General features: G+C 38.4%; 1 protein-coding gene across 1 annotated transcript; it reads left to right on the top strand.

Moving 5' to 3' along the window:
• Window positions 1-4,852: 4,852 nt before the first annotated feature.
• Window positions 4,853-199,537, top strand: LOC136843979 (stalled ribosome sensor GCN1). Its single transcript, XM_067112996.1, has 44 exons — window positions 4,853-5,136; window positions 5,236-5,338; window positions 41,678-41,873; window positions 42,571-42,805; window positions 45,154-45,309; window positions 48,832-49,033; window positions 52,440-52,618; window positions 56,468-56,665; window positions 61,479-61,634; window positions 67,342-67,507; window positions 68,026-68,264; window positions 69,557-69,722; window positions 92,387-92,523; window positions 99,096-99,262; window positions 104,676-104,873; window positions 105,694-105,902; window positions 106,024-106,159; window positions 106,290-106,534; window positions 106,752-106,918; window positions 131,549-131,701; window positions 132,521-132,685; window positions 132,980-133,213; window positions 134,613-134,807; window positions 134,938-135,156; window positions 141,852-142,116; window positions 142,422-142,601; window positions 143,441-143,604; window positions 150,420-150,545; window positions 152,122-152,271; window positions 152,489-152,674; window positions 153,014-153,162; window positions 153,581-153,692; window positions 153,838-154,053; window positions 155,336-155,538; window positions 155,925-156,144; window positions 156,439-156,671; window positions 167,315-167,392; window positions 167,677-167,711; window positions 167,866-168,095; window positions 180,211-180,404; window positions 181,038-181,249; window positions 188,982-189,235; window positions 189,569-189,799; window positions 197,573-199,537. Exons 1-44 carry the CDS (start codon window positions 5,122-5,124, stop codon window positions 197,696-197,698), a joined length of 7,800 nt encoding a protein of 2,599 aa, XP_066969097.1. The 5' UTR covers window positions 4,853-5,121; the 3' UTR covers window positions 197,699-199,537.
• The last annotated feature ends 26,795 nt before the right edge of the window (window positions 199,538-226,332 follow it).

Raw genomic sequence — 226,332 nt, 5'->3', positions numbered from 1 at the left:
GATTCTACTTAAATTTCAGCTTGTACCTTTTTTCTTTTCGTTCTTGTGACATTTTACTGAATAATGTGCATGCCGTGTGTTCAGAGTAACTTTCCCTAATAAACTTATTTTTCTCGACTCCATTGATCTATATTTTCCATAGTCCGACGTCTATTTATGACCTCGGGAGCTTTTATGTAGGAAGCCTTTCAAAACTCTCGATGCTTTATATTCCTCATCGTGACGTACTTCGGAACTTATTTTTAAGGTTAATTCTTGTTTTAATAGGTATCCTATGAAGCTCGGTAAGGTGGACCCTTTCCTATGGGGATTTATTTACTGTTAATTTGGATACCTTGTTTATTAAACCTTTTGACACTGTTTGGTGCTTTGGGAACCGTATTTCTAGCGCCCGTTTTCTTTCCATTTAATTTCTTTTGTGCAATATATATTGTTCTGCTTTCCTGTCAGCCTCTACTCTTTCTTGAAAAAGGATGTTCATCGGATTGTCTTTTTCTATCACAAAAGGTTCTTTTATTTCCCTGAATTTCCCCTTTGTATCAATCAGTCTATCTGGAGGAGACAAGCACCTTCCCCCCAACAGTAGGAAGGATGCACAAGAAAAAGTGCAGAGGCACGAAAGTACGACTGACATAGTAGGCAATATGGTAATAAACAGCAAGAGAAGGAAAATCAACCTCAGTGTGGCATGGAAAGACGTGATACTGTAAGGACAGATACACACAAGGGTCTAGAGACAACTAATTTTATTCATGTTGTTGTTTGAGATTAAGCTGTCTTTATGCTAGCACGGGCTCTTGCTCATAGAACACCCCGTAATTTTATTCCGTGGATTTGACCAGTTTTAATACGACATGTGGACGGAAATGTGGTTTTAAGGGACGACTGGTCATGCGGTTGGCATGACCTTGGGGTAACTCTATGACTGGCTGCAGAACACCACCAGCTTCTTTAGGAATAATAAGCTCAAATGGAAAACAATACTTACAAGTTCTGGAATAAGGCTACTAGAGGCCAGCATCACGAGAAGAATATTCTAAAGGACTCCCTATCTCCACTACTCTTCGTAGTAGCTATGATTCCCAAAACGAGGGTACTATAGAAGATGGAGGTTTAGTACCAGTTTAAGTTCAGGGGCAGCAGAATTAACATCTGATGTTCATGGATGACATCAAGCTGTTCAGAAGAGGAACCAAAGAAATAGACACATTAATGTAGGCTGTAAGGACTGAATCAGGCGACATCAAGTTGGAGTCTGGAATAGAAAAGTGTGTCCTAGCCAACATACAAAGGCAAAGAAGTAACAAGGACGAAGAGGATACAACAACAGAATGTAAACTTCATCAAGGACACAGATGAAACTAGATACAAGTACTTGGGGATACTAGAAAGAGAAGCAATAAAACACAAAGAAACAAAGGTAAAGATCAGGAAAGAATATATGCATAGAACAAAGGCAATGCTCAAGTTAAAACTCATCTCTGGAATCATGGCCACAACAATTAACACCTGGGCAGTACCAGTAACCACGTATAAAAGCTGAAATAATGGAGTGGAGTAAGTCAAGACTCCGCAACATAGACTGAAAGACTAAAGAAAAATAGCGAAAGTGTACCAAGCTCTACACCCAAGGGCAAATATAATAGAAATTTGATAAAAAAAACAGTGCCAAAAAGGATATGCTTTTGTCCTTGGAATATACAAAGCGGTATAGAGCAAATTTCACCTGAAATGCTACTGTAAGCAGAGACAATTGATTTTGAAGAAAATAGAGAAGAAATGTGAGCAAAAACAGTACAAATATCAGGAAGTGCCTAAGACGTGAAACGCCCACCATAAAAAATAGTCTCTTGTCATAATGCTGACGTAAATATTGCCGTCAGACCCACAATCAAGCCCAGTTATAAGATACATAAGATACATAATGTAATCGTGACAGAATAACATCATGCGCAATAACTTTAACGATGACCAGTCGTCATCATCGCCTTTACCATCGACACAGGAGATTAGAAAACGTACCTCATTCCGAAAAGAAGAAACACTACAGCATCCAACGCATTAGGAAGAACTTAATGACATGCATTAATATACAGATGCGAAAGCAGTTCCATGACGAACCTTGGCGTTAAACTATAGAAGCAGCCAAAAGGAAAATACTACTATTGAAATACTAATTTTATATAACTTAGGTTAAGTGGCAGCACAGACACGAAAACTGCGTACTCACATTATCCATCCAATCCATTACAAATAAAATAGGTATACAGTGTGTGTGTGTGTATAACAATCAAGAAACTCTGAATGAAAAAACGTTTCAGGTCCCAAAAGAACCCGACCGACACAAAGATGTAAAGTCTACACGTCTAGTAATCATAAACTAAACCGTAAAATTTCAAGCTTTTTAAACCAATAAATGCGACAACTTCACTTTGTTTTACTTTGTTTGGATTTATGTACAGACCTCCACAAGGATAATTCTCTCTATGGCGGGCCCTTGTACGTTTTCAAAATAAGGTGCTTCTTATATCTTATAATTGTCTTTCAGTGTTTTCTCGCAAGTATCATAGCTCCTGCAGGATAGGAGAGTCTTTAGGATAATGAAAATATCAAGAATAAGTGTTCTTGTTGACGATCGTGCGTGCGTTCCCTTACTGATGCACTATCAGTCTTTAGTTCTTTTTTTATCATTTTGCTCTCTTCTTATTAAATTGCATAGAAGGTTATTAGTCAAAGCCATGATCCATATTTTTTTTCACCTTTGACACATATTCTTTATATATTGCGCACTTATTGCCATCATATGTCTTATGTTTAGTATCACTATGACCTTTCTTTACACAATTTTTACGCTTGAAGATGTAGCTAGCACATTCATTTGATTTGTGATTTTCACCACATCTAGAGCAAGCTTGGTCATTTCTACAATTTGCTGAGCTGTGACCAAATTCCTGACATTTATAGCATTGAATAGGGCATGTAACAGTCGAATACTTTGCAACGGCTATACAGTGTACACATTTTGTCACCTCTATCATAGATAGCCTTTCGTAGTTGTGGTGTACATTTGATGATGCAGTGTTTATATTTGTCATCTTTGGCTATCATTTCCTTTACAATTTTCAGGTCGTCATTTTCAGAAATGAGGCTACCTATCCATGGATTTTTCTTTACAATGTTATCGACAATGTTCATCTTCAATGAGTTTTTTTGTGTTCTTTGTTCAGACCTCTTGCAATTATTACAGATGTACAATATGTTATCACTACGAAGTATGGGTGTGTATCTGGCCTCGATACTTGAATATTCATAATGAAACCATGCGTCACACATTTCACAGCAAGTTCCTTCCTCATCAACTTCCCTAGATTCTCGATTTGGGTTGACTCATCCTTCTCTAGTATTTTATTTAGTGTTCCATCTTTACGTGCTGCGTCGATAATTATGAGATAATCTTCGTTTGATAGTTTGGTCATCCCTTTCTACAGTATTTATTTTCTCTTTTTCCTTCCTCTTCCTCACATTCACTTTGAACATCGCGCAAGTCAGGCACTTTTCACAGAGCACTTCACAGACACGTCTCACCCGCACGAAAGCCACAACTGTGGCAAGAATATTAATAAATTTTTGTCCATTTTACCAGCTGTAACCAAATCATTAATTTTTATCGAATCAGTTAATTAGCAAGAAAAACTGTCTTTGAAGAGCCTATGAAAACTATAGAAACTCACCAACTTTCGCAACAATCGTCCGTCATATACAAGACTTGAACAACTTGGGCTGCGGGCCTTAACCAACAAGTTTTGCCCACGTTTCCCGGGATCCGTGGACACGAACCGAGACCAGAACAAACTTTACAACTGAATATGTGGAGAAAAACAACATGGTATATAATTACATTAGTTCAGTAATGAAAACTGCATGTACATCTCACAGTGAGTTAGAGGGACATAGCTTTTACGGACCAGCTGCTTAACAAACGATAAATCACATTCTTCGCTATATCATTCATAAGCATGACTGAAAATTACATTTATTACAAAACAAATTCCGTCTTTCGAACAGACGAGACAAGACAAATTAAACTGGAATATCAAATTTATACTGCACAGCTAATCTCTCAAAGGATCTGTCCTCCTCTCTCAGATATAACTCGAAGAATATGTTTCTAGGGTGATCTGCATTTCTGTCAATTTAGTGGAACGAAATCATTTACAGTACTCATGTAAAGAGATAATCTTAACAAAAGATGCATCAGTTAAAACCATGAAAAACGCACTTTCTACGTTATCGCATAACCTTGTATTGCAACAGATGATGCATTCATTCCACAAATTATATGAAAATGAATCAGTAATGAAATATGACGTTAGAGCCCTGATCGTTTAGGCATTAAAGGAGATGCTGATAAGGCTGTAAAAGAAACATCTGCTCAATCAAAATCACGCGTCAATCCCACAAGTGATTAGACAACAACGACACGCTTTTTAAAAAAGTGACAGACTTACTAAAAGCATGAATCTGCCATTACTAGCAACATATGTAGCAGTCATAATTCCATCCAACGACGAGCTCTAGTAAAAATCGTCAACATGTTCATTCCACCCGGTACTCATATATTCAAAGTTGTTAATTGTTGAATGAGAAATCACGTTCTCTCATTTCTGGCAACTCCCAAGTTTCACTGTTTTTAGAACAGAGAAACATGTAAATTGCACGTTAACACAAACAAACCATTTAAATGGAGCAAATCGGTAATCAAATTATCTTTTATTTAATGATCTTTCGTAGTGAGGGCATACGTACCGTTATTCAACATTCTCAGCATAAAAAGCAAGAAGTGGTTGTCCATGGTTATTACAATATGCCATTCTTCAAAATAAGGCTCATAACCAGAAAGGTACCATTTTGTATAATTTTTTATCATGCACATGAGGAAAAAAGCAATGAATCGTATAAAATATGATCAGAATAATACGAAAGAAATATAATATTAAGTAAGGGGAACTTCCTAACAGAATCACTATGAACTAAAAGTGATTACCCTGAATGTTTCACGAAACAAAAGTTGAGAGCTAATACTAATAGAAGCTGTCTCCTCCTGTCTCTCCAGTTGACAACATGGGCGATACTGAGGTATATCGTACTAGTGTTACAGTCTTGATATTTAATGTTATAATCGGTTGTCAGGACTTTGACTTTGATTACTCAACCTAATCCTGATTTTTGCTCCAGGTAATTGAGAAGCTGAAAGGCCTTCCACAACTGTTGGGCTCCACGCATCGAGCAAGTAGGACTGCCGGTATCAACACTGTGCTTGAGGTTGTCAACAGAGATGGTGAGTTCAACTTTGTATTTAGTCCTCTCTTCCCGTTATTTTCGCGGTCACTTGACGCATTTAAATGGTATCTAATGTTCCATGCGTGCGAGATGTAATTACCGTGAGCTGTAAAGCTTTGGGCCTATTTATCTGTACTTTTAGATGAAGCTGTTGACGGCCAAGGCAAGGTGAAACCAGGACTTTGCGGGAGCCAAGTTGTGCATTAGCCTAGTACCTTTTAGTGCTAGATTTGAAAGCAGCATTCGGCTCTTCTGTAAAGCATTAAAAAGTTCATTGTTATTTAAAGTAATTTTATGGAAAGGCCCTTAAACGATATCCTTATAGGCCTAGCTTAATCGAGCCTATTCCGTGTTAGCCTAGTTGCATGGCATTCACCTTTGCTGTAAGGTTGCATCCTTTTGCAGTGGGAGACTGGTAGTTGGACAAATGCCCTATGAAACAGCATACCTGTGCCTACTCTTTGACCACAGTAATGTAATCTAAAATGCACTGTTAGGTAAAACAAATTATGACACTTTTAATATAATTATTATAAGGTGAATGTTTGTAATGTGATTAAAAGGTTTATTGTTCCCACACGAATACAAACCATTGGTCTTTACATAGGAATTATGGTATTTCTAAGTGTTAACTCTGCGCATATTTTTGCTTTGGAAATGAGTTTTTCCTGTAGTTATGAAGGAGATGCAGTTTTTTGTTGTCGGTCAACTGTTATTCACCTCTTGTCTCTGTCCAACAATTGAGGGGGACTTTGGAAATTCAAGGTTTTGGATGGGGGAGAACACACAAACAAAGAGGACATGTTTCCGTTATGGAAACGTTCTACAGATGTGTAAATTGGCAGGGAGCCATTCGTTGTGGGAAGGGAGCGGCTGAGGGAAGGGGATGAACATTGGGGAAGGAAGGTAGAGGGCTCCTCACATCCACCAGACGAGGGGGAAGGTGAGATACAGAAGCGGGGGTGGGCAGAGGGTTTGGCGCAGAGCAACAGGGAGGTACTCATTCTAACAGGCACATAGTGAGGGAAGCGACGAAACAGTGGGGGCTAGGGGTTAGGTAGGAATATATTAGGAACAGAGGAATGACTATCAGGCTACAAGCAGAGGCATAGAGAATAACAGGCCAGCAATAAATAAACTTCATCTCCTTTACCAGCAGCCCTAAAAGTATAGGAAAAACCGATTTCCAAGATGCCAATCAGTCCACAGCAGTTTTGCATTGATAAAATAAATGTATAAAAAAAACCACACACTTTGCTCAAAGACTGTAAAGCACAAGCAGACTTAATAAGGAATCGGAGGGTATACATCAGCCGCCGCCTTAAAAAAAAGTGTAATACCTGGTTTGTTTAGACACGATATACAAACCATCGGTCCTTTACATTAGGAATTACATATAGCGAAGTTGGTCACTGCCTTTAAACTCTTGAACAAGGTGGTTAGGCAGCAACTACCATCAGGTATGCAGGAATACTTGCCTGCCAGGATATAAACATTCCAGTTTGCTTTCAGCCGTTGTGCATTGCAGACGTGTTCTTGGGTCTCTTTGCCTGACTGTCGTTAAGCTCTTTATTATCCTGGTGGGATCTTTCTGCATTTTTATGCATATATTATGTGTGTTTGGTATTTATTAATACAAACCCACAATTTGTGATAGCCTTGCATAAGCTGTCGTTCCCCTGCATCTGTGTCTTGGGTTTGATGCCCAAGGGCGTATTTAGAGGGGCGTAACCAAGTGGTAATGCTTCTCTTCCAGTAGCCCTTTATTTAGATACTGAAGGCGTTCCCTTGTACGTTTGGAGATATTAGATTGGGATGGAATATGTTTGCTCCCATACATTGATCGGGTCGTAAGAGTTCGCTCCCCTTCTTGGGCACCTGCTCCCTGTGTACAAGGGCATGACTACTTCCTTTCTACTTGTGCCGAGTGTTGCTCTCACCGCTTGCGCTAGAGAGAGTTGTGGGGGGAGGTCGCAGGTGTCGTTGGTAAGTTTCGCTTCCATGGTGCCCTTGGTGGCCTCCCCTCCTCCCTTCTCACTCCCTGTAGGTTCTTTCTTATCTCTCTCCTTCGCCCTCTTCGCTTGCTGTCGAGTGGGGGCCGGTGAGACACAGGTGGTCGGGCAACCATATCTAAGGGGCCTCCTCCCGCTGCAAAGGGCAGTTCCCCTTGGAGTGAGAGGAGTCTGACTCTAGTAATCATCTTTGCTTTTTCTTTCAGGTTGACAGTGTGCATTGCAGGCACAGCAGTATTTGGCTGGATATCTCAGTTGGGATATCTTTGCATGAAGGAGTCCCGACGTTCATTCAGTGTTGCTTTGGGATCGACCACAGTACATTGAACCCCACGTATTCGCGGGGGATGCATCCCACACACCCCCGCGAATAGGTCAAATCCGCGAATGCTTAAAACCCCTCTAAAAACACTTAGAACTGACCATTTTGATAGCTTAAACCAAGAAAACCCTGTAAAAATGCTTTTACTTGAGTATTTTAATAGTTTTATCACAAAAAGTGCATTTATTCATGAAAATTATATGAAAATACAGTAATTAGTGAATATTTCTCAGTGAAAAATACCGCGAATGGGTGAATTTTCCGCGAATGATGGCTAGATATGTTCCACAGAGAAACCCGCGAATCTGTGAGTCCGCGAACCGTGAAAACGCGAATACGGGGGCTTACTTTACCTGGTTGGAATGGCATAGTTCCACATCGGGATCGTTCTGACTGTTCCCGCTGATGTGGATCGATCACTGTTAGTGCTGGCCTTCATGTATGCTCTGGCACTGCCTCTGGCATATCTGTGGTCCATCTGCTCCTGTTGGCTCAAGGACAGTCTCTAGGCGGTCTTCCTGGTCTCCTGCCGCAGCCACCCTAATCGTTCCTGTTGCTGCTGGTGACTTTCATGTGATGTTCCTGGCTGTTGGTGTAGCTCCTGCCTTCCGAACCGCTTCTGTAGCTCCTGCATCGGCTGTCCTGATCGTGCCTGCTGCATCTCGTGGTGGTGGTGTCCTGGGCCGCTTCTGTTGTGATCCTGCCTAGCTGCCCTGGAGGTTATGATGTTTCATGTCCACAATTCTGTAGGTGATGTCGGAGTGAAGGTGAAGGAAGTCACCCTGTAGAAGTAGCCGCCGCTGTCTTCATCTTGTCTTTGATTTCGTCTTCTGCTGCCTCTTCCCTTTGGATATATACTCGATATTACGTGGAATATCGAGTATCCCGATTTGGTCTGGAGAGTACTCTCCCCGCCCCAGTTCGTGAGCAGTGCGAGAGAAAGGACCGAGGCACCTGGGTGTCTCAGCTCTTCCTGCCAGTACTACAAGCGCTACCCTAGTGCTATCAGTGCTCGGCCGGGTTCCCAGCCTGGTGTCTCAATCCTATCGGTTCGAACACCAGAAGAAACAGAGAAGAGATTCCCTTCAGGAGTCCTGGGTGACTTCTAAAGGACTGACTGTCTTCCAGGAGACAAGTTTCTCTTGGTGGTTCTTTCCGTCCTCAGGCGGGAACCGATTCGCATTCTCCCATGGGGTCTTGCGTTTCTGGGGCCGGGAGAGCGCAGCCTCAAGAGGCTGCGCCCTCGTTGCCAGTCTTAGAAGTTTGCATCTAAGACTGGTTCTGTGCCTGGCTCTTTTCGATTTCTTAGGAAACTGAAAGCAGCCGCTCCTGATTTTTTTGAGTCTTGTAGGTTGAGACGCCAGGTGTCTCGATACTGCCTGCCAGCTGCTTCGGTTGCTTGGCCAGGTTTCATCCTTGTGTCTTGATCCTTAGGGTTCGAGCATGCAGGATAGCAGACACAGAATTCCCCTGTAAACCTTCTTCTCGTGTCTAAAGTTCGGGAAACTAACGCTAGTTCATGGCAGACGCCCTGTCCAGTTCCGATTGTGTTCGTGTGATCTACTCGGCTTGGCTCGGCTCACTCGGCTTGCCTGCCCGCCCAGCCATGGGTTGCATTTGCGAGACTGGCTCAACTCGGCTCGCCCCGCCTGCCTCCCAGTCCACTGCATACCACCCAGTGGATCGCGTTCGCGTGATTGGGTCAGTTCAGTCCCGCTCGGTTTTTCTGAATCGAGTTCTCGGCTCTGTTCAAACGAACTTCTGCTGATTATCGAGCACGGTACATGTCTCCTGCTGTTCTTACTGGCAGGACAGGTAGGGGTACTCTTTCTCCTCACCTGTTCTCTTTTCTTCTCGGTTGTTCCGAGAGGCGTGAGACGGACAGTGAGCTCCGACAAATTTGTCTTTGGAGTTCGGCTGCCTGGCATGCTCTGGAGTTCGGCTGCCTGGCATGTCGGTCCCCTGATTGTCTCGTAGTACAACCAGGTAGCCGAGGAGGGTTTCTTGGGATCTGTCTAGGTCTCCTTCCAAGGAGAGAGGTACAGGAGTTTCATGCTTCAGAAGCCTTCCTCTTCAAGTTGCGATCGCCCTTGTTTTTTTGAGCTTCGCGCTGATTTGTCAGCGTGAGGATCCCCGGGTCAGGACTGCGGCGCCCCCAATGAATAATTTGTCACTCACAACCCTTGTAGTTCCCGAGGGGCCGAGAGTTTAGGGGCCACCGCGGTCTTGGCTTGCGAGAGCGTTCTCAACCAGATGAATACTTTTCTTTGGACAAGGAGTTCATTCAGGCCGAGACACCAAGCTTCTCCCTTGCCTTGACAGAGTACGAGTTCTTCTTGCCTTGGAGGGTCTTGCCGACTGCAGGTTGTTTTGACTCTGCCTCACCTGGACTGGGTTCTCTCTCTGCTTCTCCTTGCCATGAAGGGTATTCTCTTCCGCAACGAGAGACAGCGAACGTGGAGGGGACCTGCTGGTTTCCTCCAGACAGTCTCTTGATGGATCCACAATCCTTCACTTTTAGGCTTTCTCTCCTCGGATACAACCATTCCTGGAAAGAAAACTGCCTTCTGGAGACTAGTCCTGTCCGGGGGTGGGTCTTCCTATACTAGACAGCAATCTGTGGGCAATTGTGGTGCTAAGAAGAAGGACTTTGTCCTAATTCGGATGTCCGGTTTCGTAAGTCCTGAGTTGCCTCGACCCTTAGGAACGAACCTTTACTTGGTTCTGCCTTTCTCTTTCAGAGATTTGCCAGATACTGTGGTAATCAAGGTTTGTACCAGGCCACTGCCTTGTCCTTTGGACAGTGGCCAAGACCTTTGGGTCTTAGTCATCTCGGCTCGACCTCGAGTTCCAGCCAGCCCCCCTCAACTCCTAAGAAGTTCCAGGCTTCAGAAGAAGATCACGGAGCAAATAGCCCCCTTCTTTCCTTCTGGAAAGTGTGCATAACTGTGTGTCTTTCCACCCTCGTTTCCATAAGGGAGGAGGGCAGAAGGGAAGAGAGAAAGAAGTACCGACCGGGAAGAAGTTCTCCTACTGCAGATGCCTGGATGAAATGATACTTATCGAGTCTATGGTACTGGCAGTGACATTGGTGAGACCTGGGAATGGATTCCTTCAGGACAAGTATCTATTTCCCTTGGGTCTCAGCAATTCTTTTCATCAAACTTCCATCCCACTTCCTCTCCCGTGCTCCCGATTCAGGAAATGCCAGCCCGGATGGAGCTAATCGTCTTGGTATCCTGTCATCTTGCAGAAGCTTCCCCATGGTGGAGAATGGAGGTCTGCTTCCATTCCTCCATCCCTCTTACCTCTTCGAAATATAAGGAAACAGTTAGGCTAAAGCTTGATTGAAGGAACCTTCATATAAGGCTAATGCTTGATTGAAGGAACCTCCATATAAGGCTAATGCTTGATTGAAGGAACCTTCAAATATGCTTGCATATTCCCCTCACATCATGTATGTACTTCCGGATTCACCGATCAAGGAATAGGCGCACACCTGGAAGATTTTGTCTTGAAGGTTAGTGACCGAGACAATTAATACCTTCTCATCAACATCCTGAACTCAAGGCAGCCTTTTGGCCTTCCGAGAATTCAGGTTGAGTTTTGCGACACTCATTGGTTTCGTTGAACAACGAAACAACAGTACAGTAAACCCCTGTATTCACGGTCTCACTATTCTGTTCTTTCCTCTAGCATGGGGAGGAAGGAGAGACTGGCAATAAGGGAAACCCTATCTTGGGTTATCCTACAGCCTCCAATTCTAAGATTCTTCCCAGCCTATTTCATATGAGTTACATTTCCTCACTCAAGTGAAAAGGTCCAGTATCTGACATTTGATCTTGCAGTTCCTACACTCCAATCAGTATGTCAGAGGCAAGGTACTCCTCCTCTCTCTTTTGACCAGGAGTAGCAGCCCAGGTGTGCAGAACTCCAGTCGGTTCAAGAGACTCACTCAGATTCCTCCCTCCAACCAGTGAGTCTTCCTTCTTCCTAATGTAAAGGACCGATGGTTTGTATATCTTGTCGGAACAAATCACAACATTTGAAAGTAAATTGTATTTTTCCTAACTGTACAATCCTGAGGCCCTTTACACTACATTGTATGCCCGCCTCATGCCACCCCTCAATCTGAACCTGAACCGAAGGCAAACTGGAATGTTTACATCCGTGCAGGCTGGTATTCCTGCCTACTTGATGGTAGTTATTACCTGACCACCTTGTTCAAGAGTTTAACAGCTGTGTCCAGCTTCGCCATAAGTAATTCCTAATGTAAAGGACCTCAGGTTTGTATAGTATAGTAGGGAAAAATACAATTTACTTTAAAAAATTGTGATGTTTCTAAGGAGACACAGGTACCTCGGTCTGGTATCGAAGCGACCTCTCTCCATGCCGACTCGGGCACAGGACGGGAGAAAGAGTCAGGGCAAGCAGGTGCTCTGACTCTTTCTGCTAGCACCTCTTTGAGTGTCAAGCAAGGTTCCCGGGAAGGTGTGCCGGTCTCACGAGAGGTTTCGGCCTCGAAGAAGTCTGGGGCACTTCTAGAGGACAGTGCAAGTTCTTACCAGCCAGCTGCGTGCTCGACTTCGCCCAGTCCCAGCCCATGTTCATGCAGCCATCCTGGCTCGACGAAGCCAAGGGTCTTGCTCGACTCGCATGAACCGCTTTGCTCTCCTCGGGACAACGCTTTGCCGAGGCGAAAGCGTTTTCCTCGACCCCGGGTTGCTGTCATCATCGCGGGTTGGTGAATTCTCCTGGCCTGCTGCTCCTGCTGGTTCCACCAGCAAGACCAGTGGGAGTGCCTGATCCTTCTCACCTGTCCCCTCAACCTCCTCGGCTCCCCCTAGGAGGTGCGAGTCGGACAGGAGGAACTCTGGTGAGTTGTCTCCCCAGAGTTCGAAAAGTTAAATATACCTAAGTTTTACCAGACCACTGAGCTGATTAACAGCTCTCCCAGGGCTGGCCCGAAGGATTAGACTTATTTTACGTGGCTAAGAACCAATTGGTTACTTAGCAACGGTACCTACAGCTTATTGTGGAACCTGAACTACATTATATCGAGAAATGAATTTCTGTCACCAGAAATAAATTCCTCTAACTCTTCATCAGCCGGCCGGGGAATTGAACTCCGGCCCATCGAGTGACAGTCCGCAGCTCTACCGACTCACCCAACAAAGAGCTTCCCTAGAGTTCAACCTCGGGGGCTTACGTTTCTGGCTTGGTTCTCGGATTGACTAGATTGTATGCCCGCGCAGTGCAGGAAGGGTCACAGGGGTCTGCCGAGGTTCTCCCTCCTGCTGGGAGAGTAGATCAGTTGGAGTGCACCCTGGAAGGACTCGAGGGTCCTCTTCCCCAGGACGCGGACACCTCCGAGATACAGAGGACTTTTGCTGAGGTTACTGCGCTGATTCGTCCGCACAGTGACCTCGGGGAAGGGACATGGCCTCATCTGTGGATCGTCCTTTGTGCCTCGAATCTTTTTGGGGACCAAAAAAGGAACCCAAGGTTTCGGGGGGCGCTGCCATGGTCCATGCTTGCCGAGGGGGTCCTCGATCAAATGAATGGTCTTGTGTCTGGGCAAGACAATTCCATGCGATTGAACCGCTCAGGCAGGCTGCTTCCCCCTCCTTTGACTCGACGGAAGTGTTTCGACATGCTCAGAAGGGTCATTGCTGCCTGAACAGGTTGACCCAGATCTCGTTGCAGCAACTTACTGCAGAGAGTATTTCTCTCTCGCAGCAAGAGGCAGCAACCCAGGAAGCCACCGCTATGGCAGCTTTCCAGGTGGTGTCCTGGTTGGATCTGTGGTCTTTCACAGTATCCAAAGTGGCTGCTTCCTCGGGTGCTGTCATACCTGGGGAGGACTCCACTTTCGGGAGACTGTGCCAGTCCGGAGGCAGAGCCATCTCCTACCTCGCCCACCAGATGGCAAACCTGTGGGCCAACCTGGTCCTTAAGTGGAGAGACGCTGTTCTTTCTTGCTTCGCCAGGTCTGTGGGGCCTGAGTTGGCAATGACCCTGCGGAACGGACCATTGCTGAGTTTTACCTCTCTCTTCCCTAGAGAGTTGGCAGAGGCTGCAGTGGACAAGCGTCAGGCCGATGACAGCGATTGCCTTGTCCACCAGGCAGTGGCCAAGACCTCCGGGTCTTTGCATTCCACTGTGGCCAGGCCTTCGGGTCAGGCTAGCTCTTCCTCGGCCCCTAAGAAGTCCCAGTCTTCAAAGGGATTCCATGGGAATAGCCAGCCTTCTTCTTCCTCTGGAAAGGGTGGGTCTTCGTGCCCCCTTCAGCCCACTTTCCAATCTGGTAAATGGGGCAAGGGGAGGAAGAAGAAGGGGAAACGCTAGGGGGGTGTTCCCCCCCAACTGCTGCCAAAGGAGGGGGGGTGGTGCCTGTGGTTCCATTGGGCAACATGTCAGCGATATGAAGCTGAGACCTGGATAGTGGATGTCCTTTAGGAGAGATATCTACTATTCTTCGAGTCTCAGCCACCCCTCACCATCTCTCTGGTCCGTCTCTGCACCTACGTTCAGGGATCTCCAAAAGATGTTGGACTAATGCAAGAAGTGCAAACCATGCCGAGCAAGGGTGCTGTGGAAAACATGTTGGATCGGTCCCCAGGCTTTTACAGCTGAATCTTTCTCAAAGAAAAAGCCACGGGGGTTTGTAGACAAGTCATAGACCTCTCTCCCCTGAACCATTTCATTTGCCAGACTTGGTTCACGATGGAGACGGCGCGATCCGTGCTTGCCTCTCCATCAGGGAGAACAACTTCATGCTTACGATGGACTTGAAGGATGCGTGTTTCCAAATCCTCATTCATCTGTCCTCTCGCAAGTACCTCCGCTTTATCCTCGGGGAGTCCATCTTCCAACTCAGGGCACTCTGTTTCGGGCTCTCGACCACTCCCCAGGTGTTTACGAGAGTGTTTTCTCTTGTGTCAGCTTGGGTCCATTCGCACGGGATACAGCTACTGAGGTATCTCGATGACTGGCTGGTCCTGGTGAGTTCTCACTCGCAGTTACTACAGGACAGGGATCGGCTCCTCAAGTTTTGCTGTGACCTTGGGACCATAGTAAACCTAGAGAAGTCAGATCTCATCCCCAAGCAGAGGATAAAGTACCTGGGCATGATGATAGATACGGTAACAGTGAAAGTCTTTCCCTCGGACTCTTGTATCAGCAAGTTCAAGAAGGTGGCACAACTGTTTCTGTCTCGACAGGAACAGCCAGCTCGGCAGTGACAAGTCGTCATCGGTCACCTGTCGCCGTTTGAGAAGCTGGTCCCTCATGGGCATCTTCACCTTCGGTCTCCACAATGGAGACTAAAGGAGTATTGGTCCCAGTCCTTTCTCATCCCTGTTTCAAAGGAGTATTGGTCCCAGTCCTTTCTGATCCCTCTTTCCGAGGAGGTGAAAGAGGACCTAGACTGGTGGATGGACGACAGGAACCTCTTAATAGGAGTATGCCTACATACTCCCCCTCCGGGCATGCTTCTGTTCTTGGACGCATCGACCGAGGGATGGGGCGCACACCTGGAGTTGCTGACTTCGGGAGTGTGGCACCGAGACGACAAGCACCTTCACATCAACATCCTGGAGCTCAAGGCAGCCTTCCTGGCTCTCCAAGAGTTCCAGGATTGAGTGATGGGACACCCCGTGGTACTGATGAGCGACAATACCAAGGTAGTGGCATACGTCAACAAGCAGGGGGTCTAGTATCCCTCCTGCTCCACCAGTTGGCGATGCAGGTGCACAAGTTGGCTCTGGCTCACTCGGTAGAGCTGTCAGCCAGGTACATTCCAGGCAAGAGGAATGTTGTGGCAGATAAGCTCAGCTGCCAGAATCAGGTGATCGGAACAGAATGGTCCCTTCACCCGGAAATCATGGGAAGGTTGTTGAATCAAGCTGTGGGGCCGTCCAGTCATCGGTCTGTTTGCCACACGGCACAACAGAAAACTTCAGGTCTTCTGCTCAGTCGTGCCGGACCCATGGGCTGCTGCGGAGAATGCGTTCCAGCACCCATGGGAGAGTCTCGACGTCTACACCTTTTCCTTCATTCTGTCTGATTTGCAGAGTGATCAACCAAGTGATGATCACTCCAAATCTCAGAATGATTCTGATGGCACCCTGGTATCCTGACCTGCTAGCTCTCCTTTCCGAGGCGCCAAGAGAGATCCCCCCCCTGACCCAACTTTCTGGGCAACCCCACATCGAGCGGTATCACCTGCCAGTGCAGTCCCTGTCTTCACGGCTGGAGGTTATCCACCATCTGCAAGCGAGACACTTTTCGCGTCACACAGCAACGGAGATGGCCGGGTACCTCAGACGATCCTCCGCACCGGTATACCAGGGAAAGTGGTCCATCTTCAGGTCGTGAACTTCCTCGTCTTTCTTCGCTGAGAGAAGCTTCTCTCCGTTTCAGCTGTAAAAGGCTATCGGACCACACTTGGCCTAGTCTTGCAGCTGAAAGGTGGAGATATCTCCTCGTCCTTTGAGATATCCGTACTGATGAGAGGCTTCGAGAGGTCTTGCCCACCCAGGGGTCTCAGGCTACCTGCATAGGATGTGACTCTTGTTCTAAGGAGCCCAATTCGTGCACTGTACGACCCTTTACGAGTCATCAGACAGGAATCTGGCCCTCAAGACCGTCTTCTTGCTTGCCCTGGCATCAACGAAGGGAGTTGGCGAACTTCACAGACTTTCCTTTGATGTTAAACACCTGAGGGGATGGGGATCAGTTACTCTCGATTTCTTCCTGGATTTTGTAGTGAAGACTCGGAATCCTTCAGTGCCTGATTCTCGGTTCGAGTCTTTCACAATCTCCTCCCTAGAGGACTTTGTTGGTAATGATCCAGAGGAGATGCTACTGTGTCCTGTTAAGAGCGCTGTGGTGCTATCTGGAGAGGACTTGCCACCTCCGGCGCCCGAGTGTCAACGACTTCGTTAGTGCTGGCTCGACCAAGAAAGAAGTGTCCAAGAACACAATCTCTCTCTGGCTTTGTGAGACGATAAGGAGAGCATATTCTGCTGCTGGAGAAGATGACACTGGTACACTTCATGTGAGAGCTCACGAAGTCCGCAGCATTGGTCCGTCCCTTGTATTCCGGAAGAACCTGTCGGTACCACAGTTTTTGAAAGCAGGCGTATGGTCCCAACAGACCACCTTCACTTCCTCCTACCTTTGGGATATTGCCCACAAGTCCATGGACACTTTTTCCTTGGGTCTTGTGGTGGTTGCTCAACAAGTTGTGTCGTTTACCTGGCTCCTCTAACAGGACAGGTTGCATCTCACCTAAGATGTACGGTTGTGATTGGGAGAATGATTGTGGAGTGACTAGCCTCTCTTCCTTCTCATCTCGACTCTCTTCCTACATGTAGGGAGTGGACGTGCCGTTACATGCTGGATCTGGCGGTCAATGCTTCCGTTCTATTTCCCTTCAGGATTATCTAAGCAACCCCACTCCTTCCTCTTGCAAGGGGAGGAGGGAGACCATGACAACCAGACAAACCCAATGCTTTTATTTGCCTTAATGTCACCGACTTTAAAGTTCTTCCTAGCCTATTTTGCCTGAACTGACATTTCCTCATTCAGGCAAAGGGACCCAAAAGTCTGACAATTGATCTCGCATTTCTTACAACCCGATCATTTTGTCAGAGCCACTTTTCCCTTCCTTGCTCTATCGATCAGGAAGGGAACACAAGGTGTGGTGAACTCCAGTCAGTTCATAGAGACTCACTCAGATTCCTCCCACCAACCAGTGAGTCTTCCTAATATAAAGGACCGACGGATTGTATATTGTGTCGGAACAAATCACAATTTTTTAAAGTAAATTGTATTTTTCCTAACTATACAAACCAGAGGCCCTTTACAGTACATTTCATGGCCACCTCATGCACCCCTCAATCTGACACCTGGGCCGAAAGGCAAATTGGAATGTTTACATCGGGGCAGGTGGTACGCCTGCCTCCCAGACGGTAGTTAACAGCCTAACCACCTTGTTCGAAAGTTCAACGGCTGTTTCCAGCTTTACTGAAAGTAATTCCTAATGTAAAGGACTGCAGGCTTGTATAGTTAGGAAAAATACAATTTACTTTTAAAAATTATGATTTTAAAGTAGGATACCGATAGGTAGCCTACAAAATTATATTTCCTTCTACCGTATGTAGTGTTACAATCCCTTAGTTCCCACCACCACCTATGAGCTCCAGTGTCTACAAAGTTCAGTGAATGATTAACTTTTAAGTGGCTGTACCCTTCGTTTCCCAGGCAATCGTAGGCCTTCAAAGAGTCTGAAATATTAATCTTATTAAAGTTTGAGTGGTTCTGTCTTCTACCGGCCCACCAAAAAAATGTCACAACTCTACAAATACCCCCAAATATCCATTGGCCCTCTATTACCCTCCCTACATTATATTTTCTCTTGCCAAACTTTGTTTCATCAATTTCCACTGATGTGCCAGGGCTGCCAAGTTTTTTTTTTTCTTGGCCTTTACACACCAATCACTTCTCTCACAAAACTCGACTAGTTGTTAATTACTACGTCACTCAACCTCAGTTCCGACCAAACAGTGCTTTAACTAAACCAGTTAGACACGTATATGAAACAAAATAACTAAACCAGTTAGACACGTATATGAAACAAAAATTCAACACCGTCTGAACGTCTAGATGGGATCCAGAAAATCAGGTTTTACGTAACAGCAGCAGCTCTTTCGTCCCTTTTTCTGGGGAGTAGGGTACGTCTTGTCGCACCTGAATGCTCTTTTCTGTAAATCTAGTCTGCATTCACTACCGCACTGGGGGGAAAAAACAGTTTTTTTTAACAGGCTGTGATCTTGACATAGCTGAATTAACCTATCGTAATTGCTGTAATAATAATATATGTTAAAATCCCAATAAGTAATGTAACAGTTCTCATAAGTGACGGGCAAAGTGTGGTGGCTATAGGCTTAGAGGAGCATGACTCAGCCATTGTACTGAAATGAAATATGCATTTAGTGCAATGCATAGGGCTGTGACAAAGATTAGGCTTGTGACATATCGAGAGCAGTGGGGTGGGGGGAAAATGACATCACTGAGAAAAGGAGGCAAAGAGGTATATATAACAACGTGCGTAAGAAAGTATGAAACTTTCAACACAACATCAGAACTTTACCAAGTGGCAACTTGTAAAAGCGTGCTAACCCATAGGTGACAGAAGCATTGTTACAGATACAGACAGTTACAACAACCTAAAGAAAACATGTAAAGGTTATCATAAAAACCTAACCAACCTGTCCTAACCTAACTTAGTAGGCACTGTTACTTGGCTGGGGCTAGACCTCCCTTTAAAAATGTCTATAATACAGGTTATTAAAATAACGAAACCTACCTAACCTAACCTAGCAGGCCACGTTACCTGGCCGGGTGGCTTCACCCCCCTGGACCCCCCCTTTGAAGGACATCTAAAGTAAAGGTTATTATAGTAACCTAAACTACCAAACCTAACCTAGTAGGCAGTGTTACCTGGCCAGGGGGCTGCACCTCCTTGGAACCCCCTTTATAGAAAAACAAATTAAGGTTATTATACTAACCTAACCTGACCTAGTAGGCCACATTACCTGGCTGGGCTGGACCCCCCCTTTGTAGAAAAGCTAAAATACAAGTTATCATAGCAACTTGACCTACCTAACCTAATCTAGTAGGCTGTGTTACCTGGCTGGGGGTGTCACAGGATCCTCCCCTTTAAAGAAAACCTGAATTAATTAAAAAGGAAAAAGTTAAAGTAGGTTAACAGAAACTGTTATACATGACGAACGGGTTATGAACATTTCAGATACAAACAGATGGATGTAATTGTTGGAAAGACAAAGGTCTAACCTGTGAAGAACATATATGAATCCCCCCACAGCCCCTCAACCAGTCACCACTGAGAGAAACTTCTCAGTGCCTCCCAAAACCCCCGTTTTCCTCAAAGTTCCTGTAGGGTGCAGCCCCATTCTTCTGAGGGCTGTCCTCAGTTGTAATATCATATTGTAACGTTTATAGGGTAAGCGTCTCCTAGTGGGAACACGCAAATGTACAGGAACAGTAATAATATGAATAAGGAACTCGAAATAAAAGTAAGCAGAAAGAAATGTCAGTTTAAAAAATGAAAACAGAAAGGAATAATGTATAAGTAACTCGGTGTATGAATCCCAAAGTTTTTCACTAATTCCTAACACTACGTTTGGGCTAAAATACGAAGGATTAGGGTTTTCCTCAGTGTAGAGTTAATGGTGTAATGTGATTGGTTGGATAAGTATTTATAGGTCTCTGCCCCCACCCCCTTTTTCCTCAGTAAGCAGTTGGGCTCTGTACCGAAAGCTCCCCTATAATAGTGCGCGTGCGCAGTAGCATCCGAAGTAGCTGTAGTAGTAGGAAAGATTTGCCTTTGAAATGGCTACCCAGAACCCCACTTTCCCTAGGGGTCCCCTAACTTGTAGGACAATAACACAACAGGGGAGCAAATCACCCATAACCCTGCTTTCCCAACGGGACCCCTACCTTGTTGGATGAAGTTCTGTGGTTAATTACAGTCATGTGACAAAAAATCAAGGTAAAACCTTAATAAACAACCAAAATACTGTAGGAAAAGTTAATTTCCAAGGAAATCTCTGACACGGAGTTAATACTGAGTTCTACCGGAATAACCTTCAGCACAAGCTGGAGCAGGCTATTCTACACAAGATTGTTTGGTAGTTGCGCTACCGGTAGGAGAGGTGAGGCGTACCCTCTCCACCTCCCTTCACTGTGTCGCATAACCACTTGCCTTATACCCTTCCTCCCCCTGAACGTTTCCTGGCTGTTCTACCGGCACTTCATCTTGATTTTTTCCTTCCTTTTTGTTTTGCTTGAAGTATAATTTGTGATATATCTTTTCTTATTCTTGGGTATCATGCAAACCCAAGAATTGTTTACTAAGCCTAAATCTCGCTTTTGCCCGGGTGTGGGAGAGCGACGTTGTAGTTGCTCTGTCACCCTTTGAAGTAGAACCGCACGCCGTTTGCACCAAATTCCACAAGTGTGTGTGTTCGATGGCTAATATTTGTTCCAAGTGTTGTGACTGGTCCCCAGAGCAGTGGATGAGGTTCGCTGGAAAGAGGAAACCCTAGAAGGCTGCTCGTCTGTCTTCAGAGGGGTATTCTCCAACTAGGACACCAGGTAGCTCCTTGTCTCTTCCCATGCGATTCAGTTTGGCTGCTTCTTCATCTAGGGGAGAAATCACCCCTCCACATTCCCCTGGTGCTTGGACAATGGGGGGATGGTTTGCATGGAGGAGTGGGGGCCTGTCACAATCTCTCGAGGGCTTCCTGCGTTTACTCCAGGCGGTGGAGCATTCTTCCCCTAGGCAAAGGGAGGTAGCCTCTGATATTCCATCTTTTTCAGGTCTGGGGGAGATTGGGAAGACCTTTCAAGATCTTAGGAACCTCTGGCCACCCCTAGGTCTTCCAGGGGAATCATCAGTGAGGGGCTTGATTGCACATCTTAGTGCCTCCAACCAGGCCCCCGTCCCTATAGCATCAGTAACTGGGACCACGGTTTCAGTTACGGGATCTCAGCCGCTATGACAACTGTCACGGCTCCATCCGTTAGTCATTCGGTCCCATCTGCATCAACGCGCCCTCCAATGTCTCCTGACATTAAGGATCTTCCCCTGGCCGAATTAATGAAGAGGTTACACTCGTGAGGGGATGACGAGGAAGAGACCCTGTTCCCCTTTGACATCAGCAATATCTTCTCCACCTGCTTTCGCTTCCTCCCCTTCTTTTTCTGAGGGTCCCATTGGGCGGACAGACCCAAAGAGGAAGAGGGCTGTGGCTCTAGATCACAAGAAGACCCCTTCTCCTTCTGAGGGTCCTGTTAGGCGGACAGACCTGAAGAGGGGAAGGGTGGCAGCTCTAGACTGTGAAAAGGCCCATGGGCCCTCTTATGGCATGTCTTCTTCTATGGAAGAAGCATGAAGATCTTGACAACTCTACCCCATCCCAGGACGGGGAACCCATGTCTCGGGTGTTCTCAGACATCTGAGGCATGGAATGTGCCATCGAGGCGCAGCAGTGGGCCCTGGGATCAGCCACGACAGCTGACACCCAGGTCACTAATACCAGACAACTCTAATGCCAAGTAAAGATCCTTCCATATAGAGCTCCAGGGTTCTGACCTGGAGGCTCATTCCCATCACGGTAGCAACGCCGACTGGGGCACACTCCCGTGCCCTGGTTGATCCACGCACACGGGTCTCCTCGACCTGTGCCCCTGAAGGTTCTTACCCCTGGGCTCCAATGGACCCGCTCTGCTACGATAAGTGTTCACGGTCCCCGGAACGAGACACAGCCTACAGAGAGAGAGAGAGAGAGAGAGAGTGCAACGTGCAGATGTCGCCCCTAACCCCGAGTCCCTGACCCAGGATGCGGCTTCCACAAGCCGTCCCTTGGATGTTGAGAGGATCGGATCTCGAGTCAGCGACACAGACCATGGGTTCGCATGCCAGACAGAGAGATAGAAGCCTTGAAGAAAAGTCCTGCACGTCATTGGGACAGACCATGTTCTCTCCCAACGGGGCGCGATCATTCTCCCAGGGGCAGTTCCAGATCTACCCTCCTTGGAATAGCTCCTGCATGTGTTTGTGAGAGTGAGCTTGCTCTCCCAGGGACAACCCTCATTCATCTTCGCGTGATGGGAGTTCTCCTAGACCCATACATCGATCGTCGCAAGGGGTTGACAATCATTCACTACCTTCCTCTCCTGCCGAGGCTTGTCCAGCAGGTCAACAAAGGATGCTAGGCCCCTCTCACCTGTTCCTTCAACCTCCTGGGGCCATACCGGGAGCCATGGAACACACAGGACTCAGGTTGCCGATCACGATTTGGCCTCCCATCGCAGCCCTTTGTACGCCTCTGATGGGGGTCTCTCACTTGCAGAGAGAACAACTCCTGAGGACTGCGACTTGGAAGGGCTGGAAGGTCTTCTCCCCAAGGAAGCGGATACCCCTGAGTTAAACTGATCTGTCAATACAACAATCTTGGGGACGAGACCTTGGCTGACAAGGGAGTTGTTCCTTTGGGCCTTGAAGCCCTGGTCGGCCCCAGCAGGGAATTTTTACCATCAATAGAGCTGCCATGGTCGAAGCTTGCAGAATCAGTCCTGGGTCAGGTGAATTCTCTTGTCTTTGGAAGGGAGAACTCACTTCGAGCCAGCTGCTCGTTTAAGCTGCTTCCTCCACCACTCCCTCATCAGAAGGAATTTTACAAACCATCAGAGAGGTCAATCCCGACTGCACAGATTGACCTGGACTTAGTTCATCTTGGTCCAGGTCTGTCGTCAGAGCAACTCTGAGCAGAAAACATCTCCCTCTCACATCAGGAATCAACGACCTTGGAAATGACTGCCATGGCAGCGTTTCAAGCAGTCTCTTGGATTGACCATTGGGCTAAAACAGTAGCCAAGGTTATCACTTCCTCTTCTTCACTCCCCAACGAGGAAATGGATAACCTTAAAAGACTGTTCCTGTCTGGAGGTAAAACCATTACTTACCTGGCCCACCAGACAGCTAACCTACTTGATACTTAAGAGGCGAGATGCAGCTGTCTGCCGAGTTCTGAAGTTTGTAAGTCCCAAATTGATTTTAACCTTAAGGAACGAACCTTTGCTGCGTTCCACTTCTCTCTTTGGCATAGAGCAGTGAACGCTGCTGTGGATCGGTTGTCGAAGGGCGGACGACAATGACCGCCTTGTCCACCGTGCAGTGGCAAAGACCTCAGGGCCTTCACGCACCACTGCAACCTGACCATCGAGTCAGGCTGGCCCTTCCTCTGCAGGTCCTAGGAAAGCCCAAAATCCTAAGGCACCTAGCAAGGATACCCAGTTTTCTTTGGCCCCCTGTCAGGAAGGGTGCAAGACAGCACCCCTTTTGTTCCTCTACCCAGCCAGGAAGAGGAGGTAGGAGGAAGATGCTAGGGGCGGCATTCCCCTCCTCATGCTGCCAATGCGCGGGGGGTTGCCTGTCGAGCCATTGGGTAACATGGCAGTGACACGGAGTTGAGTCCTGGGCAGTGAATGTCCTTCGGGTGGGCTATTTACTTCCCATCGAGTCTCCCCCACCCCTCACCGATCTTTCAGTCCATCTACAAACATATGTTCTTGGCTTGTCGAAGGACCTCGTCCTACAGAACGAGGTGAAGGCAGTGCTGAAGGAGGGTGCTGTGGAAGTCGTAACAGACAAAGTCTTCAGGCTTTCACAGCAGAATCTTTCTTGTGGAGAAAGCATCAGGGAGATGGAGACTGGTCATAGACCTGTCAGCCTTGAATCGATTCGTTCGACAGACTCGATTCAAAATGGAAATGGTTCAGTCAGCACTGGCAGCTACCAGGGAGTCTGACTTCATGCTTACGGTGGATCTGCAAGATGCATATATCCAGATACCCATCCATTAGTCCTCTCGCAAGTACTTCCGCTTTATCCTCAATGGGACGGTGTATCAGTTCAGGGCACTTTGCATCAGGCTATCAGCTGCTCCACCGGTGTTCACAAGAGTGTTCACTCTTGTTTCAACTTGGGCCCATTCGCATGGGATATGTCTTCTGAAGTATCTCAATGATTGGCTAGTCCTGGCAAACTGTCATTTGAAGTTGCTCCGGGACAGAGATCGTCTCCTGAATTTTTGTCGCAGCCTAGGCATTGCGATAAATCTCGAGAAGTCAGACCTCATACCCAAGCAGAGGATAAAGTACCTGGGCATGCTGATAGATGCAGCAGTGAGAGTCTTTCTCTCAGACTCTCGCATCAGCATGTAGCACCTGGGAGTGTCACAGGCTAGACCGGATGGGAACCATATGTGATTCTACCTATGTGACATAAGCAACACCAAAATTCATCGAGTTTTGCCCACCCATTAAATTAGAAGATGGCATTGAACTTTAGTGTGTTTCAAGTCTTGTGGCAAATTGCATAATCATACCCACCCTGAGGAATACCGTGCTTGTACCTTGATGGTAAGAACTGTTCTTGAGGTGTCTGCATTATGTTGCAGTTGCTTTGTCAGTTGTTTGTTGAAATTTCCTTGTTGAAAAATATGAGAAACATGACTTTCAGTCCCCCACCCCTATTCTGAGAGGCAGAGAGAGAGAGATAAAGGAACATAAGCGGCGCCACAAGGGGATAGCGAGGCGCCCTTTCTTAGTCCCAGTAGCACATATAACAACGCAAAATTATGCCGTAATGTACGGTAAGATAATGACAGTTTGTTTAATGGAGGTTGAAACAATTAAAAAGGAAGCTGTAATAACCTGATAATGTAATTTTTGAACTATTAATCGTTTTCCTGCCTCTTGTCATTGTTATAAAAGTCATACCCTATTGTAGGCCCCTTGTGTTGGCCTAGCTGAATTTATTTATAGAACTGAGTTTTCTTTTCCCTCTCAGGCAACAAGTTCCGGGGTGAAAAACAAGTTTGGGGTGAAATAACGAGTTCCAGGGTGAAAAACAAGTTCCAGGGTGAAATAATGTGTTCCAGGGTAAAATAAGTTCTGGGGTGAAATATGAGTTCCGAGGGTGATGTTCCCAATTAAGCCTAAGGGTGAAATCAAGTCTAGTCCCTTGTTTAGAAGAAAATGCAAGACTCGTAATATTTTTGTCTGGGGAGAACAACCAGTCTACAGCAAGACTACCATAAGACATGAAAGCATCTCTCTGAGTACAGTAGCTCTTCGGTACATGAATCTAATTTGTTCCAAATTCCAATTTGTATATTGAAATGTTCGTATGTTGATCCAAATATTCCCATAAGGAATAATGGGAATTCAATTAATTTGTCCCACACTGAAGAATTTCCCCCATATCAACCCTTTATACCCACTTTAATACAGTTATTTTAAGCACATGCGCAATATATCGTTTATGATAAAGTAAATAAAAGAATAAAAGCATTTCCCAATAAAATTTAACATAAAAGATGAACAAAATTATGTCACCGTGGTGATGCACAGAGATAAGGGAGGGAGCGTTTAGTCAAGGAGGGAAGGATAAGACAGTAAACATTACTGTACTGTATGTACGTAAAAGCAGTAACAATTCACGTAAAAAAATAAAAGAATAAGTTTAACAATGATACAATATAAAAACAATCAAATGCAATACAGTAACAATAACAAATCGAAAGAGAATCTTACCTCGAGTGAGTTTTCGGGACAGCGCCAGTGAGGCAGTAGAGAGGTGAGGGAGGGGATGATGATTAGTTATCAGGTGGGAGATGTGGGTTCACTTCCCATTGACTTCCCAGATGTGCCACTGGGACCTGGCTCAGTTGATTTTTCTTTTTTCACCAGCAGGTTGAGAAGGCCCGGAAACCACTCCTTTGTTGACCGAAATGGAGATACTAACATCATTGATGTATTCTGATGAGTCTGAAATTTGTTTATTACTTGCCTCACCATACTGAGAGGCGGAAAGGCATAGAGGTCCTTGTTCGACCAGTCCTGAAGCATTGCATCTGTTGCCCATGCTAACAGATCCGGGATTGGCTAACAAAACAGCAAAAGGCGATGGTTTCTGGAAGTAGCGAACAGATCTAGAATTGGTGTCCCCCACAACTTCCATAGATCCAAGCATACCTGAGGATCCATTGTCCACCCCATGGGTAAAACCTGCTTCTGGCGGCTCACCTCGTCCGCCAGAATGTTTAGCTTCCCCTGGATAAAGCACATCAAAAGTGTGGTGCAATTTAGGTTTGCCCAAAGAAGAAGTTCTCTTGCTGTTTTGTAAAGGGCGAATGAGTGCGTTCCCCCTTGATTCTTGATGTAAGACAAGGGGTCATGCTGTCCGAGTGGACTGCCACTGTCTTTTTGCACACTTCTGACTTGAAAAACTGCAGCCCTAGATGAACTGCTTTCAGCTCTCTGACATTTATATGCCAGTTTCTTTGCTCTTGGGGACCATGTCCCGGAGACTTTCTTGCTCCCTAGAAGAGCTCCCCAACCTAGATCCGAGGCGTCAGAGTAGAAGCCCAGCTTGGGGCTCAGAGGAAGAAGAGACTTCCCTTCTGACAGTCTTTCTTCTAAGCTCCACCAGAGCAGGCCTTTCTTGTTTCAGGAGTCACACGGAACACGAACGTGCCTGGGTAAATCTTCCTGTCCCATCTGATCCCTAAGAGAAACTGCAGTGGTCTCATATGAAGTCTGCCTAGGAGAACAAACTGCTCTATGGAGGATAACGTCCCCAGAAGGCTCCCATTCACTGGCAGAACAGTATTTGAGAGCAAGAAACTTATTTGCTGTCCTCAGACAAGACTCATACTCTTTTCAGGGATGGAGAAACCCGAAAACTCAGAGAGTCTAACATCATCCCTAAATAGTGAATCTGTTGAGAAGGGGTCATCTGGGATTTCTGCTTGTTAATCATCAAGCCCAGATCCTGGGCCTTGAGAAGGATCCTTCGAAGGTCTTCCAAACACCTCCCTCGATTGAGCCTGAAGGAGCCAATCATCTAGATAGAGGGAAATCTTGATTTCCATCAGATGGAGTCATTTTGCAAGGGGGTTTGAGAACTCTGGTAAAAACTTGTGGAGCCATCAAGAGATTGACATACAGAGCACAGAACTGGAACACACTGTTCCCTTATACAAACCTTAGATATTTCATCGAGTCCAGATGTATAGGGATGTGGAAATATGCATCCTGCATACCTATGGATGTTATCCAATCTCTCTGGCGAATGGATAACAGGATGGTTTGGTTCGTCTCCATCTTGAACTTTATCTTCTGGATGAAGACGAGGGTGCTGACATCCAGGACGGGCCTCCAGCCTCCTGATGCCTTGGGCACCGCAAATAGACGGTTGTACAATCCTGGGGAGTTCACGTTCTCGACTAATTTCATTGCCCCCTTCCTGAGGAGGGACGAAACTTTCTCTGAGAGGGCTGAAGACCTCTTTGAGCCCATGGAGTGGGCTGTCAATATTACTGGCGCACTGACCAAAGGAGGCTTTTCTTTGAAAGAAATGGTGTAACCCTCCCTCAGGACATTCACAATCCAAGGTTCTGCCCCTTTCTCTCTCCATCTCTCCCAGAAGAGAAGTCTGGCTCCTACTGGAGTTCGGAGGACATAGTTCTCACTTTTGGGAGGAAGCTGTAGTTGAGGATTTCTAGATGGCTCATGAGACGAACCTGCTGCTAGATCGGGATCTAGAATAAGATCACTGCCTGCTGCCACGAAAAGGACACATCTGCAGAGGAAAGACTGACGTGGTGGACTTTCCAAGATTGCGACCTCAAAAATCTCATCTAATCAAACACCCCACTTCAGGAGGTTTCATCAAGGGTTGTCTACTCTGGCCCTGACAGGCTACAAACTATCAGGAAACTCCTTAGAAAGAAGGGGTTTTTAAGATCAGCTTCGCAGGCTATAGCCTAATGTAGACAGCAGTCTTATAACTGAGTATATCATGCTAAGTGGGCAGTATTTTGAGCCTGGTGCAAAAGGCACAGAATTTCATCTTCTTAGACATCTGTAGCGGAAATAGCGGATTTTCTGCTATACAGGCAGTCCCAGGTTAACTGCAGGCTCGGTTAATGGCGATCCGGTTTTTGGTGCTTGTCTAGCGACGAAAATGGGCAATTTTCGGCGCCGAAAATCACCGGTTTCCACTTATCGGCACCGATAATTGGGTATTGGCGCCAATACATACCTAACAGAGGCGCAGATAACCGAAAATCGGCACTTTTTGGTGGCGATAAGCCGAAAAAACGCTGGAAAATCACCGATTTTCGGTTAGTGGCGATTTTTGGTTATCATCACACCCCCAGAACAGAACCCCTGCCAATAACCGAGGACTGCCTGTATTTGAAAACCGCTAGGAGCCTGACTACTTCGACCATCAAGGGTTATAAGGCCATGTTAAGTTCTGTCTTCTAACACAGGGGAGTGGACCTTTCCTCTAATCTGTACTAGTCAGATCTCAGATCATTTGACACCACGAAACAGGAGTAGGTAGCAGCAGTTCCATGGAACCTAGATGTGGTTGTTAAATGGTTGTCAGGCCCTCGATTTGAGCCTATGCGCTCAATTTCAGTAAGGGACTTGACTGGGAGAGTGGTCTTCTCCCAAGGGAATGCTGTTTGCTCCTTTTCCTTGGGGTTTCTAGCCAAAAATGAGTCACTCTCTAAGTCTTGGCCTTGTTCTTTAATCATTGAAAGTTTGTCAGAAATTTTAGGTCCAGGTGAAGAAGAGAGAGCTTTGTGTCCTTTGAGGGTTCTGAAGTATTACCTTCACAGAACAGAGGGAATGCATGGACCTTCTAGTGCCTTATGGCCTTCGGTGAAGAGCCCCTTATGTCCAGTGTCGAAGAATGCCCTGCCATTCTCCAGGGCACTCTTCCTCAGAGACCTCATCTTGGAAGCTCATTCCATGATTGGAGATGATGCCTTTCCCTTGTGTAAAGTGAAAGCTTTTGAGATAAGAGATGTAGCCACTTTGTTGGCATTCTTCCATATTACAAGCGACTTTTTTGGAAGTGCAAGTCAGTGTTTTGCATCCCATTATTTAAAGGGGATTGAGACAATATATGATAATTGCAGTACATTGGGTCCATTTTCAGTGGCTGGCTTGGTGCTTGGGGAGGAAGTGTAGGAAGCATTCCTTCCTTTCGTTTTTTCACATTGAAACTAGGGGTTGAATTTTTAGGGGACCTGAGGGCACTGTGTACCTGGAGTACCCTCCAGTTCTTTTATGGTTTGGTGGTGGTTTTTAATCTTTGTGTGGTTTAGGTGACAATGTCTTCTCTGGTTATATATTCTGTACTGCACCCAGGGCAGGGGCAACATGTTATTCCTTGATAGCAATTGGAATTGACCTCTGCTGCAAAGTACCCACTGAAATAGGCGACCGACGGCTATACTGCCACGCCACTATGTGATAAGATGAGTGCCAACCAGAGGCAGGATCTTCCTGCAGCAGCTCTCTTATCAAATAAGGAAACAACAGGCATTACTGTATATTAATGCTAGCAATTTTTTTCTGTTCTCAAATTCATTACCATTCCTAATGTTTTGGGGTAGGTATGTACATGCATCCCACCTCCTGTCAATGTTGGAATCAGCAGTGTAATTACTTGGTAAGTTATTTACATAAAAATTATATTTTTATGATAAAGATTGCAATACACTCCCTGAACATCTGAATTCGCCTTTAATCCCACTAGCCCAAACAACTCTCAATTACCAATCCCACTATTGGGATTTTAACAACCAGCATTACCAACACTGCAGGTAAAAGGTTGTCACTTGAGCTACCATAACAAATGGTTGGCAATGCTGACACAGGTGTGCGTCGACACTCCCACTTTCGTCAATTGCTTTTTGTTCGTGCTGCTGGAAGGTTGTTTCCTTCTGCAGTGCAAGGTTTTAATCCTATTTCCCAAATTCTCTTTGTATTTTGGACTTCTGGTGAAGACCTGGATTGTATTTACTGGTTTTTCTCCTGGATTTTCTGGATATCTTTGATGTGGAACGTCTTTTGGAATTGGACTCGCTGGTTCCCGGTCTCAGTTGGTCATCATGGGCTCTTTTCACCTTCTACTACCGCGCCTTCGGCTTCGACGTTGACCTCGACTGCCCCTACGACTGTGGATGCTGGCGCTCATTGCTTCTTCTTCCTGCAAGAGACAAATGAGTACTTGAGACACGATAGACATTCTGTCAGGTATGTAGGAAGGTTAAGTGTGATGTGCAGACTCATTGCGATGAATGTTCCGATTAGAAGGCACAAGAGATGGAGGATTACATTCGTCATCGCAAGTCTTTGGCTAGTAAGGGCAGCAAACGTCGTCAGATTCTCGTTGCCTCAAGTGTATCAGGCTTCTGCTACAGATCATTTGATGGATTTAGCAAGTTCAGAAGTAGTCAAACAGATAGAGGATACGATTGCAAGTAGTATGGAAAATTTAATAGCTAGTGTTCTTCAACATTTCTCAGATATGGATAGTAGTAGTGTTAGGATGTCTAATTCTTCTTCCTTTTCAGCTCGCCTGCCTGTTCCAGAACCAGTCCTAACAGGTGCTAAGGGTAATGGCAGAACCGCAAGCCTCCGAGTGGGTAGGGCCTGCAGGCCCCCTTGGCACGGAGCAGGCAGTGAAGGATCCTCCCCCCAACCCCCTTGTAGTATTGATAAATTTAATGTTGATAATGTTAGTCAGGATCAAGATCTAGGTGTGATAAAGGACGATAGGTCGGGGTTAGGTAGTGAGGAGAAGGTATTAAGGGTGCAGAGTCGTTCTCCTGGACAAATTCCGGTTTCGGGTTCGAGTGGTTTTTTTGCTCTGGCAGGAGTTTTGCCTTCATCGCTTCTTTTCGGTCTGGCTCAGTCTCAAGTTAGTGTTTAAGTTCTGGTGGTGCAGAATCCTTCTGCTTTAGCTCCTAACTCACTTCTGACTGTTTCTGAATCTCCTATTGTAGTTTCCCTCTTTGTGTTTTTTACTCCTCCATCTAGTAAGGCCGATTCTGGTGTGTCCTTTCAACTTCTAAAAGTAGTTTGTGGGACCTGCAATTGGATGTGGTGTAATATAAGGCGGATTTGCTGGGTCTTTTGAAGGGTACAGACCTATGGTGAGAGGCAATTTTTCGAATGGTTTCTCTAACATTAGAGAGTATGTGACAGTAGTGTCCAGAATTCATGTCGCATATGTTTCAGGATTATTGAGGGGGGCCGGATTCGGTGTATCTTCTGTCATAGTTTTCTTCTGGGTTATCTGTTGCTTCACTTCCTGCTCCCACATTCTCTGTTGCTCCTTTTTCAGTCTCCTCTTCGGCCTCTTCTTCTTCTGCTCCGGTCTTTCCTGCAGCTTCTGCATCTTCCTTTTTCCCTCCTTCAACTTTGGCTTTCCTCCTCTCAGGTAACTTTTTTTTATGTGTCTGCTATCCCTCTGCTTCCCATCTTTCCTTCCTTAGTACAGTCTTCTCCGGTAGGAGGAGCTTCCTGATAGGTGAAAATGCACTTCAGCAGAATTTGGCCACAGGCGTTCATGTTGCATCCCTTCGGGTATGCGCAACCCCTTGCTTCCGCTTTAAGCGGCTGTTCTGGTAGCATCAGGTATTTCACAGGGTTTGCCTGTCGCTTCCAGTTCGGGTTTGTGCTCTGCGGTTTTGGCAGGGCTTGCGGTACCTTCTTCAAGTGGTCAGTGGGTTTCATCGCCTGCATTTTCCGCAGCGGTAACTCTGAGGGTAGCTTCTACCTCTTTCATTCTCCCTCCTTCTTCATCTTCTTCCGTCCCTCCACTAGCGGTTTCATTTCCACATCCTCCCCCAGGGTTTAGCAATATGGGTTTGGCTACTCTCCCTTGTCTTCCCATTGGTAATAATGGGGAATTGGCTCCGAGTTTTTCTCGGTTCAGCCTTCTCTTCTTCCTGGCAGGTTCAACTATGCGGATTCAGCTACGGGTACCCAATTAGGTGTGGGTGCTCAGCATTCTGGTTAGGGTGGTCCGCTTGCGGACTCTTCATCGTTGTGTGGACTTCGTTCAGTGCTTCTTCCTTCATCGGTCTTAGACCGTTTGGACATTGCAGAACAGGATTCTTATCTGGAGGTGCAGGAGATTCTTGCGGACTTAGAATGCCCTCTTGCCAGCAGTAACAATTACGGACGCATGTTTGAGTGTGTTACTTCTTCGTACGCTCAAGCAAGAGCTCCGGACCTCCCAATTTAGTCAATTCAGTCTTTTTTTTTTTTTTTTAGGCCTTTTTATGCCACTAAGCCAGCTCCTGCCTCTTTTTCGTGTTGGCTGGTTTGGTTTGATCGGGTTAGACAGGCTTTGGAGGAGGTGGACAGTCATTTAGCGTCGGTAGTGGCTTCTAACAGACTGGACTCTTCTCTTTTCTCTCTACATAAGACGATTTACGCAGTTCGAGGTAACCCTTCGGCAGGTGTCAGGTTGCCACTCAACGGAACGGTTGAGGCAATCCTGTCTAAGTCTTTGGCGTCGTCTCGGCTCGTAGGGACTTCTCTTAGGGAAGCAGGTGCTTGGAGGTTATGTTACGCAATCAGACTGAGGCTCTTGCGCACTCTCTCTGGATGCTGTCAGGTTTACTGTAATGGGGTTCTAAAAGAGTGATGGCTATGTTCCTTCGGATACGTGGCTATTTGCAGCCTAGTAAATTTATCTTGAGGGGTCTGGCTCACCAGGCGAATGCTCTGGCTTCATCTATGACGTTTGGAGCGGAAAAGTTGAAATTTCTATCTTGGTCGTCTTCCCCCTCAGTATCTGGACGTTCATAAGAGTGATTGCTTTGAACACCTTAGCCTTAGCTAATTCTTGTTCAAGGATGATGACGTAGCCAGTGTGACGAATGTGGTTGCTTCTAACTCATGTCTCCGGTGTCGGCAATTATGCATCATTGAGGGTACAGTGTTTTGAGGTATCTAGACAATTGGTTGATCCTTGCCTCTTCTCTAGAGGAGCTAGTAAGAGTAAGGGAATTCTTATGAAATTTTTAACCTATTCAGGTGGGAGGATTCTCTCCCTTCTTTTGAGGGTCATCCCAACCCTGGAGAGGATCCAGTCAGTCCTTCAGCAGGTAGAAGGGTTCCTGTCCAGTAGGGAACAGCCGGTACCAGTTTGGAGACGCCTCTTAGGGAGAATTCTCTCTCTTTTGATTCCAGGGTCTCATCTCCGGATGCGCTCTCTTCAGGTATGTCTCGGGAATCACTGGGACTTCCGCAGTGAGAACGCAGTTATAGTCGGGAACGATTCTTGCATGTTGGATCGTCTGTGGTGGTCAGAAGAAGTGCATCTGACACCTGGAAGGTCTATCGACTCCCCTCTTCCCGAAGTTCATCTATACACAGATGCCTCAGATCAAGGTTGGGGAACAACCTTAGAGGAAACCCAGGCCTCGGGCCTATAGGAGGGTTCGGGAACAAGAGGAGTCAATAAATCTTTGGGAAATCAAGGCTGTAAAGGAAGCCCTCCGTTGTTTTCAGTCCTAGTGCGCAACAGAGTAGTGGCTATGTTTAGCGACACCATAGTAGTGCAGCAGATTGCTGTAAAAATCGTTCAGATAGTGAAACAAGCATGAAATTTGGCACAAACATTCCTAAGACTACGCTCTCTTAGAAAAGGGCGCTGGCCACCTGAAAATCCAAGATGGCGGCTATTTTTCAAAATGGCCTCCATCTATGTTGAGATTCACTGGTTTGGGAGCATCTATTGGATGGAATATGCCAGTTTTTTTTTTTTAAACCTCGACTTTTAGGTTATAAAAATGTTCCATACCACACATTTTATTGAAAACCCTTACTAAATGAATTGTAACCAAGATGGCGTACAAAATGGTTGCCATAAAAGTTTTTTTTCTATCCACAGCGCTAGCAGACATAGAGACCAACTGTTTTTATTTAATGGTATATTCATGTGATCAGACAGTTTAACTAATATGCTATTTTCAACTGAAATAGTAATGGTATGGTCACATACAACATTGTGTCTAAGACTGTAACCATAAAAAGAAAAGAAGAGAAATACGGACTAAACGCGAGCCAATCTATGTATAGGTCTCTCAACCTACACCTTTGAAAAATTCGAGGATAAGAAGGTAGGCATAGCATGACACGTTGGATGCTCAAGCTAGATTATCTACTGAAGAGAGGGCAATATTTATCTAGACTTCACATTTGCAAGTGCACAGAGCTGTGCAGGAAGACCCAGCTTGTAGCACTTGCACCTTTCCCGACAGCCTGCTTTGCATCCACATTTGGTAAGCTGTTGGCAACTCTTGGCTAAGGGCGAGTTGGTTGTCCAGAGGACTTGCCATGCTTCACCAGACTTTTGCCATCCCCACTCAGCAGGGTTCTCTGGCTGTGGCTGACACTGGGTGGCCTGCCCCCACACACACAACCAGCCTGGTACGCAGCACGCTTGGTGTGTTGGAGGAGAGCTCCCCTGGTTGGTGGAATGGCCTCATATGCCCCTTTGTTTTCTGGCAAACATATCAAGTCTAGCCTCATCCACAGTGCCAGCAGTGCTGGATCTTTCATACATAAGTATGACAAACCTCTCCAGGACCTTCAGGTCACTCTCTTCCACTCTGAGAGGGTAGTGACTCAGTTTGGAGAACACAGTGGAGGCCTCTGGAAAGATGTTCCATGTCTGCCAGGCGGTCTTCTTGCCCTTGCTCCGGAAGGCTGACACTGTATCACAGCCTGTGAACGCATGGAAGAAGAGCATGCCATTCACCTTCTCCTGGCCCAGAGAGTTGCACAGGTCATGCACAGCAATCCAGCGCAGGCTCTGGCCTTGGCCAAATGCCACCCATAGCTTCTCTAGCCCTAGATTGTGGAGAGTGGAGAAAGCACTGACTGCAAATCGACAAGAACATCTGTGTCATTTGCTTTAACCGTGATGGTCTTGGCTCCATGTTCTGTGGCATATTTGGCATGGAGAAAGATGCGGTGTCAAAGCTTCCTCATGAGAGCACTTTTCCAGTCCCTGAAGACTAGCCTCATGAGTGCTGAGGACAGCAGACCCTTTCGTGGCAATGACAACATTTGTGGCAGACATCTGGGCAACTTTGTCTGCCAGGAACTGGAACAACTCTGTCTTGTCTATGAGTTGTTGCTCCCTCTTTGTATCGGGAGTAGCAGTTGAACTGCATGAGCTGTGCAATGGCCTGGTCTGACTTTGATGCTCCAAATCGTAACTGTGACTTGATGTCAGCCCCATGCTCAACCATCCCTACAAACTGGAGCAGGAGAGGAGGCACAGAATTTCGTACACAAGCCTCAGAAAATGTGCCATCAAACCGTGACTGATGATCAAGTATAGACTTTCTGAGAATATTTGCTGCTTTAGCAATGATAACTGCCTCTGAAAGATCAGATGATTGAGCAAGTGCTTTTCCCACATCCTTTTGAAATGCAAGTAATACATCTCTGCCAGATTTATGAGCCTCAAGTTCTGGAATTTCTGCCAGAAGTTTGTCTTTGAGTCTCGTGGAATTTACACTTGGTGACTCTACACCTAATTGTTCCAGACGTTGTTGGTAGAGGTGGCAAATATCTGCCAGCCAAATGTGACTGGATCATCTGAACAAAGGTTGTTTTCAACAATGTATGTCATCAGTTCTGACAGAACTAGTGGATACACATCTGATTCTGACTCAGTGCTACCTTGGTCTTTCTCAAGGCTCCTCAGGTAGGACCTTTTTCTGTTGTAGAGGGCACAAAGACAGGCATGGTGATACTTAAACTCCTGTGCAATGACATCCCCACCAGTCAACTTAGCAAGGAGCTTGCCATCACTAAGTATCTCTGCACATTCACGCAATTTCAAGTCAAGGCCCTTAGTACTAGCCTGTCTGAGATCAGATGCAGGTGCCACTTTCTCACAGAAAATGCAAACTTCATTGTCATGACTGGTTCGGCGCAGTTTTGCACGACTAGTCTCAGTGTTGCTGGTCTGGTCATTGGATTGTCGCTTTCTTGCACGGTCCAGTTTAGTGTTGTTAAACAACAAGCGACAGTTCACATGGTATTTTGCTGCATTTTTTTTGAGAGTGGCCTCTATGCCATCACCTTCATCCAGCCTTGCTGGATCCATTATCAGTGGCATTTCATTAATTTCACTGAAGATGGGAATGTTCCTTGCCAGCATTGTGTACCCATCATGGTCTAGGACATGATGACTTGGAGGTGATGTCAAGTGCTCACCTCTTTTGTCCTTCTGACAAAGACAATACAAACTCCAGTTTGTTTTTCTACTGCTCAATATTGGATTGGCATCACATTCTGCCATGATTTCACTTTTGATTAAGGCCGAGGGGTTATCCTTTTACCACCTTAAACAAAGCACACATTCCTGTATGGGATTCAACTAGGTTCGGTCTCCCTACACCTAGCCCGATCATTCATCCAGTGCCATTTAAGTCCCGTGTGATCTGTACACCATCCGGGTAAGTACATGAACCATCATGTACAGCCCCATACCCTTGGCTCGGCTCTCCCGGCTGGCACATCCTGTCTATTCAGGTGCGGCTATCTAACTATAGCTGGTCTGGGGCTGTTAGAAAGCATTTGGGACACTAAACTAAACTATACTACAACTACTAGTCTAAGACTACAGGATTAGTAAAGCTGGATTAGCTGGCACTGAACCCCATGCTGAGTTACACAGCAGTGATGTCACCAGTGTGCCCTGGTTGTGTGCAGACATACACTCTTTTACATTTATTAATTTTCCTTCAAAATTGATGAGTTATTCGAAAGAGATGGCCTCATTAGGATCTAAAACCACAGAAACCAAGATCCATGCTTAAAACGATAATTGTTGAACGGGCATTATTTCTCATTATAATTATTGTTTCTACCTTTTCTTGGCAGCCATATAGCCCCATATTTAAAGGTAAACTGTACTGGGAAGCTACAGAAACATAATATTCACAAGAAATAGTATGGAAGAGCTTTACCATATTGCTAGAAGCAAATACATGCCATTCTAGTGAAAAATTAGCCAAAATCTGTCGATACTGGCATCATCTTGGAATTTGGCAGCCATATTAAATTTTTTATTGGCCAGCGCCCTTTTCTGATAGAGGGAACTTTAAAGAGCACTTGTGCAAAATTTCATGCTTGTTTCACTATCTGAACGATTCTTATGAAATATGCAATTATCTGCTGCACTATAGTTGCCGTGTTGTATCTGAAGAGCTTGGGGGGGGGGACAGGCTCAACAGAACTCAATACTATAGCACAGGGAGTCCTGAGAGGGTGGGAAGAAAGAAAAGTATCTCTTCATCCCCAATTTATATCAGGGAGCCTCAACATACTGGCCGATTCGCTAAGTTGCTCCCGTCAGTTATTGGGGAAAGAGTGGACTTTGGCTCTGGAAGTAATATGTCAGGTTCTCCGGAAGTGGCCAGCAACTGTGGACTTTATTCACAACGTGATTAAACCATCGTCTTCTGGTTTATTTCTCACCAATGGTGGTCCCCATGTCAATAGGCACTGATGTGACGTTACAAATTGGAATCACATGCAGGTGTATGCCTTTCCTCCATCCGGTCTCATTCATCAGGTATTAAGAAAATTGCGGGAGAGTGTCAAGACGTCTATGGCTTGGTTTCCGGAACTCCTAGAGCTCCCTACAGAAGTTCTGATATCCCTACCCATGTGAAAGTTCTTCTTAGACGACCGCATTCTCACCATTATTGTCCAAACCCTCGCACGCTGTACCTAGTTGCAGGGCGGCTGTAGAGAGAGTCGCTAGACAGTCCGGACTCCCTAAAGCTGTTGAGACAGCTTTCTTTTAGCTTGAGAAAGTCAACCCGTAAGCCTTACCAGGTTCAGCTGGACAAGGTATAGAAGTTAGTGGCATAAGGAAGGTCATTCCATCTCTAGACCTTCCATAGCCAAAATAGCTGATTTTCTTTTATTCCTTCGGAAAGTCAAGGGTCTTTCGTATTGCTGACTACCGCTCAACGATTAGCAGTACAATTAGTTTCCACCTTCCTGAAATCTCTAGTAGTAAGATAATCGATGATTTATTACGTTCTTTTAAGATTGAACGTCCTATCTTGCCGACTCGGGCCCCTCCGTGGGACTTGTCAGAAGTACTTCAATATTTGTCTTGCATTCCCTTGCCTTTGAACCCATTGAAGCTATAACATTAAGACACTGACTAAGAAGTTGCTTTTTCATATGGCTTTAGCTTCAGCTAGAGGGTTGGATGAGTTTCAGGCAGTTTCTAGGTTGGGTTCCTATATGAGAAATTTTATGTATTTGTCCGTCTTCCGGAATTTGTGGGGAAGACAGAGTCGGAGGTTAAAACTCTGCCTCGTTCGTTTAAAGTTCTTTATCTGCAAGTGTTCGTCACCAGCGATCCAGTGGAGATATCTTTATGTCCGGTGCCAGCATTAAAGTCTATTTATCAAAGGTTGAGAAACTCCCTCCGCTTCTGCATACACTTCTTCTCTCTGCGGAATCCTTCCTGTCCGCTGTCAAACAATGCGATTAGTTACTTTCGGAGGGAGGTGATTTCCCAGGCCTCTTCTTCGTCGTCTTCAGCTCTGTACAGGCAGTCCCCAGTTATCGGCGGGGATTCCTTTCTGAGGGTGTGATGGTAACCGAAAATCGGCAGTTTTCGACATTTTTTGGCAATTTTCAGGGCTTATTGGCTAAAAAGCGCAGATTTTCAGTTATTGGCGTGTCTGTTAGGTATTTATTGGCGTCAGTACCCAATTATTGGCGCCGATAAGCTGAAAGCAGCGATTTTCAGTGCCAAAAATTGCCAATTTTTGTCACTAGACAAGCGTCGTAAAACCGGATCGCCGTTAACTGGGGACTGCCTGTATTTCCCTGACCGCACAGTATTTGGAGTACAGTATGCCCACTTCATCTTCCTTTCTAAGGAATTATTCAGTGCCTTCTATTCTGGAGACAGCTACTTGGAAGTCCGTCTCAGTGTTTACTTCCTTTACTTAAGAGACGTTCGATTCGCCTCATAGCGTGTAGCGGAAAGTCTACTATCTAGGGTGCGTTCATTTAGCTGAGGTGGTATTCGCTTAGTGTGGAGGTTCAGAGAGTTATTCTCCTAGTCCACGTGTAGCGGCGAAGTCTATTATCTAGGGTGCGCTCATTTAGCTGAGGTGGTATTCACTTAGTGAGGAGATTCTTAGGTTAACCAGATAGAGGAATTCCTTTTAGTCTTTACAATTCTTAGGCAACAGTGATAGTATAATCACATGAACTTAGGTTTAGTACGTTTTAAGTATCTTAATCTTTGATGGTTTCCCTACGAGAGTCCAAGGGGGTGCTCTAGTAGGCTAGGCTATTTCGTCGGCACCGAGATACTTCTTCGCTTGTTGATCGTCAGGCCTTATCTGGAGGATCAGCTGCTTGGCACACTGCTTCATTCCCCTTCATACATGAGAGGCTCTGAATAGCCACATAGGAGGTCCATCGTACTCCTCCATACATGAGAGGTTCTGAAGAACCACATGGGAGGTCGACGGACCGAGACAGTACGGACCTGGTGGGCGATCAAAGTACTCTCCAGCATGTCTCGTCACCAAAAGCGTCGATTGATAAGGTGAATGTATAACTAAATAGATATACTATGCAGAGCAGATCAGTGAGCTGCCATCTCTGCAGTTGGAAAAGGGGGTGTGCTGCAAACTTAGATGGTTCTCCTGGAGGGACAGTGGCTCTGCACTCTGCCTCATTCTCTTCCATACATAAGAGGTACTGAAGAGCCACATGGGAGGTCGACGGACCAATAATACTGAACTGACTGTCGATCAAAGTACTCTCCAACATGTTTCGTCACTGAAAGCATTGATTGATATGGTGAGTGTATGACTGAACGGATATCTTATGCAGAGCAGATTGGTGAGCTACAATCTCTGCAGTTGTCAAAGGGGAGTGCAATAGAATTGATCCCTCCTCCTCTAAATGTTGTTAATCGGGCGAATTCAGGTGTTCAGGGAGTGTATTGCAATATGAAGTTTTCATAATAAAACTAATATTGTAATACTTACCTGAACACCTGAATGATTCCCACCCTCCTTTCCCCACATCAATTTTGACCTCGAATAAAGCAATTGATGAAAGTGGGAGTGTCAGCGCACACCTGTGTCAGCGTTGCCAACTGTTTGTTATGGTAGCTCAAGTGACAGGATTTTACTTGCAACGTTGGTAACGCTGGCTGTTAAAATTCCCAATAGTGGGATTGGTAATTGAGAGTTGTTCGGGCTAGTGGGATTAAGGGCAAATTCAGGTGTTCAGGTAAGTATTACAATATTAGTTTTATTATGAAAACTTCATTTTTATATATACTTACCCAGTAATTACATGATTGGAGCCCGCCCTCCTCCCCTCGCAAGAACATAAGGGCATTAAACAAATTAAAGCTCTTTTGCTAGTTGTTCCCTTCTTACCCCAAAAGTGGGCAAGGCTATTCACCTACCCAAAACAAAATAGCACAACCCACGAATTTCAAAATTTTAGCTACCAGGTGAGTGAAACTAATAGCTATGTAATTACTTGGTAAGCATATATAAAACTTTATTTTATCATAATGTAATTTTTCTGTTGCTGGTGTTAACAAAGACATTAATCTAGCATAGCCGTTGTTCAGTCAGTAGAAGACTATATGTGATTTTACTGTTATGTTTTTGTTCAAATTATGTTTGCAGAAACCTGAGTTTTGTTGCTAGCTCAGTGGTTATAACTTATTTCCATTTTAGTCTTTTTATATTTTTCTTTTCATTTCTTTTGAAACATGTTTTATGGTAGCTTTATTAGGAGTCACTTAAACATATGTGAAATACAATCCATAAGCTTGAGGTTGCTTGTGCTTGTAATGGTGATGCCATGGAATATTTTTTAATGTCGTGGGTACAGGCAGTCCCTGGTTAATGGCAAGGGTTCCGTTCCTGGCTGAGCAACGCTAGCCAAAAATCGCCTATAATTATGGTAATAAATAGTGTTTACGACATCTTAAGCGCCAATAAACTGCTTATAACCACTACTGACGCTGAAAATCACTTACCATCGCCAAAAATCTGGTTAACGATGTCATTAGCCAAGCGCCATTAACCGACGCTGCCAATAAGGAAGGACTGCCTGTGTTATTTGTGACTGAAGATGTCATAATATTAGCCTTGAGATGAGTTAAAAGCACTTGAGACCTCTTACCCTGGGAATTGTAGTTCTCAATCTGTGCTAGTGCTTCTTTACTTAGATGGATTTCTTGTGGTAGCGTAGGGTAGATAAGGATAGTAGGAGATTGGATTGATGGCAATAGAGACAGAGCCTTTTTACTGATACAAACAGGCCTAGCCACCTTAGAAGGATTTTATCTGCCATTAATGGCATCTGTACTCTTAACAACTTGTATCTAGTGTGAATACTTGAATTCCATGTTACGGATGCTTAAGTTATTGAATGCTTGTATTTTTTATGTATTTAGTTGATTGGTTGCTCCATGGTTTTTGCATTTCAGAATTACCAGAGTTGGTTGTGAAAGGCGTATCCAGACTGGTGGTTCAGGTTGTGCAAAGTTATACTGATAACTCTTCAAAGAGCAAGTTACGAGAAGTTATTGTTAAATTGGCCAAGAAGCATCCAGCTTCCATCTCTGCACTTGCTGCTGCTTTTGCATTTCATGCCCAGCCTCATGCAAATGCTCCACATTCCTCGTAAGTATTTCGCAAAGATATTTTGCTAAAACTTTTGTTTTTGAGACTAAACTGGAATTAATTTTTTTGTGTGTTTGCCCACTCACAGGCAAGCCTACAAGTCTCAAATTTTGACAAGGTTCTTGTTTAGCTACTGCATTTTGTAATAAATAAATTGACCCCTAACTCCCCTTGTGAGGTACTGCTTATAGTGCACCTTGCTTGATGCACTTTGACCCCAATAAGTAGTATTAGTTTTTAACTTTCCAGTTCCTTTTGTGTTTGGATAAGCATCTGTAAATGTCAACACTTAAAACTCCCTTGTGAATATACTGTATAAGGAAGAAAGATTTAGTGGATAACTTGTTGAGGGAAACTAAATATTGATGTTACGGTAGAGGTTCATCATTCTGTGGCTTTGAAGGTCAGCATCTTGTATTTTAATTTGTTGATAGATGTTCTGCGGGTCATGCTGATACAAAGAGAGTCAGAGATTTTACAATTTAGATATGTACCCGGTAGAAGGGGATTCATTATTTGTTGTAACTATTCCTTGGTGCTGTTACTGTATATAATTCAAGGCATGTTGTCTTTGTCTTGACTGATAAAATAGAAGTTTGTAGAGTATTGGGTCTCTATCTTTGTATGAAAAATTAATGAAGTTTTCTCTTGTTTATGTGCTCAGAAGTGTGCTGATTTTCATACATTGATATTTCAGCCGTGCGCTTGCTCGGATTCATTGCTATCCAGCAGAATTGGCAGCCAGAATCTGGTGCATAGCTGTAACATCACAGTATCCTATAGGCTCTAAAGAAGCAACGGCTTTGACTGAAGCAATGGCCATCCATTTCACTTTGACTGTAGCAGCAAAGGATGCCATATTAACCAGGAGAATGGATAATGCATTGAAATCATTATTGAAAGATGAGAAGATCCTTAAGGAAGTATGTCAGGTAAGCAGTGACTTAAAAAAGTTTTGTATTTCATGCTACTGATTTTTATAAAAGTCTATGGAGGAATGCCATGCTTAAATGGACCCACATTAGCATTAAATAGTTTACTGGTGTATTTTGATTTATAAGATCCCAAGTCAAGTTACTACAGACTTTAATTAAGTTTAAAAGTTTATTTGAATTATTATTTACTTGAATGTCAGTGTTTAAAATGTCAGAAGTAAGGATAGAAAAAAAATAAAAGTTTTTATAGTTAACTTTTTAGTGCTTGTAACAAAGTCAAGCATAATCGGTCAGCTAGAGTACAATTTCAGATGTTCAAAATTATTTAGGATTTTGTAAGTGAAAAAATATTTATATAGATCTGTAACTTTCTAGAAACAGTTTATAATCTGCATATTGGTATTCCTTAGAAAAAAGTATGAATTCTAACCCTCTGTGGAGTTTCAAATCTCCTAAATTTATTTCGAACTCTGATAAAGTTACCAATAAAAAAATTACTGGGTTTCTATTACATAGTGAAATTAATTGATACAATATTTTTCTGGTGCAGGTACATTCAGATTTGATTTCTACTTAATCATGTTACATATGTAAATTGAGAATCTTTGTTTAGAGTTAACAGAAACAGTAATATTAAATAGAGATTCAGATGAAAATTGAGTATGACCTGCAGAATGTTATATTGTAATAAGAATCAACAACTTTTGTAACCAAGGTTCATTAATAAATTACTTCCTAATATCAGCAAGGTCATCTGTGCAAACATAAGAGATTTTACTAGAGTCAATTCCTGAAATTAAAATCTGAGCATGATTCTTTGTACAAAAAAATTCCACAACCACTGTAGGTTTTATATCATAATATAAAAATGATTCTGCATCTCGCTTGACTATATTACAAAGACCACATAGGTTAATAGTACAATAAAATTTCCTATATACAAACACATTTACTTTTCTACTTACATAGAAACAATGTGTTTAAGAGAAAAAGTTTGAGATAAACTAATGTAAGAAGCCAAACTTGAACTATCTCTCTAGTATAGCTTTGTTACTGCATTTCAAGGTAAAGATTTTCAATATTGCTTAAACATAATAGATTGTAATGCCTGTTCAGAGAAAATGTGAAAGGATGAGCAAAGAAATTACAAAAACTGTATTAGGGAAACTCTCTCTCTCTCTCTCTCTCTCTCTCTCTCTCTCTCTCTCTCTCTCTCTCTCTCTCTCTCTCTCTCTCTCTCTGATCTTGATCTTGATCTTGATCTTGATCTTGATCTTGTACAAAAATTTGTACAAAAATCTACATTTTTTTTTTAATTTTATGCGAATATTTGGATCCTCCAAAGACCCCCACTCCATCAAAATCTGAATCTTTGAAGCTTTACTGTATCAAGGAAGGTATATTGAGTGAAGGTTATCATCTCAAATTTAGCCACCTGCTGAGCCAGTGTGAATATTGAAAGATATGTATAGATAGCAAGACTTGCCATATGTGTTTGTTTCACAACAAAACTGGTTTTTATAGTTAGCCCAATTTTGCAGTCTCTAATTATCAGGACACTACAGTGACATTGAAGTAAGAAAGTAATGGATTAACTTTTGATTATCCTCTGGTCTGATATAATATGTGTGAATTTTCATTAATATTTCTTATTAAAAAGAAATTTGTTTTTCAACTAACTTGAAGTTTTGACCACTTGCATCTCTGCTTGTTGCTTGATTTTTATGAACATACAGTATAAAGATAAAGTATAACTTTTATGCTTGAAAGACTGTATTAGTATTTAATCATGAAGATTTACAAAGAGGTTGTAGAACTGACTGTAATGCTCAACAGACTAGTTGGTTTGAGGCCCAGGAATCTGAGTGTTGAATGGGCTATGTATTTTCTTTTGAGCGCTTAGAAAATCAGCAAAGAATTTTTGTTATGCAAATTAGCAATGGGTTATTTTAATATAAAATGCTGGGTATTTCATGCTTTTAATTAGAAATATGATTCCGTGTACAGAACCTTAGGGAGAAAGGATTAAGCTTTCTAGGTTTAACTAGAAACTGCATAATTTTATAGTACAAAGGTTTGCTTTAAACTACATATGTAAAAACATTCTTTAATGTGCAAGTGCAAGGTTTTGATAATATTAAAGCAGCTAAAGCCACCTCAAGCTAGGTAAAGTTTGTGGGTTCTGTATTAGCAAATAAAGTGTGTGGTAGAATCTTAACGATTAAAAATTTTCAAGGTCTGTCTAGGTCAAAGTTATTGCAAAATCCATATCCATTGCTGTTACACAACAGGATTAGTTTTAAGAGATTAATACATGTGGCATAATCTTCTCTCAATATTTTCAGTCAGTTGTCACTGGAGAAATAAGCCTTCATTGTATGATTCTTGGTGGCCATTTGCTGCAGAAGATGACAGAAGGTAAATGTTCCCCACCAGTGGAAAACTTCAAGCAGGCTTTAACAGAAGCTTATGTGAAGCATATTCTGCAGTCTAAAATAAAGGTAACTTTATTTAGGATTGAGTTTCTCGGGTTATATTTCTTAATAAAAATAAGTTTTGTGATGGAAGGGTAATTGTATGCACCCTTTCCCATCTCTCTTGGTAGTCCATCATAAGCCTTGGCTTCACTTTCCTCCTCCTGTCTTATTTGCATATAAAAAGTCAGAAGATTTGTTTGAATAAGGGTCATGGTGAAGAGTGTACAATATACCTAACTTACGCCTTTAGTTCATTTCAAGATGCATGACTTAAATTGATTAAACCCTTTAAAAACAAAAGCCACCCTGTAAACCCATGTAAAGCAACCCTGTAATGTCAGTGACACAATCTAACAGTAGTACAACATTTCTGTTTTTTAAATAAATTTGTACTATGCATTTTAATTAACCCTTAAACACCGACTGGATGTATTGTAAGTCGACTAAAATTGTCTGTCGGGTGGTGAGTGGACGTACCGTACGTCGACTACCAAAAATTTCAACCTTCGGTCAACTTTGACTCGACCCAAATGGTCGAAAAACGCAATTGTAAGCTAAAACTCTTACATTCTAGTAATATTCAATCATTTACCTTCATTTTGCAACAAATTGGAAGTCTCCAGCACAATATTTCGATTTATGGTGAATTTTTGAAAAAAAAACTTTTTCCTTACGTCCATGTGGCAACTCGGCCGAAAATGTCAGAAATTCTTTCGTCATTTTGTCGTAATTTTTGCACCGTTTTATATTAGCCGTTACATAAAGTTTTATATATGAAAATGTGCGCAATTTCATGTAAAATACAACAAAAAACAACCCATGGTTGTAGCTTTTATCAGTTTTGAAATATTTTCATATAAATCACGATAAGTGCCAAAATTTCAACCTTTGGTCAACTTTGACTCAACCGAAATGGTAAAAAAACGCAATTGTAAGCTAAAACTCTTACATTTTAGTAATATTCAATCATGTATCTTCATTTTGAAAATAAAAATTGGAAGTCTCTAGCACAGTATTTCGATTTATGGTGAATTTTTGAAAAATCTTTTCCCTTACGTCCACGCGCTGTAACTCGGCCGAACATCTCGGAAATTCTTTCATCACTTTGTCGTAATGTTTGCATCGTTTTGCATTAGTCGTTACATAAAGTTTTATATATGAAAATGTGTGCAATTTCGTGTAGAATACAACAAAAAATAACTCATGGTTGTAACTTTTATCAGTTTTGAAATATTTTCATATAAATCACGATAAGTGCCAAAATTTCAACCTTCGGTCAATTTTAACTCGACCGAAATGGTAGAAAAACGCAATTGTAAGCTAAAACTCTTACATTCGAGTAATATTCAATCATTTTCCTTAATTTTGCAACAAATTGGAGGTCTCTAGCACAATATTTCGATTTGTGGTGAATTTAAAAAAAAAAAAAAAATTTCCTTATGTCCGCGCGCGGTAATTCGGCCAAACATCTCGGAAATTCTTTAGTCACTTTGTTGTAATGTTTGCACCGTTTTATATTAGTCGTTACATAAAGTTTTATATATGAAAATGTGCGCAATTTCATGTAGAATACAACGAAAAATAATTCATGGTTGTAGCCTTTATCAATTTTGAAATATTTTCATATAAATCACGATAAATAGAAAAAATTCTACCTTCGGTCAACTTTAACTTAACCGAAATAGTCGAAAACTGCAATTGTAAGCTAAAACACTTTCAGTCTAGTAATATTCAATCAATTACCTTCATTTTGCAACAAACGGGAAGTCTCTAGCACAATATTTCGATTTATGGTGAATTTTTGAAAAAAAACTTTTTTACGTCCGCATGTTACGCATACGAATTTATGCATCATTTTGTGATAATATTTTCTCTGTGTTGCTTTGATCGTTTTACAATTTGTTATATACCAAAATCATCGCAATTTAGTGTACAATACAAAGAAAAAAAATAACTCGTTAGCTTCAACCGCTTTGCTCACAGCGCGATTTGTATACAATTATATATGAAAATTTTTTTTGCGGTCATGTATTTCAATGTTTATATATGATAATTATATTTTTTTTTCATTTCTGATGGTTGCATACTAAACTTCAGGCAATGACAAAAAAAAAAGGAGCCAAAAATGAACTCTTAATCTTAAAAACAGCGTGCTGTGATTTTTTGAAAAAAACTTTTTTTCCGCTTCGGCGCTAACTCCCGAACGCTCCCGGCATACGACAGACACTTTTGTAAATAGAGGCTCGGCGTTTAAGGGTTAATGCTATACTGTACAGATAAACCAAAAATATTTTGGAAATGGCAGAAGTAGCAATCATGCATTATTAGATATTGATTTAGGTGAATTTTTTATTTCACAGGTTTTTAATATTTTCTTTCGGCAGTAGGCTCAATGAGCTAGTTCTGAGAATGTAAACATTACAAATGTCAGGACGATCTTTTTTTTTTTAATACATATTATAGTGATAATAGATCAATATAATAATACAGTATAAATGGATTATATATGTGAAATAACTTTTTATTGATAATTTGCTGTTTTCATTCATATTAATATTTGAAAATTAGTAAATCATTGTAACATACATATGCATGCATGCACCCATTTATGTGTTGTGAACATCGTGGAGTTTTAGTTTCGTATTTTTATGTTAATGATACAGTAATTCATATTTCATTAAAGGCTATGTACAGTCTGAGAGAGAGAGAGAGAGAGAGAGGGGGGGGTGGCGCGGGAGTGAACTGACATATGTTTACATATTTAAAACAAATCAGGAAACAGCTGTTTTGTGATTTTGAGGGATTTTACTTTAACGTCAAGTACGTCTTACCCTTATGTAGCCATTTTACTTTTATGTACAAAATTAAAAGTAATTCCATTAATTCATTTGTTTCTTTTAGCTACTAAAAAAATTATTTTCCTAATTCTTTTGGTAGTAGGGTCAATCAGCTTATTCTGAGAATATAAACTTTAAAAATGGCTGGATGATTTTTTTTTATACATATTACTATGACAATAGATCAGTATAATAATACTGTATGGTATAAATGGATTCTGCAAAAACCAGAGAAGTTTGAAGTGCCAAAATAACAATGAAGGGTGTGAGAAGATCAGAATTCGACAATGCGCTTATAAAAAGGTTGAAGCTCCGACATTGCGAAGTTGTAAGCATTTCTAGAGAGATGCTTATGGAGCAGGCCAGAATTTTTCTAAGGAACTGAAACTAGTGAATGACAGTGATTATTCATAAGCTTGTTTTACTTTTGATAACACAGCAGTGTATATATGGAATGAGCTGGCAAGACTGTTTACATAGGTTTTTTTAGGGGTGATTTCTATCATCCAGGATTTTCTTTGATCCAGCAGTGGCCTGGTTCCAATGGTGCCAGTTTTAAGAGGCTGGACTCTACCATATTTCTCTATTTATTAGCAATTTAATCACCAGTGTGCAAAATTTCTGGTCTCATGGCTGTGGTTTGATTTTCAAGAAATATTTAGATTATGCATAACTGATTTTGCTTTAAATAAGTTTTCTTCCTTTTCAGCCCAGACCTTTTGCACTGGAACAGACACGCCCACTTCTTCGTCAGCTGTCTCATGAAGATTTCTCAGAGATACTACTACCAGCAGCCAAAAAATTCTTGTTAAGAAATCCAGAGGTCATCCTGTGTGCTGTATCCCATTTGTGTTCTGGACTTAATCTTGACCTTAGTAAATATGTAACTGAAATTATCAAGACTCTTGCAAGTAAGTATTAACACTTTTTAACCTCACAAATAAGTATTGGTTAGTAGCTCTTGCGAAAAAAGGCGCTAAAAGAGTTAATTTTAGGTAAATAAGATTAAAGATAATTTTATGCTTGAATTAAGCTACCAATTTTTGTACCATCAAGTTTACAAAATTTTTACTTATGTATCATTTTGAATATTTTGTGATTTTCTGGAGGTCTGATGTGGAAATCTTTTGCAAATTAAAAAGTAGATAAGATTTATAAGCCTTAAGAATTTTTAAAGGACATTGTTTGGGGTCTTTAGAGAGAACATTGAGGTCATTACTGCTTACATCATTGTAGGGCCAACTGGTATCCTCCTTTCATAAGCAAGTTCTCTTTCATATGTTATGACTTTTGTTTCTGATTAGTCAGAAGTAGCCTAACTGACTATGGTTAGGTTCTATTATGGGCTGCTGGCTGTGGATGTAGGTAGTACATGGTGTGACTGTTGATATTTCTTTCATGTGGATTGATTAAGCCATTAGCCCATGGGAGATTGTTTCTAACTATATCTATTTCTTTCACCTTTGACATTCATAATTTTGTTGGGTTCATGTTGGAACTGATGCAAAATCATTGTACAAGGGTAGAAAGCAGCAAGACTTCATCAATGGTAGAGTAGGTTTTTGTTGTTTTATATACAAGGTCTAAAATTTTTTAACCTTGACAGATCTTCCAAGATTTTAAGTTCTTCAATTATTTGCTATCTGGTAGATATGGCACTGTTGTTATATGGATTGAAGATGAATATCCCCTTTTTTGAAGGGGCATGGGACACTCCAATAGGTACACAAAGTACTCCTACCTGTATAGAAATGAGGAAATTGTCAAAGTTGATTACTAAATGGTAATTCACATGATTCTATTGAAAACTGTCATTCACAGAGTTGCTTCTTCACAATGAGGTCCATTGTCTTATTAGATTACCATAGGCATGACATTTCCATGAATAATGATATGAAAGTCCTTCTCTATTCTCACATGTGGAAGGACATAGTGGCCTGGTAGAATAGGTGGTGTTGATGCCCTTCTCCCTTTTCTTAAGTCTGGTGTTCTTAGTGTATATACCACCCTTCCAGGGACTTTCTAATATGACAATTGATATCCTTATAAGAAGAACCATTGTTGACCTACACCTGCACTGCCTTTTTAATTGTAAGTGAATGCATGCCAGGTGGTGGGGTGGAAGAGAGCACTACTGATTTAAAACTAAATCATACTAGCAAAGTACTTTTCAAGATTCAGATCTTTTAGATACAGGCTGGCATTGGTTTCTTTTGAAAAGAATTGTATTGAATTTGTAGCAGAAGTCAAGTTTACATCTAGGAAAAATAGAGAATCCTCAACACATCTCTCATAGGTGAAGTACTTGATGGAGGATCCTTTGAAGGATTCTAAGGTGGGTTAGAGTTCTGCTTCATCCTTCTTTGAAAATGTGGCAATCTTACACCATCAAATTGTATGTACATAATGCCAATGGTCCTTGGAAGGGGCCCTTCATTTTACAAATTTCAGCAGTTTGCTCAGGGTGTGCGCAGGGCCCCATCATTTTTCATATTTCCAGCAGTTTGTTTAGGGCTCGTCTCTGTATACCCTGTTGAGGATCATCTGCATGATTTCATGGTCAGGGTCCTTGGCTTCAATATCCTTAGAAGCAATGAGATTATTTTAGGGAATTTCCTTAACCTTCTGTAGGAACTGGGCTGATGACTGGAGTCAGAAGTGATCTGGGACATACACTGAGGATCCTGTTAAGGGTCTTGGCAGAGCAATTGGTAGGGATAGGGATGTGGCTAATTGTGGAACATAAATGGTTACTTTGCTTGCTTGTGGGTCTGTAGCACAGTGCCAAGATTCAAATAGTCTTAAAAGTATTGGAGAAGTATATATTACAATATAAATCTACCCTTAATTCCACTAATGAAGTCTTGCTGCTTCATAGCCTTATACAGAAATTTGACATTGACGCCATGAGGTTGGAGGTTTCCATTTTCATTTTTTCAATTTCTTATACGTTTTTATCATTTACAGTACTGTATATTTTAAAGCACGAACTTTATTTTTACTGTCACTTAATCCTGTGCCCTGAATATTCTGCAGTTGAAGTATGAAGAGTTGCCTGGCAATTGTTTCCTTGGTTACATTTCTTCTCTTGAGAGAAAGTCTCATCTCAGTAGTGTTTGTCGAGGACGACTTTCCTCCACGAACTAGCTTGCTTTTCTTGCTGCCTGTTTTTTGGACTGCTTATGTAGTAGCACTGTACCTACAAGGGATATTCAGAAGCAGCAGAGGAATTTTTGGCAGGTGTTCAGCTTCTGTCTCTTGACCTTGATAGAACCAGCCTGCTCCAGTACTACTCAAGGAGCTTCCGTTGTCTGATATTGTTTTTACTAAGTAACCAACATTGTGTCGTGTACTGCCAGGTACCTTTTCTTTCCTCCACCAATAGATTCCATCAATACTCTGATAAGGAAGAGGATCACACAAGCCATATGAAACTTCTTAGTTAGCAGCCAGATTTTCAATGTTTCCATTGTAATCTGGAGATGTTACAACATCACATATGGAGATTATTTATCCTGCAAGGCCTCAGAAGTAGAGGATTTTTTTAGCAGAAGCATCCAGAGTTATAGCTCTTTCTAAGCCTTGCAGAATTTAAGTGCACAACTTCTACCTAGCAAAGAGCCATCAGTTTTGTGGGTGGTGTGGTGAAAGGTTTGTTAATCAAGTTGGTGCTTCTATTCACTTTGTAGTCCATTTTCTTTTCACTCCTGAGGCATCAGTCTTTGCAATTAAGGGATATGTCTGATCTTTCATATCTTGAGCTTTGTGGACTAGGACTGCATATGAGCCTTGTAGTGGATCTAAGAAGACTCAACACTTTGTTGGGGAGTTACCGTATTAAATGTCTAAGCCTTCTAACTGGGTCTTATTGCTGGTATTGAAAAGCCTCACTAAGCCCCATTGATTTCTCATTGCTAACAGTCAGTACTACAGAAAATGAGACATTTTGTTTGCTGGGAACCTGTGGATCCATGAGGCACATTTGTGCAATTGCCACTACTCTTCTGTTTATTAAACATAAGTGTGTAGTGTTTGAGGGCATTCCAAGATTGTTAATGCAGGCTTTATGGAAGTGAGGGCATTGTTTGAAAGATAAGTTTTGTTGGAATAAAGTAAAATTTGGGTGATTTTTAAATGTTAATGATTAGTTTTTGATGCAATGGACAATGTGCTATGTAATCAGAATTCATTCCCTTGCATTTACTTTTTTGTATTTGATTTAGATTGATTTTTGTTTTCTGAATGTAACAAAATTCTCTTCATTTGGTCTTTCATGTCTCTGATTTCGATTGTTGAGGAAAGAATGTTCTTTTACAGGTCCACTACATGCAAAGGAGGACCAAGTGCGTGATGATACTGTTGAGGTGTGTCGCCAGCTTGCCAAACAGTGTAGTGATGCCTCTGCAATAGACACATTTATTAAACTTCTCTTTGACGTATTTTTTGGGTCTGATGGAAAGCTCACTGTAACTACACATAAGATGTCTGTTTTGCAGGTAATAGAGTATTTTGATTCATTTTTATTTTACAGTATGAATCATAGGGGGAGATGGTGAAAATGTCTAAAAGGTGAAAGAATGGAATGGAGAGAAGAGCAGCTGAAACAGAACAAAGCTTATTCTTACGATCTTACTACCTTGAGATCAACAGGTTCGATATACAAACAAGCTGTAATGACTGATGAAAGGTGGCAAACAAAGGAGGAAGGAGCAAAACAAAACCAAAAAAGTGACCTTAATATTAATTTATTTACAAAATTTACAAGTGAGCACAGGTTCTGGGTGGCGAAAACACATAAAATAATCGTTAACATAACTTAAAACAAGCAAATGAATCAAAACTTTTAAACAAGTCAATAGACAAATCAATAAACAATTTAACCCTTTCCTATCTGTTTAGTTATCACATCACTGAGGGTACATGAGTCCCAATGTGTCTGGGAGCGCTCGATAGTGCGAAAAAATAATTATTTCGAAAATTCAGCAAAAATAGAAATTTTATGCCAACAACGTTCATTTTGCTGTCCTTTTTTTCTAAATGTTTATATTTTATGGTGGAATAGTCAGAATAAGAGTCCCAGCCCTCTAAATACAAAAAAATGTGAGTTATTTAATGAAAAAAAAAAAAATTTTTTTTACTTATTTTTATATTTTCGTTCGTAACCCAAAAACTATGAAAGTCAGACGAATTAATTATTTTTTATGAGAAAGCTAACAAAATTCCCTAAATATTGACATATAAAATAGTGGAAAACGAGCAAGTCCAGTTGGTGAAAAAATTGATAGAAAAGAGGGTGAGAAACAGAGCGCTCTGCCCGGCCTATGGTGAGAATTATCGCTACAAAAAAATCTTTTTTGAAGAGCCCTATCTCGGTTATTTTTCATAGAAATTACTTTGTAAATATACGAAAATGTAGAGGAAAAGTTGAAGAATAAAGGGAGAGTTAAGAAATATGGCTTTGGTAATGGCAACAGTATCATTTTGACGTTATAAGCTGATCAACGAAAAAAAAAGTTACCGTTGTCAGCATTATTGTTCGTAGCTCAAAAACTATAACAGTTAGGCGAATGAATTATTTTTTATGAGAAAGCCAACAAAATTCTCTAAATATCGACATATAAAATAATGAAAAACGAATAAGTCCAGTTGGTGAAAAATTGATAGAAAATAGGGTAAGAAACAGAGCGCACTGCCCTGCATACGGTGAGAATTATCGCTAGACATTTTTTTTTTGAAGAGCCCTAGCTCGGATATTTTTCATAGAAATTACTTTGTAAATATACAAAAATGTAGAGGAAAGGTTGAAAAATAAAGGGAGAGTCAAGAAAAATGGCTTTGGTAACGGCAACAGTTTCATTTTGACGTTATAAGCTGTTCGAAACGAAAAAAAATGTTACCGTTGTCAACATATCGTTCGTAGCTCAAAAGCTATAACGGTTAGGCGAATGAATTATTTTTTATGAGAAAGCCAACAAAATTCTCTAAATATCGATATATATAATAATGAAAAATGAGATTTAGAGCCCTGCCTAAAATCCAGACGTCTCTTATGTGATGCACTAACACGTTTTCTGCTAGTTTTACCTTAAAAACTTTGCGAAAGCATGTTGGAAACTGTTCTCGATTGACGTCACTGTATGTAAACAGCCACACGTGTTTACCCAACCTCGTACGCATGGTCTCTGACAGAAGTGTGGCCTGACAGGCCTGCATGGGTGGGATCAGCTGATGTCATTGTGAGAATTTTACTACGCCAGGGATTTGCGCATGCACAGTAGAGGAACTAAAAAATTTATAGAAAAAGAGGGTGCGAAACAGAGTGTTTCCAATAATGTAATTCTACATTTTATAAAAAAAAATGTAAGATACGAGAGAGAAGCGTGGGTAGGATCAGCTGATTTCATTGTGAGAAATTTACTATGCCAGGGATTTGCGCATGCGCAGTATAGGAACTCCTTGGCTGGCGTATTGATGCCTGAGTTACACGGTCCAAGGTATGCTTTAGCCTATGGAAACCATCAACTGTCCGAAAATAAAAAAAATTTTACCCCTACCACATGTACGAAAAATGTCGGTAAATTTTACGTAACATTACGTCAGTCAGAAAAGAAGGGGGGTAGGGTGACATTGTGTAATATTACGTCAATTGGACAGGAAAGTGTTAAGAGCAACATCACACAAAAACTAAACACACCAGTATCATCATAAATATAAAAAACAGACAGCTCAGTAAAATAACACTAGAGCAGCATAATAACAGTAATACATGACTGGTATAATAAACGACACAATGGAGGAGCATAATAACAATCAGTAAAATAAATGAGAAACTCAAAATAGTCAGCATAATAATAATAAAAGCAACAATAAATAAACAGAAACAAAAACAGGCAGCATAATACATAACTAAATTAACACCGTAGTGGCGTAACAGTGATGCATAAAGCAAACGGGAACACTTCCTCAAACAATGAGGACTACAGTCCAATGCCGGACGACCAAGACAGAGCCGACACGACAACCATCTCGTCGTTATGGCAGTACTGGCGGCCTCCTTCAGTACCGGATGCCCACGACAGAGTTGAAATAACAACCATCACATCCAGTGGTATTCTCCGCTGTTCTGCTGCCGAGACTCTGATTCTCAGGTACGAATACCTGCTGCTGCTACCCCAACTGCTGACTCGCTGCTGCCCTGGACCACCGGTCGTTCCGCCCTCCAGAACCTGACTGACAAAGTGTGACGCCATCCAACACACGTCAACTCGCCAGCAAGAAAAACAAACACAAACAAAGGAGGCAACAACCCACCGAGGGAACAATCGGCAAACGATTGTTCCTAACACTTATAAAAGCTAGGAAGGAAGCAAAGGAAAAAGTACAATCAGGAAAGTGACCAATTGGTTGGTGTGGGAAAGTTTTTTTAGGGGGAAGTGAAGTCTGTAGTGTGTATTGAAGGAAACAGATGGTGTCACAAGAGTTGCTCAGGTTTACAAAATATACATGGCTGTAGAAAGACCAGCAAACCTCAGAGAGAGGGAACAGGTGAATACCTTGACGTGATGGTAGTTCAGGCAGAAAGAGCACAGGGCTAGGAAGAGTTGAGAGAACTCATTTTACATCCAGCTCCATAAAGGAAAGAGCTGATAAAAATGCACTCATCATCATGATGAATTTTACTGTACAATATTTGCAAATTCCTTAAAATCTTGCAACGTGTTCTCAGTAACTAATTTTCATCAACTTTATGTCAAGTTTCCCTTTATGGGGTTGAAATTAGAATTAATTTTCTTCTGTATTTTCCAAGCAGGAAAGTTACCACTTGAAAATACCTTATGTAGCACACTGTAGGTGGCATTGAAGTCTCTCTTCAGCCATGCAGTTGCATTGCTTAAACTTTTGCTTTTCATGTGTATCCTTTTGTCTCTTCCCTTTTAACTATCCAACTTCATTAACTTTATTTTTTCAGTGTTCACTTCTCAGTTCTAAACAGATCTTTTGGGCAAGCCCTGTAAAAGTTTAGAAATGTGACTTAGTGGTTTCTTTGAACTCCCGTAAATTATTATTTTAACTTATGGGCAGTCGGCCACCAATTTTGCATTTACAGTATGTTCTCCCCAGATATATACATCTAATTGAATTTTCATCAGAAACTGTTTGAACTAGTGGCAAAACAACATGTAACTTCTTTATCCTTCATTGCATATTCACTTACAGTGCTTCATTTACCACAATGTATATTGTTTTACCTTGTCCTTAACACATTTTATGCACAATTCATTTATGTAGTTGGATTAATGTAACATTTGTGTTAAGTTACCATGTTTGATGACTTTTTTTTTCAGGGTATTGAAGCTGTGAGTGAACACAGTGTTACAGGTAGTAGTGCATATGGGTTGTCTGTCACTGTAGTTGAGAAGATGGTTAAAGTTCTGGAGACAGAGAGCCATGAGGGCTCTCTTATTCAAGCTCTCTCTGCTCTTACAGCGTGGTCAGCAAAATTTACAAATGACATCCCCCAAAAACTTTTAGACTTCATTCCTGTGAGTAATAATGCAAAGTGGCATAGTCTTTTTAGATCTAAGTTTATTGTAAATTAGTTTGTATTGTGTTACTATGCAGTTTTATAGTCACCTGAGAGAGAAAGATTATTCTGTAAACTGATTATTATTTAAACTGATAATGATGGTAACCTTCTCTCTCCTTGAAAATGTACAGTACAGTTTAAAAGATATCTTTTTTCATAAAAACAGATATTTTTTTATGCAAACCTCTCATACATACATAGGCCACTGTCATGGTCTTTAAAATTTCCAAACACAGCAGTCTTTTGTCTAGTAGTAGTAGTAGCAGTAGTAGTAGTAGTAGTAGTAGTAGTAGTATTAGTAGTAGTAGTAGTAGTAGTAGTAGTAGTAGTAGTACAGCAGGTAACTATCTCACTTTTTGTGTAGTCTGGAATGTTAGTTTCAAGGAGAGTGGAACTGGAAGGAGGGAACTTGTTATATGAGTGGTGTTTCAAGGAGAGTGGAACTGGAAGGAAGGAACTTGTTATATGTGTGGTGGTTCTAATGAAAAGATGAATTTTCCATTGAACAATTACCCTTATTATACAGCATACTCATTACCCAAATCACAAATATAGAAGGGAAGTCTGAGCTGGTTAATGCCCCAGAATGTGGTTTTTGATAAGCAGGATCCATGGAGAGATTTTAGAGACAAATAGATAACAGACCCAAGTCTATGGACAGTATAAGGGATCAAACAAAGGAGGAAGAGTCCCCATATGTCTAAAATGAGTTGCTTGTATGATTAAATGTCAAGTGACTTAGGAGGAAACTTACCATATATGTGAAATGTTATTAGTAACCCAGAAGACTAAGATTCTAAGAACTTCATAAACAAAGTGCTGGCTGACAATTGGTACTTGAGCCTGATTCCAATTGAATCTTGTCCTCTTGGATGGAATACTTTGTCCCATTGGAGGTCGTGGTCAGCAGTGCCTCTACCAGACAGTTAGCTAGCTGTGGCCTTGAACAGTGTCTTGGAAGATCTTTGATAGTGGTAGGATCACTGTCACTTCAAGTTTGGAGTTTTTGGCCCTCTCACCACAGAGCTCCTGATTGGTATGGAAACCAGGTCAACGTTTAAGTTCTGGGGTACACCTACTATCGGCCAGGTAACAGGAACTTGGATATTGCTGGAAAGGAAATAGTAAATCAACTTCCTTGAGAGGCCATCTTCTTGACCTCCAAGTATTCACATATCTGGGCCAAGAAAGGTCCAAGGTGTGATGACTGGCAACATGATGGTAGCATACTTTTAGAATCAGATTGGCACAAAGTCTGAGACACTGTATCATATGGCAGTGGACATCATATGCCCGAAGGATTAGACTTATTTAACGTGGCTAAGAACCAACTGGTCACTTAGCAACGGAACCTACAGCTTATTGTGGAATCCGAACCACATTATAGCGGGAAATGAATTTCTATCACTAGAAATAAATTCCTCTAACTCTTCACTAGCCGGCCGGGTCTAGCGAGAAGCAAACATAGCAGACATGGTACTAAGGTTTGTCACAGGGAGGCACAACATAGCAACACAGTCAGTCTGGGAAAGCAAGTTCTTCAATTAGAATGATTGCTTCATCTGTAGGTCTGAACATCCAGAGATATGGGACATGCCATCAGTGGATCTGTTTGTAATGAGTCTTAACTGTAAACTGACAAGGTGCTGCTGGACCAAGCAGCCTGGAAATTAGACACAGTTGTGCATTCCTATGATGACTTGAATGGGCATGCTTTCAAGTCATTTAGACTTCTTCAGGCAGGTGACACAGATCGTAGTGTCCAGAAATATGAGGATTAAACTTATTGCTCTTCTTTGCCTGTGGCAGTAATGGTTCACAAATATACTGTCCATTGATGGACAGTCTCAGGAGGTTCCTAGCTGGGAAGGAGATACCATTGCAAGCTCAAGATGTTGCAGCTGCTTATCTGTGAGTTATACAGCAAGTCTCATAGGTAAAGGATTTTTGGAAGAGTCAGCCAAATTCAGTGCAGGAATTTGCAGTTTTTCCCTTGAACCTTCAATAGACCAAAGGGGGATCAGTTCATTAATTAATGCTGGGAAATGGTCATCAGTTTAGTTACATCATGTATTCCTTTGATTAAAGGTTTTCTTTATTTGCTAATCTCTGATTCCATGAGGTCACCTAATCCCTCTAATTCGAATCTCTCCTTGGCCCTGAAGGCTTACTAAGCCTCCATACAGGTAATTGCAAGGAACCTTAGTACTGGATCCAATATTGAAGATTGTTAATTTCTGGCAATTGCATCTTCAAGATGGACCGGGAACTCTCCTTTCTTTCCAGGAGTCTCATGCAGTAGTGTCTAGATGGTGCAGTTCAGTTGCACCCTAACTACATAGCCAAAGCCCAAACTTCAGTCAGCCAAGGCTATTGCACAGCACTATTGACTATCCCTTTTCATGTTTCATTTTTGACTGATGAGGAGAATTTTGTAGGTCAAGTGAGGGCAATTCATCATTATGTACAGAGAAACTGAGATTCTAGAAGTGATGTCTAGACTAATTAACTCTACTAGGTAGTATATATAAAAAACAGGTCATGAGGAACACGGTTTCCTTCTGGCAAAGGCTAGTAAAATTCAGAGCTTTCAGTGATGCGGCAGATGGCAAAAAGGAACAGGTAAATTTTCTGATTATTTAAATCAGAGCCTAATATACTTCACTTGCTTTTACCTATGTACAGTATTAATCTGTATTTACTAAATTCGTACTAGAGAGAACTCAAAAATAGGTGGGTGGGTTTCTCTTGAGACCAGTAGTTGCCAGTAGCCAAGATTTACCTTCAAGGCAAAATGTTCTTCCTCTTCCTGGTGATCTCTTCTCATCAACCATTCATAGCATCATATAGATTTAGACCTTGGGTTATTAGTGTATGTCTTTCTTGAATGGTAATTGTTTAAGACCGTGAATTTCAGCAGTATAAATGACGGATGGCTTTGTATGGAAAACTTGTTTAGTTTTAAAAACTAAGTGTATCAACATTCTGATATTGGAAGTTTCCAACTTCCGTTCTCAACTACCACTCTGTTGGTTGTGAGTTCGAATCTCCGAGCGGCCAGTGAAGAACAAGAGGAATTTGTTTCTGGTGATAGAAATTCATTTCTCGCTATAATGTGGTTCGGATTCCACAATAAGCTGTAGGTCCCGTTGCTAGGTAACCAATTGGTTCTTAGCCACATAAAAATAAATCTAATCCTTCGGGCCAGCCCTAGGAGAGCTGTTAATCAGCTCAGTGGTCTGGTTAAACTAAGATATACTTTTGGAAGTTTCCAAGAAATGTACTATAGATTTAATTTAACAAATTGTTAATGAAGAACCAAAGGTAATGCAGAAGTAAAGACCTGTTAGGTAAGTGTTTAAAAGATGAAAAAAATGTTGACTATAATTTTGTAAATGTAACAATAGGCAAAATCTCATGGTGAAAGTATTTAACCAGGTAATCAAGTATGTGAGTGTTTAATTAGAGATATATAGTAGAAAGTCCAGAAGTTAGAACTTTTCAAGAGGTAGGGTCTGAATGAAACTGAATGGTAAGAAAAGGTCACTGTTGAACCATGAAAGATAACATATTTGAATGTCACGGGGCTCACTTTAAAAGTCTAGGGAAAATAACAGTCTTATTGAAGGACAAGTGCATAATAGAGAAATTTAACAGAGCCAGTCTAACTAGGGTAAATTACATATGCAGGTAAGGTTAAGACCTCAGAAAACAATATTTTAACCCGCTTCTTGGTACCCACTTTAGGTTTACTTGTATTCATAAGGTATTTTAATGCTCTTATTTTCTTTGTACATTTCACTTTTGTAGATTGTATTAAAAATTGTAATGTTTCTTATTACTTTATTCTTTCTACTTCACCTTTATATATTTACCTTAGTTTTCTTTGATTGAATGTGGTTTGAGTTCCACAGTGATTAAAAGATTATGTTTGGGAAAGATCCATTGTTCCATTTGAGTAAAATCATAGTTCATAACAGGAGGTGAGTGATAATGCCATTATTAGAATTTCAGGTGTAACCTTTTTATTGGCAGTGATAATATTTTCATGAAAATGTTTTATATTCATGAAAGTAGTGTGAATTTTTCCAGACATGTTTTTTCATAGTTAATGTACTCTACAATAAGTATATAACCAACAGAGTTTAAAGGACAAGAATATATTACATTGTAATATTACATTTCTTAAAAAAAAAAAGATGAAAAAGGAAGAACCAAAAATAAAGAGTAAGAAGAATAACTTGTTGAAGAAAAACGATATAGAATAGAAGATATGAAACCTTCACTAGAACAACAGCGTATCTGCCTTCAATAAGTAAAGATAAAAATGCAGTTGAATAACTGGCAGTTTTCAAAGTCTTTTCTCTATAAATATATAGCTAGGATGTAATATTTTTCTTAAATAAAGCTCAGTGTGTCTACACCTGAGTTAGGATTAACTTAACATAATCAACCTGACCTAACCTAACCAGATTTCCAATGATATGCATAACTCTTAATCCAAAAAATCATGCGGATATGCTGTCGTTTTTGTGGAGTTCTCTTATGAGGACAGCATTAAAGGAGCAAAATTTTTAATTCAAAATAAGCTTACCAAGGGATTCAGATATGAGTTGACACAAAATTTTGAAGGCAATAATGAAATGAAGGTTTAAATGCCATTACACATACATGTAGACCTGTATTATGACTGGGTTATGGGCTACATTGTGTAAAAGGGGATACCTGAACTATTAAATTAACGAACTATTCTTGTTTGGTCATTTCAGAAAGGTATGTCTTTGAAGACATCGACTACTGCTGTTAGAGCAGCCTATGTCCGTTGTCTACAGGGCTGCATTACCCCATCCAATGCCCACAAAGCTGCTGCTTTAATTCCAAGTCTTCTTAGTAGTGTAGAGAAAGCCTTGACCCAAAGTACACAGGTAGGTACTAAGGCCATTTAATTTTTGCCCATAGATGTAGGCACAGATGACAAAAGTGGAGTTGGAGCTTTAATTGCTTACAATATTGGCTGAAACAAACTGGTAATTAAAATTAAAATTTTTTAGAGTATGAAGAATTTCAGAGGCCAGTAATATGTAAACAGTTTTGTTAGTTTCATGATTATGAAAAGTTTATATTTTGGATGTTTTACTTTTTAAGCTTTTTGGGAGGAATAATTGCTCATATGGCTTAAAAACCTAGGTTTCTTCATCTTATTAATTGCCTGAATGCGTCACAAGTTTCTAGCTGGGTCTCTGACCTGCTTCCACCTCATCTGTGTATCAGATGCCAGATGCTGCAGATTCCTGGCATATATGATTTTTGATTGTTTTTAAACTGGTTTCCAGCTGGCACCAGAAGATTTATCCTAATATTAAGACCTCAGGGTTGTTAGCTATGAAAAATACAAATTATTTAAAAATTTGTCATTTTATATTAGTCCCTTCAAATCTTGATTGGAATATGAGTCCCCCATATGGTTACTTCATCTTACGTCTCCCATCTTGATAAGGTATTATCCAAAGACAGCTCATATGAAGCTAAGTGATGTGAGGTACAGATTAAACATGAAACATTTATATTAATGTAAAGAGTGTTATTTTTTGTTTTCATTTATTACATGTGCGGTACCTTAACCCCTTGTGGACTGGTATTATACATATATGTTTACTTACAGCTTTGGGGTGGATTCCAGGTAACTTACAAATACAGTCGACCCTAGTTAAGACAGACTAATAATGGGGCCCGGGTGTCCGTCTTAGCCAATAGTCCGGTTTAACTGGCGATATATATATATACCTGCAAATATACTGTATTTCATTATTTTACAGTATGAATAATAAACCAATGCAGAAACGTTTGAAAAAAGTTCATGGTAAAAGGTGAAAAGTGAAGAATAAAACATGATAAAAATGATAGAATTCAGCCGCATATGTAGATGTCCTGGCTGAGACATGAATGTATAATTGTTAAGTAAACAGAAGTAGTAGTAGTCTAAAATGAAAAGTAAAATAATGAAATTTAGATTACAGGTACACAATCCTTTACCTGAAATCCTCGGGGCCAGATGTGTTTCGGTTTTTAGAACTCTTTGGATTTGAACTGTGGGCTCAGGAGCATAATCAAACATCATTATTACAGCAAAAACCTTTTTTTTTTTTGCCTTTTTCATGTTTTTTCATTTTAGTTATTTATTCATTATACTTTATTATTATTTATATTAATATACTGTTAAGTGAATGTGAGATACTTAAGATCATCAATAATAAAATAGTGGGACAATTAAGAACAAATGTTCACTAACACATTTTGTCTTCCGTAAAAACATTTCGTAAAACGCAAAAACGTACATGATCAAAGTAATTGTAATTCAACTTGTTAATGTTAACAGTAAGTAAGAGTATAAAATACATTTCATCATATCGATGTTGGAGAGGGTTCTTTTTTTATTGTTACTAAAGTCGTCAGTGAAAGTTTTTCTAGCCTAACCCTTTCCAAAAATGCTACAATTATGCCATCCACCCACCTGTTCACGTTGTTCTTCTTTTATAATATAATCCAGCTCATGACTACAAAAACCAAAAACAGACTTACAACCCAAAATTAACAACCTAACCATCAGAGAGCAGTCTCTACTGCACTACATTCTATTCAACACTCCTGCCTACATTTGTTTACATTTTGCTCCCTCCCGCCATTTTGGTCCTAAGACGTCACTTCCCATGATGTCACAACAAGAACAGATACTCTTAAAGATAAGGAATGCTGTGCTGTGAAAAAATCTTGTAAAATTTAACGTGCTTTTTATACATTTTGTAATGCCCATGCCATTTCACTAATGCAGAAAAAATAAAAATTAAATGATACTGACTAACTTATAAAACTAACATATAATCATTCATCAGCTTGCAGTCTTAAGTCTGAGGACGGTCCAGGAATAGGATTTGCAAGTGATGATCATCACCACGACAGACTGTTGTGGGAGTTTTCATACATTATATTAAAGTTAAAATTATTGTTGAATTCATGTTTTCATGAAGAAATAATTATATAAAGCAAATTATTGAGTAATTTTTGCCATCAGCAGTCAAATAATCACAATCCTGGCAACGTTCAAACTTGGTGCCGTCACGACATATGTCTATAAATAGAACATAAGTAGAAGGCTGTCATTGGCTAACAGATCTCCATGGCAACCAGCCAGCCAAACAGGTTTTAGCTGTATTCTGTCTGAGAAAGAACTTTTGCTCAGAGAAGCTGATGATGATATAAGTGCGTGTTTTGAATACAATATGTAGTTTTTAATAGTGTATGTATTTTACTGATTACATAAAGAGTAGAATGAATTCCTTCTTATTACTTTGAGTGCAAAATGTTGGTTCAGAGATTCTTCAGTAACAAAATTCTTCTCTCTCTCTCTCTCTCTCTCTCTCTCTCTCTCTCTCTCTCTCTCTCTCTCTCTCTCTCTCTCTCTCTCTCTCTCTCGCGCCATGTAAACATAAGTATTGTTCTGTAACTCAGCTTTTGTCTTCGTAAAGAGTGCCTTGGTCATGTCTTTTTTCACATAAAAAACATACAAGGCATCGTACTGTAGCTACCAGTCAGGCAGCAGATAGGTAAAACTGTTGATGCTCAGTGATTGACTACAATACTTTCTACCCTTCCAGACAATAGCGTTTCTTAATGCCAGTATGTGCTATGCGCAAGTTAAATTGGTTACAAGTTAAAAACACTTCAGTTTAGTACAGTGTAAATACAGAACAGTATATATAAAATAAAAATATAAATGAAAAAATTTTTTATTTACCTTTGGTAAATAAAAAGGAAAATGGTATGCGACGAGTGGAGGAACAGTAGCTATCTTAAATCATGGACGAACATTACACATTTTAAATCGGCTGACCCTCTTCGGTGTTCATCTTATCCGATATCCGGATTAATGGGTCCGATTTAACGAGGGTCGACTGTATGTTCAAGATTTCGCGCCACGGGAAAAGTGATCAGATCACTTCCATGGGCTGTAAAAGGAGAGAGAGAGAGAGAGATCAGTTTGCCTTGAGATGTCATAGGGGAATGTTGTCCAAAATTTCCATCCAATGATGTCTTGTAAATACTTGACAATAAATATACTCAGAATTTGTTACTGATTTTAGTTCATATCTCTTATGATATTGTGTGAGCTGTAATTATAATTTTACAAAATAAAATTTAAAAAATATTAGAAAAAATACACTTATAACTTGGTAAAATTAGTATATTTTTACGACTGTCTTTTGGAAAAGAAGCCTTGCACAGGGTTGGAAATGCAGTAAATACCTCAGTCTTACATGATTCAAGTTGCATGAATTCACAGACACACGGACTTTTCATTGGAGCCTAACTAATTGTCATACGAGGTTTTTTCAGACACGCGACATTTGCGAATCCTTGAGAAACCCTGCAAAAGTGTTTGTTTATATTTTTATGCAATTTATAAGATTTCAAGCTTTTATGTATAAAATAAATAACATTAAATAATAAAAACAATAATTCTCTCTCTCTCTGGTTTGATTGCTCTCTCTCTCTCTCTCTCTCTCTCTCTCTCTCTCTCTCTCTCTCTCTCTCTCTCTCTCTCTCTCTCTCTCTTTCTTTTACTGAGATGATAAAATTTTATGGTTACATGTATATGTTTATTTGTTTTGTATGATGAATAAATGATTTACATAATAGTAAGTAATTTTCAAATATAAGTTTAAATAATAATAATAATTAGATAACTGTAATCACAAATTTATACATTTCTATAGTAAAATGTGATATTTTAAACAAACAAACATCTTTCCCAATCTTTTGTGAAACTTTTGAAGTGAGGGGTGAGAGCAAAGTTGTCAATTGTTGTCCACAGCGTGTCAAAGGATTTCTACGTACTCTCTCTCTCTCTCTCTCTCTCTCTCTCTCTCTCTCTCTCTCTCTCTCTCTCTCTCTCTCTCTTTTTTTCCTTTTTCCTTCATAAATCATGAATTTCCATCTTTTGATATCTAAAGTAAGAAAAACTCTCTCTCTCTCTCTCTCTCTCTCTCTCTCTCTCTCTCTCTCTCTCTCTCTCTCTCTCTCTCTCTCTCTCTCTCCTTCCTTGTAATAATTCATAAATAATTTAACTTGATATTTTAAATAAGGGCAATCTCTCTCTCTCTCTCTAGTTTGTAGTTAGCACTCACACATTTTTACAACTTCTCTGTACTTTTTTAACCTGTACAGTAGATAGTCTAAATTGATCTTTTTACCTGTACCTCCTACAAACTGTAAATGTGCTATGGCAGATACGTTCCAAAACATTGAGACACAATAACTAAGAGTTGTATTAGTTCAAATAAAAAATACTTTTTGTTCATGAAAAAGCATTTCAGAACAAAGAGAAAGAGATGCAGAATAAAGATGTTCTTAAAAACGAGGTTGAGAAGACTTCTTAAAATAGATTGGTCGGAAGGGGAGAGAATGAAATTCTCTTCCAAATCTATTTTCATGTCAGCCATTTATTTCTTTTTTTAAGGGTAATGTATTAAGCTAACTTTAAAATGAAATTACAGTAACTTGAATATCATTTAAAAGTTAGCTTAATATTTTGGGAGCATGATTAGGGTCATATTTAGTGTTTAAACTCTAGAAATAAGCATTTATTAGCATTTTTATAGACCATGCCAAACTTGAGTGAAAATTCACCTTGCGTGAGGGTTTCTGGAACCTAACCTCGTGTAAGTTCGGGGTATGACTGTATCCACTTTCAGTTTCCCCTTGAAGGTACAGAAAATTTTTTTTCTTATACCATGTGCATATGCATATCTTCCTCTTTCCATTGATAAGTGTTTTTTTTTTTTTTTTAATTGGCCATCCTTAAATTTAGCCCAGACTGTGAGGGTTAAAAAAAGACTGTTTCTGAAGGAGGGAACACTCCGTGTCAGTTTATTGTGTGGAAGTCATAAAGGGAAGTCATGTCTCATAACCACAAACGCATGAATCAGTGTGAAGATAACGATGCACAGTACTCTTTTTCAATTATGTTAACCTGCTGTATTGTAAAATTTGAGTATGCAGCAGTGGTTTTTAATAGTGGAAAATTTGTTTGTCTAATATTTTATTAATGTAAAACATTATTTAGTCAGGTGGCTGTTGTATAAATAAAAAATGTGGAAGTTAAAATGTCATTGAATTATTAAGAGGTTTTTTCATGTATTTCTTGTTAGTGTTGCTCATGTAGCATAACTTGTTCATCATCAGTTTACTCTGAAAAGAAAGTAAAACTTCTGCTCTCATGCTTGTTTGTACTAATTTACTTGGCCAACTTGTCATTGCCATTAAAGGTTAATTATACCAAGGCGTGATATTTATTGAAGATTAGCAGCAAACATACTGGAATTAGAAAATTTAGGATTAATGGGTTTACAGTAAATTGTAGTTTATCTTAATTATGTGGATGTAAAAATGTTGTGTTTTATTAGTAATGAGGAATGAGAAATGTACTAAATTCCATTAATTCTTAAGTTACTGGTGTACTTGCATAACACAAAAATGATCGAAAATAAGGTACATTATTACTTGGGATGAAATTTGGTTAGTGCAGCTTGGTGTAGATTTTGCTAATGCATTAATAATATGTTTTTCTAATGTCAGATTCCAATGTTGATGGAAGCTTTGACATCCTCTGTGTTGCTTTTAAAACTTGGTTCAGCAGATGTCTCTCTAGAAGAAAAAGTTGCTCCAGTGTGGAACACAGCTCTTGATCTTCAGAAAGGACATTTCACTGGAGACAAGTTTTTCACACAGTCATCAGAAGATGGTAAGGGATTTTTAAAATTTTACCTTTGTGATTAACTGCCCCATGATGATTTTTTATATAAGTACTCCTTTATGCCAAGTGCTGTGGTAAAATGGTAACTTGGTTCAGATTTGTATTCCCATTTTTCAATTTTTCTTATTTTTTTACTCTAGATCACAGCTAGCAATGATTCTTAGTTAACTTTCCAATCATTCTTTGCCCAAGAAATTTATTATAAATTTTGGTGAAGCCAAGAAATCAATGTCAGCATGGTGCTCAAGTATGACTAGCTCTTGGGATTAGGATGTTTTTGTGTACTGAAGTGGAAAAAGTGATTGTATGCATAATAAGTAAAGAGTAATGTGGTGGAGAATAGTTTCTAGTTTATAGTAGCAGATTTGTATAACGTGAAAAACTGTTAATTGTTAAGTCAGATCAAATTTTGGTTTAAATTTGTTTTATAAATTTCATCAATACTAGATAAATTAGACAGTGAGATTTATGAAAATTGGTTTCAACATGTAACTGTTGTTTTTCAGGTTTGTTACAGTTAGTAACTTGGTCTGAGCTACTCTTATCACAGCATGCAGGACGATTAGGTAACGAAGCCTCTAGTGTACAACAAGCATTGGTTTGGTGTCTTGTATGTCCACATTCCAAAGTTAGAATAGCAGCTCAGGCATCAGCTAAGAAACTTGTGTCTTCGTTAGGTGGAGCAAAACTGGCATCTGAGATGCTGACATCCTTGGCAAATATGATGCAGTTATGCAAAGTTCAAGTGAGTAGCAATTCATGTTTGGTAGTTGCTGTTGTATGTTTAAATTTCAAAAGGCATTATATCACACTGACACTCCAGCTTATTGGATTTCATTAATTATTAGGTCAGGGATTATGTTAATTGTTGGGATATGTCCAGGTCCTCTAAAAAAAAATTTCACACATGACTGGATAATCCAATATGCATGCTAGACATAGCAGAAGCACAACTGATACTTGAGCAGAAGCCCAACTGATTACTGCTTGTCTTACCATGCAATGACTATTTTGTTTCCCAGGTAACTGACATATCATGCTCAACTCTGTACCTTTCTCCCCCCCACTTTAACATTTAACATGTTTGTCTGCTTCATAAAGAGCCTGCACTTCATATCAAAATATGATCTGTTAGCCTAGTGTAATTTGCTGAGCAAGTCTAGTGTAAGTGTGTTTGTGCAGTATTTTTTGGATATGTTTTTGTTGTGGTACATTTTTAATTTCGTATGAATGAATCTGTAATCAAACTGTGGCCAAATTTTTGTTTAATAAATGATAACATGATCATTTATATGAAGATTTAATTTTTTCACTTTTAGACTTTATAAAGGGAGTAAACTGTCAGATATGTGTTTGGGCAAAATTATTGACGAAATGTCTGCGTTCATGTGTGAGATCTCAATAGCTGTTCTTTTACAGCGAAGGTGATGATGTAACGTGTGTGTGTGTAAAGCAGGTAAATTGCAGTCATGTAGGTAAATTTATATATGTCACTTGAAGAAAGAGGAATGGAGAATAAATCATGTTATGTTACAGCACAAAATTAGAGAACATTTTTCAAGGGAAAATTTTTTTTTTATCAACAGTTTGATATAATTACCTTATTTTCAAAATATCTTCAAGAGTTATGCCTAAACCATTATATATAATGCTAATATATTTGAATAAATATGTTCTCATGTATTTATTTAGTCAGAAGCAAGCTGACTTATGATGATTGTCTTCTTCACTTCAGATAAAGTTGATTTACTTAATTTGGGTTTATGTAGAATATTTTTGTAATTTTGGAGATATTAATTATCAAATGTAAATTACTTAGAAGTTTGGTAACCAAATTATGAGAAGGTAGCCAACAGTAAATGAAAAATGTTCATAAATTATTATACAGTACAGTATAAAAGTAAATTGCAATGAATGAATATAAGTAATGTTTCTTCTGTGCATTATGCAAAAATGGTTTTTTATTGTGAAGATAATGTTCAGTAGTTGGATAAGGAGGCAAAATACAGATTGTCATCTTGGTGTAAACCCTGACAGAAAACCGATGATCAAGATGGCGGGGGTGGAAGTGGGGTAGGAGAGCTGAGCCCTGCTGGGGTGGCTCAAGCTCTCATTGTCATTTGTTCACCCAGCAACATTGACCAGCATCAGAAGGAGAATTTGGCTGTGCAAGCACTGCATTGTGCTTTCCATCCGTCATTAGGTGAGATGTAGTTTTTACTGTAATTCGTAAATATGAATGCAAAAGTATATTGATACACTTCTATCTTCTTTTTTGTATTAGTGTATTAAGAATAATTAGGCAGTATTAGTCTTATTATTGTTGTGCAGTGAATCATAATTTGTTATTATTTATTACTCTTTCTTTTACTTTTATCGTTTTTGGAAGTTTATGAGAGACTTGTAGTTATTGTTTATTTTTTCAGTCATACCTGTACTTTTCTCTTCTGAAAAATGATGAGGGACTTGTAGCTTATTATCATTTGTAACTAATTCCTAGGTGATTTATTGTCACTACAATAATAATGGTGATTTGCAAAATAATGTTGTAGGGTCTGTACTTCTCAGCTTAATCTGTAGTTAGTGACACTTTTTTAATAAGCCAACTGTTCCTAACTCTCGCTGAATGGTTCATTTCATAATCTATATTGGCAGTTGTTTTGGGGGTTGATGCTCTCAACTGATTCCAACCCTCCTTGTTTACCAGGTTTGGGAAAGATAAAAAATATAATTGTACTTATGAATATTAATGTATGGCCATAAACAAGTAACCTGAGGGCAAGTCCATTCCCCAAGGCAAATTTCTCTCACACATTCACTTATTTTATATGAAACATAACTCTGTGAGGCTTCATAAACCAAATTCTTGAAAATCAGTGGTGTTTCTTCACAAATTTGCCTCCACCACATTTTTATTTTCAGAAGCCAAGTCAAATGAAATCTCTGATGCCTGTGAAAAATCTCTGAATTTCCTCGTTTTGTTCTCAGGATGTACTTAACTGTAATGATTTATAAATCTTGATAAATTGTCTGAATGTCCAAAATCTTACAAGTTGACAATTTTAATAATTTGAAATTCAGCTGGTAAATATGTCAACCAAAGAAACTGAACTGCCAGCCCCTTGCGCCACTGACATTATGTTCTGTTTTCTTTCAACCAGAAAGAATTGTAATGAGAGAGAGAGAGAGAGAGAGAGAGAGAGAATGTAATTAACCCTTAAACGCCGAGCCTCTATTTACAAAAACATCTCCCGTATGCCGGCGGTGTTCGGTGAGTTAGCGCCGAAGCGGAAAAAAAGTTTTTTTCAAAAAATCACAGCACGCTTAGTTTTCAAGATTAAGAGTTCATTTTTGGCTCCTTTTTTTGTCATTGCCTGAAGTTTAGTATGCAACCATCAGAAATGAAAAAAAATATTATCATATATAAATATTGAAATATATGACAGCGCAAAAAAATTTTTCATATATAATTTTATACAAATCGCTGTGAGCAAAACGGTTAAAGCTAACGGGTTATTTTGTTTTTCTTTGTATTGTACACTAAATTGCGATGATTTTGGTATATAACAAATTGTAAAACAATCAAAGCAGCACAGAGAAAATATTATCACAAAATGATGCATGAATTCGTAATGCGAGGTCGTAAAAAAATTGTTTTTTTTTTTTCAAAAATTCACCATAAATCGAAATATTGTGCTAGAGACTTCCTGTTTGTTGAAAAATGAAGCTACTTGGTTGAATATTACTAGACTGTAAGTGTTTTAGCTTACAACTGCAGTTTTCGACCATTTCGGTCGAGTTAAAGTTGACCGAAAGTCGAATTTTTTCTATTTATCGAGATTTATATGAAAATATTTCAAAACTGATAAAAGCTACAACCATGAGTTATTTTCTGTTGTATTGTACATGAAATTGCTCACATTTTCATATATAAAACTTTATGTAACGACTAATATAAAACAGTGAAAATATTACGACAACATGATGAAAGAATTTCTGAGATGTTCGGCCGAGTTACCGCGCAGACGTAAGGAAAATGTTTTTTTCAGAAATTCACCATAAATCGAAATATTGTGCTAGAGACTTCCAATTTATTGCAAAATCAAGGTAAACGATTGAATATTACTAGAATGTAAGAGTTTTAGCTTACAATTGCGTTTTTTTACCATTTCGGTCGAGTTAAAGTTGACCAAAGGTTGAAATTTTGGCAGTTATCGTGATTTATGTGAAAATATTTCAAAACTGATAAAAGCTACAACCAGAGCTATTTTCTGTTGTATTCTACATGAAATTGCGCACATTTTCATATATAAAAGTTTATGTAACGACTAATGTAAAATGATGCAAACATTACGACAACGTGACGAAAGAATTTCTGAGATGTTCGGCCAAGTTACCGCGCGCAGACGTAAGGAAAAAGTTTTTTTTTTTTTTTTTTTCAGAAATTCACAATAAATCAAAATATTGTGCTAGAGACTTCCAGTTTGTTGCAAAATGAAGGAACATGATTGAATATTACTAGAATGTAAGAGTTTTAGCTTATAATTGCGTGTTTTGACCATTTCGGTCGAGTTAAAGTTGACCGAAGGTTGAAATTTTGGCAGTTATCGTGATTTATATGAAAATATTTCAAAACTGATAAAAGCTACAACAATGAGTTAATTTCTGTTGTATTCTACATGAAATTGCGCACATTTCCATATATAAAACTTTATGTAACGACTAATATAAAACGAAGCAAACATTACGACAACGTGACGAAAGAATTTCTGGCGCTGACGTAAGGAAAAAGTTTTTTTTTAAAATTCACCATAAATCAAAATATTGTGCTAGAGACTTCCAATTGGTTGCAAAGTGAAGGAAAATGATTGAGTATTACTAGAATGTAAGAGTTTTAGCTTACAATTGCGTTTTTTGACCATTTCGGTCGAGTCAAAGTTGACCGAAGGTTGAAATTTTGGCAGTTATCGTGATTTATATGAAAATATTTCCAAACTGATAAAAGCTACAACCATGGGTTGTATTTTGCTGTATTTTACATGAAATTGCGCACATTTTCATATATAAAACTTTATGTAACGACTAATATAAAACGGTGAAAATATTATGACAACGTGATGAAAGAATTTCTGAGATGTTCGGCCGAGTTACCGCGCAGACGTAAGGAAAATGTTTTTTTCAGAAATTCACCATAAATCGAAGTATTGTGCTAAAGACTTCCAATTTATTGCAAAATGAAGGTAAACAGTTGAATATTACTAGAATGTAAGAGTTTTAGCTTACAATTGTGTTTTTTGTCCATTTCGGTTGAGTTAAAGTTGACCGAAGGTTGAAATTTTGGCAGTTATCGTGATTTATGTAAAAATATTTCGAAACTGATAAAAGTTACAACCAGAGCTATTTTCTGTTGTATTCTACATGAAATTGCGCACATTTTCATATATAAAAGTTTATGTAACGACTAATGTAAAACGATGCAAACATTACGACAACGTGATTTAAAGAATTTCTGAGATGTTCGCCGAGTTACATACATGCAGACGTAAGGAAAAAGTTTTTTTTTTTTTTTCAGAAATTCACCATAAATCAAAATATTGTGCTAGAGACTTCCAGTTTGTTGCAAAATGAAGGAACATGATTGAATATTACTAGAATGTAAGAGTTTTATCTTATAATTGCGTTTTTACCATTTCGGTCGAAAGTTAAAGTTGACCGAAGGTTGAAATTTTGGCAGTTATCGTGATTTATATGAAAATATTTCAAAACTGTTAAAAGCTACAACCAATAGTTATTTTCTGTTGTATTCTACATGAAATTGCGCACATTTCCATATATAAAACTTTATGTAACGACTAATATAAAAGCGAAGCAAACATTACGACAACGTGATTTAAAGAATTTCTGGCGCTGACGTAAGGAAAAAGTTTTTTCAAAATTCACCATAAATCGAAATATTGTGCTAGAGACTTCCAATTGGTTGCAAAATGAAGGAAAATGATTGAATATTACTAGAATGTAAGAGTTTTAGCTTACAATTGCGTTTTTTGACCATTTCGGTCGAGTCAAAGTTGACCAAAGGTTGAAATTTTGGCAGTTATCGTGATTTGTATGAAAATATTTCCAAACTGATAAAAGCTACAACCATGGGTTGTATTTTGCTGTATTTTACATGAAATTGCACACGTTTTCATATATAAAACTTTATGTAATGGCTAATATAGAACTGTGCAAAAGTTACGACAAAATGACGAAAGAATTTCTGAAATTTTCGGCCGAGTTACCGCGCGGGCCTAAGAAAAAAGTTTTTTTCAAAAATTCACCATAAATCGAAATATTGTGCTAGAGACTTCCAATTTGTTGTAAAATGAAGGTACATGATTGAATATTATTAGAATGTAAGAGTTTTAGCTTACAATTGCGTTTTTCGACCATTTCGGTCGAGTCAAAGTTGACTGAAGGTTGAAATTTTTTGTAGTCGACGTACGGTACGTCCACTTGGCACCCAACGGACAATTTTAGTCGATGTATGATACGTCCAGTAGGCATTTAAGGGTTAACTGTCACTATTAGTAGCTATAATTAATAGAAGGTACAAATAATGGGGAAGCATTATTGTTAGTAGGTCGAGGACATTGAACTCCAACCCCCTCCCCCTCCGATCTTTTTATTGACAGTGTTTCTTGATGACTCAATGGTAAATTCATTTTTGAGATACATTTCTGGTCCTTTGATTGTAAAAAAAAAAATTTACATCGATAAAGTTCTTGGAAAATTTCTTTTATCTATCCTCAGGAAATTTTTTTATTACTGCTCTCCTATGTTTTGAATACTGGTTTCCTGGTTTGTCTTCAGTAGCTGATTTGTATCTTCGATTATTGGACCAAAACTTGACTTCCATTCAAAATATTTTTATATTCATGGTTTTCATTTCTTGCACTGTTCACTAAGCTTATAGTGCTTGTTGTATGAAATTTTTCATGATTGTGATCCTCCTTGGCATTTATGTTTTCCCAGACAATGCCATCCACTTTGAAGTACTAGATGAGTAGATAATTTTAACACTCTTACCTTTTCTTTTGTGGGTTTCTAGAAATTTTATTCTTGATGTGGCCAAATTGTGGAATGATGGTCCTAATCATGTAGATGAATTGTTGGAACTTTGTAAGTTCAAACTATTTACAAAAACTTTTTTGTTGATTAAGATGACATGAGCCTTACTGCATAGTTTAGCTCATGTATTTTGTTATTTTATTAGTTTTTTTAATGTATTTTATTTTTATTATTTCTCTTTTATAGTTAAGTCTTCAGTTCTTAATTTCTTTCTCATTACTGTGTTGCTTGCTTTCTTGTGGCCCATGGGCCAGAGTATTTTTTTTTTTACAAAGGTTGCAGCTTGGCTTGTAATAATAGTTACAGTATTACAGTAATACAATGTTATTGTGAATGGAAAACTCGGTTCTTACTTCATAATATGGTTGTTTCACAGCAGAAAAATCTGCACTAAAGATAATTAAAATATTCCTCCATAATTAAGGAAATCAGGGTGCAGAAAAAGTCAGTTTTGTAACAGTGTAGACAATATCAGACATTGTTTTTATAACAGACAAATTTGTCATACAGATGCATGTATATTGCCCTCATTCACATTTTTGAATGGCTCAAGGCACACACACAGGCTTTTTCTTTCCAAGTGTATCCATCAGTAGGTACAGTCGGGGAAATGATTTCTTTTACCCCTTGAGGTCACGAGACATTGTAAATGGCAACGCCGCTTTTGTTTATGTAAAGTAGTAATGCTATTAGCTGATTGTTGCAGACTTCTTACCAGTTAACATATATTTACTTATGTTATTTCATAAAAACTAAAGTATGTTGGTAAAAAAGAATGTGTGAACAATCTGCAACGTGAAAAATGGGTTTGTAAGTGTTTTTTCTCAGGATTATATAAAACGCTTTAGAGGAGAGAAATTACGTAGAGTAATATCATCATGCAGTGTCGTCTGGCTCCTGAGACTGACACAGGAGACGGAGGTGGACGGTGAAAGGTTGGAAGAAGATAGAAGTTGTTCCAAGGGTAGGGACGGTGAACTGTCTAATCGAACCATGTGTAGCTTCGTTAACGACTTTGTTTATAAGTCCAATTTCCATTTCATCAATTGATAAGTTACTGCGGAATTTCCATTTCATCAATTGATACTGTCGCTACAAAGCACACACACGTAAATTTATTTTGCTCATCTACTTTCTTAAATGTGGCCAGCATTCTTTTATGATATTAATGAGTGAACAGCCAAGCCATGCCATTGCTCCAGCATTTACATGGAAAATAAATTATATATATATATATATATATATATATATATATATATATATATATATATATATATATATATATATATATATATATAATTTGTATAATCCACTTACAGCTTCACCCAGCGATGTTGACCGCGCGTTTATTGTGAAATATGCACGATATTAGTATACATTAAATGCTCTCTGCTATGCTATTCTTCTTCTACTTCAAACACCTGTGCAGAGGGACCTTAGGTGGATGGATTCCACTTAAACTATCAAGATTGGGTATAGATGAATTACACTCCTCTCAATTAACCCTTTAACGCCGAAGCCCTATTTTCAAAAACGTCTCCCGTATGCCGGCGGCCTCCGAGAGGTAGCGCTGAAAAAAAAAGTTTTTTCAAAAATCACAGCGCTTAGTTTTCAAGATTAAGAGTTCATTTTTGGCTCCTTTTTTCTCATTGCCTGAAGTTTAGTATGCAACCATCAGAAATAAAAAAATATCATTATCATATATAAATTTTGGAACATATGACAGCTAAAAACGTATATAAATGTATACAAATCGCTGTAAGGAAAAAACGTTGAAGCTAATGAGTTAATTTTTTTAGTTGTATTGTACACTAAATTGCGATGATTTTGGTATATAACAGATTGTAAACGATTAAAGCAACACAGAGAAAATATTATCACAAAATGATGCATGAATTCGTAACACGTGGACGTAAAAAAAAGTTTTTTCAAAAATTCATCAAAAATCAAAATATTGTGCTAGAGACTTTCCAATTGTGCCAAAATGAAGGAAATTGATTGAATATTACTAGGCTGTAAGTGTTTTAGCTTACAATTGCATTTTTGAACCATTTCGATCGAGTTAAAGTTGACCGAAGGTTGATTTTTTTCTATTTATCGTTATTTCGATGTAAATATAAAAAAACTGTGAAGAGCTAAAGGAATGATATATTTCTTGTTGTATTCTACATGAAATTGCGCACATTTTGATGTATAACACTTTATGTAACGAATAATATGAAACAGCGAAAAATTACGGCAAGCTGACGCAAGAAATGACAGGATTTTCAGCAGAAACCGCAGCGCATGAGCGAAGGAAAAATTTTTTAAATTCACCAAAAATCTACATATTGGGCTAGAGACTTTCCGTTTGTTGCAAAATGAAGGTAAATGATTGATTGTTACTCGAATGTAATAATTATGGCTTACGGATGCGTTTTTCGATCATTTCGGTCGAGTCAAAGTTGACCGAATGTTAAAATTTTGTCAGTTATCGTGATTTCGACGAAAATATTAAAAAACTGTGAAGAGCTAAAGGAATGACATATTTTTTGTTGTATTCTACATGAAATTGCACACATTTTGATGTATAACACTTTATGTAATGAATAATATGAAACGGCGAAAAAATTACAGCAAGCTGACGCAAGAAATGACAGGATTTTCAGCGGAGTCCGCGCGCGCGGAGCGAAGGAAAAATTTTTTTTTTTTTTCAAAAAATCACCAAAAACCTAAGTAATGTGCTAGAGACTTTCCGTTTGTTGCAAAATGAAGTTAAATGATTGATTCTTACTCGAATGTAATAATTATGGCTTACGGATGCGTTTTTCGATCATTTCGGTCGAATCAAAGTTGACCGAATGTTAAAATTTTGTCAGTTATCGTGATTTTGGCGAAAATATTAAAAAATTGTGAAGAGCTAAAGGAATGACATATTTTTTGTTGTATTCTACATGAAATTGCACACATTTTGATGTATAACACTTTATGTAACGAATAATATGAAAGGGCGAAAAAATTATGGCAAGCTGACGCAAGAAATGACAGGATTTTCAGCAGAGTACGCTGCGGCAGCTGCAGGGAAAATTTTTTTTTTTTTTTTTTTTTTTTTCAAAAATTCACCAAAAATCTAAATAATGTGCTAGAGACTTTCCGTTTGTTGCAAAATGAAGGTAAATGATTTATTGTTACTCGAATGTAATAATTATGGCTTACGGATGCGTTTTTCGATCATTTCGGTCGAATCAAAGTTGACCGAATGTTAAAATTTTGTCAGTTATCGTGATTTCGATGTAAATATTAAAAAACTGTGAAGAGCTAAAGGAATGATATATTTCTTGTTGTATTCTACATGAAATTGCGCACATTTTGATGTATAACACTTTATGTAACGAATAATATGAAACGGCGAAAAAATTACGGCAAGCTGACGTAAGAAATAACAGGATTTTCAGCGGAGTTCGCGCGTGCGTAGCGGAGGAAAATTTTTTTTTCAAAAATTCACCAAAATTCTAAATATTGTGCTAGAGACTTTCCGTTTGTTGCAAAATGAAGGTAAATGATTGATTGTTACTCGAATGTAATAATTATGGCTTACGGATGCGTTTTTCGATCATTTCGGTCGAGTCAAAGTTGACGGAATGTTAAAATTCACTTTGGTTGCTGGGTCCTTCTCCAGCATCCCAGTCTAAAACTCGCCCCACATGCTCACTTCCGACAGGCAGTATGCGCCTTTCACGGTCCTGACGCCTTTGTGACATATCTACAAACGTCCTGTTGCAGCACGAATACGCAAACACTCGCCAAAGTTCTGCAAAACACGCTCTGCGTCAAAATATCGCTCCCGAAGGTCCAACGCTGATGCTATCTGGCGTGAGTAGGAGGGAATTCGCGCATGCGGCGCCTGGGTGATGCTCAAAAACAACACAACACCTGGATCCGTGAACTCCCAGCATCCGCCAAGGCGCGTGATTTGAAATATTCCGCAAACTAGGCCTATAATTATTTTTCCGCGAATATTTAAAAAAAGCATTTTCAGTCGACGTTTGCAACGTCCACACGGCATTCGACAGACAATTTTTGAAGACGTTTAAAACGTCCAACAGGCGTTTAAGGGTTAACAGAATCCAGATCCAAGCTCTTATGATATGAACCTATGAAATCATGGTGGTCACATTCCAATTTTGGTCTGATGGTTGACTGCAGCATCATTGACTGCAGCCTTGGTTCTGAGATGCAAATAATAGCTTTAATAGCAATTATGCTTCAATTACTTGGTGCTGGTCATTGATCCCTTAGAGACACGCCAACATATAAATGACTGATATATATATATATATATATATATATATATATATATATATATATATATATATATATGTATATATTTTCACGTATTTTCATTCCTCCCTTGTAGCCAGCTAGAAATATTTCGAATTTGTGAATGAAAACACTTCTCATTTGACTGGTATACCCGATGTCTTGGTGGGAAGGTAGGTCGGTGCTTATTGTGAACTAAGAAAGAGCGTTCCCTGCTTCACCTGAGCGGAAGCGAGGACAATAGAACCCCTTTTTGGCGACCCCCCCCCATCACGTGTCCAGTAGATGAACCCATCTACTAGTGATATAGGCGAATCCAGGCTTTGAGGTAGCGAGGAACTTAACCTGTAGGTACTTAACCATAAGACCTATTTTTCTCCACCCTCTTTGCTGGCTGTGTGACTTTCGCAGATCTACCGAGGCGTACGATCCGAACAAAAACAACTTGAGGAGCGCGCCCTGGACTCTCACACCGATGCACTCCGCGCCAAACCAGTAACACGTACGGTCGGGCACTTTTCCACCTCTCCTACTGGTGACGACTAATCAAGTTGATTGGCCGAGCCCCTGCATGTTAAGCACAAAACATCTACAGACATCAGGTATGTCAACCGCAATTAGTCAATAAGCGAGCTTCTTTCTCCATGAAATTCTTTTCCCATTTCTTCAAATTTCAATTTTTATTCTCCTAAAACAAAGCCCCTTTGTTAAGCTTACCTACGAACCAATCAGCCCGTGATTTCCCCCCATGACTTGAGTTGAGACTGATCTAATTCAATTCAGTGATCAGTATTAGATTATTCCCTCCATAGTGCATAATTTTCATGTAAGAGAAATTCTTTGGACTAGATTGCTAATCCTGGCATTTTTCCAGGAGTTCTGCCACGCTCTGCTCATTCGAACCACCGCCTTGTGAGTCAAATCCTTAAGGTACTGCAATATCAATACCGCAAGGAGTCCCTGATCGCCGCAGTCTGGAGCATTAATTTGTTCCCTTTCATTGCATACAAGATAGCCAATTTATTCAAGATGAAGTCACCTCATCAGATACAGAGATTTGCTATGCTTACCAGTTGATTTTCCCCATTATCTGTTCTTAATTGCTGTATCATCAGCAGTTAAGATTACCTTCTTGATTATTCTTTTGTAAATAAATTCAGTTAACGTAACTAGATACTCATTCCACACAGCAACCTTCCAATCCCTGATTAACTAATGGCAAAGTCAAGGTAAGTTCTTCAATTATCTTTTCCCTTTGGTTATGGCTTGGTGTTCTCTTTTGGCCCCTCTGGTAGTAAAAATCCAGAAAACCTCCTTGCAGTCTTCCAAAGAGACCCAATTTGTAATATATATATATATATATATATATATATATATATATATATATATATATATGTATATATATATATGTATATGTATATATATATCTATATATATATATATATATATATATATATATATATATATATATATATATATATATATATATATATATATATATGGTTTTTATGGTTTTTCCATATTTAAAAGGATATTTATTTTGTCTTAGCCAAGGACTAAAGACATGAAATTTGTGTGCAACAATGAAAATAGCTACTATAGAATTTTTGGGTATGGTAAACACAGAAGATATGCATTCTATATCCCAGTATCCATGCTATAAAGAATATTAACTAAGTATATAATTTGAAAGTAAAAGAGCATTTAGCAACAGTAAGTGGCTGATAAATCATGATTAAAACCCGTGGCATAATAAAATTGTTAATAGTAAAAACATATGAAAACTTGTCCAAGTGATCTCAGCAGCAGTCAGTGGAAAGGAAACTTCATTCTTAGCCAACCTCTCTTGGCCCTTCTTCTTGGGTAGACATCCTATATTCTTGGCCACAACAAATGAGCTCTAAAAATTGTTATCCGACAACTGCTACAAAGTATGTCTAAAAATAGAATTCCTATTAGGATCGCCGATACATTTTCTGAAATTTTTATTAATTCCAATAGCTGTCCTTGTATTAGTATCATCTCCAAACTCCTGTGTATCTGTTGGGAAGTCAGTATTTCCAATAATTTTATTCATCCTTATTCTCATACAAAATTTTGATTCTTTTCTGATAACGATATACAGAACAGTTGGCTGCTCAAGATAGAACTACTTTTCCTCTGCTGTTTAATTGAATTACACAAATTTGACGGAATTTTCAGCGTAGAATAGATGATATCCAAAGGAAAATAGGTGGCTGTAATCAACCAATCAGAGGCAACCTTACGTCCAGTCATTCATTTGACGTTCTATGTAAATATTTGAACTCTAATACAGTAATACTTTGATCTTACACTATTCGAGTTGCACAAATTCACACACACACGAACTTTTCATTGGAACCTAACTAATGGGCATACGTGATTTTTTCACAGACACACGAAATTCTCGAGAAACCTGCAGAAGTGGGTGTTTAATTTTTGAAGTAATTTAGAAGTTTTCATGCTTTTATGTGTAAAATCTGTATGAAAAATGCATTTCATGCTTTTATGTGTAAAATCTGTATGAAAAATGCATTTCATGCTTTTATGTGTAAAATCTGTATGAAAAATGCATTTCATGTTTTAATGTGTAAAATCTCTATGAAAAATGCATTTCATGCTTTCATGTGTAAAATCTGTATCGAAAATGTATTATTTTTATTTTTGTACATGCATAAATATGATGCAAAGGTAATTTCAGCACATTCAGTTAGTGTTTTTACAAGATGTGATACCCATTTGCAAAGTTACTGAACTTTTCAAAGATGATACCCCTGCAGAAAATGCTTGTTTAATGTTTGAAGTACATTTATAAGTTTTCATGCTTTTAACTGTAAAATCGATATGGAAAATTTATATTTATATTTTTGTACTTAAATATCATACAAGTATTATGTCCATTTGCAAAGTCTTTGTCACAAAGACTTTACATGACCTTGAGATGAGGTTGTTCAGTCGCGCTCATTTGATAAAATGAATTCGTTAATGTAATATCAGAGATGTAACTAAGAGTTGTATAAGTGTCATTCTTTGAAAATTACTCTGTTCACCTCGGAGAAAAGTGCTGGTGCAATCTGTATGTGCATGTAATTACAGCACGTTCAGTTGGTGTACTTTTACAAGACGTGATACCCTTAGTTACTGCATTTTTCAAAGATGATACCCCTGTAGAAAGTGTGTTTAATTTTCAAGTTTTCATGTTTTTAGGTGTAAAATCAGAATGGAAAATTTGTATTCATATATTTGCGCATAAATACGATACAAAAGCAGTACAGTTACTTTATTACAGTATATTCTCTCTCTCTCTCTCTCTCTCTCTCTCTCTCTCTCTCTCTCTCTCTCTCTCTCTCTCTCTCTCTCTCTCTCTCTCTCTCTCTCTCTCTCTCTCTCTCTCTCGTAGTTAGCGCTCAAACATACTTTTACAACTTATTATTTCTCTGTACGTCATTACCTGTACAGTATATAATTTTAAGTTTATCGAATTTTACCTGCACTGTACTACCTTCTACGAATATTATGTACATGTTTTCGATATTTTATGGAATTATAATTTTGTTATGACTGACACATGACGTTTTGCCTAGTGACGCAAAGAAAACGGCTTTTACTCAGACAAAGAAAACGGCATCCCATGAATTAGGGGTAACTGTAGTATACGTACGCACCTACTGTAAATGCGCTATTATGAAACTGTGCAGTACTCAATTTTTATGTCAGCCTTTTACTGTATTCCTTTTTAAAGGGTAATAAGCTAAATTTTAAATAAAATTACACTAACTTTAGTTCATTTAAAAGTTAGCTTAATACTTTGGGAGCATGATTAGGGTCATATTTAGTACTTAAACTCTGGAAATAAACATTTATTAGCATTTTTAAAGACCATGCCAAACTTATGCGAAAATTCACCATGCACGAGGGGCTCCAGAACCTAACCTCGCGTAAGTTCGAGGTATGACTGTATAGCTAATTGTTAAGAAATTGAATAAGAAAACTGCACTTTTATTATAAAGAGCGACAAAATTAACACAATATTTTCATTTGTTGTTGCTACATTACTTATCGTTTCAATGGAAATCAGAACTAGCTTCAAAAGCTTTAGGAGTTAGGGGGAAAATCATTAACAAAGCTATACATGCTTCGACAGTTCATCGTCTCTACCTTACAAGCAACTCCTCCCTCTTCCTGCACCCCGACCCCCCGTCCCTCCACCTCTATTTCCTACGTCAGTCTCAAGAGCCAAACGCAAGTGTATGATGATATTACGTTAGGTAATTTCCCTCTGATACAACGTCTTATATAGTAATAAAAAATCACGTATAATACCATGAAGCACGTTGTAGTTTGTTTGTAAACTTTTTTCTTTGTCAGGTCATTGAATATATACTAACAGGCAAGGAAATGTCTCCACCAATAAGGCTTACCTTTGAGACAGAGATTTCATTCATATTTTCAACAGTTTCTACTACATAAACAAAAGCGGCGTTGCCATTTAGTGTTTCTAGTGATCGCAGGGGGGTAAAAGGAATCATTTCTGTGACTGTACTAACTGCTCTCCTCACTTCATGTAGGCTGTTTAAAAAATAGTGAGCACAAGGGAACAAGATGTGAGCATTTTAAATATAATTGGTTAATGTGTGAGAAGTAATTTTATTAAAATTTAATTTATTTCATCTCAAACCTATTACAGTAGTCTTATTAAACCTAAATCATAATTTAGATGGGGGTTTGAGAAGTTGAGTACACCAGATTTCTAGCAAAGGTCCAGCAGATTTTGAGAGCTTTGAATCAGATACCATAGATCAGGTAATTCTCATGGCTAACTGGTAGTATGGGAAGACCAAGAAAGTGAAAGAATAAGTCCGTATTTGGTAAGAGTCAAAATGAGTAGACATCAAATATCTATTGAAGTATGTGCATTTGACTCATAAGATGTCTTCTCTTGAGGATTGATAATACTCAGATAAAGGGATAATAAGGAAGAGGGATATGTTGTAGGTTGGACTGATAATACTCGGGTAAAGGGATAATAAGGAAGAGGTATATTTGTAGGTTGTAGTTGAGGGTGGGGGGCGGTTGCTAAGAGCCCGAAAAAGTATTCACCCAAACTTATTCCTTTATGCACTACACCTGAGATAAAAGTTGGCAAATATTGTGCCATATCCAAACACTTGCATATAAGATGCCTGAAATTTCAGTATTCCTTAACAGGCTAAGGAAGTTGATATGACTCAGATTTTGTGAACAGTCACTCTTACCTGACTAGTACCATCTCCTGATACAACAGCATATACCCAAAGAGTAACTTTCCTCAGTCAGAAGGATCCAGTATTCTTGGAAATTTGCTTCTTCTCCTCTGTCAGATGATCCAATATTCATGGAAACTTGCTTCTTCTCCAGGCATGTTGAGAGCAGCAGTTTACTCATTGCCCTTAAGGTGCATCATCCTCTCCAGGTGCAGGCATATGGCTCTCACTGAGAAATGTGAATGGTGCATGTATTCTGTATTGTCTGGTAAAATACAAGGCCAGGATAGCAAAAGGAGCAGGGTGCAATCTTGAGTTTTGGCAACAAAGTCCAGAGCTAAAGACAGATCCAGAGACGACCTGTCTCTGGTATATGTAACTGTTTGAAAGGTTCTGTTGCTCATTTACACTTGTCTTGAGAAAGCATATGTTAGAAGAAAAATGTCTTCATTCTCAGTTTCAAAAGGGAAGACTCTTAAGAGATTTGCAGGGCAATCTGAAGAAACTTTGGATGACAAGAGAAAGGTCCCACTTTGGAGTCTGAACTGTCCTTCTAGTTATCTTTTCAAAATGAAGAAGCAGTCACTTCAGTACCTTGAAGCTATGGTACTTATGAAAGGGCAGGTCTGCATTCCTTGATTGTAGAAACTAACTGCTTTTGATGATATAGATACAGGTCTGTAATCATGGGAATAGAAACATTAATTGGAGTGATACCTTTTACTGCAGTAATTACAGACTCTTCCCCACCTTGTCTTATACAGGTTGATGGTCAACATTTGGCAGTGCCTTTAGAAAAGCATTGACTTCTGAGAACTTGCTCAATAACTTTCATTGAGAAGTCAAAACATATCGGGTATGTTCTGGAAGTTAAGGAAGTTTGGTTGCTTGAAGAATTTCGTTGGGCTGTCCATGAGCAATCAGAGATTTGAAACTACCCTGGTGACCATATTTGATTTAATTGGCATCATGCTCATGCATCTGGAGGTTCTTTATTTGGTTATAACTTGCCTCAATAGGCTGAATAGAGGGAAGGCATAAGTATCCAGGTCATCCCTGTAATGCAGGAGTTATGTCCTGTTTCCAGGTTTCTGGGTCCATCTGAGCTGAACATTAAATTGGTAGCTTGTGGTTCAAGTGTCTAGCAAAAAGAGATCCACTTACAGGCTGTCCCATGGTCTCGTAGGTGCCTTGCAGATTTATGGACCCAGAGACCATTCCAGCAGCATGACCTGACTCCTCCTGCTGAAACTGTTTGGTGTGATGCTCCTTGTTCTGACACAAATCTTGGTACTATCCTGATGTCATTGGCCTCAGCTTTATTTCAAGATCTAATACCAGTATGTGAAAATCAGTAAATGATGCTTGGCAACATTTGTGAAGCTAGATGAGTCTAATTAAAATAAAAGAGGTCAGAATGATGTACAGTAATACCCCGAACTTGCATGGTTCGAGTTGCGCGAATTCAGAGACACGCGAACATTTGCGAATACTGAGAAATCCTGCAAAAGTGTTTGTTTAATTTTTTATGTAATAAGTTTTCAAGCTTTTATGTGTAAATTAGATAACATTATTTATAAAAGTAATAATCTCTCTCTCTCTCTCTCTCTCTCTCTCTCTCTCTCTCTCTCTCTCTCTTACTGAGATGAGAGAATTTTTATGGTACAGGTTGACCATCACTAATCCGGCATCGTTGGGACCTAGAGGGTGCCGTATTAGCCATTTATTAGGCTAGAGTACACGAAACACAGTAGCTAAGCACCTCATCCTAGAATTAAAATATCCCATAAATCAGTACAAGTTTGTTAATAAAGAAAAGACAATTATCAAATACAGGTAGTGCTCGAGTTACGATAATTCGACTTGCGATATTTCGAGTTTACGATGGGGTTAGCAATTAACACCGATACGAAAATAGTTAGGAAATATTTTTAGATTTCGCGCAGGTGCAGGCAGCAAGAGAGACCAACTTCTTTTCCTCCATCTCTTTATTCCATCTGCTAGTTAAAAAAGTAAAAGAGAATGATAAAAGTATTGTTAGTAACGTTATACTCTTGCGTAAATGTGTACAGCCATAAACAACCGAACGGGAAACTGTTGTTTTGCTAATAATCGTATCGGATAACAACTGTTGTGCTTGTATTTCAACCATTGTACGGTAATACACAATTACTGTAGTTATGTTACAAATGATGTTAAGGACTGAAATATTTTTTACACTATACCCTTGTTTGCTTTGGAGAAAAGATCAGCAGGGAAATATACTGCTACAGTAACTTTTAAGTTGCAAGTTGTAGCTGAAGCTGAGAAAACAATATTCAAGCTGCTAATGACTATAAATTATCGTACATCGGCAACATGGATGAAACTCGACTGTAAATAAAACTGGAGAGAATGTATTTTAATCAAAACTACTGGGCATGAAAGAATACAAATTACTACTGTTTTCACGCCGATAAAAGATAAATATGTAAAGCTCATATTATGATGAAATCAAGAGAAAATAGCGAACGGAATCTTGATTTTTTTTTTCTCAAAAAAAAAAAAAAAACATGCCCCCAAAGCGGCCAGCCACAATTCCCGCAAACGTCATATATTAACGAAAAATAGCTAAATTAATTTCACAACGAGACCTATTTAAGTTATATTTCGACTTAAAAACGCTTCGTATAACGAAAAATATCCTTGACCCAAATAAATAAACTATCCATATTTATTTACGCTAACTAGAAGCACGAAAAGCGCTTTGAACTTGATTAAATGCGGTGATATCAATTCCCAAAACAAAACATTGATTGCAATTTATAATACAAAAGCAATATGAGAATATACGCAATTGGAAACAATGTAGTAAAGCATAACTTTTTAAAAGATCCATGAAAAAGATGCACATTCGTTATGTTGATGTTTGTATAATACTGTTAATATGTGAATAGAGTTCAGTATAATGTAGGCTAGGCTACCAGTTTGTTGATGCAGCACACTGCGCCACCAAATCGAAGCAGCCAGCGAGCGAGTTAGCGCAGCGACCCGGGAAATTTGAAAATTAGTGCGGAAACATTAGAAATTACTCTAGCCGAAATTTGTGCCGGATTACTGATTGTTCCGGACTGCTGATTGCCAGATTAGTGATGGTCAACCTGTACATGTACAGGCAGTCTCCGGTTATTGCGACCGGTTTTACAGCGCTTGTCTAGTGATGAAAATCTGCAATTTTTGGCGCTGAAACCCCCCAATTTCTGCTCATTGGCATCGATAATTGGGTATTAGCACTGATACATACCTAACAGAGGCGACGATAACCGAAAATCAGCTATTTTCGGTGCCGATAAGCCCCGAAAATCACTAGTTTTCGGTGATCATCACACCGTCAGAACAGACCCCCTGCCTGTAACCGGGGAGTGCTTGTATATGTTTATTTGTTTTGTATTATAAATAATTTTTTTTACCTAATAATGAGTACCATTTTCAAATATTAATAAGATTAAGATTAAATAATAATAATAATAATAATAATATAACTGTAATTACAAAATTTGTATGTGATACGTATTTTAAACAAACAAATATCTTTCCCTCATCTTTTTTAAGAAGCTCGAAGGCAAAGCTGTCAGACATGCCAATTCAACATGACAAGAAGGGGTCTCTCTCTCTCTCTCTCTCTCTCTCTCTCTCTCTCTCTCTCTCTCTCTCTCTCTCTCTCTCTCTCCGTAATAATTCATAAAAAATTTCACTTAAGTAAGGACAACTGTTATCTCTCTCTCTCTCTCTCTCTCTCTCTCTCTCTTGTTCATAGTTAGCGCAACCTACGTATTACTTTTTCTCTGTATATCTTTAACTGTACAGTAGATAATTTTAAATTGATCTAATTTTACCTGTACTGTCTACAAACTGTAAATGCGCCATTGTAAAACAGAGAATTTCAGAACAAAGAGAACGAGACAGAATAAAGAAGTTTTTAAAAACGAGGTTGAGAAGACTTCTAAAAATAGATCGGTGGAATGGGGAGAGAGAGAAATAGTATACTAATCTTCACACTCGCCTTATTTTTGTCAACCATTTATTTCTATTTTCAGTGGTAATGTATTAAGCTAACTTTTAAATGGAATTACAGTAACTTTAATTTCATTTAAAAGTTTAGCTTAATAATTTGGGAGCATGGTTAGGGGCATATTTAGTGTTTAAACTTTAGAAATAAGCATTTATTAGCATTTTTAGAGGCCATTCCAAACTTATGGAAAAATTCGCCTTGCGTGAGGGGTTCTGGAACCTAACCTCGCGTAAGTTCAGGTTATGACTGTATTTCTTTCTGAGGCTCAAACTTGAGATGCAAAGTTAAATATACCTTAGTTTAACCAGACCACTGAGCTGAGCAACAGCTCTCCTAAGGCTGGCCCGAAGGATTAGGCTTATTTTACGTGGCTATGAACCAGTTGGTTACCTAGCAACGGGACCTACAGCTTATTGTGGAATCCGAACCACATTATAGCGAGAAATTAATTTCTGTCACCAGAAATAAATTCCTCTAATTCTTCATTGGCCAGCCGGAGAATCGAACGCAGGTCTAGCAGAGTGCTAGTCAAGTAAGATATCGACCCATCCAATAAGGAACTACTTGAGATGCAGATACATCCTTGCCAAGGTTCTTGGAAAGAAGATAAGTTATAATTTTGCTGGTGTTTTTAAGTTTTTTGCAGGAGCTAGACCCTGGCAATATATTCAAGTTTTAATACATAAGCCAAAATACCATGGTTTTGTTAGGGTAGAGCTTTAGCTCTTGTTTTTCACTTTGTTGCGTAATACATTTTCTTCTAGGTTCTTTATTACCTTTTTACCATCTGTATGTTATTCTGTTACATACTGTCTAGTGTCAATGACCCAGGCAATCATGAAGCCAGGTAACCCCCAGTTAGTTAGTTGCCACCACCACCAGATGACATAGATACTCGATCTAGTTCCTCTGATTCCATGGTATAGACAACAGGCATGACGTTGTTTGTTATGATACTTTCATCATTTCATCCTATTGATGGAAGAAAGCTTGGGGGCCTTTTGTTTTACACTACTAAAGGTTCTTTACAACATTCTTTCTATCCCAGCTGCATTTATTTCTGCCTTCTGCTTTAATGCAGTCTTTAAATTTCATCTTGTTGGTCTCTCTGACTTTAAATTGTATCTTGCTTTGATTGTCAACAAATCCTTTGGGTGAGATCTGTGAAAGTCTATCAATATGATTCACTGGTCCTAAACAAATCTCTAATAATATAATAATAGTAATTTATGGTGATGGTGATGAGATTGTAACACAGTCCAACCTCTTTAACCTGGCTCCCTTGGGACTAGGCCATAACTGGACCACAGAAAATCCTGAACGACAGAAATCACCCCTAAAACCCCCTATGTAAACAAAGTCTTGTCAGCTCATTGGACATAAATATTGCTGTGTTATCAAAAGAAGAACAAAGCTTATGAATAATCGCTGTCATTCGTTAGGTTTATTTCCTTATGAGAATTCTGCCTTGCTCCAATAGTATCTCCCTGGAAATACTTACACCTTCAGTTCATCGGAGTTTAAACCACTTTAAATGCGCACTGTCTTATTCTGATCTCCAGGCACCTTTTGATGTTTTCTAGCACTTCAGACATTTTGGGCTTTTGTTTTCAGCGAAAATCTAAAAATTTGAGAGAGCATTTGCTAGGCTTATTTATTCATTAAAAGCTAACTCGGGTTACAGTAATATGCATTATCAGTGGTATCTACCGAAACCAAGGCAGGCATAGAAAGCTTGACATAGTTTAATCTACTGAAAATACATCTCGCACCATACACGATGTATATGATGAAATATTTTTGGACAAGATTTTAATGATCGCATGATACACGAGATTGGAAGACACACGAGTACATATGCAAATTACAGTAGTACCTTGGACTTTGAACTTAATCTGTTCCAGAAGGCTAGTTGAAATGCGATTTGTTTGAAATATAAAACAAATTTCCCCATAAGAAATAAAAGGAATCAAGGTAATTTGTTCCAACCCACAAGAAAAGTCCTGCCTTATAAAATTTTTTCTTAATGTGTACAAAAGTTAAATTAAGAGTGTGGGGTAATAAAACAGTACGTTATAAGAAGTAAAATTTTTTAAAAGTTTTTCCGTGTATGAGCTAAAAATTCTATTTACAAACCGTTTGGTGAAAATTACATGCAGCCTCCTGGGACTGAGGGAGGAGAGACGGGATCCCCTTGAAGAAACCGAAGTGGTTGCAGAAGGCAAAGGTTAACAAAATCAGTTTTATTCACAGTTTGCAAGGATAAAGGAATCGATAGTGTGTGTGTGTGTGTGTGTGTGTGTGTGTCTGATTGTGTGCGTGTGTGTTAGAGAGAGAGAGAGAGAGAGAGAGAGAGAGAGAGAGAGAGAGAGAGAGAGAGAGAGAGAGAGAGAGAGAGAGTACTCAGTGTCCAGTAGATGTGAAAACAATCCCTCATGTGTGTATGACTGTCGACTGTTTACACTTGGATCGTGAGTGTAAAAAGGAGATTAATTATGCCATAACACATCAACTTATTGTTGGCAAACAGCAGAATTTAAAATTAAAATCCAATAAACATGAGAATTTTGCAAACAAATAAATAAAATGTAAAGAATGCAAGTAAGAAAAGGAAAGAGAGATCAAATAACAAACAAACCAAGGTGTGCAGAAGTCGGTGTGTTTATCATGTGGAGAGGAGTTACTTGTACAGTGCTGAAAACTCCTAAAAAGCAAGTGTCACTTGATAGGTATTTTACCATAACATAAAGAATTCTAGCTTATCAAGTGTAAGTGAAAGAAACTGGTGAAATGTAGTGAAAGAGAAAAATCATCCGATCCCAGCGGGGAAGTCAGTGGGAAGCGGACCCCTGCCTCCCACCCAATAACCCACAACCATTCCCTCCCTCTCCTCTCTATCTTCTCCCTCAGCCCAGTCCCGAACACTCGCTCAAATAAGACTCTTTTGATTTTTTATTGATACGCTATTGCCTTTGATTGTTTTTATATTGTATCATTATGTTAAGATTATTTTGAAATTCCCTTTTTATTTTTTTAATGTGAATTGTTACTGCTTTTACATACATGCAGTAATGTTTTTCTTGTTTCTTCTCCTTCTCTCCTCAACAATATAAATGCTCCCTCCCTCTATCTCAAGTCAGCGACACGCTGTGACATATGATTTTGTTCATCTTTTATATTAAATTTTGTGAAATGCTTTATTCTTTTATTTACTTTGTTGAATATGGTCATCATGAGACTATAATTTTAACGAAAAAAAATCAATATAGTTTTTCTTGTGGGATGCAGTTGGCCATCGAGTACAAGTATAAACAAAACAGTTGGTCAGGTCGAAATATGAGTATTTGTTCGACAAAGGACACAAAATTTCAAAAATAAGAAACATTTGACAAACGGGGTACTAATGTACGGTTCTTTTGTATGCCGTATATTTTTTAGTTTCTCACAATATTTTCATTGGAAATTGACTGTGCTTTTGTATTTATGGAGCAAGCTTCAGTCCTGAAATCCCAAAAAATCCAAAAAGTGAACATGTGGTGCCCCCCTCATAGCCGCTCAAGAACTAATGGCGGCTGATTCAAAAACATCCCGGACCGCTGAATGCTAGATTTTCAAGGTCAGACTGTACTTTATGCAGGGAAAACTGTTTAATGTGAATTGCCAAATTTGGGTTGATAGTGGTTGACAAGTATGTGACACTACCACTGAGAGAAATATTTTCAGAATCACCATTTTCAGTCCATATTTACAAAGCTGTAATTTTTATAGGCAAGATAATTTCTTCCTTTTATGAGAACAAATCCTATTGGTTAAGCCAGTAGAGTTTAGATTTATATTTTATTGATTTCCTTAAATCATCAGTGCATGATTGCTGGTTAAAATATTGAGAGTGAGAATGTAATTAACTGTTAACTTATCATCTTCAGAATGTGACCTCTGGTTACACAAGTATACATGTTAAATTTTCGCGATGTTGGAATTATCCTGTTACCATTTAGATCTTTTCTGGACGAGGTCCTGTGCATTAAAGGTTTTAATATGTCATCCTATCCTTGTATTGCTGTGCCATTAATATTTTTTTGTTTGCCTTGAATTTCTAAAAAGATTTCTGGTTTTATACTTGTTTATGTTTGTATTTTACAGCACTTGAGATGCCCAGTTTGTGGGAGCAGGTCTGTAGATATCAAGGCCTTAATGCTTCACAAGTCATTTCATCCCAGGAGGAGAAATTAGTCGAACAGTTTACCACAGACTATACACCATCATGTCTTAATGAGCAGGTATTGTGTATTTTTGCTGTCGTTTTTTTTTTACTTTGAATCTTTAGGCATACAGTTTGCTTGCAATAGGTATAAGGGAAAATGGATGAATATTAGTATAAGCTACTTTTACACCATTGCAACACTGTCACGTGCTTTAGTAATGTATAACCTATCATGTTATAATATGGTATCAACATATGCTTACTTTTTAAGGTTTCCTTATCCAAATTCCAGGTGCATCCAGGGTTTTGTGTTAACCATAGGTAGGATTAACACAAAACAGCTTAAAAAAACAAGACAAACAGTACTTAAAGGATTATTAAGTTTAGTAGTATAATAAATACTGTGGAACCTCAGTATTCAGAATTAATCCATTCCAGAATGGATTAAGTCCAAATGCCGATCTGTCTGAGTACAGTACTGAACTAATTTTTCCCATGGGGAATGATGTAAATTGGATTAATCCATTCATGACCCCCAATAATACAAAAAATAAAAGCATTGTAACTCGAATTTGACTAGTCTAGCATGCAAAAATCGTACAAAAAACATAAACAAAATAGATAGATGAAATAAATGAAGATTTATTGTCATTTACCTCTACTTAGTGAGTAGGTGTTATGTGGGACATGGTGGGGATGGGGAAGAGGAGGACAGGTTACTAAAACTAGGAGCCCCCTTCTACAAAAACAGTAGGCATCTCTGGTTCTGAGGTTGTTTCTCTTTCTACTGGTTTCTTCTTGAGCCTTTCTGTGTTCCTGCCTCACTAAAAACCTGTCACTAATTTTCGGTTTTGTCTGTATTTTAAAATGATTTTAAAGTGGGAGACAGCATTTTTATTCAGTAGGTTTATAACATGGTTCGCAACAGCGTTGTTAGGGTGATAATTTTTTATGAAACTGCTCTTCCCCTTATTTTGCACACATTTCTTTGTAATGAACTGGGGACATCCTCCCTTCTCTCCTCCTGAATTCCTCACCTGTTGTCTGTTGCAGTTCTTTGAAGATACTGAAGTTCTTTGGTGAGCTGTTTTGTATTCCTCGATTAATCCCCCTACATCATCCTTAGTGACCTCCAAGACCTTGGACTTGCCCAGACACACACTATCCTTCACAGCAGGCTCAGCCTCAAAGTCTTCAAAGTCCTTTTTGGTAACAGCATGTGGCCACGGTTTCCTCCAGGCAGAACTCAAGGTCCAGTAAGAGACATCGATACAGCCTTTGCCTTTGAGGTTTATGCAGTGGGAGATGTTGGAGTGGCTCTTCCAGAAGTCTCTTAATGTCAGCTCTGTATCAGTAGTCACTTCAAAGCACCTCTGGACTTGTTCTTTGGTGTAGAGTTTCTTGCAATTAAAGATGACCTGCTGGTTCATGGGCTGCATGAGAGGAGTCATGTTAGAGGGTAAGAACTTTATGGTTATGGAATTGGAATCTACTAGCAGCTCAGCCTTCAAGCCTGGAGAATGAGCAGGAGCATTGTCCAGCATAAGGAGGCCTTCAGAGTTAGTTATTTTTCCTGGTTTTTTCCTCAAGTTTTATCTTGACACAGGGCCAACCACTTCTTTCACCCACTCAACAAAATTGTTAGTTTTACTGTTAGCCCTCCTCATCACAATGTATGCCAATTCTCGTAAATTTCACAAATCACCCATGACTGGCTTTGAACACTTGAATACTACCTATCTCAGGCCTTATTCTAGGATTCGTCTTCAAGAGTTCTATTCGCAGTTTTCCTTGGTTCAGGTTATGATCCAGTAGCAGTTAATTAACTTGACCATCACTCTGTTGCAGTGCAGTCAACCACTTCAGCCAAGGCTTGAAGATATCCTGTCCCCGGTTCCAGTCACCAGTGGTCTCCCCCAATTAGCACAGCCTCTGTCAGAACTATGCTGCTTATTTTCTAGAGAAGTGATGTGCGTCTCCAACAGCTTCCTCTTTTGATGTTAGCTCCAGCTGTGATGCTTGCAACCCTTGGAACTATGATCACTTTGGTAGTGACTTCTTTAGCACATGTGACTGTGGTTGGGGCAGTAATTGGGACAGCAGCCAAGACATCGATTCATGTAGGGACTGAGACTGCTGAAGTGCCTGACTAACAAAAAAAACACTATTACTACCTACTTTGAGATTTGGTGAAGGATGGGGAATACTTAAGGCTTAGTCTTCTAGGAGTGGCAGCACCAGGACTGCAACTCTAGCTAGAGGATATGACAGCAGCCAATCAATAGAATCAATCAATCAGTCAGTCATTTCCTGTGGCACCCACGGGGATGCATAGGGCATTGATGAACTCATGCCACCGCATTCTGTCCTGGGCTAACTCCTCAAGATCTCCCCAACACCTGTCTCCTGCTTCCCACCTCATTGTCCTTAACTACGTCTCTTTTGGCCCACCTCTACCTTTTCTACCAAGGGCAACCTACCCTGGTGTATCTCTTACTATTCCCTGTCTTCTATACACATGGCCTAGCCACTTCCAGCCTGAGAACCTAACGTACTCACCGACTGGCTGCACCCCCATTACTTCTCTAATTCTGTTATTTGATGTCCTATCCCTCCAATTAATTCCTAATATTCTTCTGAGCGCCTTATTTTCAAATGCTGAGTTTATTATCTGAAGTCACTTGACTGTACCATGACTCATGCCCATAAATCAAAATACTCCTAACCATTACCTAATAAATTTTGATTTTGCATGCACAGAAAAATTGCTATTATTCCAAATATTTTTAAGCATTCCCATTGCCTGATGAGCCTTTTTCCATAAATTCTGTGCTCAGAGAACCATCCGTATGTAAATAAGTACCTAAATATTTAAACTTATCTACTTGCTTTACAACCAATATTCACATTCATGATTTCAGTTTTTCCAACCTTTCAAGCTTCACTCACTAGACAATCCAACACTCTCTTCATCTTTTCTGGTCCCTCACAGATCAAAGCCATATCATCAGCATAATCCAAGCCAAGAAATTTCACATTTTCTCCCCAGAGTATACCTGCATCTGTTTCTCTTTTAACCCTTCTGATAACGTAATCTACAACCAATACAAACAACAGAGGAGACAGAATGCCATTTTCTCCCCAGAGTATACCTGCATCAGTTTCTCTTTTAACCCTTCTCATAATGTAATCTATGACCAATACAAACAACAGAGGAGACAGAATGCCACCCTGAATCACACCAGACTGGACTTCAAACAGATCACTCAAACACCCATCAACCATCACTTTACAAGATGTACCCTCATGCATGTTCATGATAACCATCACAAACTTTTCCAGTATTCTATAATGCCTCATGATTTTTCCCATAGTCCTTCTCGAAATACTATCAAAGGCCTTTTCAAAATCAACACAACAAAGACTTAACGGATTTTTCATTTCATTTGCTTGCTGCATTAAATGCATAACTATGAAGATCTGATCACTGCAGCCCCGCCCCTTTCTAAAACTGGCCTGTTCATCCCTCAGAATACTGTCAACCACTGGCTCCAACCTGTTAAATATTACTCTACAGAAAATTTTCAAGGGTACAGGTGACAAAGTTGATTCCCCTCCAGTTACCACACCTACTCAGATCTCCTTTCCTTGGAACTTTAATGATCACACCGTTCTTTCAACCTAATGGTATTATCCCTGTTACCCATATCTCATCTATAGAATGCTCCAAGAATACTGGACATGATTTACTAATTAAGTAAAACACCAAGGCACTTGATTACCTCTTTAAAGAATCCACTACCACCAGTTTTTGAACTGTATGACTAACTGCAAGTGTGTGAAGCTGTGATCACTCATCTGCAGACAACCAGGGTGAAGCCGAGGGCAGGCAGCATTTTTTGACCATGGAGGATCACACATGTAGTTCAGTATTGGAAGCAGACATGATCATGGGACTTTGAGGAATAGCTACTCTCCATCCAAGTTATTTTCAAGTGTAATAAAGGTGTAATTATTTATTTTAAATTCAAATAAATGAAGGTGCCAAGTGTTTGCAAAGTTATGCCTTTGTTGTTAACACTCGTAAGTTGATTAAAACATATTTATAGGGACAGATAGCAGCAGTTAGCCAATTACCTTTTGGCAGAAGACTTTGTAGTATCATTGGCTTCCTAATTTCCTTATTTGGCATCATAGAACTGCAGACGTCTTGGGTTATGAGCTTATACTTCTGACATATGTGGCGAGTTTCCATGTTTTGTCCTGGAGCTTGTACATCTGACATATGTGGCGAGTTTCCATGTTTTTCCTGAATCAGGTGACAGTTTTTGCACTTGTTTGCTTTCTTTGAACCTTCAGGTTGCATTCACCACTCTTTGTCACACAGATGCCGGGTCTTAAAATAAATTGCAATTCCGGCATATACAGTAAACCCCCCCGTATTCGCGGTCTCACGATTCGCGGACTCACCTATTTGTGGATTCCTCTATGGAACATATATATATGCATTATTCACTGAAAAAATCTGCCCATTCACAGTAATTTTCACTGAGAAATATTCACTGATTACTGTATTTTCATCTCATTTTCATGACTAAATGCACTTTTTTGTGATAAAACTATTAAAATACTCAGGTAGTGCTTGAGTTATGATATTTCACCTTACAATAATTTGATTTTGCAAGGTGGTAAGCAATTAATACCAATACAACAATATTTATAAAATATTTTAAAATTTCGCACGGGTGCATGCAGCAGCGTACAGGCAGCAAGGGAGACCAAATTACAATAGACCAGCTTCTTTTCCTCCAACTCTCTATCCCATCTTCTAGTTAAAAAAGTAACAGAGAATATTAAAAGTATTGTTAGTAGCATTATACTCTTGCATAAATGCCTACAGCCGTTACTGAAGCTGAGAAAACAATGTTCAAGCTGCTAATGGCTATAAATTATCGTGCATTGGCAACATGGATGAAACTTGACCATAATTAAAATTGAAGAGAAAGTATTTTAATCAAAACTACTGGGCATGAAAGAACACATTACTGCTATTTTTATGCTGATAAATGATAAACGTGTAAAGTTTGCATTATGATGAAATCAAGTCAAAAGAGCGAATGGAATCTTGATTTTTTTACACAAAACAAACACCCCCAAACAGCCAACATCATCTCTTGACGAAGAAAATAGCTAAATTAATTTTACGAGACGTATTTAAGTTGTATTTCGACCTAAAAACACTTCGTACAGAAAATAACCTTGCCCCATATAGATAAAGTATCTAAAGATTTATTTACACTAACTAGAAGGAAGAAAAGTGCTCTGAACTGAGTTAAACATGGCAAAATAAAACACCACCTAGATGATTTCCAAACCAAAACATTGTTCACCATGATCACAATTTATAATGCAAAAGCAACATGAGAATATATACAATATTATTGGATACAGTGAATTAAGGCATAACATTTTAAAAGACCCATGGAGAAGATGCATATTCGTTATGTTGATGTTTGTATAATACGATATGTGAATATAGAGTACAGTATAATGTAGGCTAGGCTACCGTATATGTATACGATATACCATAGTGTAGGCTAAGCTAATTCTTGTTTGTTATTCACTTTCTCTTTGTATTGAATTATCATAAGTGACTGTGCATGAACCTCTAAAATTAGCTGATATTAATAATTACTATACCTGTCTTGTACTATTACAATATGCAGTTCTAAGTGCTTTTAGAAGGGTTCTAAGTATTTGCAGGTTTTAGCTATTCATGGGGGGTGGGGTATGGTACACATCCTCCGCAAATACGGGAGGTTTACTGTATGAGTGATGGGATTGTAATGAAACTCGTTGAATTATTCACAAAATAACTTTCTTATGGTCCCATAACTGATAAAATATTGTGGCTCATCACAGCTCTGCAGGTATTGCAGTTTTCATACCCAGACTACACAAAAGGTGAGGTAAGTGATGAATAAGTACCTGAAATTTGAGGTGGTGCATTCACTGTACTACAACTGATCTTTTGTCTGTTAAAAAGAGTGCAGTATTTGAGAACTTACATCAAGCCCACATATTTGGGCATGTAAGAGTGAGGGGTTTGTATTAAAAATCTAATTTTGTTTTATAGATTTTTTTGTTTTGACCTTTAGATGTAACCATTGAAAGTAGTAAAATACATTAGACATACTCATGATGAAAGGAATTATTAGCATGAAGAGTTAGGAAAATGGTGGTGGTACTAGTAATATATGTAAATATATTTGAAAGTTTGGAATAATGTTGGAAGTGGAAGTACTAGTATAATTTGCTGTGATAATCATGATACAGTAATCCATAGTAGTTGTTAGAACTATTTGGCTAGGAGTGCTTTGGGTTGACCTAAGTTAGTTCAGTATTACTCTCATCTAAGTTTTTGGGTATTATTAACTAAATAATTACTCATACCATTTCATTGTAGTCAATAAATGGCGAAGAAATTTTTTGAATAAGTACCCATGTGTTTATTTACTAACTTGGAAAAATTTGAATACAGTGATTTTCCTGGTGCCTGTCACTCTTGGAGCTGTGAGACATTGCTACTGTATTATCCAGTGTGTTCATTTGTTTGTGCAGGAATTCATGTGATGCAATTGTTGACAGGTCTTATCAGGACTAAGCCGACTTGGTAGTAAATTCATCCTGCCTTCAGTTATAACTTTTATAGTGAAGAAACTGAATGACCCAAGGCTAGTGCAAATAACTGATGAGGAGTATGCCATTTTCTTAACACCCAAAGGCACCTTGTATAACCAGTCAGTGGTTGAAAAGTGAGTATATGAATCATTTTGTTTTGTTTGCTCTTTTTACTGGTTTGATAGGTTTACAGTATGCTTTTTATCTCTTTAATTATTTTTTTTAATAAGTTTTGAAAAAGCAAAGTATGACAAACTTAAAATCAGTATTATGTAGCTAGTATAAGCCTTAACCCACACCGTGAACCTAAGTCCAGATCTGCATGCATCATGATTGCTTTGACAGCTTTACCCCTGGCTTCCTTTATAATTTTGTGCCCTTTGGCTTAGCCATATCTCTTTGTTTATATAGTTTTAATGTTTATATAGTTTTAATAAGTAATAATTTTGAATTGTTTTCCTCAGATTCTATTTTATATATCATAGCTTCCAAGATGCACTAGTATTAAGTATACTTTATTTTGTATACCAAAGCATTCAGGATGCACCAGCATTGAATGCACTCATATTATTAAGTGAAAAATTCTAGAAAAATGAAAGCTTAATTTCTGTCGAACATCAAGAAAATTTCTGTTTTCTATAAAAGCATGATACATGTAAACTAGAAATGATGAAAACAATAAAATACGTTCTTTCCACTGTACATAAGGAAAAAGTTTTAATCTTCATTTTCATCTATGTATCTTAATGATAGTAACAAGATTATTGCAGTGTGATACAAAGTAACTCAATGTAGGAATTCACTTGCATACGATAGGTAGCCTACCATAGCATGCAATAATAAAGCACTGATATGATTGCCATCAGCATTGGGGCGCCAGGTAAATTTTGAAGAATTTGACATTTAGTAGTATAATTGTTTTGCTCTGGTTAGTTGTTCTTACTCTTTTGCTTTTGTCCATATAAAATAATTTTACACATATCATAAATAGCCTTTACTAGTTATGAAAGCCTAGTCACACTAACATGAACACTGAAAGGAGAAAAGTCCTATAGCATATGCCCAACACCTTGTTTCTTTATCTGTAAGCCAATGCTTCTCTTCTCTATGTGCCAATCCCCCATCTTGGTAGGGGATATTGAAAATTGTGATTAATGGGTTTATATAAAATCTAATTTTATTGTAAAAGCACTGATTTTTATACAGACCCATTAATCATAAATATCCAGAATTGCAATTTAGAAGGAAGGACTAAGAAAAGAATGATGGAGTTGGATTGATGTGGACCCCACAAGTGGTTGACAGTGGACCTGATAATGATCTTGGGAATGCAGGTAGCTTCCTTGAGGAAAGGATGCAATGGGAGCTTTAACCCCTGGTAGTGCACTTAACAAGCACTAAAGTGTAAACATGGGTACTTCAAAAAAATAATGTGCAAGTATGCAAAGGGGATGAAGAATGAAGTCATGAAAAGGAGGAGAATCTCCTCCTCCTCCTCAGTTTAACCCCATTTCTGTATGGGGTCGTTGTTTGGGATGAGCTGTTTCCATCTACTCTGCACTTCCATCTCCATAGCATGCCTTCCAATATGGTCTTCGTCCCTTCTCAGTAGGTGTCTGTACCATCTTGGTCTCCTCTCCTGCACTTTCTTTGTTATTTCAACCACCTTTATTGACCCTCATTTATACTCATTCCTAAGCATATCCTATCCCTCGTTACAGCAGACATCCCTCTTAACATTCATCTCAGCTACATCCATTTTCTTCCTTGTCTTTGTCATACTTTCTGTTTCTGTACAATACAGCAAGGAGGAGAATAAATGACAAAAATCCCTTGACTGATTAGGCAAGAAATAGCATAGAGCTCCTGGCTATACTGCATGAGTTGTGATAGGGTCTTCTGAGAAACATCAAATTGTGTCAAAGCCTTCATCAAAGAGAGGTCATGAGAGTGACCGATTCCAGTAGCTCAGGAAAAGGGATTGACGAGTGAGAAGGCTTAAAAGAAGCACAACTAGAGAGCCCTCACAGGGCAGAAAAGATCAATTTTAGAAGAGGAGGATACTGCAGGAAAAGTAATGGAATTCAAGAACAAGCCATTAACAGAATGAAAGGAGTTATCTCCTCCCACAACACCAACAGTTGGGATGAGAGGCTGTGTTGGAGAAACAGTATGGAGTCTACCAGAACACTGAGAAGGTGTGAGGGCAACCAGGAACACTACCTTGAATGGCCAAAATAGAGAAAGACCCACCCTCCAGTAGCCCAAAATGTGATATTGTGAGGCCATGAGGACCACAGACAACAAGAGACTGAAACTTAACCAAGCCCTGGGAACTGCAGGAGCTAAGCATTGCAACAGAGTAAAATATATCACTGTAGAACCCAGTTTTTGGTGGATTGAGCCTGAAGAAAGGATGTAAAGAGGATTCATCAACAGAGAATAGTGAGAAGAAACTGACATATAATAGAACCCTGTTTTTTGATGGATTGAGCCTGAAGAAAGGGTGTAACGAGGAAACGCCTTAACTAACACCATTTGACAATGCACTATATTACCAAAAATTAGCGGGAGGCGTCTTGTACACATTCATCAACAGAGAATAGTGCGAACAACTTGACATATCTTAGAGTTGGTTATAGTTGGAACTGAGGGCCAAGGTGGACAACGGGCCTATTTATCCTAACAAACCACAAAGCCTGTCAATTGTGCAAGAATTGGGTGTAGTTAGGACTGCTACCCACAGGACCATCACTGCCATGACCTCCTTTGAGTCCTTGGAACTACAGGAGCCAAAGAATGAGAAAGTGCAAAATACATCACTTTAGGAGCTAGTTCCTTCTGGAAGGGAACCTGAAGATTTTGTGGAATTAGGACTTATCAGAAGAGAAGGGTGAGAAGAAATTACATTACTTGGAGGGAAGAATTTGGTTGATATAGGGGCTGAGCACCAGGGTGGATGATGATCCTTTTCACTGTAACAAACTGCAAGGCTACTTGAAGGTGTAAGAACAGGGTGGAGTTAGGACTGCCATCCACATGACCACCTCTGCCATCATGTCCCCCATAACTTCCACCCCCACTCCATCCCACCCACCCAAGACTATGTTGATGATTGACACATGAGAATCTGAAGGATGGATAGAGGGCATCACAAACTCTTGGGGTGAATGAGGACACAATTGATATCTTGCACAATACTTTAAGCAAAGAACTTGATTGTCAACCAGGAAAGAAAAGTATTAGTCCTTCCCCAATATAACACCATGTTGAGGAAGAGTTAGGTCTTAAATCTGATGCCACAACTCAACAACAAGGGATTATATTCAGAGTATAAAACCAAGGAACTTGGCTTTCTGGACCAGATGACAATTCCTTGGCACTCTGAGGGGGGGCATCCCAGATTCCGTGTAAGGTACTAGAAACGTCAAGAACCTAGAAACAGGTAAGAAAAGAAGCGTCTTAAACATCTACTGTGGAAGCACTGACCTAAAAGCCAACTGAAAGGAGAGAACATATCCAGTCGCAGTGAAGCACCAGCTTCACAAAGGGAAACAAGGAAGTTATTTCCAGGAAATCAAATAACCTTCAAAGGCCATGCCCATAGAAGAAAAATTGTGGTGCAAATCTGAGAAGGACCATGGGCCTAGTGGACCTTTTCCTTCAAAAGGCAAACTAATAATACTACAGCATGTACACTCATCACCCCGACCATTATAGGGGCTAAGTCATGCACCTTCAGTGCCTTCCTTGAAGGAGTCCAGACCAGGAATGCACCTGCACCTATGGCAGTAGAGATCCAGAGAATAGAGCCACAGCAGTCATGGCCCTTTGATTACCTTAGGGCAGTATGTAGATTGGGGCAACAAGCCTTGGACAAGAACACCTAGAACCACGAAAAATACGAGAAAATACCTCCAAGAGCTTCAGGATTAGTACTTATGCAACGATTCCTAGTTCTGATGTAGCAGGGAAGCAAATTGTCCTGATCGACTGATCTCCATGATACCAGCAGCACCCTTTAGATGGCTACTGCTGGAAACAAGGCAGTGTGGTGATGAAACTATTCTTAGAGCTGGAGGATCAGGCTCAACAAGCATGCATCATTAAGTCTAAAGTAGCAAGAAGCCATCTGTACTGAACCCCAAATGAACTCTTAATATCCCTGAAGTAATTCATTGAAAGTTCTAGATGGTGTGCTTGTTTAACCAAGGCATAATTCAAGGATTAAGATAATGATGTTGTAATGTATTTAATACTGTTATTTAGACAATTTTACAGGTTTTGTGAAGAATTTATCATTTGATATTTTTCATAAAGTTTATGAAAATACGCTTTTGGGAAATATATGGAGAGGGGGGAAAACATGAAAATGAATACATAGAAAAATCAGCAAACAGTGCCTGAATCTTTGGAAAATGAGGATATTTGAGGTTGGGTTGTGTGAAGTTGTATGTTACTCCTGAACTTCATTAACAACACACGATACAATGTGTAAGATGCAAAATTTCACCTTACACTTTATACCAATGACTAAGTCTTCATGAGGTGTAGGATATGCTGCCTTAGCATATACTGCAGTAAATTAGGTTATATGGATCCAGTGTAAAATGTTGAAAGGATCTCTCCACATGTGGGTATTAACAGAAATGATGTTGTTAAAAGCAGCTAAAACTATAACTAATGTGACCAGATCAAATACAGGAACTCTAGGTCTGGGATTTTTTAAATCTTTACTCCATTATCCTTAAATAATCAGAGTTTTTATGAATAGTGAATCCAATAACAAAAAATAGATACAACCCGTGGTTGGATTCTGGAATTTTTCATACCAATTTCATCTTCACATACGTGAAAGTAATTTGATATGATGCAGAGAATACAAGTCTGCACTAATGGTTAAATGGAACCTAATTTTTGTTGTTAAAAGCAGACCTTTTGGACCCATCTTTTGAGAGGCAAATATTTTCACTCAGTGTCCTGTGTAAGTTACTGGATAATGTATGTATATAATGTATACTGTTGATACTATTTTCTGGATATTAAGATTGTTTGAAAGGCTTTTTTACTGGGAGGGAATTTGGTTTTTTGTTTTTATAATTTTTTTTATAAATTGTTTTCTTATGTCCAAAATAAAGTAATCCTTTCTGCAATTTCTATAGAATGTTAATCCTGTTCGGTTTGAGAATTTTGGTTTTCTCGGGTATGAAGACATTATCGGGACAAAATTGTAAGGGATGGTGTGTTCTGGATTTTCAAAAAGTTTGCTAATACTTAGTTATATATAAATCATTCCTTTGAAATTTCTTTATTGGAAAGGCATGATATAATAGCGCACTTATAATGGTTGTAAATAACAGACCTTCCAGATTTATTTTTTTGCACTATAATGCTTTTTAATATTTATTGGAAGTGCTTTATGCCACTGATGTTGCAGAAATACAGAATTGCAGAAAGTAATAATTATGCAATATTTATCTGTTTTTATCTTATGTTAACCTTGGTCAGGAAGATTTTTTAACAAGTAGCATGTTCTTTTTTTTACAGAGCCTTTGAGGACCACTTGAACTTGAAGAACGTTAAAAAGTCAAACAAAGTCTATAGTCACAAAGAACAGCTTTTGATGTTGGAAGAGAAAAAGAAAGACTTGGAAAAAAGAAGGAAAGAAGGGACATTGGAACTAACACCAAAACAGAAGGAGGTGTTTAAAGCACAAATGGATAAAGAAAATGCAATCAGAGACAGGTTAGTGGTAGGAAAATTAGTCTCCAGAAGGGTAGTATGTAGGTAATTTAACGAGTCAGTGAATTTTGATTGTGTCAATATAGAATGCAGTATAGCATATTGTTTCATAAAATGGAAAAACCTTGAAGATTAATAGTATCATGTCCAATTTCCTGGAAAAGTTTATAAAATTAGCTTGGGAGAAGGTAAGACATGTTATAGGAGAAAAAACAAAGCTCTATTTGTATAATCATCACTGTGTTTTCTCATAATTTTGCAACTTTTTTCTTTTAGAAAGAGAAATATTTTTATTATACCATTGTACTGTATTATTAACATATTACCACATAGGTTAGTCCTTTAGAGCTGGTATATTGTAGTACAGTGCACCCCCGCCTCTCTGTGCCTCCAGATTCACGACTTCACCTATTCATAGATTTCTCTGTGGAACATTTATATACATTATTCGCAGAAAATTTGCCTATTTGCTGTATTTTTCATAGAGAAATAAGAAATCTTCATGGATTAATGTACTTTCGTATATTTTCATTACGAAATGCACTTTTTTTTCCATAAAACTATAATAATATTCAGGTATAAGCATTTGTAGAGGGGGCTTTTGGTGCTTTGAACTATCAAAATAGGCAGTTATAAGCATTTTTAGGGAGGTTTTAAGTATTCGCGGATTTGAGTTATTCACAAGGGGCTAGTGGTGCACATCCTGTGAATATCGGGGGTCAACTGTACAGGGGATTACTGATAATGGTATGGGTGAAATAGTGTAAAATTTTGTTTTTGTTAACACTCGTAACAGTTGAGATGATCTTTCGTTTTCTTACAGAATTGAAGAACTTTCCCGTGAAGTGAACATTGCTGTGTCACTATTAGAGGCTGCTGTTGTTGGAAATGTTGACGGTCTCAGCCCATATTTTACAGAATTAATACCTCTCTTGACTTGGGCCCTTTCCTCTCCTCTTGTTGCTCAACAGATGTGCAACTTATTTGTCAGTTTAAGAAAATCAGTATTTGATGACGAAGATGATGTGTTTGGTAAGTACTTTTTTAATATTTGTAATATTTATGGTAACATACTTTTTCCATGAGTTACAGGTGACATTGCCATATAACCATCAGCGAGACCCTATGTATGTTACTCAGCATGTCTTTGCAGCTTACACTTTGGCTCGCACTACTGTTAGACTTTGTGAACCAGCCATGAGCATACCTCAGGACTGGATTGGAGAACCCGTTGAAAATGCTGCCATCAGAACACTGAAGATGCTTCACACACTGACTGTTCCCAAAAAGTAAGTTAATGTAACCTCTCACATGTTGTTTGTAAGTATTATTTGTAAAAATTTAATAGATATATATTTTTGATTAGTACATGTGATTATGACAAGGTTTTCTGATGTGATTTTTTTTTTAATTTTGAAGGGGAGCAAGAGATGATGACATAGAAAAATATTTTTGTGCACCTGGATTTGTTTACTGCTTCCCATTTTTGGAGTGGGTCTTGAGCAAGAGACTTGGAGGTACAGATATGTTTGAAACTGTTGCTGGTCAGGCTTTACAGATTATAAGTGAGCACATGGCAATGCGAGGTGCTGACGAGGAAGACTTGTACCATCCTCGTTTCCTCCCACGCAAAAGATTGCTTTCTCTTGTCATCAATGTGATAAGTAAGTAAGGCTGTGTTCTGAAACTCTTCTGTGGATAATATAGCAAGACTGCACACACTAGAGAAGTAGACAGCATGTGTCATTATGTTGATATTAGTTTTTGTTTCTCTATTGATTAAAAGGAATGTACAACTGAGTATTACTGGAGAGTAAGTGAATATCACGTAGACTTATTTTATGATTATGAAGGGCATCATTTAGATTTTTAATTGTATAGGCAGCAGCACAGGCAGAACCCAGCAGACAGCTTGTGCAGTTTTGCAAGATGTGTGCCGATGTGGTTCTGGTGAAATTGGTTGTGACACAGCTACACCAGAAGAGATCAGTGTTCTTCTGGACAAACTTCAGGCTCCTGCAGTATCAGTCAGGGATGCTGCTTTGAGGGTAAGTTATTGTCAAAATAAATTTTAAGAACTAAACTTCCTGTAATGTAGAAGCCTTTTGTTTACAAGACTTGTAGTTTACCAAACTTGGTGTTGAAAGCTTAAAATACTTATTTCACGTATCTGAAGTTTAGTATTATTATTATTATTATTTAAACAGGTTTTGTTGCTAACATTGTTAAAAGTTGGCTGATGTTTATAATATGGATAAGAGGAAAGGCAGTTCAGGATTCTAACATGTATTTATTCTTATACATTCAAACGGAAGTTCAACACTGTTGGATACTTCCAAAGAGTTGTTATCAGTTGGTAGGAAATTTTCCTATGGGTTCCCTGAGGGCTTTGACATTTCAGCTGTCTCATCAGCTATCTTCTGGATGGGGTATATTAGTCCTGGATAGAGGAGGCTCATCGGTTGTTATATAAAGGGTCCCAGGTTGCTGGTGAGAGAGGAGCTGAATTTTGATGGGCCATTAGGGGATTAGTGCTCCTGAGTAAAGCCTTCTCCCATACGTTGATGGTTGCACTCATCTCTGCTTGTAGTGTTGGAGGCAAGGAGGGTGGCTGTACTTGGATTGTTGCTTATGCTGGGTGGAGGCTCCTGTTTGGTACGATCACTTGGCTTGGGTGGCAGTGGGCAGCATTCTGCGTTCCACCATTGGCAGGAGGAAAGTTTCCTGGGTGGCTTTCAGGCTGGGCCTTTCCTTTCCAGTGGGTAGAGCCTCCAATTGGTGAAGCTGGCAATGATCAGTCACACTGTTGACAATCTCAGTATTGGGAATTTATCACTTCTCTATTTTAATGTTACAAGCTTCCTCGGCATCCTTAGCATTATTACGAATGGCACCTTCTTTAATGTGGCCAGAGATCATCTCCGAAAAGCTCATTGTGGCCATACTGATGTAAGTGCCGAGGCATTCTTGGACTGGGCATCTGTAGTAGTATGCCACACAGGTTCTTTTCAGAGGGTCTTATGTTGAAGGGGCTGGGTTGTTTTCATGATCAGGCTACTGATTCTTGCTTTTGTAGCAAATTCCCAGTTTGATCTTTTTCTCAGGATCTGTAGGGCAGACTTTTTGCGAAGGATGCTTTTGTCCTCTTTGTCCTATGCTTGAAACATACCCTTATAAAAAGAGTATTGTTCTCTAGGGTGGCAGGGCAAAATGGTCCTGTGGATGCAGTTGGTGACTTTACAGTCAGTATGCCTGCTCTAATTGGTGTGCATGTCTTTCCAAGATAGCAGTGAGAGCAAGCTCTTATAACGAAGGCGCTGATGGCAGTGCATAATTTATCCCCTAATGAGACTACTGCTGGCTCTAGATCATCTCTAAACCTTTGTTTACAGTGCTCCCCCATTTTTATGTGGGAATAGGTTCCAGAAACTACTGCCGAAATGCAAAATCCGCAGAAATGCAAAAATCCATTTTAAAAATGCTTATAACTACCAAATACCTTGTACCCCTTAAGTTAAAATGCTTATAACTGCCTGGTTTAACATTTCACTGCTTAATTTGATAGTTCAAACAAAACTATGCTGTAAATTTTCTTACTAAAACAATTTATTATCATTTCAAACAAAAATATAACTCAAATCATCATCTCAAAACACTCAAGTAACCTCACGTTACAGTACTCTTCTACCACTGTTACTCTTAAGTAGACTATATACACACCTAAAATGCTTATAACTGCCTATTTTAATGGTTCATTGCCAAACTGGACAGTTCAAACAAAAATATACCCCTGACTATCATCCCAGAACACCCTAATATTTCAAAGTCATGTTGCAAAATTGAGTTCAAGCCTACAACTGTTACTCTTCAGTATCCCCTATCATTCAGACACGCGAGTTTTCTTTGGCCTACGTAACTTTGCGCATCGTTCTCCTCGTATGGAATGCACTAGGTGTATATTTTATGTATATTTTCCTGTGTTGTCAGATGATTTTGAAATATTTATAATACAGGTACATATTTTAGGATAGTACTACTGTATATAGCATATCTAAAATACGTGGGTAGTTTAGATCAACCGGACACTTACATACCTCCAAACAAAATGGTAGGTTTGTAAATTATGTCATGTTAGTATTTTCGTGATTACATTAAAACCCCCATATTCGCGTTCTCACGATTTGTGGACTCACGTATTCACAGATTTCTCTTTGGAACAACTATATCCATCCATTATTCGCAGAAAATTAGCCCAGTCGTTGTATTTTTCACTGAGAAATATTCACTAAATACTGTATTTTCATCTCATTTTCATGACTAAATACACTTTTTGAGATAAAATATTAAAATACTCGGGTAATGGTTGAGTTACGATAACTCACCTTACAATAATTCGATTTTGCAAGGTGGTAAGCAATTAATAGTGAAACGACAATATTATTTATAAAATATTTTAAAAATTTGCGCAGGCGCAGGCAGCAACGTAATCAGGCAGTGAGAGAGACCAAATTACAGTAGACAACTTTTCCTCCATCTCTTTATCCCATCTTCTAGTAAAAAAGCAAAAGAGAATGATAAAAGTATTGCTAGTAACATTATACTCTTGCATAAATTCTTACAGCCATAAACAACCAACCAAGAAACTGTTGTTTTGCTTAACTGTAACCAAACCAGATAACAACAGCCATTTACCTGTATTGTATGGTAATAAACAATTACCGTAGGTTATGGCACAAATAACGTCAAGTAGAATAGGACTGATATATTTTTTACATTATACCCTTATTCGATATGGATAAAAGATCGTCAACGAAATATACTGCTAAATTTAAGCTGCAAGTTGTAGCTGAAGCTGAGAAAACAATGTTCAAGCTGCTAATGACTATACTGGAAATTATCGTGCATTGGCAACATGGATGAAACTTGATCGTAATTAAAATTGGAGAGAGAGTATTTTAATCACAACTATTGGGGATAAAAGAACACATTACTGTTATTTTTACGCCGATAAACAATAAATACTTAAAGTTCGTATTATGATGAAATCAAGTGAAAATAGTGAACGGAATCTTGAATTTTTTTTTAAACAAAACAAACGGCCATCGTAATCTATTAACGAAAATAATAGATAAATTATTTTCACAACGAGATGTATTTTAGCTATATTTCAACTTATAAAGTATCTAGACTCTAGAGATTCATTGACGCTAACTAGAAGCAGGAAAGGCGCTCAGAACTGAGTTAAATGCGGCAAAATAAACACAGCGTAAACATTTCCAAACCAAAACACTGATCGCTATGAACCCAATTTTTAATACAAAAGCAATATAAGAATATTTACAATATTGTTGGATACAGTGAATTAAGGCACAACATTTTAAAAGATGCATATGCATTATGTTGACATTTGTATAATACAGGTTGACCATCACTAATCCGGCATCATTGGGACCTGGAGGGTGCCGGATTAGCCATTTATTAGGCTAGAATACACGAAATCCAGTAGCTAAGCACCTCATCTTAGAATTAAAATATCCTATAAATCAGTACAAGTTGGTTAATAAAGAAAAGACAATTATCAAATACAGGTAGTGCTCGAGTTACGATAATTCGACTTTCGATATTTCGAGTTTACGATTACGATGGGGTTAGCAATTAATACCGGTACGAAAATATTTAGGAAATATGTTTAGAATTCGCGCAGGCGCAGGCAGCAGGTACAATCAGTCAGTGAGAGAGACCAACGTACAATAGAATAACTTCTTTTCCTCCATCTCTTTATTCCATCTACTAGTTAAAAAAGTAAAAGAGAATGATAAAAGTACAGTATTATTAGTAACGTTATACTCTTGCGTAAATGCATACAGCCATAAACAACCGAACGGGAAACTATTGTTTTGCTAATAATCGTATTGAATAACAACTGTTTTGCTTGTATTTCAACATCGTACGATAATACAAAATTACCGTATTTATGTTACAAGTGACGTTAACCCTCTAACGCCGAGCCTCTATTTACAAAAACGTCTCCCGTATGCCGGCGGCGTTCGGGAGTTAGTGCCAAGTGGAAAAAAGTTTTTTCAAAAATCACAGCACGCTTAGTTTTTAAGATTAAGAGTTCATTTTTGGCTCCTTTTTTTTTGTCATTGCCTGAAGTTTAGTATGCAACCATCAGAAATAAAAAAAAATATCATTGTCATATATAATAAATATTGAAATATATGACAGCGCAAAAAAAAATTTTCATATATAATTTTATACAAATCGTGCTGTGAGCAAAATGGTTAAAGCTAACGGGTTTTCAATTTTTTCTTTGTATTGTACACTAAATTGCGATGATTTTGGTATATAACAAATCGTAAAACGATCAAAGCAACACAGAGAAAATATTATCACAAAATGATGCATGAATTCGTAACGCTCAGACGTAAAAAATGTTTTTTTCAAAAATTCACCATAAATCGAAATATTGTGCTAGAGACTTCCCGTTTGTTGAAAAATGAAGCTAATTGATTGAATATTACTAGACTGTAAGTGTTTTAGCTTACAATTGCAGTTTTCAACCATTTCGGTCGAGTTAAAGTTGACCGAAAGTAGAATTTTTTCTATTTATCGTGATTTATAGAAAAATATTTCAGAACTGATAAAAGCTACAACAATGAGTTATTTTCTGTTGTATTCTACATGAAATTGCGCACATTTTCATATATAAAAGTTTATGTAACGACTAATGTAAAACGATGCAAACATTACGACAACGGGACGAAAGAATTTCTGAGATGTTCAGCCGAGTTACTGAGCGGACGTAAGGAAAAAATTTTTTCAAAAATTCACCATAAATCGAAATATTGTGCTAGAGACTTCCAATTTATTGCAAAATGAAGGTATATGATTGAATATTACTAGAATGTAAGAGTTTTAGCTTAAATTGTGTTTTTCGACCATTTCGGTCGAGTTAAAGTTGACCTTTGGTTGAAATTTTGGCAGTTATCGTGATTTATGTGAAAATATTTCAAAACTGATAAAAGCTACAACCATGAGTTATTTTCTGTTGTATTCTACATGAAATTGCGCACATTTTCATATATAAAACTTTATGTAACGACTAATGTAAAACGATGCAAACATTACAACAACGTGATTGAAAGAATTTCTGAGATGTTCGCCGAGTTATCACACAGAGACGCGGAAAAATTTTTTTTTTCAAAAATTCACCATAAATCAAAATATTGTGCTAGAGACTTCCAGTTTGTTGCAAAATGAAGGTACATGATTGACTATTACTAGAATGTAAGCGTTTTAGCTTATAATTGCGTTTTTCGACCATTTCGGTCAAGTTAAAGTTGACCGAAGGTTGAAATTTTGGCAGTTATCGTGATTTATATGAAAATATTTCAAAACTGATAAAAGCTACAACCATGAGTTATTTTCTGTTGTATTCTACATGAAATTGCGCACATTTCTATATATAAAACTTTATGTAACGACTAATATAAAACGGTGCAAACATTACGACAACGTGATTAAAGAATTTCTGGCGCGGACGTAAGGAAAAAAGTTTTTTCAAAAATTCACCATAAATCGAAATATTGTGCTAGAGACTTCCAATTTATTGCAAAATGAAGGTAAATGATTGAATATTACTAGAATGTAAGAGTTTTAGCTTACAATTACGTTTTTTTACCATTTCGGTCGAGTCAAACTTGACCGAAGGTTGAAATTTTGGCAGTTATCGTGATTTATATGAAAATATTTCCAAACTGATAAAAGCTACAACCATGGGTTGTTTTTTGTTGTATTTTTCTGAAATTGCGCACATTTTTATATATAAAACTTTATGTAACGGCTAATATAAAACGGTGCAAAAATTACGACAAAATGACGAAAGAATTTCTGAAATTTTCGGCCGAGTTACCGCACGGACGTAAGGAAAAATTTTTTTTTCAAAAATTCACCATAAATCGAAATATTGTGCTAGAGGCTTCCAATTTGTTGCAAAATGAAGGTAAATGATTGAATATTACTAGAATGTAAGAGTTTTAGCTTACAATTGCGTTTTTCGACCGTTTCGGTCGAGTCAAAGTTGACCGGAGGTTGAAATTTTTTGTAGTCGACGTATGGTACGTCCACTCGGCACCCAACAGACAATTTTAGTCGACGTATGATACGTCCAGTCGGCGTTTAAGGGTTAAGTTATGTACAATAGGACCGATGTATTTTGTACACTGTACCCTTATCCGCTTTGGAGAAAAGATCGGCAGGGAAATATACTGCTACAGTAACTTAAAGCTGTAAGTTGTAGCTGAAGCTGAGAAAACAATGTTCAAGCTGCTAATGACTATAAATTATCGTGCATCAGCAACATGGATGAAACTCGACCGTGAATAGAACTTAAGGGAATGTATTTTAATCAAAACTACTGGGCATGAAAGAATACAAATTACTACTGTTTTCACGCCGATAAAAGATAAGTACATAAAGCTCGTGTTATGATGAAATCAAGTGAAAATGGCGAATGGAATCTTGATTTTTTTTACACAAAACAAACATGCCCCCAAACGTCCAGCCGCGATTCCCGCGAACATCATATATTAACGAAAAAATAGCTAAATTAATTTCACAACGAAACGTATTTGTTATATTTCGACTTAAAAACACTTCGTATAACGAAAAATATCCGTGTCTCAAATAAATAAAGTATCCATATTCATTTACGCTAACTAGAAGCAAGAAAAGCGCTTTGAACTTGTTAAATGCGGCGAAATAAACACCACGATATCATTCCCAAAAGAAAACATTGATCGCAATTTATAATACAAAAGCAATATGAGAATATACGCAATTGGAAACAATGTAGTAAAGCATAACTTGTTAAAAGATCTATGAAAAAGATGCACATTCGTTATGTTGATGTTTGTATAATACTGTTAATATGTAATATGTGAATACAGTTCAGTATAATGTAGGCAAGGCTACCAGTTTGTTGATGCAGCACACTGTGCCACCAAATCGAAGCGGCCGGCGAGCGAGTTAGCGCAGCGACCCGGGAAATTTGAAAATCAGTGCGGAAACATTGGAAATTACTCTAGCCGAAATTTGTGCCGGATTACTGATTGTTCCGGACTACTGATTGCCGGATTAGTGATGGTCAACCTGTATAATATGTGAACATAGAGTAGGCTATGCTACCGTTTATGTATACGATATATCTTTGTGCAGGCAAAGCTAACTCTTGTTTGTTATTCAATGTCTCATTGTATTGAATTATCATAAGTCACTTTGCATGAACCTCTAGAATTAGCTGATATTATTAATTACTATACTGTGTACAGTGTGTAAAGAGTATATTTTATAGTGTAGGCTAGGCTACCATATATGTATACATGGTACTGAGTACCCTAGTGTAGGCTAGGCTATGTTCGAGATATGTTTTGATATTTCTTAAGTTTTTTCCAACAAACAATAGTTTTTTTGGAACCTAACCCCATCGTATGTAGGATAATACCTGTATAGGCATTTTTAGTTTGTTTTGTGTGTGTTTGAACTATGAAAATAGGCAGTTCTAAGTGTTTTTAGAAGGGTTCTAAGTATTCGCGGGTTTTAGCTATTTGCGGGTGGGGGGGGGTACGCATCCCCGCGAATACGGGGGCTTTACTGTACATACAAATACATTTATGATAAAAAAAATTATTTCTTACAGTAAGTTGTTATTAATCTTTGAAATGATATTAATATCATTTACAAGTCATCTTAAACATTTTACCCTTAAAAATATATATGTACAACAGAGAGAGAGAGAGAGAGATTTTTCAGTATCATTCATAACTGTTTTATTTAACCGCCAAATGGCCTACATATAATAATAATAATAATAATAATAATAATAATAATAATAATATATACCAATTATTGCTTTTTCTCTGCTACTGCATCGGGTGATAGCTTTCCGATGTTATTCATCTTCAGGAGGGAAATAGTCGAAGTACAGGAACTCCATATGTCCATGTATTTCAATATGGAGGACATAATCCGTAGAGTTTTCTACAATGTATTTGTCAATTAGAGCTTAAAATTATTTCGCCAACATTTCTCCCAGTTCCAACTGGGTATGATCACGGCTGAGGGTAGGAGTAGATTGATGTTGATGGACGGGTTTACTCAACATATAGTCAGGGGTCAGCAGGGGGTAGGCCTCTTGCTGAATTTTGATTGGCTGGGGCGGGGAGCTGGTCTCCTATTGGCTGTTGAAAGTTTTCTTCAAGCCAACTTTTCAGGCATGAAGGTCACTCTGCTGCAGTCTTGCTGACCATTGGGGTAGGGGCGTGGCATCACTGGGCGGTGCATGACGTTGCGTGACATCATGGCCAGGTGTTCTACGTCTATTCCCATTGGTGGCAATATTATTTGTCTGATACGGTGTTTCTAGGCCAGAGGTGTCGCTCGTTCTGGTCTCAGTCGCAGGTCTTGGTATTATGGTCCCTCTTATATTTGTAGGAAGGAAGAGCACTTCCTGCGTCGTATTGAGAGAGGGCTTCTCTTGCTGGATGAGGAGCGCCTCCAGTAGTCTTAGATGTCTCAAGTCTGGGGCTCTCCCAATTATCGTAGTGTTTTTGGTAATTCTGTCATGGGAGATGACATCCTGGTGTGAGTTTCTAGTATGGATTTATATCGCTCCTCCTTGTGCTTGACATGAAATTCTCTTGGCATCTAAACTGGTAGACCTTATCAGTTTGTTTCAGAAGATCTCTTGTTGGTGGGGTTGGGTTATTTTTCATGATTAAATCCCTCTTGTGCGTTGATTTTGATAGTATACTGAGAGGTCCAGCTTGTTGTCAACTCCGGTGGGGAATACTTTTTCTGTGGTAATTTTCCCCATGATAATTTCATCTTCTCGATATCGCAGGTGCATTCTCACTTTGTAGTACAGCTTGATTTTCTCTTGGGGATGGGGCTGCGGCCTCTCTCACTCATCGTGCTATCGATCCAGCGCTGCACGTACTTCTCTGCTTACTGGCTTGGAGTACCCATTGTTAATGAGCATCTGGGAGACACAGTCGAGTTCTTGGTGGGTGTCCTGCCAGGTAGAGCAGTGAGTAAGGGCTCTCTTCACGTAGGCCTTGATGGTTGTGTTCTTATACCTCGCAGGGCACTCGCTGTCTCCATTCAGGCAAAGGCCCAAAGTTAGTCTGCTTGCAGTCTTGCAGATGAGTACATCAAGGCAGGGGGGGGCTGGCTGTTACTGCTGAATTCAATGGTGTAATTCAGGGAACTGCACTGCTGGAATGTGCGGCAGATAGCTTCTACCTCATTTTCGTTGTCTGCTTGCACGAAGATGTCGTCTGTGTATCAGGCGTACTTGTGAGGTTTTCGTATATGGGAAAAGACTCATTCCTCCACAGTTCCCTCATAGAAGTTCGCAAAGGCGAGCCCATGGCCACCCCATCTTTCTGCCTATACATCTGGCCCTTATGGGTGGAAAAAAGGAACCTTCTTAATGCATATCTCAAAGAGGGCCCGCAGAGATCCTTCCAGGATATTCAATTGAGGCATAGAAGGGTCCCTATAGACACAGTCAATGGTGAGGTCAATGGTCTCATCGACAGGCATATTGGTGAATAAGGACTCAACGTCCAAGGAGGTGATGGTTCCTGTCCCGGGGGAATCTCGGATTTCTTCCAAAAATTCCATAGAGGAGCACAGGCTATGTCTACTTGGTATGTAGGGTGTCAAGATTTGATTGAGGCATTTGGCCAGCCCATATGTAGGTGCTGGCATCTGACGGATGATAGGGCGAAGGGGATTTCCAGGCTTGTGAGTCTTAACATTGCCATACAGATATCCAAGCTATGGTCTCCGATGATGGGCGGGAGGGGTGTTGCATTGGTCGCTGCGTTGACAGTGCTTAGCTTCTTTCTTAATGTCGTCTGTAGGGTTCTTAAAGAGGTGCTCAAACTTTGTTTGGTCAGACAAGATTTCATTCAACTTGTGGTCGTACTTGGCAGTCTTGATTAGAACAAAGGCTGCTGTCTTGTCTGCACGGTGCATGGTGATAGCTTCTCTTTGTCGCAGCTTTTTGGGAGCTTCTTTCATCTCATGGGAGAGGATGCAGCAATTTCATTTAACATTACCCGCCTAAAAGAGGGTTTTTACCTTAAAGAACTGTAATAAAAAAATTTATGCATATCTATAGTAAATTATGTGAAATTTTGACAAACAAATACATATTCCCTGTCTTTTCCAAAGCTCCGAAGTGAAGGGGGAGGTTGGACCTGTCATATATGTCTCAAATATCTGACCGTGAAGGGTCACAGTCAGATATATTATTATTATTGTAGGCAGTCCCCGGTTTATGATGGGGGTTCCGTTTTTACGCTGCGTCGTAAACCGAAAAATCGTCGAAAATCGTCAAAAATCCTAAGAAAACCTTACTTTTAATGCTTTGGGTGTAATGAAAATGATGTAAATGCATTTTTATTGAGTTTTCCATCAAAAAGGCCTCCAAATTTTGATTATTCTGCCATTTCGGAGCCATATTTCTTCCATCAGATCGGCGTACGACGTGTCGTAACCCCGGAACATGCGTCGTAAACCGGGAAATAATTTGTGATGAATATATTTGAAAAGCGTCGTAAGCCAGACCCGTCGTAAACCGGGGACTGCCTGTATTATTATTATTATTATTATTATTATTTGAAAATTGGTAGTTATTACAGTATTAGGTAAATCATTTATTTATCATACAAATGTGGTTAGTCCCCACCGTCTCTCATAAATTTATTAAAAAATTCTTGTGCCGTCATTCTCTCTCTCTCAGTATACACATTATTTTAATGAGAAAATACAGTAATTAGTGAATACACAGTGTTGCTCTGCAAAAAAAAGCCAACTATTGATCATTTTCGAGATATGGTCCAAAGAAAAATCCGCAAATTAGAGAAATTTCCCCCCACGGACAATTGAATGATGTGTTCTACAAAAATCTGCAACAAAATGAAACGCAGAAATGTGAAATGCGTAAAAAGGGGGGGGGACACTGTACCTTGTAAGTCATGCTTGATCATCCTCTGTAGGTCTTGAAGTTGTAATCATTCACCTTGTGCTGAAATTGTACCTGATCATAATCATTTCTTCCTTGGTTGGGCTCAAGTATGTGGTTCATGCAGAATGTCTGGAGCATCTTCCTTTGTATCTGATGTTCATGATTAGTGCCCTAGCATGGTTGATAATTTTGAGGTGTATGACATCACTTTGTTAATTAAAGGCTAGAGTCAAGTTGTAACCTTGCAAATTTAAGCTGTAATGGGTCATTTTATATCTGAAAGCACTATAGAGGTTGAACTTGAAAATGGGCATTCCATAGTTCCTTTGCCCATTTTCTATAGTGTTTGGGTATTTTTTTGTGCCAAAGTTCTAACTACAGTTTACATAATGTATTATACTTACTGTAAAATTTTTAATTTATCCCTAAAAAGTCAGCTTTTGAAAGAGGGTGTCACTGTTCATCTGGCAGTGATGTGCTCAGAAATTCTTAGGTGTATGGTTGAATAGTAAAATTTCATGCTTAAATGTATGTACAGTACTTGATTTTCAGAATAGGCAGTCACACTACTGCAAATCATTGTTAATCAAATGTATATAAAAAGGGTTCCTACATTAAAGTTTTCTTAAAGTTATTTAGTTTAATTTTGTGAGCATGTGCTCTTAAATTCTAAAGAGCGGTGGTTAAAAGAAATGTAATTTCACTGTATCTCTACTACAGGTAAGGAAGTCATTCTTAATTGAAGGTATAACAACTGTTCCTAACGTGAATTGTTTTTTAAAGTCATTACGTTATGCAATCTCTTAAAGTCTTAAGATTTGTTGTTAAGACAACTGCAGTTACCTTAGCCTACCACCTCCCACTGTGTGAGTTGGAAACATCACTGTTTAATCCATTACATACCAGTAAATTAGGCAATTGTAACTCTAACCAAAATGTTCATTTGTCACAACAAGCTTTCAAGGTAATGTAAGTTTGACCAATTAGAACCTGTTTTAGTTTACCCTGCACAACTTTTGTTTCAAATTCCCCTCTCCCCCCACTGATGACCAATTGTATGAATCTAGAATATTGACTTAATGGTTTATTGAAGTATTTATTACAGTCTTAGTAATATGCCAGTGCATCTCATTTGTTTTCTGTCCTCAAAATTCACGTAATAAGATGGAAACTAAAGTAATTTTTCTATTTTAAAAATATTGTTTATATCCTGAATGTTTTTTATATATGTACTTTCATATTCACTTGAATATTCTGAATCAGTTTTTAATGTAATTATTGAGGAAACGTATGAAAATTGAAATTTAAAAGGTGCAAGGCATCAAAATAATGGTTATGGTCCTTGAAAAATGTGTGTGCCTTTCAGGTGGTTTGAGCGTCTGTAGTTTTCCATTTAGTTTTTTCCTCTGTTGTCAGCCTGCAAGGATGCATTCGAGGGTGTACAGTAAACCCCCAGTATTCGCGGGGGATGCGTACCACACCCCCCCCATGAATAGCTAAAATCCGCGAATACTTAAAATCCCTCTAAAAACACTTAGAACTGCCCATTTTGATAGCTTAAACCAAGAAAAACCCTGTAAAAATGCTTATACCTGAGTATTTTAATAGTTTTATCACAAAAAGTGCATTTATTCATGAAAATTATATGAAAATACAGTAATTAGTGAATATTTCTCAGTGAAAAATACCGCGAATAGGCAAATTTTCCATGAAAAATGGCTAGATATCATATGTTCCACAGAGAAACCTGCGAATGCGTGAGTCCGCGAACCATGAGAATGCGAATACGGGGTCTTTACTGTATACAAGATTTTGTTGATGATTAGAATGTTTTTATTGAATATGGTTTGATTTTTCTCATTTGTTATTGTATAGGATGTCATCCAAAGAGGAGAAAGAAAAGTCATTTTGTGTCTGTGAGGTAAGAGGATTCAATACCCAGCTTTACTCTTCAGTTTATGATGGTCACAACGAATGTGTTACATGTAGGAACAAGGATTATTCTTTTAACGATTGCTGTGATCATTGTGTTGGTTGATCAGATGAAATGATGAATGTTTAAAGGATAAATAGAGGCGAGAAATAGATGAGAATAGGAAAAGAGGGAAAAAAGATTCTTCTGACTCTAGGACAGGAAGTGAGGTTAGGAGTAAGAGTTTCTCATCTTTTTACAACCTTTCAGATAACTCTTCCTGCTCTTCCTGTTTTCCTAGTAATGCTTCTTCAAAATTTTCATATCCTCTCCAAGCTCCTGGTATTGTTCAGGATGTGAAGTTTGGCAAATTAGAAGCTGATGTAGCTAGTCTTAGGGCTAATGTATGAAAAATTTAAGGCGGCAACCTCCTCAACACTAGCTGCTTTACTGGCCCAATTTAGTTTTCCTTTTTGGGGTTTCCACCGTGTGCAGAGGAAGTGCCTATGCCCTTCCTCCTTGTTACCCATACTCTAGCCAAGCCTTGTGATGCTCCTTCTACTGTTGGAGGTACAAGTATATCTTAGTTTAACCAGACCACTGAACTGACTAACAGCTCTCCTAGGGCTGGCCCGAAGGATTAGATTTATTTTTATTTTATTATTCGGTATTCTCATGGAGGCGTTCTTGCATCAGAAGCTCACTTGCCAGTAAGCACTCACCTACTATCAGACACACGCTTAATAGCAGGTGCTCGCCTGACACTGGATGCTTCCCTAATGTTAGACTTTCGCTTGGTACCAGGTGCTCGCATTCTTCTTCTTGGTGGCGGTCTGGCTATGCCGGTTATCTTCACGTTCTTTGTCCAATGTGAGGGAGTTTCGTGGGTGTAGCCGCAATCGGGTGTGTGAATGCATTTATTCTCCACATTCTTCTTCCTTTTTTATGCATTCGCATCAACTTTTGATGCCTCATAAGACAGCGCTAGTTTCTCCCACAGATCAGAGAAATAGGAGCTTCTATCATTCTGTCTCGTCGTCGCCATTGGCGATGCTTAAGGCACAGATGCCTCTGTAGTTCTTATTCTTGTCAAGCGTCATGCTTCCAGTCTTGGTCACGTTTTTTCTCATCTGGGGCTTTGCCTGAGCATTGTAGGCATTTCCTTCAACTGTGTTCAACATCGCAGATGCTTTGGGCTGCTTCCCAGTCTCCAAGACAGGATTTGAGGTATTCTCGAGCCTCTTGTAGGTCCTCTTGGTCGCCTTTGAAAGTTTTTCTAGCCTAACCCGTCCAAAAATGCTACAATTATGTGATCCACCCACCTTTTCACGTTGTTCCTCTTTTATTATACAATCCAGCTTATGACTACAAAAACCACAAAACAGACTTACAACCCAAAATTAACAACCTAGCCATCAGAGCTCTCTCTGCGCACTATACTCTGTTCAATACTCCTGCCTGCATTTGTTTACATTTTGCTCTATCCCATCATTTTTGTCCTGTGACATCACAACAAGAACAGATACTTTTAAACATGAGGAATGCTTTGCTATAAAAATATCTTATAAAATTAAACATTTTGTAATACCCATACCATTTCACTAATGCAGAAAATAAAAATAGAATAATAATGATTAACTTATAAAACTAAAAGAGTTCAGAGGTCTGGTTAAACAAATCATTTATAACTAACTAACTATCTCCTTCTCCCTCCCCTCCAGCCTCTTCTTACCCTAATCCCCTCTAATCTCCATTATTCTCCAATTCTTTACCATCTATGTAATTTCTAATACTTTCCCCTGAAACTTCAGTTTTATTCACTACATCAGCTGTTTGACGCTTTTCTTTTATCCATCTCACCTCCTTTATTTCTCCAGATTCCATTGTTTCTCTTATTGTTGCAATATCAATTTTTTATCTCTTACTACTTACTCCAGTACTTGATTTTATTGCAGTCATTGGGGTTTTACTATCAGTTTTAATCAATGCTTCTAATTTTCTCCCTCCTACTATCTCTCCCCACAAATGTTTGAAATATATCAATCCTTCTATGGCCTCCCCCACACTTGGAGCTTCTGCTTCAGTGGTGGACTTTGCTACTCTTCTGGGTTTTCTGGATTTTCACCATATGGGACATCTCTTACCATCTGTCAAAGATATCATATAACCTAATTGTGTATGACCATCTTCAATATTCCTGAATGCAGCATCTGCATAGGCTTCCCAATAAATAAATCTTTCTTCTTCTAACTCACTTATTATCACTTCTCCCATTATGCTCTTAGTTTTTCTCATATCTTGAGTTGTTCCTTCTTTAAAAACTTTACTTAGTACACTAACATCGTATGATATTTCTGGCATGGTATGTAGCGAGACCCAATTCAACTGCCCTACCACTGATCTATATTCTGTTAACTCCTTTTGTCCTAACACTCTATTACCTGAAAATCTTCTAGCTTCTGGTTCTTTCACAGAATTTATGTGCAGCCACTGATTAAGACAAATTCCATTTTCCTTATGCTCTATTATTACTTAAAACTTTTACTTTCTTGTTCTCCTACTTGCAATTTCCCATTGTTTCCTTTAAAAATCCGTCACTTCATAGCAGAAATCATCTACATGTGTACATAAAATACCATTCAATGTATTGTCTTTCCTCCAAAAGAATATATTAGGTTCTAATCTACTTCTCTCACCTTTAAGCTTCCCCACCACTTTTACCACCATACAATACCATGCCTTTGATGCATCCTTAAGCCCAGAAACTGTTTTCTTCAATTTCCATAATTCAGTCCAACCATCTTCACTAGGTGGTTTTAAATATACCTCTCGTTGTATTTCATCGCCTTGTAGATAAGCAGTTTTTACATCTAACATATAACAATTCCAATCTTTCAGTTTTATTACTGTCAAACAAAATTTTGACATTTCAGCATTGCATTTAGGAACATCTTTTTCCCATCCAGCCATGTCTTCTTCAAAACGTCTAGCTACCAATCTTGCTTTACATATCCTTTCTCCCCCTTTTGCCTTTTCAATTACTATCCATCTTGTAGATATAGCTTTTGGTCCAACGTTATTTACCTCCTCATATACCTTGTTTTCTCTTCAACTTTGCAGTTCTTTTTCTTTAGCTTCAATTACACTTCTATTTTCGAATCCTAGCAAAACCTCTTCTTCATCTTCAATTTTTTCTACATGACTATAATCTCTTAAGTTAGCCCATCCCTTGTCACCTGATTGTGAGTCTTCTACATTGTAAGAATCAGCCCAAAATTTGCTTGAACTTGTTCCTGGTCTTCTACTTGTCCCGTATTTTTGTTTATAGCTCTAACTCTATTTCCCTTTCTGAATTTGGGTATCTCTTCTATTAACTCATCTTCTATTACCTCACTTTCCCCTTCATCTTCCAGTGTTTCCTCTGCCAAATCTCTTTCTGTAGTCTCTTCTATATCTGCCTTCCTTCTCCAGCCCATTATCATCTCCTTTCATCCTTCACAGTGTGTGTGTTTTGTCTATTTTAGGTATCTTTTCTTTTTCTGGTGATGGTCTTTGAATCCTAGCAACATGTATTCTAGCTACTTCTCTTAGAGAATCCTCATGTTTAACCACTACTGTTTTACCCGATACTCCCACTACCTGAGCAGGTCCTCTCCATTCATTTTCATTTTCTCTCTTATAGAATACCTCATCTCCCACTACTGCTTCTTCAAGTTTATGTTCTCTGACATTTTTGTTTAAAGCAGTTCTTATTTTATTACAAGACTCTTTTTTGATAAACACTACTCTGGCCTTATGCATTGCATTCAGTGTATCCCTTACTATGCTTTCTTCCATACCTTTCTCTCTGCTTACAGGACTTGAACTTTCTTCTCCCATTAAATTTGGCAAAGAAGGGTTTTTCCCAGATACTAATTGGTTAGGGGAGAATCCACCATTATTTATTAAGCAGTTCCTGGCACTCACTACCCATCTTAATGCTGTGGGCCAATCCACTTCCTCATCATCTTTCATCTTTCTTAAGCTTTCTTTGCTTATGCTTACTGTCTTTTCACACAATCCATTGCTCCATGGAGATTCAGTTGCTGTGGACAATACTTTAATATTCCATCTTTCTGCCATTCTCCTTACTTTTTCATTTTGAAATTCTCCCCTGTTGTCTGATAATATTTTAGAAGGTGCTCCAAATATAGCAAACCACCCATCAAAAAGTGTCTTTATAATAGTTTCTGGTTTCTTGTCTTTTATCCCAAAAGATTGACGATACCTTGTTGCCATATCTACCATTACCAAGAACTTTCTCTCTTATATCTCTCCCACATCCATTGCTACAACTTCATTAAATGTTTTACTGCAAGAAAATTGCAGTACTGGTTTAGCTGGGTCTCTTTTGTATCTTTTACATACCTCACAACTTGTGATTAAGTCTGTTAGTAACTTTTTTTTTTGTTTCCTCGTTTTCTTTCTCTCTCAAACCATCACTCCACTGTGCTGCTTCTGTTAGCTTCCGTATTTTATCTCCACTTCCGTGACAAAATTCTAGATGTAACTTCATCATTGCATCTATTATTTCCCTTAGACTCTTTCCCTTCCATCCCTCCAGTAACAATTCTTCTTCTACCTTCCTCCTCAAAATTGGTATTCTTAAGTGGCCCTGTTTGTGTTAACTTTACCTTCATTTCCCCTAATACTTCTATTTTAACATAGTTCTCTTTTAAATTGATAGTCATACCCATTTTACTCATGGTTTTCTTACCTATTAACCACGGTACATCACCCAGCAAAATTTTTGTCTTCAAATAAAACTTTTTGTTTTTCAGTATCACTAGTATTTACATTACTCCTTTCGACTTGTATGATGACGCACCGAAATTAGATACTTTATCAGACTTTTTCTTAGTATCGTTCATTCTCCTCAACTCTTCTTGATTCAAACCCACGACAATGTGTGCTGGTCACAATTCCCACTAACTGTTGACTTACATCCTGTGTCTAAAATTGCATCAACCTCTTCCCAAGACTCTTCCTCAAATTTACTACTTCTCTTAGGTAAACTTTTTCTTCTTCTTGTCCAGTTTCTGATTTCTTCTTATTTTGAAAATTCTTAGGACAGTCTGTAGCGCAATGCCATTCCGATTTGCATATTGCACACAGCGTTACTTTCCCTTCTCTATTTATAGGGTTCTTCCACCTCTACCTCGATTCACTTTTCCCCGATATCTTTGGTTTTCCCTCCCTTTCCCAAAATTCACGTAACCTTCTGATCCCAACCATTCCCCCTCCTCTTTATTCCCTAATCCCTCAAATATTCTTTTCATTATCTGCGACACTGTTTTATATTCCAACTTCTCTTGACCACAAGCTGCTAATACCATTTGTTTTTTATTTTCTGTGAGATTTGCGTGTTCTAGTTCATGAAAACCTTTTGCTTCCCTTTCAAGCATGCTTTTTCCTATTGCTCCACTACACTGACTCTGCCTTTTCATACCAAATTATAAAATCTCTCATATTGTAAAATACTTTTTCATTTTACTGTAATTTTCCATTAACGGATCTTTCAGATACACGTCATCTAGTTTGGGAGGATTATCTTTGAACCCTCTTTATTCTTAAGTTCATCTCTCTCTATTCCTTCTGTTACTTCTAAAGCTTTTCCTTTTCAGCTCATTTGTATCTCTATCCTCTGATGTATCACTTCTTCTCCACACACCACAAGCCAATCTTCGACTTGTCCTCTCCATCCTTTATAGTTGCCCTGTGTCCCGCTAAATCTCAGACAGTCTCTTCTCCATTTCATCTCCCAAACTTTACCATCAGATCCGTCCATTTTTAACCAAACAAGCTCTGTTACCATCAGATCCGTCCATTTTTAACCAGCCAAGCTTTGCTACCACTTGAAAGTTTTTCCTAGCCTAGCCCGTCCAAAAATGCTACAATTATGCAATCCAGCTATTCACGTTGTTCTTCGTTTATTATACAGTCCAGCTTACGACTGTAAAAACCCCAAAACAGACTTAAAACCCAAAATTAACAACCTAACCATCAAAGAGCTCTCTCTACTACACTATGCTATATTCAATACTCATGCATGCATTTGTTTACATTTTGCTCCCTTCCTCCATTTTCGTCCTATGACGTCACTTCCTATGACGTCGCAACAAGAATAAATAATTTTAAACATAAAGAATGCTTTGCTATAAAAACATCGTATAAAATTAAACTTGTGCTTTTTATACATTTTGTATTGCCCATACCATTTCACTAATGAAGAAAATAAAAATAAAATAATAATGATTAACTTATAAAACTGACATATAATCAGCCTTTGCAGTGCTGAGGTTTGGTGCATTCACCTGTTAGACAAGCGGATCCTTCTTCTTTGATTGTTGCTGTCACAGTAGCAGAGCAAACTGGATAATCTTTCCCTCAACCAAATTTTTTAGGTCAATTCCTTCAGCAATTTCAGTTTTGCCTCCTGCTACTCTGATGTTAGCGAAGGATGGTATGAATGGTCAGGAGGCTTTTGTTTCCTGTGCAGATGATTCTTTGGCACCGGGTGCCATGGCATGAAGCAGAGCCAACCATTCCTCTGGTATGGAGCGGGTATTTGCTTCCAAATTCAAGTCTCCTTTAGAGGAGTTGAAACTCCTCCCATCTCAGGGAGCAGAAGGTTCTGCTGCCGCCACCTCTGCTTCCCCAAGAATTCCCTCTAATGAGCTGTAGGCTCATGAAATTGACTGTGATGCTGAATAAGAGCAGGTAGTATCATCAGCTTTTCAGAGAATGATTAAGGTCTGTGCTAGCAAATTTCCTTTTTTCTTTAAGGAACCAGTAGCTCAGGATTCGAGGTCCCTTAGGACTGCTAGGCTGGAACCCAAGGTGGATCCCCTTCTGTCTCTAAAACTGGCTAAGTTGGCACTGAACAGATCTGACACAGTGGCTAAGTTGCTCCATCAGAAAGTTTACTCCAAAAGTTCTTCCTCTTTTCTTCCCCTCTTTATGAGAAAGAGGAGAGTGATGTCTCATGATATTAGGCAGTTGCCTGATTTAACTCCATCTTCCATTAGAGACTGATTTTTTCTTGCTGCTGGACCCAATTAAAAAGAGAGCTCTTTCCTCAGGTAAGATTGTGTTAACTCCTTTGGAGTCAGAAGGAAGGCAGATCCTTTTGTTACCCCAGTTTGTGCCAGGAAAAGTGAACATTGTGGCAAACCAACTGAGCAGGAAGAACCTGATTCTGTCTTCTGAATGGACCTTGCATCCACAAGTCTGCAAGAACCTGTGGAAGCTATGGGGCACTCCTCTAATGGATCTGTTCGCCACCAGGTTCAACAGTCGCCTGCCAGTGTACTGCTCTCCAATTCAGGATCCTCAGGCATGGGCAATCGACGCAATGCTTTTAGACTAGTCTTATCTAGACCTCTATTCTTCCCCCCCCCCTCCCATTTGCTATGTTACAAAGAGTACTAGCAAAATTCTGTATGGCTGTGAATTCACACATGACTTTAGTGACCCCTTTGTGGCCACACACAGAATGTTTCTCAGACCTGCCTGTGTTAGTAGATCACCCAAGGCTTCTTCCACCAAGGAAAGATCTTCTCAAACAGCCAGAATGTATAAGGTTTCACCAAAACTTTACCATACTTCAGCTGACCGCCTGGAGACTCTCAACCATCTTACAAGTAAGGAGTTTTTTGAAGGAATGCATGTCTATCCTTAATAAGGGAGTCAACTAATGCATTGTATCAAAGACAGTGGGCAGTATATAGGGCTCCGTTAGAAGGCTTTCCTGCACCCGTACCTCTGTGAATAACAAAAGTAAATTCTTACTTCACGTTGCTACAGCAGACATTTTTCAGTTCCTGCCATTAAAAGGTATCAATCCATGTTAGCTTCTGTATATTGAGGCATACTAGCTTAGATATTTCGTCTAACATGGATAATAAGGAGGAGGCCATCTGCTCCTTCCAAAATGAGATTCCAAAATCTCCACATAAACCCATGGGCTGGAATTTGGATGTGGTGCGTAAGTATTTAAATTTGAGCCATTGAGCGCAGTCTCTTAAAAATTTGATAGTGAATACTCTGTTTTTGTTAGCTTTGGCCTTGGGAAAAAGAGTCAGTAAGCTTCAGACTTTCTCATGCTGTGTACGCTTTACTACCCAAGGTGCAGTCCTTTCTTTTCTACCTCTTTTCAGAGCCAAGAATTACTTTCTCACATCCTCTGCTTCACTGTTTAGTCTGTGTTCTTTGATGTCAGATGGAGAAGAAACTTCCCTATGTCCAGTCAGAGCTCTCTCTATATGCTTACCTTACAGACCTTACAGTTCGTTCGGGTTGCCCCAGGTCCCTCAGTGTGAGGCACCTCTGATGTCTACCAGAGAGTTGCTAATGCATCTTCTGGTATATTTTGCATCTTCCAATCTTGGATGGTCTGGGATGCAGCTTAGATATTTGTCGAGCTTATTCTTGAACACGTCTACGCTCACTCCTGATATGGTCCTCAGATGAGCTGGTAATGCATTGAATAGACGCTACATTATCGATGCTGTTGCATAGTGGATTAATATCCTGTGTGCTTTCCTTAGTTTTCCTGGTATAGTTTTGGGCACTATTAATCTACCTCTGCTTGCTCTTTCTGATTTTTAAGCTCCATAATGTTTTCGGTAATTCTTGCTATCTGTTTCCGTGCCTGTATTATCATGTATCGTTCTCTTCTTCTTTCGAGACTATAAGTTTAAGAATTGTAGTCTTTCCCAGTAGTCAGGGTCCTTGACTACTTCTATTCTAGCTGTAAAGGACCTTTGTACACTCTATTTGTGCGATATCCTGTTGGTAGTGCAGGTACCATATCATTGCAATATTCAAGTGGACTACGTACATACGTTTTATAAAGCATAATCATGTTTTCGGCTTTTCTTGTTTTGAAGTGCCAGAACAACATTCCCATTTTTGCTTTGCATTTTGCCAATAGTATTACTATTTGATCATTGCATAACATATTCCTATTCAACATCACACCAAGGTCTTTAACTGCTTCCTTATATGTGGTTGTCTCGTTATTAGGTCCCCTAAATGCATATAGCATTCCTTCTTTATCACCATAATTTATTGATTCAAATTTATCAGAGTTAAATACCATCCTATTTACCTCTGCCCATTTATATATTTTGTTTAGATCTCTTTGTAGCGAGTTCCTATCTTTGTCACAAGTAATTTCTCTACTTATTCTTGTGTCATCGGCGAAACTTCTCACTACCAAGTCCTTAACATTCCTGTCTATGTCTGCAATCATAATAACAAACAGCAATGCAGCCAACACCGTACCTTGCTGCATACCGAAAATTACCTTAGCTTCGTCCGATTTCTCATCATTTGCAATCACTATCTGTTTTCTGTTTTGCAAAAATTCTTTTATCCATCTTCCTACTTTGTCCACAATATTATGTTTTCTAATTTTTTTCACTAACATATTATGGTCTACCTTGTCAAAAGCTTTTGCAAAGTCTATAAACCACATCTGTATCTTTTTCGTTTATCATATTTTTATATATGTTTTCATGGTGGACTAACAGTTGGGTTTGTGTACTTTTTCCGGGTACAAAACCATGTTGGCCTATATTTAACAAATTATTTTTCATTAAATGTTTCATTATATTTTTCTTCATTATCCCTTCATACACTTTCATAATATGTGATGTTAGACTCACAGGCCTATAATTACTTGCTTCTAGTCTTGATCCACTTTTGAAAATATGGGTAATACATGCTAATTTATGTTCATCATAAATCTTGCCTGTATCTACACTTTGTCTTAATAATATTGGGAGCGGCTTTGCGATAGAATGAGCTACTTTCTTTAACAAAATGGCAGGGACGCCGTCTGGTCCGGCTGCTGATCCATTTTTAATTTCATTAATAGCCTGCACAATATCAGCTTCGTTAATATCTATGCCTGATGAATATTCACGATTTTCTTCCCTTATTTCTGTATCATTGTCTTCATTATCAATTCCAGGTGCAAATTCTCTATCTTTCTGCTAATATGTTGCATATTTCCTTTTTTCATTCGTTAATCGCCCTTCAGTTCTCAGTGGGCCTATTTCTACTCTTCTTGTGTTCATCTTTTTTGCATATGAATAAAATATTTTGGAGTTTGCTTGATATTTTGTTGGGTCTTTTCTTCTAAGTCCCATTTATCATTTTCTTTTGATTGTATAATCTTTTCTTTATAAGTCTCTTAATCATTTGAAATTTCTTTGGTATTCCTTCAGTTATTTTCATTATGTGTTCTGCTGACTTGTTCCAGCTTGAAGGATCATATCCTTTCAATATGTCTGTGAATATTTTTGCATCCTTTTGGTTGGAGTTATTATTGATCTCAATGATAAGAAACCCTAGCTCCCTGCTTGCCAAGTGATCATATTGGTAATCTGCAAGGCAAGCGAGATTCTTCCATCTCTTACCACTGTTGTTGCTAGACACTTTCATGATGTTCAATTTTTAATAATTCACTCGAAAAAAACACCTTAGTCGGCGCTTTATTGTGCTATTCTGAGTTTAATCCAATCACCGACAGTTCACGAACACTTCTAACTATAGGTCACTCGCTAATCATATGTTATATGTGTGAAATCGGGTTGATTATTTAGACCAAGAATGAATACGTCTTCAGACCAAGAACGGGCAAAATGGTGGCAACCTTTTTTTTGCAGCCCTAGGGAGCCTGACTTACCCTTGTCAAAGAATGCTATATCTTATCTGATCAAGGGTCTGGTCAGAGAGGCACATGCAAATTTTTACTTCTGCACAAAGTAAGATTTCACAGTGTGAGTGGTAGCAACCACTTTCAGTTTCCATAAGAATCTCTCTCAGGAGAAAGTTGTCAGTGCTATGCAGTGGAGGTGTAACTCTGTATTTGCCTCACACTATCTATGAGATGTGGAAATTCAGTATGAATCATGCAGAGCTCTTTCACTCTTCATTATGGCAGGGGCACTTACATCCTGAACAGTTGGGGTAGTTTCACTGTAACCTTTCCCATTTAGTTAGGAAATTGTCGAGTTTTGGGGAGTATGAAGGGACCTATGTTGTACAGTATTAGGTAAGGACTTCATTCTTTTACTGTCGTTGCTCTGCTGGCCTAGGTACAAGGCCTTGTGTCCCACTTGCATCAGAGTGAGATTGGTATCCTTAGCATGGAACCTTCAGCATCATTCAAAGGTCTTGCCACTTAATGAATTAGTCCCCGCTTGGCAGCAGTATCAGCAGATGGCTGCTGATCATTAGGTAAGTAGCATCTTATTCCGGGTGGAATTTTATGGTTTTCTTGGAAGTTTATTTATTTTGTCCTCACACCTTTCCCACCTGCTTAGTTCAATGTGGGAATCAGCTATCATAATAGAGAGGTAAGATTAATGTAAAATATAGAAATTTTTATAATAAAATGTATTTTTTAAATACTTACTTCTATATTATGTAGCTCCCCCACCTCCCCACTCATGTGGACAGAAGAAAAAAAAATTGAATGGAAAACTATGGATGCTCAAACTATCGGAAATGGATGGGTGAATAGATGTTTCAAACTAAACAATTTTTTTTTTTTTTTTTTTTTTTCACTATCTTCCTCCCGCCTGACGTGGGAAATACAGCTGTCGTAATAGGGACAAGTATTTAAAAATATATTTGATTATAAAAATTTCTATTTGGTGTGCATTTGTTTTTCAGGGTTTACTTGTACTTGTTAATTCTCTTCCTAAACCTGAGACTGATAATGAAAGCTGGCTACGGGTAGCTCACAGACTTTGGGTCGCCAAGTATGATATATCTGAGGATGTAGCAGGACTCGCTGAACAATTGTGGAATGATGCAAAGATGGAGGTGTGTAACAAGCTTATCATATTGTCATCACATGAAGGTTTGAGTCCTTATCTCTAGTAGGATCATATGCATTAAATGTTGATAATTTTATATGCTTTGGGACATCTACAGTAATTTACCAAAGTATTGTATATTGATAAGTTCTGTTACACAAAAAAAGTCATGTTTTTCAGTATCAGATGTTGTGTCCAGAGTATAAAAACCCTCTTAAAGCTTTGTTAGAAAAGTTTAAATCAGTTAAAAGAGGAAAGAAAATGCTTGTGTATAGAAAGTTAGAGTAAAAGATTTTATTGTGCTCATATTTTATTTTCCTTATATTCCAGAGAGTAGCTGATTTTCCTTATATTCCAGAGAGTAGCTGTTACAGTTCTCATTATATTGTGAAAAAAGTAGCTGGTGTATGAATGAATAGAGGGAAAAAATGCTTGTGCACTGAATGTTAGAATAAAAGATTTTATTTTGCTCATATTCAGTTTTCATTATATTAAGAGAGTAGCTGTTACAGTTCTCATTGTATTGTGAAGTAACTATTTTATGAATGAATAGAAATTTACTTTTATTTAAAATAGCATCTGCAGTGAAATAATAATACATTTCTCTCTGCGTGGCATTATTCATTTAACTTTCCCCTATTACTGGTCAGTTCTTGAATAAGCCATTTTTTTTTCATATGTGGAATTTTTAGTTAAAAAGTTTATGTTGGCATTTAACTTTAAATAGAATTATCCCTTCTTTTGTTTTAAATTTTTGTTACTTTGAAAAATATTTTTTTGTGTTCATCATATGTGCTAATACCAGCATTTGTTGGATTGTTCAAAGGCTGATGAAGCTATGAACCAGGGTATTCTGGAAGATCTTGTGCATCCAGTTGATGATGTCCGTGCTGCTGGTGCTGCAGCTTTGGCTGCTTTAGCCAAAGACCACCCTGACTTTGTAGCTCCTGTTACCTTACAACTAATTGAAATCTTCAAGTCCAAGTTGGAGGTGAGCTAATGAGTTTTGCATTTTCAATTTTTGTCAGAAATATGTGTAATTATGACAAATTAAATGGAGGAATAAAGGATTGTTGAATATTCCAACAGCTAAGTATATATTTTCAATACCTAATGAAATTTTTTTGTCTTTGGAACGTCTGAAAAGTATACATAACACACTTTTTACATACCATACATATAAATTGAAAATATGCTTTCATTACAGTCCCCTTTATTTTGATATGAGTTTTGTATTTCAGCATTGTCAGCTTCTTTCAGTTGTTTTACTTATCCTGTTCTTCAGATGACTCCAGCTGTACGAGATCAGTATGATCGCATTGTGTCCGAAGCAATTGATCTCTGGGAAGGAAGAGAGGGCGTAGCTTTGGCCATCAAGCAATTGGCTCCTCTTTTGGATGCTGAGACAGCAGTTACTCTTGCCAATTTCTTTGTACCAGATGCTCTTGGTGACCGTAATCCAGAAGTGAGAAACAAAATGTTGGATGCTGCCATGGCAGTTGTTAACTCTCATGGAAAAGTAAGTCATTTTGTAAAGTTTGATATGGTGTATCACAATAATTGACACCACTGGTGGGTTTGCATGATAATAAACAATCTTTTATGAGACATTTAGATAACAGGGTTATCCATGGTGTGTGTGATATTTAACAGTGTATGGGAGAGGCAAACTTTGAATGAAAATTGCTATGGATTGTGTATGGGGAAAATTTTCTACTTTTTAAACAGTATATGTAATGCTTTGAGAGTAAAAGCCTGAAAAGACACTTTTGATTACAGAACTCTTGATGACAGACATCCCAGTTAATCCAAACACCCAAAGCCATAAATTCCTTTTCTGGTAAACCTGAAGATGATTACAAGAGAAGGCTTAGGACATTTTTACAGTTGAGACTAAAACTGAACTTTGATGATACTGTATACAGGTATTTTAAAGGTACCATTGTTAAACCACCAGTGAATTTAATTATGCATTCCTCACTTATAGGAAACATTCCTCATTTTAACAAGGAATCTGAAGCTGCTTGACTGTCCTCTATGAAATCCTGTAAAAGATTATGGTGGTCATTTGCTGCTGCAACCTATATCTCCCAAGGGAATACCCTTGCTTAATGAAAATTGCCTTCCTTCATCTTATGTAGTACCTGGTAAGGGAAAGGTATAATATCTCGAGTTGGAGGTTTGAAATTTGGGAGTGAACTCTCGGAGAAAATTTGACTCATCAAAGATTATGCGGATTAAAGTACTAAAGTAATTAAGGAACAAACTTTTTAACTGAAAGATGAGGGTAGTAACATTACATAACTTTTAATCTAATACCAAAATATGAGAATTTAGTTATGGCATGTCAGTTGATTGAGCGAGGGTCCTATGAATGTCGAATTACTATGGGGAGTAGCTTTTGAGTCCCTGTATTTTTAATGAGGAGAACTCTCTTGTAGCTTATGTTCTCTCGTGGCTCAAATGCAAATCTAGCATGGCAAGTGTATTGGTTGAATTGAAATAGCGAATGAGTATTAGAATGATTTGATCTGATGTGAATGATGAGTATTATAACAGATTTGATGTGATAGAAGATTTTGCACATTATACAATGACTTTCACTGTCATTCCTGTATGAAAAATAGTTTTAAAGTCCAAAGCTATAGTGGTTTAAAACAAGGTATTTATGTGTCTACTTTATAACCTAATTCTTAAGGCTACTGGGGAATTATTGCATTCTTTTAGTTGCTTTTTTTTTTATTTCAAAGTCAGTTCTCTTTGCTGTTTATGAAAAAAAATTAACCTTCATTTGAAAGATGCTAGTGTAATTTTTTTGTATAAATTGTTTATGCCTCTGTTATTTGTATGAGAGTGGTCACCTAAAATATTTTCTTACTGTGTACTAACAAAGGAATCATTCTTCTTCCGCTCCTCAGGAAACTGTGAACAGCCTTCTTCCAGTATTTGAAAAGTTCCTAAATACAGCTCCCAACCATGCCAGTTATGATGCTGTACGCCAGAGTGTGATAATTTTGATGGGATCTCTGGCCAAGCATTTAGATCCAACTGATCCAAAGATCAAGCCCATTGTGGCAAAACTGGTAGAAGCCCTTCATACACCATCACAGCAGGTTAGTTAAATTTATTCCTTATGTGTAGGAATTTTGCCTTTTTACTTATGTATTAGGATATTAGTGTGATAGTAAACAGTAGTAAATAAGTCATTGTATTAACAGTAAATTTGGTATTGTTTGATTTCAGGTACAAGAAGCTGTGGCGAACTGTTTGTATCCTCTGGTATCTGCAATACGAGATGATTGTCCAAAAATGGTTACCAAACTCATGAAAGTACTACTCGAATCTGAAAATTATGGAGAGCGCAAGGGTGCCTCATATGGTCTTGCTTCTTTGGTTAAGGGTATGGGTATCCTGGCTCTCAAGCAGCTGGACATCATGACCCAGTTGACAACAGCTATTCAGGTACTGTTATTTTCCATTAATAAATTTTTCAGGGAGTAGTCATCATGCAAGTTACACCAGCTTTTTTCATATCTTTTATTTATCTTTTATTAGAGTTTACTCAGTATAGAAAGAAAAAAAAGTGTGGAAACAGAAAAACAGTAGTAACAGAATAACCTTGCCATCAGTTACATTGGTGGAGTATGAAGTGAATAAGATATATATGATAGCAAAGCAGAATTATTAGGGCAGGAGGGGAATAGAGAAACACAGCTGTGCAAACATTTTATTTAAAGAGGTTGTGATATTATGAGTAACATGGGAGCCAGTATGAGTGTATGAGGACCATAACTTAGGACTTAGTTGTTTTAAGGCCTTCATTGAGGTTACTTTGTTCACCCCACGTGGTGGGGCAAGAATAACAATATGAGTAACATAAGGGACAATGAAGGAAGCAAGTATAATTGTAACTGTGCACTTATTTGCTGTTCCATTGGGATGCCAGCATTTACTGCCATAGGTCAGGATGATGAGAAGATAAATGAATTTAGAATTGTTTGTTCAGCATAGGTATATGGATGCCAGCCATTCCACAAGTGCACAAAGTCTTGAGACAGTGTTTTTCTTATTCAAGATATTTTTAAAGGTGTCAAGTTTAAGCTAATCTTCTCCACACCTTTGTTTTATTATTTCACTTACACTAATAGTTAGTTTGGTGTAGAGCAAGATGGTATACAATTCACTTAGTTTCAGCTGTTCACTCTCCAGTGATCTTATGAAGCTTTCGAATTGCGCTCTAAAACCTTGTAGTGATTCTGCATCTGCCTTGGGTTTAGAAGAGTTTTCTAACTAAACTCAATTTGATTTTATCTTTTCTGCCATAGGTCTCTTTTAACAAATTCACTGCTTGTAAATATGTATCACCTAATTTAAAACCAGATATCAGTTCCAGAGCCTCACCTTCCAATAGGCCCGTCAAATAAGAAAACTTTTGTATTTTCTCAAAATCAGTACGTTGGTGTACTGATACTTCATAAAGTTCCTAGAATGAATTCCATTCCGATACATCACCATTGAAATGTTTTAGGTGTAATTTAGGTAACTTTGCACTAGCTTTAACAGGCAATATCAGTGCACTAGGTTCACCTCTTACAGCTAGAAGACTCGTAATGGAGGAGTTTAGTGTATGAATTTCAGTGTCTACCTTTAGGGTAAATTCAGCTTGATTAATAATTTGGTCAGGTTGTCCTCCAGGATCCATTCGATCCAATATTTCATTGTCTAATTCCTGGATTTTCTGCAAATATTCCTTCAAGGAGTCTCTGAATGAAGAAATACTATTAATATTACCTGCATCAATAGTGGTTTCAACCTTTTTTGACCAGTTAGTTATCACAGACTTAAACCCCCCCCCCCATCTTCTCTCTAATTCTTCCAGGTTAGACATCTTAGCCTATAATTTACCAATAATAAATATACAAGTTCTTAATACTAAAAGAGTGTACAAACTGCCAACTCCAGAAAATATATATACTGCATTAGCAAATGTAATATTTGAAAGTTGGCTACACCTCTTCACATCAATGAATGGTAGATCACTACACATCAATGAATGGTAGATCACTACTGGTTATATTATATACTGTATATGTGCCCTTGACTACACATACATATGTATAATGTACAACATAGAGTTTTATTTCAAATTAAATTTCACTTACAATATTCTGACTCACTCAGAATAAGTAGAGCATTTCAAAGCGTCAGTGTTATCGTATTGCCTAAACGGTTTGAAACGTACTGACCTAATTGTAGTCTTAAGTCCTATACTACGACACCCAGTTTACTTCATTCTTATGATAGTTCAAATTGTGATTATATCAATACATTGCATTGTGTATATGAACTAAACAACCAATATTAACTTATTGTTGGTGCATCCAATGTTCCCAGCTTGAAATACAGTAGCCAGATTGGCGTGAGCACAATCTTTATTTCGTGTCCCTCATCCAAAGCACACCTCAAGAAATTCTCCTTACATTTAGATAAGCATATCTCCTAAAGGAAGTTTTCCTTAAATGTACTTTAAGATGAAAAGGAATACTTAAGTGGATATGTAGGCACCGACAATTATGGCTGCATTCTTGAGTCCTTATTAGCTCAAACCGCATTGTATCAAAGCCGTGAAGAGACTGACTTCACAGCTGTCTTTGACCAATACCAAACCTTCGACTAACCACCGGACAAACAACCGATACCGGTAGTTAAGCACTATTACTCGTATACTTACAATTAAAACAATGCATTGCGTTGTGTATATTAATCTAAGACATAAAACTATATAAACTTACTGTTAGTTCAGATGGTGCATTCAATAGTCTTAGCTTGAATTAGAATCAGATTGGCATGAGCACAATCTCTACTTCGTAACCTTCATCCAAAGCACACCTCAAGAAATTCTCCCTAAATTTAGATATGCATATCTCCTAAAGGAAATCTTCCTAAATGAACTTTTAAGATGAAAGGGAATACTTAAGTGGACTTGGAGGCACCAACAACTATGGCTGTATTCCCTTTTCTTGAGTCCCTACTAGTTAGAACTACACTGCACCAGGGCTGTGACGAGACTGACTTCACGTTCGTCTTTTGCCAACATCAAACATTCAGCTAACCACCGGACAAACAACCGATGCCGGTAGTTAACCATTATTACACATATACTTACAATTAAATACAATACTTACAATTAAATACACGAAACAGCCAAAACAATGCTTTACATAAATTTAAAAAGAATACATAAAACCTTATCACAACTTGCGGAAAAGTACAATCTCTCTCATCGAAGTTTCAACAGTGACTTCGTGAGGCTCCACCCATCCACCAGGTGGTGAAATGGACATGCTTACCCAGTCTAGTCTTCAACAGATTTGATAATGACCAGCAGGATATGGAATTGTCCCCGTGGTTGCAAGACTGCATTTGTGCTACGGCTTGCCACTTTGCATACAAGGGAGAAGACCCATGGCAAGATTTACTATAGCATGAATTGGTAATTATTTCTATAGTGGGTAATAGTTACTTGGCAACACTCATCTCTTGCTGCAGCAAGTAGAAGGCTCTAGTGTCGAAACCTGAGGTAAAACAAAACGGATTGTCTGTTTGTATTCCCGCCCTGAATAGATGTAGATCTGACAAATAAGCTATAGACTGGTTTATTATTTGGATGAATTACATGCATTGAATTATTTTTAAAGTGGAAACAATACAAATATCAAGAAATTGGAAGGGTTCCAAGCTGACAACTTAGTCCCAACAACTGCTGTGGAAGTTGCGATGAAACCTCCGCAGAATAGTAATAATAATAATAATAATAATAAAATTATTGAGAATGATAACGCAGTCAGGGGGATGATGGCAAATCTTGCCCACCATCATTGATACCACTGAAGCCTAGGATGGGTACTAATACCAATTAGTGAATATGTCATTGGTAAGTGGGCAGAGCCACAGCGAAGAGATGTTCCCCCATATGTAAACTTCTCTTCACTGTGGGTGGGGCCTCATGACATGATATGTTAACATCACTGTTGTGTTCAAAACTGTTACCTGCGATTTTGTTGGTTCTGGCATAGGAAACACACTTTTACTCTGATAAATACCAGAAACATTGAACTTGGCTACTAAATAATACTTGCCAGAATTCACCTTTATCCGATGCTTTGGTGAAAAGGTGTTGCCGAAAAACCGTTTCATCGGCTCTGAATTCCTTAGTAGATATTTTTATATAAGTGACTTATCAAGCAATTACATAGCTAACAGCTTCCTACCACGGCAGACCAAAAATTCAGATTTCGCGGTGGCGCTACTGTCGCTAGTGTAGGTGACAGGGTCCCGCCCACTATCGGGACTGACAGGTACAACTCAGCAGGAAACATCCCTTCATTTTTCTCCCGGCTCTTGATCAACATCGGTGGATTTTGGGCAGTACCTTGAGTCATTTGTTGGATTGTTTTTGTGTATTTGGTGACGTACTCAGATTTTATGTGGCCTTTTTTGCAATTAGTGAATTATTAGGTTATTTTGTAATTTTTCACTATTTTGCCATGTCAGATTCTAGTTCTAGTGCTCGGTTCTGTACCGAGGGATGTAAAATTAGATTAAGTAAGATTATGTATGATTCTCATATTAAATGTATTAAATGTAGGGGACAAGATTGTAATGGGGAGATTACTTGTCAAAAATGTCAGGATTGGGATTCTCAGCAGTGGAAGGTTTATAAACTTGATAAAGATAGGAAGAGGATGGCTGCTCTTAGAGTGGAGCATAGAGCCAGCTTAGAAGCTACTCCTTTGCCTTGATTGGCTGAGGGTAGCGCTGTTTCTTCTCCACTTATCCCTTTTGTTCCTCCAATTTTGAGTTCTAGTAATTTACCACGTACTCCTTTACCGTCTTCCCACGCTTCTGATTCCAACACCACCCCTAGTTTCGAGTCTAGGGTCAATAAGAAGTTAGAGTTTTTGGCCAACACAGTCATGAATCTTGGTTTATCTTTAAAGGCTTTTGTTGATAAAGCTTCTGTTCCAGGTGTTTGTACTACCAGTGTTCCCAGTGCTAGTAAAGTACAAAGTGAGAGTTTTGTGTTTTCTAAGGAAGTTGCTGTCTGTCCTACCAGTGCTCCTAGATGAAGGTCTCTGTCCCACTGCCCCACACTGGGGAGAAGACATACCAGATGTCGAAGGGAAGCTGGTAGGGTTTGCCCACAGGCAGTTGTTCCTTCCATTAAGCATGTTGCGCGTTCCCAGGTGTGTCAACTGAGTGCCACTGGAAAGTTGTCTCGTTTAGTGTGCATCATATGTCTGATTCGGAAGATTCGTCTCATTTAGTGCGCATCATATGTCTGATTCGGAAGATTCGTTGTCGGGTGGAAGACGTTAAGAGACTTCAGGAAGTTGGTGTTAGTCCCCAACCTTCTTTCAGTTTTGCTGATCCGCCTCCAAGCAGCCGAAGATCGCCTGATCTTGTCTCCTAAGCTTTCTCATAATAAGCACTCGCCGCCTCAGCCCAAGCGCTCTTGTGCTCCTGAGTGCCTGCCTTCTCCCTAGTGCCTGGCGCCAGCTGCTCAGTCTCAGGTGCCTGCACCGCTCGTTTGGCTCCAACTTTAGACCGTTCGACTCCTGCTTCTCCTAAGTGCCCAGTGCCATCCCTGCCTCTTCCTCTTTCATTGCCTCAAGAGGATTCCTCTTTGGCTCCGATTAAGCGTCAGTTGGAGGAAGGTCAGACAGAGGAAGGTGGAGAAGTCTGATAGGAAACCACATCCCCATATAGGAATGGGTAAAGCTGAAGACAAAGAGGTTCTGGCTTCATATTCTTTACATCTTAAGGATTTTGCTGTTAGTTTCTTCATGGTCTTTATATAAGAATTTCTTTTTCAGTTTTAATGCTTCTATATGTTCTAAATGATTCACATACAAATTTTTCCCGCATATCCAAAGTTGTATTCCAATATTATTTACCTGGCAAGCAAATATCACGTTTCAACTCACATAAAATATTTTGTAACCAAGGTTAATAATAATTTTATTAATTCTAATCTTGCTGTATTCATATTTGTTTTCAACAGCAGTGCACAAATAAAAGGTTCTCATACCATCTGTGGGAGAAAGTACAATACTGTAATTGTCGAACTGGTGTAGGTGGTAGACATAGCAGTGTGTGATACTAACAGTGATGTAATACTTTGAGTTAATGATATGAAATGTTTTCTTCCTTTCTTTCATCACTGTAGTTTTAATTATGTTGTATGCTTTCCTTCGTTGCACACCCAAATAATGATGAATTACTTTTATAATGAGAAAAATACATAATTTTGCAAAAATCTTAAAAAATCTTCAGCAAATGAATGGGCAAGTATTTCCTTTGTGGTGGGAGGAAGGGTGTATGGGTAATTTTGATGTCATAATGCTTGGATCAATTCATGGTAAGAAGACCTATGTTTAGTGAATGGAAAGTAAAAAAAGGTTGCTGTCTTGAAGGATGACAGAATATTTTTTTATTATTATGAAAATGTGAGCTTTTATTAAGGCCATTAGAAGTGTCCTTGATGACAGTGGAGTATCTTTTGGTGAGAACTGGAATAGATAAACACCAATATTTTAATGAATTTTACAAAGAAATCTACCTTATCATGCCTTAGGCCATATAATATCACATCACAAAAAATTTCAACATGTAAGAACTAAAATTCATAAGAGATCATACTAGTAGAACCCGTAACATTTGTATTATTAATATATTTATATATGTTGAAGAAAGTGTTTTGTGATTTTCATTTTATTTTATAAAAGGTTGTCATTGCCCTCTGTGATTTGTAAAGATCTAAAAAGTTTTAATATATTTATGTACTTCCTAATTTGGACGATTTTTCTCAAATTTGATTTTGTCTCATAACTCACGGAGCACTGCTTGGATGTGGGTGGTCCCACATGACTCGTGACTAAGGACAGATGCCACTAATCCCTTGCATTTACAGTTTTATTGATTTTATCAGATTCCAACTGGCACTAGGAGATTTGTCCTAATGTTAAGACCGAGGATTTGTTAGTTATGAAAAATACAAATTAATTTAATAAATTTGTCATTTTTATGAAATTTTATTTTAAAGCTAAACAGGAAGGAATGATTGTCTCAGATACTAAGCCATTTTTATATTTCAGGATAAGAAGAATTACCGAAATCGAGAAGGTGCTTTATTTGCTCTGGAACAGCTGTGTAACATGTTGGGGAAACTGTTTGAACCCTACATTGTCCACATACTCCCTCATTTACTCTTATGCTTTGGAGATACAAACCAGTATGTACGGGAAGCAACAGATGACACAGCTAAGGCGGTTATGAGCAAACTCTCAGCCCATGGTGTTAAGTTAGTGCTGCCATCTCTTCTTTCTGCACTGGAGGAAGATTCTTGGAGGACTAAAACTGGTAGGTGTTACTTATTGAAATATGTAGCAAATAAAAAAAGTGTATTATTAATTCATGCAATATAATAGCTTTATTTGTAATTTCTAAAACTGATGTGTAGAGTTGCAAAATTCAGATTGTAGTGTAAACCGAGCACTATATTGCTTTAAATGGTGAGAAATACTTCATTGTTTTTGAGTAGTGCATTTGTTGCATACGACAGTATGCAAATGAAAGTATCTTCAGTCATTGAGTCTTTTGCCAAGTTAATATTTTTTTTGTTTTAAAGACACTTGTATACTGATATACCAAATTGTATTTTACAGGTTCTGTAGAATTACTGGGTAACATGGCTTATTGTGCTCCCAAACAACTATCTTCGTGCCTTCCATCTATTGTGCCTCGACTAATAGAAGTATTAAGTGATTCTCATATGAAGGTACAGAAAGCAGGATCTCAAGCTCTCAAGTTAATTGGGTCTGTTATTAGGAACCCGGAAATTCAAGGTTTGTTCCAGTTTGTGCTTACTGTATTCTTGACATTTCTTTAGCCTAGTGAGATACAGTATTTAAGGAATAGGGAACCTGTGGATAAGTTTTCATGATTTAATTTTTTAGGGAATAATTAGGTTTGCAGTATATGATGACTTAAATTACCAAACGGTTATCTTTGATTGTCATTAATTTGAGTTTTGATTATAAAACTGGACCTTCTCTAACTGACTGTGGTACTGTATATAAACCCTTGGCTAGTTTGATCAGTACAGAACATTATGCACCATCAAGATTCATATCTTTGGATATATTTCCCCCCCTTTTTACAGATCTGCATTGTGGGATTATATCTTTATAATGAATCCCACAAATTTCTCACAAATTTCTTTAATAGTATTGGTTCTGATTTTATAGAGTATGAGTTTTTTTATATAAAGTATATTTTTCTGGTTACCCATGGTTTTAGTAAGAATTGTTTTATCACTTCACCAAAATTTTATATGCCACTAAATGCAAATCATATTCAGTAAGAAAATTCTTCCAATAACTTGTACATGTAAGGTACATTTTATTCTATCTGTAATATGCTAAAACATTTGCCATAAAGGAAAGATTTGATATAAGTTGGTAATTATTTCAATGGTGTTCACTTCCCAGTGCTTCAGTAATGAACCAAGTTATTTAGATGGGGATTTATCTTACCTACAAGATAACTTTTTGTAGGTCTGACTGGTCTGCTACTGTCTGTGCTGACAAACTGCAAGCAAGCCTTTAATAAATTGGCTTGTATGCTTTGAAAAGATTATAGTATATTGAAAAATTCAGTTTAATTTGTTTTAATTTTCTTTTAGCAATTGCACCTGTGTTATTAGCGGCCCTTCAAGATCCTACAAAGAATACCTCAAATTGCCTCCAGACTCTTTTAGAAACTAAATTTGTTCACTTCATTGATGCTCCATCTCTTGCCTTGATTATGCCTGTTGTGCAACGAGCTTTTCAGGATCGTTCCACTGAGGTAAATAGATGTATTGTACTCTTTTATATCATTAGTATTAGTAATGTAATTATTCTTGTCAATAGTGCTTTATCTTAGTTTTGCTTTCTTTCATTTTACTGATGTGCTCAGGCCTTTGCTGTTTTCCATTATTGTAACTTCTTTCTCTTGAAGAGCATTGCTTGTGTGTTTTTTTCTTGTCAATTATTTTCAGTATATTAGAACACATTTATTACTTTGTACACAGTACCATCAACTGTTTTAATGTTTTAATTTTAATTATTTTACAAAAAATACCCTACTTATAATTAGCCCATTCATGCAGTCATTACTGCACATGTGCGGATTGTTTTTTGTTCATTTGTTGCAGTAAGGATTATATCAATGATTTAACTTTTTTTTATGTGCTTGCTACTGCTTCCTTTTTACTTAAACATTGGTGCTGTGAGGTGTCCTCTTTCTGCTGTGCCTGATGCACCACTTTCAGCTTCTGCTAATGTCACCCTTGCTGGAAGGCCTCTTGCTAACCTGGGCCCACATTTTTAATACTCAGATGATGGCATCTTTGTCTGCTTGCTTCAGTTTGTGCACTCCTTTGGCACTTGATTTCCATCCAGCTTTGCTCCAGTTGTTCTTATGTGAGGCCTGCTTTACATGATACCTCAAAAATCTTGCTGTGCTGCCTTCTGCTTTGCCTGCTATATTAGAATTGGGCTAAATATTATTTCTTGAGTTCCAGTTCTTTTAACCTGTCTCCTTCCAGAGGTCTGCAAGGGTACAGACAAGGCAGGTAACTAATTTAGTGACACTGATTACAATTAGATTGGACTCATTTTTAAAGGTTTGACATCTGATTTTGGAAAAGATGTCTGTAGGCAGTCTTCTTCAGGAGAGGGTGAATTATTAGCGAAGCTCATTGCCTCTTGCTTGCAAGTCTCTCTCTCAAAGAAGTCCACTCTGATCCTTTGATTGCTTTGTCAATTTTATGATGAGGGCCTTGAGAAAGTGGCCAAAATTGTGCCCCTGACCCTGGTGTCTTCTCTTGGCCACAGCAAGAGTGTGTTGCTTATCTTCCTTCAAGGCACCTCATGTGGGAAAAGGCTTAGAACTTATCACACTCCCACAGATTTCACAGGAACATCCAAATACTAAACATACCTGGAGGCAAAGTCTCAGATTCAGAAATTTTTCATCTCAGGTATCCAAGGATATCTGTAAGTCATGCAGACCACCTATCCTCAGTTCCCTTGTTCTGCAATACATATGCAAAATGGGCATTGAATCAACTAATGCCACTGCTCCACAGTTAATTAACTTTTTTTGTGGTAAGAAATTGTCTGTCGCTTTCCTCCACAGATGTTCATAGGTTTGAACTTCTCAGGTGGGAACTTGGTTTGAATTCTTCACTGGCTCTGAGGCAGTTGTCAGCTCTGTGACGAAAGTTAAAAAGCTATATGTTACCTCCTGGAAGCTTGTGTGTCCCAAGGATTGGAAGCCAGTTGATATATCTGTTGCAGCTGACTTTGGGGACCTAGCTCACAGGAAGCCAGGAATGAGTCATTATCACAACCTTTACTGTTCTCACATGTGCTACAAGTCAAGGGCAAATGGGGCCCTCCTTCCCTTCCAGGACAGTAGCTATGGAGAAGTCTAGGATATAGGAGAAAACCTGTACCTTTTGGACCTTTTGTGTGTAGGAAGGTATCATGAAGCAAGGAACCAAAATTTCCATCCCATTCTAACTCATAAAAGATACAAACAACATTCTTTGGCTGCACTTCTTTACTCTTTAAACACAATTTGAATATTAATGCTTGCTTTTGGGAAATGGGGATGTGTCATGCACTATGTGAGTTTGAATCTTATTGATTCATCTCCCAGGTGGTTAGACTCACAATCAGTGTGCTCTGTGGTAGTAGCAGGCCAGATACTCCATACCTCATATACAGTTGTAGACTCATATCTTGATTTTTATTATCTGTGACAGGCTCACCAGGGTGTTTGTTGTTTCATATGGATAAATTTTGTCTCCTGTTACGGCAGTCACTCCTAAGAGTACTATATGGCAGTACAGGGCCTTAACCCTCACAATCCGGGCTAAAATACGCTTATGTAACATCTGAGACCGGGCTAAAATTGACTATTGCAAATTGGAGAAAAATACATATCTATGGAAAGGTAATAGCATGCACATGAACGTGGAACAAAAAAAAAAAATTAAAAAAAATTTTTGTACTTACCAGAGCGAGTTGATTATAAAGTGCTATAAGATGGATGAGCGGGGAGACAGCTGACTGAAAAGAATTGGCCCGGGCGCGGGCCTTTTCGCCGACACGCTAACAAACAATACCACGCGAAATAATGAATTCTAAAAGTTTGCACTTGTATACAACAAATATAATACAATAAAAGTTATTTACATGTAAGTTATTACCCGTAAAATGCAATGAAAATGAAACATACCCATAAATGTAAAAAAAAAGTATATAAAAAGTAATACTCGGGAAAAAAGTTATCGAAAGCCTTATATTTCTGCCCTTATCGTATGAAAAATATTAGTATTTATGAAAGACCCGTAATGTAATATGAAAACCCGTAATGTAAAGTAAAAGTTATTGAAAGTGAACAATACCCATCAAGTTATACCCATAAAATGCCAAGAAATTGAAATATATATCATCAATGTATGCCAACACATTTCTCGACTCAATGAAAAGCTCTCTCTCTCTCTCTCTCTCTCTCTCTCTCTCTCTCTCTCTCTCTCTCTCTCATAAAAGACTGTCAAGTGAATAATGTAAATGTAAAACAAAGTTTACTTGAAATAAAAAGTTATAAATTATTACCCGTAAAATGCAATGAAAATGAAACATACCCATAAATGTAAAAAAAAAAGTATATAAAAAGTAATACTCGGGAAAAAAGTTATCGAAAGCCTTATATTTCTGCCCTTATCGTATGAAAAATATTAGTATTTATGAAAGACCCGTAATGTAATATGAAAACCCGTAATGTAAAGTAAAAGTTATTGAAAGTGAACAATACCCATCAAGTTATACCCGTAAAATGCCATGAAATTGAAATATATATCGTCAATGTATGCCAACACATTTCTCGACTCAATGAAAAGCTGTCCATCTCTCTCTCTCTCTCTCTCTCTCTCTCTCTCTCTCTCTCTCTCTCTCTCTCTCTCTCTCATATAAAGACTGTCAAGTGAATAATATACCCATAAAAGAAAAAGTGAATTACCAGGTAAATAAAAACAAAGTTTACTTGAAATAAAAAGTTATGATAACATGTATTTTACTTGTATTTTACTCTCTCTCTCTCTCTCTCTCTCTCTCTCTCTCTCTCTCTCTCTCTCTCTCTCTCTCTCTCCTCCTAGAATTCATTGTAGCTGTGGTATATTTTGAAGCATGGCAAACATAGACCGACGCCACATGTTGGGCACCAGGTTGTGACCAACTTCCTCCGTCTTTCCTCAATGTTCTTTGTGTTAGCACATACGTGGCAGAGTCCTCTGGCTCAGTTTTCCCTTTTGGGTTTCGGGAAGGCGGTCCAAGAAGTGGGTCTGGCACCATTGTCTGGGTGCCAGACGAGACGCTTCTGGTTGCTCGACAAATTTTCCCTTGGCTGTTCTCTGGAATTGGCCATATTTCGTCAAGAGCTGTTTACACACGTTGAGTGAAAAGTAGCGCAGAGAAATTGACTGTTTTGTATGGAATTTGTACAGGTTATACGCATTCAGCATACAAACGTCTATGATGTGGAATAGGGCTTTCTTGTACCACTTCATTGTTCTCCAGTGCATGCCACGTATCCAATTTGCATATCAGATTTATCTACAAGACGCATGTTTTTCACGTAGTCCACAATCACATCTGGTTTGTAAATGGTTTCCACGTGTTCTGTAGTCCTGTTTCCCAGTGGATATCATTTGCCCAGTGTGAATCCCGACAACAGATTGAATTCCTTTCGGTCCTTCCATTTCACAAGGAGATGATGAGCTTTCTTTCTGAAAACAGCCTCACCTCGTTTGATACCCTTTGGGAATTTGGGCATTCCTTTTCTATTGTCTCTGACCGTGCCAACCAACCCGGTGTTGTTGTCGTGGAGATAAGTACTTAGCCCCGGGCTGGTGTAGTAGTTATCAGTATACAGGATATGGCCTGCATTCCAATAGGGATCCATTAGCGTCTTCTAACGGCCCCTGAATGCCCCAAGGGATCATTAGCTGGGATGTCTACGTCTGTCCCTGTATAAATGACAATGTCAAGAACATATCCCGTTTTACAGTCACAAATAACATATATTTTTATCCCAAAACGATGTCTTTTGTTCTTATGTATTGCTTGAATATCAGTCTACCCTTGAATAACACTAAACTTTCATCCACAACAAGTTTTGGAAGGGATAAAAATATTTTTTGAATCTTTCCCTTACCATTTCCAAGACATCTCTTATTTTCCACAGTCTATCATTACTATTTCTATCCCTCATCTCATTGTCTGTGAAATGCAAGAACCGATATATATCCTGATATCTGTCACGTGGCATGAATTTTCCATATATCGGCGTATATATGTATGCATCTGTTGCCCAGTAATCCCTCATACGATGCTTCGATGTATGAGGCATTAGTAACGTGAGAGCCAGGAACACTATCATTTCTTGGAGACAAACATCTACCCATTTCTTCATCTTCGATGTACCAGGAGGCCTGTCACGTGTGAGGAGCGAGTGATACCGATTGGTTTCATCGACCATGACTTGCACTATATCATCGTCGATGAATTTCCGAAAATAATCGGATTCTTCACTCATATTAGGGTCGAGGTCAAAATCTAGCGTCACTCCTGCTGAACCACCAAAAACATAATCCTGAGGAACGAAAATTACGCCCATCAGTCCACCCATCATCTTCTGTAGCCGCAGCCGACCCATGTGTTCGAACACCACGGCCGCTTCCCTTCCCCGATGAACTGCGAGAGGAAGAGGATCCCACCCTCCCCGTTGCCTGCGGCGTCGGGCGAACGGACCCTCTGCCTCGGAGAATGTCTTCTTCATCATCAATTATTTCAGCTTGATAAGCATCACTATCATCACTACTACTATCAGTTTCTTGCTGACGATATGTAGGATCATTCAGTTCCTCATCACCACTTTCATCAGCCCATCCCAAGCCTTCGAGAACGCTGCGTTCGTAATCAGACTTCGCTCCCCATAGCTATCACTATCGTGGAATTCTTCCAACAATTTCAAAGTTTCACTGATTTCTTTGGTCGTTAGGGACCTCTTTTTACTACTAATTTTTTTCTTACTAGTAGAAGGATCACTGACAAAAGTATCACTATCATCCGAGACGCGTGGGCGCGCACCAAGACCGCGCGAAGTGCTTGGTTGGGGGTCAGAAGAAAATGATCCGCGACCCTCCATGGCCAATGCTTGGGGACTACTGATCGCTCTCATTCAGCTCTCAGAGGTGGTGTATGGTGATCTATGGGTTGCCAATTTGTCAAAAATACTCTAGAGGTGTCGCAGCAGAAAAATTGCGCCAATTCCATTCAAAACATTTGGCGGGCGATTGAAATCTTTCAGGAAAGATACCCGGACTCCGCCACAGAGTTAATTTAAATCTTTCAGGAAAGATACCCGGACTGTGGGGGTTAAGCCCCAGCATCTCCTGATGAGTCTGAAGTGGAAGGTGGACATTGTAACTTAAGAGTTAATTTTTGCATAAGAGTTAATTTTTGCATACACTATCAGTTTTATGTTTCAGACACAGCTTACTTTGTCTCAGAAATTCGTGGGTTCTGACTTAGATCAGTCCCAAGGAGGTTTTAATGTTTCCCACATGTTTCAGTCAGCCAGTCTGGAGAGTGTAGCATCTTGATCTTTTCTCCTGCATTTTAGATTTGGCTAATTGCATGTCATGTCATGGGTTTTTTTGTGAAACAGTTGTAATAAAAACTTACAAATCTATTACAAGTTCTCTCCTCCCAACCTTTGAGTTTCTTGCATCATCTGGATCAGATGGCGCAAATACTGACTGGTACTTGCTAAGGACCTTAGGATCAGTCTGTGCATAAACAGGGCTTTTATATTTATTTTAGAGGGATTATAGTATCTTGGACAGTTTCATTACCACAAAATTGGCTAATGGGTAATGGGTAAAAAAAAGTTGTTTCTAAAAAAATTATATTTTAAACCTATCATAAATATCTCTTTGTAATCATATGTGCACTTTCTCTTAAATTTGTGAGTTCATACTATATAATAAATCATAATTGTAGCAATGTCTCTAATGCATTCACAGTTAATGAATGAAACTTGCAACTACTTGGATTGAATGGCTTACTTCCTTGAGTGGTGTATGAGGGCTGAATGGTGTAATGCTATTATAATTACTACAAAGTAGTTTAAGAAGACCATTTGAGTCCCAATTCTAGGATTCCAGGGGGCTTTTGAGATGTGTTTTTTTTGAATAACTGAATATTAAAGGAAGGAAATTTAAATCTGTTTGACACTAAGTGGGAATATACGAATGGGAATGGATGAAAAAGAAAAGGTACAAATGTTGTAGCTGGTGTGAATGATCACTGCAAAGAAGCTTTATTACCCTTCACAAAATACTGTACAAAGCTAATTGTGATTGGTGGCCTCTTAAGGGGCTGAATGGTTTACCAGTGCGTTTTCCTACATAGGGTGAATTGAGAGTTTTTAATAAAAGAATGTTGCTGAAATTTATTTCTTTAATTATTGTAGAAACATTTCTTATAGTCTTCATTACAGCACAAATAAATCTGTGATAGTTTCTAAAGATGTCTTTACCATTACAGGTTCGTAAAATGGCTGCGCAGATTATTGGGAATATGTACTCCCTCACAGACCAAAAGGACTTGCAACCTTATCTACCTGCCATCATTCCAGGTCTCAAAGCGTCTCTTCTGGATCCTGTTCCAAAAGTGAGTTCAGTGCTCTTGGATGTACATAATCATAAATGTGTAATAATAATAATAATAATGTGGTGGACTGTGTGTTCTATCATTTATTAATTCATTAGTATCTGTACAAATAAGAAGGGTTTAGTTGTATATTTGAATTTCTTCTTATGAAATGCATAGTTCTTTTTCTACATCTTACATAATTTTAAGGTGGCAATAACAAATCTTAAAATTTAAAAGGACTTTGGAAGCATAAATGAAGTCAGTATATCAGCTTTTTAGGGATTGAAGAAGTTAAAAGATAAAATTACTACAGTTATACCTCCAAATTTCTGGGTGTCAGGGTCACCAGGAACCCTCCCCCCCCCAAGAATGGGGCATTTGACCAGCCCATTATATTAGGGTAGTAGTAACTAATGAGTTTGGTGATATGGTTCCGTTAAATGGAACTTAAAACCCCTTTAATTATCTTCGAGTTATTAGTAATGCAGATACCAATAGAAAATAAGTGTTAAACAATACATTTCTTCATACCAAATATGACTAAAGCCACAATTAACAGTCCCTTTGTCCAAGCAAAAACCTTGAACGGCAGTTTAGTTTCTTATCAAGGGTATTGTCTTTGCATCAGCTTCTTAGTTTTAATTTCTGACATTTGTATGAGCTTACAGATATAAGCATTATTTGGTTTTCGGTACAGTACTGTGAAAAGATGTATGATTCAGTATGGAAACAAGTTGTGATACCCCTACAACGTGTCTGGGGCAATATAATCAAGGTGTCTAGACCTATGGTGTGATGATATATTAAGTTTTCTTATACCATGCCATATTTGCAATGGTCTTGCTTTAAAACATCGTTAATACTATTAATATTACTATATCAGTCACATATAGGAGAGAGAGAGAGAGAGAGAGAGAGAGAGAGAGAGATATTACTATATCAGTCACATATAGGAGAGAGAGAGAGAGAGAGAGAGAGAGAGAGAGAGAGAGAGAGAGAGAGAGAGAGAGAGAGAGAGAGAGAGAGAGAGGCTATGTTCTTAATATTTGTATAAATTAATATAATTTTTTTACTGGATTATATTGTAGTTTACAATAAATTACACACATTTGGTATTAAAGCCATTAAAAGTATTGCAGGAAAATTATAGCAGTATTGTCATGTATGTGATGTGATATATAAAATTTTTCAAGATTTTTTTTTGTAAACTACAAATACTGTAATATGTTTGGTAGGTTGAGTTTTGAAATGTGTAATTTATGGTAGTATAAGGCAAATAGATTAAAGGTTTTACGTACATACAACTGCTACATGCTTTTGTTTACATTATGCTGAACTGTAGATGCCACTGATTAATTTGTTTTTATTCAGCCTTTTGTTATAGATTTTATGTATATTTTATTTTTTTATTTTCCTTATATTTATAGCTTATGAGTTGTTTTTCATCTGATGACACATACACAGTCAGAAATTTTAAAAATACTGCTGTTTGTCATTTAATTACATGACAGAACTGGTTATGACCAAGTCTGCTCAATTGTATATTTTTCTCATGACTGGTAGAACATAAATATATGAATATTTCTGTAATCAGGTTCGCTCTGTATCATCCCGGGCATTGGGAGCTATGGTGAAAGGCATGGGTGAGTCTAGCTTTGATGATTTGCTACCATGGCTTATGCAGACCCTTACATCTGAATCCTCAAGTGTTGACCGTTCTGGTGCTGCTCAAGGCTTGGCAGAGGTAAGTATAATGGGGAGATGAAATTTTGAATTATAAGTACCCGTTAATTTAGCATAATGAATTTCAGCTTATTGGTGGTAATGTATTTTATAAAGATCGTTTGCTTACAATATGGTTTGGTTGATGTTATAGATAGCATCAACTGTTCAGGTGGGTTTTGTTTATTATTTAACATTATGTACTCCTGAGTTCTTTTCAAGATGGCCAATTAATACAGGTGGTTGGAGGTTTGGGACCTGAGAAACTCCATCGTCTCATGCCAGACATAATTGCCACAGCTGAACGTTCTGACATTGCTCCCCATGTTAAAGATGGCTACATCATGATGTTCATCTTTTTGCCTACTGTGTTCCAAGATGAATTCACTCCTTATATTGGACAGATCATTCCTCCAATATTGAAGGTAATTATTGCAAACATTATCAATGGAGCTGCAGACCTAAAGACTGATGAATATTTTTTGTTTTGTGTTACGGTGCTCTTGGAACACTAGTTCAAAATACACGTGTAGTTTTCTAATATATATGAAAGTACTGTAATTCACTTTTTTTTTTTAACACACTTTAGAAATGACAGATGCTATGCACATGAGTTTTCAAGTAGAGCTGTATAAAGAAGTTTTAAAGTTTGTGTTTTATGAGAACTTTGACATTTGAGAAGGTTAGTTTCTGCTTTTAGAATAATATGATGTGCTAATACCTAAAAGAGGTGGTTGTAATTTTAACAACAAAAATACTTACAGGCTCTTGCAGATGAAAATGAGTTTGTCCGAGAAACTGCCCTGAAAGCAGGTCAACGTATAGTTAATACTTATGCAGAATCTGCAATTACTCTACTTTTACCAGAATTAGAAGCTGGTCTATTTCATGACAATTGGCGTATTCGATACAGGTATAGTGCATTTGGTAATCTTGTATATATTTTTGTAATGATGCATTTGATAATCTCGTATATATTTTTGTAATGATGAATGTTGGCTATTTTCAAGATCAAATTAATATTTTTATAAGGTTTTCTCTGTACCTTATGTTTTTCATCCTTTCCTTGTCTTTGATGTAATTTTACAAAAGGATAACGTTACCGTGATGGTGATACTAACTTTCTGGATAGTGGAGTAAAAAGTATGAGAGGATTAGATATTTATATTTTAGCACCATACACATATGCATATAAAAAGTATAGTAGAATATAAAATGGAGTGTTTCTTGTGTGCAGTCATATTCTGTGGAACCTAAATGCCTGTTCTCCCTATACTTTGTGACAAATTATTCTCAGAATTATCATTTGATGGTATCTCTCTGATTTACAGTTCTGTTCAGTTGCTTGGCGACCTGCTTTTCAAGGTTTCCGGAGTCTCTGGTAAAATGACAACAGACACTGCCCATGAGGATGACAACTTTGGTACTGAACATTCACAAAAGGTATTCTTTTTTTTTTTATTTTTTTTTTAAAGGTTGGTTGTCACCTTCCCTGATATGAATGGCTTGTGAACATTGCCAGTTATTATTAATTTTTAAGTTTTGATTCTTTTATTCAAAGTTTTCACTTCCTTTCAACTATCACCAGGCTATTATTGACATTTTGGGTGAAGAGAGACGCAATCGCGTCTTGGCTGGATTGTACATGGGACGTTCTGATGTTGCTGTGTTGGTAAGACAAGCTGCTCTTCATGTTTGGAAGGTGGTGGTCACCAACACACCAAAGACACTGCGTGAGATTCTTCCAACATTATTCTCTCTTCTCCTTGGTCATCTTGCATCCACTAGTTATGACAAGAGACAGGTAAGTGTATTGATAACCGCCATTAACCCATGTAGGAAATTTTGCATTGTAGTGTAAGATTTTTAATTCAGTTGTTTGTTTAAACCAATGAATGTAATTGTTACTTATTTGCTTTAAATTAAGTAATATTGACATTACAAGAAATAATAGATGAATGTAGCAAAATATCTTTCATGCTGTGATTCTAGTATTGTCTTCATTTTCGTGTGTAAGATTTTTTCAAGTTTGTCAAGTTTGACAAGAGCTTTTAGTAATAAAGGTGGGAGGACATGCATTCAGCTGTTTGTGAAAATGCTTGAAAGTTGTGTACTAAAATGTTTTTGTTACTATCTCAAGAAAAATTGTGGTGATTTTCACCTGTCAGTCAGTACTAGATCATATTGGGTAAACTGTAACATTTGAAATTCCCATGCAGCAAGTATATGCTTCAGCTGGATCAAGAATAAAGACAAAGAATTCTATTGTACCTCAACATCCTTAATGAAAGCTTTAAATAAGTATGTTAAAGATCATTATTAGTTTCATAGACTATAACCAATCAGCAGTCATCTAAACTTGGTGATGGACCTTGAAGAAGTATGTTCCATACATGTCTCAATTATAATGCCCATTTGTCACAAAATTATTACAGACAAAAATTTTTAAAGGAAAAAGAGCTTCCTGTTGTAGGCGAGCACTATTCATATGTGGCATATCCATCAATTCCCTGCTGCCAGATTGACCTCACTCCAATAATTTAGTCATGTCCTATCATTAAAGACTACATTCCCCATGCTGTTACACTAGTGATTTTTGTCTGTTGCTTTTTTCATTGTATTTTGCTTTATTTTTGAGCTTTTTCTTTTTATTCACTTTTCTTGAACAATTAATACGGAAATTATGCTTCTTCAATTTTGTCAAGTTTATGGGTAGAGGGTGTTGTTATTGATTTTTTTTCAAAGTTCAGTTAGATTACTCAGAAGTTATGCTTATATGTAACCTGAAGTTTCTTGAATTTTTTCAGAAAAATGTTCATAGCTATGATCTTCAAATTTGTAGAGGCAAAATGATTTCTATAGACAATCAGCAGATGAAATCTTGTTTCTGAATATCCAACAGTCATTTGAATTAGACATTGCTTGGGTGCAGTTTGACTAAAGTGCATATAACTGTGCAGATAATGAGTTTTGTTAAAAATTTTCAGAAAAATAATTACTTTCAACTTATTCTTAGATTTTGTATTGCATTAGTCTTTCATAGCAAACCACAAGACTAAGTGTCATACATTTAATTTGTTTTGTAGGTTGCAGCACGTACCCTAGGTGACCTTGTTCGTAAGTTGGGTGAACGTGTTCTGCCAGAAATCATCCCCATTCTTGAAAAAGGCTTGAGTTCCCCTGAAGCAGATCAACGACAGGGTGTGTGCATTGGGCTTTCCGAAATCATGGCTTCAACAAGCAAAGATATGGTTTTATGTTTTGCTGATAACTTGGTCCCAACTGTCAGGTAATCTCATTAATGCTTATTTTCTTGAGTTCCTTCAACACTTTCAATCTGTCCAGTTATCAAGTTCTTAAGATGTTATACTTTGTTGAAAAAATACACACATAAGAACAAACCCTCAGACAACCCTGTGCATTATATATATATATATATATATATATAGATATAGATATAGATATAGATATAGATATAGATAGATAGATTATATATATATATATATATATATATATATATATATATATATATATATATATATATATATATATATATATATATATATATATATATATATATATATATATATATATATATATATTATAGAGAGAGAGAGATTGGAAATAAAATAGCTTATATTGTTTGCTCAAACTTCCTCATGGTGTTAATTTCAGACGAGCACTGTGTGACCCCTTGTCTTCTGTCCGGCAAGCTGCGGCTCAGACCTTTGATTCATTGCATTCAACTGTAGGATTCAGAGCATTAGAAGACATCTTACCCCACCTTCTGAATCAGTTAGGAAATGAAGATGAAACTAGGGAATATGCTTTAGATGGCTTGAAACAGGTCATGGCTATTAAGAGTCGTGTTGTTTTACCTTACCTGGTGCCACAAGTAAGTTGCCTAATTAATTTTTATAATGTAATTTTGCTAATTAACATTATTATTAATGGTAAAACACCATTCAGTTGAGATCTTGGTAAATTAATTGTTTTCGTGTCAAAATTTGTTTAATTTTTCGCATTTACCAAAATTCGCAGTTATTTAAGGGTTATTCCAAATAGCACTGCATTTAATTGAGTGTAAGTACTTCAGACAGTTTGTTCCCAAAATTTGTAAAAACTGGAATTTTCAGTAAGTGTTACCATCTTAAGTATGTAATTTTTTTTTTATTATTTTTTTTTTTAGCTTACTACACCACCAGTTAACACTCAAGCTCTGTGTATCCTGGCTTCAGTAGCTGGTGATACCTTAACTCGTCATCTTAGTAAGATCTTAACCGCATTGCTTGGAGCTCTTAGTGATACTGCTGGCACACCAGAATATGATGAGGCACTAAATCATTGTCAGGGTGTTGTCCTAGCTGTTACAGATGAAGCAGGAGTCAATACTATTGTTGATGAACTTCTGCAGCATTCAAAGTGAGTAATAATTGAACTAAATGTGATATGTAAATAATATTGAAATTATTTATCCTTCTCCTTGGAACTTCAGTTAATGATCCCTTTAAAATTACCAATAATCTGATTTTACATCATGTTATTTTCTCACTTTATTCTAAATTTTCCAAGTATTCTTGCTTTAGAACCCAAGGTATTTCATAAAAGTTGTCCCTTGTCTATTGCGGAGGTTAGGTTCTAGAACCCCCCCCAACAGGCGAAAATCCGCACAGCAGCAACTTTATATTTATTTTATTATTTACTGTATACGTATATATTTTTAGGCTTTATAAACCCTCCCCACTCTTATAAACCTTTCCTACACTGTTATTAACCTTTCCCACACTGCTATAAACACTTCCTATGCACTTAAACATTTTATATGCCCTTGAACCTAAGTAATAGTTCACGGAACATAGCATCAACAGTGATAAAAATTCTTGTGTGTAGTACATGTTACAATGATTTACTAATTTTCATATGTTCATATTAATGTAGATACATTAATATGTTATTTCACTTACAGAATCCATTTAGTATACTGTATTACTATTCTGATCTGTTATCATCGAAATATGCATAAAAAAAATAATGATTGTCCACATTTGTAATGTTTATGTTCAGAGAATCAGCTGACTGAAGCTGCTCACTACTACCAAAAGAATTAGGAAAATAATTTTTAGTGGCTAAAAGAAAATTTATTAATAGAATTATTATTTTGAATAGGCACAGCTATGCTCAGAACTGATGCTACATGACTGCATAGGATTTTGTTCAAAATTCACTAACTGCAACCTAACATGCTCCATATTTATCTATTATTTCAGTGCAAAACATGATTATTGCATAAAATAAGGCCATAGTATGTTTCAGAAGAATGAAATCTGTCATATATTTCAAAACTGTAAGAAAATATCGTGTAGCCGAATTTCAGAAAAAGTTACGAAACATTTTCAAAACTTTTGTTTACTCATCGCCGATGTATTTGACAGAAAATAATCACCATCAAACTTCAGTTCAAATGTTAAATAAAAAACACAAAAAAATTTGTCATAACATTGATATTGCTTCCAATGCAGCCATAAATTTTGAAATAATCGTATTTGATTTTTTTACGCCTCAACACTGAAAAAATGTAAATAAGTAAATACAAAAGTAGAATGCTTCCACTGATATCAATGGGTAAATGGAGTGTGTATGACACAACCATTAGAGTGGTGGGGCGACATGAACCACCACCTAGTGTAACATAGGTCTACAATGAGTAGCGACAGTGAAATTTCTTGAAATCATTTTTATTTTATATTTGTTAGAGGAATAATTGGATTTTCATAAAAATAACGTTAAGTTATATTTCTTAACCACTTCAAAAATTATGGCTTATTAGCAAATATTTGCCTATGCCATTATTGTTTTGTTAAAGCCAAGATTTTGTTCCTAGGCCGTGGTACTAGTGTTAGACTTCTTTACTTCACACTTAGCATACACATCTCAATATTAACAATTTCTGGCCAGAAAGCATATGAAGTTACTGCACATTCTTGCACGTCAAGTTACCTTATGAATGAATAAATTATACACCAAAAGCAAGCAGAAGAACTTTTAAGAAAATATTTTAAGCCAGTTAAAAAAGTGCTCCATAGGCCTTGACATTAATACTAATAGATATTTCAATTAATAGCCATTTCATTATAATGACTTACCAAAACACTGTAAAAGCTTTTATCTCTTTAAAATCGACACGTCCGAGATATAAATTTTCAAACTTTGTTTGGGACGCTGATACAATTGGCGGGAGACCCAACCCCACCGGATGCCGGTAGGGGTAGCGTGGCAGGAGACATACCCATAAACCCAGGTCAGTTTTATTCTCGGACGTATTTGGAACGCATCTCGTGCGTCCGTCTGCCTCAAACTGTTTGGGTTCCTTTGTCTGCTTGCACTTGGTTGTGGCGTCTCTCCTTGGTGAAGTACTCAATTGCCTGTTTATTTATCTAACTAGCCTAGCTCCGGGATTTCGTAGCTATGTCGGATTCAAGCTTCTCGGGATCCAGAGTTTGCGCAGGGAATTTGTGCTCCGCCAAACTAGTTAAACTTAAATACGATCGCCATTCTTTGTGTACAGACATGTGATTAACAGTCAAGAGTGTTCCCAGGAGAACACATGCAGTGAATGTATGGAATGGAGTCAGGAGTTTTGGCAAACATACAGTTCCCATCAGGTTAAGCTGGTTAGGGATAGGGATAGGAAAGCCTTTAAGCGTAAGGAAGCTAGGTTATCATCTTCTTCGGCGGTGGCATTGGCGTCACCTCCTCTACCGGCTGTTCCTTCCTCCTCTCCTACCCCCTCCTCTACCGCTGCTCTTTCCCCCTCTCTTATTTCCCCCTCTTCTTCACCAGCTTCCCAGTATGTTTTCCCTAAAGCCAAGCCCAGCCTCGAGGCTGATAAATCAGAATTCGTTCTTTTCAGAAATCAAATGGAAGCGCAAATGAACGGTTTCATGGAGTCGGTCTTAAGTTTAGTGCGTTACGCACCGTAGTCCGGCGTTAGCGTCGGTGATGACGCCAGTGTTGGTGTTGGTGATAACAATGTGGTTGTTCGCGATCGCGTTTCAGGCGAGTCTGCTCGTTTTTCTGAGTCTTTTGAGCAAAGGCAACTGTCCCGCTCACCTTCTGAGGCTAGAAGACCGTCCGGTGCTGGCGAAAAAATGTCAGAAATTATTGCCCACGAGCAGGCTCGTCCTCTAAGGCACAGGAAAGCCTTAGTCCTGGTGGCGAAGTAGTAAGCTTGACTCACCTTCGAAGCGTCGAAAAGCTTCAGGGAGACGTGAAAGTGATCCATCGACGCGTCGATCTTCTCGCCATCGCCGACATCGTAGGATGGTGTCCCCAGAAACTTCATCAAGGCGGTCGCAGTCGGCGGCACTACCTAAGGTTAAGCTCTTCAGGTGAGAGTAGCAGCAGTTCATCTTCAGTCTCTTCATATTCCAGCTCTTCGGATCCCCCCACTCCTCGTCATCGCAAGTGGGATCAGACCTCTCGGCCCTTAAAGAGGCGTTCTTCAGATAATTCCTGCCCTAGGGTTACTAAACTCTTCAATAAAAGGACAACCAGCCCTATACCTGGTTGCTCAGCGTGGGGATCCGATCAAGAAGATACATTTCAGACGCTTCCTCCCAGGTCCCCTAGTGCAGTCAGGAGGCCTAGCCCTCTCCAGGAAGTTCCGCTGCAAGGGCCCGGCCCTCTTACCCCTCCTCCTGCACACGAAGTGTCTGCGCCTTTGGCTACATCCTCGCCCTCCCAGCAGTCTATTCTGTTGGAAGGGAAGATAGAAAAGGTAGTCCGCAAAGTCCTTGGTATTCCCGAGGATAGAGAAGTCGTCCCTCCTCAACTCCTGGACGGTCTGGGCACGGAACCGATTCTTTCTGGTGAAGAGGAAGGCCCAGGTGAATCGGGGCCTTCTTCACATTACGCTTCTCTACTCAGCTTTCTGCTGCAGTCGTACCATAACATTTTCAGCCGACAGCCCCGTCTTCTCCGACTTCTACGTTGCGTCTGGGAAAACAAGGTCCTGCCTCTTCACTTCCCAAGTTGGTACTCTCCACCGCCTCCAAGAAAGCATTAAAAGAGGTAGAGGCGTGGTTGGAAGCTAAGAGGTCCTCGGGTAAGTCGTCGTTTTGCACCCTCCTTCAAAGCTGTCGAAAAGGAGGCAAAATTATTACAGCACAGGAGCTTCGCCTTCACTGGGATCCGCAATTTCAGCACAGGGGGACTTCGGCTCCCTGGTGGACCCCTCAAGACGCATTTCATTCGAGGCAGCCAAGACATTCTTTTCTGCCCTAGACGTAGAACATTTTTCCAGGAACCTCTTCAAGCTCCTAGAGATTGTCAGCTTTATCGAATGGTCAATGGGAGCTGTTTTCAAACAGGTGGAGCAGGCTAATCTCGCAGAAGACGTCTTGGAAAAAAATCACGGGGTTCCTGTCCTGCACCGATATCACTATCCATGATGCGGCAGGCGAAATTTCCTCCCTCTTCACCATGGCCACTCTGAAGAAGAGGGAAACTTGGTGCTCGTTCTTGTCTAAGGCTGTGACTTCTTCGCAGAGAACGGCTTTGATGTTCGCACCCTTTGACAAGGAGGGCCTCTTCCCAGAAGCAGTAGTGAAAGACGTCCTGTCAGCCATGGATAAGAGGGCGTCGTCACACATCCTGTCTATGTCTTCCACAAGACCGAGGCCTGCTCCCGCGCCTTTGACCAAGATGGTATCTCCTCTTAACAGGCATCCGTTTCAGTAACTCCAGGTCCAAACCTTACTCAAGGTCCCGCTACAACTCAGGGGTCACAAGTTCTCCTCAAAGCCACAAGGTCGTCATACCAGTAAGTAGGATCCCTGTCCTCCATGCGCCGGTGGGGGCCAGACTCAGCCTCTTTTGGGAGGAATGGAGAGACAGAGGTGCAGATCAGTGGGTGGTGCAAGTGCTCCAGCTAGGCTACCGTCTGCCGTTCGCCCAACCTCCTCCTCTCTCCAATTCTCCCATTTCCTTGACAGCATACTCAAGAGGCTCAGTCAAGTTTTCGGCCCTAGAGACAGAAGTCCGGTCTCTCTTAGGAAAGCGGTCATCAAGTAGTGCAGGACGTGTCAACCCCAGGGTTCTACAACCGCCTGTTTGTAGTCCCCAAGTCATCAGGGGTTGGAGACCAGTTCTCGGCGTAAGTGCTCTCAATATGTACTTAGTGAAAACCAAGTTTTCCATGGAAACGAACCGCTCAGTTCTTCAGGCACTAGCTCGGGGGGATTGGATGGTGACCCTCGACATGGAAGATGCCTACTTCCACATTCCAGTACATCAGGACTCCAGGAGGTATCTTCGCTTTGTTTTCAAGGACAGAGTTTACCAGTTCCGGCCCCCTCTGCTTCGGCCTGTCGACAGCCCCGCAAGTGTTCACCAGGATTCTCGCCCTGATAGGTCATTGGCTCACCTGGAGGGAGTTCGGATCTCCTTGTACCTAGACGACTGGCTACCTTCATCATCAAGGGACCGCTGCATGGAGGACCTTCATAGAACCCTAAGGTTAGCTCGGGACTTAGGGATTCTGATAAACACGGAAAAGTCGAGCTTAGTTCCTTCACAGAGGATTCTTTATTTGGGGATGACTCTGGACAGTCTAGCTTTTCGGGCTTTTCTGTCTCCCAAAAGGTCTCCTCCTGCCTTCAGGCAGTGGAGAAATTTCTTCTCCTGGACAGTTGCTCCGCCCGTCAGTGGATGGCTCTCCTGGGAACTCTGTCGTCAGCGGAACAATTTGTAAGGTTAGGCCGTCTGCACATGAGACCTTTACAGTTTTTCCTCAGGGACTCTTGGGACAGAAGGACCCAAACGGACTCCACGGTCTTCAACATTCCCCACGCCGTCAAGGGGCATCTTTTCTGGTGGAGGTCGCGGAAAGGCTTTCGGAGGGTCTGGATCTCATCCTAAGACAACCATCCCTGCAGATGTTTTCAGACGCGCGTCCAATGTTGGGTGGGGAGCACATCTAGCCAACCTCAGGACGTCAGGAGTTTGGTCGGACGAACAGAAGAAGCTCCACATCAATGTCAAGGAACTGTTGGCCATTCACCTCGCTCTCCAGGAATTTTCGACCCACGTCTCAGGCCAAGCAGTAGCTGTTCACGCCGACAACTCGACGGCTCTAGCCTACATCCGGAAACAGGGAGGTACCCATTCCTTCGCCCTGTTCAAAGCTGCGAGGGACCTTCTTCTGTGGGCGGACAGCAACAGGGTGGCCCTGTTCCCTCGGTTTGTGCAGGAAAACTGAACGTCCCTGGCGGACCAACTCAGCCGTCCGGAACCAGACTCTCCCTACGGAGTGGACCCTGCACCCACAAGTGTGCCTAGATCTGTGGAATCTGTGGGGCACTCCCATAATAGATCTCTTCGCTACCTCCAAGAACCATCGTCTCCCAGTGTTCTGCTCACCAGTTCCAGACCCACTGACTCACTTGGTGGATGCCATGCTCCTAGACTGGACGAATCTGTTTGCCTATGCCTTCCCTCCTTTCGGGCTCATCAGGCAGGTGATAAACAAAGTAAAATTCCATCAGCAGGTCGAGCTGATCCTCGTTGCCCCGTTCTGGCCAAGGAAGGAGTGGTTCCCGGACCTGCTAGATCTCCTGATAGACTTCCCGAGGCTTCTCCCTCAAAAGAAGTCGTTTCTCAGACAACCCCACCTAATGAAGTTCCACCAGGGATTGTCCACTCTCGCTCTGACAGGCTTCAGACTGTCAGGAAGCTCATCAGAGCGCGAGGTTTTTCAAGAAAGGCTGCAGAGGCTATTGCGAGGTGCAGAAGGGACTCCTCAAGCAAATTATACCAATCCAAGTGGACAGTCTTCAGGAGCTGGTGTAGAAAAATAGTATCTCCTCTTCTTCGACGTCTATAACTCAACTTGCCGGTTTTTTTCATTTACTTAAGGGATTCAAGAAAATTGATGCCATCAACCATCAAGGGCTACAGAGCTATGCTGTCCTCCGTCTTCTACCATAGGGGTTAGACCTATCAAATAACCGAGACTTGTCAGACCTCCTCAAGTCCTTAGACACAGCTAAGGCCCCAAAACCTGCCCTTGCCTGGAATTTAGATGTAGTTTTGAGGTGGTTAATGTCTCCAAGGTACGAACCTTTAGAAGATCTTTCTCTTAGGGACCTCACTAAGAAATCCCTTTTTCTGGTTACTTTAGCAACGGCAAAGAGGGTTAGTGAAATACAAGCCATTGACAAGGAAGTGGGTTTTTCACAAGGTAATGCTGTTTGCTCGTTCACCTTGAATTTTCTAGCCAAGAATGAGTCTCCTTCCAACCCGTGGCCTCGGTCCTTTAACATTCAGAACCTCTCCCAAGTGGCTGGCCCTCAAGAATTGGAGGCTTCTTTGTGCCCGTTAGAGCTATCAAAACTTACTTGGCCAGAACGGCCAGCATCAGAGGACGTTCCTCTAACCTGTGGTGTTCAGTGAAAGATCCAACCAGACCTTTATCCAAGAATGCCCTGGCTTTCTTCGTCAAGGAACTCATCTTAGGGGCGCACAGGCACATCAACGAAGAGGACGCACGCCTAGTCAAGTCTCACATTCACGAAGTGCGCTCAATAGCAACTTCAGTGGCCTTTCGCCATAATAAGTCACTTTCGCAGATCACACAGAGCACCTTCTGGAGGTTGAAGTCGGTGTTTGCGTCTCACTACCTTAGGGAGGTTGAAGTTGCGTATCAGGACCTGTTTGTGTTAGGTCCCATATCGGGTAGCAGGCTTGGTTTTAGGGGAACACACTAGGGGGTAGTTCCTTATCTCTCCGTCCCCCTGTGGTTTTATGGTTGCTGAGTTAATGGGAAGCCGGGGTGCTCAGTTCACCTGGAGTACCCTCCATTCTAGTTGAGTTGCCGAGGTATAGGGAAGGGGATATATTTAACTATTTTTAGGTTAGTTTTTTCAGTCTGGTTGCTTTCCAATTGCTCAGGGCAAGAGCAAAAGGAAGTCACCCCTTGTCTCAGTCAGCGGTGTACTTCCTGACTGACTGGGTTGTTATGGAGCAGAGTGGCTAGCAGTGCTTACGCCCAAGGCCTCTGCAGGTAATGGAGCTTCAACCAGCAGCAGTACCTCCTGCAAAAGCCCATCTACCAGGTAAGGTGACTCCTGCCCTTTTGTTGGTATGGATCCTTAAGATACCCATGGTTAGAGTTTGTTCCTTTTCTTTTTTTTTTTTTTTTTTTCTGTGTGTGTAACCTTTCAATAACTGGTATCTCATCCCCTGCCCTTCCACCTTAAATGTGGAATCAGCTTTACAGTGTTTTGGTAAGTCATTATAATGAAAATGACATTTTTATGATAAAATGATGTTTCATTATACTTACCAAAACACTGTAACGTAAAAACCTCCTCCTCCCGCAGGGGGAGACGTTATCTCAGGTTTTCACTAATTATGTATACCGAGAATGAAACTGACCTGGGTTTATGGGTATGTCTCCTGCCACGCTACCCCCACCGGCATCCGGTGGGGTTGGGTCTCCGCCAATTGTATCAGCGTCCCAAACAAAGTTTGAAAATTTATATCTCGGACGTGTCGATTTTAAAGAGATAAAAGCTTTTACAGTGTTTTGGTAAGTATAATGAAACATCATTTTATCATAAAAATGTCATTCTTCTCCATAGTTAAAATCATCATCATCTTTTATTCCTCAAAGAACAGGTAATCTCTACAAATTTGTTTATGTTGGCTTATATCTCTGGAGAAACTGTTAGATTATTTTTTTAGTCCTATAAATCATTTCTCTCTCATACAGGCTCTCTCTCTCTCAGCCTAAAACTTCAACATAAAAAAAAAAATTTGTTGTAATTCATATTCCTAATGTGAAAATGTTATGACTGTTGAGCTTAGTAGGTCTACTGTTATAATGCTGCAGAGGTAGTTACGTTGACTAGCCCGGGTGGCATGTTAAGCGCGCTGTCATTGATGGTACCGCTAACCTTATCACACTGCTTTGAGCTAAGCAATGTATAAAAAAAAACTTAAAATCACACAGATTATGAATTATACCAATGCATGAAACACATCTTGTTTATATAACCATAAGGAAAATAGTGCTAGCTGTGAATTCCCAAGCTTGTCAACATGTATGACATTAAAAATAAAATAAAAAAGTTTAACATTGCTTGGCAACATTACATTGAGTGTGAGATTCTGGACGATACAAAAAGAATCATGTAGCGTCAGATTTGAGCATAGCTATACATAAAAGTGTATGATACAGTAATTTATATTTCATTGAGAGAGAGAGAGAGTGAGATATTAGCATTCTGTATATTTTTATATTTTTTGCTGTTTTGTTATAAAAAATGTATTTAGTCTTGAAAATAAAAATTTTAGGATGGAAAATGCTTATCTTACCACAAAAATAAAAATAATAAATACCTCTAGGAAATTGCATAGTGAAAAATCCTTTTGATTAAATTTAGATTTAAATTAAAAAAATCTGCAATGCAGTGAGACATGATTTCCAACAATGACTTGGCTTTTTCAAAATGTTTTAAATGCATTATTATAATGGTTGGAAAAGTTAAAGGTTATAGCTATAGTTTTTTAATGTGCAAAGTACTCAAATTAGTGGCCAAGGGCAAACTGACCAAGTATATTAAGACATCTAAAATTTAAACTTCGACTTACATGTGTTGCAAAATAACATCTGATATAAATTCATTGTCTCACATGAAGAATATTGTTGTTGTCATCAAATGTTCTTATAATCACTGAGTTCATTTCTTCAAAACCTAAATTTCATAACAATCAATCCGAGATTGAGTTAGTTTTTATTTTCACTTGTTTCAGTCTTGTGCTTAAGAGATCATAAATACTTTAATGTGAATGTTTTTCAGTGTAGGTACTTCAATGTGAATGTTTTTCAGTGTAGATACTTTATGCTAGTTATTCTTGAGCATTTAATGCATGTTGTCCAGCTCAAGATAATATTCCAGCATCAGTTTTTGCTTAAGTAGGAATTTCCATAACTCAAAGAAGAGATATAAACTTGTTATTGTCTATTTTTGATGTTGAAGCACCTTAAGGTTTTTCATCAGGAGAAATTTAAAGGAAAAGTATAATGAATACCTGTAATTTGAAAATTAACAATTACAGTATACCTTAGTGAAATGCTTTTGATTTGAATAAAGTAGGTGGTTGCAGAAAAGAGTAGGAACAGGCATTACAGAATGGTCGCAAGTCATTGAGTTCAGAAAGCTACTGTATAAGTAATAAATTGGAAGAGTTGGTTATATAGTTTGTTGGGGTAGTTGAATAAGTGACTTGAGGGATAGATAAAAGAATAAAATTAGCAGGAATATGCTCTGAGAGACACTTGCTTCATTTCTCATTTCTGCAGATAACCAGAAAGATGGTATAGTGGAAGTATCTGTGAAACAGTCTTGTACTAAGACAGTTACTGAAAACATTGTCATTTGGATTCTTTGAGTTTTGCTTTTTTAAAATTACACCTATTAGAAATGAATTGAATACAGAGAAGAAACCAAACCTAGCTGATTATTTCTTTCCAAAAACACTAATTTAGGCAAAGGATATTCCTATAATCTTTGTTATGTTGCAAATGGCAAAACCCACCATGATAAAAAAATGCAGGTTTTAATGTTAACACTATTATTTGAATACTGTGCGTTGCGAAGCTTGAAAATAACACTCAGTGGGAGGGCTATGAAGACCAGGCAAGAGAAGGGTATTTGGAGGTTCTTTGAAATGTTTGCCCCCCTCCTTTTTTTATATGTACAAATACAGTATTTTCAATAATCCAACCAATAGCAGTTACTTCAACTTCTTAACCTTAATAGTTCTAAGCAGGTTACCTGTAAGGAATTATAGTAAATACTTTAGTATAAGTAAAAACTTTATAAAAATATTGATAGCTGTAAGCAGATTGTCTGTAAGGAATTATGGTAGTGTTTAGGCTTAGTAACAGAAAAAATCATTAGAATTCCAGAAAAAAATCTTGGTCATGAAATATTGTTTATTCAGTGGACTGCATTTTTGTTGTTGGTTAGAAATAAGTAAAATTGTTTGATTTTTTTCAGGAGCAATAACTTAGGGGTATCAAGAGCAGCAGTTGCCATTCTCTTTGCATTCTGCTCTAACACCCGTGATAGACTACAGTAATTTGTTAGTGTAGAAATTTTTGGTGGCCTTATTCAGCTATTCCTATCAAAAGAAATTTTAAAACATCATGGAATACCCTTAATGCTGTGACCAAGGTACGATTCTTATGTGGCCTAATATTAAAAGATTATTAATCTTTGAAAAATAATTATCCCAAAATATTTTGTTCTTAAGATATGGATCAATTCTTTCCAGAGTTTAGATTGTCAACAGTCATTTATGTTCACTTGTTCAAGGTTACTCAAGTGTAAAGTTTTGCATTCATCAGACCTTAAATTTTTTTGCAGTTAATGCCTGGATTTTGCTTGCCAAAAGGTAATAATAATTGAAAATTCTCCAAACTTCAGAATTGTGAAAAGGGTTTGTGAATAACTACTTATAAAATAGAGCAATATAAAGTATCTTTCAAGAAATAATGTATGTCCTTACTCTTTGCTGATTATTAACAGACAATTTTAATTCATTACAGGAATTCAGCCAATTCTGCCTATATTCCGAGAAGCTGTTTTGAATGGTGAACCAGAACTCAAGGAAGCAGCATCTAATGGTTTGACTGAAGTTATTAGACTCACAAGCTCAGATGCTCTAAAACCATCTGTTGTTCATGTGACTGGGCCTCTTATTCGAATTCTTGGAGACAGATTTGCTTGGAATGTTAAAGTAGCTGTCCTTGATACACTAGCATTACTACTGGCAAAGGTGAGCAGCTGTGTATGGTTTTTGAAAATGTTAAAAAGGTTGTCAGAAAAAATTTTAAGGGTATGATAATTGCACTTACTAGGTGAAGAGGTTTTACTGTAGATTAAAAACAAAAACATACAAGTAATTACAGATTTATGTTGACCTGGGCCTAGGGCCAGTTTAGAATTTAAATTTAACGTTTGTACAACCTTTACTACTACATGCACCTCATGAAACTTGCAAGTTTAATTCAGTTAAGTATAGTCGGATACAGAAAAGTAGAAGTGGAGTCAGTAATGGACAAAATAAATGCACAGGAGGATCATGTATGTAATGCAGATCTTGTACATCCATTTTGTTCACTTTTTATTTCCACAGGACATTTGGCAAGCCACAGTATATAACTGCTTAAAGTACTTGTAAAATAAAAATTATTACCCAAATGTAAATGTGATATAATTATATATATAAAATATATAAAATTAATGATCACACAATTGATATTGCATCATAACTACAATTATCATTGACACCACTAGTGCTAGTCTGTGGATACTTGATGTACCTTCATAATATATATAGTAAGGATTATGATAGTCAAAGTATTCAAGTAAATAAATTATATCTGCAGCGGTACAAAAGATACATGAGTACAGATAAATTTTAGACATTAGAAAACTTCATCAAATAGTATAACTTATTATTGAAATTATATTTGTGGGTGGTATGAGACAAAATTCAGTGTACCATTTTCGCTTATGACTCTTATAAACAATTATGTCTGTTGGCAGTGGCAGTTACTTTAGCGGTAAGCATAAAAATATGTGTACATTTATTTGTTCAAAGACGCATATCTCTGACAATTTTTTCAAGGTAGACCACTAAATTTTGTTTCATTTTGCAGCTGATTACTTATTCTGTGCAATGGCATAAAAGATCCCCCCAAATAACTATTATGTAGGTAAAATAATTAGTAAAAATTACAAGATATGAGAAAATTTTGCATCCCCCTCCCCCCAAAAAAGAAAAAAACTACAGGTAGTGCTCGAGTTACGATAATTCGATTTACGATAATTCACTTTTACGATGGGGTTGGCAATTAATGTCAATACGACAATATTTTGAAAATATGTATTTTTAAATTTCGCGGGTGACTGGCGCAGGCAACAACGTACAATCAGGCAGTGTATGATACGTTGGCCCGAGAGGCTGGAATAGGTACATTAATTCAATGAGCTGACCTCGCTCTCGTTGTTTCGGAAGTTAAAATAGGTCAGTGCTCGTTTGTAATTTTTGTGCGTTTGTAAATACAGGTAGTGCACGAATGTGATCATTCGTCTTACGATAATTTGAGTTTACGATGGAGTTAAATTAATACCGGTACGACAATATTTAGAAAATATTTTTAAATTTCGAGCTGGCACAGGCAACAGCGTACACTACAGTTGCCATACAATCAGGCAGCAAGAGAGACCAACTTACAATAGACCAACTTCTTTTTTTCCATCTCTTTATTCCATCTGCTGGTTAAGAAAGTAAGAGAATGATAAAAGTATTGTTAGTAACCTTATACTCTTGCGAAAATGTGTACAGCCATAAACAACCGAATGAGAAACTGTTGTTTTGCTAATAACCGAATCGGATAACAACTGTTTTGCTTGTATTTCAAACATTGTACGGTTAAACAATTACCGTAGTTATGTTAAAAATGACGTTAAGTACTAATATATTTTTACACTATACCCTTATCCGCTTTGGAGAAAAGATCGGCAAGGAAATATACTGCTACAGTAAATTTAAGCTGCAAGTTGTAGTTGAAGCTGAGAAAAGAATGTTCAAGCTGCTAATGACTAAAAATTATCGTGCATTGGCAACATGGGTGAAACTCGACCGCAAATAAAATTGGAAAGTATTTTAATCAAAACTACTGGGCATGAAAGAACACATATTACTGCTGTTTTCACGCCGATAAAAGATCAATACGAAAAGCTCGTAGTATGATGATGAAATCAAGAGAAAACAGCGATTGGAATCGTGATTTTTTTTTTTTTACACAAAACAAACATGCCGGCAACGTCATCTATTAACGAAAAAAATAGCTAAATTAATTTCACAACGAGACATATTTAAGTTATATTTCGACTTAAAAACACTTCATATAACAAAAAATATATATGTCCCTTATAAAGAAAGTATCTAAAGATTCATTTACGCTAACTAGAAAAAACACTTCGTATAACAAAAAATATATATGTCCCTTATAAAGAAAAGTATCTAGAGATTCATTTACGCTAACTAGAAGCAAGAAATGCCCTCTGAACCAAGTTAAATGCGGCGAAATAAAGACCGCGTGATCGATTCCCAAACCAAAACATTTGATCGCTATGATCGGAATTTATAATGCAAAAGCAATGTAAGAATATTTACAATTGGATACAGTGTAGCAAAGCATAACTTTTTAAAAGATCCATAGAAAAGATGCACATTCATTATTTTGATGTTTGTATACAGTAATACGGTGTTATGTGAAAATAGAATACAGTGTAATGTAGGCTAGGCTACCGTATATGATATACGAAAGTGCAGGCTAGGCCTTGTTTGTTATTCAATTTCTCTTTATACTGACTTATCATGTCTATCTGCATTGAACCTGCAGAATTAGCTGATACTAATAATTACTATACCATATATGTATAAAGTATATTGTGTAGTGTAGGCTAGGCTACCATATATGTATAGATGGTACTGATTACCCTGGTGTAGGCTAGGTCATAATCGAGTTACGATTTTTTCAACAAACGATGGGTTTTTTGGAACCTAACCCCATGGTAAGTAGAGGAATACCTGTAATTGCAATGGCATCTTCGTTTTTTGTCCATAGCACACCCAGGTAAATTACCTAGCTAATACAATGAAAAATGGTGTAATTATAACAAGGGAAATATGAAAAAATGAATGACAAATTAGCACTGTGTTTTCCGTAAGAAAAGTGCCAGTCACCTACGTGATACGCACAAAAAATATTTATACATTTTTTGTTCAAAGACACATAACTGCTCAATTTTATTTCAGTTTGCAGCTGAATGATTGCTCTTTACAATGGCATAAAATAACCCCAAAATAACTTATGTAAGTGAAATAATGAGTAGAAGTTATGAGATAAAGGAAAATTTTCCACTTTCCCCCAAGAAATGTTTGACATAAAGTCATTGTTGTAAATCCCTAATATACCCAGATAAATTATGTATATTTTGCAGTGCAAAAATTGTAATTACACCAAGGAATATATGAAAAAATGAATGACCAAGTAACTTAAAGTTTTCCATAAAATAAGTGGCATCTGGTCAAGTCTCTCTCTCTCTCTCTCTCTCTCTCTCTCTCTCTCTCTCTCTCTCTCTCTCTCTCTCTCTCTCTCTCTCTCTCTCTCTCTCAATAAAAGATAAATGATGGAATTATAGAATACATTTTACATATGTATAAAAAATTTCTCTCATATGCAAGCTTGCTGGCACATGCAGAAAAAAGATAAGTAATGTACTGTAATTATAGAATAAAAATCTAAAACTGTGTAAAACAAATATATATGCCTGTTTTATATGTATAAAAAATGTTTCTCTCTCTCTCTCTCTCTCTCTCTCTCTCTCTCTCTCTCTCTCTCTCTCTCTCTCTCTCTCTCTCTCTCTCTCTCTCTCTACTTGAAAAAAAGTTAATGATGTAATTATAGAATAAAAACCTAAAACTATACAAAATAAACATTTAATAAAAAAAAAAAAATATATATATATATATATATATATATATATATATATATATATATATATATATATATATATATATATATATATATATATATATATATATATGTATATATATATATATATATATATATATATGTATATATGTATACAGTAAACCTCCCATATTCTCGCGTGTTTTCATGATTGGCGGACTCACTGATTCACGGATTTCTCTATGGAACATATATACGCATTATTCGCGGAAAATTAGGAACACTCGCCAAAAAGTTAAGTTATGTTAAGTGGAGTATCAGAGTAAGGAGCAGGGAGTCTCATCTTTCATATTGAAGTTGAAAACTTCGTTATTAGTTTTACTATTAATGTGTAAAAAGGATTCTGTTTTATAAGTTTCATTATTATTATTTAGATCATTTAATTTATAAAATTTAATTATTAATACAGAATTTTATTGTTTAACAAAGATAATTTTATTAACAGTAATTTTATGTTTGTAGTATATTATCTCCAAATCTGAGTTTGTATAATCATTACATAAGGCCACTATGCCTGCAATAAGATGATCATGTAATAGTGCATTATAGAGAGAGATATGAAATAAAAAGTAGATTGCATAAAATCACCCAAACCTTCAGGATTATTATTACAGGATTGGAATGATTCTAATATTTTAGTGATTTTTTATAATCCAGTTGTTATTTTTCTATATCATCTATTATATTATAGAGCTTATCCAGTTTGATGAAATTTTCATATGGCATATTTGAAAGGCAAATTATATGCAGGTACCACTTTCTGTGACTTCATGTGAAGATGTATTTATAGTGGTAGAAGTCTAGTATAGGTAGTATTTAGGAAATATGGAATTTTGCAAAATATAAGGAAGCAATTAGAAACAGAACTAAATAGGAATAAAATTAGAATTAGAAACCTAAATAAAGTAGAATCCTGAAGATCCAGGTAATTCTGTGGTATCTTTTGGTTTTAGTGCTTTGTGTACTATGTTGCCACATGATCTTAATGAATGCATTGTTTCCACATGATCTAAGTGGATGCACTGTTTCCACATGATCTTAATGCATGGTTGCCTGAATGAATAAATGTATTGACTCCGATATAGAAATATACTTGAAAATAATACAGTTATTGATAATAAAATTTACACCATTAAGATACTAAAATACTTAAACATTAATTATGTTAAATTTAATAACAGACAAACAATATCCTCATGAGTGGTAATTACTATAACCCTAACATTGCTAATTTATATTAACCCTTTAATGCCGAAGCCCTATTTTCAAAAACGTCTCCCGTATGCCGGCAGCCTCCGAGAGGTAGCGCCGAAGCGGAAAAAAAGTTTTTTTAAAAAAATCACAGCGCGCTTAGTTTTCAAGATTAAGAGTTCATTTTTGGCTCCTTTTTTTTCTCATTGCCTGAAGTTTAGTATGCAATCATCAGAAATGAAAAAAAATATCATTATCATATATAAATATTGGAATACTGTATATGACAGAGAAAAAAAAAACATATATAATTGTATACAAATCGCGCTGTAAGGAAAATGGTTAAAGCTAATGAGTTAATTTTTTTAGTTGTATTGTACACTAAATTGCGATGATTTTGGTATATAACAGATTGTAAAATGATTAAAGCTACACAGAGAAAATATTATCACAAAATGATGCATGAATTCATAACGCGCGGACGTAAAAAAAATGTTTTTTTTAAAAATTCACCAAAAATCAAAATATTGTGCTAGAGACTTTCCAATTGTGCCAGAATGAAGGAAATTGATTGAATATTACTAGATTGTAAGTTTTTTAGCTTACAATTGCATTTTTGAACCATTTCGATCGAGTTAAAGTTGACCAAGGTTGATTTTTTCTATTTATCGTTATTTCGATGTAAATATTTAAAAACTGTGAAGAGCTAAAGGAATTATTTATTTTTTGTTGTATTCTACATGAAATTGCGCACATTTTGATGTATAACACTTTATGTAACGAATAATATGAATGGGCAAAAAAATTATGGCAAACTGACGCAAGAAATGACACGATTTTCAGCGGAGTCTGCGCGCGCGGAGTGGAGGAAATTATTTTTTTCAAAAATTCACCAAAAATCTAAATATTGTGCTAGAGACTTTCCGTTTGTTGCAAAATGAAGGTAAGTGATTGATTGTTACTCGAATGTAATAATTATGGCTTACGAATGTGTTTTTCGATCATTTAGGTCGAGTCAAAGTTGACCGAATGTTAAAATTTTGTCAGTCATCGTGATTTCGGCGAAAATATTAAAAAACTGTGAAGAGCTAAAGGAATGATATATTTTTTGTTGTATTCTACATGAAATTGCGCACATTTTGATGTATAACACTTTATGTAACGAATAATATGAAACAGCGAAAAAATTACGGCAAGCAGACGCAAGAAATGCCAGGATTTTCAGCGGATTCCGCCCGCGTGCGGAGCGAAGGAAAATTTTTTTTAAAATTCACCAAAAATCTAAATATTGTGCTAGAGACTTTCCGTTTGTTGCAGAATGAAGGTAAATGATTGTTACTCGAATGTAATAATTATGGCTTACGGATGCGTTTTTCGATCATTTCGGTCGAGTCAAAGTTGACCGAAGGTTGATTTTTTTCTATTTAACGTTATTTCGATGTAAATATTTAAAAACTGAAAAGCTAAAGGAATGATATATTTTTTGTTGTAGTCTACATGAAATTGTGCACATTTTGATGTATAACACTTTATGTAACGAATAATATGAAAGGGCGAAAAAATTATGGCAAGCTGACGCAAGAAATGACAGGATTTTCAGCTGATTCCGCGCGTGCGGAGCGGAGGAAATTAATTTTTTCAAAAATTCACCAAAAATCTAAATATTGTGCTAGAGACTTTCCGTTTGTTGCAAAATGAAGGTAAATGATTGATTGTTACTCGAATGTTATAATTATGGCTTTACGAATCGTTTTTATCATTTCGGTCGAGTCAAAGTTGACCTAACGTTAAAATTTTGTCAGTTATCGTTATTTCATAAAATATTAAAAACATGTGAAGAGCTAAAGGAATTATTTATTTTTGTTGTATTCTACATGAAATTGCGCACATTTTGATGTATAACACTTTATGTAACGAATAATATGAAACAGCGAAAAAATTACGGCAAGCAGACGCAAGAAATGCTAGGATTTTCAGCGGATTCTGCGCGCGCGGAGCGAAGGAAAATTTTTTTTCAAAAATTCATCAAAAATCTAAATATTGTGCTAAAGACTTTCCGTTTGTTGCAGAATGAAGGTAAATGATTGATTGTTACTTGAATGTAATAATTATGGCTTACGGATGCGTTTTTGATCATTTCGGTCGAGTCAAAGTTGACCAAGGTTGATTTTTTTCATTTATCGTTATTTCGATGTAAATATTTAAAAACTGTGAAGAGCTAAAGGAATGATATATTTTTTGTTGTATTCTACACGAAATTGCGCACATTTTGATGTATAACACTTTATGTAACGAATAATATGAAAGGGCGAAAAAAATTACGGCAAGCTGACGCAAGAAATGACAGGATTTTCAGCTGATTCAGCTTGAGCGGAGGAAATTATTTTTTTAAAAATTCACCAAAAATCTAAATATTGTGCTAGAGACTTTCCGTTTGTTGCAAAATGAAGGTAAATGATTGATTGTTACTCAATGTAATAATTATGGCTACGGATGCGTTTTTGATCATTTTGGTCGAGTCAAAGTTGACTGAAGGTTGATTTTTTCTATTTATCGTTATTTCGATGTAAATATTTAAAAACTGTGAAGAGCTAAAGGAATGATTTATTTTTTGTTGTATTCTACATGAAATTGCGCACATTTTGATGTATAACACTTTATGTAACGAATAATATGAAACAGCGAAAAATTACGGCAAGCTGACGCAAGAAATGACAGGATTTTCAGCGGAGTCTCTTGCAATGAGCGGAGGAAATTTTTTTTTTTCAAAAACTCACCAAAAATCTAAATATTGTGCTAGAGACTTTCCATTTGTTGCAAAATGAAGGTAAAGGATTTAATATCACCAGAATATGAGATTTTCTGCTTACCCAAAAGAGACCAAGTAAAAAAAATTATATATATATATATATATATATATATATATATATATATATATATATATATATATATATATATATATATATATGTACAGACATTCATACATAGACACATAAATTATATTGTTTTTACTTTGTTACTAAAACATAACTAAAAGGAATGGTTGTGAAAAACTTTGTTTTTGCATAAAACGAAATTACAGTATACAAAACAGCAATGAATACAGATATATAAAAACTTGTAATAAATATAAAACTAAAAATAAATTCAATGCAGAATACTCACTCGTAAATATAAAAATAAATATAAAACTAAAAATAAATTCAATGCAGAATACTCACTCGTAAATATAAAACTAAAAATAAATTCAATGCAGAATACTCACTCGTAAATATAAAACTAAAAAAAAAATAAATGCAGAATACTCACTCGTAATCCTGACTCTTCGTGCTGTTTCTTGTTTTCTCCTCCTCCATTGAAGAGTCTTGCATTTTTTTTCCTCCCGACATGACGGGCACAAGCGGAGGAGGAGACGCGCCCCCTGCTGGTGGGCGCCCTTCGGCGGCTCGCTGCCCTCCCGTGTCGCTCGGGCAGGCGCAGTCCGATAAATAACCGCATTGTGGTACCTGCGGTTACACTCATCCAACCTGCAAAGTGCTACCTTGCAGGTGCGACACACGTACTGGCTGTCTCTCCTCTTGCCATACATATGGCACACCCTGCACCGTTTCTGTCTGCCCCCTTCGATGAGCTCCAGTGTGTGATCTCCTGGCTGCAGCCGACACACAGGGTCGGCTAACCGACGGGACACTGGAATTTGAGGGGCGGCGGCATCTTCAGGGGCGGCGTCATCATCAAGGTCGGCGGCAGCAGGGGCGGCGCCGGCAGGATGAGGAATTATGATGTCGGGGTATCTCACGACATCTGACCTTTCCTCTCGGGCAGAGCTGGAGCTCGGGGCAGGGGCGCCGTTGGAAGGCCACTCCTCCGGATCGAAGTTGATGAGGGCATTCCCAGCCACCTCAAGAAACTGGATGTGGGTCAACCTCCGAGCGTCCGAATTATACCCACAGTAAATGATGTAGGCATTCTGGAGGGCCAACTGAAGGAGGTATTTGAGGAGCTTCTGTGTCCACCTCCTGGTTCTCCTGGCGAAGGGATAATACTGGATGAGTTGATCAAAGAGATCAACTCCTCCCATGTGCCTGTTGTAGTGTCCGATGACAGTAGGGCGCTGGACACGAAACTCCTCAAACGTAACTCGACCCTGCCGGCATGTCTTCTTCCACTGGGTGATCTCCTCTTGGATGGGCTCATGACTCCTCGTAATCATGGGCACGAGTCGGACCCCCTTCCAACAGATGACGAAGACATCTCCCTTCTGCCGCCACTCTGTCTCTCCTCTTGCAAGATGTTGCGGGTGGCTAGCAAACCTCTTGAGGACATTCGGGGCCCCACGCACCAACCGAAGGGTACACTGACGTGTACACCTGCTTCATACAGTTCCTGGGCCAGGGATACCGAGTTATAATAATTATCCATAAACAGGTGGTATCCCTGGTTACGGAAACGATTCACAAGACCGAAGACAGTGTCACGCAGCGTGGAGAAGACCCCAGAATACACCAAGAAGTCCACGACGTATCCAGTGTTGGCTTCCGTAATAAAAATAACTGTACACCATACTTCTTTGGCTTCTTCGGGTTGTACACTTTGATACTTAGACGTCCTTTGTATGGCATCATACCCTCATCCAAAGAAAGGTTCTTGAAGGAACCACGAGTCTGACACCGTTCACGAATGAACTCCAACACTGGGCGGACTAAGATGAGGCGGTCAGGGTTATTCGGGGTATAGCCCTTCGGTTGAAGGCGTTGAAATACCTGTCCAACGCCAGAAACTATCACGGGACATAATGCCGCCACATTAGGCGTGCCAAAAAAAAAAATTCGCCTCAATATTGCCTGACGTCAGCAGCAGGCATCATCCCAAAGAATATGTGGAGCCCCAAAAGTGCGCCATGTCCGTGAGGTTGCAGCCCCGCCAGCGGTGCGACAACGTCGTCCGCAATTCCTCACGGCAGTACCGGCGTAATCTACCGTCTCCGCAACCAGGAATTCAAGCAATTCCCCGCGCCAGGAAAAGCTGAATGAACCCCAGTACCGTGAGAGGCACAGGGACGGTCAGTCCAGGTACTGCCGTGAATGGGTGCATGTTAGGTGGGGTGGGGTCCTCCGACCACCCCTCATCACTTTCAGACGAACGGCCTTCACCTGAGCTGCCGCGACGTTGCGACCTTCTACGGGTTTGCGCCACAAGACGCACGGGCACGTCTTCGCACTCTCACACTCCCAGCTGGGCCGTCTCCTTCACTTTCCCCATCACTTTCTGTTTCGTCCCCACCAGCCACAATCGAGTCATCCTCTTCCTCCTCCAACTCACTTTCTCCCTCGTAGGCACTAAACCCACTAAACTCTAATTCACTTTCCTGCTGAGGATCCCGTACGGACATTGGTGGCAAATGTTCGTCATCGCTGACGTCAGGCGTTATGTCGTCATCGCTAGATGACCAACTACCACCGAAATCAGGACTTTTGACCTGCTCTTGATCGAGCTCCAACAAGTACTCATCAATGTCCTTTTGATGGAGGCCTCCCAAATGTTTTCGGATGCCCCTCAGGACACCCCGATGCTTCCTAGGGGTCGTAAAAGGAACGGGATGTGGTCCTTGGTCGCCATAGGTCACACGTGGCTGAACAACACGCTGCTGAGAAGCTGGGTCACTCTGGTTGCTGGGTCCTTCTCCAGCATCCAAGTCCAAAACTCACCTCACACGCTCACTTCCGACAGGCAATGTGCGCCTTTCACATTCCTGACGCCTTTGCGACATCTCTGCAAACGTTCTGTTGCAGCACGAATTCGCAAACACTTGCAAAGGTTCAGCAAAACACGTCTGCGTCAAAATATCGCTCCCGCAAGGCGCTACTCTGATGCTCTCTGATGCGAGATGGGGAAATTCGCGATGCGGCGTCTGGGTGACGCTCAGAAACAAAACAACAGCTGGATCCGTGAACTCCCAGCATCCGCCGAGGCGCGGGATTTGAAATCTTCCGTAAACTAGGCCTATAATTATTTTTCCGCGAATATTTAAAAAAAGCATTTTCAGTCGACGTTTGCAACGTCCACTCAGCATTCGACAGACAATTTTGGACAACGTTTAAAACGTCCAACAGGCGTTTAAGGGTTAACACTTGTGTGAAAATAAGTTTTTTTAGTGGCAATGCAAGCCACTAGATAGGATGAGAAATTGACTAGTTTGTTAGCCAGTAGACTCAATTTACGATCATAGTTCAACTGCATTGTATTACGAGTTCAGCCTATGATAGGTACGTTGTTTCTGGTCTGGTCACCAATTTAGGGGCAGAAAATTTGAACAGGTGCAAGTTGATGATCAGGTTATCATCACAATAAAAGGTGATGTTAAGTAATCAATGAAAAATGTAAATCCAGTATTCCTGTGAAATTCAGTAAAAATTAGTGTACTTAGTTATAAAGGAAAAAGAATATATTCATTTAAAAGAAAAACTACAACTGCCAATGTTAACTCTGTGTAGGCGTTAAGATTTTGGTTGGGTTTATGTCTGTCTTGTCGTTATAATAATTCTGAAAATAGGCTGGATTACTTAAAAAATTGATCTTAGGTGACTTGGAACAATAAATTACATTTTGGGAGATACAGAAGTATAACTTTCAGAGAGTATGACATTTTAAGGAGAGGATTTCTCAGCTTTGGTTGAGTTTTGTGGCCTAGGATTGTTGTTCTATTAATTATGCAGATATATATTAGGGTACAGTTTCAGACAAACATTTTGTCCTATTTCCCATGTATGTTTGGAGAGGTAACGTATTTTTTTAAATTACTTAATTGTGATAATCAGTTACTTTGTTTATTCTGGGTTATTGATTTTGTGTAACTTTTTCCAAAATTACAAATCTTGGGAGTCATCTGTTTATTAGACCTATATACAAAATTTATCTGTTTATTAGACCTATATACAAAATTTATTAGCTCTGATTTTTAGTAAAAGTTTATTAGATCATCACCCTTTTGATTAGTTATTAACAATAAACTTTTGTTTAAAAACAAATTTTCACCACATGAATAATAGATTAAAACATTTTACCCAAAATGCATTGTCATAATTTTGCCTCTTGCTATGAATGTATGTCATTTTTTCATGAGATATTATCAGTAATGACATTTATTTTCAGACTGGGGTAATGCTTAAACCATTCCTGCCACAGCTTCAGACAACCTTTGTCAAGGCTGTACATGATCCTCATAGAGGTGTTCGGCTACGAGCAGGTGCAGCATTAGCTCACCTAATTACTATTCACACAAAACCTGATCCACTTTTCACAGAACTTCATAATGCTGTGAAAACTGCTGATGATACTGCTGTTAGGTAAGAACACAAAAACATATTTCTGCAAAAGATAGAAAAGTCCCCTATGTGCATCTGCAGCTGTATTTCATTTACATTTTTCTCCATTATGGATGATGATGATGTTAGCAGTTTGTAAGCATGAATGTGATTTTTTTTCTTTTTGGTTTTAACTTGTTACATTTTATTTGTGTATACAGTAATAGTGTACTCTACTGTATACACAAATAAAATAGACTGATATTGCTTATTTTATGGATTTTTTTTGGCATATTAAACTTTTAAGTTGTCTTTACATTTCTGTCTTAACAAGTCATCCATGGGTTTACTCAGCTGGAAACCTAAAAGGAAAAAATCCATCTAATTATTGATGAATTATCTACCAGTAATCCACTAGTCCAGACCTCCCAAGTTTGAGGGCCAACTGTATAGTCATATGGCATTATGTAACTGTAAATACTTTGCCATTAGCTTCATCTTGATATGCACCACTCAGTTACTTACAGATTTTGTTGTTGTCAAAGTTAATTAATTGCTAAAAATTACTGCAGATCCTCATTACAATGGATGGTGGTGTTGTCACTTATTTAGAGTACAAAAGTCTTTTCTGTTGTAAGGGATTCCAAGTGTACAACAGTCTTTTTCTGTTTTAAGGGATACAATGATTCAAGCACTGAGATGTGTTGTGCAGCCAGCTGGAGACAAGATGAGTGATAGTGTAAGGAAAGGCATGATTGTAACATTAGGGTCTCTCCTTTCCCATGATGATGATTCAACAAGACTTTGTGCAGCAGGAGCAATGGGAGTGCTTTTACCTTGGTTAACTAGTGATGAACTGCGATCAGTTCTCACACAGCATGTATTGGGTAAGTCTGTAGTTTTCTATGTCAGTTCCTTTGTAATTTTTTCAGACAATTTAAATGGCCTTGCTATAGTAGGCTACTTTTCTTGAGTCTTGAAGATAATAAGGGCACAAATGTTGTTAATTAGTGTTTCATCAGTTAACAAGCTAGTTCTATTCTGAGATGCACTTGATGATTCAAGCACGATATATTTAGTATTACAAAAGTAGTTCCTTATAGTTCCTCAACTTATCAGGTGCTTCAGGTGTTGGCCTTCTGGTAAGCAACAAGTGTGATATGTAACTAAGATCCTACATTTTCTAGATATCCCTTAAGTAACAATAATTCCACACAGTTTTGAGCCTAAAGTAGGTCGTACTTTTCATGTAAGATGCAACTTAAAGATTTATTCAAAGATGCACCACACCTGACAAGGTATCCAAGGAAAAAAATCTTGATGAAGTAGGTGTTGAAGTCTGATAAATTGAGGTTTAATTCTTGTGTGCGGTAGGTGCCATAATTCTACTCCTTTATAGGTGGAAACTATTTATAAAATAGTTCAGACATATTGTCGTATTTTTTAAGAGTTTGTAAAATTGTCAGCATGGTAACATTTGTTGGCCTACTTTTCAGTCAAGTTGTGCTCATTAACCCTTTAACGCCGAAGCCCTATTTACAAAAACGTCACCCGTATGCCAGCGGCGTTTGGTGAGTTAGCGCCGAAGCTGAAAAAAAGTTTTTTTCAAAAAATCACAGCACACTTAGTTTTTAAGATTAAGAGTTCATTTTTGGCTCAGTTTTTTGTCATTGCCTGAAGTTTAGTATGCAACCATTAGAAATGAAAAAAAATATCATTATCATATATAAATATTGGAATATATGACAGCGAAAAAAAACTCTTATATAATTGTATACAAATCGCTGTAAGCAAAACGGTTAAAGCTAATGAGTTAATTTTTTTAGTTGTATTGTACACTAAATTGCGATGATTTTGGTATATAACAAATTTTAAAACGATCAAAGCAACACAGAGAAAAAATATTATCATAAAATGATGCATGAATTAAATAACGCGGACGTAAAAAAATGTTTTTTCAAAAATTCACCATAAATCGAAATATTGTGCTAGAGACTTCCCGTTTGGTGAAAAATGAAGCTAATTGATTGAATATTACTAGACTGTAAGTGTTTTAGCTTACAATTGCAGTTTACGACCATTTCGGTCGAGTTAAAGTTGACCGAAAGTCGAATTTTTTCTATTTATCGTGATTTATATGGAAATATTTCAAAACCGATAAAAGCTAAAACCATGAGTTATTTTTTGTTGTATTGTACATGAAATTGCACACATTTTCATATATAAAACTTTATGTAACGACTAATATAAAGCGGTGCAAATATTACGACAACGAGACGAAAGAATTTCTGAGATGTTCGGCCGAGTTACCGCACAGACATAAGGAAAATGTTTTTTTAAAAAAATCACCATAAATCGAAATATTGTGCTAGAGACTTCCAATTTATTGCAAAATGAAGTTAAACGATTTAATATTACTAGAATGTAAGAGTTTTAGCTTACAATTGCCTTTTTTGACCATTTCGGTCGAGTTAAAGTTGACCGAAGGTTGAAATTTTGGCAGTTATCGTGATTTATGTGAAAATATTTCAAAACTGATAAAAGCTACAACCATGACTATTTTCTGTTGTATTCTACATGAAATTGCGCACATTTTCATATATAAAAGTTTATGTAAAGACTAATGTAAAACGATGCAAACATTACGACAACATGAAAGAATTTCTGAGATGTTCGGCCGAGTTAACTCACGCAGACGTAAGGAAAAAAAATTTTTTTTTCAGAAATTCACCATAAATCGAAATATTGTGCTAGAGACTTCCAGTTTGTTGCAAAATGAAGGTACATGATTGAATATTACTAGAATGTAAGAGTTTTAGCTTATAATTGCGTTTTTTTACCATTTTGGTCGAATTAAATTTGACAGAAGGTTGAAATTTTGGCAGTTATCGTGATTTATATGAAAATATTTCAAAACTGATAAAAGCTACAACCATGAGTTATTTTCTGTTGTATTCTACATGAAATTGCACACATTTCCATATATAAAACTTTATGTAACGACTAATATAAAACAGTGCAAACATTACGACAACGTGATTTAAAGAATTTCTGGCGCGGCGTAAGGAAAAAGTTTTTTTTCAGAAATTCACCATAAATCGAAATATTGTGCTAGAGACTTCCAATTGGTTGCAAAATGAAGGTAAATGATGGAATATTACTAGATCGTAAGAGTTTTAGCTTAAAATTGCGTTTTTTTACCATTTCGGTCGAGTCAAAGTTGACTGAAGGTTGAAATTTTGGCAGTTATCGTGGTTTATATGAAAATATTTCCAAACTGATAAAAGCTACAACCATGGGTTGTATTTTGCTGTATTGTACATGAAATTGCGCACATTTTCATATATAAAACTTTATGTAACGGCTAATATAGAACAGTGCAAAAATTACGACAAAATGACGAAAGAATTTATGAAATTTTCTGCTGAGTTACTGCCCGTGCGTAAGAAAAATAAAAAAAAAAAAAAATTCACCATAAATCGAAATATTGTGCTAGAGACTTCCAATTTGTTGCAAAATGAAGGTACGTGATTGAATATTACTAGAATGTAAGAGTTTTAGCTTACAATTGCGTTTTTCGACCATTTCGGTCGAGTCAAAGTTGACCGAAGGTTGAAATTTTTTGTAGTCGACGTACGGTACGTCCACTCGGCACCCAACAGACAATTTTAGTCGACGTATGATACGTCCAATAGGCGTTTAAGGGTTAATGAATTTAGTCAGTATTAATATTATTTTTACCTTCAAACTCAAGTCTCTTGTCATGGGTGGGAGCATTACAATGCAATTAGGATTTCTTGTCTTCTACCCAATCCTTTTTTTTTTACCCTATCAAGGTTTATTTTTTAGTGACAACCCCTACGCAACATTGAATACAATTTTGAATGCTTTTAGAACTTGAAGCTGATTTGGTTAAGCGAAGTAAAATTCTAATGTCAAGTTTTGAAAACATCTTATAAAGATGATATTCAAGGCCACATTGCTGTATTCATAAAAATTTCTTAAGGCCACACTTTCCAGATGCAACTGGATAAGATTTATTCTGGTATACAAATTAACCCTTTAACGCCGACTGGACGTATTTTACGTCGACAAAAGTCTGTCGGGTGCCGAGTGGACGTAAAATACGTCAACTACAAAAAGTTTTTTTAAATATTTGCGGAAAAATACTTATAGGCCTCGTTTTCGAAAAAATTTTAAATCACGCCTTGAGGGATGCTGGGAGTTCACGGATCACTCTGTTGTTTTGTTTACAAGCATGACCCAGCTGCACATGCGCAAATTTCTTTCTTCCCAAAAGAAAGCATCAGCTAACTCTGCTGAAAATCTCAGAAATTCTTTAGTCACTGTTGTAATTTTTGCACCGTTTTCTATTAGCCTTTACATATAGTTTTATATATGAAAATGTTTGCAATTTCATGTAGAATATAACAAAAAATAACTCATGGTTGTAGCTTTCATCAATTTTGACATATTTTCATATAAATCATGATAAGTACCAAAATTTCAACCTTCGGTCAACTTTGACTCGACCGAAATGGTCGAAAAATGCAATTGTAAGCTCAACTCTTACATTCTAGTAATATTCAATCATTTACCTTCATTTTGCAACAAACGAGAAGTCTCTAGACAATATTTCGACTTATGGTGAATTTTTGGAAAAACTTTTTTACGTCTGCACGTTACGAATTCATGCATCATTTTGTGATAATATTTTCTCTGTGTTGCTTTGATCATTTTACAATTTGTTATATACCAAAATCATCCCAATTTAGTGTACGTTGTTTTACAATTTGTTATATACCAAAATCATCGCAATTTAGTGTACAATACAACGAAAAAAAAATAACTCCTTAGCTTTAACCGTTTTGCTCACAGCACGGTTTGTATACAATTATATATGAAATTTTTTTTTTGCGCTGTCATATATTCCAGTATTTATATATGATAATGATATTTTTTTTCATTTCTGATGGTTGCATACTAAACTTCAGGCAATGAGAAAAAAGGTAGCCAAAAATGAACTCTTAATCTTAAAAACCAAGCGTGTTGTGATTTTTTGAAAAAACTTTCCGCTTCAGCGCTAACTCTCAAACCCCGTCGGCATACGGCAGACAATTTTGTAAATAGAGGCTCGGCGTTTAAGGGTTAACTAAATTATATATACAAGGATATATTCAAAATAACACATTGTTCTTCCTTGTAATTAAGTTTTACAAATCACTTACCAAGCTGAATTGAAATTACTTTGTATGTGGATGACCGAAGTAAATGTATGTTTCACTGCCTGAGGCCCATGACATACCAACACCTATATCATACCAAACATATTCTCAACACTGTCATCCCAAAAGTAGATACTTAGGCTTTCCCAGTAAAGTAGGGGAATGGCTGTAATGCAGTTTTTAAAGGTGCCAGCCAGGTTGTGTGTGAAAATCTTCATTCATTGAGATATTGTTATAGTATTTACCAGTAGTAAAGGATATCATGCATCAATTTTAACCAAAACATCCATTCTGTGACCTTTTACATACATATTGCCCTTTTTAACATCAATAAAAAATAAATTTTCTACTCTCCCCATATTAAATATGTACATAAATGAAATTAATATGGTACTGTACAATGCCCATGTAACAAACTTTCAGTGAATATGATTTTTATAAACAGTGTTGGCTTTGACAAAATTAATCTTTAGTTTTGATTATTACTGTCTTCAAAATATCTTCCACATTATGATCTTCATGTATTAAAACAAACACTATATACCCATCATTCAGGCAGTTTAAGGCTGGCTGTATGTGAAATATCTTGAAAATTGGAGGAGAATGTATGAAGTTATATATGTTTTGATATGCAGCTTGTCAAGTTGGAGCATCATGACCTGAACTAATACGTTGCAGTATTGCATGAATAAAGGTTTCAAGGCTTCTGAACTATCTTTTGCTTCAGCAGCTTGGTTGTTTTGTATCAGTGTGGAAATAGTGCCATCAAACAATTAATATTAATTTTCACAACATTATATTGTATGAACCAAATACAAATCAGATGCTTCAGTTTGTGGGAGTGGTTGTGGGAAATTTCAAGGTCATGTTACCATATGTGATAGCTGTTACAGTAAAGCCCCTGTATCATGGTCTCACGATTTGCGGACTCACCTGTTCGCGGATTTCTGTATGGAACATATATATGCATTATTTGCTGAAAATTCGCCCATTCGCTGTATTTTTCACTGAGAAATATTCACTAATTACTATATTTTCATGTCATTTTCGTGACAAAGTGCACTTTTTGTGATAAAGCTATTAAAATACTCAGGTACCCAGGTAGTGCTTGAGTTACGATAGTTCGCCTTACGATAATAATTAATATCGATACGACAGTATTTAGAAAATATTTTTAAATTTCCCGCCAGCGCAGGCAGGCATACAATCAGGCAGCGAGAGAGACTAAATTACGATAGACCACCTTCTTTTCCTCCATCTCTTTATCCATCTTCTAGATAAAAAGGTAAAAGAGAATGGTAGAAGTAATGTTAGTAACGTTATACTCTTGCATAAATGCGTACAGCCATAAACAACCGAACGAGAAACTTGTTGTTTTGCTTATAACCGAATCTGATAACAACAACCGTTTTGCTTGTGTTCCAACCATCATATGGTCATATACAATTACCGTAGTTACAGTACAAATGACGTTAAGTAGAATAGGACTGATATATTTTTACATTATGCCCTTATCCGTTATGGATAAAAGATCGGCAAGGAAATATACTGCTAAATTTAAGCTGCAAGTTGTAGCTGAGAAAACAATGTTCAAGCTGCTAATGCCTATAAATTATCGTGCAATGGTAACATGGATGAAACTCGGCCGTAATTAAAACTGGAGAGGAAGTATTTTAATCAAAACTACTTGGCATGAAAGAACACACATTACTGCTATTTTTATGCCGATAAACGACAAATGCGTAAAGCTTGTATTACGATGAAATCAAATGAAAACAGCTAACAGAATCTTGATTTTTTTACACAAAACAAACATGCCCCCAAACAGCCAATGTCATCGATTACGAAAAAAATAGCAAAAGTAATTTCACGAGACGTATTTGTTATATTTCAACTTAAAAATGCTTAATATAATGAAAAATAACCTTGCCCCATATAAATAAATTATCTAGAGACTCATTTATGCCAACTAGAAGCAAGAAAAGCGCTCTGAACTGAGTTAAACATGGCAAAATAAACTTACCGCGTAATCGATTTCCAAACCAAAACATTGAACGCTATGATTGCAATTTATAATACAAAAGCAATATAATTTATACAATATTGTTGGATACAGTGAATTAAAGCATAACATTTTAAAAGATCCATGGAAAAGATGCATATTCAGTATGTTGATGCTTGTATAATATAATATTATGTGAATATAGGGTAGAGTATAATGTAGGCTTAGGCTATCGTATATGTATAGCATATACCACAGTGTAGGCCAAGCTAATTCTTGTTTGTTATTCAATTTCTCTTTGTATTGAATTATCATAAATCACTCTGCATGAACCTCCAGAATTAGCTGATATTGATATTAGTAATTACTATACTGTGTAAGTTTAGAGTATACTTTATTGTGCAGGCTGGGCTACCGTATTTGTATACATGGTACTGAATACCCTAGTGCAGGATAGGCTATGTTCGAGATACATTTTTTCCAACAAACGATGGTTTTTTTGGAACCTAACCCCATCGTAAGTAGGCTAATACCTGGATAAGCATTTTTAGTTTTTTTTTTTTTTTTTGTGTTTGAATTATCAAAATGGGCAGTTCTAAGTGTTTTTAGGAGGGTTCTAAGTATTTGCAGAATTTAGCTATTTGCGGGGGCGTGTGGTATACATCCCCCGCGAATACTGGGAGTTTACTGTATTAGCAGTCTTTAGGGTTTTTCCAATTTCGTCATTTAAAACAGCCTTTAAAAAGTAGGATGTTATCATTTATTTTTATCAGAGTGATAAACATTTTAAACACAAATTTTTAATTATTTTATAACTTGAAAAATTTATGCAAAAAGAACTTGAATTACTTTGTTGCCCCAGAGCTTGAATTTTAAGCCTAAATCCAATAAAAATTAAACCAGATGATATTTGCATACAAGCCCCTATTCCACTCCTGTGAGACTTGTGCTCATTGGCTCAAGTAGATGTGAGACTTGTGCTCATTGGCTCAAGTAGATGTGAGACTTGTGTTCATTGGCTCAAGTAGATGTGAGACTTGTGCTCATTGGCTCAAGTAGATGCATTCATGATTTCCTTTACAGCTATTTAGTTCTTTTTTTAATCTTACTTCATTAATGTGTAGTGTTTTTAACTGTTAAATTTTATTGTTTCTTTCTCCTTTCCCCTTTATTTCTTGTCTTATCACATTAATCTGTATTTTATTTAACATACATTAAAGATGGAAGTGATATATGTAGCAGGGGAGATACATTGGTCAATCATTTATTAGGCAGTAGTAGAAATATTGAACAAAATGTGGTTTACATTTTGTTTTAAATAAATGTTGACCTCTCAGTAGAATGTTGATTTCTCGATATAATGAGTCTAATTTTTTATTGTTTTACTTGTAGAGGATAATTCTAATGCTGACTGGACTGTCCGTCATGGGAGATCAGCTGCTCTTTTCTCAGCACTAAAGTCTGCCCCATCAAAGGTCTTAGATGTAGCAACAGTTGACCAGATATCTTCGACATTGTTGTCATACTTGTCATCAGACAGAGTTGCACTTGTAGAAAATGGTATGGCTGGTGTAGGTTTTTTCATGTGCCATCAGCTTGCAAAAGGGGAGGGAGTGCCTCCTCCACTTGCTCATCAGTTTGCAAAAGTAAGTATAGTATTACCTTGTTACCATTGGTTACCATTCTTGAAAATCACACTACTTCAGAATATTTTAATACAATAGAAAATACTTTGTAGTAAGACTGTAATCCTATGATTGAAGCAAGAGTGGACATGAAATTCAAGCCCAAAGTTGTTTCTTACATAATTACAAATGACATAGTTTGATGGTAACATACTAGATATTCTTAGAATTCTTAGACCTTTTTCTTTTAAAACTTCAAACAGGTCATATGAAATATAGTGAGGAATGTCTTTTTTTTCAAGTAATTGTTTTCTTCAGTAAAACAGGGAATTTGCACTTTATTTTTCCTTTCAGCTCATTAATCACAGTGCAAATGAAGTAAAGCAAGCAATGTGCCGAGCGTGTCAGTTTTCTGCTGAAACTTTATCAAAATCTAATGGCAGCCAGCTCCCTCCTGAAATAGCAAGGCTAGTTCTTCCCATGTTGGTCAATGGCACAAAGGAGAAGAACCAAGTAGTTAGATCATCAGCTGAAATGGCTCTCATTGCTATCTTACTGCTTAAAGAGGGAGATCAAGGATTACAGGTATGAGTACATTCAAATGCAGGGAATGGTTTTGTGATTATTTTAATCTGTTAACAGTGCTTTTAGAAAATATATTTCAATAATTTAAAAACTGCATATTGATTAAAACTGTAGACCTAACATGATATAGCCATTTCTGTTAAGTAGGCAGTATATGTAACTTGAAAATAGATGTTAACAATAACACCTTCCTCTAAGTTCAAATCCCCAGGTGGAAATGAAGTTTTCATAATAAAACTAATATTGTAATACTTACCTGAATTAGCCCTGGTCACTGAGCAGCCCGAACTATATCGCCATAAAATTTACCCACAAAGTGGGTAATTAACTGTCAGCGTTACCAACACTACAGGTAAAATCTTGTCAATTGAGTTACCTGAGGTACCATTGACAACGCTGCTGCAAATACCAGCCGACAGAGGCTGACATCCCCAATTGAGTCACTCACTATCAAAAATTTAAGTGGGGAGGAGGGTGGCAATCATTCAGGTGTTCAGTTTAGTATTACAATATTAGTTTTATTATGAAAACTTCATATTGCAATACACTCCCTGAACACCTGAATTAGCCCGATTAACAAAATTTTAATGGAGGTGGGATCAATCTAATTCAACCCAACCTGTCAATGGAGATTAAGCAGGTAACTCATTATCAACCTACTATGTGTAAATGTGTGTGTCCTCACTTAGTTGTCCAACTTGGTAGGTGAGGATGATTGTAGAGAGAGTACCCTGACGTCAGTCTCGTGTCTAAGGTACCCTAAATCAGAAGTGCCTCCCAAATGGTATTCTATACCTCTCATGAATGGAGGGGAAAATTCAAACCTCCCATGTGGCTATTCAGCCTCTCGTGTCTGGAGGAGAAGTTGAGTGTGCAGGACCTTCGAGTTCTCTTCTGCTTGCTGACGCAGATGGCTGTGCAGAAGTTGAAGATATTCCAACGTGACCATCAGGATCTGCCTAACCTTAAAGACCTAAAAACAAAACAATATGCTTAATATGAACCCTGACCAAAGAAAATAAGCTTAATATGAACCCTGACCAACAGAGGATCTTAAGTTCATTTAGACTACCACTAACTACCTAAACTCCTAGTACCCTAACACTACAAGGTAACTATAATATTGAGTTGGCCACAACAAAAGGACCCAGCGAGTAACCTTTTCTGAAGAAAACTGAATATTCTTAAGGTAGAACGTCGTGAAAACTGACACCGACTTCCAAGATTGCCAACACTGAAAAATTCCTCAAAGCTGAAGAAGTAGCCATCCCCCTAATACTATGCGCCCTTGGACGTGAAGAAGAATTCGAAGGTTCCGAAAGCGATGAAGAACCCTCCGACGCTTGAGTAATAACCTCTCGCAAGAAGAAAGTAACTGCATTTTTGGAAATGGGACGAGATGAATATTTAGGGTAAACAAATAGGTTCTCGGACGAGGCAAAAGTTTCTCGGTACATGACAAATAAGCTCTGAGAGCTCTAACCGGACACAGCAGCATTTCGGATGTGTCACCTCCTACAAAGTCATCCAACAATGAAACTTTAAACAATCTAGGAGGAGGATTCATTTCAGATTCAGACTTCGCAACGAATTCTGGCAAGTGAGAAAGAAAGATATCCTGTCCCGAAACAGATACCATTCTAGCCACTGCTTGAATCTCACCAACTCTTCTTGCTGTAGCCAGAGCAACTAAGAATAATACCTTGGTTACTTCTCTTAAGGATAATGACTCCAAGGGTTCGAAAGATGAAGAGCTCAACAGCCTCAAAACAGCCGCTAAATCCCACGAGGGGGCTCGAAGCGGAAAAACTGGACGTTCTTTTCTTAAAGATCTTAATAGATCGTGCAAAATTCTACCAGTTGAAAGCTCAGGCCAGTGAGGTCTGAATGTGGTATTGAGCATCGACCTATATCCAGCAGTTGTAGAATATGACAAGTTCTTTTCCTTCCTTAAAAGCAAGAGGAAATCTGCCACTTTCGCAACCGATGGATGTGAAATGCTATGCCCTTCTTTCCGGCACCAACTACAGTACATAGCCCACCCAGTCTGGTATAGTTTCCTAGTTAATCTTCTCAGACAGAAAGACAGTTGGCGAGCCATTGCCTTAGAGAGTCCTGAATGACAGGCTGTCTTGAGAAGGTCTTCCTCTCTGGAAGGAATACTGGGACCTACGTCAACATGTCCAGAAGGTCTGGAAACCTAGGTCTTCGGGGCCAGAAGGGGCTTATCAAAGTCATCTGAGTGTTGGTACTGTTCTTGAGTTTGATCAGTACCTGTTGAATAAACCCGAAAAGAGGGAATGCATACACTTTAAGGTTGTCCCAGGAGTGCAGTATTGCATCTGTCCCGCACGACATGGGGTCCACTACTAGGGAGAAGTAGACTGGAAGACGGAAATTCAATCTTGTGATGAAGAGATCCACTGTTGCTGGCCACCTCCTCAACAGATGTTATACTTCTTCCTGAACCAGAGTCCATTAGCCTTTGAGAACTTCCTGCGAACGACTCAACGTGTCTGCTAGAACATTGAGCTTCCCCAACACGAATTGAGGGATCAGAGAAACCCTGCGGTCCTCGCACCAACGAAGAACTCTCTGTGCTACGTTGTTTAAGACTTGCAATCTTGTTCCTCCTTCTTTCTTCAGATACGACGCAGCCGTAACGTTGTTGCAAAAGAGAGCTACTACCTTGTTGTTTACTTGCTCCGAGAAGCAACTTAGAGCCTCTTCTACTGCTCTCAAATCCTGGAAATTATGGACTCCTCTCAATCCAGATCCCTCCAAGGCCTCTGGCCTGAGATTCCTCCAGGGTCGCACCCCAACCCTGATCTGGGGCATCTGTGTACAGATGACCGTCTGGAAGAGGGGAGTCCAATCTTACACCGATGGTCAGATGGTGTTCTTCTGACCACCACCGAAGATTGTCAAGGCAAGAATCGTCCCAGACCACAACTGCGTTCTCTTCCCGAAAGTCCCAGCGATTCCTGAGACACACCTGCAGAGAACGCATCCGGAGACAAGACCCTGGAACTAGTAGTGAGAGGGAGGACATTCACTGGTTAGGCCCTGTCCGACAGGAATACCTCCAGTTGACCTAGAACAGCAAGAATCCGTTCCTCTGTTGGGAAAACCTTCAAAAGACACATCTGAATCACCATCCCCAAATAAGTTTTTACTTGAGCTGGAATTAGAGAGCTTTTGTCCAGACTGATCCGAATTCCTAAGGTCTGACATAGGTTCAGTAAAAAATCCCTTGCCTACAACACTCCGTTCACAGACGAAGCCTGAACCAACCAATTGTCGAGGTGTCTCCTCATTCGAAATCCCTGGCGATGCATTATGTCCAAAATAGGAGATATTACCCTTGTAAAAACCTGAGGTGCTCTGGTTAGACTGAAGCAGAGGACCTTGAACTGGATCGTTCCAGTTGGACCCAAGAAACAAAGGAACCTCTGAGATTCCTGATAAATCAGAACCTGCATCCTTGAGGTCCACTGAAACCATCCAGTCAACTCTGAACTGACTGCAGCACCGACTGCGAACTTTCCATGTGAAACTTCGTAGAAACTACCAGCTGTTTGAGACCCGAAAGATCCATAATGGGTCTCCAAGACCCTCCTGCTTTGGGAGCCACAAAGATCAGGCTGTAAAACCCCAGAGGAGGAGGAGCGGGCTCTACTGCTCCCTTCTTCAAAAGGGCTTGGATCTCTGCCGCTAAGGGTATCCCTTTGATGGAAGATGGGGAATAACTGGGAAGGCAAACTGGGGAGCTGGACAGAGTAGGAAGAGACTGAAACGGGACTCTGTACCCCTCCCTTAACACCTCCACTACCCAAATCTCTGTGTCCCACTCCTTCTAGATGTTCCAGAAAGGAGCAAGACAACCTCCCACAGGTACAGGTGAAGGGAATATCTCCTATTTTCAAAAACCCCTCTTGTAAGAAAAGGGTTTCGAAACCGAGGCAGGAGCTGAACCCTCGGAAGCAAAACGGACCTTCTTCGGCGATCTTATGGGGGACTTAGAACTTGATCGCTTAGTTGGAGATGACATCCTGGATCCTTTAGGTGATCTTGAACCCTGAGCCGCCACACAAATCATAGCCTGTTGTGACGCTACTGCTAACAACGACAACACGAAATTGACCATGGAGGAGATAACTTCCTCTCTAAAAAGACTTGCAAAGCACAAAAGGCATCCTCAACAGAACCCTCTGATGTATGTCTGGATAATAAGACAGCAGATGATTTAAAAAAGAAGTCCATTCTCTTCTTGCCAAAGAACATTTTACAGCCAGCCGAAGTGTTAGCCTGGTATGCCAACCCCATTGAAACCGAAGTGATGAGGTTGTCAAACAGTACAGGATCGGAGGGAGTATACCCATCCTGTTTGAGAAACCCCATCAACCCAGACAACATCCACATAGTGTGGAACAAGGCCTCAGACTGGCTGCGAAAGGTGTACACCAGAATACAAGCCTCACGAGATGTAACCGCTACCAAACGATTCGACGAAGGAACCCGAGAGAGAAGAGCCTCAACAGATTCATTGAGTGGAACTCTGATACTGGCTGAAGGGTTACCCGCTACCCTATAGAACCCCTTCCGATTAGGAATTAAGGTTGAATCCTGTCTACCTGACTTGATAAGAGAAGCTAACCTAGATTCCGCCTCCCTCCAACGTCTGCTCGACTCTGCCAAACCAGACCAGTTTACTTGATGTTTGGGAGACTACTGGTTTTGTTGCATACAGCAATTCAAACATTGCCTGGTTTGGTTGTGTAGGTCCTCAGGAGCCTTGGACTGCAGATAGAGAGAATGGATAAAGTCTACCATGTGCTTATACTTGTTTTCATTTGCTGGAGAAAAATCTATCTCTGGTACTGGCTCCTCTTCTTCAGACTGGTCCGACCAAACTGGAACAGGTAAAGAGACAGGCTGACCTGCTGCAAGAGCTGCACCCGATAACTCGGAACTCTCGCTACACCTGGATGCGTGAGACCAACACCTGACAAACCTGACCCCATCATACCTGAGCCAACCATACCCAGTTGCGAAAATCCTGTATCAACTAAAGCTGATGCCAAAACTCCTGAGCCAGTCGCATTCAGCTGCGTAAACCCCGCACCACCCAGCGACGATGACGTAACACCTGGGCGGACCACGCCTAGGCGACAAGTGGCCACTCCTGGGAGCGGAGAGGCTGCAACACCCGATACACCCAACCCCGGATGAACCAACACCGCACCAGGATGGGTATCCAGAGCTGAAGTCACACTGATTAAGGGAGAGGGAGGAAGAACTCCCTGATAACCCGGAACCAAAGTCGAACCCACATTGAACACCTTAGAAGGAGGAACAGAAATAGCTGCAGGAGAAGTTGAGAAAGAAGTAGAAGAAGGAGAGAAAAAGGAAGAAGCTACACTCGGAGTAACCACCGGAGCACCCACCACCGATGTTTGACAGGTGGAAAACATACCAACTGGTCCCGTACTGAAAGGTGTTCCTAAGGAGAAGCTACGAGCTGCGGAACCAATGGGGACCGAAGAAAGAAATTTACCAGCTACCCTAGTGAAAGGAGGGGCTGAGGACACCATCGGTACTGATACATTCAACAATGGCGCAGACAAAACGCTGACTGTCATAGCATCCGCAAGAACCGAGGTGGACACATTACGTCTTAAACCCAGTAAAGGATGAATATACTGAGTTGCGGAAGACTCTGCAACCACCTGTGAAGAATCTAGACCAGAAGCCTGAGAAACTACAGGACCCGTGTAAGGTGTTAAAGAGGACAGCCCTGCCAAAGGTACACCTTCCCTCAATTCCGAAGAGAGAGAGGGAGCTGCCAAAGCTCCAACATTACCGGGTCGAACCAATGAAAATTCTTTGCTCTGCCGAGTTAATGGCAAAGAAACAAGATGAACAAAAGAACACTCCGAAGAGTGACCCGATAAAGAAGATTGTTTAAGGACATTGGAAGAAGGCTTAGAAGAAATTGGGGAAAAGGAAAACTCAGAAGCAGCAAAAGAGGCCATAGTTTTTAGAGAAAGAAAATAGACTGACTCTGTCCCCCCTCGATAATCTTGATAGACATCATTAGCAAACTCAGGAAAATTCTTCAAGACGTGATTGTGAATACTGGAAAACCCAAAATTGAAGCATTGCCTAACTAGTAATTTATAACCCTGTGACAAACCCAACAAAGCTGCATTATATTGAACCAAATTGAAAACCTGATCACCAGAATTACCACCACCGCAAGACGAACCAAACTTATCCCCCAAAGGAAAAGGAACCTTAGAAGACGAAGGAGCGCTCTCCAGCACTTCAGAACCCGACAAAACCCGAAACCACATCCAAACGACCAACCACGGATTTAGAAACTTTCTGTTGTAAAGAACTCGAAGCAGGAAATAAAACCGAAGATGGATCCAAGGACGAAGCCATCACACTAAACACTCCAGCCGAACCCGAACAAGCCTGCACCTTCCACTTCTTTTCCTGAACACTTCCTAACCTATTATCCCTACTCGCCTTGAGTCTTACCTAACTCTACATCAACCTCTGAACTTACACCTTGTGAGGGGAGGGGGAATCTGCTGCCAACACTGCTTGTTCCGTGGTGGGGGGGCCGACAGAACCTACCTTCAAGGCTTGTGGTTCTCCATGACCCCCAGCACCCATTAGGGCTGGTTCTGGAACAGGCAGGGGGACTAAAAAGGAACGATTAGAATTAAGTATGCTACTACTACCACTATCTCTATTTTCAGTTAGCTTACTCATCAGACTAGAAAATAGGCTAGACATACTAGATGGTAACCTATCCTGTAACTTCTTGAATAACTCGGACTCTAAACCTTCCTTTTCTCCTGAGGCTAAGGATTTTCTGTGTTCCATATTTTCTGTGTTCTATATAATCCTCCATTTGATTTACTGACCAAGAGCTACACTCGTCACATCTCTGACTGATACTACACTGAACCTTCCTACATAAGACACAAACAGAATGTCAGTCGTGTTTGAGGGTACTCATCCTACTCTTGCAGGACATGCAGAACCGATGAGCGGCAGTATCTCCAGCACTTGGAGGCTCGGTCATCGAAGTTGTAGACATAGTGGAAGCTGCGGCGCTAGCAGACAGCAATGTCTTTTTGTCTGATTTATCCATCTCGAGTCCAAAGTACCGATCCAAAGTCAAAGCCGGGAGAGAAGTTCCAAAACCAATCAATAAAGCGGAAATCCAGGAGAAAAAGCGTTGCAAACAGTCTAAAATTGTAATCCTTTATCCAAAATCTTTAAATGGGGATCAGGCTAAATGACCAAAAGTTTGCCTGATGTGGGACACATCCACACAGCACGGCGAACTAATAACAATTGGGGATGTCTGCCTCTATCGGCTGGTATTTGCAGCAGCGTTGTCAACGGTACCTCAGGTAACTCATTTGACAAGATTTTACCTGTAGCGTTGGTAACGCTGACAGTTAATTACCCGCTTTGTGCGTAAAATTTATGGGGATATAGTTTGGGCTGGTCAGTGACTAGGGCTAAATCAGTGACCAGGGCTAATTCAGGTGTTCAGGGAGTGTATTGCAATAGGAATCTTAAGCATAGCTGTTTATTTTTTAAGGACTGCTGAGGATTAGTGAGATTGATTTGAATGTGAATATTCTTACTATTGATTTATTTTTTTAAAGAAAGTTTATTTATTTTTTTTTTTTGGGGGGAAGCCAGACAAGACTTTTTTAAATTAATTTTTTGTCTCCCTCTGTGTAGCCAATGTTGAATGCTCTGGATGGTAGTCCAAGAGATGTCTTGAAAGAGGTAATTAACAAAAATCTGCGGCGAGCAACATACATACCAGTAACACCCACAGAAATGGATACCACACTACTTACCTGATCAGATGGCCTTCTTCAAGATGCAAGATCACGCTGGTGCTCCAAACTTCACCTGGCCTTTATTTGGGAAGGCAGTGATGTTTATTTGTTGAAATTTTTCATGTTTTCTTCAGTGTATTTTGATTTTTTATATGACTCTTATTTGTTGACTTTTTTATACAAACCTCATTTTTTTCTTGTATATTAAAATGGGACACAAAACTAGTGCCTGTCACTTGGGTTATTCTCACTACACAGTGTGCTCTTTTTACATGTCAGGGTTTATTCAGTCCAACTGCTCATTCACAGATGACAAATGTAGTCATCATCTAATTTCTGAAAAATTATGTAGACATTTGTGCCTATACAGTGTACCAGCATTTGAAGTTCATTCTTGCCTTGTGCTTATGAAGCAGTGCAGTATTTAAAATTATTGTAATTTTTGTTTTATTTGTTCTGATTTTTTGTATTGGTTGAGCAGGTTTTGTTGTTTCCAGTCTTGTCTCTCTTATGTTATAAATTATATACAGTGTTATTCATTCATAATTTTAATATTTAAAAATTTGGTTTAAAGCTTTTGAATATTTTGGTTGTTTTACACAAAGGAGGCAACTAAGCAAGTAAATAAGGTCTCATCATTTGATCTGCTTAATTCATTTTAAGGCAAGCAACCTTAGCTTGGAAACAGGATCACCGCTGTTTATATAGACCAAAAAATGGTTGGGCAAAAACTCACATTTGTTGAAAAAGTGCCTGTTTTTTGGCATTTTTGTGGAAAGAACGCAAGAATTAAATTTCTGTGAAGATAATGTTGACTCATAACCCAATATTTAAATTGAATAGAAAAGCAGAGGTGGCTAATTTACTGAGGAGTTAATGAATTTTATAATATTATTGCAGTATTTTTTGTGAATAATAAGTAGTTGACATAAATTCTGCAAGATTTTTTAAGGTGATTGGAAATGGGCTCTGATAACCGTGTGCTTTTCCTAATAAAGTGTATATGAAAGATATTGCATTAATAACAGTAATAAAGGATAACTGATACCAAAGTCTTACATTATTTACAGATCATGAAGACTTTAGAAAATAAGAATAACTATGATTATGAAGTGAGATCAGTGAAGAGCTAAGTATTGCAAATAAACCTTAATGTATTTGAGTATGCTATATTTGTGTTAATTTGTACGTCTATTCCATACCAAAAATGTGTGTAGTGATCTTCGTAACAGTATTTTCCATACACATGAATTTTGCAATAGTTTACTAGGGTAACATCTATTGTACATTTGTATATTTAATTCTGCATTGAAACATAGGTATTGCTTCTACTTTAAGATATGGTAAATAATTGGATTACAGAAAATGTAAAGGGAAAAAATTAGGGGAAGTCTGTGGTGTTTGAGAGAAATATATGAATGAATTAACTGAAGGCAGGGTTTCTTGTTATTGAAATGCTAAAATCATTTTTGCATTTGGGGAATATTCATCCTTATCCTAATGAATACAGATACAGAGATTATATTTTATGTAATTTACAATTTACAAGGAGAAATTTTTTGATCTTTTTCTACAGATGACTTTTGTACTGTCTCCTTACATTTTCCAATATAACTATAAAGGCAAAAATTACAGGCAAGGGTTTAAACTCTTCTGCCTTTGTATTTGAGTACCTCGTGAGTTGTTATGGCCAATGGATGTCTAAGGAAGTGATTGCGTTTCCTTTTAGCAACCAAACAGGGTAAAACTCCCATCCCTTGAGAAATGGTTAAATGGAGAGAGAGAGAGAAATTGTGTACTCCATATTAGATACAATCTTTTTTTGCAATATCATAACTAAATAAACAGATTTATTTATGTGTACAATAGTTTTATTTTAGTCATCCTGAGGAAAAAGTCCAGTGGAAAGATGGGAAGCCAAGGGTGGAATGTGAATTTGTTGAGCAAGTTCTCCTTTATGAAAGTGAAATGTGAATAAAGGAAATAGGTTGAAGGTGGTAAGAAAATTTTGCGTAGTAATTTGGGCCTAAGAACTGGAAAGATGAGATTATGAAATACACAGTCCTGAGGCTGGCACAGGTGAAAGGATGAATCACTGTTGCATAATTGTTACGTGGAAAGAATTGACTGATAGAAGACAAGTGCATGTAGAAAGAATTGACTGACAGATGACGAAGTGTATGTAGAAAGAATTGACTGATAGATGACAAGTTTATATAATTTGGAAGAGTTAGGAGGAAAATGAAAATTTTGCAGTGTTAGGAAGATAAAGAAAAACCATGAAACTGTTAGTAGGATACAAGGAAAAGTACTGGAAGGGAAAGGCATTAATATCCTGAAAGTATGTGCATGATGAAAGCAGGTGAAAAGCAGTGTTGTGTATAGATGAAAGGATGGATAAATCTTTTCTGAAACTGTCTGGTCATGTTGATGGAATTTAGGATAAGATTTTTAACAGTATAATTTGAAGTGCTAAGACGGAATACCTAAAAAATACTGGCTAGATGTACTGTATTTGAAGAGATGTCGCAATAAGTGATGAAGTACAAGGATCTAAGATGGAACTGGGAAAACCCCACAGTTGCCAGCTTGCTAAAGAGAGTGAGCATCTGGGGTCCAAAGGTACACTGCAAAAACCAAAAACCCTTAGTAATGCCTACAGTGTGCTATGTGAGATCACTGATGGCACTACTATTCTATAGGAAAGGGGTTTTGACAATTGCACAGAGGTTTCATTCATGATTTGACACCTGAAGCATAAATGTGGGTTCTGACATTTGTTTTTTTCTAAAGCTACATTGTAAAACTTATTATAGGATGCTACGACTGTAATTTCAAGTACACAAGTCACCAACTGTGCTATGGGAGAAATCCTTTATATACTAGAGCCTCACCATTGTGTGTGGGCTTCATGGAACCCATAACTTGGCCCTACCAAGCTGCTCTAAACTGTGAATTTATTTTTGGATACTGACCCCTACACTGCTTTGATTACAATTTTGATCACTCCTACAACATGATGGATTGTGCTATTTGACAGCATTCCTCTATACCTAAAGAATTAAACATGATATGAATGCTAAATGCTGCTTTTATTGCTGGGCTCAATCTCTGTGTGAACTGTGACTCATCAAGGCACTGGATGCACTGCACAAGTAAAAGCCCTCCAGCAACCCATATAGGAGAAATTCATCCATATTTTAAATGTAGCTCCAGGTTCCCGAAAGACAGTTGTTGAACTTGGTAACAAGGTAGTTAAAATGTGGTTATGGGGCTGAGTAGGGTAATACCCTCTACTCATCTACTGCAAGCACTTGTTCTTCAGCCATCTTCAAGATTAGATGTTTGCTTCTATCTATATTTTTTCTTGTTGAATATTTGGTTTTCTTCTCAGTGGAAGTGGTAGGAAAAGGAAGGACGATAAGAACAATTTGATGGCTTCCTCAGGGGGTAATATGTACACTGCCAAATCCGACGAGTTCCTTCCTCCCTGGTCCTGCTGTGCCTGCACCAACCCCTTGTATGAATCCTTCTCCCTCTTGTTCTGTTGGGGATACTCATGGTAGAGGTCCCTACAACTCAGGTGCTGAAGCTGGTGCCTGCTAATGATCTTGACTTTCCAGGAAAGCAGTTGTCACCTTGCAGAAGATTTGGCCTTCTCTCGATATCTCTGGCAGCTTGTCTTTTGCAGCATTCCTAAACCACCTGGCAGCTGTGAAGGAGGATTTTTCTGCTGCTTCAATGCCCTTTAAGGAGGGGATCCTTCTGTAGCGATTGTATTTCCTTTAGCAGACCCACCTGCTGCTTCTGCAGATCAGATGACAACATTACCTGCCTCCATAGGGGGGTAGGGCCGTCAGTGCACCTCATGCAGTGCACTGTAGGCATTACTTAAGGTTCTTTTAAGCGTCCCTTCAACCCATGGCTGCAAGCCTTTTCTTTCCCGTAACTGTACAGCCTCCGTTCATATTGTCTTTCTTCCACCTTCCTTTCCACCCTCCCCTAACAACTGATTCACAGTGCAACTACAAGGATTTTCTCCTGTTACATCTTTCAAACCAGTTTACTGTCAATTTCTGTTTCAGCAATGAATGACTTCATAGGTCCCAGCACTTGGCCTTTGGTCTAAATTCTATATCAACCGCCACAGTAGTTGGCAGTTAGTAAAGCCCAGCACCCCAGAGTACACAAAAACCCAGACTTTGGCCCTCTATAACTCTGGAAATATTCAACTGACCAGGATGAAACTCTGGCTTTAGAGGTTTCCCACTAAGGTCTCTAACCATGCCAAATTTCATCGAAATCCGTTGAGCCGTTCCAGGGATCCAGATATTGATTTTGGAGTTCAGGGGATGTGGTAGGGGGTGGGTGGGTGAGGGTCCTAACATACACATGGAGCAATAATGGTAAAAGATACAGCCGTGGAGCTTAGTTTTTCTGAAAGCTCATATTCTGGAGGGGTGCCTTTTGGGGTTTGTTTTTTAAATAATGAAATTTTAAAGGTACAGTTGGCCATTCAAATTGTCCACCAAAATTCAAATTTCCTGATGCTCAGGAATGGACTGCTCACAACATTAAAAGAGATGCCTTTTCTTAATGAGTGAATAGCAAGTGGTGTTAGGAGAAGCTGGCTGACTTATCTATCCATCTATCTATATAATACTAAAACTCACCCTCTTCTTCCCTTCCTCCTACCCCTCCCCCTCACCTTCCATCTTCCCTCCCTTTCCCTCTGCCTTCCCTCTTCCCTTTCCCTCCCCTCCCCGAGCACAAGATCAAGTGTTAATTTAGCGGTTTCCTCCCCTTCCCTCTTCCATCCCCCTCCCCTCCCCTCCCCAAGCACAAGATTACCTGTTAATTTAGTCAAGTCTTCCCCTCCCCTCTTCCATCCCCCTTCCTCTACCATTCTCCTTCTCTTCCTCCTCCCCTCCCACTCACCTTCCCTCCCCCTCCTCTTCCCCTTCCCCCACACCCCCTTCCCCTCCACTTCACCCTCCCCCTTCACTCTTCCATCCCCTTCCCCTCACCCTCCTAACCCCCTTTCCACCTTCCCTCCCATTCCCCATCTCTCCCCCTTCACACCTATCTCCCCCTCCTCACCCTCCTACTCCCCCTTCCCCTCCCCACCCCTTAAATGGGGCTGGTGCTGCCGTAGACTTTTGCTGACTATTATCGGTAGGGTTAATTTAGCTGTGGGTATGGGCATGGCACAGATATGGGTATACAGGTCATGGGTAGGCTAGTCTTTTTGACCTACCCTAGTTTTCACACACAATATATATATATATATATATATATTGTCATGAATATGTCTCCTTGCCCTCTAAGAGTGCAAAGCACCATATAAACAATTTATTCCGAGTGAAACACCGCTCACTAACAAGGCAGTTTGTGGGAAAACATCGCCCCTTCCTGGAAAATCTCTCATTCCTCACCCCTTAAATAATCTTTTAATCCTCTTTCTTGACCTAGAAACTGCTCAAGCCTTTCCTCCAGGTACCACCTTTTAGAGCCAAAGAGTGAGCTTGGGCGACTCCATGCCCACGTGGTTCCCACATGCCTCCCACATGGTCCGAAGGCATAGAAAACGAATTGCCGTTAGAGTAACAATACCACCATCTGGAATGAGGAAAGACATAATCCTTATGAGTGCATAAAAGGTCAGACAATGACCCATGCCCAATCAGAACTCGGGTAGATAGAGAAACGAGAAACGCTCAGTTGCGGAATCCAGACACTTGTCCCTTTCTCACCTGCTCCATCAGAGCCTTGATTCATCCCACGTGGCTGCTTTAAGCCTGAGTCTTTCTTTTTGGTGAAAGCCCCTAATTCTTGCCCTCCATACTGGCACTGAAGAAGAGGTCGCTTGTCTCCGGCGAGAAGGTAAAGTACCAGAAGCGAGGTTTTGAATCAGTCATGAATCTATTATTCTTCTACTGAATTTATTTTCCTTTCTGAAGTGTGATTTTTCACAAGACCTAATTTGTTTAGTACAGTGAGTAAATATCCAAAGTTCACGTGTATACCAGTGCCTAGAATCGAGTTACTTTAGCACCTTCTGTGCAACTGCCTCAATTCCTTAATTATGCTACCTATTTTTGTGTAAGTGACTGAATGCATTCTCGATTGCAGACGGAGTTGCTAGCTGTGGAATCATCTGTTCACCTTGTGCTTTGTGCCATGGTCATAACCACTGCCCCTCACCCAACGGTGTTCTATGAAGTGGACTTCCCCCATTTCTGTTATTGTGTAAATTGTTGTAAATTTAGTAATTCGACAGGACTCTGTTTTGCCTGTCTGGTTTTTGAATTTACCCATTCTTCTGATTTAACTGTTAAATGTAAATACATGTGATTTTATGTGAACCTAAGTGTTCATCTGCACCTTACCCTGTTGAAGTAAAGCCTTCAGCTTGGATTTCTTTCATGCATTTTTAACGGAGTCCACACATAGTCAGAACTGAAACCCCCCATGATAAGTCACACGTTCTTCCCAAGTAAAAACCTTAATAATATATATAAATTGTATAATTATGCAGCAAATGAGCTGGGTTGACCATTATCATGGAGAAGCCACACACATCTAAGAAAACTATATCTAAAACCTAAACAACCCTATTCCTTTGTTACCACATTTTTCTCTATGTAAGGCATTGCCATTGCAAAAAAGGACTGAAATCTCAAGCAAAAAAATAATGAAATCACAAAGGGGTAGTAAAGCCCACTCACAAGAGACAGATATGGAGGTCAGGGGATACAAAAGAAGTGGTAGGGCATAGGGCTTTACTCCACAACCTAAATTATGATGAAAGCAAAAAGTAGTAGGAGTCTTTTCTCAATCAGTATAGAAAGCAAGTGCCATTATAATAGGCAGGATCTTCTCTGGATCCTAATGATACCCATACTGAATAGCTTCAGTTTGGATGAACCAAAATGAATGAAAATTAGCCCAGCTTTTTGTTGAACCTTACTCTAGTCTCTGCAACTGCAACAACAACAATTGGGATGAGTTTGCCTGTATTATTCTCGACGACAAAGAAGAAAAAAGAAGAGAAATAAAATTGATACCCACAAAGAAGAGTTTCGTTTATATGATCGCACGCTTCTGAGTGGATATATTAATTGCTATATATCTTCAAATTGTATTGCTTGAAGAAAAGCCAGTGTCTATCTCTTCAGGTATGGTTAGCACTGTGTGTATTATAATGGCAATCGCTTTCTATACTGATTGAGAAAAGACTCCTACTTTTTGCTTTCATCATAATTTATCAGGTTGCAGAGTAAAGCCCTACGCCCTGTCCCTTCCTTTGTATCCCCTGACCTCCATATCTGTCTCTTGTGGCTGGGCTTTACTACCCCTTTTGTGATTTCATTACTTTTTTGCCTGTGATTCTATTCTATTCTAACATTACCTGCATCAACCTATCCTTCGACACTGGGAGACAATCAAAACATGAGTCAGGAAAAGGAAGAAACATTCCTGATGCTCTTCCTCATTCTCTTCCTCTTCATCATCTAGCTTGTCTTCCTCTTCCTCATCCTCGACTTCTCCCTCCTTGTGTAGGAGGAACGAGAAGAGTATGTCAAGAGGACCTCTCTCAAAAAGTCCCACAGGGTTTTAGCAAGCACTCTTCCCAGCCTCTGGGTGACTGTGTAGCTCTGGTTTGGGCTGATATAGGTTTCACTGAGCATCCCAATTATTATGAATCGAGCCACTTAATCCACAGAAACTGCTCTCAGCTTGTCCTCTTGTGTTTCTCTGGAATGTGTGGTTGCAAGCTCCCTGGACTGCAGACATACCAGGAGAAGTATCACCCATGACAGATCCTCCCCCGCCCTCAGGGCCCATCAGCACCGAGAGGACCTGTTCACTCACACCCATGGCCCCCTCTTATGTAGTTCATGGTTTTCCTGAAGCTCAGGGTTGCACGTGCCTGCTCCCCTGTTCCCACTACTAGAGCTGCCACTATGTGTAAGAAGGGATATAGGTTGGTTGACCCCGATCTCAGGCACTGTTCTAAGGATGGCCTTCCAGGATGTTTCCCCTGGTACTCATAACAACAAAACACCAAGCATTTGGGAAAGGCCAAGGGAGCAGACAGGTGTGTATTCCTCCCTCACAGGATAGGAACCAGTTCGGACTCCTGAAGATATCATGGGGCTTTTCTTCAAACCTAAGCAGACTGAACTGAAATGGAGTGTTTGGATGATTATTATGCTTATTCATGAGCATAATTCAGGGAGGCCTCCACATCTCCACACCTGGCCCAGCCTTGTCGATGGAGTTTACCCTTGGCTGCACTCCTGAAGTGAGACCATTGGTCAAGTTACAGTGGTTCCAGCTTGCAAGTGACACATTGGACCAAGCAAACTCTGATCAATCATGCAAGTTCCTTCCCCTGCCGTTCAAACACCAGTGGAGATTCTACATCCTAGAGGACAATGAGACTACTCTCTTAGCACTGGATTCATCTTTTTGCAGGCTGATGAATAACCTCCTCCTGAAGAAACTTCCGAGAAGGAAGGTTCTTCTCGGGTGCAGAGTCTGGCGCCATGAAGTCCATCAATATGGCCTTCCTCCCGGTTGCCTGGTGGCTTGACCTTTGGTTGAGCATGTTGGCAGACTTTACGAGGGTGGGGGTTTTCTCCAAATTCCACCTTTAGATCCTTTTACTTCATCTTTTTATTCTCTGGATTGCTCTATCTTGCTGTCCAACCAATCAAACTCCCTCTTTTCACTGCCTTAGCATTGAATAGCCAAAAGTGCCCCATTACTTGGCTTGACAGCCTAAATTTCATAAAATCAGCTCTTCATATGGAGATATTATTAGTAATACACAAGAACTCAAGGCGCTTGAGTAGCAATTATCTAAACGTGGTAATTATCTACATGCTCGTTCATCGTTGAAAATTCAATTTCTTCCTTGTCTTATTTCAGAGAAGGAACAGAAAGACCTATAATGAAATATACACGAACATTAACTATTTAAGGAATCATTTGTCAAAGGTGTAAGATTAATCAAATGCAGAAAGGAAAGTACTTTTTATTCTTAAATTAGGTCAGCCTTACTAATTGGCACTGTTAAGTAACAACAAAAGGAATAAAACGCAGATGTGGCTCAAAAAGAGATATGCTTTTGCGTGTTAACACGTTACTTACACACAGTACAAGTGTATTGATGTACAAAGCCCTGTAATTCAGTACTCTACTATTTACAGTATTATTATATTAATGCTTTATCTTCACAGGAATTTTATTAAGGTTAGATTTAATTTCATCATTTGTTTTCCACTGTCCTCCGTTATTAGTGTTGGGATTTCAAGACAATAAACTTGACGCTATTCTGACTTAGGGGTTACTACCATAATTACTCTAAGTTGTCTGAAAGCTTAAAGTCTTCACAGGTACACTGTAACACCATATGGGACAATTTATTGATACACAATCATTAGACAAATACACCAAAAAGGTATCGTTATCTCTAATTAAAATCCCTGATCTATGTCAACTTTGCAGTTGACAGTCAATAATTATTTACCTCTTCGACCCTTCCATACTGACAACCACGGAGAACTGAAGAATCCGGAGCCCCGGAGTGTCATGTGGAACAGAATATGCACTACATATAGCTAACTGATAGTTACATGTGTGCACAACATGAGAAATGAACTTGTCAAACTAAAATTCAAAAATTTTGAGAAAGTGACTGCTACTCTCTATGAACTGCATCGCCTTCATTTATATATTTTCCCTTTTACAAACCAAAAAATGAGCGCTACAGAATGATTACATAAGTCATGGCGTGTGCGGCAATGTTTGGTGGCTAAAATGCGCTGAGTCAGCGCCTTGGAAGCGCCATATGCTTGTTGGCTGACTGATTGCCTTACTTCATGCTACCTTTCTGAATTTTCCTAGGCAAGGCCGAGCGTCGCCTCTTTTACTGCTCTCCTCTGAGGAAGAGAGAGAGAGAGAGAGAGGAAAAGTGAAGGGTTGCCAATAACAAAAACCTCCTTTTCGGATAGGTGCTTGAACTGATTACGAAATCCTGGCCTCGCAATTTTTGAGACTGGCTTCATACAAAGAAAGATAAATACAAAAAATGTTGGGTAACAATGATAATATTGCACAATGCAAAACGTATCATCTTTAGCAGAAACTGTTTCAGATTTAAGCCTGATGTCGAAACAACAACCTTCGAAATCCAGGTGATTTTTGTTTCATGAAAGTCATACAAAAATGCCAGCAGCAATAATCCCAAGGAAATTTTCGGCTTCACGTGCTCCTGACCTTTGCTTGTGAGAGAGTCCTCCACAAGAAACTGCATGATAATCATCAAACCTGAGCACTTGAGCTCAAACAAAAACTTTGATTATAGTAATCTAAGAACGGATGCTATCGTCACCGACAGACTTGTGGTAACAGGAAAAACTAAAAAAATATGAAACAAAAACCAAAGACCACTACGGGGCTGCTAGAGATTCAAAAAAGTTCTAACGCTACTTTCTGTTTCTATATAAAAATGTTAAGACACGAATGTATGTAGAGTGACTCGCATACAAAGGTACTCTGATTCATCAATGATGCGCTACCGAGTCTTACGCCAGAAAATTGACTTAGCAACCAAGACTGACTTTCCCTTTTAATCTTTTCCTCTGGGAAAAATATTCTCATCAGAAATGATTAAAAGCAAAGTAATGAGATTACAGTGATCATGTTGTGGGGCCAAATATAATAACAGAGGCTTCTGTGGTCATTAAATTCTCAAGTTTACTTCATTGATTTTATCTCTACTGTGGCTTTCACATTCATCCATCTTTTCTTCATAGGGAAATATCACATTCTCGCGATAATCCTTCCAGTGTCATAAAACCATGATGAATGATTTACACAAGGATAGGGTTACTTCAGCGCACCTTTTTGCATCATTACCAACAAAATCCGCATTCTTTAATGGTCGTCTTCCCTTGAGTTTCCACTTTTCGTGAAGAACGCATTAGCAAAACCATTGCCTTTTCCTGGCTCTACAAGGAAGAGTAACTCCAGGAGCCTGCTGCATACACCTACACGAGTCTCCCTTCTGTCCTGCAACCGTCTTAAGTTGTCTCACTCTACCTCACTACTATCCTACTGCCCCAAGAGGCATTTCTTTTGTTCCTTCCTTATACGCTTATTTCTTGAACCTTCTGAACAGCACATTAGCTTCTATCACTTCTATAACTTTATCCATGTCCATCTTAATATTTAGAACATTTTAATTCTTTTTACGCTACTGAAAATACTTTATAAATAAGCCTTTGTTTGGACCAAGAAGCGACTCAGTATACCTAATATACCATCCACCAAGCTGCAATAATATATACTGTACATAAAAAGTACTACCTCGGGTTTGCTGTCTGCGAAGCAAACAGATGAGCATTACCCTTTAGATACCCTACATTTTCGATGAGGAAGTCTCATTCACATAATAATTCCACACAAATCGCTCTACGCCATCTCCTTCCTTACTTCCTATATTTGCATTCAAGTCTTCAAAAAATTTCGCCAATAAAGTTTTCTCTTAAAATTTGAACGCACAGCTTTTTCTTCAGTTAAGGTAAAATGGGTTTGAAACCAATTTCTTTACATATCCCAACTATTTTTCTACAGCAAGCAAAAAATAATAATAAAATTTAAGCACTAAATCCAAGCACTGGAGCATTTTCAGCCAATCAGTGACTTCGACAGTTAAAAGCGGTGGTAGTTGTTGTGGTCGGACAGCAAGATCGAGAGCTAGAAAACAAATGAAATGAAGTACAAGGATCTAAAGGTGAAATCGGGGAGAAAAGCACACAGGTGCACTAAGAATTCATAGTTTGAGAGGCTGGATGGCAAGATGGTAAAAAGGAAGCGGGAATGAAGGTAACGTAAACGGTTAAAAAGTGCGTGCAACTAGTGGTCGAAGCAGGAACTAACTCAAGTAATGCCTAAAGTGCCTTGACGCCACTTACCCATCACGGGTTAGTTTAATTTCCAGAGGTTCATATAAATTTCCTACTTAACTAAGATTCTTGTCTATCATGTCATTCTACGGCCAGTTATAACACTTGTTTTCAAATGACCTTATGAAACAAACACATCGATTGTGTGCTGCGTACGTATAAAGTATCATATAGATTAGATTGGTAAACATGAAAAGACAAGGAGAGAGAGAGAGAGAGAGAGAGAGAGAGAGAGAGAGAGAGAGAGAGAGAGAAATTTCTACATTTTTAAAATCAAGACTATAAAGTATCCGCTGACTTCATTTTTGTAACTGGTGTTATCAAGAACATTTGTACTTGCACTTACAGCTTGATATTTGTGCCTATCTGCGCATTTTTACTTCACTTTATGTATATATATATATATATATATATATATATATATATATATATATATATATATATATATATATATATATATATATATATATATATATATATATATATATATATATATATATAAATGTAAATACTCTGAAAGCGGGTTATACAAAAATATTTTTGCTCTGAAATATTTCAAACTGAATGGTAACCGATAAAGTAAGTTACATTCCTAGAATTGCTTTGCTTTGTACAATTATTTATTGCTCTGATTACTCCATCATCAATCATCGTTGTTATTTTAAAGCGTAAAATTTTAGATATACTGTAGTTTCAATGCACCACGCACGATTCATGTCCGTATAACAATGCAGATAGTAATATACGAGTATGTATGTATGTGTATATATGTAATATATATTATATATATATATATATATATATATATATATATATATATATATATATGTATATACTGTATATATATATATATATATATATATATATATATATATATATATATATATATATATATATATATATATAATGTGTATGTGTATACACACGTCTGTATGTAGGCAAAGAAGAGTAGAAGCACAATGCAACCCACTGATTGTTATCAATGTAGGGAGTTCAGTACCATAACTGCAAAGTTCTGCAATTATTATCTACATCATATTCTTTAAATAACAAGCGCTCTTTATGGCGGAGAGGAAAATGAAATAGCGATAAATGAAAAATACGAAAGGAGAGAAATAAAAATATTTGTACAAACAACTGCAAGTCTGTGGTCTTGACACTGAATATTATCCGAGCCTGTCCTTATAACCATGGACGGATGTTGTCCCTAACTTACTGTGAATGAGAAGGGTAAACACTTCCCACACGCCTTTGCCTTCTTCACATCAATCTTTTATCTTGATTAAAATACCATTACTATTACACCTTTCACAAGAAAAAATTCTCTCTCTCTCTCTCTCTCTCTCTCTCTCTCTCTCTCTCTCTCTCTCTCTCTCTCTCTCTCTCTCTCTCGTAAGCAGTCAAAGTTTGATTATGAATTTTGAGAAAGAATAATAAAGGATGATGTGTGCTTGTCAATTATGAGGTGTAAATGCTCTAATGCGTGAATGCACATTAGAGCAAACACACAAAGCAAAGTACCACAAGGAGTTTGGAATGGAATAAGACGTAACGAAAAATAGCCGTGCGTTTTAAATCTACTTCTGTCGCAATCCATGATTTAATTTCTTAGATAAAATTAAGTCTGTGACGTGTTAATTTCCATTACGATCATATGATCAAATAATGAGCGGCCTGACATCTTTATATTCTGAAAACATGATGAGTGGTAGCATCATAAAAAAAGACTAATCGAGATTTGACAACATTCGTGCAGTTTATGAGGTGAACAATCCACAATAAGTAATCCGTTTTTATTTAGCAAGGTGATTCAGTGCAGCGACACAGTTATCTTTTGAGTGATCACTGGTGTCCTAAAAAAAAAAAAAAAAAAAAAAAAAACCGAGAAAGGAGAAATAATAATTCTTACTCAAAGCTGGTTTCTTTACCTTCGGCTTGGCGTTGATAGCTAGTGCTAATATGAAACCTGTATATATGGCAAACCAATCAAACCAATCTGATGCCATCTGATATACAATAAGATTTCACTAAATTTATCAAATAAAACATCGATGAACCCTAAAAGAAATGAAATTACTTCCCTCATTCATATTTATTAAACGTCATCAAAGAACAAAACCACCATGTGGTAAGAAATCTTGTCTCTTTCTCCAAATATTAGATCACTTGTGAGGAGCAAAAGTAAAAAAAAAAAAAAAATCTCAAGAGTATGTGCATGTAATGATGATAAATAGCTCTCTATGACTTCCTTGTTTGAATGTGCTTTTGAGCACCTCACAAGGCTAAAAGCAATTGGAGGCTTTCTTAAGCTTTAGTGACTGGGAGAGAAGACGACCCATTTCGTGGTTGTTATTTACCTTGGTGATAACCGCACTGCATGGCTTTAATACTCGCTGTCTATTTATTACAAACTTGTGCTACGAAAGCCACAATGATGCACGGCAGCAGTGATTAACTTCAACCGTAAATGCAGAAGCACTCGTTAAATTTTTTTCGGCTTTCCACCAAGAAATTTCAGAAGAGATTGCAAATGCATTATTGTCTCCCTCGGTTGTTTCCAAAGGTGGCCGCTGATATTAATAATGCTCTATTATTATAGTTATTATTACTACGGAAGTTCCTGCTGCTGGTATTATTTATTAAAACAACATTAACAGTTTTACGGGTTATAAACATACTGATATTTATTTATTGCAGCAAACTCAGCACCGGCCCATATTACCTAAAGTCTAAAACTGCATACGAAATCAAATCGCTTCATACAAAATTCCATGAAATTTGGTAAAAATAAATAAATAAATAAAATAAAAGCAATATAAATTTTACAGCCACTTCCTTCAAGTCATTAACTTTGCGCAATAGCTGCCACAGGGGTGGTTTCGTTAACAGCTATAAGAATTATAACAACATGAAAGGTGTTACTGAAGCAATTAGTCAACAGAGTCAATGGTCTCTCTCTCTCCCTCTCTCTCTCTTTCACGAGAAATTCTACTGACAGCCGTCAAACCCCTCAAAAATAAAGGGGAATGGTTCTTCACTCTGAATAAATGCTTAGGTTTGAAAGGTCACTGAACAACACCCACGAGTTCAGAGCTACCTTCCGAATTTTGCATAAAAGGGGAAACACCTTAACTCTTTTTCTTATTCTTCAACTTACCTGTTTTTATTTTAGACAAGAGCTAAATTTTCGTGGAAAATGGAAGTGGGTTTAACCAGTTTCAAACATGGGATAAAGACAATAAGGTGGAATGTTGTCTAGTACGAAGAACTACATCAAAATCCAATATGGAAACAGAACGACAAAAAAAGACAGCTGTGAACAAAATTACACCAATAGATAAAACCTTCTGTTACACAAAGACAACGAGACAAAGTTAAAAGAAACTAAAATCATTGCAACGACACCCAACGGCAGGCCGACAGATACGTACACATATGCTTAGAAAAGCAAACAAACCAGCAATGTAACTGATCTACACCTTGCGAAATTTTAAAGCATTTTAAAGCGTTTAGACGCACACACACACACACACACAGAGTTCTTCGTGGTTTTTAGTATCACTATATTCTTTACAATATCGTAAACCGAGTTTGTACATAAAATACAGATTACTCGAACGGAAAGGTCTTCCCCTCATATAGACGAAAGCCCTCGTACATTTACTTAACACGCTTTATGAGATATAATTAACAAAACTTAATCCTATAAGCAAATAAATCCTATTCATATGGAACATGCCCACAGCGGCTTCCAAAGAATATGGTGTTCATTAGAAAGAAGTAACAGAAGGTAATAAGGAATACAGAAAGAAGAGATCAGTTATTAAAAAAATAAAAATAAATTAACAAGTGATTAAATAAATACATAAAATTGTAAGTACAATATTAAAATACAAGGGGAATTGTTTTAGGGTAATATTGCGTTGCATCTTCGCTTGAACTTTCGAGGTTCCAATTGCACAACGCCCACAGGGAGACGTTACACAATCCAACGGTGCAGGAATAAAGACCTCTGGAACTGAGACGTTCGACAGCGAGGCCCATTTACTACATATTGTTGCTGCAATGTAATAAGAACGAAACACAATACAGAACCTCATCCGTTATCCCGACGGCCATCTCTATCAGAATACAAGACCCAACTTGGTTTCAGAGATTTTAGAAGGAACTTAACTAAATTCGCTAAAACTAATAGTCAAGTTTAGCATGACGTGCGTGCAAATTCAGTACAAATGAGATACTCTGTTCTGCATTCAACTTGTCTAAATTCGCCGAGAAAAGCAAAGGAAATAATTTGGAAAGGTGGCCATAATTTAACATAAGGTGTACTGGGACAGTTATGAGCACAAAATCTGGGAATAAGGTTCTAACACGGTCCACAAAAATTACATACGATATATATGAGAAACACTGCTACATAATTTGTTACCTAACGCATTTATATTATCATATGCAAGTGGCCACTATCACATCAAAGTTCACAGTACTCTAGAAAATCAGAGCTTCTGACTAAATATGATAACCTTAACAATTATATATACATATATATACATATATATATATATATACTGTATATATATATATATATATATATATATATATATATATATATATATATATATATATATATATATATATATATATATATATATATATATAATGGATTGTGCAGATTCATTAAGGAATACTGATTCAGATTCCAATATATTAAGCTCTTGGGATGGAGGAGTTAAGCTGGAGTTGGGAGTAGTTGGGATTACACGTCTTGCCAGGTTTAGCACGAGCGCTTAGACATTGCACGAGCACTTAGACATTGCACGCATCAGACTTGCAATTGCATTATACTGTTCCTTTACAAATAATCTGTGAAGAATGAGGCTTGACACTGTAAAATTACTATTAACAAAATACATTCAAAATAACATTCAAATCTCCCGTTATTTACGTACTTTACTTGAAGGCGTTCCTTATTCTTTTACCAACGTTCTCTTTCATTTCATCAACATCGCCTCCAGCGCCACGTGACAAATGGCCTCTGTGAAATACCGGTACTCGCGTCTTCCCTATCTTTTATCGTCCACAAATCTCCACTCTTTTCAACCTTCTTCATCTCCCTTCCATAATGATCTTATTTACACATGGAACTTCCATAATTTCCCTTACGGTATCTTTAATATAAACAAAGTATAGCTTAAGAATGAGTAGTAAAAGATAATAGAAGAGCTAATAAAATGCTAAACTTTCCCCTTATGTTACAATGAACGATACGAACGTTACAATGAACGATATGGCAGTGATTAACTGCCTTTAAAGGAACAGGTACATCCGTATGCGTTAACTCTATCCTGCACCTTTATTTTCAAACAGGCAAAACCTTATGAGCAGTTCCACTGTCATGCTATAATTCATGTTCGAACGGCAATACAGAACGTACTAGATTTACGTATAATTCTACTTGAGTTTAAATTTCTATTTGATTTCCAAATGTTATGCACCCTCTCCATTGTTTAATTTGCTCTTTTTAGTCTTTCACGAAATTCCAAATCAAGAGAACCTGTAATGGATATAACGGTTACTAAAAATTTGAAAGATTCAGCTCCACTAAATATTTCTCTATTTGATGTTACATATTAATTTTGAGTCCCTTCTGTCTGGATATGATACATTCTATTATGCAAGCTTTGCAAATCTTGTGGTTTTGCTGGTCATCTGCACATTCTAAGTCCGTCAACTTTCTATCGTTACTAAAATCTAAAAATTTTTTCCCTCTCCAACCACTTTTTTCATTATAAAATCTATGAGAAGGGCAAACTGCAAATGTGAAATAACATTTAATGTAAATTCACTTAACAAGACTCCATTATCATTAACTTTACAAGTACTTCGTTCATGGATAATTTCAATCAGCTTCACATATTTCTTGGAATGCCATAGTGATGCAAGGCTTTCCATACTATTGCTTTGTGGGCCCTGTCAAATGTATTCTTGTACTCAATGAGAGCCATCAGAAGCAGATCCCATACACTGGTGCACAATATGTCTTGACACAAATAGATCAGCTCAACTCATTTATTTCCTAAAATCAGCTTGCTCATCTCTAAACTTTATGCCAATTTCTTTCTCTTAAAATTTTCACTGCATCAGCGTAAGTACAATCATCAAACTTGGTTTCTTCATCCCATATTTTGCTAAGCAGTCTATTTTCTGGTGATATACGGTGTCATTTCAGCTTCCACTAAAGTGATCTCTGTAGCAATTCCATCACAACCTGGTGTTCTCCATCTCCTATGTTCCGTTATTATTGATTCCATCTCAAAAATTGTGAATTCATTTATAAGCACATTCAAGTCTTTGTCAGCTTCTGGTACATCAGTTAAATTACCCCCTCCAGATCTCTTTTACATAACCTAACAAAAATGTTCCACTAAGTGTTGTCTGTCTTTTTCTTCTGTTGTTAGTAATGAGTCATACCTCCTCTTGACAAGCATCTTCTTCTTTTTCTTTTCACCCATCAATATTTCATTAATAATTCAGCGGGCTACCCTAAACCAAAGCTACTCCCCGAATACATGGCTTCGTCAACATCATCAGCTTGTGTCCCCAAATATTTTCTCTTATTTCTTCTTGATATTCATTTAACTTCACCATCCAGACTTGGGTATTTACCATGTTCTACCCTGTGTTCTTCCTCTTCTTGCTGAAATCTGTCAGCAAGTATCTTTTTCTTTTGTATATTCTTTATTGTATATCAAGTTTCATCCTATATACAAAGTTTGCGCCATGTTACTCCATATCCCAGCACCTCGTTTCAAGTATATTGGACTGATAACCATCCTTGAAGTTAAACCAGCTGTCACTGCTGTTTGCACCTCCTAAGCTATGGTTTCTAGGATAGCAAATCTATTTTGAAATTCAATTGCAAAAGCCTCACGATGTTCATCTTCAAGAAGCTTTACTTTATCAAGCTCAGATATTGTCATCTTTTTTGTTATGTGCTTTCAATTTCAAATTTACTGTGGCAATGACAGTAGTGATCACTGCTGACATATGCACCTCTGTAGCTCCTAACATTCTTCAGTGTTCTATTTCTTTCTTAATTAACAAGTATGTGGTCTATTTGGTTTTTATTTATGGAATTTCTTCTGTAGAAAAAGAGTACTTTTAATTATCAAATTATTTGCAGCACAAAAACTAATACATTGCACCCTATTTTCGTTTGCTTTCTCTTACTGATCACATCCTCCATACTTTCACTGCTCCTGCCAACATTTGCATTCATATTACCAACAGCATTTCTCATACATCTTTCTGGTATTTCCATCTACATCACTCTGGAGTTCTATATAAAATTCAACTTTTATTTCCTTAGGGAATTCATTCACTGATGCATAGTACACTATAATACTGCTAATGCAGTTTTAAATGCCAGTAGTAATCTACTACTCACTGCTCTCCAGTCACTTAGAGCCTATTCTCCATAAGCTGTTAAGAACATGCCCACTCCTCCTCTACCAATTCATCTACTTTTCTTGAATAAATATGCATATTACCTCTAACAAATCTCTTTTCCCTATCCTAGAACCAAGACAAAAAGCTAAGATCTCTAGTCCATATCTCTTGAAGTAACTTTTTACCTGTTTTATCTTTTAAATGTGATTCAAGGTTCTTGTGTTCCAATATCTTACTTTCAAATCATCCTTAGTGTCTATACACTGGGAGATTCTTTACATCTCCATATGACAAGGACTGGGGGCCATTTCTAAACTGTGCCTACCCACTTCCTGGCTGAATAAACTAAAGGATAGACAGTTCCTTGCAGAGAGCAGTTCCTAGCTGACTAAGGCCAATGAACCCTGCCGTTTTTAACTATGGCCCTCTATTAGGCGTCCAGAGTTGAAGCGGCGGAAATAAAGTGTTCGGTGCTTTAACCCTACCCATCATTCACCCTGATGCTAATGATTTTGTGCTCCTCCTGAGCCAGGGCGCAATTTTCGACAGTGGATCTAGCCACTACCTACCTAATGATTCGTTAGCTTTCAGACTTCCAGGGCTCGCACCCTGATCTTGGGGCCATAATCCTGGTACAACCATCTGAACCACCTTGATCTGGTGCTAAATAAAAGGGCAGGGACTCAACTCCCTGAAGGTATATAATACTCCATTTAATAATGATCATACATTATTTACCCAAACTACCTGTACAATTGTAGAAGATGCAATGACAAACAGTAGGTATACATAAATCTTCCATTCTTGAGGGATTTCAAAAGTATGAGTATGAGTTTTCCTCATATACCTAGTTCCTCGTTGGGCGAGAAGGTTCCGTTCTCAGCTATCACCCTGTTGGCCGCGAGTTAGAATCTCCGACCGGCCAATGAAGAATAAGAGGAATTTATTTCTAGTGATAGAAATTAATTTCTAGCTATGTGGTTCGGATTCCACAATAAGCTGTAGGTCCCGTTGCTAAGTAACCAATTGGTTCTTAGTCACGTAAAATAAATCTAATCCTTCGGGCCAGCCTTAGGAGAGCTGTTAATCAGCTCAGTGGTCTGGTTAAATTAAGATAAACTTTTTTTCCTCATATACCTGTATGTATATACTGTATATATATATATATATATATATATATATATATATATATATATATATATATATATATATATATATATATATATATATATATATATATATATATATATATATATATACACACACACACACACACACACACACACACACACACATATATATATATATATATATATATATATATATATATATATATATATATATATATATATATATATATATATATATATATGGGCATTGGAACATAAATGAAAAAAATTCTAGAAATCATAGGATGAGATAGAATGATTATATAAAAATACACTTATTCACATAACTTTAACAGGATTGCTGAACTGAAACTTAATAACTGTGATGAGGATTCTACCTCAATAACGCAAAATATCAATCAGATACTTCTTATTCACAAGAACGAAGACAAAATCAAGAAATAATATAAATAGAGACTGCAACCTGACAGTAATGATTAATAAATAACGTGCTAATTAGGAAAACAGAAACAAAATACTTAGTGGACTTGCACACTCTCCCAGTAACTCGTCCTCAGTTGGTAGACATGGTTTTTATGTGCAACATCCCATTAAGGCCACAATTTTACGTTTGCAAAAACATCGCCTTTAAAACGGAAATATTGGCTTTTAATTTACTAACACTTTACAATCCCTTGCTAATTCTGAAATCATTCATGCTATGCTGTTAGTGAATGACAGAGATTTCATATGCATACGACACCCACAATTTATATGTACAGTAGAGGCTGCAGAAGAATTGACAATAACAATAACTGGTTGGGTCATACAAGCGGGTTTGTAGTAACATTAAGTTTTCTAATGAAGTTACTGGACAAAGACTTAACAAGTATTTCTGAGTAATAGCAACATAGCAGAATTACGTTGCCTTTTTATTTCAAAACCTCTAATGGGTTCTCACAGCTAATGAGCAAAGATAAATAACATCAAAAAGCAAGAGAGTTATTCCATAATAGACCTTAAAAACTCTTATGCATCAGTTTCAAGGATATTTCTTGGGTTACGCCAACCTTTAATTACTACTCTCAGGAACGGAATTCCTAGCGACTAGGAGATAACAATGAGATAGCACATTTGCTAATAAAGATGACGACTTAAATCACCCACCCTTCCCACACCATTGCATTAATAAATTAACTTATCCTGTTGTGAAGTGAGAGTTAGGCCGAATACTTTAGTTACGAGAGGGTCGTCCAACGGAAGGAGTAAGGCCACATCTCCATTTATAACTCTTGGACTTCTATCCTATTCTGAGCAACTGATAAAGTATCAGGCGTCCATTGAAGCTTCAAGTCATTGACTCGGTGGTCGTCAGGAGGGTTATTCCACCGACTTGATGTCACCACTTAGTCTGAAGAAGCACTGTACCACCGACTTCCGGTAAGAGGGTTTGAAACTCAAGTGGGTCACAACAACCACCACTTAATTTTTCACTGATGATGACGTGTTAAAGGGAAGTGTCACTGCTGTAATAGTGCCTTCAAAATGGTGAGGGAGACAACCTGCGGGGGTTTCAATGTCCTCCAGATGTTAGCATGTTCCTACTTCTCTAGGCCTCCTGTTGTAACTCTCTGGCCACCTTACAAATGTTGCCTTAAAAAGGTTGGCAATAATTTAATGCAGGGTCCAAAGAGTTTTGTCTAAGACCTTCGAGAACTCAGCTTTCACTTTTCTTTATAGTAATCATAAGGCTGTGTTTTTAACTCTGCTGATTTTGCGGGAAATACGATTTCGTTGTCACGGTAAAGCATCTAACGGGTGTTTTAAAGCAAATTGGATCATATTAGAAAAAATGATAATTTCCATATACAAGACAGAAAAGATTATAGTAGTTATATAATTATTAACGGCACTTATTGCATTATGGCAAACATACATGCATACAATATATATATATATATATATATATATATATATATATATATATATATATATATATATATATATATATATAATATATAAATATATATATATATATATATATATATATATATATATATATATATATATATATATACATACATACATACATACATACATATATATACAATGTAGATATGTATGTAGGTGTGTCTTTAACTGTATATAATTAAAAGCAGTAGCATGCCAATTTCATTTGATTTATGAGATGGTGACCCCATGCTTCACTGTATACCAATAAACTTCGCGTGTTGTGGTTGCGCGGGCAGTTAGTTCTGTGGATAAGGTGTCTGGTGCGCACATGTAAAATGCAAGACCAGATCAAATTCTGGAGATTACACTCCCTTAATGCAAAATTATTCCGCTATATTTTTCATGTGATCTCTTCGAAGTTACGTTAGTCTGACGTGGTCTGTAATTACGGCATTCGAGCGCCATAAAAAAGGAGAATCTTGAGAGCTGATTTAAGAAACAATCTAACCACTTGTGCGCGAAAATCAACAAAATGAGGCTGTAACCATAATATATAGCTGTAAATGCGCCGAACGTTTCTCACTTGATCAATTCGTGCAGCAAAATACAATCACTTTAAGTTGTGGGGGATCCCTTTCAAGGAAAAGCCGTTCCATTTCGAGTTTGAAAACGTTCTGTGGAATTTTATGAGAGATCCACAGCGGTCTTAAAAGTTGTATACTAAAACAGAATGCACAGAAATGTCCGAAATAAAAAATTAACTAGTTAATATATTTTTTTATATTCCAAACCTGAATTTTCTAAAATAAGGTAAATGTTATTTGAAGCAACTGCGACAATACTGATCTGCCATGCTGATGGTTACACTTCAGGATTTTGGAAATTGACTGCTGCCCCTGTTGAGCCAAAACCTTAAGAACTGCATTTAAAAAATTCATCTCTCAAAATGTTAAACAAAATTACTAATACTCAAAATATTATCTGGTACTCCCTGCCAAACTTGCATTGCTTTCAGGGTTTCACTGTTTAACTCGACAGGTGACAAAAGCCCCATAGCGATCTACTACTCTATTCTCTACGTCTCTGGGCTTTGTTAATGTAAAAAAACCCTCCATTCGGGGTGGACCGAAATGTCAATAAATGTGAAACTTCGGAAATTGATAAGGAAGGTAATGACGACCGCAAGGTGCGGCCATACACGAAAATGCCATCCTCGTTTAACCCCGAAGGCTACTAGACTTAGAGGCTAAACGCAGAAAAGAGAAAGACGAGCAACATGTGTTGAAGCTCCGCCCCTCCACTTCTTTATAAACAACACGAAAGTCTTCGACGAACTTCAGTGTTTTTGGGTCTCTCTCTTGGACAATAATAAGTGAGGTACGCCCGAGTTCGTTCCGCGCGTGTGTGCTCGGAAAGAAGACGCACCAGCTCTCAAGTAATACTACGTAACAGTTGACTTGAGTTAGTCGGTGAAAGAGGGTCAGTGATTAAAGGATATAAAAAGGTTAGATTTAATTTTTTTTCGCTTTTATTCGTCCCCGCATACCTGCACGCGTAAATGAGCGAGCAAAAATGCACCTCGCAAATGTATGTGTGTGTGTGAGTGAGTGGGTGAGAAAGCAAGCACACATTATATGTATGTATGTATGTAAGTATGTATGTGTGTGTTTCTTCCTTTTCCTCTTACCTGTTACCTATAACCCTTCTTAATATTAATATCTCTTGGACTTCTTTGTGGAGTTTGTTCCATTTCCTTTTTCCTTCATTTCACTTTCAAAATCACGTTACCCAGGAAAATTGGTAACTCTACTTCCTGCTTTGTTTCCTTCCTACGCTTACCATAACTTTTCTTTGAAATTTCTAATATTGTTACTAATTCTACAGATTCGTCACGCTTTCAGCAATTTAGAATGCAGTCATCTATTTGTGAATTATGCCCAAAGGTCGATCTTCTAAGAGGTTTCTCTTTTATTCATTCGCTCATGCCATAACTTACTTATCTCATGCCTATTGTTAATCTAACACCGATTCAAACACCCTATGTTCCATTGCAAAAATGTTCTCTTTCATTTTGACTTTTTTTATGAACACCTCTTCTCCAACCTTCTCACAAATCCTCAGGCAATGTTTAAAATGATCTCTTCGCGATTCTCATGAATAATTAAAACACTTAGTGAATGTGTACATAAAGACGGAAACATTCACTGTATCTCCACTGGTAGGGAATGTGTGATGCTTTCTCCTTTGCACTGCACATTTAAAAAGTATCTACAAAATCTTTAAGGCATACTCATGGGAGATCAACTGTATATGAAAATTTAGGTAACTCTACATGAAGAAAGAAATTCTTACTTTACAAACCTGAGCTTTTGTGAATATCTGTCTAGAAAAATTAGAAGATGTTATGGTAGAAACGAAACTACAGTTAAAAATTGGGGACTATGTAGAAGTTTAATCATTCTATCAATACTGTAATTACAAAATAAAGAGAAGACCAGGAAAAGAAAGGGGCATATCATCAGCATCTGGTCTGAATATCACATGGCCAGGTGTTCTGTGTTCTATGGGGTTCATCTATTCGTTTTCGTTGAAGTTCTCTCTCTCTCTCTCTCTCTCTCTCTCTCTCTCTCTCTCTCTCTCTCTCTCTCTCTCTCTCTCTCGGTTTATATCTTCGGCACGTGAATGTGACTGTTCACAGGTACTTTGATGCCGAGATTTTGATGGTGAAAGTTCAATATTGTTGCTATTTTAATACAAAAAATGCTTGTGTAGGACTCAACAGCCTCAGTGATGGATGTTCCTATTTGACCTTCGACCTCTAAGTATGATCGTATCCTTCACTTTACAATGACCTCACTACATACAGCTCATAAACACACACACACACACACACACACACACACACACACACACACACATATATATATATATATATATATATATATATATATATATATATATATATATATATATATACATATATATATATATGTGTGTGTGTGTGTGTGTGTGTGTGTGTGTGTGTGTGTGTGTGTGTGTGTGTGTGTGATTCTTTTACACAACACTCCTTCCTCTCTCTCTCTCTCTCTCTCTCTCTCTCTCTCTCTCTCTCTCTCTCTCTGAAGGGGGTGGCGACAAAATGGAACAGCCTTTCAGTTTCCGGTAAATCTCTACAGGTGACGTTAATAGCTCCACACTGTTTTATCTTGACACCAGCAGGCGCTGGTACCCATCTACAGCTGGTTTGGAGTAATGAGCGGAAGGCCAGGATGTGAAATGTGAATACCAATGAAGGGAAAAATGTATACCTGTCAAGATGTAGTAGTTATGCACTTTATGGAGAGTTAGAATGGTTGATGTGATGAATGGAGAAATACAGAGGTATTTATGTATAATATCTACTGATCACTTTTTAACAAGAAACATATGTAATTTTGATGACCAAGTCATTACACTGGCAAAATTTGGGATCACCGTTTTGAGGACGTTTGTTTGTTTTGGAGGAGGATGAGGAGGAGAAGGAAAATGAGAAAGTGCTGGGTGGTTGGTGTGGAAGAGGAGTTAATGTAGCATCAAGGAAGTTTGAAAAAGGTGAATGGAGTTTTTCGACCTGAATATGACTATTTTTAGCTTATCTTTGGAGTTCCTTGATATTAGAATACATAGCCTATTGATTATATATATATATATATATATATATATATATATATATATATATATATATATATATATATATATATATATATATATATATATATGTATATATATATATATATATATATATATATATATATATATATATATATATATATATATATACTGTTAAAACAGAATTCCATCAAAGATAAAAGGGGCCCATAGAAACGCCAAAATGTGGAAAATAAAGGCTATATTTCAGAGACCAAACTGTCTCTCTCCTCAGGCAAATAGGAGAGAGACAGTTTGGTTCCTGTAATATAGCCTTTATTTTCCACATTTTGGCCTTTCTATGGGCCCCCTTATATTTTATATATATATATACACATATATATATCTATATATATACTGTATACAAACTAAATCGCACCCAGATGCAGACTGATTCAAGGCACACCAGCTTTGCAACCTGCTAACAGAAATTCATCAATGCCTATTTTACATGTAACATGCAACTTCGGTTGCCAGTAAATAACCTTTCACACGTCAAACAGCTTCTATAGGTCTACTTTAAAGGGGTTGGACCGTCATGGCATCAGTTATGCTTAAATCTAAAACAATATCACCGAAGACCAAAAGACTAATGATGCCCTCCAAGAAAGGCGAAACGTGCTTTTGAAACTTTAAAACGGGACCTAACTTCAAGATACTCCGATGATGAACACCTACCAATCGAAAAATGCATAACTTAAACTAGTAAAAGAAGAAATTAAACAGGCGGTGACTTTTGTCTCTTCCCAATCTTATACAATTCTAGCATCACCCCAACACACATTTATATATATATATATATATATATATATATATATATATATATATATATATATATATATATATATACTATATATATATAATAAAACATATAAATTAAAATTGCAAATTTTAAAAGTAATTTGTATTTTTCCTGGGATAAAAACTACGCCTACATTAATGGAGTTGAGCGCACCTTACACGAGGAACTATTTATGAAAGCGTAGATTTGTATTCCCGTCGAAACATAGCCTATGTAAGTGTGCACGCGTATTTGTATTAATGTGTTCCCAAACAACGAGAGCTATGAAAAACTCTGTGAAAGAACAGCAGCTGGTTGTCTTCAGTAAAACTGGCTCACTTTCGTTTTCGTCCAGTCTGGCACAAATATCCAAATCGCTGGTGGTGCATCCTTCAACCACCACATTTAAAACCCATCATTACTTTGAAAGAATACTTCACTAGAATACTTCACAATTTCCGTGCAGAAGAAAATAATCTCCTTTCCCCTTCGACAATAATTTATAGATGTCAAGACCAAACGCTAGTTAACTTTTTATCAACAACTGAATAACTTCAGAAGTCACCAAACAAGAACTTAAAATTTCCAGTCATTATTTGGCCAGTGTTTCTTTTCGCTAATTACAGGGGTTTTTGAGGTCGCGCTTATTCGCTGTGGCTGTGTGGCTCCTTGTGTGCATAGCGCGGTTTATGCCTTGTTGTGAGCACTTTCAATTAATGAGACGTCCTTGAGGGGAAAAACGTTACAGGACATTCTTCACCTGTAGTTGATTATAAAATAAGAGCAATCTGAAATAATATAAAGCAGAGAGAGAGAGAGAGGATACATACAATTTAGGCCGAAGGCCAAACGCTGGGATCTATTAGGTCATTCAGCGCTGAAAGGAAGACTGAGTTAGAGGTTTAAAGGTGTAAGTGTAACAGGAGGAAAACCTCACAGTTGCACTATGAAACATCGTAAGAAGAGGTTGGAAAGTAAAACGGAAGAAAGAATATGAATGGAGGTACAGGAAAAGGAATGAAAGGGGTTGCAGGTAGGGGCCGAAGGGACGCTGCAAAGAACCTTAAGTAATGCCTACTGTGCACCGCAAGAGGTGCACTGACGGCACTAGCCCCCACGAGAGAGAGAGAGAGAGAGAGAGAGAGAGAGAGAGAGAGAGAGAGAGATTACAACAAACCTGCAACAAGAAGAAAACAATAAAGAGCAGAATATGATAAATGAACGTAGCTCCATTCTCTTAACATCACCCCGAGAAAGGAATGCCTGCAATTAGTTTTCGAAATGTTAACGAATGCAATGTATGATGAAATTACAAGAATGCTCTTTTCCACCGAACTGCAAACAAGGAAGGCGACACAGCTGAAGTCGGCCTGTTATTTTCCTTTCCAGTATTCTATTCTGAAACATTTTTGTTTTGACTTCCTGAACATTCTATTTTTGACTGCTCCTATGTTCCATTATAAAAGATGGGAGCCAACCTGAGAATATGCAGCGATTGTTCACCATTAAGTGATTCTTCGTCACGCAGCAAGTTCTCTTCAACCAGCAATTCCTCATCAGATAGCGATTCCTCACAGGATTTAGATTCATGTCCTCAGTAAAAACAATGATTACTTTCTCTTGAACTTTACAGCCGTGAAAGCTTTCAAGGCCTATGTAACCACAAGGAAAGCACCAATTATACTTCCTCCTGTTTTCA

This window comes from Macrobrachium rosenbergii, chromosome 12, assembly GCF_040412425.1.
Source record: "Macrobrachium rosenbergii isolate ZJJX-2024 chromosome 12, ASM4041242v1, whole genome shotgun sequence".
Taxonomy (NCBI): Eukaryota; Metazoa; Arthropoda; class Malacostraca; order Decapoda; family Palaemonidae; genus Macrobrachium; species Macrobrachium rosenbergii.
The sequence above is the reverse complement of the archived record's forward strand: the minus strand, read 5'-3'. Positions and strand labels throughout refer to the sequence as shown.

Excerpts from the sequence above, each read along its gene's own strand:
- LOC136843979 (XM_067112996.1), top strand. Across the intron at positions 45,310-48,831 it reads TTCTGCAGTCTAAAATAAAG|CCCAGACCTTTTGCACTGGA; the intron begins GTAACTTTATTT and ends CTTCCTTTTCAG. Across the intron at positions 167,712-167,865 it reads TGGATTTTGCTTGCCAAAAG|GAATTCAGCCAATTCTGCCT; the intron begins GTAATAATAATT and ends AATTCATTACAG.